At 37.9% G+C, this 288,358-nt stretch overlaps 1 protein-coding gene and 1 long non-coding RNA gene across 2 annotated transcripts; both read left to right on the plus strand.

The window, feature by feature from the left end:
• The first annotated feature begins 83,126 nt into the window (after positions 1-83,126).
• On the plus strand, positions 83,127-206,956 carry LOC311288128. Its single transcript, XR_014626886.1, has 3 exons — positions 83,127-83,240; positions 201,717-201,778; positions 206,849-206,956. It is a non-coding gene; the product is annotated as an uncharacterized lncRNA (long non-coding RNA).
• A 4,508-nt stretch (positions 206,957-211,464) lies between these two features.
• On the plus strand, positions 211,465-225,833 carry sall1a (spalt-like transcription factor 1a). Its single transcript, XM_084404639.1, has 3 exons — positions 211,465-212,360; positions 218,740-222,143; positions 224,229-225,833. Exons 1-3 carry the CDS (start codon positions 212,288-212,290, stop codon positions 224,667-224,669), a joined length of 3,918 nt encoding a protein of 1,305 aa, XP_084260765.1. The 5' UTR covers positions 211,465-212,287; the 3' UTR covers positions 224,670-225,833.
• Positions 225,834-288,358: the final 62,525 nt, after the last annotated feature.

Below are 288,358 nucleotides of genomic sequence, written 5' to 3' on the forward strand. Positions count from 1 at the left end.
GTCCAAGTCACCAAGTCACAAGTCCCCATGTCTGGGTACTAGAGATAGTAAAATGGAGCTATTTGCTGCAATTTGCTCGCAGACCGCCGCTCTTCACAGCACGAGTCGAAACCTCGGTGAATCAGGAAGTAGCACACCTACTTCGTGCCGAGATAGCAAATTTGCTAAGGAAAGGAGCGGTGGAGACCGTTCCCTTGGCAGAGAGCGAGTCGGGGTTTTATAGCCGTTACTTCTTAGTCCCGAAGAAGGACGGCGGACTCCGCCCCATACTAGATCTCAGGCGTTTGAACAAAGCTCTTATGATACGCTCGTTCAAAATGCTCACAACCAGACAAATCCTCGCTCGAAACCGACCGGGGGACTGGTTTATATCAGTGGATCTGAAAGACGCCTACTTTCAGATTCAAATAGCAGCCCGTCACAGGCCATTCTTGAGATTCGCCTTCGAGGGCCAGGCTTATCAGTACACCGTCCTTCCGTTCGGCCTGTCTTTAGCACCTCATACATTTACGAAATGCATGGACACCGTACCGGAGGTAGACCTATTCTACGGTCCTAGAGGCCATGAAAGGTCGCCCATTTGAACCCTTACATGCGATGGAGCTGAAATACCTTTCCTTCAAAACCGCTTTTCTGCTGGCAATGGCCTTAGTAAAACGGGTGGGGGACCTGCACGCGGTCTCAGTGAGTGCTTCGTGTCTGGAATTTGGGCCTAATGACTCTAAGGTCATCCTCAAACCAAGACATGGTTATGTCCCAAAGGTGCTTGCGACTCTGTTTAGAGCGCAAGTCATTTCCCTGTCAGCCCTCCCTGCACTTGACAGTGAGGATGGGGTTAATTTCCTTTGCCCAGTCAGGGCTTTGAGGATTTATGTAGAGCGCTCTGCTGCCTTCAGGCAGACAGAGCAGTTTTTTGTTTCCTTTGGTGGCCGCGTTAAAGGGCTAGCCACCTCGAAACAGACCCTGTCCAGATGGATAGTTGATGCTATTGCGTCAGCTTACGCCTCCAAGGGCCTGGATTGTCCTTTGGGCGTTAGAGCCCACTCAACTAGAGGCATGGCCTCGTCGTGGGCATGGACAAGTGGGGTTTCACTTCAAGATATTTGTATGACGGCAGGCTGGGCCTCCTTGTCTACATTTTTAAGGTTTTACAACCTAGAAGTGCCTGCCCTACAGGCCAGGCTGTTCTCAGTCTGAGTATGCTATATGTCTACCCAACCCAGTTCGTTAGACTGTTGATATATTGCATTGTCCTATGGGCCTATGCAGTTTCAAGGCTGATATATTGTCTTAACTGTATATATGTGTAAGCACTTATCTTCATAATACCGAGTCGTCCCGCCCCGTGTAGCCGCTATGCGTCTATTCCACTTATACATAGCCCCGGGCAAATTGCCCTTGGGAAATTGGTGTTGGAATCTTAGCACGCACGGCGTTTTACATTGGGTTCCCGTAGCGTAAGCTAAACTTATGCAACACGAGAGTACTCTCGTAAGAGAACAACACTCGGTTACTAACGTAACCTTGGTTCTCTCTAGAGAGGGAACGAGTGTTGCGTAACCTGCCGTGCTTGTGCTGCGTTATGGTTTCGCTTCCAGTCGACTGAAATCATAGTGCAACCTGAGCGATGGGTATTTATATGCTAAGGCCACACCCATATTGGCGATCCATGACGTAGCGCAGGGAAGGCTTCCCATTGGCGCTGATGTCATGGTAGACGCACTGATAGGTTGCAGCAGTTGCCGCAGAGCAGCCTATGGGCGTGCGAGCTGCCTCGCCTAGGTCTGCTGCTGTAGCAAATGCGTTTTAAATTATAAAAAATTAAGGATAATTTTCTGCTTCAGTATTCTCGAGAAAAAGGTAGCTTACGCAACACTCGTTCCCTCTCTAGAGAGAACCGAGGTTACGTTAGTAACCGAGTGTCGTTTTCCTCGGTTCTTTTGTTAGTCTTCTTTAAATATTGTTGCGTTGTTCTGTTCGTGTTTAGTCTGTTCTAGTTATCAGAGTATCTTGTTATTTTGAGTTTTGTTCTATTAAAAGTATTGCTGCAGCTAGATCCTGATTTTATCATCATTTCCTGCAACCAACGCTGACAATAACACAGAACGCAAGTTGGTTTGATTGACAGGCGATCTGACCAATCATAATCTGCCACCCGCCGAATCTGCCATTTTTGTCTTACAAATCAGTCAGGAGAGATAGTAGATTAACGTTGGAAGATTTGAACTTGAAAAACGGAGTGTACTGACGTCTTTCTGCGATTAAAACTACATTCCTTGTTATGTTCATTCATATTTATTTGATGCTATAAATTAACAAGTTAAGGAAGAGATGATCGGTTCATGAGGAGCTTTAACTGAGGCTCTAGAGCGATCTGTCAGACACATTAAACTGCCACAAAACGGTATTTATTGTTTACATTTCTTAAAAAAATTACCAAATTTGAAAGGTTAGACTTTGTTTCATATCAAAAGTAACCTGGTCTGTCCTGTCTGTTAGCGCGTTGTCAGTGTCCTCTCTGCTCCGCGATGTATTTTTCACTGCGTGAGAACATGGTGGGGCGTGAGAGTGGCGTGGCTTGTCGGACATAGCAACAGTAACTAAAGGGGGCAGCTCTTTGCGAATGGTCAATTTGCACGACAGGTATGATTCAGTTTACGGTACTTCTCATTATATCTATGGCATCCGCAAACAGTGATTGACTGTCGCACAACAAAATCCAATGTTGTAATGTGATTAGTTAAAGACATGCTGCAGATGTTATCCAAGTTAGCTGTTATGCTTTCTCAATCGGTAGAGCCACGGACCCTCTTATCTCCCAATAATAATATCATTGCTGGGTCCCACTTCACATACTATCCGTCTTAAATGGTATTTGAAATTAGAATTAGTGTGTCCCAAATCATAGTATCTTGAAATGAGTATTCCAAAGATACCTGGATGGTCTACTTTTTTTCTAGTTAAAATCCAAAGTGCAGATCGATGCACACAATCCATTGCGCATTGGATGGGGATTCGATTAGAACTACAAACATGACGGATGTACGAGTCAGACAGTTAAGTAGAGAGGTTTAGATAAAGGGATTTGAATGATTAATAATCAGTATCTAACCTGGCGAAAAGATAATGTGGATAACATTGAATAAATATGTTTCATCTGCAACAGCATTGTGAACTTTTGTAAAGATATGTTTGGTCATTAACTTTTAAATGCATCATGATGAGAGTTCTCCATATGAAAGACCCGCGACTGGCAGATCAATGTTTCTCTCCGAAACAGTAGGAAATTAAATTAAATTGAATGTGGAGGATTTTAACTTTGACAAGATGATAGATAGGGCAGTTTAAACAGTGACAGGATACACGTAACTAAGCGACAGAGCTGTCCGTTAAAGACGCAATTATGACAAAGTATGTCCCAGAAAGCTGTACCTACTCTTCTGCTACACACTTTAAAGTATGTAATTTTACTTTTTCCCCACAAAAACAGTAGATACTTTTAGGGCATAGTATAAGTAGGTGAATTGGGACGCTGCATATCCTGGCAGCACGAGCTTCAAGCAAGACCCAATAAGGTTTGTTCTTGTGCTTCAAGCAAGTATGGTTGAGCTTCTGTCCTGTTTATGTTCGCTGATCAATATTTATATGTGAATAAAAGCCTAGATTCAATCTTTTTGTCAAATAAAGTGAACGTATCTCTTCAGAATTGTTTTTACTAAACCATTCAATTAATATGGATTCGTTTTACGATCTCTTTATTAACTTTTGGAAGCATCAAAGTGGTAGGTGAGTAGACTGTCAATGGAGGGAAAGAAATCTCTCAGATTTAATTTAAAAAAATCTTCATTTGTGTTCCGAACAAAAGTCTTCCGGGTTTGAAACGACATGAGGGTGAGTAAATTATCACAGAATTAACATTTTTGAGAGAACCAACCCTTTAAGTCAAATCAATTAAATACGAATAACACATTATTAATTCACTTTTTTACACGTTGCTTCTGCTTGATGAATGCCAGTAGTGTGCTTTTTCTGTTTAATTCTTTAATGGAATTTATCGGTAGAAAACAGATAGAAACTTGTGACTGTCGATCTGTAAGCTCTTGATAAATTACTGTCTCTGAGCTGACAATTGAGCTATTTGTTGTCACTCACTAGTTCGCTTAAAGGGATAGTTCACTTTGAAATTAATTTTTGAGATGTTTTAGCTTACCTCAAGGGCATCCAAGATGTAGGTGTCTTTGTTTCCGCAGTAGTTTCAATTTTGATATTTTTAGGTCAAACCGTTCTTGTCTGTCAGTCATATAATGCAGGTCGATGGTCACTGGCTCAAAACACAAGCACAGAGTCCAAATTAAAACAATTCCCCACGTCCAAATGAAACAATTCCCCATCATAAGTACACATTGATGGCCTAAGACACGAAACGAGCGGTTTGTGTGAGAAAACGAACAGTATTTATATCGTTGTTATCTCTTGAAAACAGCACACGTCCAAATGATCTGACGGCGCGGGCGGGTATAAATATATACATAGATGTCGCCTTGGCTATGGTTTCGTTCCAATGAACTGCAGTAGCGAAGGCGACATCTAGTGTATACATCTATACCCGCCAGCGGGCGGGTATAGATATATACACTAGATGTCGCTTGGCTACGATTTCGTTCCAATGAACTGCAGTAGCCAAGGCGACATCTATGTATATATCTATACCCGCCCGCGCCGTCAGATCATTTGGACGTGTGCTGTTTGGACGTGTGCTGTGTTTTGAGCCAGTGACCATAGACCTGCATTATATGACTGACAGACAAGAACGGTTTGACCTAAAAATATCAAAATTGAAACTACTGCGGAAACAAAGACACCTACATCTTGGATGCCCTTGAGGTAAGCTAAAACATATCAAAAATTAATTTCAAAGTGAACTATCCCTTTAAGTGATTGTCTCAAATACAGATTGGAAAGATTAAAATAGTTGTTTTTGTTACTGTGTTTGTTTACTCTGTCTGTTTTGACAATTTTTAAATATGGAATATGGCCAATATGGAAGAAGAAAAAAGGGAGGTTAATGGTTCAGGAATCAGGATTTTATCTGCAATTTCATGTCTCAACTTTGTTTAGCTTTAACAGATGTATTGCAATGTTGGGGAAGCTACTTTGAAACTGTATCTTACCAAGCCAAACTTGCAAGCTCAAGTCTGTGGGACTATCAGTTACATTTTGGTACAGTGAATAAAATGGTGCTGATTTTCTTGTACACAATCAATCAAACTCAGTAGTGTTCCAGAAGTACAAATTCTATAATTTTTTTATAGACTTTTCAAGACAGACCTATTGTGAGCTATGAGGTTCTTAATCTATGATATATGCTTTTGTTGAACCCAGACAGTGTGAATTCAACTTCAAAATTGTATTTAATAGCCAAATTTTAGGTGAAGAACTACACTAATTAGAGAATCATGATAAACAATTCAGGCTGAAAAAGCTCAACCGTAGCCAGCTGTCCACTCTCTCATCAAGCCTAATTGTGAGATTGTTTTTTATATAAATCAATCATTTTATATTGTGTTATTTGTTATTTTTTTTGTTACTCCCTTTTGCAGTTTATCTGCACATTGGAAAACCGGTTCTGTGTAAAGATCTGAAGGGACAGATGCATACATCACACACATTCACAGGGTTAAAGCGCTCTATGAATTGCTTACTAATTCAGTCTATCACAATTGTTTATGTTTTGCTCCTGTTCTCATTTTGGTGAGCGTCATGTTGATTTGCTGCCAAAATGGGGTGTTGCAGTACATGACAGGGAATTGGAAAGAAATGTCAGATGTACTGGTTAAATCTTTCACCTCTGTTCCATTCTTAATCATTAAGTGTGACAGACCTCCATCAGAGGAGGGTGAGATTTCAGCAACAGCAGCCGCAGTAGGTGTTGAGTTGGCTAGTGTGACAACAGCTTAAAGGGATAGTTCACCCAAAAATGAAAATTCTGTCATCATTTACTCGCCCTCACGTTGTTCCAAACCCGTATGTAACACTTGTGTGATACTGTAATCAGTTTACGGTAAGAAACAGGTAAAAATGTTCCCTGGAGACTTCACCTAATCACTGGGCCCTCAGAAGATTTAGGTATCTCATTAGGCAAGAAACATACATATTTATATATATATATGTATGAAGAGTTCAGATTCAAAAGCCTCTAAGTGCCATTTGAAATTTGACACACACAGATATATATATATAGATACACAGTATCTTACGAAAGTGAAAACATCCCTCACATTTCAGCAAACATTTTAGTAAATATTCTCAAGGGGCAATACTATAGAAATGAAACTTGGATACATTTTATTGTAGTCAATGTGCTGCTTGTATAGCAGTATATATTTACTGTCCTCTGAAAAAAAGTAAATCTTTAAAAAAAACCTTTATTTATATACCAATACATAATTAAAATGTAAGTACACTGAAAAAGAGAGTATAAAAATCGAGTGTCTGTAGTCCTCTCAGGGCGAAATAAACACAGCTACTTATTCCATTCACTCCCACCCCCTCCCTTTGGGCTCCTTCCAAAGCCACGCCCCAAAAACACATGAACGCGCGATGCCGACCGCTCAGCTGCCAGCTGGAGGACGCGTTTACCAGCGCCGAGCGGAGAGGAGCGCAGTGCATGTAGTGACGTCATGTCAGAATCACATGTAATAAAATACCTAACTTTATCATTATGAATATAAACAACTAACATGGCTGTTAGTACTCACTATCAAGCTAGCATATCAATTAGGGATGGCGAAAACTAAACATTTTCTTGACAGACCACCGAGCCTCATTAGCCGGTTGAAACCGGTTAACCAATTAGTTTAAAATATGTTACGCTATTTGAAATAACAGCCATTTCGAGCCGCGCCTGCAATTTCGCAACTCTGTCGCATCTCTCTGCCGCTCTGCCTCCCGCTCACACACACACTGCCGCCCTTCCACTCACGTCACTTTTTAAAAATCCCCTACAGCGCGAAACATGAGTCCCGCAAACGCAGCGCCGTTGTATGCAGTTGTATGTAATCGGAGGACAAATGGCTCCTTAGTTTCGAAATGGTTTGGGTACAAGGTGATCGCGTAGAAAATAAAGGCGTTTGTCTAGCGTTAGAAGCTCATTTGAAACATTGCCGCGGCTCATTTAAGAAAATGACTGCTCCGAAGAGACGCTGCTTTAGTTTGAGGTAGTGCTAACAATAATAAAGAAAGATGATGATCATCATCACCTTATCTGTTACCACTTAAATGTAGATGTAATGTATTTCCAAATCAGCCCATCTTATGCGGATAGATGATGTGCTACTACTGTATTTAAGCACTGTATCACACAAGTTGCAACTTACATCTGTGTCATTCTTTTTGGTGAAATGGTCCCACACACTACTTTTCTTTGCACGCTTCATCCTGTCGTCTGCCCTGGCTCTAACCTCGAGTGTTTTAGCCTGTAGCCTTTACTTTTCGCAAACCTTGTGAACGCGCGAACCCAAACGATGTGACCTCGCGCCAAATGTTTTTATTGGTTTATTAAGTACAAACAGGCAAGTTATGAAAAATTTTGTGTGAGGGATTTGTTCACTTCACACAAGAAGATCTTGGAATGAGATGGCTAACTGTAGTAGCGTTTAGTCCACTGTCTATAATAGCCTAATTTAGAGATCACTTTTTTTTCTTTTTTTTTACTGACTACCGACAACTTTGATCGGTTAACATTGATACGGTCAACCATCGGTCAAACGGTCATCAGTTAACATCCCTAATATCAATACTGGTAAAGTTTAAAATATATTGAGTTTGATTCGGTAACGAGCTAGTAAAATAAGGCAAAGCTAAAAACAGGTTGCATTGATACATCTTTTCCCATTACCATCAGTTACACTGTGATGAAGGTGAATTTCGTGTAAGATTCATAACATATACGGTGTTTTGCATGTAAGAGCTTCCACGATGAAAGCACTGTTGGCTCTGATGAGGACTAACGTTACACTCCGGAGACAAGTAGCCTACCTTTCTACCTTACTTGTTCCTTTTTTGGCCTTGTTTGCCTTCGCTGACTGTATATGCAGGTACTGGGAATTTTGACTGCTCTTTCTCTGCCATAATTGTGATTCTTCCTAGCTTCCGTGCCTCTTCCTCTCCTCGAGTCAAACGGGTGCGCGCATGTGGGCAGCTCCTGTAGCAGCGGGGGTGGTAGCCATGGTAGCGATGGAGAGTGACAGTCGCCCAGCCAATCATTTCATTCGTTCCGAATGGAAATAAGTAGCTGTGTTTATTGCGCCCTGAGAGGACTACATACACTCGATTTTTATACTCTCTTTTTCAGATTACTTACATTTTAATTATGTATTGGTATATAAAGAAAGTTTAAACAAACACATTTTTAACAAATTTAAACAAATTAGAGACAAAAAAAGACAAATTATTTGTCAAAAAAAAAAAAAAAAAAATGTTACACTGCCGACCCTGCCTTTAAGTGATAATAGCTGTACGTAGTTTAACCATGCAAAGCCACATGTCCTATTCATCATTTTCATGTTTTTGTCTGCTTGACAGGACCATATAAGACATTCAACTCTATAAGAAGATTGGTAACACACTGAAGCTGAGTTACAGTACAGGCCAGGGTCATACAGAGGTTTTCCAAGACGGGTTCCACTTGGAACAGGCCTCGCAAGGGTCAATCAAAGAAGTTGAGTCCTCATGCTGTGCGTCAGGTGCAGAAGCTGGCTTCAAAAAACAGACGCATGAGTGCTGCTAGCATTGCTTTAGAGGTTGCAGAAGCGGAAGGTCAGCTTGTCAATGCTCAGACCATACACCACACACTGCAACAAGTCAGTTTGCATGGCCGTTGTCCCAGAAGGAAGCCTCTTCTGAAGCTCACAAGAAAGCCAGCAAACAGTTTGCTGAAAGCAAGAGCATGAATTACTGGAACCATGTCCTGTGGTCTGATGAGACTAAGATAAACTGTTTGGCTCAGATGGGGTCCAGCATGGGTGGCGACGCCCTGATGAGGAGTACCAAGAAAATTATGTCTTGCCTACAGTCGAGCATGGTGGTGGTAGCATCATGGTCTGGGGCTGCATGAGTGCTGCTGGTACTGGGGAGCTGAGCGTCATTGAGGAAAACATGGATTCCAACATGTACTGTGACATTCTGAAGCAGAACATGATGCCCTCCCTTCAGAAACTGGGCAGAACGGCATGATAACGACCCCAAACACACCGCCAAGATGACAACTGCCTTGCTGAGGAAGCTGAAGCTGAAGGTGAAGGTGATGGAGTGGCCAAGTATTTATCCAGACCTGTACCCTATTGAGCACCTGTGGGTCATCCTCAAGTGAAAGGTGGAGAAGCACCATGTGTCTAACACATGGCGGCTCCGTGATGTCATTATGGAGGAGTGGAAGAGGATCCCAGCAACAACCTGTGCAGCTCTGGTGAACTCCATGCCTAGGAGGATTAAGGCAGTGCATAACAATGTCCATAACAGTGCATAACAATGGTCCTCAAACAAAATATTGACACTTTGGACACAGTTTTGACATGTTCACTTAAGGTCACTCACTTTTGTTGCCAGCTATTTTGACAATAATGGCTGTATGTTGAGTTATTTTCAGAGGACAGTAATACTGCTATACAAGCAGCACATTGACTACTCTAAAATCTATCTAGGTTTCATTTCTATGGTATTGTCCCTTGAGAAGATATACTAAAATGTTTGCTGAAATGTGAGGGGTGTACGTACTCACTTTTGTGAGATACTGTATAATATGTGTGTGTGACGATGAAATAACAATGTCCTAAACACAAAAACTAAACTAAACTAAAAATTTATAGCAGTATCCAATTTCAAGTGATTTGACCCTTCAAAATCTGTAAATTAATAAATAAAAAAAAAATATATATGATATGGGCCCGCAGCAATCTGCTCTCGCTGAGAGCAGCGCACGTGCCAGGGCTCCTAAATATAGGACCAGACAGACTGTCCAGGAACCAGGTTCCGACAGGAGAATGGTCTTTGCACCCACAGACAGTCCAGCTGCTGTGGAAGAAATTCGGCAGAGCGGAAGTAGACCTGTTCGCGTCTCAAGAAAACGCTCACTGTCCAGAATTTTTCTCGAAGAGCAAGGACGCGCTGACCCACGAGTGGCCTCGCCGTCCTCTCTACGCTTTTCCCCCCGTCTCCCTCCTGACTCAGGTGGTAGAACGGGTCAGGGAAGAAGGATGCTCAGTGCTGCTTGTAGCCCCACTTTGGATGAGCCAACCTTGGTTCCCAATTGTGATGCAGTTAGCGAGCACCGCCCCGTGGCCAGTGCCTCTGAGGAGGGATCTCCTCTCTCAAGCCAACGGCTCGATTTGGCATCCTCACCCAGAGCTGTGGTCCCTCCATGTGTGGGCCATCAACGGGTACCCGCTGACCTCCCACAGGGAGTGTTAAACACTATCACACAGGCCAGAGCTCCGTCTACGCGACGTCTCTATGCCTCAAAATGGTCAGTGTTCTCTAGCTGGTGCACAGCTCGTGGTGTGTCACCCCTGCATTGCGGTGTGACGGAGGTTCTCTCCTTCCTACAGGAGCTGTTGGATAAGGGCAGGTCCCCTTCCACGCTCAAAGTCTATGTAGCGGCCATAGCAGTGTTCTCTTCGACCACGCTCGGCCAGTCTATTGGAAGGAACGATTTAGTCATTCGCTTCCTTCGAGGAGCTAAGAGACTGAATCCTCCCAGACCTCCCACAGTCCCTATTAGAGCCCGACCGATATGGATTTTTGGGGGCCGATGCCGATACCGATAAAAAAAAGCCAGATACCGATATATCGGCCGATATTATTTATGTGTATATTATAATACAGTAGCAATATTATTTATGTGTATTATAGTACAGTAAGTTTGGACACACTTTCCAATTGGTGTGTACAAACTTTTGATGGGTACTGTATATAGAATACACAGTATAAACAGAATAAATATATAAACGTTTTGCAATGATCACTCAAATGTGATCAAACACTTGTGTGACAAAGATATGTAATGGAGGCAGGGTGAATGATAGAATGAGAATTTGAGCTGTAACCAAACTAGTTTGCATTGCATTTTATATTTTATTATATTCTAAATTCTGTTGCATAATCTTCACTAACGACTTTGTCCTTTTAATTTAGTCACCTTATTTAAAACATAACTTGTATCAATAAATATATCAAAAGTGTCACTGACAAAACCTTATCTTCTATTTTTAATCTTAATTTCTCTAATATCTACCAGTGGAGGAAGAACTCAGATCTTTTTAGTAAAGTAAAATGAATCATATCATAATGAAAACGTTTATAATTACATATGTACAGTAGTTTTATACTATTTTAAATTAGTAAGCAAAATGTACTAAACGTGAAACTAGGCTAGCCTACTCTTAATGCAAAATGGCCCTATATAAAGTGTTATAATTATATAAATTATTGGAGTAGGGCTGGACCGGAATATTCGAATATTTGTTCGGTGGGTTGGTAGTGGATTTGAAAGTTTGACATTTGAATATTCGTTTTTTTTTTTTCACATCTGGGATCCCCCGCGAAACGGTTCTCATTCGCGCTTGAATAAGGCCGGCGACACACTGACTGCGTGGCATGGCCGTTTTTATTTCGGCTCCCATGTTAACAGGTTGGAGTTTGCACACTGCCTGCGTGAGACACGCGTCTCTCAGGCCCGGCTCGAGCCACGCGGAAAACGCGTGCAGTGCATGCTAGAAATATAACCGACGTCTGAGTGTTCCAGCAACGGTGTTCTCTGGCTAGAGCGCAGAACAGCGGAGTTTGTATGGACAAAGTGCATGTCTGAGCTTGTGTTTTGGGTTAAGCTGCGTTGCTTTGACATTGTGGAAAATAGAATAATAGAAACAAAATGTATTAGCCTTTTTTTACCCGTTATTATCAATTTAAATTAATCTCGTTTTTTAATTTAACAATTTCGTTTTTCTTTATTTAAATTTCGTTTTTCTTTATTTAAATTTCGTTTTTTCTTTATTTAAATTTCCTTTTTCTTTATTTAAATTTCATTAAATTTCTTTATTTAAATTTTGTAATTTCTTTATTTAAATTTAGTTTTTCTTTATTTAAATTTCGTTTTTCTTTATTTAAATTTCGTTTTTTCTTTATTTAAATTTCCTTTTTCTTTATTTAAATTTTGTTTAATTTCTTTATTTAACTTTTGTAATTTCTTTATTTAAATTTCGTTTTTCTTTATTTAAATTTCGTTTTTCTTTATTTAAATTTCGTTTTTTCTTTATTTAAATTTCGTTTTTCTTTATTTAAATTTCGTTTTTCTTTATTTAAATCTACCCTTTACTGTCAGTAATTTGTTAGTCAGAAAAATATTAGATTACCTTAAAAGTATTGCTTAATTTAACAGACCTGTGTGTGTGCGTTTTATATCACTGCAGTGTCCTTCTCGGACGCATTCTCTGCCCGCGGGAGGTGCGCTGCTTCCAGCTCGCGCTGTTCTGTAGTTTACTAAAAGTGTATTAATTCTGAATGTGTTGCATCTCGCGTGTCCATCTATATTGCACCAAATGCCACAATGCACTCCCTTGAGAAGTCGATTGGATTAAATAATAAAAATGCAAACGGACATACAGACACATAGAGAATCCTACCTTTATTAGAGAGAAAAATATGTTCAGCTCCGTCTATCCGATGTCCATTACTACCGAAGCTTCGAAGCTCAAAAAGCTTTAACACTGTGTCTACACCAGAAGCGGCTGTTATTTTTTGCCACTTTTGCCAGTTCTTTGTGACAGCTTTTAGGTGCTTTATTGGCAGCGTCATCCTTACATAAATCATGCACTGTGCACGCTGCATTTTTTTTTTTATATTAATTTATCGGCCATTATAAATGCCGATACCGATAGTTAGGAAAATGCCTAATATCGGCCGATAATATCGGCCTGCCGATATATCGGTCGGGCTCTAGTCCCTATATGGGACCTTTCTACGGTACTGGAAGCCATGGAAGGTCATCCATTTGAGCCCTTGCAGAAGATTGATCTTAAACACCTGTCTTTCAAGACGGCGTTTCTTCTGGCTCTCGCTTCAGTGAAGCGCATAGGGGACTTACACGCGCTCTCAGTAAGCGCGACGTGCATGGAATTTGGGCCGAATGACTCTAGAGTTATACTCAAACCTAAGCACGGTTATGTTCCTAAATCCCTCAATACACCGTTCAGAGCACAGGTCATTTCCCTGTCTGCCCTGCCGGTCACTGAAGGAAATATGGACGAAAGCTCCCTTTGCCCAGTCAGGGCGTTAAGAGCTTATGTGTCTCGCTCGTCTGTTTTCAGACAGACGGAGCAGCTCTTTGTTTCGTTCAGCGGGCGTTCTAAGGGACTAGCCGCTTCGAAACAGACCCTATCCAGATGGGTAGTGGACGCAATAGCGCTAGCTTACACAACCAAGGGCATGCAGTGCCCGCTGGGTGTCAAAGCGCACTCCACGAGAAGCATGGCTTCATCGTGGGCATGGTCAAGTGGGATTGCCTTGCAAGATATTTGTATGGCGGCAGGCTGGGCCTCTCCGTCTACATTTATAAGGTTTTACAACCTAGAGGTTCCCGCACTACAGGCCAGACTACTGTCGGTCTAGTATGGCCAAAATCTCATAACTGGCGCTGTCAGTTATGCAGCTATTGAGTATGACTCTCTGTGGTCATTAAAAATCCCATGGCATTTCTCGTAAAGAGTAGGGGTGTAACCCCGGTGTCATGGCCACACACCATTGGCCCTTACCAATCATGGCCTCCTAATAATCCCCTTACATTGAATTGGCTCTATCACTCTCTCTCCTCTCTCCACCTATATCCGGTGTGTGGTGAGCGCACTGGCGCCGTTGTACTGTGGCTGCCGTCGCATCATCCAAGTGGATGCTGCACACTGGTGGTGGTTGAGGAGAGATCCCCTGACATGATTGTAAAGCGCTTTGGGTGTACAGTAGTACATATGAAAGCGCTATATAAATGCCCGATTCTATTCTCTTCTATTCTATTGCAATCCTTGCTCTATGCTGCTATAAGGAAGATAGCGGCTAACCCCCCTCTCTTCCAGGATTCCCTGTGAGTCCCCTGGGTGATTATGTACTGTATGAACTCCGGGCTGTCGCCCTTGAGTCTATGGTATCAGATCCCAGCACGCACGGCGTTTTACAGTAGGTTCCCCTAGCGTATTCTACGCAGTACGAGAGTATCTCTCGTAAGAGAACGTACTCGGTTACTAACGTAACCTCGGTTCTCTCTAGAGAGAGGAACGAGTACTGCGTATCCTGCCGTGCCTGCACGCGCTCTGGTTGCTTCGACTATGAAAAACCAGAGAAATAATGCCTGCGAGCGGTATTTATAGACCTAAGCCACGCCCGTCTCGGCGGGACGTGACGCAGAGGGCGCGAAGCGCCCTCATTGGGTCTGACGTCACTCTAGGTCTCGCTCGATAGGCTTAAGCAGTTGCCAGCAGACCAGCCAATAGGCGCGCGAGCTGCCTCGCCTATGTCTGTATGCTGCCGCAACGCGTTTTACATTAATACAAAATTAAAGGATAATTTTTTGGCTTCAGTATTCTCGTGGAAAAGGATTTTCCCCTAGCGTATTCTACGCAGTACTCGTTCCTCTCTCTAGAGAGAACCGAGGTTACGTTAGTAACCGAGTACGTTTCTACTCTTATTTCACCAGTAACATATTTATGTTGTTGCTGTTCTAACCACTAATTTAAACCCCTGTTTGAATAGGCTACTCTTAATTCGTAGTTTTCTTTTCTTCCCTTCTAATAACAAGGAACTATTTTTTCCACAGGTTATATTAAAGTTGCTGAATGTTGGACCATTCAATCTCTCACTGTGCCACTGAAATGTTCAGGTAAATACCACACACAAATGAAAATCAGCTAATCAAATTTTACATATCATTGCACATCACATGAGCAGTGAATAGAATTATAAATGACCATACACTGCTTATGAGCTACGGAAACGGAAGAATCAGTAGATAACGTCCTTTTATAAAGCGCTCAGTTCATTCACTGAGCAAGCATTAAATGTTCTGTCCACTCAGTTGTGTAATATAGTGTGTAAAAGAAAAGAAAAAAAAACATCTAACCAGTTTATCCGACGCGAATCCATTCCGCTCTCTGGGTGGCCCGCCATGTTTCTCTCCTCGAATACGCAGTTCAGCGTCAGCGATTTGCTAACTCGAACACAGTCCGAAATAGCACAAAAAAACCCGGCCTGCACATAACCGGACAGCACACTTAATTCACTCACATTAAATCATGACAAGCTTGAAATGATTTTCGATTCAGTATGGTTCACTTAACAACTCAACAGATCACAAGATCAGTGACATCATACAAGTGATATACGAATACGAACACAAATCATGCACAAAACAAAATACATTCATTAGTTTATACAGTAGGTTAGTTAAAAAAATATATTAAAAAATCAATTTGAATATTGAACTCACCTTGTAAACAACTCAGTTAATGGATGTTGTTTCGATTCAATTGATCGATTCGATCTCAAAGTCTATAACTCGGTACAAAACTCACTCGTTCACAGCAAAAACAGAAAATCTCATTCGTTATATATTTCAAAACAATTCAGGTCTTGGTTTTAACTAATAACTTCTCTATATTCTTATTTTTCAGGGCATAACATTTTTCAGCATAAAACAAATCTTTTTCCAAGTTCAACCAAACAGTCTCTGTCTACTGTACCTTGTGGGCGGAGTTACCATCACTGAATAAACCTAATTGGTCGATCTACCTCTACAGTGCGATTTCATCATTTCACTGGGTAAGGTGTTCTGCAGTATAGCTTAATTATATTAAAATGAATATCATTTTAATATTATTGCATTTTATTAAATCAAAACAATTTATTTTATCATCTAAGAGATTTTTCTTCTTGGAACTGTGGCTGTTCACCCTATTTTTCTAAAGCTCAGACCTGCTGTGTAACACATGAGAATGAACCTCATTGGTTCTCACACTTCAAGTAAGCATGCTTACCACAACTGATGTGTGAGTTGATTAATATTTAGATGTGAATAAAAGCCTAAATTAAATCTGTTCATCATATAAAGCAATCATGTCTCTTCAGACAATTTGGACTAAACAGCTCTATTCAGTTGGATTAGTTTTGCGATCTCTTTCATTAAAAATATCTTCATTTGTGTTCAGAAGCTGAACAAAAGTCTTACGGATTTGGAAAGACATGAGGGTGATTAAATAATGACAGTATTTTCATTTTTGAGTGAACTAACCCTTTAAATCTGAAATGATAATGATACTACAATTAATACACATGGGCTGCATGATACTGAAGAAAAATGTGATATGCGATAACTCATTAAATAATGCAATATTCGATATGCGATATGATAATGCTTAGAGTGTGTAAATAAACTTAAATTATCTTTAAAATATATTTAAATTGAACCTAAATGTGTGTTTCACATTATTTAGGTTTAGGGTTTAAGGTATAGGCCTACATTAGGTTTATTTAACAACAGAAACTGAATAATCAAATGTAAAACTAAAACACTGCTTAGTTTTCACTGTATGAATTAAATATATATCTGATTCTTATTAAAGCTACAAAAGTTATTCAGTCAAGAGCAGTGAGTGATTTTCTCTTTGTCTTTTGACCCCAGTTATTGCAAGCTGTTGCGATATGCATATCACTATACATTTGCGATATTTTGATATATTGTGCTGCCCTAATACACATTCAACTATGGGTGCAGCAGGTTTTATTATTTGTTGTACAGACAACATCAATGAAATTACCAAAAACAGTGATAAGATTTTCTATATAGAAGTAAATAATACAGATTAGTAATCAATTAAGTTCATAGACTATTTGCCATCCGCTTTCATGAGAAAACTGACTACATGCATGTTTTGCAAAACATGCAATAAATCACTGCAGGTACAATATGCTGAACTTTGCAGTGGAATGCTTGTGGTGCTCAAGATTAAACAAATCGATATTAAAAAGGGAAGATTTTTTACTTAATGACTTGAATTTCAGGCTTTTCCTTACACAAAGGTATAGTATGGAGAGTAGAGCTGCATGATTAATCATTAAAAGATCGCAATCTCATTTCAAACACCCATCTTATACCTAAATGACAATGATTCAGCTTTGTCTATTAAAGCTTTGACAAGCATGATCACCGCAAACTTTCAAATCTGCGTTGGCGCAGGCACTGACCCAGCTTCACAAACAGTCTTTTTTTAAACACACAGTATTATTATTTATGTGTTACAATAAAAGTTATCACAGAAGTACTGGGATAAAAGATATAAACACTGAGAAGTGAAAAGAATTTTATTCCTTTTTGACATAGCTGTTTTCTCTTATAGAATTGGATATCTTTTTGATATACCGTACTTAGTTTACGGCAAGTAAGAGAAATGGAATCCATCCTTTCACCAGTTTGCTCATTCATGGTTTTTTATGGTGATTTGTGGCTAATTTATTATTTTTTTTTTGACGTCTGCACAACATCTGTTTCTGCAAGCGTTTATTTCTGCAGCGATTTCAGCTGACAGCGCAGACTAAATGCCAAACATGTCTTTTCATTACCTGCTACCCTCTCCATTTCCCTCATGCTCTGAAGGACTACGATTGTTTTCTGACTGTAAGTTAAATATGGAGAGCATTGATTGTGTTGGATGGTGAAACATCCAAATTAGATTATTGACTTCAGTAGAAGGGGACGGGGGGACGGGGTGGGGGGGGGGGGGGGGGGGGATACTTTACTGCTGTTCCTGGCAAATACAAGTGAATCAGACTCTGAGCCAAAAGTGTCTGTATACATGATTGTTTTGCTAGCCGTGTCACTTACTAAAATCAGACTGTACCCCAAGACCAAAGGGAAAGGCAGAAAAAATGGAGTAGCATCATTCTAGACTGTAGACTGCAGTGATTTTTGATATGGGTTACTGCAGTTAAATTATTGATTGTTTGTAATTATGTTTTTTTTGTGATTACAGTGACAAGGGTTTGATTAAAATCAATCAAGCAAGATGCATTTTTATTTTTTTTAAATATGCCATCTTCATAAATGTACATCTATTCCATTATTGCAAGAATGACTGAACATAGATCAATTGCTTTACACATTACAACGAGAATTATTTACACTAGGCTATAAATGTACAAATCTGAAGACAGTCTATTGAATTCCATTGAAATGTATAGAAAGAAAAAAAAACAAGAAAAAAAAAAAACAAGAGACAATTTTCTTCTGAGGAAATAGGTCACAGATTCAATTACAGTCACTGAAGCGTGCACCCAATCTATCATGCCAAATTAAGTGCATTTTAGCAGCCTACTTTTCTCTGAATTGTATAGACGCTTTTACTCTAGCGAAGATTCTGCAAAAAAATAAATTACTGGCTTTGTTCCCCCTTTAATATATAGCTGTTTTAAATGCTATGCACACTGGAGAAATATTTTTCCTCTGAAGGTAAAAAAAAAAAAAAAACTTGTTAAATCTGGCTTCAGGCTTTATATGTTTTGGAAGCAAAAACACTTTCACCTTTTCTTGTTTCTCATTATACGTTTCAAAATTGCTTCTACACTGATGCAATTCAACTGTATCACCTCAACAACTGCTGAGCGCTGAAGTGAGAGAGAATGAATAAAATTTTAAGCAATGTTGAGAGCTACCTTTATGGTAAAAAGTAAAATGAATTGAATTTACAATTAGTGCATAGGAGTAATGTTAATTAATGAATAAATTAAAATTGCCATATTTAATATAAATGGTTTATTAACACAACTAAAGGTCAGAATGAATACAAGGACAGCCCGAGGGGGAATCATGGGCTTTGTTGGATGATTCGAGTTATGAATTCCTCCCCATCGGCTGCCTGTCATTAACTGTGTTGCTGTACATGGCTGAAGAGTTTTCTCATAGACCCCGTACACTGTTGGATCTCTGGTGTTGCTACATTACCTCAGGGCTCATAAGAGGCCAATTCTCATATTGTTTTTCCCGATGACTGATAGTACAAGACTTCCTTGCTGTGAGAGTAGGGAAAAATCCAACCAGACATCAACTTCTCATCTAATCTCATCCTGTTAACTTTTTCATTTCCCTGTGTAGTTTCTCGTATAGGTGGTTGTCCATGGACATTACTAACACTGACCATCTCAAGAGGGCCTAATCTTTGTGCCTTGTCTTCACACTTTGACATCTCTTACCCTTGCAAGTTCATTTTTCATTAAAACTGAGTGCACACCAGTTTGAACTTTTTTTTTTTCTTTTTTTTTTCTACTAGAAACTACTTTTAGCATTAAATTTAGCTCTTATTATCCAAGGTTGTGTTTGATCTTAGGCTTGTACAGAGCTTCATATTCAGCAGTGGAGAAAGCTCCATAAAGAGTCTTCAATAATTCATGACACCAGATTTAGATTTGTGAGCTTCGCTGTTCAGAAACTGCAAAATTCCACAGTACATTACTTTGTGGAATTGGCATGGTTCTGCGATTTAAGCTTTGCTACACTTCAGCAAGTTTGACATTTTTCTTCTTTTTTTTCCTTGTAGTAACACGGTTTTGTACTGGTATAAATATATTTGTGTTCATTTAGCTTTAATGAAAAAGGAAGAATGTGTAGGAATAATTTTGACATATTTAATGTGAGCATAAAGAGCATCATGTCCCTTTAAACATTGAATGAATTTAAAAATATCAAAGGAACACTTGCCTCTGTGGGTTAATGGTTACATGATGTATTATATACTCATATTCCATATCATACAATGCACAGAAAGTTATTCTTGAATGTTAACCGCAGATAGCATGAAATATGTCCTGTCCACCATTCTGTCTTCTGCTGGTGTACATTAAGGACTGTTGGCTTGTCCCAGTTCCATTTTAATGGGACAGACATGAGTGACGAATGGAAACAGCCATCTGAGTGCTCTAAACACTAATGCAATGCAAATGGAGCAACATAATGTGCTGTGAGTAGCATCTTTTTACATTTCCATCATGTTTATTGTATTCACATGCAAATGTTAAGCCTGGGTAATAGATTTTACTCAGTTCAGTTGTTGTAATTTGTCTCACCTAAACATGAAAGGTGATGATAAATTGTTGCTTATTCTGTTTTGTCTCTTTTAGTATGCATGTCAGTTGATGTACATTATGCTGGAAGTGAATAATCAAAAACAAAATAGACAAGAGGTATTCTGGAAAACTTGATTGTATATTATAAACAAGCATGAATTGCCTTTTTATATTATTTGAGTGATGAAAATTCATTTGCAACACTGCAAAATGACAAGCAGGTTAATGGAATAAATTAAATGGAGTAATAACCAAGGAGCTCTAGAAAAAAAATATCTGGTAGCATTCCCCATCATCTCAACGGCAGCTACTTGGCTGGAGCAGGACACCTCGGAATTGTCACAGGAAAACCATGTCCTGATACTGCTGATTGGCTAATGGTACCATGAATCTCAAGGCCTTCATCACGACTATTCTGAGCTGTGACGTCCAAGGCAGCAGAAAGAGAAAAGTCTTGGTCAAGTCTTGACATGGAGTAGGCTAATGTGGGCTAACAAAGAAATAATAATTTGTTACAGTTGCCTACTTAAGTATTTTTTAGGAGAATCTGTACTTTAGGCCTACGTGAGTTTTATATCTGTAAAATTTCACTTTTACTCCTACATTTCCCCAAAGCATATTATGGTGCATTCAAGTCATGTCGTAAATCGTTACGAGCTCGAACCCACTTAGAACACCACCACAATGTCGTAATTACGAGTGGGAAGCTCGGGATTTTCTTTAAGGCCCGATCTTTATGAGTTGGACACTTGGGGGCGTATCGGAAATAACAGTCAGGCTTTTCTGTTTACAGCGAAATAGCCTATAAGCTAATTAACATTTACATAGCATTAATATAACAATATGTAATGATGATAAAGTTTACTGTGGCAGCATCATAAATTATTAATAAAAAAAGCAACACCCGATGCACATTCCTTGTTCTTCATTTTCTAGAAGTAGAGTTTAAGAACCTTAGAACCGTATTTGTGTGCAATAAATTAAGAGAAAGTACACCACCATCTTACTACGAAAGTGACTTGAATGCACCTGCCAAACTTCCTAGGAGGACCTGAATGCACCATTACACCATTACTAAATAACGTCGGAAGAACACAGACTGCAACCAAGCAGGTTTGACGAATCGGTGGTCTGTGCTTGTAAGGTAAATCATTAGTTAAATTCCTTTGCGCATGTACAAACAAGTGCTCGCACAACCGCGGTTGATTTAATTTTCCGGGTTGCGTCCATTGCTGGAGTTGAAGAAGAAGAAGAACATTGCTGGAGTACGAGAGCGGTCTCTAGAGGCGTAATAAAAACTATCACTGACACCTCGTGTAGTTTGTTTTGACACGCGATCTGAGGCTGCAGACACAGAAACGGATTTAAAACATTGACAACAAAACGGTATGAATACAGTACACGTGTTTTCATGTCATTATAAAGTAATTAATTTGTTGCAATGCTGCATTAGTGCAGAACAGCAGTATGTTTGCCATTGATGCTGAGAGGATGCTAACATTAGCATTACCTCAAGCAGATAAAACAATGTGACAACAAAAAATACACGCAAGTACAACCTAAATGTTTTATGTTACGATTGTTACCATCTATTTGCATTAGTTTGCTTTCATGCATTCGATATGCAGCGAAGGGGCATTTTTGAAGCTATAGTGACATGAGAAAGCTAACTATCGTCATGCAGCTGACAGAAGCATTACAAAAACACATTCGATTGTAGATGTTTTTTAATCATCACTGTAATACATTTTTTTAATTAGATAATCATCAATTGTTCTAAAATAGAAGAAAATAACATGTGCGAGTAGGCCTACATACAATACGTGTCTAGGCCTAATGTCAATGCAATGGCATTTGTGTAGATATTTAAATATGGCCATCTTTGCATGTCTTTTTGGATTTATTTGAAATGGTAATAATTTACAATAAGAGTACATTTGTAACAATTAATTTCAACATTTACTAATGCATTTCTGCATTTTAAAGTTGTATCTCTTAGCATTAGCTAATGCACTAGGAATTAACATTAATGATCAATGTATAATTATTAATATTTTTTTATATTTAAAATGTAGGCTACTATTCATTTTTATGGTACAATGCTGTTTTTTTATGTTTTATGTTTGTTTTCAATCAGTATCCATTTTACAAACTATTGGTTGATTAATTGGTTATCGGTCAGCGTGGTCCAACCTAGTTATTGTTATTGATCCACATTGTTCAATTGTTATCGGTCGACCTCTAGCGGCAGCACCTGTATTTACTTGCACTTTTACTTTCAACTCTTAAAAGGATAGTTCACCCAAAAATGAAAATTAGCCCATGATTTACTCACCCTCAAGTCATCCTAAGTGTATATGACATTCTTCTTTCAGACGAATACAGTCGGAGTCGGGAGGGGTAGGTCGACTTGCGTATGGCCGTCTTTTGATGGTCTTCCAAAAAAATATACCCATTGACTCCCATTATAAGGCTTGGAAGAGCCAGGACATTTTTTAATATAACTCCGATTGTATTCATCTGAATACACCCTGATGGCTTCAGGGTGAGTAAATCATGGGCTAATTTTCATTTTTGGGTGAACTATCCCTTTAAGTATGTTTAATGTATATAAAAAATATGTTTCATACTTAGTACAGGTTATATCACAGGCTACTTTAAAACTTATACGCAAGTAATATTCTAAACGGTGACTAACTTCTACCAAAGTAATTTTCTGGTAAGATATTACTCAAGTTTGGCTTTCAGGTACTTTATCTAGTAGAGAGTTCACTATATTATAGTGAAATAATCGGGAGTTATATATACCTGGTCAGAATACACATTACTTTTGAATGACCGACAAAGGAGAAAGATGGTGTTTTATAACAGAATACTGTAATTATGGCATCTACCGGCAGGGAAACTGATCCATGCTAATTAGACAAATCTTGACCCTTTGTAATGATAGCCATTGCTCTCTTGCACTACTTCTTTTGGGTCTAGACCTGCTAAATGGCAGTGACATCTAACAGTAGAGTACATTAGATGGATCACAGAACAGTTATGCCCCTGAACTCTTAATCTCTAGGTCTCTGTGGGTGACTATGACAGAGATAGAGATAGAGATGGGATAAAGACAAGCACATTGCAAAAAATGCCTTTCTTACCTAGTATTTTTGTCTGGTTATCCAGTCCAAATATCTAAAAATTCTTAAATCAAGATGCATTTACTAGATAGGTCAAATTAGATAAGATATTATGTCTTGTTTTCCAGGGGAATTAATCAAAATTAAGTTAGTTTTTGCTTAAAACAAGCAAAATTATCTGTCCATGGTGTAAGAAAAATAATCTTATTTCAAACAGAAACAAGATTATTTTTCTTACCCCAATGGACAGATAATTTTGCTTGTTTTAAGCAAAAACTTACTTAATTTTGATTTATTTCCCCAGAAAACAAAACATAATATCTTATGGCATTTTACTACTTTAGTAAATGCATCTTGATTTAAGAATTCTTTTGATATTTGGACTGGAAACAAGACAAAAATATTAAGTAAGAAAAGCATTTTTTTTGCAGTGCAGGGTATTTAGAGCTCACGGATGTCATTATTTATAAGTTCTGTATCTTTATTGCTTCAAATAAGTTTACTAAGCATCTATATTTCATTCTGTCGACGTCTAGTGTAATATTCCCCAGTGCTATTATGACAATACATGAGGAAGATATCTCAAATATAATATAAATATAAAGTATCTGTCAAATGCACTTCCCATTAGCTTTACTATTTATTTGTCTATTTTTATTTTATTTTATTTTTACACACAAATGAGAGGAATGAAGGTCATGCATATGGTGTGTGTTTGTATGCAGGGGCTTTTCCCAGAAAAAAAATTAACCACACATCACTTAATGCGACCATGCTTCATATCAGGGCCTTTTGGGTGCGAGCAAATCTTGTTTTTTTAATGTGCATGTACATGTGCTATTAGAGCTTTTGTAATTGTTGTATCTTAGCAGATCACACTTATTAATTGAACCTTGAGAACATGGGTAACATGGTAATGCAGGGGTTGCACGGGTGACTGTGGTACATTTGACTTCAGCCTTTGAGCATCGTTTTGCCTTTTGTGTGTCATGCAGGCATAATTATCCATATCAGAGCAGCCAACTCCATGATGTGATCATTATACAGCTCAGCTCATTATCAAAGACTCACACTATCTTTGCTTTTTACTGGGTTAGTGTTGGTAAGGCTAAAATAATGCAGTTTTTAATTGAAACACTGAATATTCTGTGACACATAGAAGCTGACAGTTATGATCTCTCTCTCTCTCTCTCTCTCTCTCTCTCTCTCTCTCTCTCTCTCTCTCTCTCTCTAAAACGCGCACCTCTTACGGGTTTAATGAACATTACTAGGTTCATGTGTAGGTCACAATCAATTTGCCAGACTACTGACATAGTCGCGCACACACAAACACATCATTGTGTACATAACCCTAGCCTTTGTCGACCGCGGCCAGCCCACTGTTTAGTGTTGTTTTCCAGTGTAAGTAGTTCGAGTGACTTTTGGCTGTACTGTGGCTTCTCTGGTGTTTTAAGCTGTAGGAGGTTCTTGTGGAGCTGGTCATCACAGTGGGAGAGGCGCCTGCTCTCTTTTATCTGTTCTCACTTACTCCAATACTACAGAGAGGACTGAACTTAAAAAAGAGATTTGGATTCAATATACACATCCAATGAGAGTAGCTCTTATGGTGTTTGTGAAGCAGCTATTTTTAAGTTTTTGTGAAATCAAAGGACAGCAGCTGTCCCGGTTGTGTATGTTCTACCTTGCTATAGTGTGTTGTATTCCAGGCATGGAAATATAGTTCTGGTCAAAAATACCTTTATTTTATATGTCTATGTTTTTTTTTTTTTTTTTTAATGCCCAATTTATTGGTTATCAGATAATAGCCTATATCAGACTTTTTTTATTATTATTGGTAACTTATTAATGGTGAATATTGGATATATAATGGTCCATGCTCCTTTTCAATGTGTGTGTGTTTTTTTTTTTTTTTTTACATAACCTTTGCCATCATATAATGCCCCCATAAAGTAAATTTTTAAGAACACAAATTAACACTAATGTTTAAAAGTTTGGGGTTGGTAAGATATTTCGTTTTTCTTTTTTTTAAGAAATTATTTATTCCATTATTATTATTAAGTAAAAAAAAAAAAAACTACCATAGAACAAAGCAGGTTTATTAGGCTGCTGTCACTTTTAAGAGCGAATGCACTGATCTGATATAGCCTTAGCCTGGGTTTCCCCATGCTGCCTTGCCTGGATTCCATGGACCAGATTTTCCCCTCAAAAAGGGAACCAATCACAGAACGGGGAGGGAGCAGCAAGACGATGACGACGTGTATGCGACACACCGAAGCAGTTTGTTTATATCTATGGATCCAACATGACAGCAGACGCGAAGTTCGATGCAGCACAAACGGCAATAGTCGCTGAACGCCATCGTGTACACTAGAGTCCTGCACGGGTTCGGGTACCCGACGGGTGACCCGCAAATTTTGCTCAAACGGGTGAAAAATATCCAACTGTGTCAGATACGGGTGCGGGTCGGGTCGGACACGGGGGAAACACGGGTCTAAACCATAGACTGTAAAAAATATGGACAAAGCGTCTGTGACGTCACCCATAGACTTTCTGAAGAACGGTTTTGAAGCCGTTTATGGGGGGTATGGGCGGCGCCATCTTGGAAAATCTTGGGAAATCCTAACCCCGCCCACCTTCTGGCCAATCCATATATGGGTAAAGGACGCAGCGCGCGTCTCTCAGCTCGCTCTGCTACTCTGGTTATCTCTGTATATTTTAGGCAACGAAATGTGTTATAAAACACCATACTAACTCTTTTCGTTTTCATTTAAAGAAATCTTAAACATTATAGCCACACAAATGTGGTTCAGGCAGCGCGTATTGATTATATTCACTGCATATTTGCCTATTTATAACAAAACGAAATATAAAACACAAACCTGCCTCTTTTCGTTTTAAATATAATATAAAAATATTAAACATTTTAATATGGTCCAAGCAATATGTGCATTTGTACTAAACAACAGTTGCAGTAAACAACATTACAGATCATCTTCGTTGTATCGCAACCCAGTCTCTTTTTGTTAAACTTTATCAATATTAGCTATTATAAAAGTATAAGTAAAAGGTACAAGAAGCTATTCAAATAAAGCTAACAATTCAGTCAAACATACAAAGCCAGCGCTCTAGTCTAACCATACAACGGTAAAGTTAAATAGCTTATAAAGTTATGAAACTTCCCCTCAGCCAAAACGATTGGCCAGGGAACAAATTATAGATTCACGAGACCAAAAATCGCCCGTTAGATATACACAAGACGAATTATATCTCATGTTTAACCACTACAGAGACGCCAGAGTCAGCGGCAAATGTCAGAACGACTAGCCGAGAAAAGGCTGTTCCAGGCGGGGTACATTAGCGCCGAGCGCCCGGTCATCGCTGGATCTCACAACCTGGATAAAATTTTCATCAATCTTTTTAAATAAACCACAGATTTGAGCTTTAAACAACTACATTCTCACCTGAAAAACTCTTAAAACTACATTTCATGATTCAAAAACAGTAGTATTATATTTCAACTGTGTTCAAAAATGGCGCTTCTTATGTTGTCATTCTCCTTGGAGCAGCCTATGCTCGTTATCAGCTGTCAATCAAGCTGTCAGTCAAAGTTAACCACGCCCGTATTTGTCATACATTTTATATCTAAATACGATCTAAACTAACGAGTTAGAAAAAAATTCACCCCCCTCACAGTTGTCAGGCACTCGGAACCTATCGAAAAATACAATAAAAGTCCATGGGACCAACCTGTAAAAACATGAATTTATGCTGTGAAAACGGACATTTTAACATGGTGGTCTATGGACATTTGCTCCCTTTTGGGACCTCCCTCTAGCGGATTTTCGATGTATTGCAGTTTTTCGCACTTCAGGGTAGGCTTCATTTTTCAGATTAGAATGTTGCCGCTTGGTCTAAACACGGGTTTAAAACAATCACATGCAAACGTAAAAATATATGCATATTTTTAGGAACACAAATACAAAAATATGCCTGTATTTCAAGTTGATAAAATAATTTAAAATCCACATCAGTTTATTTGTGCCGACGCGCCACACCCTCCCAGGAGCTATAACTTTACCTAGGCTACTTTCACTTTTAAAAATTCATCATAATCGCGCGTGTGATCTGCTTGCAGTCGTCGAGATGGATGCTGAGGAGTTGAAGAAAAGAATAGCTAGTGGAGATTGTAAAGTTGTCGACAATACGTCATCAAAAATCAAGTCCAGTGTGTGGGAGAAATTTGGAGTTATCTGAAGAAAATATTGTGAAAGGCTTTGCTGCAAACATTTTCGTGTTGGATAGCCGCAAATGTGGAACTTCATCCCCGAGGAAGCACGCAGAAACTGTGGTAACAAAGCAGTTCTATCGAACGTTTTTTTTCAAATTTAATACTGTTAAGTAGCCTATGTGTGGTGTGCAGGGCGTGTTTGAACCCCAAATTGTCAGATGTAGGCTAGACGAAATTGCGTGGCATATAGTGTTGTAGCCGTGTCTGTTCGATTGGTAAAATGTTAAGGCTACTCAGTTTTGTGGTAACGTTAGCCATGTTCTTCATGTACTGGCCTTTTGACAGCTTCGGCTGGAGTTGTCCTTGTGTTAATTGTCCTGTAATAACTTCTGTATGACCTGGCAATAAACATTTTTGTAAGTGTGTCTATAATGTGATAGTCTAAACTGATTTTATTTCGGGTGCGGGTCGGGTGCTGATTTTAATTAGTGCTGCTGTCGGAAAACGGGTCGGGCGCATTTGATAGACATTTGTAGCGCCCAATAAACGGCTCTGGGCATTCGTAAACCACGCCTCAAATACGAGAAAATGAACATGTGGTTCCCAGACCATGTCTCAATGAGAAAGTGGTCTGACATTAGCCAGGCTAATATAGCCTACTGATAAGCGCTTTCTTTCTCAACCATTTACGTTCACTTAAAGCTGCAGTCGGCAAGTCTGGCAGATTGAGGGGACTCATGCCCCTCCCCCACTACCAGCGAGCACCCTCCCATCGAGTTCAGTGTGTGTGCACCAGATTTTCTGTGAACGCGTCCGTCTCTTCAGCATCGATCAACACCATGGACTCGGAGGTAGGCTGCCCTGACTAATCTACCCATAGATAGCAATAACCGAGGAATTGGAAGATTGTTAGTAAATTTTCTCTCCGCCATCACGCTTCGTACAATCCAACACACCTGCTAGGGCTGAACGATTAATCGCACTTTCCATGTAATCGCACTTAAATCGAGATGGCTTATCGCGATTTTAAAATCGCAAAGGCTGCGATTAAATTTTTTTGGATGCGCAGTTTGTCATTGATGTACGGCTCTGTAAACGCTGCTCTATCTGAAAGCACTGTGAGTTTGAGTCACTTATAACGTGCATTTGAAAAAATAACATGCGTCATACATCTTTCCAAAACATGAGAAGCATTTATGAACCTCGTCCAACAACAGACAAAATAAGATTCATTTACTCCAAACTCACTTCATAACGACAGCTGAGCTCCTCTTTCTGTGAGATGATGTGCCTTCTTACACAGAATAAGGCAGTCGTGTATTTATAAGTCATGTTTAATCAAAGCGTTTCAATATTCTGATTATTCAGCTACAGTGATAGGGATTTCCTGGAATGATGCGCATTATTGTACTTCTGTGGTGGGGCATATTTATCGTGTTTGCGTGAGAGCGCCCTCTGGTATTCAAATGGGGCAGTATTTACTACCAATCAACCGCACTCCACTGACAAGCTGCGCATAAGATAATTGCAAATCGCGTGCGGTTTTGTTGCGATTAATCGTTCAGCCCTAACACCTGCGAACTTCAGGCGTGTGCATGTGATATTATAACGTGTGCGGGGGAGGGGGATCTGTGGCGTGTGCACGAACTGTGATTGACACTCAGATCTCACACAGCCCTGCGCTGATTGGACCAGAAGAACCGGGAGCGGTGGATTTTTGCAAAACAAATAACAGGCTCCAGGTGGAGGTAGATGCGTGTGTTTTTTTCCTAAAACCGACTGATTTATGTTGTTCTGTCGGAGCATAGTGTCGGTTTCAGTGAATATGATCAACAAAATCTTGCCGACTGCAGCTTTAAGACATAAACGACTGTGTTTATAAAGATACTCGCAAAGACGGGCATTTTGACATATAAGTGTGTGTATTTGACTGTTCAAGCCCAGTAAGGCGCTAAAAAAACTCTAGTTGCTAAGTTCAGTAGTCGTGCTGTATGAACAGCGGCTTTATTGCGCAGGTGTGTGCGCTCAAAAACAGTCTCAGACAGTGTGTGCATGTGCTAAAATGAGTCCTCTTTCACTGCTTACTGCACTTGAATGGTTTAAATCACTTATTTTTAAACAGCAAGGCTTGAAAAACCCATTCAAACATTAAGCTTTGAGACACAGAACGGCAATGTTATGTGAGTGTAACCGCGATATATAGACGGTACTCCAAAATTTGTCTACGGGTATATTGCCCATTCCTAATTGAAATTGCGATGAACATCAATTTACATATTTAGAAACCTATTGATGTAGGTCTAAATGATAACAGTGCAACACTTCGCTAAGAAATACAAAGAGCTTTAGACTTTATATGCAAACCCCCCAAAAAAACGATATGGAAACCTAAACAAGCAGCACACACAGAGACTAAGTTCGTGTGGACTGTGGAGCAGCATCACTGTGAATAGAGTTGCTGCATGCATGTAAATAAAGCGTCTAGCTTCACTCTGAAATACGCAGGGCATATATTTATTTCATTGAAGTGCAGCCTTTGCGATTTCACAAAAGCACTATGCTATATTATGATGGTTTTAATATATCATGCAGCCTTAGAAAATAGATTTATTTTTATTTTTAAATGAAGTACTTGAATTTAAGCAAGGAATCATGACAGCCCTAAAGAACACTGTTTAATGTAATCTTTAGGTGAGTCCAAATGTTCTGATGCCTAAATTCACTTTTAGTATATCAAATGATTTGGTTTTAAGTTCTTTTTTAACAAAAATAATACAGACTCTGTATGCTTGCCATTTATTCGTTATTGGCCATAAAATGAAAGTAGTTATGAGCTCAACGATAGAATATGTGGAATTGTTAACGTACTACTTTGCAGTAATATTCTTGAGTTTTCCACAAAAGCAGTATGTAACCATCCACACCTCTGTGGAACTGAGAATTAATAGAAAGATTGAGTTTTATTCTGTGTTCTGAATGCATTCCCCATCTGTGAAATGCTAAGAAAATTAATTCTAATGCCTTCCGATTTGAGGCAGTCATATTCTTTATTATAGCCATCAAGAAGCAATGAGCTATTGCAAATATTTTATTGGAAAATTTAATGAAGCTGTGTTTCCCTGAAATTGTTGCAAAAACGGCTCTTCAGTTGATCACACTGGAAGAGCATTAGCACCATTTCTAAGTGTATTTTAGTTTTTTCTTAAATGTTTTTGCTGGACATCCTTTAGCAAATGGTCCATAGAGGCAGACTATAAAAATGAGCAATCGCGAGCGTGCGTGTATGAATATGTGTATTTAACGACTTAAATGATACTGCTTTCACTGCCATTCATCAGCATTTTCCATTATTTATTTGACCACATTTCAAGTTCTGCCAATAAATGACTCCGAAACAATCTGATATGTTGCTGTTTTCTCATTAAAAGGCAGGTCACTCTTCTGTTTTGCAGCTGGTACGTTGTTTCAGAACATGGTGCATAAACAACAGAAATTGAATCATTTTTGATTCGCACACATCGCAAAAACAATCATTCTTAATGTCTTTAAATAATACACTTGAAACAAACAAACCATTAAAAATCCTCCATCTAGCGAAAACACGGCTCATATGATGTCTTATCATTTTTCCTCTTTCACCAAATAAAGCAATCAGTCTGTCTGTTGCTGGCACAGTTATGTACTAACAATTAATTATCATGCCATCCTATTTCCCAGCACGGGATTGTGATTAGAATAATGATGTTTGTTGTTTGAATGAGGACATCAGCTCAATGTCTCTATAGACTGTGGCTGCTCTTCCTGCTGTGCTACAACAGTGCCATCTAGAGCATATGGCCTTCAGGACCCAGAATGGCTGTGTTTGTGATATTAATTTGTTTTTCATACAGAATGTGCAGTACAATTGTTGAAAAGAGTTCAATTAGGTTAGACTATTGAGATATTCTTTCCATTCACTTAATCCATGTTTTTGTTGGACCATATTTAATGTCATCTCAGCTCATACATTTTTAGATTCATTACATTAATTGTAGTCATTGTATTGGAGGTTTGTATGGATATGTTAAAAGGAATTATGCTTTATTGGTCTAAAAAAGGAGGTATATAATACCTAGAGAAAGCTACCGTATCTGTTTGCATTCCCATTTATCTCAATGGCAATTTTTCAGTTAGTCCAGGGCCTGTGACCTGGAGGTTGTCATTTTTGCTCATTGGTGCTCAGTTTCAGGAACATTTGTAATGTGAAAGATTACTTGTCATAGGCAGCAGATGGGGAAAATACTTCCATTAACTTGCAAATTGTGTTGCTTAAAAAAAAAAAAAAAGTCAGAATGCATACTTTTGATCGGCCATCACTGGAGAAAGACGCTCATAATACAACACAATCTTACGGCAATTCAAAACCTTTTTAGATTTTTGGCAAATTGGTGTCTAATTCGTATGAATTAATATAATCTCATTCATACGTTTTCTGACAAACTGCCTCTGAAACCCAGTGACTGTTTTCTAAAAATTTCACGTTTTCGTATCACCTTGTACAAATTCATATGAAATCGCCACCTTGTAAAATAGTTTTTTCTGTGAGATCAGGTTATCATAATGGTATAGTTGCAGCATTTACCAACAGAGGCTACCAGATGCATGTAGCCAGTTAAAAAAATCACTTTAATGAAAATATAACTAAGTGGTTTCTTAAGATGCTTATATTTATTGTCCTCTGAGACTGATCCCCACAATTTAGATGATTTGCAGTGTTACTGTCCTTGTAAGGACATGTGATGTGAATAACTAAAAACTATTTTTATTTTATTTTCTTCTTTTGTATTAATTTATAACACTCGGTAAAACTTTATTTTAAGGTGACGTAGTGGCACGTTACTACATGTACTTACTATAGCAATAACAGTAAATTATGCATAATTACAAGTAACTAACCCAAATTAATTGTAGTTAATTAATACTACTCACTTATTTGAGTAAGTACAATGTAGCTACGTCACCTTCAAATAAAGTTTAACCTAACACTAACCCTATTATATTTAATATACCAGGTACACCTCATCTTATACATTATTCCAGTGTGTGTTCACTTGAATGCCACATTGGAAAATTTTGATCAAATAGCTTCACCCAGTGGTAATCTGTAGATATTACACTTGAGTGTATAGGCAGTTTTTTGTTATTGTTGTGAAGATGTATGCACAGTTTTGCATTCATTTGGTCTTTACAGCCTCAAACTGTTTTAAGAGAACGGACTGACACACTGAGTACACTAAATGTAACGTCCATTTAATGTTTGGTGTATTGTAATTGTTACTAATTGTAGGCACTGTCTTACATAAATAGTGTACAATATATACTTGTAGAGTTACAGTGTATGTGCTTGCACTGAAACTTGTCTTTTATTAATAATTAATTTCCTTTGATAACTTTTTTTCTCTAAAGCTCCAGTGTGTTGTTTGGCACAAATAATGTCAAATCAAAGTCAGTTCCTCCCACACACACACTACATGAATTTTTAAACGTGTTTGTAATCTAGTTGTGTTGTTAGCAGTCAATGCGCTTTTTACAGTCCATTTAACATGAGTTTAGATGTTTTTTTAGCTTTAAAGGGTCATGAAACCCTTTTTTGTTTGTTTTTTAGATGTGAACAGATACAGGCTGCACATCACTGAAAACACTAAAAGCACTCATTAACGAATGACTTTTTTTTTTGCAATTTCATTCTTCCAGGTTGAAAGAAAAGTCACGGAAATTGAGGTAGAAGCGTGCTTTCGGAGTGTGTGACTGGCTGCTGGCACGATTCTACAACAGCGGTTTCTAAGCGCTTCTCTGCATTTTTCATGATAATGAACTATTTTAACCCAATCACTGCGCTGTATTACGCATGAAATCGCATTACAGCGGAGAATTCAAACAACATGCGGAGCTAGCATGATAGCGGTTTCTGCGCCGGAACGGCGTGATGAGTCTAACAACGCTCGCAATGTTGATCATGTGACCCTGGATCACAAAACCAGTCACAAGTCGCACGGGTAAATTTGTGGCAATAGCCAACAATACATTGTATGGGTCAAAGTTATCGATTTTTCTTTTATGCCAAAAATCATTAGGATATTGAGTAAAGATCATGTTCCATGAAGATATTTTGTAAATTTCCTACCGGACATATATAAAACATTTATTTTTGTGAGGTGAATGCAGCACAATTGCGAACATAAATGGACAACTTTAAAGGTTGTATCAGTGATTTCAGGCCCAAAATTCGGCCTCAGCCGTGCACAAAATCTCACAACACCCACCCCCTGTCTGTGATTGGTTGGAACACTATTTGTTTTGGTTTTGAGTGGTTGGTGAAAAACCAATTGTTTTTGTGTGCAGATCTCAGAGCCTAGGCTGCCTACAGAGACGCGTTTTGACGGCCTGCTTATGGGGCGGGCAGCTAGCGGATCGTTAGGATAGATTAGATGAATGTGAAAAAAATAAAAATTGGGCCTGAAATCACTGATACAACCTTTAAAGGTGATTTTCTCAATGTTTAGCTTTATCAAAAGCTTATTTATTCTAAATCTCAGTTTCAAAAAATGCAACCATGTGACTGGTTTTGTGGTCCAGGGTCACATATAGATCATATATAGACAAGGCAAGCGCATTTCAAGGTTTTATAGACATATTTCATATACTCTAGAGAAGTTGTCCCCAACCGCATTCCTGGAGGCCCCCCAACACTGCATATTTTGCATGTCTCTGCAAACACACCTGATTCAAGTCGTCAGCTCATTAGTAGTGACTCAAAAATCTGAAATGGGTGTGAGACGTAGGAGACATGCAAAATGTGCAGTGTTGGGGGGCCTCCAGGAACGTGGTTTGGAACCACATGCTCTAGAGCTCTAAACATGAACAATGGACAAAAAGTAACTATGTCTTCATGACACTTTAATTGTGTAGTTTAACAAACTGAATACTGAGTTCAAAATAAAGACAATACTGGAAGTAATGACATAATATTACTTAAGTACATGCAGGTTGCCTTCCAGAAATGCATTTGAGTGAATCTGTGGGAAAAGACTAATTTAACTTGGATAGATGAAATAAAACTACGTCTTAATACGCTGTGTAACAACTAGCTCGGCTCAGGTGTGTATGGGGCAAAAGCACAACCCAATAGCATCAGTCCTGTGTACAGCAATAAACCCCACAATGGGATGTTATCAAAAGAGGCAGACAAATCCACTAATCCTGAAGCCTTCTGTGAAAATGCTTAAATGCTGACCTTAGGGAGACTGATTGCCAGCGTTTGCATTTCAAATCTCCCTTCTCATGTGGCCAGTCAATTACCAGAGATGGAAAGTGATCTCAAACTAATGAGAGACTGAGAGGTTTTCCAAGCCCCCACACTTCAAACAAAGTGCACAGGGATGGTAGGATTATTCATGTTTTAATTGGCAAGAGATTAATTAAAACTGTTTTTCACCAGGAAGAATGTTTTTGTTTCCTATGCGTGTTTTAGGCCTACTGGGTGCATTTACTGTATACAGCATGAAACAATTCAATAACCCAAACCCTGAATTCCCAGTTCAACAGCAAGCAAGGGAGTGTTGTAATATTTTTGTACTAATATTAAGTACTAATTCCTTGCACACCACCAGTCAGAATTTTGGACACACCAACTCATTGTTTATTACTATTTTAGTCATTTTAGAATATATATATATAAAAAAAGATAAATCAAAATGGTCTTATTTTAGCTTTTTTAGAGCAGTATGAATACTGCATTGGACACTTTGGACATTTTCTAAACCAATCATATTGCAGAAGTGTCTTATATTTGTCTACAAAAAGCTTAACCTGATTTTTTTTGTTGTTAAACAAAATTAAACAAAAATGAGCTTAAACTGTCTGACTGTATGTTTTACACACAAATCAAAACTTTTGTGAAACACTATTTACTTGCCTGTTCACAGTGAGTGACAAAATAGATTTAATTTGATTTGATTGTTTTGTATTGTATTGAGTGGATTGTTTGGCAATTACAGCTGTAAAGTAGTAGTTGGCATGCATCATATCACAGTATTTGAATAAAAGTGTCTGCCAAATATGTAAATGTTAAAAGAATGAGGCTGAGGTTTTCATATAACAACTTAATTTATGATATGTACAGGTCAATCAAGTTGTTTTCTTTAACAACTTTTATTTTAGATTATTCAAGAAGATTATTCAACATAAAATAGCTAAAACAAGCTCTTCTAAGCTGCATGAGCTGGTTGAATTAATATTTATAATTACTGAACACTATTTCACCTGAAGAACTATGATGTTCGATTATTCACACAGTTTACACGCTATGGCCATTGTGAAATGAATTCAAATGGCTGCTTCCAAGACTATTGACAAGAGTAACATGAGAGAATGGAGAGTGAGTTTATTACGGGTCTTTAGGTTTATATTTACTCTGTGAAAAAGTTAAAGCCTGTACTTTATCATTACTGTTTAAAGGAAGAAAGTGTGGCGGCTGTGTACCTGATAGTCTTATATTTCACCAAATAAAACATTGATGCAGCCTCTAAAGGTGCCATCCTTCTTACGAGCCAATTCTCAGACAATAGCACTTTGCGGGTAATTTGTTTCAGCCAAGATTTATGGCATTGTAAATATTTAAAATCAAATTTGGCAAAAAGACAGAGATGAATGTCATACCCTAGGGGTGCTGTGGAAGCCTCTCTCTTTTTTTCCCCCTCCCTCCATCTTTCGCTCCCTCCCATTCAGCATCACAGCTTCCGATCCGGTTCAGTGTGCTACTCTTTTTGTTGCCTCTAGGTGGCAGCACAGCCTTAGCACTGATTTAATTAGTTTTGCTGGCATGTTCAGACAGTGTGTCATGGGATGACAGAACAGGGAAGACATCCAAACATACCCACTGTGTGTGTTTATGAGTGGCCACCACACTCCAGTGCAGCCTCTCTCTGGCTCTGTGTTTGTTGGTGTTGGTGTTGGAAGATGCATTGGGAGAATTTAGAAAACAAGGCAGTCAAAGGGGGATTTGGGCCATTGAATGCAGACACAGGGATACGTTACCTGAAATACAAGAAAACTTGTAAAAAAATAAAAGTAAAAATAAAAAGCAGTTCTTGGATAAATATTTAGTATGTGCAGAGCTTTGTGTCTGTAGAGAGCTACAGCTAGAGTAAAGGTAAAGAAGCCAAATCCACAATCGGATATCATTGTAAGTGACGTAACACTGCAAGAATGGTAATATCAAGACCAGACACATGGCTTCCTGGAAGCTAGATGTTTGAAAATCTGATGTGTTTGATGTATGGCCACAGAAATGCTTCCTCATCTATCTCAGGCCAATAGTAAATGTTGAATTTTGGGGCTTGCCCCCTGGCCTGCTGTGATGGATGGCCTCTGTTAAGATGGAGGATAATGGTAGTGTATGAGTAATGTGCATCAGAGTGCACTGTAAGCCTGTGCAGTTTCTGCTCACCCCTTTATGGTGACCAACACACATACCACCAACACGTCACTAGAGACTAAAGTGAACTGGTCTTGCACTGGAATGAGTAAAACAACTCCTTTATGTTATAAATCAGTGTAATGCTGTCTGTCTGTGTGCGTTGTGTATTCCCTAAATGAAAGTTGTGTGTGTTTTTAGTGGTGAAGAATGCACCCCTCTTTGGTAAAGTCCTGCTTCAATATTTAATGTGTCATAACAGGTTTCTTACTTCTAGATGAGACTTCTTATGTGGTGAAACATACATAATGAAAATGTACTTTTTTGGCGGTTATAATTGATTGTTTTAAAGGGATAGTCCACTCTTCCGTTAAACACAAAATAAGATATTTTGAAGAATGTACATTAAAAAAAAAAAAAAAAAATTAAATACATTGGACCCCTTTGACTTTCATTGTTAGGACAAAAAACAAAAACAAAAAACCTGAAAATAAGTTTCAGAAAATTTTAAAGGAAAATAAAAACTTGTACAGTTTTGGAATTAATGTTTGAAAATAAGACACACACACACACACACACACACTATCATCGAACATTTTGGTCTCTTTATAAGGATGTTGCCAATGGGGAGGGGATGCCATGTTGTAGATCTTTTTCTACTTATTCGCATACTCGATTTTTTTAGATTTTTTTTTAAGCAACTCAAGCTAGATTAAATGGTTCCATGATGTGTTAGGCATTTGGTAAACAACAGAGTAAAGGAGGGAATGGCACGTGTTTGACTCCCTGAGAGTGGGCACACTGTGCTGGGGACCAGGTTTAGCTCTGCCCCCTGTAATTAAACCCAGCCCTGGAGCTCTAGCAGGGCCATGTTGGAGACATTAAGGATCTATGACGTGGTAATCAAATTGCATAAGGCCTTGTGATTAAAATTTGTCTGTGCCGTCTTTGAATGTGCATTAGGTTGAGCCTGTGAAATGTGTGGACTGTATGTCGTGTATACTACTACTACTATTACTACTATTTTTATTATTATTGTATGCACTATATAGTACGATGAACTGATTAAATGAACGGTTGATTTTTTTTTTTTTTTTTTATGATTTTGTCTTTGTTGAATTAAACAAATATAAAAAAGAGGTAAGCCTTTCATTCATAATATATTTCCTAATAGAATGTTCTTTAAACATTTTAATCATCATAAGACAGGATTATGATGATATCCACAAAAAAAAAACAACAACAGACAAACAGTACTGCTAGTACATTGGATGTATTACAGTGCAACTTCACATATATCCAAGAAAATCAATGACTGCTTAAGGTATAAATAAAAAAAGTACTAACCATAAGCCTGCCATGATGCATTCGATTTGACCGATCTCAGGCCATGTGACTTCTCCACTTGGCCTCTCTTGAATACTCTTGACTTGACTAAGGACATGAAGTAGGTTCAACACAAACAAACACACACACACACACACACACACACACACACACACACACACACACACACACACACACACACACACACACACACACACACACACACACACACACACACACACACACACTCTGCCGTGACAGTTTGTGTGTTATGTAGCCATCCTTCTTCTGCAGATAAAATCAGAGAGAGCACACACACACTTACCCAGACGACCTCGTCTTTGAGACGAGAACGCTTTATTAAAGTAGTTTGTGACACAGGACACAGGAAATGGATGCCAGACACGATAGTTCCCTGACCTTATCATGACCTCTGCTCTGGCCTGTGTGTATGTATGTATATATATATGTGTGTATGTAGCGCCTTATGATGCTGAATTAATTTAGGTCAAAGTGAATATCTCTAAGCAAACTTGTGTTTAAATGTTTTTAACACTCAATATATATATATACTTGTTTATATGGCTGAGGTAAAGTATTGTTTTTCAGTAAAAACAATTCAAACATTCAAGTATGGTAAATGTATTACAGTAGCAAATTTGATAAGACGATATTCGATATCAAGAGATTTACAGTGTCATCTTGACATTTTATTTTCAGGCAATATATTATAATTTTTTACCTTTGTGCCTTTTTATTTTATTTTTTTATAATAATTTCACAGAGGTTTATGCTTAAAATGAGAGAACCAATTTTCAGTTGATTTTAAAGTTTAAATTAAAAATTTATAAATCGGATAAAAAAAAAACGACTATTCAAAAGTTAGTTAGGATGTTTCATTGGAGGTATTGAGTGGCAGTAAAAATGGCCTTAAACATTTGATACATAAAATATAGATCTTTTTTATATAGATTAAATTATGGATACATCAAATAATTTCACCTCCAATCAATATTTTATGTTCCTGTATTTATTAACAAGATAGCTGGTTATTTTTTACAGAATAAACCCTTCTTCATGTTGGTTTCAAGATTCAACATTTTTTTAATTAGTATCTGACTATATACTCATTAAGACATCACTTTTTTTTTTTTGCAGTGATGGCCACTGAAACCAAATGGAAAAGAATTTGGTGATGTAATGATTGTAATGGAATAAATTTGCTGTAACATCATTTATGAGAATGAGCTGTTTTATTACATGTGAGTGGCCGATGCGCAGGCTCCAGTCTCAGAGTCTCCAGTGAAAGGTCAGGATGCTCTAGGATGGTTTATCTCTTCGTGAGCTTTCCACTTGAATCTCACAACATCAGAACATTATGCTCCACTTAAAATACAAATTCTGTCATCATTTACTCACTGTCATGTAGAATGACTTTCTTTCTTCCAGGGAATATAAAAAGACATTTTGAAGGGATGTTCTTTTCCATTTGCAGATACAATAAATGTGGACTAAAGCTTTGAAGTATCAAAATGGACACACAAGTCAAATAAAATGATCATAAAAAAAGGAGTCAATACGACGTATGCGGCACGCATTCCAAGTCTTTAAAGACTTATGTAAATATAACATAAGTATAACAATAACTCTCTGTAACAGTACCAGCATAGTCTTCATAATTTATCCTATTGTGTTTCACAGTACAAAAAAATAAGTCATACTGGTTTGGAACAACGTGAGGGTGAATAAATTATTTCAGAATGAACAATTTTTGGATGAACTATTCTTTTAAGTATGTTAAGGTTTTATTTGGGGTTAATCAAAAGAAGGAGAGGGGTAGAAAGAAAGAGGAAAAAGGTGAGCGAAACAGGGAGGAGGGGTAGAGGAGAAGAAGAGCTTTTAAAGCAAGCTGAGCTCTCCGCCGCATCTCTCCTCTTATCTTAATAAGTAATGAGACTGCCATGGGCTGACAATGAAGTATTCTGAGAATAGTTGTAATGTATGGATGTGAATAGAGCGGCCAGGCAGTGATATATAGAGCAAACAGGGATGGAAACAAGTGAGATATTAATGACCCGTTTCCCTGCCAGTTAATGTGGGAGTTACCTGATTACTGGTGTGGGAGGGGAGGGGCTGGAAGTAGGAGGGTCATGGATGGCTGGAAGGTGAGATAGAGAAGTTTAGTGTGTGTGTGTGTGTGTGTGTGTGTACAAGGATACCTGATCTGCTCCCAGCCTGCTTGGTTTAACCTGCTCTACCACGCTCCATATAAAACCTGGCATGAAACAATATACTAACATTACCTGCAATTAGCGCGAGCTGTTCATCATTATGTGTAGGGATGCAACGGTACACGGTAAAATCCCGGACCGTTCGGTCAGCCCTGCACGGTACAATCTACCGTCGTGTCCCGCGGGACTTCGGTTTTGCCATTGAGTTCGCGCTGATCCTTTTAGTTTTTGCTTTAGCTTATCTTGTTCACATATCGCGCCTAAAAACGCGTAGAAAACGCTAGGCGCGCCGCGTTCTCCTTTTTCCAAAGCGCTAGGGCGGTTGCGCTCCGGAGGCGTCTGTCGTTGCTAAAGCAGCCATCAGCTGCTCTCTGGTTGGTTCTTGTCACGTGACCTACGGTGCGCTTGCGGCATTCTGAAAAGAATTTTCTCCACTGCTGGACATCGTTAGTGCATCGTTAGTGCCAACCGGTCTCGCCTTGCACCAGACAGTGTTGATAGACTCTTTGCACAAGAATCTCTCAATAGTGGATGAGTAAATAACATTGCACTTTGTATCCTGAATGCAGTATTTTTTATTTTTTTTATATATTATTTTGCTCTGCTTTTTTTTAATTCAAAGCACAAGCTAATTTATGTTTGTTAAAGGTAAAAGTGCACTTTTTCTTTCACATTGATCACTTCATATACCAGTTATCAAGGTTTGGAATTGGGATCCACTTGAATATTTTGAAGTGTGTTTGTTTACATTTTGTATTTCATATAAGTGATAGTTGAAGAGGTTGTATTACTTAGTGTTGTTCAGTACAGACTAGAGTGTTAATTTATTCCATACATTGATGTTCTTCCTACTGTGACATTCTGTTTATGCTCATAAGAAAAATAAAACATATTTTTGGGATGAAATAGCAGTCTCTTTCTGCACAAAACATGTACCGAAACCGAACCGAGACCGTGGCCCAAAAACCGAGGTACGGACCGTACCGTGGGCTATCTGTACCGTTGCACCCCTAATTATGTGTGTGCTGAAGCAACTGGTAACTTTTGTGTTCTTCTTGAGTATGCTGGCCAGATATGTACATGATAAAAATCATCTTGGGATATTAGGTGGATTAAGCAGATACTGGGTTATTGATGCAGGTAATTCAGTGGTTTTCATCATCGGTAACCGCATGGTGCTTAAGTTATTGTCTAGAAATATGTTACTCCCTACCCCAGACTGTGTCCTGCCATGTGTGTCGCTTTGTAAAAGTCCTGTAAAGAAGTGTTTTGGGACCTTTGGTGGTCGAGGTGGGCAGCAGTTTTACAAATGTTTTTGAAAACTGGGTGGCCAGAGGAGGAAGTGAATGAGGTAGGCAAGCTGGTGGTGTCATGATAGCTAGATGAGGAGCAGTGCCGGTGTGGTGCTGGAGATGAAGAACTACAAGACTAAAAGATTGTGAGTGACCTGTGTATGACAGGCAATTAAACATGGTCTGGTCAATTAAAATGTACTGAGTTATCAAAACATTGATGTGAAGCTTGAGCCATGTTGACAACATCAGAGCCATCGTTCTCTTATTTTTATTGAAGTAGTTTATGTGTAATTGTGTGTGTACATAATTTCAATATATTTAAATCTTTTTTTTTTTTTTTTTTTAATTATGTTTGTATGAACGATTGGCTTAATGTGATAGGGTTTGTGGAGGCCTTAAGTGAAATGCTTGTTCAATATACCACAGGAGGGCAGCAGTGTGACAGGTTGCAAGAATGTATTTATCAAATGTAGAGTAATGCAGCATCTTAAGATGTGTGTGTCTCTCTCTCTCTCTCTCTCTCTCTCTCTCTCTCTCTCTCTCTCTCTCTCTCTCTCTCTCTCTCTCTCTCTCTCTCTCTCTCTCTCTCTCTCACACACATTTGAAATACAGTTTGGTTGAAAATGGAATAGATCCATTTTCAAACAAACTGTATTTCAAATGTGTGTGAGAGAGATATATATCATTCCACTTTCAACCAAACTGTATTTCAAATGTATTTTCTTTGTCTTTGTGTTGCTTCATTGTTACACTTCTCTCTCTTTTTCTTTCTCGTGTTCCTTAAATGTGGTCTTTGTATTTGCTGTTTTGATTCATGTGTGCTCTGTATCAGCAATTAACTTGTCTTTTCTTTGTCTCTGCCGTTGTGTCAGTATAGCACAGAACAGATTTGAATATGGTTTCTTCATATAGATAAGTGGTTCCCCAACATTTCAGACTGCACATCATCTTATATTCCTCTCAATAGTTGTCAAACATCCTCTCACCTAAACATTATGCATGTATTTTGCTAAAAAAGACAAATCAAGTTTTTTTCCTGTAGTATATTAGAAAACATTTATACATTTTCAATGAATATGAATAACAATGAATATACATACATGCATACATACATACATACATACACACACATATATATATATATATATATATATAGATAGATAGATAGATAGATAGATAGATAGATGATGATGATGATGATGATGATGATGATGATGATGATGATGATGATGATGATGATGATAATAATAATAATAATAATAATAATAATAATAATAATAATAATAATTAAAGCTGCAAGCAGCATTTATCGGGGTTCAAGCAATTAAGGCCTTTAAGCATAAAAGCATCAAAAGTTATTAAGATTTATTTAGCAAGCATGTAACTACTGACATAATAGATGAAAAAGACCATTTACCATAGGAAATATATGGTTTTAAAGCTTTTTAACAGTTATAGCGCCACCTTTGGTCCGATCTCCATAAAATTTGGCATGCTTGTTAATGATGTTATTTCACATATGTTCACCAATTTTTGTGAAGTTCTGAGTTTTTATTTATGATTTATAGGTTTTTTTATTTATTTTGCCCCGCCCATTTTATAAATGACCCTATTACAGCCATCCAAATGCAAAAGTTCAACTTTTTTTTGATAATTATTGATCTAGAGAGTCCAGAGAATTGTCCTAGACTGGTCTGGTTCCGATCGGGCGAAAAACCAGGGACTAGTTCGCAAAAGTAGGTTTTTAACATAATTACGAATATTTAATGAACGGTTTGATTGACAGCAATAGTTCTTGAGGCAAAGTTGTTCAGCATGAGCAGATCTATCAAATGATATGCATTTTGTGACAATAAGTGTAACACCACGTGATTACAGAGCCATTAAACTCGTTAGCGCCAACTAGTGGCCGATTTCTTTCAAAATTCTTACAGACCTCTAGGGGCTTGAGCCGAACATGCCCACTGAGTTTCGTTCTGATTGGCCTCCGTTAACCTTGTCTAATAGGTGCTCAAACTTCATTGGCCGATGGCGGCCATGTTTTTCGAGATACACCAATGTCCTCATAGACATACATGGCACCTTGGACCAAGACACTGCATACCAATTTTCAAGTCAATCGGACAAACGGTCAGGTGGTTATAGCCTGTTTTATGTTTTTTTAATGTTATAGCGCCACCATGTGGCTAATCACCGCGATTTCTTTACTGTGACCTAAGATTGACCTCTTACACATGTGTACCAAGTTTGGTGAAGATAACTCATTTACTTCTGGAGTTATAGCCATTTTAGTAAAACTAGCTCCGCCTCCTTCGAACGTTTTGGCGCCCCTTAGCGACCGTGAATCGAAATTTAAACTTTTTTTTAATAATTATTTATATTCAGACTCCAAAGAACATTTCTGCACTGGTTTGGTTCCGATCGGACAAAAAACCTAGGACTAGTTCGCAAAAGTAGGTTTTGGACAAAATCCAAAATGGCGGAAAATTTGCATACCGGAAAGAAAATCCTTGAGGCCTTTTTTGTTCGGCTTGAGCCAAGGATTCCAAAGATATAAGACACTTGAGTCTGTGACAAAGGGTTGGTGAGATTTAAGCAAAATTATGCCATTTTTTTGGTTTTTGCACTGTAGCGCCACCTATTGGCCAATCTGGCTCATATTTTGATAACCTCTCCTCGATTTTTGTACTACCATATGGCAAAGTTTCAAGTCTCTAGCACTTACGGTTTGGGCTGCACGATGCGTTTTACGGCAGAAGAAAAATAATAATAATTAAAGCTGCAAGCAGCATTTAGCGGGGTTCAAGCATTTAGGGTCTTTAAGCACATAAGGCAGTTTAGTGAGTTGTCTGAGTTTTTGTTTAGGATTTACAGGCTTTTGAGTGTTTTTTGCCATACCCATTTTCTAAAAGATCCTGTTATGGCTACCCAATGGGTAAAGTTAAAGTTTTTTATATAATTAATAATCTAGAGCTTCCAGAGAATTGTACTGCACTGGTATATTTCCGATCGGGCGAAAAACCTAGGACTAGTTCGCAAAAGTAGCTTTTTAACATAATCGCAAGTATTTAATGAACAAATTGATTGACAGCAGTAGTTCTAGAGGCAAAGTTGTTCAGTATGAGGAGATCTATCAAATGATATGCATCACGTGATTACATAGCCGTAAAACCTGTTAGCGTCAACTAGTGGCTGATTTTTCAAAATTCTTACAGACCTCTAGGGCCACGAGTCGAACATGCCCACCGAGTTTCGTTCTGATCGGCCTCCGTTAAGAGCAATCTAACAGCTTTGAATTAAAATGGTGAGGTATCCTGTTGTAAACATCAACCATGCCTGTTGACAGTTCTCTTTTGTTGGAAGGGAATGAAAAGTTCTCAAATCCGCAGCACAGCCTCAGACATAACATTTATATCCATGATCTGCCATTTTCACTATTGTCCTTGCTTGCTTCTTCACAATACCTGCAGATCTTCTGATGATTTGGCTGTGCAGGTCCACATTAATACTGCCTGGCCTAGAACATGGACTGGAAAATGCAAATTTGGGGGGTATAAATATTAATGATCCTGACTCCAACGTCACAGTCGGTGTTATGGTGGGATTCACTCATTTTTCAGCGGTCTTTTGCAAACAGGAGATTTACACATGAAGGAGGAAACAATGGTGTTTGAGGCTCACGGTATGTCAGTTCCATGTCCAGAACTCTTATAATTCAACTATGCCAAGATAAATACAGTTTTCAATTGTATGGCACCTTTAAAATAGATGATTAGTAATATAATGCTTACTTGGAGTCTGAAATGGCTTTAACAAAAGAAGAATTTCTGTTCATTCTAATCATGTACAAATAAAGTAGCACAGTAAGATTACATTTATTTGAATGCATTAGTGAGTGTGTGATTGTGCTGTGTGTGCAGAGTGTCAATACTAAAAGTGAAGGTGTAGTTGATATCTTTGGTGATAATATCTGTAGTAATCATAAAAAAACAATTAAGAAATAAAGAATTAAAATTACAAATAATATTCTATTAAGATATGAGTTACAATAACATGATTTGCAATAGTAATAATATCAATAATATATGCACAATACACAGATTAGACTATCAGGTCTGTGTTTTACAAAAACATTAGTATTGCAGCCAATGTGAGTCTGTGGGATTTATAAACAGACAAAATATGATTTGAAATGTTATTTTAATGATTTTATTAAGTTTAAACAATATTTCAAATGGAAAAAAAATGAAAAATAATATTTTAGTGAGCAGAATGAACCAATGAGTGTTCTTCTTCTGGTGGTTAAAATGTAAATGAAAACAATAATACTTAATACACTAACCATGCTTGAACACACACATGCACACACATTTTGTTGTAGATGTAGATATTTAAAAGTGATAAACTTTGACAAAACATGACTGTGTTATAATAGGTGATTTTCATGCAAGTAATTTTATATAGTCCAAAAACTAATGCAAAAGTACAGATGAAAATATTTTATTAAGTAGAATGTCCTGCAGAGGGCAGGAGAAGACCACTAATTGACTCACTTTCATTTGAAAGACTTTTTTTATCCACCAGTAAAACAAAGCAGTTTCTCCATGTTCTTTCCATTAAGCATGCTTACACACACAGACACACACACAAACACAAACACATCCACACACACATACACAAAGACAAATATGTTTTCAATGTTTTTAGGATGTGATATTGTGAAAATATCTTCATCTCCTCATCTTGAACGACTTTGCCTCAAGAATCACTAATGTCAATCAAACCGTTCATAATCATAATAAAAAAATTAAAATATATACAAATATCATAATAAAAAAAAAACATCATAATAAAAAAGATTGCTTCTTAAAGCATTTGTTTATTTCCCAATACTGAAAGCGAATTAAAAGATCATGCATAATCCTGCTGCTCCCTCTAGTGGACAACAGTGGTATTATAGCTTACATTTTACAGTTGAAGTGTTTGAATGAATGAATGGGAATTTGTTTTTTTACTTATATCTCAGGAACCAAAAGGCGAAAAATTCTGAAACTCAGAGCATAGATAGTGCTTGAGGAGCCCTGTTGAATGAGACCATCAAGGTGTTTTTGGGCGATTGGGGCTGGGAGTTATGACTGTTATAAGGCATATCTGTTCGGGCTATTATCTCTGGAATGCCCAGAGCAAATAACACCACATTTGAATCGAAGCTAGCCAAGGACGCGCCCTTTCCAACGAGCTCTCACACAATGTTCGGGGTGGTCTGGGTCGGGAGTAGGGGAGAGTGGGGTGATTTGTGCCAGGGGGGGAGTAGTTCCACCCCTTGTTCTGGAAAACCATAGAATAATTTGGTCATGTGACCACATAATTTTGAAAAGCAATCAATTTTACTCATCCTCCAAAGAAGAGAGATACATGGAATGAGAGTTAAGCACATTTTAGTGCAAAAAACTGTTTTTTCCCTTTCAAAGTAAATTTTCTATGATTAAGGTTTTTTGATTGTAGTGTCTGGACAATTATAGACAAGTTTGAAAACATTTCACACATGTTTTAGTGCTTTAGTAGTCTACACAATGAGTCTATACAGTTAGCATGATGTTAGCTCTTAACTGCTGGATCATGCTAATTATTCAAACTTGTGGGTCTGGGGTGATTTGTGCCAAAGGGCATGGGGTAAGTTGTGCCAGATCCAGACCACCTAGAGACCTACATACTCACAGGGGATAATCTTGAGAAGTGAGGAGATGGTCATGCCTCATCAGTGTTTGACTTAGGCCTACCTGCTATTTGTTTATTTTAGCTAACACTGATTTCAGTTTTGAGTTTGCACTATGTTAATAAAGAGAAGTTTTATTCAGTTTTTAAGTGGCCTAAGTCACAATAGGATGTTTAGAAATTAGCCTAGTAACTTTATTCTTATACGTTACATAATTGACAGACAGCGTTCTGTCAACAGGCATCTATTGCCAAAGCCTTTTTTGCCTGAAATGAATCACAAATATCATATATTGTGTTGCTATGGTGCTCTAAATGGTTGCTAGGGCGTAGCTTGATAGCTTCACAATGATCCTGAGAGACTGATTGGTCGTCTGAGTAAAATGAGCCCCCCCCCTTGTCTCTATGACACTGTGATCCAGAGTTATGTTCAATACAAAATCCCTATGCAATTGACCATAGTAGGAAAAACGCATGCTATGGTATTCCAGGGTGACAATATCTAAATAAACCTTAAATTAGTCATTTTGTATTGAATTTGTCTTGCTTTCATATAGCATATGGTTCATAACAGTAAAATGTTCTGTTTTACTTCAGAAAGCACTGGCACAATTTACCCCAACATATTTCCCCAAAAGGCACAACTTACCCCGCACCAGGGGCAAGTTGTGCCATGAGACCACTTTTTTCCCAAAAGCTATATTTCTGAAACTATTTATTTCAGATCCAAAGTTATTATTCTCAGGGATGCACAACATCCTGAAATACATGTACATCCTTAAGTTGAAGGCATAACTGTCATGGCCTCACTTTAAAGTCACTTTGAGTAAAAACTGGCACAACTCACCCCACTCTCCCCTAATGGCCGTTCAAAATCGGGGGTCCCGCGGATTCGCGATGCGCGGGGGGCGCGCTCCCGAGGCCCGCGACGACACGTTTCGATCAAGAGCCCGGAGATGTCCTCACCATCAAAATTTGAGCGCGCAACGACTTTCCGTTTTCGAGTTATGAATGAATTTGTATTCGGGGGCGTGGCTTAAATGCCGTTACTTTCGTTTCATTTCATTCATTTACTTTCGTCCATTTCCATATCTCAGTGTAACACAATTGTCAATAGTAATACTCAATTGATGAGTTTTGACAAAATGTGATTGTAAATGTTAAAATAATGATTTTATAAAGTCTAAATATGAATTTTATAACAATATTAGGGAGTAGTATGATGAAATGACAGCAGGGGGCAGTAAAATACCACTTATTGGCTTAATATGTCATTATATTCATATAAAATCACCTTTTGAAGAAGTTAAACTTTTTTTCTGATAATTATTGATCTAGAGAGTTCAGAGAATTGTGCTGCACTGGTTTTGAACATTATGATATGAACATTATATGATGATAGAAGACACCATTTACAGCAAATACAGGCAATTTACCATAGGAAATATATGGTTTTAAAGCGTTTTAACAGTTATAGCGCCAACTATGGTCCGATCTTCATAAAATTTTTCATGCTTCTTTAGCAGGTTATGACACATATGCTCATCAATTTTTGTGAAGTTCTGAGTTTTCGTTTAGGATTTATAGGCTTTTGAGTGCATTTTACCACGCCCATTTTCTAAATGACCCTGTTATAGCCATGCGAAAAATGCAAAAGTTCAACTTTTTTTTGATAATTATTGACCTAGAGAGTCCATAGAATTGTCCTAGACTGGTTTGGTTCCGATCGGGCGAAAAACCAGGGACTAGTTCGCAAAAGTAGGTTTTTAACATAATTACGAATATTTAATGAACGGTTTGATTGACAGCAATGGTTCTTGAGGCAAAGTTGTTCAACCAGAGGAGATCTATCAAATGGTATGCATTTTGTGACAATAAGTGTAACACCACGTGATTACAGAGCCGTAAAACTCGTTAGCGCCAACTAGTGGCCGATTTCTTTCAAAATTCTTACAGACCTTTAGGGCCATGAGCCGAACATGCCCATTGAGTTTCGTTCCGATCGGCCTCCGTTAACCTTGTCTAATAGGTGCTCAAACTTCGTTGGCCGATGGCGGCCATGTTTTTTGAGATACGCCAATGTCCTCATACACGTACATGGCACCTTGGACCAAGACACTGCATACCAATTTTCAAGTCAATCGGACTAACGGTCAGGTGGTTATAGCCTGTTTTATGTTTTTTTTATTTTATAGCGCCACCATGAGGCCAATCGTCGCGATTTTTTTACTGTGACCCCAGAGTAAGCTCATACACATGTGTACCAAGTTTGGTGAAGATACCTCATTTACATCGGGAGTTATAGCCATTTTAGTAAAATAGGCCCCTCCCACAACGTACGTTTTGGCGCCCCTTAGCGACCGTGAATCGAAATTTCCACTTTTTTTCGATAATTATTGATATTCAGTCTCCAGAGAACATTTCTGCACTAGTTTGGTTCCAATCAGGCAAAAAACCAGGGACTAGTTCGCAAAAGTAGATTTTTGACAAAATTCAAAATGGCGGAAAATCTATCATGGCGGAAATGAAATCGGAGATATACGTTTTGTTCGTCAGGCGTCCAGCTTTCCAATGATATAAGACACTTGAGTCTACGACATACGGTCTAGGAGTTATGAGCAGTTTCGCGCTTTTGGTTGTTATAGCGCCACCTATGGGCCAATCGGGGTCATAATCTCTGAACCTTTCCTCGATTTTTGTACTACCATCTGTCAAAGTTTCAAAGTTCCAGCTCTTACGGTTTGGGCTGCACGATGCGTTTTACGGCGGAATAATAATAATAATAATTAAAGCTGCAAGCAGCATTTAGCGGGGTTCAAGCATTTAGGGTCTTTAAGCACATAAGGCAGTTTAGTGAGTTGTCTGAGTTTTTGTTTAGGATTTACAGGCTTTTGAGTGTTTTTTGCCATACCCATTTTCTAAATGATCCTGTTATGGCTACCCAATGGGTAAAGTTAAAGTTTTTTATATAATTAATAATCTAGAGCTTCCAGAGAATTGTACTGCACTGGTATATTTCCGATCGGGCGAAAAACCTAGGACTAGTTCGCAAAAGTAGGTTTTTAACATAATAGCAAGTATTTAATGAACAAATTGATTGACAGCAGTAGTTCTTGAGGCAAAGTTGTTCAGTATGAGGAGATCTATCAAATGATATGCATCACGTGATTACATAGCCGTAAAACCTGTTAGCGTCAACTAGTGGCTGATTTTTCAAAATTCTTACAGACCTCTAGGGCCACGAGTCGAACATGCCCATCGAGTTTAGTTCTGATCGGCCTCCGTTAAGAGCAAACTAACAGCTTTGAATTAAAATGGTGAGGTATCCTGTTGTAAACATCAACCATGCCTGTTGACAGTTTTGTGGGAAGGGAATGAAAAGTTCTCAAATCCACAGCACAGCCTCAGACATAACATTTATATCCATGATCTGCCATTTTCACTATTGTCCTTGCTTGCTTCTTCACAATACCTGCAGATCTTCTGATGATTCGGCTGTGCAGGTCCACATTAACACTGCCTGGCCTAGAACATGGACTGGAAAATGCAAATTTGGGGGGTATAAATATTAATGATCCTGACTCCAACGTCACAGTCGGTGTTATGGTGGGATTCACTCATTTTTCAGCGGTCTTTTGCAAACAGGAGATTTACACAAGAAGGAGGAAACAATGGTGTTTGAGGCTCACGGTATGTCAGTTCCATGTCCAGAACTCTTATCATTCAACTATGCCAAGATAAATACAGTTTTCAATTGTATGGCACCTTTAAAATAGATGATTAGTAATATAATGCTTACTTGGAGTCTGAAATGGCTTTAACAAAAGAAGAAAAATATTCTTAGATTTCTGTTCATTCTAATCATGTACAAATAAAGTAGCACAGTAAGATTACATTTATTTGAATGCATTAGTGAGTGTGTGATTGTGCTGTGTGTGCAGCGTGTCAATACTAAAAGTGAAGGTGTAGTTGATATCTTTGGTGATAATATCTGTAGTAATCATAAAAAAAAACACTTAAGAAATAAAGAATTAAAATTACAAATAATATTCTATTAAGATATGAGTTACAATAACATGATTTGCAATAGTAATAATATCAATAATATATGCACAATACACACAGATTAGACTATCAGGTCTGTGTTTTACAAAAACATTAGTATTGCAGCCAATGTGAGTCTGTGGGATTTATAAACAGACAAAATATGATTTGAAATGTTATTTTAATGATTTTATTAAGTTTAAACAATATTTCAAATGGAAAAAAAAATTAAAAATAATATTTTAGTGAGCAGAATGAACCAATGAGTGTTCTTCTTCTGGTGGTTAAAATGTAAATGAAAACAATAATACTTAAACAATAATACTTAATACACTAACCATGCTTGAACACACACATGCACACACATTTTGTTGTAGATGGAGATATTTAAAATAAAAGATAGGTAACAAAATGATAATTGCAAATCTCCTCTGTATAACACCATTTTCAGATTTCAAATTAATCACTGAGAGGCAGAATTGTTCAAACTGAGAGCTCAGTAAAAATGAAGTGATAAACTTTGACAAAACATGACTGTGTTATAATAGGTGATTTTCATGCAAGTAATTTGATATAGTCCAAAAACTAATGCAAAAGCACAGATGAAAATATTTTATTAAGTAGAATGTCCTGCAGAGGGCAGTAGAAGACCACTAATTGACTCACTTTCATTTGAAAGACTTTTTTATCCACCAGTAAAACAAAGCAGTTTCTCCATGTTCTTTCCATTAAGCATGCTTACACACACAGACACACACACAAACACAAACACATCCACACACACACACACACACACACACACACACACACAAAGACAAATATGTTTTCAATGTTTTTAGGATGTGATATTGTGAAAATATCTTCATCTCCTCATCTTGAACAACTTTGCCTCAAGAATCACTAATGTCAATCAAACCGTTCATAATCATAATAAAAAAATAAAATATATACAAATATCATAATAAAAAAAACATCATAATAAAAAAGATTGCTTCTTAAAGCATTTGTTTATTTCCCAATACTGAAGCGAATTAAAAGATCATGCGTAATCCTGCTGCTCCGTCTAGTGGACAACAGTGGTATTATAGCTTACATTTTACAGTTGAGGTGTTTGAATGAATGAATGGGAATTTGTTTTATTACTTATATCTCAGGAACCAAAAGGCGAAAAATTCTGAAACTCAGAGCATAGATAGTGCTTGAGGAGCCCCGTTGAATGAGACCATCAAGGTGTTTTTGGGCGATTGGGGCTGGGAGTTATGACTGTTATAAGGCATATCTGTTCGGGCTATTATCTCTGGAATGCCCAGGGCAGATAACACCACATTTGAATCGAAGCTAGCCAAGGACGTGCCCTTTCCAACGAGCTCTTACACAATGTTCGGGGTGGTCTGAGTCGGCAGTAATGGCCGTTCAAAATCGGGGGTCCCGCGGGCTGGCGATGCGCGGGGGGCGCGCTCCCGAGGCCCGCGACGACACGTTTCGATCAAGAGCCCGGAGAGGTCCTCACCATCAAAATTTGAGCGCGCAACGACTTTCCGTTTTCGAGTTATGAATGAATTTGTATTCGGGGGCGTGGCTTAAATGCCGTTATACTTTCGTTTCATTTCATTCACTTACTTTCGTCCATTTCCATATCTCAGTGTAACACAATTGTCAATAGTAATACTCAATAGATGAGTTTTGACAAAATGTGATTGTAAATGTTAAAATAATGATTTTATAAAGTCTAAATATGAATTTTATAACAATATTAGGGAGTAGTATGATGAAATGACAGCAGGGGGCAGTAAAATACCACTTATTGGCTTAATATGTCATTATATTCATATAAAATCACCTTTTGAAGAAGTTAAACTTTTTTTCTGATAATTATTGATCTAGAGAGTTCAGAGAATTGTGCTGCACTGGTTTTGAACATTATGATATGAACATTATACGATAATAGATAGAAGACACCATTTACAGCAAATACAGGCAATTTACCATAGGAAATATATGGCTTTAAAGCATTTTAACAGTTATAGCGCCACCTATGCTCCGATCTCCATAAAAATGTCCATGCTTCTTTAGCATGTTATGTCACATATGCTCATCAATTTTTGTGAAGTTCTGAGTTTTCATTTAGGATTTATAGGCTTTTTAGTGTATTTTGCCACGCCCATTTTCTAAATGACCCTATTACAGCCATCCAAATGCAAAAGTTCAACTTTTTTTCGATAATTATTGATCTAGAGAGTCCAGAGAATTACCCTAGACTGGTCTGGTTCTGATCGGGCAAAAAACCAGGGACTAGTTCGCAAAAGTAGGTTTTTAACATGTTTGCGAATATTTAATGAACAGTTTGATTGACAGTAGTGGTTCTTGAGGCAAAGTTGTTCAGCATGAGCAGATCTATCAAATGATATGCATAATGTGACAATAAGTTTAACACCACGTGATTACAGAGCCATAAAACTCGTTAGCGCCAACTAGTGGCCGATTTCTTTCAAAAATCTTACATACCTCTAGGGCCATGAGTTGAACATGCCCATCGAGTTTTGTTCCGATCGGCCTCCGTTAACCTTGTCTAATAGGTGCTCAACTTCATTGGCCGATGGCGGCCATGTTTTTCGAGATACGCCAATGTCATCATAGATATACATGGCACCCTGGACCATGAGACTGCATACCAATTTTCAAGTCAATTGGACTAACGGTCAGGTGGTTATAGCCCTTTTCATGTTTTTTTCATGTTATAACGCCACCTAGTGTTCAATCGTCGCGATTTTTTTACTGTGACCCCAGATTGAACTCATACACATGTGTTCCGAGTTTGGTGAAAATATCTAATTTCGTTCATGAGTTATAACCATTTTAGTAAACTGGCTCCGCCTCCTGCGAACGTTTTGACGCCCCTTAGCAACCGTGGATCGAAATTTCAACTTTTTTTCGATAATTACTGATAATCAGACTCCAGAGAACATTTCTGCACTGGTTTGGTTCCGATTGGCCAAAAAAACCCTCTACTAGTTTGCAAAAGTAGGTTTTAGACAAAATTCAAAATGGCGGAAAAATTTGCATACCGGAAATGAAATTGAAGATATACATTTTGTCCGTCTTGAGACAAGGATTACAGTGATATAAGACACTTGAGTCTGTGACAAAGGGTTAAGGAGATTTAAGCAAAACCGTGATTTTTTTTGGTTTTTGGCACTATAGCGCCACCTATGGGCCAATCGGGGTCATACTCTCTGAACCTCTCCTCGATTTTTGTACTACCTTCTGGCCAAGTTTCAAGTCTCTAGCACTTACGGTTTGGGCTGCACGATGCGTTTTACGGCAGAAGAATAATAATAATAATAAAAATCAGTACAATTACAATAGGGTTTCAGCACTTCGTGCTTGAACCCCTAATTAAAGCTGCAAGCAGCATTTAGCGGGGTTCAAGCATTTAGGGTCTTTAAGCACATAAGGCAGTTTAGTGAGTTGTCTGAATTTTTGTTTAGGATTTACAGGCTTTTGAGTGTTTTTTGCCATACCCATTTTCTAAATGATCCTGTTACAGCCAGGCCAATGCAAAAGTTAAAGTTTTTTATATAATTAATAATCTAGAGCTTCCAGAGAATTGTACTGCACTGGTATATTTCCGATCGGGCGAAAAACCTAGGACTAGTTCGCAAAAGTAGGTTTTTAACATAATCGCAAGTATTTAATGAACAAATTGATTGACAGCAGTAGTTCTTGAGGCAAAGTTGTTCAGTATGAGGAGATCTATCAAATGATATGCATCACGTGATTACATAGCCGTAAAACCTGTTAGCGTCAACTAGTGGCTGATTTTTCAAAATTCTTACAGACCTCTAGGGCCACGAAGTCGAACATGCCCACCGAGTTTCGTTCTGATCGGCCTCCGTTAAGAGCAAACTAACAGCTTTGAATTAAAATGGTGAGTTTGTCCTGTTGTAAACATCAACCATGCCTGTTGACAGTTCTCTTTTGTGGGAAGGGAATGAAAAGTTCTCAAATCCACAGCACAGCCTCAGACATAACATTTATATCCATGATCTGCCATTTTCACTATTGTCCTTGCTTGCTTCTTCACAATACCTGCAGATCTTCTGATGATTCGGCTGTGCAGGTCCACATTAACACTGCCTGGCCTAGAACATGGACTGGAAAATGCAAATTTGGGGGGTATAAATATTAATGATCCTGACTCCAACGTCACAGTCGGTGTTATGGTGGGATTCACTCATTTTTCAGCGGTCTTTTGCAAACAGGAGATTTACACATGAAGGAGGAAACAATGGTGTTTGAGGCTCACGGTATGTCAGTTCCATGTCCAGAACTCTTATCATTCAACTATGCCAAGATAAATACAGTTTTCAATTGTATGGCACCTTTAAAATAGATGATTAGTAATATAATGCTTACTTGGAGTCTGAAATGGCTTTAACAAAAGAAGAAAAATATTCTTAGATTTCTGTTCATTCTAATCATGTACAAATAAAGTAGCACAGTAAGATTACATTTATTTGAATGCATTAGTGAGTGTGTGATTGTGCTGTGTGTGCAGCGTGTCAATACTAAAAGTGAAGGTGTAGTTGATATCTTTGGTGATAATATCTGTAGTAATCATAAAAAAACAATTAAGAAATAAAGAATTAAAATTACAAATAATATTCTATTAAGATATGAGTTACAATAACATGATTTGCAATAGTAATAATATCAATAATATATGCACAATACACACAGATTAGACTATCAGGTCTGTGTTTTACAAAAACATTAGTATTGCAGCCAATGTGAGTCTGTGGGATTTATAAACAGACAAAATATGATTTGAAATGTTATTTTAATGATTTTATTAAGTTTAAACAATATTTCAAATGGAAAAAAAATGAAAAATAATATTTTAGTGAGCAGAATGAACCAATGAGTGTTCTTCTTCTGGTGGTTAAAATGTAAATGAAAACAATAATACTTAAACAATAATACTTAATACACTAACCATGCTTGAACACACACATGCACACAATTTTTTTTGTAGATGTAGATATTTAAAATAAAAGATAGGTAACAAAATGATAATTGCAAATCTCCTCTGTATAACACCATTTTCAGATTTCAAATTAATCACTGAGAGGCAGAATTGTTCAAACTGAGAGCTCAGTAAAAATGAAGTGATAAACTTTGACAAAACATGACTGTGTTATAATAGGTGATTTTCATGCAAGTAATTTTATATAGTCCAAAAACTAATGCAAAAGCACAGATGAAAATATTTTATTAAGTAGAATGTCCTGCAGAGGGCAGGAGAAGACCACTAATTGACTCACTTTCATTTGAAAGACTTTTTTATCCACCAGTAAAACAAAGCAGTTTCTCCATGTTATTTCCATTAAGCATGCTTACACACACAGACACACACACAAACACAAACACATCCATCCACACACACACACACACACAGACACACACACAAAGACAAATATGTTTTCAATGTTTTTATGATGTGATATTGTGAAAATATCTTCATCTCCTCATCTTGAACAACTTTGCCTCAAGAATCACTAATGTCAATCAAACCGTTCATAATCATAATAAAAAAATAAAATATATACAAATATCATAATAAAAAAAACATCATAATAAAAAAGATTGCTTCTTAAAGCATTTGTTTATTTCCCAATACTGAAGCGAATTAAAAGATCATGCGTAATCCTGCTGCTCCCTCTAGTGGACAACAGTGGTATTATAGCTTACATTTTACAGTTGAGGTGTTTGAATGAATGAATGGGAATTTGTTTTTTTACTTATATCTCAGGAACCAAAAGGCGAAAAATTCTGAAACTCAGAGCATAGATAGTGCTTGAGGAGCCCTGTTGAATGAGACCATCAGGGTGTTTTTGGGCGATTGGGGCTGGGAGTTATGACTGTTATAAGGCATATCTATTCGAGCTATTATCTCTGGAATGCCCAGGGCAGATAACACCACATTTGAATCGAAGCTAGCCAAGGACGTGCCCTTTCCAACGAGCTCTTACACAATGTTCGGGGTGGTCTGGGTCGGGAGTAATGGCCGTTCAAAATCGGGGGTCCCGCGGGCTGGCGATGCGCGGGGGGCGCGCTCCCGAGGCCCGCGAGGACACGTTTCGATCAAGAGCCCGGAGAGGTCCTCACCATCAAAATTTGAGCGCGCAACGACTTTCCGTTTTCGAGTTATGAATGAATTTGTATTCGGGGGCGTGGCTTAAATGCCGTTATACTTTCGTTTCATTTCATTCACTTACTTTCGTCCATTTCCATATCTCAGTGTAACACAATTGTCAATAGTAATACTCAATAGATGAGTTTTGACAAAATGTGATTGTAAATGTTAAAATAATGATTTTATAAAGTCTAAATATGAATTTTATAACAATATTAGGGAGTAGTATGATGAAATGACAGCAGGGGGCAGTAAAATACCACTTATTGGCTTAATATGTCATTATATTCATATAAAATCACCTTTTGAAGAAGTTAAACTTTTTTTCTGATAATTATTGATCTAGAGAGTTCAGAGAATTGTGCTGCACTGGTTTTGAACATTATGATATGAACATTATACGATAATAGATAGAAGACACCATTTACAGCAAATACAGGCAATTTACCATAGGAAATATATGGCTTTAAAGCATTTTAACAGTTATAGCGCCACCTATGCTCCGATCTCCATAAAAATGTCCATGCTTCTTTAGCATGTTATGTCACATATGCTCATCAATTTTTGTGAAGTTCTGAGTTTTCATTTAGGATTTATAGGCTTTTTAGTGTATTTTGCCACGCCCATTTTCTAAATGACCCTATTACAGCCATCCAAATGCAAAAGTTCAACTTTTTTTCGATAATTATTGATCTAGAGAGTCCAGAGAATTACCCTAGACTGGTCTGGTTCTGATCGGGCAAAAAACCAGGGACTAGTTCGCAAAAGTAGGTTTTGAACATGTTTGCCAATATTTAATGAACAGTTTGATTGACAGTAGTGGTTCTTGAGGCAAAGTTGTTCAGCATGAGCAGATCTATCAAATGATATGCATAATGTGACAATAAGTTTAACACCACGTGATTACAGAGCCATAAAACTCGTTAGCGCCAACTAGTGGCCGATTTCTTTCAAAAATCTTACATACCTCTAGGGCCATGAGTTGAACATGCCCATCGAGTTTTGTTCCGATCGGCCTCCGTTAACCTTGTCTAATAGGTGCTCAACTTCATTGGCTGATGGCGGCCATGTTTTTCGAGATACGCCAATGTCATCATAGATATACATGGCACCCTGGACCATGAGACTGCATACCAATTTTCAAGTCAATTGGACTAACGGTCAGGTGGTTATAGCCCTTTTCATGTTTTTTTCATGTTATAACGCCACCTAGTGTTCAATCGTCGCGACTTTTTTACTGTGACACCAGATTGAACTCATACATATGTGTTCCGAGTTTGGTGAAAATATCTAATTTCGTTCATGAGTTATAACCATTTTAGTAAACTGGCTCCGCCTCCTGCAAACGTTTTGACGCCCCTTAGCAACCGTGGATCGAAATTTCAACTTTTTTTCGATAATTACTGATAATCAGACTCCAGAGAACATTTCTGCACTGGTTTGGTTCCGATTGGCCAAAAAAACCCTCTACTAGTTTGCAAAAGTAGGTTTTAGACAAAATTCAAAATGGCGGAAAAATTTGCATACCGGAAATGAAATTGAAGATATACATTTTGTCCGTCTTGAGACAAGGATTACAGTGATATAAGACACTTGAGTCTGTGACAAAGGGTTAAGGAGATTTAAGCAAAACCGTGATTTTTTTTGGTTTTTGGCACTATAGCGCCACCTATGGGCCAATCGGGGTCATACTCTCTGAACCTCTCCTCGATTTTTGTACTACCTTCTGGCCAAGTTTCAAGTCTCTAGCACTTACGGTTTGGGCTGCACGATGCGTTTTACGGCAGAAGAATAATAATAATAATAAAAATCAGTACAATTACAATAGGGTTTCAGCATTTCATGCTTGAACCCCTAATAATAATAATAATAATTGCTCACAATTTGGTCTTGTTTGTCTTCATTTGAATAGTTTTTCCTGCCCTCTAGAACTTTCACACCCTTGCAGTGTCTCTTGATAGTACAAGCTGGATATACACATTATTTTGAGTACAATATATAATCATTATCATTATCAATAACCATATGTAAATATTGTAACTATTCAGATTTACTATTGAAACCTGATATTGTGACACTTCTAATTTATTTTTTATTTTTTTAGATAAATTGCTTGTGGTTTTCCTAATTTTAAGTCAATTTGGATGAAAGTATCTGCTTATTGAATAAATGTAAATTGTTTTAAAAAAAATTGCTGTAGTTGTAAGTGGATTTACACTGTAATGGAATATTGACAAAAGCAATTAACCAGTTTTTAAATTCATAGGCTCAGGAATTGTATTTTGGATAAGTAGTGAATGCATAATACATTGGGTATTATTATAGTAATTATAATCAATATCAATTCTGTTATATATGCATTGAATTTCCTTTGTCAGATTGATAGATTGTGATGATCACATTATATATTAGATGCAACTGTTTGGTGGCTGAAAAAAAGTGTTTATAATCATGCTGAGATGAATGCTACTTTGGTGCTTGAATGGCTGCTGCCAGTAAAATCTCAATAGAACCCTGACTTGTGACATTGAGTAGCCTATGTCAAATTGCTTAATTTATATTGAGACATACTTTCTGCGTTTTTTTTTCTTTTTCTTGCACGATCCTAGAGGACACTCTGCACATCTCTAGAAGTGTTTTCATCAGAGTTTGTGAACCGCTGATGTGGATGGATAGCTGTAGTAGTTGCACATGGAATATGGAACATGAGGTTTAGAACAACAGTGACGTTCTGGATTAAAAAGTTCCGTTCCATAATAACAGTGGCACACGGGATGCTTGGAAATGCCATTCAAGCACTGGAGAGGTCAATAGTTACAATAACTTTCTCTGTGAAAAAGAAGAAAAAAAAAGAAGAAGAAGAAAAAAAAAAAAGAGTAAAGAGACTTGGCCGCATTATCACAAATTGCTTCCAGATTCTTTCTCAAAGCAAATTATTTCTGAAATTAAGTGCAGACTCTAACACTGTTCCTGCGGAATCAAACAGAGGACTTTGAAGTGCAGAATACAGACTCGTCCATGGAATCGGAGAGCTACACAAGCCCTTAAAGTTCTGCCTCATTTGCACTATCATTCGCTTACCCTCCTTAACTCCCCGTTTTAGTTTGCTTTAATTTTCAACAACAAAGGGAAGATCAGGAATGATTTTTGATCATGGAAAATTTGGGGAATGCTATAAAAATCTGCCATTCTACGCGGAAGCGTAGAGGGAGACTGATTCACTCCATATTTGGGTGGATTGTCTGATAAAACACACTTTTATCAAAATACAGAAAGGGCTGTTAGTTGAAGTCACTGTCTGCAAGTTAAATCTTTCCACATGATGAAGTCTACATTCAAGAAAGCCTTTGTGTGTGTGTGTGTGCGCTTGAGATTGGGGAGTTGGTGGGACATCTGTAAAGAAAATTAATTGTAAACTGCATGTTCCATACAATAGTTTGCTCTATACTTTCCTAAAACATTCTTGGAATTTGTCAAATTTAATTTGAGCAGCATTTAACATGGTATGACTGATCCAGTTACATGCTTATGTATGACAACATCTTACAGATTTAACAGATTATCTTTTCAAAAGTACTATGGCACAGACTGACCACTTTAAGTACTATAAGCTTGTATTTTAATAGTTAGTGTGGGCTTCTGTTTTGTTATGTGTGTGTGTGTGTGTGTGTGTGTGTGTGTTTTAATGGTCTTGTTAGTTTCAAACCTTGTAAGATTGTCACAAGTGAAGCTCCTATAAACACTACATTTATAGAAATATGTGTTTAGCAGGACGCTTTCTCTCTAGTCATCACGTGGTAGCGGCCTTAACTGTTTGAAATTAACAGAGGAAAAACAAATTCAAGGGTGCTAAAAAAGGCAGTGCAACACCCGAACTTTGACAAACGTCTGAAGAGGAGGAATCATCTGTGTTTGTGTTTCAGCGCTTTATCTCCTCTAAATGCGAACAGAAAAGTTGCTAACACCACACTCAGTGCAGTCTACTCCTTCATGATGATGTCTGTGTGTATGAGAGCGAATCCTGCCATGTTTTCTCTGTCATACTCACAGAACTGCCCTCCTCAAGCATCATCATCAAATTAATGTGCATTAAATAGGAGCAGCTTAATCAAATAACAACAGCTCAATGTGTTCACCTGCGTGGGCTGTACACATTTCAGCTGTAATATCCTGCTCCGGGGTCATGCTAACTATGAAAGAACACACTCCTGCCCCGTGTTGTGCCCGTGGCTAAAATGAAAAGCAAATATTAATAACGGCTTGTGCTTGGGAGTTCAACAACTAATTTCTCCCTGCTACTGCAGTAAATATATTATAAATGCTGAACAGACACTTCAAAGTGCTGAGGATATGGATGGGAGTCTTCATAGAGGCACATTTTTTTGGATGGAAGAGTGAAACTATTCAGCTTTGAATTGCAAATTCAGGTTTACATTAGAAATAAATTGTTTGACAGATTTTTTTTTTTTTTTTTTTTACGAATCATTTGTCATTTGTTTAATATTGTTTCTATTAAACAACATTTGATAAATGTGTAGCTTAATAATTAGACCTATCAAAAAACAAAGACTAAAGTACATTTTCGGCTAATTAAATCCGCAAAAACAACTTTGCATAAATATGCTTTTTATATTGATAATGATGCATAGTATCTGGTGGTTGTGGTCTAATGATCATTTAGTTACTGTTGTGCAAATAAAACAATAAAAACATTGGACTGTATCAGTATAATTCATAAAGGCAATTTTGGTCCTTTTCTGGTTATTCTTTATTGATTTGATGTATTATTTTTAGTGCATTGATACAATACAATTGTACATTGACGTGATACAGACAATGTGGTAAAAAAAGAACGAAAAAAAGAGACTGCTCAGAGTTCACTGCTGTTGTTTCTAGGTACATTTTTCAGAGTTTCCTTTGTAACACTCGGGGACCATTGCAATGGAAAACTAGCCGCAATACATTTATTTAGACCAGTTGCCATTGTAATACAACAGTTTATCTTCCCTGTGTTTTTCCAAGTAATTTTTACACAGTTCGGAAGAAAGATGAACAGTTCACCGAATAGATGTACCTAGGCAGCTCTAAGCGGTAATCTCCTAGGGCAGAAAGTGGGTTAGTATTGGACTGTATTTATGAGGGAGAGGGCAGTATGTAATCTTGGATCCAATAGATGGTCCTCACTTCAGTGCTCCCACATTACTACACCAATTACTATGTCTCTATGTGTGTGTTATTAATGGAGATAACCTGCTGGATTGAGAGGGCTCCATATTACCCAATCTGTCTGTGTCCATGGAGACAGAATTAACCCTGCTGAGGTTGAACGGGTCAAAGAGTCAGAATAACCACTAACCACTTTCATTGCCAGTGTGTGGGTGTGAGTGTTTGTGTGCCTGTTGAACACTGACCCCTTACACCCCTTGGCCTTTGCATGCAATTGCCAATCATTAACAAAACGGAACAATTATGGTAATGGTGTACAGAAAAAGCTTCCACAACAGAAATAAATTGGTTGTGCAATGATTAGTGCTGTAGCAAGATTACTGGTCGTGTTGTCTCGTATGTTTCTTTATTTTTATTTTATTTTCATAATGATATGTTAAATCACACCCATACAGTAACTGCTCTTAAAGGGATAGTTTACAGAAAAACGAAAATTTGTCATTCACTCACCCTCATGTCGTGCCAAATCTCAATGACATTGTTTCTTCTTGTGAGAAACAAGACAAAAGATGTTGTTTTGAAAAATGTCTGGGTTGTTTTCTACCCCATTGACATTCACTGTTTGCACAAACAGCTGAAATATCCTTTAAAATATCTTTCCAGAAGAAAGTCAGTCATATTGGTCTAAACAATATGGGATGAGTAAATGATGACAGAAATGTTATATTTTTGAGCTATCCCGTTAAGTTTTCATATGCTTTAACATAACATTTTGTAATATTGATTTATGTATTTTGGTTACTATAAACTGATGTCATAGGAACACAGCTTTCTTGACTTCGGTTCTCTTTTACATGCCAGTCACTCTTCTTCAGTCTGTTCTAACCTACCAGTTAATAGTGACCGGATTGGCTGTAACAAAGTTTAGTCATATTAGCATGGCTACGGGGTCCACGTCCTGTCAGCAGGCCTTGAGTTATAACCCTCACTCTCTCCCTTTGTGGTTTTTAAGTTTTGCCATCCAGTTTTAAAAACATATTGGTGTTTATGCAATGCACTCTATAATGATCCATCATATGGTTAGAGTCTGTGTTTAAGTGTCTGTATGTGTGTGTGTGTCCCCGACAACACATAAATAAGAAGCAATAGGGCCATCTGTTTGAATTTCTCTCTGTCTCCCAGGAGATACCCATCTGCTTTTACATTATCCATTACAGTTCACACACACACACACACACACACACACACTACCCCCTCACTGTGACTGGCAACATTGCAGCTCTGCTAACACCCCACAACCTCCCAGACACCCTCCACCTCTCTCTATCTCCTTCACACACATAAACACATACACACAAATCATTCTATCTTCCCTATTTGAGAACACGACACTCATCTCACCCTCCCTGTGTGGAGCATGTTCATTTGAAAGCAGATGTCTGGCTTCCTGCTGGCATGCTCTGTGAATTTTCTCTGTTGGCAAAAAAGAAAGTAAAAGGCATTGTGGTGTTATTTTACCGTAGTCGCTTCTGATTTGAGGTGTCACCCATATCAGCACGCTGTACACAATGTTTTCAAAGCTGTATTTGCACAGTTCTTGATTAAAGAACTTGTTATTGAGAGGGAGCATTCTCTGTATGTACACAATGGGGTCTATGAGCACTTGTCAGGGTTCCCGCGGGGCTTAAAAAGTCTTAAAAGTCTGAAAACTTTTTTGTTTTTGTTTTTTTCTGTGGAAAAAATATATCATCAGCATAACAATTTAAATTAAAAGTTGTAATGAGAACTCAGGGATCAACAATGAGTCTGGCCCAGGGCCAGTGTTAAAAGAGTTTGGGGCCAGTTGATGGAACATTGTTACTGTATGTTACATTTGTTGTTTATTTTACATGTATTCTTGTGTCTTGCAAACCTGCAAACATTTAGTTGTGCATTCTGCTTGTCACCTAGGTAAAATTATTGGCTTGTATAGACATAGTTATATGGATATGGCTGATGCATATGGGGAAAACTATTTTTGTCTCTGAATACTGAAGCCTGATGGATTTTCAGCCCGCCAAAACGAGTGGGGCCGACTGCCTATTTAAGTTGCGCCATATCCATTCGAATTTTTCTCCTTTAAGCGTGTAGATCATCTCCTCTCTGACTCCGAAGAGAAGATAGAAGCCTTTCTGCTCGCTTTTGAAACAAGTCTCAAGCAGCGCTTTCTTTAAAGTGAGCGATCCCTTCTTGCATGCTCTCCCGTTCTCTTCCCCTCTCAAGCTGAGATGGAAAAACAGCAGAGCTCTGGGGTGAAGCACCAGTGCTCATCACCCGCGAAGACCAATGCTTCTCATCTGGTGCGAGGACTGGGCGAACTCCAGCAATGACTCCCACCCAGCGGTGTCATTCAGAGTTGGGGACAGCCATCCCCTAAAATTGTTTAAAAAGCTACTAAATCTTATGGCAACAGCCTCCTCAGTAGTTCCCTTGGGGCTATTACATATGCAGCCATTACAACAATGCTTGAGGTCCGCCTCATTCTCAGGGTGACCCACTGTTGTACCAAAGCCCTTGTTCCCTGAAAATCGCCCCATCTGTATCAGTTGGGGGTAGTACTGAGCCTGGTATCCAGAAGAAAAGTAGTCGTGAGGGGCAGAATATTATGAACGATGGCAGGCCAGCCTTTGGGTCCTGGACAGAGCAAATGACGAACTGGCACATCAACTGCCTGGAAATGGTCAGAGGTGGAAAGTCTAGGGGTCAGAAAGTAAACGTCCTGCCATATGTTTATTCCACCCAACTTAGCCACCTGATTTCACTAATTAGTTCTAATTAGCTAGTATCTCCTGGCTGAAAAACTGTGCTAATTAGCAAATCCAGGAGATTGGAACAAAATACCGAGGAGGACTTTTACTTTCTGAACCTGGACTTTCCACCTCTGGAAATGGTGGCAGTACTTCTGGCCTTCAAGGAGTTCCAGTCAGCACTCACAGGGCACCGTGTCCTGGTCTGATCAGACAGCATGACATATAAATCACCAAGGGGGTCTCAGGTCTCGCCCGCTGAACAAGTTGGTGTGCCGCCTCCTTCTGTGGGCAGAATATTATGAACAAAAATCAACAAGCTAAAGAACACTTAAGCAAGAAACGTTTGTCTGTGGTTTAAAAATACCATATATAAACAACTAGCCTAACTAATATACATTTCAAGCATTATTAAAGATAAGTAAACACAGTAATTAAAAAAATATATATACAAAATACAAAATTTGCAATCACAACAAATAGATACAACTAAAAGAGATAATTTAAATAAAGTGTTTTAAGATTTTCAGGGATTCAGGTACAGAAACTGTAATCAAATGTAAAATAGCACTGCACTTTATAAATAAAATATACATTACAAATATAGTTACAAAAGTTATTCAGTCAAGAACGAGTCTTTTATTGTTTGATTAGTGTTATTATAGAGATGGCAGCAGGGATATTAGGCTGCTGTCACTTTGCACTGATCCAAAATAGTTACGCATCGCCTTGTGCTTGTATGGCTTAAAATCACATTAAAATCAAATTTTCTGTGAGCGCGCTTTGGATGTGTGCACGTAATGCGAGTTGACCATATCGAAAGGGAATGTTTCCACTTACAAATGTAACCATAGTTCACTGAGATAACGGGAACGAGCAATGCGTAGCTTGCCGTGCTACTGCACATGAAGAAACTAAATCCAGAAGAACTGCAGCACCGTCTCCAAGATACTTGAAGAAACCTACCTGCAAAGCTAACTGAAAAAGTATTTGTTTTATTATTATTATTATTATTACAATTAATGGAAAAATTAATGTTTGGAAATTTAAACTTATATTACCTACTGACATACTACAGCAAAATATATAAATAATTGGCTTAAAACAATTTTTTTGGGTGAAAATACTAACGTGCCTAAGACTTTTGCACAGTAGTGTATACGTGTGATTTATATATAGAAAATATATAATAATTTAAAAATAAAAAAAATTATTTTAATGTTTTAAAGAATCAAATCAAAAGTTAATCAAATAACAAAAATTGATTGAAAAGATATGTGAATTTGAGGATTTCTTAGTATTTGTCATTTATACTTTTTACTTTAATGACAGCAGCACACAAGATTTGGGTCATCTCATGATCGAGATGATCATGCTCTAAGAAGAGCATGTTGTGCTTCAATGGAAGAAAGGACATCTGGTCATCTTTGCAATCATCACGTGTTCCTCACTGCTGTTCCTGTGTGCGTACAGATATGTACTATATGTGTGTGTGGGAAACAAATCTCAGCCAGTGGACTTTGACACCCATTCAGAAGTCCACAGGTGCTTTTTGTGAAGAGTTCATGAGCAGTTCAGAATCTGTGTGGAAACAGCAGTTCTTTGCAACACTTCTCACAGATCCTGCAGATCTAACGCATCTCAGCAAGCCAATAATCCCCTTTTCTCCATCCCTGCTTCTCCACCTAGATCAATCCCCGATCGAAACATCAAATAGAACTCTGCTCTCTTACTTCGTTTTTAGCCTCCTTCCCATTCTCCCTCATGCCATTCCAAAAAAAATCACTTACTAGGTGGTATTAGACAGGCTCGCAAAAGTGTCATTACCAGAGGGACCTTGGGAAAGGGAGGCAAGATAGATTCCTGTCGGTTTGTGGAATATTTCCCGTGTACTAAGCCCCTGCGTTAAGAGTGTGGTATTATTGATAAGACCATCTTCTCCGGACCGTCCCACTGCCTGGGGACTTGGAGGAGAGCAATCCACCCGAGAGCTCTTTTATGTCCTTCTGTGCAGCAGAACAAAGCGAGGATTAAAGCACTTTCTTTCATCCAGGAGTGGAAGTGTCAGAATAGGCATCCGGAAAAAGAGGTAGCAGTGGCAGAGACAGTGTCTGGGATGAAGTGGCATAGCGAAGATGATCTTGTGAGATCTGGGCCCCTGGCAGTATGGACTGGTGGCTGAAATGGCATTCTGAGAGAGGGAACTAAAATTGCATTCACACACGACCGATCTAGAGAAGCTTGAATGGCCTCGTTATGTTTTTCTGAATGTTGTACAATATTTGGGTGCTGCAGAGGTAAAAAGTGACCCCATTTCAACAAATGGCCTTACACATGTAAAAATAACTTTTGACATATCAAATTTGGAATACGATATAATTTGTTATTTGGGATTCCACATATGATTAACTTGAAAAATTGGAGCTTGCGGATAAAACATTTGTGAATTTTGGTAGGTGTTTTTATCCAAAGCAATTTACAATGCAATTGAAATATACTAGTATATTAAGTTTGAAGTCAGAATTTTTTTTTAAAGGAATTAATACTTTTATTCAGCAGTGATATATTAAATGGATCAAAAGTGACAGTTGAGAAATGTATAATAATGTTACAAAAGATTTCCATTTTATTCACACACCCATTTTCTGAAGGATCATGTGACACTAAAGACTGGAGTAATGATGCTGAAAAATTCAGCTTTACCATCAAATTAATAAATTACATTTTAAGATATATTCCAATAGAAAAGTTATTTAAAATTGTAATAATATTTCTCAGTATTACTGCTTTTGCCTTGGTGAGCATAAGAGACTTCCTTCATAAACACTGAACCACATTGTACGCAAATGGAAACATCAAATAACACATCATTGTTGACTGATAGTTTGTAAGAAATCTGTGTATTTTTCGTCATATATTTATGTTAGTTTTCTACAGGTGTTTATCGGATGGTCAGTAACTGGTATTTTCAACTCCAGGCCTTGATTACCTGCATTAGAAAACGCAGTGCACACCTTGTGATCTTTGGGTGTATTTCGGCTTCAGTCTTGTCAGTCAACATGCATCGACAAAGTAAATTGTTTCTAAAGGCAAATCCTGGTCTGATTCTGAGTGGAAGCACAGATATGGAGGAAATCATGCCTCATCCATACGGCGGTTCATAAGTAGATTACCTTTTGTAATTCGTTTTGTTACAGCAGTCAATAAGCGCCCAATGCAAATGCGGTTCATTTGTATCTGAATTGATGTCCTGTCCCCATTAGCTTATGCCTTTAATGCATTCTGCTACATTAGTGAATAGACCTTAGCCGGATTAATCACAAGTTCATTGGGATCATTTGCTTTCCTGCTGCCTAATCGAATCTCTGACATTGGTAATAAGGGCAAATCTCACCTGTCTCCTCAGCCTCTCACAAACAAACAAGAGTGATTCTGACTGCCGACTCCCGATCCGTTTCCATTATTCCTTTCCAACAACATTTTAACATTGATTTTTGACACGCAGACACAAAGAATGATATGAGAGTATGACTTAAGTGATTCCTGCAGCTGTTTGTCATTAGTTTGTGTTGTCGTGCTTCATTCTGAATTTGATATTCAGGTGGACATGTGCTGCCTAGAGTTGAAGTAGCACTTAGTGTCTCTTATCAGACTCTTGCGCCGAGTGTTATAATTAATGACTTTTATGTCTGGAGAATAAAAACCTCTAAATAGGCTGCTCCCACATTATTTATTTAGGGCTAATTAATTAAAGTGGACCTGTATTGAATTCAACAAGGCAAGAAAAAAAAATAAGGGTGGGAGAAAAAGAATTGGAAAGAGAGGAAGAAAGAAGGTCTCAGCCCTTCTCTCACTAAAAAGAAGCATTTTAGTTTGTGAAGTTGGCGTGACTCTTATAGCACTCGCAAAGGTGCTCTGGACAACCACTGGGGACAAAGTACATTTGAAAGTGGACCTCAATATGTCCTGCTCACTCCAAACCGTGAATACTCCTGAGGTTGCAGGGCATTATTGTCATACTTGGTGTACCCTGAACTAATCTATAATGTTACTTTGATAATGAATAAATAAATAAAATAAATATATAACTAAATAACTTATCTCAGGTCCATCGTATGGACACTTTTGTGAAGGGATTCAGTTGTTCACTTTCATTTTGGACATTTTCATTTCTTCTTGAAATTCTTGGCGCTTTTATCAGTTCTGCACAGCTTAAATAAATTGTTTTTATTTTTGACATTACCACATATGTTTAGGCCATTTTAAATCGTCATATTCACAGCAGCACAGATTTTCCAAAACTGTCCCACACACAATAGTGCTAATACGACAATTTGCTAGTGTGCGTTGAGATGCGTGTCGTGAATTATTCGGGTCATTTCAGTGCGTGATGTGGACTAAGCAGTTGAATCAATGAGCCTCTATCTGATGCTCTCTGTGAGGCCTGCTCTCTAATGGCAGTTATAATGGCCGAGCTGTGGAGCCAGGCAGCAGTGTTTTATGCGTTATGGTCATGCTTGGTGGATGCTTTTGGGCAGGGAGAGAGTGTGTCTGGAATAAAAAAGTCTGCGTATTGTAACTCACAAGGCCATTGAGAACATGACCAGGAATAACTACAAAACCTCTTGCTTCTTGCCAATTACCACCCCACCCCCACCCCCCCCCCAGACTTTTGCATTGCCGTTCACTGACAGTTAATAACCAATCAGAATCAAAGGATCAATGACAGTATTTTCATAGGGGATGGCAATTTGATTAGCTATTGAGATGTTCTTATATCTCAGAAGAATTTTCTCCTTGGAATTTCAGGAAATCTGTGTCAAACTTCTGCTTTGCAAAATAACTTGGAAATGCCATGCATATATCTTACTATAGGCTACAGTATGTTTGAGTTTGACCTCACTTTACAACATTTTATTAAGACTTCCAATTTTCAGAATATTATTACAGTACTGGCCTTGATTGAATGTGAAATAGATACCACTGCAGAATTTAACCGCAGTCATGACATTCTTCTGGTCAGTGGCTACTTTGTGTAATGCAGAGACAATATAAGCCTTGTTTTTCTTCTTTTTAAAATTTCCAGTACTTAACTATACTATTTAAAAATGATTTTTTTCCATTTTATGTTATCAATTCTGTCCATTCTGAATTTGTGCGTATGTGTGAGAGTTGGAGAAGTGGTGTCATCTGCATCTTTTCATATTGTGTGGCTTCAGACTGTTATGCTGTGTGTGTGGTATCTTTTTAACTTCCTTTACAACGTCTTCCATTGTAAAAGCAGCCTTAACCCTCCAATCAGTGCTGTGGGTTCCCTTTGTTTTAAAACCAGTCGACCATCTCCCTTCTCTCTGGCCTGCATGCCTTCCACATCCATCAGCCTAATGGAGGCATGGGAGAAGCTCACAGTCTAGGAGCAGCATAGGAGAAGTGCAAAGAAAACAAGACCACTTTGACCCTCTAAAAATCACCATCAATAACCCCTAGTCAAATGATGTCATAGTTAAGCGTTTGGTGTTGTTGACACTCACCGGCATGAATGTCCGACACATACACCCACAGAAATGTGCATGCAGGTCTGTTTGATGAAGGATGGAACCGGAAAATCCTTACACTAATGCATCGGTCAGCAGCGGAAAATATTTAAAATGAATCTTTACACGCATATGTACATAGCCAGATGAAAATAACACAGACATACAGGCACTATCAAGCCCTGCTATTTTGACATTAATACAAAGGCATTGCAAGTTAGAAAAATGAAGACGTTTCCTTTTCTGTTTTTTTATTTAGTAATTTTGAGTATTTATTTGGATTTTATATGTACACTACTTTGTGTGTAAATATATTTTACACACACACACACACACGTGTACATATATTTTACACACACACACAAAAAATAATTTACACACATTATTAGGGGTTTATATATAAAATGATTATATAAATAAATATAGGCCCTATGTAATATATAATATGATTTTTTTTTTTTAGATAAAAAAATGATACCTTTCACATTCTCTTTTTCTCTTTCTTGGTTCTCAGAGAAAATGAAGAAAATGATAATGAGATGTTTTAATGATGGTTGACTTTGACTCAAGCTATGTATAATTCATAATAATTGATTGCCCTGTTTTTAAGGGATACCTTTTCCCTTGAAAAATGATCCCATTAGCGAGTGTTTAATCCAATCAAAGCTGTCAAAACACACAGGTTCAATTCTATTCTCCGCTCTGTTCATCGTCATAAGCGCCTTAGATTGATCACCCTCATTTAACCATTGCATTTGGATGTGACATTTCATTCATAATTTTGGCGTTTTTCCCCTGTTGATCCATTTTTTACATTTTAGTAGCTTGAGGGAGATTTTAGCTAAATCACTTCTGAAGATACATTTTCATGAAGAAAGGTGCTATTCATCTTAAATCTGCTGAATCTTTGCTTGGCTTGAAATGATTTATAACATTTTGTGGACCATGCAAACAGGTATTACTATTTTCCATTAGAGGTAAAGAGAATTTCAAATGTTAATCTAATTCACTTTTTTTTTTTTTTTTTTTTTTTATGGAAAAATTGAGCATTGCTTTTATTTAAAAAAAGAAAATAATGGTGCCATGATAAATCTCAAAGAGCTTACCTCATAATTAGTTTATTGTCTCTGAGAGTATGTTATTAGATGTGAAACTTTCTCTAGGTTTCCTTTGTGTGTGTGTGTGTGTGTTAGCGCTTAGGCCTTTGTCTTTATTGCCTTTGATCGCGCTCTTCCCTCTATCAAATCTCACCCATGCTGTCTTTTAACAATGCAACCTATATTTCAAGCACACCCCATGATCAATACCTGTTAAGAGAGGTGTGGGAATGTAATAACACTGTGATTCATGTGTTTTAGACTCTAGCTTTATTTACTATCCTCCATCTATGTCCTTTGTTTGGTGCTGGTGTTTTAACTCACTCAGAAATTGATTGGTGCACAAGGTAATCAGGCACGTATGATCAGATGGAAACTAATGTTTCCCTGTTCATCAGCCTGTATTGTGGGCAAATTACAGCTTAGTCCTGACCTTTGGGCTTAAAATTTTTGACACGAACATGTTTACAATTTGTGTGTTGCCGTTTCTCGGTAAATGTGTTACGTGAATGCCTCCCAGACAGACAGCAGGGAACAAACTATTCCGTTTACATGTGATTTAATATTGCTAATAAATTCTAAACCGTTTTTGACCCGGTCATAATTGTTTTAACTCGTTTACCTGGTCTTACATTGGAGTTGAAGATCATTACTTATTTGATTGAGTCCAAGATCACATCATATTAGAACATGGCAATAATGCTGGATTTGTTTTTAAGTCAATCATCTTGGCACCCGCGATGAAGTAGTGTTGCGTTGGATTAGGACCGTGAGTTATCGTATAGTTTGCGTGAAGATTTGTGACTGTTGTGCGTGGCGCTCTGTCCGACCGGGCAATTCTGATAAATAAGAATTGAGTTTAGTAGCAGCTTTGACACGTTGATTGATAAAAAAGCTCATGGCTAAAGCCTCCCCTCTCTCCCATCTTATTCAGCTCGCGTCAAATGGTTTAAAAATCAATACTGGCCTTGTACACAAGCATCTGTGTTGCTGCTCTGGGGAGGGGAAAGAAAAGAAAAGCAGGGAAAGAAAAACACCTGCTCTCACCATGATGATTACTAATTTTTCCTGTCAGAGATGTTTGAAGACAAAATAATCATTGTGCGTATGGTTTGAGGGCAGGAGAGATTATTGTGTGATCCATTCAGATATCCGGTGAGAGAGGAAATCGCCCCAAAGCAGATGGATTGAGCTGTTGGGTAATATGTCAGAGAGCTGAGGAAATAACTCAATGAATAGACACAATAGAAACCACACAAACCCAACATTTTATTTCTGCACGAAGCTGAGCAAGATGCTTTTTTTTTATTGTTGAAACCATAAAAAGGCCAAGTTGGCCAGCGTGGAAATACTCGCATATTTCAGGTCGTACTCAAATACATTTTAGAATGATTTTGCTTCAGTATTTTGACTTGGAAATGTTTTATCCGTAAGTACTAGGTTTCCACTTTTTTCATTATTTAGGATTTTATTTATTTCTATGGCGTTAACATTTTGTCAGTAAACCTCATTGGTAACAATTGCAACTAAGAAACAAAAAACTTGTGTTATTTGAATTAAATTACAATAATAATCTGGCACAACGGTATTGTGCTGCCAAGTCACATATACACCAAAGTGGTTGGATGTAAAAACTGTACAGCTTGACGGCAGACTTGGGTTAAAGGTTTAACCCTGCATCTGTTTTGACCACTTGATGACACATATGGCTCGTTGTGGTAGAGAGGTCTTCCAGGGTCTAGTCAAACACCAGAGGACCCCACTCTCACTGCTGGACCTGGGTCCTCAGGGGCCGGGGGGTTGGAGCCTGTGGATAGAGAGATGAGTTGTGGATTATGTGTGAATGTAATGGATGGGCCTGTCTGAAGGAGAATGGCTTCAATCACGAGTGACTTAATGATGATGGGCTGCTTGGTCTTGACAGTGACACACAATCGATCCCCTCAGTGTTAGATGACAAACTGTTTTTTGTGAATTTCAGTGCTTGGCTCCTATTAATTTAAGAAACCTGACGTTATAATATGTGAATGACAGTGCTCTGCCCTCTGAATAAGAACTTGCTCTACGTGCGTCTGTTCTTCCCTCCTCCAGCTTTCTTTCTTTTTTCTTTTTCTTTTTTTGAAATAATTTGAAGATGAAATGCATATGACTTCTTCACAAAGAAGAAAGCTTAGAACATGTTGTGTGTGTATGTTATATATGTGTATATATATGTGTGTATGTGTCCTCTGCCCACTCAATAAATAACTCTTCTGCTCAATAAATAAATTTGATGATGTTTATGAAAAGTAATGGCTATTTATGAGGGGGCGGTTAGGCTTTTGGAACCGGGGTACATGCAAGGGGAACAGGCTGTGATTGTAATGAGTTTATTGAAAAATAAAGTTTAAACCACTCTGGATATTACAGTTAACCTGTCTGCGCTGCCGGGCTCCGTCGTAAAACACGCGTCTGCCGCACACTTGCATGTCGACTCCTGCAACCTTTAATGGAAAGCTGAGATGTTCATGTAGAGTGTTTATCAGACTGACTGTCTGTGCCCTGAGGACAACCCTCTATTGAAACACTATACACATCATAACGCTGTCTCAACCCTTGTATGGATCTCTTCCAACCCCTAATGGCTTGGAAATATTTATTTATTATCCTTTCGCTGCTGGAATGGAAACTCAATTGGACTCATGTGATGCGGCTTTGTGCATTATGTTCCACAAACATGGTAATGAAAAATGAAAAGCATATTTAGCTGTAATTGGCACTTGGGATATTTGCCAGATTGAATTTCCTAAGTAAATGCTTAGACTGTGATCACTGCTTACAGTTGCCACAAACCAAATGAATGCATGTGAGGATCAGTAGGCCATCATAAATCAAAGCGGACAGAATTGTTCAAGCCGTTAGGTATGTGTTCATACTTGGACAGTGGGTCACTGAGGAGAATAAAATCACCAAATTTTCCTCCTCATTTGTAAGAGTGAACCAGGAAGTACCTTCTCACTCAGCACTCAATTAGCCTGAAGTGAAATGGTGCAGCAAGGGAAAAATGTCCTCTTTATTATAATTGTTGCAGAATTCCCCTGCAGCATGTCCGTGTTTGTTTTAGGGAAGTGAGTTTATGGTTTTGGGAGGCTATTTTTGCAGCTGTCCCTGCAAAGAACCAATAAAAAGGAAGAGGAGGGGCAATTTGTTAAATGGGTGAGATTTGTATGGTCAAGGGCCACAAGACAAAATGACACTTAAGTTATGTTTCAGTAAAAGCATGTGATTTACTTCTGAATTTATAATTTTAATCAGACTGAGAGATTGTTTGCCGAGTATAGTATTATTATAATATAATTTAATTACAAACATGCTGAAATAACTTTACACAACTTGCACAAACGTGTAACTTCCGGTGTGAATATGCTGTGTGCGTTTGGCTGCCGTTGTTTGTCTGTTTTGATCCTGTCTTCTTGTTTAAATGTATGTTTTATTCCGCTCTGGCGCTTGCTGTGGTGCTTCATCCGGCCTGCTTACTTGACGGTGTTTGTAGTGTGGTTGCTGCGGGCAAAGCGTCTTTGACGGGACGATTTTGTGGCGTGGTGGCCGTCATCATCGAGTGCTCCCGTTTGGTGCCCTGGAGTTTGCACTCATTCAGGCTGTGTGGCATTCAAGAGACAGTTCGACTTCACTTTTACTCTGCTGCTCATTCTGTTTGGACTGTTGGTCAGAAATGTGTATATTTTTCATTCTGGTCTATGCAATAAATTACAATTTATTAATCATAAAGCAGATTGAGCTTGGGAAAAAACGTTATATAAATTAAACATTATTATTATTATTATTATTATTTAAAATTTTGTCATTTTACAATAGAAACTGAAAACATCTAAATTATACAATCTATCAGTTAGACAATCTACATTCCCAAATTGTTAGAAAAATGGGCTAGTCACCCCGGTTTTCAAGGCCGGTGAACCGACTAATGTGGCAAACTACAGGCCGATTTCAATTTTAGCAGTAGTGTCTAAAATAGTAGGAAAAGTAGTAACTAAGCAAATTGTAAATTTTCTTAATATACAAAATAACTTATTGTGCAATTTGGATTCCGAAAACTACATTAGACGGAATATGCTGTATGTTATTTTAAGGTCAAAACTAGTCGCCTGACATCTGAAAAGCATGTTAAAAAAATAGTTTGTGCAGTTACACCTCATCTAGAAATTTTTAATTTATGTGTAGTCAACTTTCAATTGAAGCCGCAAGAGTGTTTTTGCATTATATGATGTTTTTCCCCATTTTCCTTATTGTATTACATCATCACAAGCAGGAAAATCTAGCCTACTCTCAGACCTTTACATAGCTTATATAAACGTGCCTTAAAAATATTTGACAAGAAACCAAATAGATATCACCATTGTCATATCATTTAAAAAGTTAAATGTTTTCACTTTTTTGATAATTTTTGATATATTTCACATTTATTGTTTAATGTACAAGATTGTTAATAATCTTGAACTACCACCCCTGAAAGAATTTGTCTCTTTGTTTGCTGAAAACCCAAGACAAACAAGAGCTTCTTCTACAGCATTTTTCCGTAAAAGCTGTTTAATAACTGGAACATAATACCAATCGACATCATACAGTGTTCTACTTTCGCACAATTTAAGTTAAATTGGAAAATATGGTTAAAGGCGAGTCAAACGTGATCACTGAACATATTGTGTTTTTGGTTATATAATTTTGGTTGTTTTATTTTATTATTATTTTTCCCATGTCTATTTTAGATGTAATAATCATTATAGTGTGTTTTTGTGAGTATTTTTTGTACTATATTATTTGGATTGTATTTTCAATTGTTTGAGTTTTATATGTTAATGACAGTCTTAGTTATGTTATGTTATGTTATGTTATGTTATGTTATGTTATGTTATGTTATGTTATGTTATGTTATGTTATGTTATGTGCTTTAGTTTCTCCTGCCCAGGGACTGAAATTTAGCTTTGTTGCTAATTTTGGGGACTCATTGACTGTCCATTGTCCCTGTTAATTTTTTTTTAATAATATATTCATTCACTCACTCACTCACTCACTCACTCACTCACTCACTCACACTCTCTCTCTCTCTCTCTCTCACACACACACACACACACACACACACACACACACACACACACACACACACACACACACACACACACACAGAACTGACAAAGCGGGGAGGTAAACACTTCTGTTAATCAGCCAAGCGAACATGGTTCTCAGCCAATGTCAGTAATCACAAAATGGCCAAATTTGTGGCCAGGCCACATTGTAAAAAATATGTTTTCATGATTTATAACAACTTTTTTTTTTCTTTTGTCAAACTTTAATTCACCAGTGATGTTCAGATGATCTAATATTCTGAGTTTCTGTTGATAAAAACAATATCTTTTTTTTTTTTTGCATTAACTCAAATATTTATTTTCAATGAACTAGTAAGTAACCTGGTTGCCTTAAAATGTTAGGTTAAACCAAGAATAATATTTTACAGTGCAGTGTGTCATTACAAGTAACAGTTTCAAAAGATGATGCACTGTGGCCTGTGTAGAAAGTGCAACTTTCTTGAAGTTCTGTTCCATGTACAAAAACACTTTATTTCTCAAGAGTGAGCGATGAAAATGAAGACTCCTGGCTGAGAAATTATAAGCCTGATTCTAGGTGGTAGATATGGCTTTATTTCCTGTAGCAGGAAAACAATGACTTATCCATAGCTGCAGGGACGGCCATTCCTCACACGGTGACATCATCATCAATCATCAGAATTCGGCAACTCTCAGAGTGGAGTGGTGAAAAACTCAATCATGATTCTGAAACATCTGAGTCCCACTGTACTCATCTGCACATCCCTAATGCATCGCACTATTAATGAAAAAATAACATATCAAAGAATACAAATGAGTGCTGTAGGACTGCAAGTGCTTCAGAAATGGAGAGATAATTAGACTGTCTGCTGCAGATTGATGGATGCGCAGTAATTGCCTTTGTGTTATTATTTCAGGTCCAGACAAAAAGAATACGTACTTCTCTTGTCTTCCCACTATTGAAATTCATTAATCTCATTAATGTGTGGAATTAATATCATTTTATCAGACATTCCAGAACTGCTGGATGTGTGTGTGGCTACGCTTGAGATCTAGAGACTGATCAATCACGAGCTGCTCACATCTGTGTTTGTGTGGCTGCGCGATTGTATGAATGACTTGGCGTGTTTATTCTGTTTAGCAGCTCTGCTCTGGGCTGGTTTGTTAGCAGGTGAGCAGCATGTTTTATATTTGTAGTTGTACAATTGTTTTTTGTTTTTTTTTGTGTATAATTTCTTGTCAATTCATAATGGCTTACCTAAAGGATTGCATTAAGACTGATTGCAGCTCTCTGGGAAAACACCTGCTGTAAATACACCTGCTTGTGTCAGCTGGCTTCTACTGTTACGTGTTTATTATACACTTATGTTCACAAGTGTTTTCATTTTTCATTTTTTTTAATTCATTTTTCCCTATATTTTTGATCAAATAAATGCATCTTTGGTAAGCATAAGAGACTTCTGTCAAAAACATTAGTCTTACCGACTCCAAACATTTGAATGGAATCGAAATACCTTTGTAAGAGTTGTAAAAAGAATAATGCAATAACCAAATCCATTCACATTTACGTTTAATACCCTTGTTGGTAATGTAGTTGCAGATACATTTAACACATTGGAAATTGTTGTTAAGTGTTCTCTCTTTCTCTGTATATAGACCGGTCAAGACCTGTACTGAATTATTTGTTTGTATTGTTTTGCTTACTGTGATAGCTTGTAGTGTAGGCCACAAAAAGAGCAACCTCTCATTGTAGATATCTGGTATATAGTTTAGGATGTGTGTTTTTTGTTGCAGTAGTAGATGTGGTCCAAACACAAGGCACTGTCTCAATTCATTCACCACTAGAACAAATACACAAAACGGTAACTGCTGCATCTTGCACTTATTGCATTAATCAGAAAGGTATAGATATATGTGTATTCTTTAATAGTGCTTTATATAAGTTTTATGACTTTTTTTATATTTTAGTTTTAAGTAGATTCTAGAGCCATGAAAAGTTCCCATCATTCTTTATATGTCCATGTTGATCTCTTTATCCATGTGAGTGGACGTGCTGTCTGTTTCTCATTGCTCTTCTGCTGGAGAAACACAGGGCGCTGGACGGCACGGGCTGATTGAGTGCAGTGACTGCAGGCCATATCTAGCACGTCAGTGGTCACAGCAGCTCCTGTGATTTAGTGCGGAGGAGCATGTCAGGGGAAGGGGGATTGTGAGGTGTGTGGTGTCAAACAGGCCTTGGGTTGTAAGTTATTTCAGGGTTAGCATAGGTATGGCGCAGAATTAAATGAGTCTGTTTATACATCTCATTGTCATTAATAGCCAATTTTTTTTACTGTTGGAAGTGAACCATTTCCATTTTCTGGAAGTGATCAAAGCAAAGCAGCTAAGTTACATTATAGAATTAATTTCTCTAAGGGTTCTATCATATTCTGGCATCTGTTGTGATAGCTGTGAGTATGTAAAACTGAGCCAGATTATTTTAAGAAGTATTCTACCATAAAGAGAATCAATGGCAGTAAGCAACTCTGCGTGTAAAAAATATTCTTAGATTCAAGCTAAAAATGGTGGAATTGATGGAACAGCTTACAGCTTTCAGGAAGACATTAATTCATTAATTCATTAATTGTGCTGTTTTCAGATATTTTATTGTGTTGGTGAGTATTCATGTGATATGGTCTAATCTTATTATTTTCTTATTATTTTTTTAATTATTTTTGTCTGTTATTTAAAGGTGCAATAGGTGATCTGGGAAATGCAAACTTTAGCCTGCATGCATTGAAAGCATATGATCCCACCCTCCCTGCAAATCACCGCCCAAAGCCACGCCTCCTCCAAAACACATGAACGCTCACAGACCAGAAGCGAGACGACTAGAGACAACGTTGTTGGATTACATCATGTGTCATTCATTCACTGGTGAGAAAACTTTGCAGCACAGTGAGGGGAGAAACAGAAGCACATGCTTGCATACATAAGTACGTGATTGTGAAATGACTCCAGTTCAGAAGTTGACATAAAGGAAAGAATGCACTGTATTTCAGCTTTACTCACAGTCGAATGATCTCACTGAATTATCTGCATAGGTCAAAGTCAGCGGTACATAGCTAACTGTCAAACCTGAAATGTAGATACTTGCCACTTGTTAGGAAAGCTAGGTTGTTTGCCTGCCATTCTCACTCTGTCTGCAAAGAGGACAGTGAAATGTGCTGATGACGTATGATGTCTGCGTGAACAGGCTGCGCGGTGGTGTGCAAACTTGACTGACAGGGAACACATGCTGTCATTTTCATTCAGACCGAATAAAATGATTGAAAGAACATTTTATGGTCCTACGCCTCCCACAGATTATATATATTAATAAAAATACATTTAGACCACTTAACATAGTTCTAACAGGATATGAGGAGATTTTCAACCAGCATAACAAAAAATGTAAAGCTTTTTTACAATGCTAATTAAGCCTCTTTTGCTTTTCATAGCATTTACACTACTGTTCAAAAGTTAGTTTGGGTCAGTACGATTTTGTTTTGAATAAATAAATAATTTTATTCAGTAAGGACACATTCAATTAAAACATTTAAATAAAATAAATGATTCTATGGCACTAAAGACATTTACGTTGTTACAAGATTTCTATTTCAAATAAGTCAAGTCACATTTATTTATATAGCGCTTTTTACAATACAGATTGTTTCAAAACAGGAAAATAATGCAACAAAGTTTGTTTCCAGAAGAAAATAGCATCACAGTCCAGCTTAAGTAAGGTCAGTGATGTTTCATTTTTGTTGTAAAAAAGTTATTAATTTAGTTCATAGCCGCTCTGGAGAAAACCATGATGTAGTCGTCCAGCTCAGTTCAGTTCTTATATAATGGTGTCAATGCAGGCAGATCAATATTGTTATTGAAAATTAAATTAAATGTTAAATTTAATGTCCCCAACTAAGCAAGCCAAAAGCCATTGTCAACAGAGGGTGAAAAAGGCAGTGGCAAGGAACCAAAACTCCATCAGGTGGCAGAATGGAGAAAAAAACTTTGGGAGAACCCAGGCTCAGTCGGGTCAGTTCTCCTCTGGCCAATGAACGAACAGTGTATGATTAGGATTCAGGCAGCATTTCAGGTCAGAAGCCAATCAGAATATTATCCAGTTCCATCTGGTTGAATCGGAGTCATCACACCGGTATAGAGACGGGCATGTTGAGGATCAGTGCCGATGGCTGTTGTGTCGATGAGGCCTTCACAGGGGATTGTCTAGTAGTTGACGCAACCTCTGCTGACACTTCAGGGATGCATTGTGGTCGTGTCTAGGTGCAGGTCCTCCATCTGATCTGGATACGGCCCGGATCCAGCTGACAACATCATGAGTTGTGGTCGTGTCTATGTACAGGTCCACCATCTGATCCGGATACGGCCCACCATCTGATCTGGATACGGCCCACCATCTGATCTGGACACGGCCCAGATCCGGCTGATTACAGTAAACCTCAGAATAAGCAGAAAGACTAACATTAGCGTAGATGCCATTCTTCTCATGATGTAACGAGTACATCGGGTGTTATAGGAAGTGTTCTCGGTTCCGGCTGACCTAATTCATGCAGCCTGATAATCATTTAACTGATTTAAATAATAGGAATGTATAATTTTCTATGGGTATTTTCTGAGTGTGTCTGCTTCCTGGACAATGTTAGGGAAAATAAATGCTGTTCTTTTGAACGTTCTATTCAAAAAAGAAAATGTGCATCACAGTTTCTACAAAAATATTAAGCAGCACAACTATTTTCAGCATTGATAATGAATTTAATATTTACTGAATACATGGAATATTTCACAATATTACTGTTTTTACTGTATTTTTTTTGTCCCTGTGGTGAAAATCATGCTTTTTTTGCATATTCATAGAGCCGTATATACCAAATGAAGCAAGGGTATAGTTACATTCAAGCTATTTTAAGGCATTAATAAAAAAATGTAAAAAAATGTTTAAATATGTCATTTTGGTGATTAACCCCCTGGGGTCGGATATTGCGCATATTGCCTTTCCAAACAAAAAGTGTCTTACAAAATTTTAATCAATGTATTGTTTTATGTGAATGATTAGGCAGGATGATTTTCAGATCATTTTGAAGAAAAAACTCTAGGCGACAACATCCATTATTCAAAAGTCTCGTGGACACATATTTAGTATATGTGTTTTGTGGCCTTATCTCAGAAACTTTCATTTTTTGTTTTTTTCAATAACCATGCATAAACATTATTCTCTCAAAAATACAAACATGTACATGTTGCTCACATATTATGGTATCCCTGTTTGTGCTAAATAGAGTGTAATTACACCTTTGCCATTAATATGTTTATAAGCAACTGAAAAAAGCACAAATGTCAGGGCATGTCAAAACATCTCAAGGACCCCAAAAACACCTTAGACCCCAGAGGGTTAAGGGTACAATTATTGACTACAAGGGGACTTTAAATAAATGCAGCCTTGGTAAACAAAAGAGACAAAAAGATGAAAACTGACCTTAAACTTTTAACAGTAGTGTATATTTAACCATTTAAATGTAAATAAAGGGAGACATTAAACTTTTTTTTATACTGTACAAATTAAAATCATCTTATAGATACATAATCTAAATATTTGATTCTTCTTTTTCAACATTTTCATCTGCAGGTAGTGGGGACATACTGTAATGGATGGCAGTGTACCATGGCGACGTCATAGCCCATCCCTGGACAGGTGTTTCAGTTTGCGAAATAGCAGAAATGGGATCTTTACACCCAATTTGAAGTGAAGTGAGTGCGCATTTTCATGGAGGATATCCCGTGACCCCAGCATAATGACTTGCAGACTACAGGTGGGCTCGCTCCTGAGTGGCACTGATGGTCCCTATAAACACACTTTATCACACTCCTCTCCTCTCCTACAGGCTCTCTTTAACTCTGGATACTACTAATGAGTCAGCAAACCATTTAAGTCACAACATTGAAAATGAAAAGTTTAACAGGAATGTTGTTTGCATCTTTTAGATGAAAAATAATCGTACAAATAGAGTTTTGTTTGGAGTGCGAAGACTTGCGTTCATGCACATTTTGGTAATGAAAGACATGATTGAAAACAAAGACTATAGATATAGAAAGACAGATCACTCCCATTACTTTGAATGGGAGAAGTGCATATGGCAGAATACGTCCCATCTTCTAAGTAAAAGAGCCAATCGCTGATTGGTAAAGTCATAGCGTCACTTTGTCACTAATAGAAACCTGAGACTCGCGCTTAGGACTTCACATGTTCATTGGGTGGTCTGGCCTGAAACATACGCTTTTTTTAACACTATTTGTGCATTAGACGCAACATTTATGGGATAGTTCATGTCAGATTGTGTTGCTGATTTGAAATATATTATTTAATTGTGAGTTCGTTAAGCAGTTTTTGAGATTTCATGATTCCCCCATTCAAATAGATAGGACTTGGTCTTGGATGCCCAAAATAGCTGTCCGGATGCATTGCAAATATGGCTGCAGAGTGAACAGACTTTCCTTGAAAGGGACTTTGTTGAAAATCACATTCTTTAACTGTAGTGACTTTAAACCTTAAATTTCAGGACAACCAAATTTTGAAAGTTCATATGTGCTGTATGAACAAGACTACTGTGTATGACTTGTTAACTCATGTTATCATTGTATGCATACATAGTATGTATTATCATAATGTATGCATGGTATGTACGTCGTAAGATACTCTTTGCTGTCAATTACCAATGTTAAGGCTGCTGTCATCCTTAACGTTGTAAAAAAAAAAAGCTATAGTGTGATTGCCAAGTGAAACAAAATTCCTGTTGAGCAACAGGTCACATAAGAAAAAAATAACTGTACTTACACTACTGTTCAAAAGTTTTAGGTCAGATTTTTTTTGGAAAAAGGTCTCCTATGCTCACCAAGGTTGCATTTGTTTGATCAAAAACACAGTAAAACAGTAATAATGTGAAATATTATTTACTGTTATAATAATTGTTTTCTATTTTAATATATTGTAAAATGACATTTATTACTTTGATGGCAAAGCTGAATTTTCAGCATCATTACTCCAGTCTTTGGTGTCACACGATTCTTTGCTGATTTGCTGCTCAAGAAATATTTCTTTTTATCAATGAACTTTTTTTTTCTTCTTTTTTTTTACCTTTTCAGGATTCTTTAATGAATAGAAAATTAAAAAGAACAACATTTAATTGTAACATTATAATATGTCTTTACTGTCACTTTTCATAAATTGAATGCATCCTTGCTGAATAAAAGTTACAATTTCTTTCAAAATAATAATAGTAAAACGTATTAGGCTACGTTCACACTGCACGCCTTAGTACTGAGTTCTGATGTATTGCTTATAGGCTTTTCTAATGTGGCCAATATCAGATTCAGGGTTGCCAAGTCCTCGGTTTTCCCACGTAATTGGTCTACTTTTACACTTGCTGCGTGGTGTTGTTTTTAAGTACGCGTGTTGAAGCGACCCCCCCCCCCCCCCCACACACACACACACAGACTTGATTATTACGGATTTTTAATGAAAGAATTGGGCTAGTTTTGCATGTGAAAATTCAAGTGTGAACAGATCACGGGCCCTGAACTGGCCCACACGTGCAAAAGAACAATAACAAAGACAGCATGCAGCACGGAATTAAAACACGGAAGTAAAAGCAGAGGTTACTGAAGTCAGCATTTACACGTTCATTTATAAGGCAGGCAATAAGGAGGACGCAGACGAGAATAAGATGATAGAGAACAGCGTTTTTGATGTGGAAGAGACCCAAATAAGAGTCGAAAAGATCAGATTAAATGTGGTTTGTGCTGTTCACACCGTTATGGGGTGGAAAAAAACACATATGAGCAAAAAAAAATTGCTCACTTTTGCCTGCAATCTGAACATAGCCTTACTGAACCCAATCTTTTGAACAGTAGTGTAGTTTTTGGCAACAAAGTTTTAATATTTAATCTTGCCCTATTACTGTGCCTTACATCAGTGTCTCAATCTACATGTTTCTATAAAGTGTAGCCACCTATTAAATATAGCACTCATGCTGTGATGAGTGGGAGATCATGCTGTCATTGACTAACTGTACCACCGATTCATGAGGCAGCATGAGGCTACTGTAAGCTCAATAGCGTGTCGTTTTTCCCGCCCTTTCTTCTCCTACACCCTTTCTCTCGTTCTCGGTCTCCATCCCTCATCCCAAGGCATATGTTGGCCATCTGAGGAGTAGTTTGGCGGGCGTGGCAGAGGCTTGTGGTATTCCCGCACTGTGACTACAAAAGGGAAACATGGCAGGCAGTGTAAGCCAGCACTGAAAACAGCTGTTCACGCATCCTTTCTCCTTTTAATGACACTTCCGCGGCTGCCCACGGGCAGCTCCAGCTCTGAGTACAACAGCTACTTTTTCCCCTAAGTAAAAACGCTGTCTGTGTTTAATTGTTGGCAGATTTTTTTTTTCTCCCTCTCTCCTTCCCTTCTCTCCCTCCCTTCTCTCCCTCTTACACAGCCTTGTATCTCCTCTCTCTCTCTCTCTCTCTCTCTCTCTCTCTCTCTCTCTCTCTCTCTCTCTCTCTCTCTCTCTCGCGATGGGTTAAGGGTGTTTTTTTTAGAGAGGAAAGACGCCTTAAGATCTTCAGTAATGTATTTGGACCCATAACAATACTGAGATCCAAAGTTTTGCATTCTTCTCTGATCCTTACAGCATTGTGGAATTTGCCTGCCACATTTAGTCTGAGACAGTTTGAGCTCATGGTTTGGTCCCATATTATTTTAGGTGTTTTCAATTTAAAAATAAGTGTGTACAATGTATTTATTGTGTTTGATGTATTGCAAAACACTTTTACTGCTATTGAGGTGAGATACGGATATGGTTTGGGACAGTTTCATGGTATGGTTAGTTTTAAGGGTGGGGTAAGGGAAGGGTCAATAGTGCAATTATACATGTAATTACAGTAATTAATAACAGCTGTAATTTAATGCATATGGTATTTTTTTTAAATATAAGTACAATGTAAAATGTGTATGCATATAGTAAGTTTATGGTATTAAATGATTCATTTAAATGTTATTATATTGTTGTCACTGTTATATTATATTTTTGACTTTTAGAAAGTGTCCTACACAGATGTTCACTTAATAAACAGTAAATATAAAAACCTAAAGCAGCTGATATGAGATTGCCGTGGTATTGCTTTGGAACAAATCCAGATATTTGTGTCATTTTGTCAGTCTTCAGTTTAGTCTTCCATGTGGGTTTTCAAAGTTGCAACAGTGCAGTCCTATTTGACAGCCTGTCTGCTTGGACATCAGTAGATGTTGTTGACTAAGGAAAAATGTTGAGCTGTTTGACGTCCAGCTTTAAAGCATTTTAGACCTGTCGTTGCTGATGTTTAGAGGCAGCATTGGCTCAGACGATGAGTTTATGAGAGAGAGAGAGAGAGAGAGAGAGAGAGAGAGAAAAGGTTATCTTTGGGGACTGCATCATATGAATGTCAAATCTGTCATCCAGCCTTTAATTGGTGGTCATTAATCATGCACTGTCCTGCAGTGAACAGGCCTGTGTTCAGACTCCTGAAGGCTTGGCCTGGCCTTGCTTTCTATGCATGTGTGCAACTTTCTCTAATCTTTCTGAGACGAATATTAATTTTGAATGATTAATGCATTTTTTTTTTTTTTTTGTCCCATGGCAATTTAAATGCATCTTTTTAATTGACACTGCTAACTAACTGACAATCTCTACAGCTGTACCTAATGTCAAAGTTCCTGATCATAGTTTAGAAGCCAGCAATTATCCTCCATAATGAACAGAGCTATGTTAAAGGTGATGTGTTCTAAAATGTATTCTTTAAAAGCATTTCGCATTGCATTAACACATGTATTAAAGCCTTTTAGTTCAGTAGTATAAATTTCAGAGTTCAGGCCGATATCATGACCCTCAACTCAGCACAATAGATCCTTTGAGCAGATAATCCATAGAAGCTGATTTGTGAGTCATCATGGGGTGAATTAAACCCAATCATGTCTGAATTAATCATTTCTGCTCTCCCACAATAAACCACTGGACTGAGATTGACTTAAACATTTTGAGTCTTGCTTTTTTTCTTTTAAGGTGTCTTAAATCTTAAACCCTCAACCTTAAAGTATCTCAAACATTAAAGCACAGGGTTTAAAATAGTCATATTGTCCAAATTGTCCAGATTTATGTGTTTGGATTTGTATTTTATGTATTTATATATTTTTGTGTGGTTTTGATTATTTGTAAAAAAAAGAATAATAACATTGCTATTGGTTAGATTTTTGTTTAGTTTGTTTTAAATTATTTTCTTTTATTTCAGTATTTTTAAGAGTTGACTTGGCAAAGACAGAAGGACTTATCTTTAAAATGTGTTAGGAAATGAAAGATTTGAATTAGTTAGTTCATGTTAGTAGACCCAGCTGCGCTTTCTCAGGTAGTTAATTGTAAGGTAACACCACCGCTGAATTCCACTGTGCAATGTTTGGAATGTAATTATGAAAAAAGTCATCAATCATATTTTAGTCCACTCTTCTCACCTTCTCACCCAACTGAGTTTGACCTCTGTCCGGCGAAAAGATTTTGGAAATTAAAAAATTTGAAATAACATTCCCTCAAAGACTTCTTTTTCCTCACTGCTTTTATAAGACGTTACCTAGTTGGAATGTTGGACATATTATGGTTATGAATACCTGCTCTTGTTATTAGCTGAGAGAGTTTCTAATGTGTGAGGTGGTGCATAGCTCTGGCTTTAGGGTGGTCAGCCAAGGGTCAGATCTCATGATGGCTGAGCAGATACCTGCCCATTATTTGTATTCAATTACCGTTATGAACTGTGTAAATAAAAATCTAATGCCATTTATTGAATAAACAAAAATGCAGTTAGTTCCAATTTCAGTACATCTCTGTCATACCGTGTGAATGGTAAAGAGAAATGGCACACATGAGGACATCTGAAATGAAGATTAGTTGAAGTACAGAACCATTACAAAGAAAGGAGTCAGAGAAGTGATGAGGAGACATTAATCATGAGCTCTGAGTGTGGTTTGCACACACACACACACACACACACACACATTCTCACACATGTAACACCATGTACAGACTCACACACTCAGAGTACACTGAACTCTTTTGAGTACTTTATTATGGTTTTCACTCACATTTTCATTTAAAATCTGCATGTTTTGGCTACATGATCATTTACCATTCTACACAAACTGCACATTGAGAAACTTGTTGCCCTGAGCGCAACCCATGTGACTGTAGTAATTGAGCTGGTACCTCAGGGAGGTGTGCGTGTTTGGTGAAAGGTTAGAAGGGTCATGCATAGTCAGATGCACAACAGTTGGTCCATTGTGCTGAACATGTATCAGATTTTTATGGCTCAGATATAAATAATATACATGGCATTTTATAACTCAAACATGTTAACTAAGATTTTGAGATTCTCTGTACCATAGGCCGAGGGTGAACCAACTCCAGGATAAGGCCTAGGACAGGGGTGGGCAACTTCGGTCCTGGAGGGCCACTGTCCTACAGAGTTTAGCTCCAACCCTGAAAAAATCACCTGCCTGTAATTTTCTAGTAATCCTGAGGGCCTTGATTAGCTTGTTCAGGTGTGTTTGATTAGGGTTGAAGCTAAACTCTGTAGGACAGTGGCCCTCCAGGACCGAAGTTGCCCACCCCTGGCCTAGGAGATGCGCTTCCTCTTTAAAAACATTTAAATATAATGTCATGAAATAGTTTCAAGTGTTGCCTAGCAACAACCTACACATCCCAGCATAAACGCTCACAATAACTTATTTGTTATTTAAGCTCACAAACCACTATCATTTGAACAGAAAAACAAGCATACTTTATGCGTGATTTAGCATATCAGCCAATTTGAATAATAAATAACCATTGCCCTAATGCAGCAAAACAAAAGTTTTATTCAAATTCTGAATGGGTTATATATCGTCTAGAAAGCACTCATAGAGTGCTCCCTTTATAATCACTAAAAATATGCCACTCATCTCAATTCATCGTAATCTCACTCACAAAGTTCCGGTATAATCAATGAAGCTGAGTGCGCAATGAATCTCTTATTTAGCATACATAATGTCTACACTTTGTTTTAAGTTAACTTATTAAGAGAGGATTCGCGAGAGTGCAGAACTCGGCAATGGACAAAAACTACAGCATTTTGAGAGGTGAGTGGATTCTATCTAAAACACGTCCGTTTCTAATTGGCTACAGTACATTGGTCAACCCTGCAAAACCTTAGAAACCGTTGATACACTCAAGAGCGCAAACACCAAATCTGTTTCGCCAATATTCTATTATTACAGGGAAAACTGACCCTAGACCAGCAGTTATGGGCAGCTTTTCCCTTTAAAAGCAATCAATAAGCAGCAGCAGGCAAAATTCCAGGCTAGTCTTAAATTTGTGGCTTGGCCAGTGAAAGGCTAAGCCATGTCCAACCTTACACATAATCCGCCTATGCTCTCTGTTATTTATGTCTGTGGGCCCAGAGACCCCAGTGATGTAATGGCTATATAAAATAAAATAAAATATAAAATGATACTATATCATTAAATATAATGGTCTTCTGACCTAATTAAAATCCAATAGACAGATAATATGTAATTTCACTTGTCCTGCAGTAGTTTCTGTTTGGGGTCAAATTGATATAACATAAAATAAATAAGACAATTGTCATGAGTGCATTTCTATAGTGTGTACATCTTTCAGAAAATCTTACCATGTACAAATTAATTGCATTTATTAATGTTTTGGGTCTCTGAGACCCGAAACATAGTTCATTCAAAGTGAATGTTTAATCCATGTGTTTTCATAAGATTAGGAGATGTCATTAAGTATCAACATGGCTTCAATGCTAATAATGTTTCTGAGCTATTAAAATTTCCTCAGGCCCCAAACAGAACATGAGGACCCTGAAGATGACCACTACTGAGTCATCTGACTGATTGTTGTCTGAGTGCATGTATGAGTAAATGGAGGGCTTGAGAAAATAAGAAAAAAGATAGATGGCCGAATGTGTGTGTGTGTGTGTGTGTGTGTGTGTGTTTAAGAGCGAGCGAGTTCATTTTGGGGTTAATTTTCCATTCATTTTTCATTTTTGTGATCATTTCTAATCACTGGCCTGATGAGAGCAGCCTCTGGGCAGTTTGATAACTGTTATTCCATAGTGAATAGCCTCCATTTTTAAACAGAGGATGTTATGATAGCTGGGGTCAAATGGAGAGGTCACTCTTCATTCAGATAAAAGGAGGAGGAAATGACACGTTAATGGCCACTGCCTGTCATGGTGGTCCCACACAGAGTCATCCAGCTGTTGCTTGGGTCAAGCAGAGAATCACGGGTAAAGTGTAAAATGTCTTCCAATGCCCTGTTTCACAAGGGTTTTGTATAACAAGTTACTTTTGAATATGAAGCTTCTTGTTTTGGTGATATCCAATATCTAAGCATCCTAAAAGACAATGTGAACATCTCTTATTATAGATCAGTGGTTGCTACTGGCCCAGCTAAAAATTGGTTACAGGTCTATTCTATTTGGTGCATAATTTTTTTTTAAAGAAATTAAAGGGATAGTTCACCCAAAAATTGTAATTCTGTCATTAATTACTCATCTATTGACAGCTGTTGAATTAACACTTTGAAGGCCCCAAAAGGTAGGAAAGACATCATTAAAATAGTCCTTGTGACTACAGTGGTTCAACCTTAATTTTATGAAGCAACGAGAATGCTTTTTGCGTGCCAAAAAAAAACAAAATAACGACTTTATTCAACAATTTCTTCTCTTCCGTATCAGTCTCCGACAAACTGTCCCTTTAATACTTTTATTCAGCAAGGACACGTTATATTGATCAAAAGTGACATACAAACATTTATAATGTCACAAAATATTTCTGTTTTAAGATTTTTGTTTACTATGCTATTTATTTGTCTGATCAATGGGAGATGGGGGGAGTGTTTGGGTGACCTGTTTGGAAACAGTCATAATTTTTACAATTCCGTTTGGTGCTGCTAGTGACGGAAATTACAAAGTTCACCTTTAATTCAGCTAACTACAGGCTTGAGGTTTGAGAGGTTGAATAAATGTAACTTTAGTTATGCTCATCATGTGCCATGTGAGGTCTTAATAGTATAGCTGTGGTGTTATTATCTTTGGGATAATTAGATGCACACATCTGCGTGTCTCTATTCTGATATACGTGTGTGTGCATGGACATAGACACAAACACATGCATACTTACGACCTACAGGCCTGCCTATTTACAGCCCCATATGCACAATTTCATCAGACAAATGAAAGGCTTCAGTTTGTTATTATGGTTCGGTTATTTTGGTTTGTTGTATATGCAGTCTTTAATATCACCAACTTCAGCAAACGTACTGTACACACTCACAGCACGGCCGGCTAAAACGCCACCGTCTCTGTGCAGCAGCCACAGACATACCATAATAATCATCCCGTATCCAGGCCTGCGGGGGGCATTCCCCCTTCCTCCCTGCTCTATGATGTGTTGAGTGCCGTCCTAATCAAAAATCAATGCCCCCACTTGAGCTGGCCAGCCTGGCCTCATGTCAGCCGCTTATGTAATCTGATAATATCAATCATAACTGCGTTGGAGGCCATCCGTCTAGTTCCCACTGCTCTGGGGTCGTGCGGGGGGAAGTTGTGTCTCCCGAGCCATCAATTATTGCTTATTATGGGCTGTGGCTCAGGCAGAGAGCAGAGGAGCTGCTCCTCCATAAATAATATTAACAGCATCACCCCCATCAATCAATAGTTGTACAGTTGTACAGCAGCAGAGTTAATGGTCTCTCTCTCTCTCTCTCTCTCTCTCTCTCTCTCTCTCTCTTCATCTTTTTCTCTCTCAATTCCCTCTCAGCCAAGATCAATGTGTGTGGCTCCTCTGTTGTACTGAAAGTAGGTAAACTGGGTAAACTTACCCCTCTGCTGCGCTGGGGAGGTGGTAGCCGATGAACGTGATCAAAAAGGACGGTGATGGGACTTGCCAGTCTCTCTCTGTCGCGCTGTCTCCATCTGTCAGTCAGCCTGTCTGTCTCTCTCCCACCCTCTCTAGTCACGGCTAAAATCATGATGGCTGTTTCTCTGTCATGAATAAGATGATCCTCTTAGTCTAGTTTTTCCAGATCGACTTGTTGACTAATTAGTCTTGAGGAAACTGAATAATTAGGTTGGTTTTGAGTTCACCTGACTTTTTTTCCCCATAGCATTTTCACATTGTGAAAGTTTTGTGTCTTTGTTTCCATCAATTTAACAATTGTGCAAATTTTTACTCAATTTGATAAATTATAGTTTCTGCTCTATTTGCTTCATTATTAATGAAATACAAAAGTGCAATGAATATCACAGAAGTGTGAATTATTTTTTTTTTACTATTAAGGCAATTCTACTTGAGATTAAGATACGTATTTTTGGATGTAGAAACGGTGCATTAGGAGGCAGAGTCACAATTTTTTGAGATGAGGGACAAGTTATAATACCATATTTTCACTGCATGATTATTGTCTCCAAAAAATACAGTAACAATATTATCATGATGTCTATAGAATGTAAAAAAAAAAAATCAATCTCTGTGAGACTAAATAGTAAATGAGACTATTTACTAAGTAATACTAGTGGATAGTAAATCAAAAGTTGATGCTTCAAAAACCATGCAAAGCAATCACGACGGTAACCCATAAAACCCCAGAGAATGAATCGATGTTTTCTGAAGCGAAATGATAGGTGTGTGTGAAAAAATACTGATATTTGAAACTCTTTAAACTGCATCACTTCCAGCCAACTGGCACGTTCATGAGTTCATGCTTCACGTAAACGTCAGCATGTTGTGTTGTTTAGCGTGACTTAAGTGCATTGTGAAACTCGTGCAAAAGTAACATGGAAGCACAATGGACTGTCACATCTTTGACAAGCTTCACAATGCATTTACAAAAATAACTTCTAAAACCCAGTCTTTTTTTCCGAAATCCAAATAACTTCCACAGTGGCAAGGTAACTTTTTTCAGGCTTTTTTTTTTTTTTTGTGCTTATCTCTTCTGTCATAATTTTGTGTGGCAGTAGAAGCCAGCTACACACTGCATCATCATCTTTTTTCTGTTTAATGATAGGTGGCAATGTTAAGGAGAAACACTGCCACCTACTATGAAGGGTTGTCAACCAGTTACTGGCACTGGATCATTTATTGTTTTATTTTACGTGTTGTATTAACATGACATTGATATCGGTATATTGCGACAGCCCTACTCCCAATGCTTAAACAAACTGATTTAGAAAAAAATTGTGGCTCTCACTAATTGATTAGTTAGTCATTGGGGGACTAGTTGGCCATCATGACCCGTCTTTATAAGGCACAGAATGCTTTTAATGGTCAACACTGTGTTTGTTGGATCGGAGCACATTTAGCACAGGATTGAGCTCTGTAGAGAGCCGTTAGCGCTGGGCTCACGTTTAAGGTCAGTGAGTTGTAACACTAAGAGGAAATGTCAGAAATGGATGTCATGGAGAATAATTAGGTGGAATTAATGAGTCACTAAAATCCCCATCTCCTACTTTCCTGTTGCTGCCTGCTGAAATGGTGCGAGGCTCCGTGTCTGTATGTGTGTGAGTCAGCCTAGCACGCACAGCATGAACCAAGACATCAGGCGGGTGTGAGATGAAGGTGTTTTATGTGTGTATGATGGGAGAGACGGAACGAGAGTGTGTTTGATAAATGCTTCCCATTATAAGTTTTTAACTTCTTTGGTGAGATGGCGAGAGGTAGCTGATGATTACAGGGTTATGGGATAAAATGGTAATTATGAGCATATGTTGTCTCAGCAGTATAGTTCAAGCGGGATTAATTGGCATAATCATCATCATGTGACTGACAAGGAGACATTCATGAGTGGACGAACCCTCCTCCCCTGCCACTCACACAAACACACACACACACACACAAAAATCCCTGTTGAAAAGTCCATGAGATGCAAACTCTCCCATCGGGCCTCTCCATTAGGCCAGCAAGACCTCTTGGTCAACTGTCTTGGGAAAGAATTGGGCTCCTGAGCAAGACCACATAAACCATTTTGACCAGCATGGAAATTCATGCTGCATGCTTGTCTTTTCAGTGGGGATAATGGACTGTTCCTCCATGTCTCATTACATTTAAAGGCAAAATTCAGATCTTGGGACACATTGCATGGTAGAGAAAATTCAATAATTAAATCATGATAAATATAATAACAAATATGTTTTTTATGACAATTTATATTGATTATAATAATTTTTTAATTCATATTTTATACACATATTAAAAACATTTTCTGCAATTCTTTTATTATGTATTTTATCCTATGCTGTACAAGCCACGTTTTTGTTACATACCTCCTACCTCTTTCCCCTTCCCTTTCTCATTCTTTTTTCCCCCCGCTGTCTATCTATATACCTATCTTTCTCTCTCTGTCTTCTACTTGTGCCCATGCCAAGTATATTAGCTCGCTGGAGCCCTCGGCAGTGCTTTCAGAGACAGATGACCTCTTACTGACTTGTTCACATCAAAGCCTGATCAGCTAACCCAGACTACACATCCCTGTACCAGCAATTTGTTTAACAGGAGAGGGCTTTAGAAAGAAATAAGGGAAACAGGGAGAGGAACAGTGTGTGTGTGTGTGTGCCTGTGGAAGAGAAAAAGCTACTTTGAGATGCCCTGCTAACCCTAAAGCACATATTCCCAACATGGACCTCCGCTATCCATTCCGTTTCGCAGGATCTGTATGGATTTGGATCGTCATTTATGTTGAGCCTCCCGGATCAGACCGCGGCCACTACTCTGCTCCCAGGACAGGTGAATTCATTAGAAGGGGTTTCTCAAGGCAGATGGGCTGTGTGTGTTTGCTGAGCGTCAGGCCCATGTGAATAATGAGACTTAAGCTATGAATGTGTAAAAGGTGTGGCAGGAGATTACACTTTTCCGCTTTCCTCTTTCTTCAGATGCTGTTCTCCTTTTGAATAAATAAAGGTTGGACAAGGGCACAAAATTGCATCCATAATTAATGAAAAGACACATTAGTGCTGATGCAGTGTAATCCATAAAACAAGAAGAAAGACGTCTTTTGAGAGAAAGAGAGAGAGATGTGACAGAAATTGGTCGGGAGGTGAGCCACTGAAGAGGAGGACACACAGAGACAGGAAGTTGCTGTTATGAAGTGTGAGTTCCCACTGGCGGTTTCAAATCCATATCTGGAGCCAGTGATGTTCAGATGAAGATTGTCGGTCTGTAGACTCCAGTCTCTGTGCCTCCAGCGTGCCATATGAGCCCATATTGACTTACATCCGCTCTGCTGCTGGCTGCACGAGCTACAGGCAGCCTGTCGGACCACCTTAGACATTTTACTCTGTGCGTTTAGACACAGTTTTTTGCTAGATTTTACTGTAATTCTTCACTTTTCCTTTAATTTGTATAATAAATGTGAATTTAATCACAATAGTCTAGCATTTAATCACATGCAAAATGCTTGTAATTAAATATAGACGATGTAATACATAATCCTCAGTGTCTTCATAATCATATCACATACTAACACCTCTTTTCCCTTTCCTGCTGTGTAATACAGAGTCAGACACCAGCAATCATTGTCGGCAACATCTAGATGGAAATCTAGACATTAGTAATCAGCGCAGGCTTCTAGATGAGGATACAGTGTAAAGCTACGTCCTGTATTTACGTCTGCGCTCGTTACAGCTGGCTGAGAGCTGTCAGCTGAAGATGTATTACTGGGGATTTAAAATGGACATAATTTCATGCTGAAGATGGAAACTGTTATTGTTGTTTGATTGTCGAACATTTTTGGGACAGGCGTAGTATGCCTTTCTGCGGATGAGGGGTCAATTTAAGTCTCGGTTATTTATGTGCTCAGGGAAATGATGTTTTGAAATCTGCCCCCTCTTTAAACACTGTAAACAAAGGTTATCAATCATAAACCTTGACAGCTGTAATTGTTACCAGATCAGCAGAGGATGCTTGATGAGCGTAATGCAGTCGTTCGCATACATTGCATCCAGTGTGACTTTGAAGTCATACTGTAAAGACTTTAACATTCAATCATAATATTACTAAATACTTTATTTTAATACTTTTTCTTTTTTTTTTCACATTGTTTAATAGGGTTTAGGGAACAGTAATATTCAGTGTTTTTACCTCTTTCTCACATGAAGCAAGTGAGTGAATTTTGAATTGCAATCTACTTCATTATTCTCCTTTCTTGCTTATTTTATGTAGAATAGGTCACACAGATGTATGTAAATGTTTTGCAATAGTTGCAACTCTGACTAATGTCAGGATATATTTGCGCTGTGGTTAAATTGTCTTTTACATTACATGACATTTTTTATTTATTTTTATATTTACTATTGATTAAATTGATCAGGGTCAGAAATGTTTCAGGCAACTGATCAAGATGATGCATCTGACAGCACACGCAATCATTCAGACTAATTGTTGGAAGAAAACAAAATCAGTTTACTCCTAAATTGATACGTTTTAACATGAATACAAAAGGTTATACATTATGGTGATTTGACTGAGTTTGTTTTGCCCTGGAAGGACAACAGAACAATTGGGAGAAATTATTGTGAGATATTTAGTTGTTTTCTTAAAAAGTCATAGACCGGCATGAGGCAGATTTTTTTTATTTTTTTTAAACAATGAGCTATCACTTTCTCCTCCCTACCACAATAACCCCCCCTCTCTCTCTCTCTCTCCCTCTCCCTCTCTCTCTCTCTCTCTCTCTCTCTCTCTCTCTCTCTCTCTCTCTCTCTCTCTCTCTCTCTCTCTCTCTCTCTCTCTCTCTCTCTCTCTCTCGCTCGCTCTGTCACTCTTTTCTATAGCAGTCCCTGATTGGCTATTGCTCCTTATTGATCATGTTGCGGATAATGTTCCATGCTAACTCAAGACACAGTATGTGTGTCTGGGTGTGTGTATTTTCCTCCACTTGGAATCATTTTACTGATATCATGAGCTCTGCTAATCCTAAACACTAGATCAAACTTTTCAGAATTGCTTTTTATGTGAAGCAATATCAATACCATCCGTGCCCCAGAGAGAGTACAATGATCTGTGTCTGTGTGTATGAGAAAGTGAATAAGAGTTAATAGTTGTGTGTGTGCGCACTCTTACCATTATTGAACGCACTAGTGTGGGTTTTTATGGAGCCAGGGGGCCTCCGTATTGACCTGTGGCTGACATCCACTTTTTACTTTCATAACATAATCAGCATTTGACATATGATTATAATAACTCCATTCTCTTTAATGCATTCTCTACCAACAGATTGATTTTCTTTTCTTTTTTTTTTAAGCCCCCGAACCAATTACATAAATATGTGTGGCATAATTAGTTTACACGTTACTGAATTACTGACAGATTAGAAGTGAAACCCCACAGTTCATACAAAAGCACATAACTGCCAGAGAGGAAATTAATATGGATTCAAACCCTCCTTAGAGACTCATGCACACACATACACATGCAGAGTAAAGAGAGAGATCTGGCACTGGTTTGAACTGGATATAAAGAAAGAAAGAACTTCAGATGAATAGAATAAGAGAAAGAAAGAGGGAGTACGGCAGAGAATAAAGGGAGGGAAACAACTGAAATCTTGGGTAATGGGAATTGTGGAAGGAAACACTGTTTGCTGCTGGTTTCCAGTTTCCTACTGAATCCGTTAATCCGGGTAATGTAGGTCATAATGAGATCAGCATATTAATGGCGGGAGTGAGGGAGATGTAATTAAAGGCCGGGGGAAAGGGGTAGATGAAGATCATGTGCAAGGCCCAGAATGTTTAAACGAAGTTCACAAACAAAACTTTTGAGCGATTCCTCTCTCAAATATCAGAAATCTAGACGAAATTGCACTCAGATCTTCAGCTGGGGCCTCATTCACGATACAGGAGCTGAATGAACGTCTGTGTAAATCGTTCATAAAACCTTTCATATGCAAATATTTGCATTGAATCCAATGCCGATTTACGTAAGTATGGATTTACACAGAAATCCGGAAGTTGATCCTTGGATTTGTACAAATATTCTTCCACACATATAGACTGCGTAACACATACACACAGTGTTTTCCTTGTTCCTTGTTGCCTGGATCTTCCTGACCTTTGCTGGCAGTATTGATCCGACTTTTTCCCCGGCCTTCTCTGTTCAGACTAACACATATAATTGCTATTGGGTTCCAATGACCCTCTCTGCATGTCTGGGGATGCTTTACTGCTGATATAAATCAATTCACACTCACAGAAACAATATGTGGCCATTACTGCTGACGAGGGTTTGAAAAGCCTGCAGAGGGAGAGGCTTCAATAAAGGATGATTAGAGCACACAGATCTATGCTGAAGGAAGTGATAGTAAGCAAAAAGCAAGCAGAACGACAAGCAAAAGTCAATCATTCTTGATTTTAGCTTCCGTGTGCTTGAACAATTGTGATTGAACTGAAGTTGTTTTGAATTAATGTTAAGATAAAGATCGGTGAGATGTTTGTTCCTTTCTCAAGAAAGACAACAGCTTCCAAGCTGCATTGATGCAATGGAAGAGTTGCGCATGATCTTCTTTTTTCCATAAACTTTTGTATGAAAGGTTCAGGCAAGTTTATCATCATTCTTCACTTTGTGTGCAACCTAATTCTTACACATGGCTCTACTTGTGTTTCCTTCCCATCTCCTGTTCACACTCCCTTCCTGAACTAGTCTCATCTCAACAGGTGTGACTGTATAAAGAGGGAAAATAATTTTTAAACTTTATAGCTGGCGTCGTACCCACACCTCCATCTCGCTTGCATATCTCTCACCTTTTCATATGCAAAAAGGCCTCTAATACATTTATCAAAGGTGTGAGGCTGTGAACACACAGCCCTGGAAAACATTTGCATAATTATTTTTGCGTAATTAATATGCGTGCGATTTTATACAGCAAGGATTAAAAAGTTTTTAAGCCTAGGTTGTTGTCAGCGTAACCTTGACATTTTTTTTCAAGTAGTTTAAATAACAGCATAGGTGCTGATACTTTTTTCCTTGCAGTTAAAAACACGTCATGGGAATTTGAAACAATTTTCACTTCCTAGCTAATTATGTCATTTCAGTTCTTATTTTTGAGCATAGGAAGAACATTCAGGAAAGTGTTAATTAATTCAAGACAAATTAACAACATACATTTTTTGATTATGTCATTATGTTGATGAACTGAATTCTTTATAAGAGTAACAAAAATATTTTCCGTCATCTGAAATTATTATTATTATTTTTTGGCCTACTTTGTACTACAGAAACATTTTCTGGATTGTCATTAATGGTTTATAAATCTCTCTCTCCTCAGAAAGACAATGAATAGATACAAAGTAATGCTGAATTTTTCTTTGTGTTTCTCAGAGAGGATTGGTCTGGTAGTTTTTTTTTGTTAATAGCTGCTTCTGATGTCTACCTTCTGTATTACACACGGACTGAAAGAAACATCCTCACAGCGGTTGCAGTTTGTGTGTGTGTGTGGATATGACTGACTTGCGTGCAAAGTTCTCATATTCCAAAGTGAATGCATTCACTCTCATTCAAGCATGAAAAGTGCCATTGCTCAACGTATTATGGATTCCTTGTTAGCCATGGCAACACCATTACTGTCGTATTTTCAATAATTAATCATTAATGTTTTTAATATGACTTGTCCATTCATTCTTTTCCGTAGCACCTTAATGGTTTTAGGCTGTTGCAGATTTGGAGTCGTTCTTGTACCTGTCCGCAGAACATTCCGGGTGTTTATACAGCTGCCGTGTGACTTGCTGTCCTCTCTCAGGCCATAGGACCTGGTCCCAAATATTTCATTTCCCAACTAAAACAACCCCACCCCCCCTCTCAAACACACACACACACACACACACTCAACACACACGTGTATACACACACACACACACACACACGGTGATGAATGTGTAATCACACTGATTAAGTTGTTATTAGAGGGCAGGAGATCCTCTGTAGGAAATGGGGGTGAGACACACAGATGATTATTTACATCCCTCTATTCTAACCACAGCTGGAATAGAGAGGGGGAGGCAGAGAAATATGAATGCATGGCTTGGTGAGGTCTAGGTAAGCTTTCTGTTTTCATTACGCAATGATGAAAATGATCAAGAGTATAATTTAATGTAATCACTGTAAAGTGTTTTCATTATTTTATTTTTTTATTGTTCACACTGCCTTCTATTTCCTTACAGTTTATCTCCTTCTCTGGTGTCTTGTTTTCATCATACTTTTTCTTACCAGAAGGTGGCGCTGCTGCATCTTAACTATGAAACCAGAACAGATCAAGCTTCATACTGCTTCCTGGTACTCACTATCTCTCTCTCTCTCTCTCTCACACACACACACACACACACACACACACAAACAAATGGACACAGAGTGGTGTACAGTATACCCTGATTAGGGAAGAGAAGGAGATTAATGCATATTTAAAATATATAAATATATACGTTTCTGGTTGGTTCCTGACTTAAAGTGTTCGTTGAAATAAGTAGAGATTTCTTGCTTTTGTTTTGGTATAAATTAGTATAATTGACATGATTGAAAAAAAAAAAAAAATTATGTAATTACCGGCCACAACATTTAGCGGTTTTCTGACTTTTGCTCTTCTTTTACTTCTCTCACACGCTCTTTCTCTCCCTCTCTTGTGTGCCGTGTTTATTGCAGCATTTGAAGTCTTGTTCTGTGACACTGACTCTAGCAAAGAGATAGAAAGAGAAAGGAAAGAGAGCGAGAGAGAAGAAAAGAAATTGTTGTTGGTCTCGGAGAGAGTGAGGGGCAGTCGAGCAGTGATGCGGCGGGAAGCACCGGTATCATGGAGTTCTCAGTATTCAGAGGAGAGAGGTGTGTATTTGTTTAGTGTCTTTACTGATTGTAGTGTGCTAGGGAACTGTTTCGGTATGAGGCCTACTCATTGAAGATGACCTCCACTACTATTATTGTTGTTATTGATAATACTATTTGTAGCATTATTTTTGTCATATATTATCGTCGACATAGCTTTTTGGCTGTAAATCATCTGCCATCAATATTATTAGTATTATTATTAGCCAAGAAATAGGCTGCATTTGTTTGTTTTGAGTTTGGATGACTGATTTATGTTTTATAGTAATTTATATATAGTTTGACAAGATACAAAGAGTTGTCTTTTAAATTTCAGAGATAGAAAGACAGAACAGAGAATAGATATTCTCTCACTCGCACAAAAAGTTAGGGGTGAATTGACAGGATTCGATGGGATACCATGGGTTACCATGACTTCACAAACAGGTGTGAAAAGAAACTATATTTAGGAGAAATTAATAAATGATCCTCGCCATATATATTGTTAATATTTATTACGTTTTTATTAACATTTATTCTGAAATGCTGTGGAAAGACAAACTAGAAATGTATAACGTTTAACTTAAACATAATGATGTGTAATATAATGTCTTAAAGTTTAACATTTAATACGTCGAACCTTTAATTATTGTACAAATGTATTATTAAATATAACTGATCAAAACAGTGACTAAATTCAGATGTGCTGCAGCTTTCGCCAAATACAGTCTCAACATCATTCCGTTCGTATGCTGGAGTGTGTTTGTATGTTTTGTGACAACCTCTCTCTTGACATTCATCTACATGTTGACAATGATTTTAGCAGTTTAAAACCAATCTCTCACTCACTGGGTTCAGAAGAGAGTCTCTTCACAGTTTGGCTGTCTTATAACTGTTGATTGTGTGGCGGTTCTGTCACCACTTTTCTCTTAGCTGACAGCTAATGGAGTGTATCTTTGGAGCACTGCAACTCTATTTTAAAGTTACAATTAGGGTGAGGTTGTCATTACACAGTGTAGTCATTTTCATGAAGTTAATTGGAAGAGATTCTTGAAGTTGTTTTGGCTTTTCTTGCAGTGAAAATGGTGCTCAACAGTCTGCCTAATTTTCCTGTCTTAAACTGTGTGTTCAGGTGTGCTGGAAGTCTTATGGCTGAGAGGGTAGACACACACACACACACACACACACGCATGCATGTCAGTAGCTTCGTCTAGAATTGGATGTCACAAGCCTCCAGTCATGAGTTTTCTATCTAAATTATCTTATATACCAGATTCCACCGCCATATTAAATCTGGGGGAGCTCTATTATTGGGGGGGGGGGAGGCTCTGCGCTAATCCAATTGTGCAATTAGTGAAGGAATAGGGGGAGAGGAGAGACAAGGGGAGAGGATCTTGGTCTGTACCATTGACCTTTGACCCCAACATGAGCTCAGCTAATGCCGTGCAGGAGATGAGCAACTTCATCTGCGTTCTTACATTGTGACCGTAATGTGTAAAGAAACTGTGGATTGGTCAAGGACAGACCTGATGCCACCCCTTTGACACAATTACATTTTAAGCAAAAAAATGTGTATATTTATAAATGTGTGATATATAAATCACTATAATTAAACATTATCTGATTTCAACTTTTTTCATTTAATATATTATTTCTATAATCATTTTTATATGATTAATATTATCTTAACATCGTTGGACTCAAGATGATCAAATTCAAGCATTGATGATGCGTTTGAGTATTTAGTATAGGTTACACTTAATTTTAAGGTGTCGGTGTTACAGTGCAATTATACATTTAAGAACTGAGTAATAATAATAAACTACATGTACTTAATAAGGGTTAGATTTTAGGGTTTGGTTTAGGGTTAGTTGTGTGTAATCATGCATAATTTAAAGTTATTACTATAGTAACTACATGTAACATAATGTAACTATGGCACTGTAAAATAAAGCGTTACTTTAGTATACAATGTGCGTTATTTAGATTGTACTGTAATTATTCCTCAGTTATTAGAACTAATCCAAAACTCTTCATGGCTCATCCTTGTGTAACCTTTCACAGACAAACAAAGCTGTAGGATTGTAATAATCCTATACAATCCTTTTGCTCACCACAGGTTTTCGTGTGCCATAATTGCATGTCTTAAACTATATTCCAGAAGATCTTTTCATGTCGCCTATTTTCACACGTATAATGCCGTCATGTTGCCTAAACAAAACTGTGTCCCAGCTACTACTAACAAATTTCCAAATCAAATTTTATTTTAGTGATTTTCTTTTAACTTGCGCACTGGAAATTTAGAGTGTCTTAAGTTTTGTCTTAATGTATTCAGGTTTTGATTTTCAAATTTGTCCTAATAATTAGTAGAATAATAGAACACGTGTGTGTTTTTAACGTGTGTGTGTTCTCAAAGCTACCCTGAAAAGGAACAGGAATGTATCTTAAATATACATGTGTCAACACATAAGTGTGTTCTTTGTAAGCTATGAAATGGTTTGATATTTCTCTGGGCTAGTTTCAGCAAGCTAATTGCTGCGCATTCATTTTTATTGGTTGCCGAATGCTATGCCTGTTTTAGTATATTTAAATCCAACATATGCCAACATACAAAACTGCCGTGTTGTGAGGTCAATACAGTAATTGTTTGAGACTACTGTACCGTAGAATCTAAACTCTTTAAATATCATGTGATATTTATTTGAGGGACCAGAATTACTAAAATTTCAGTCGAAATGCCAAATAAACGCTGCCTCCCTTTACTTTCTCTCATTTATTTGGAAAAGGATCTGCTGGGGTCTGGGTTTCACTGTTATAGTCTGGTTTACATTTGGGCTCTTGTTTGTACATGGCTGTGTCTCAAAGAGCAGACCATCTCCCACCCTGTTTACGACAGAGCATTTACACACATTCTCTCACTGGGCTGCTACAGCGTTTCAGTACCTGACACTGCCAAGTTTTCCCTGCTGAGAGTTCCTTTAGCCCCTAACCAGCATTTGGGTTAATCTATTATTAGTGGGATTCATTTTCTGAACAAAGGCCTGAAATTAGACCTGCTAGTATAAGAGATTAAACACTTCCCCCCCCCTAATTTCTTGAAAATGTAAAATGTCACCTGTGTGGATAATAAAACAGATTATGTTAAAATATACATATATATATTAAAAGTATATAGATGATTTTATGATACATTTTGTGTACATTTTACTACATCAGTCAGCCCAGAAAATGTCATTCATAAATGTCTCTGTTATTTTTCAAATGCTTAAGCACTGAAAATGCACCCAAAGTAATTCAGCTTCTTCATTTCACACTTATATTAAGAAACCTTCCTCTTCAGTCTTCAGACTGCTTTTGTTTCTACTTTTTTGCAACCCGATTCATCCACGCAAACTATTGCAGCGCAAATAGTGTTTACTGGAGACCAACCATGACATCTGTTATCCCTAATACCCAACAGACCAAACAATATGGTTTCAAATAAGATTATGATCGCAGAATAAGCCTTATCTGTGTAATTCAAAAATATATATTGACTTAAATATGCTTTGTAGATGTAAGTAGATTAGGTAATCTGGAGTCCCTATCTGCTCTCAGGTCTGTGCTGGTGGGGGGCACTGTTATAATCCCGTGGAATAATCCTATGATTTCCACAAGCTGTTTTGTGTTATTAAATGTCGAGTGTCTGAGTTGATTTAATGTCATATTAATCCCGTTAACCACCATTTGCTGTCTGCCACAAAAGAAACAGACACTTGTCTTTTAATTCACGTCTGCATACAAAGTAATTAATGTGGCTATTAATTCAATCATTGTCCTGTTTGATGTGAATATTCCAGTCAGAATGGATTATCATATCAACGCACATGTTAAATGTAAATCAAATGGTGATTAAATTGAGATTAAGTCTATGGGATGCCTTGAAAGAGTCAATCAATCTTTTATTATATATTAATTCCCTTCTGCAGGTCTACATTGTCACTGTACTCTAGTAGTCTGATTTAAATTAAAGATTTATATTTCATGTTAAAACATGAAATATTCAAGATCATTTTGTTATCATTGTTTCTTTTAATATAAGGAAACTAATATTAATTATTCAAGATCATTGTTATCATTATTGCTTGCTTTTAATATAATATGTTAATAAATACTAAATACTTAAATACTATTGTATGATAAATACTATTATTATATAATATAAACGCTTATAATATTAGTAAAACTGATTATATAATTATATAACACCGATTATATAAGTAACACTGTTCATAAAATAAATAAATATATCTAGATTACTTTTAATATCATAGTGTTGTCATTTTGCAGAATTTGAAACTTTTTATATATGTATCTATAAACAAATGACTGCAGAATATTTGATCTTAATCTTCTTCGAAATAAGAAGTGACAATAATTGTATCTTTTGCTGTATTGCATCTGTACACTGTAATTAAATGCTGACCTTTCTGTCTTTGACTTTTCAGCAACATCTCTCCTGGACATAGCAAGAACAAAATCCATCAGGTGGCTCGTGGAATTTTCCCTAATTGGTTTTTACAGTCATACCTTGTTGAATATAATTGGACTGTCATATAAGGTTTGTCCTGGTTGTTATGTTGGACTATTTTTACCCTGTTTATTGTAAGTCAATTCAGTTCCTGGAAGATCCCTTTAATGCCCTGACTTGCATGTCCAATATTATTAGGTGCTATGAGTTCAGCTTGTGCAAATCGCTTAATGCATAAGTCGGTAAGAGGCTCTGTGCTGGCAGGTCAGACTGAAGGTACAGCAGATTAATATTTGATCATGCAGGAGGGTTAGTAATCACAGCTGATTGATCCTTCAGCTGAGTGCCCTGGCAATTATCATAATTGTTGTTGCCCACCGTACCGGCCTCTCTCTCTCTCTCTCTCTGTCTTGCATGTCTTCCTCGCTCTCCCCATAGCGTGGGCCACAGGTTGAGAGTCTGTGAGACAGGAATTCCTGAATAATACTGTCTGTGTGTGTGTCTGAGTGAATAATGCAGGAGAACTGTGGGACGAGGGGTTGGATGAGGATCCTCAGAGGCGAGGTTTCCCTCTCTAGGATGACTTTGTTTGTGTCTACGGGGGCAGTGGGACGTGGTTTGCTTGTGTTAGTGTTTCCGAGGACACACACATGCTCTATTCTGGCAGTGTTCAGAGTTAATCCCCACTCAGCCACGCTCCACGCTCACGCTGCGAGGCGGCAATGTAATGCACACGTACACACAAACACGCAGGAAAAAGACGGAACAGGGTCTCTATTAACACAAGACTTTTTTTGAATCAAAGAGTTCATGGATTTTTTGGATATCTCTCTATGATTTACTTCCAAACGCTGTGTTTTTCAAGTGATTTTACTAACTGATGCTGAATATCCTTATGGCTCATAACCTGTAATAATAAAGCTTGTATGTTATTTCAGAAATGAATGTTGAAAGAGTCCAGACATTAATGTGTTTGAGTTCATCACAAAAAGCTGTGCTTTATTATACCAAATATTTCCATTCATTCGAGTAACCTAAGTGGCTTGAATTCGATTTCTTTCTTTTAAAGCCTCTTTGTAGTGGAAAAATACCAAACTGTTTTCTAGCTCATCTGCCTTTGAAGCTGAGGGGTATAAGTGCCACTGAATGTGTGAGGCAGCCAGTGCTGTGCCACACTGTGTGTGGGTACTTCCTGTGCCATGTTTTGTGGAGGTTTTTTTTTTTTTTTTTTTTTTTTTCACAGCCTACCCGGTTGAAGGGCCAGGAAGAGGTTTTCTATGCCAGCAAACTCCCCGTGAATGGACCAGCGCAGGAGATGTGACCAGTTCTGAGGTATGAACCGCTCCGTTTGTCCCTGTGTGGGCTTCCGTAGGGCATAATTACTGTAGGTAAAAGACGACTGACCGAAGACTGATGAGTTTTGCCAAAAAAGGTCAATGCCACACACGCACACACGGGCCGTGTGCACACATGGCCTTGTACAGGGTTGTTGTGATGGCTCGCAATAATTCAACTAGGCTTGTTAGTTTTCTTGTCTTGTCCTGTCTTCTATACAGTATATGTAAGTGTGTGTGTGTATATATATATATATATATATATATATATATATACATACACACACACACACACTCAATTGATCAAAATAAATAAATATGTCTCCACAATAAAAAAAAGTCAATGCACAAATGTCTTTTACATTAATAATATAAAATGTTTATATTATAATGATTTCTGAAGGATCATGCGTCACTGAAGTCTGGAGTAATGATGCTGAAAATTCAGCTTTGCAATCAGGAATAAATTGCATTTAAAGATATATTGAGAAAGGAAACGGTTATTTAATTTGGAATAATATTTCACAGTGTTACAGTTTTTACTGTATTTTTTTATCCTGCTGTCTTGGTAAGCGTAAGAGATTTCTTTCAATAAATCTTATGAATGAAATGTATTTACTGCTTCGAATTTTTAGCTTTGTCCCACTGTAAATATTCAACCTAATAAACCCGCTAATTTATAAAACATTGGAATTTGAAGGCAAACAAATCTGTAGATGGATGTATTTAAAAGAAGAATAAAACAAGCTTGTTTCAGATTCTCATTGTCTTGTCTTCTCTGATGAAGTTATGCTGTGTCAGACCATTTGTCATAAAACATGTCTTTAGGAAAAGTCAGTCTGCTCTTCCTGAGAGAGAGAGTCATCTATCTATACACACACACACACACACTCTCACACACACACACACACACACACACACACACACGGGATGCAGGACACACTGGGAGATGGGCTATCATTAATCTGCTGTGACTGGGGGAAATTGTGTCTTTGTAATGAGTATTAGGTGTGCATCTACATGAATTAAAGCTAAATGAGTGTCTGATTGATCACCAGTACTAAATGAGACAGAGCAGAGCGTCATTATGCTTTAACAGTGACTGTATCATATCAGGATGATTAACACACTCGGCCTGTCGGAAGAACATGTTTATGCAAACAAAAGAGAAGTGTGGCTAACGGAAGTATCTTTTGCCTGCTTTCAAAAGCATCATAGTGGCATTTTTTTTTTTTCATAATGTGTTAAATCCACTTTGTTTATGTGTGTGTGCTGATCTCTGAAACACAGCATGATTAGTAGTACCCCAGATGCACTGATTCCAGCTGTTTATTTAAATTGGCTGACAGTATTTATGTTTATATTTCAGCTTAGTGTTAAACTAATTGAATTTTACCTATAAACAACGCCTCTAAGTGTGCTAAGGATACTCCATTTATCCTGTGAAACATCATTTATGTACATATTTTCAAAATACTTGATAACTAAAATTATTATTATTATTTTATATTTTTGAGAGAGAGAGAGAAATTAATACGTATATTCAGCAAGGATGCTTTAAATTGATTAAAAGTGACTCTGAAGACTTTTAAATTGTTACCAAAAAAAAAAATAATCTCCATCAATTAAATGCTGTTCTTTTAAACTTTATTCCCAAAGAATCCTAAATTATCTAATACCACAAAAGTAACCGTTTTTTGGATTTGATAATCAGAATTAGAAATTTTTATTTATTTATTTTTTATTATCAGCAAATTAGCATATTAGAATAATTTCTGAAAGTTCATGTGACTGGAGTAATGGCTGCTAAAAAAAAATTGCTTTACCGTCATCAAAGGAACAAATCGTATTTTAAAATGCATTCAAATAGAACACAGATTTTTTTAAATTGTAATATTTCAAAATATTACTGTTTTTACTGTATTTTTTATCAAATAGATGTTTCCTTGGTGAGCATTAGAGACTTCCTTCATAAACATTAAAACATCTTACCGATCCCAAACTTTTGGGCGATAGTGTATTTATATTATTATATATCTTGAAAACATGCCTAGTTCTTTTGCGGAGTTGTTTCTATTTGGATCAAAAAGAGACGAGAGCTCTATTCTCTCTGTAGTCACTGGCACGCTAACAGATGAGTGTGTTTGATGTTTCGGCCAAATTCTCTCAGGTGTTTTATGTACAGTCTGGCATATACATGCTCCAATTGTTTTGTCTGCGAGCACCTATACAACACACTACTCCGGCTTCTGTTACTTCATAAAGTCCAAGCAAGCTGGTATGTTGGAGGTCTGAAGCTTAACTGGAAACTATGGACACATCAACAGTCTCTGTGACTCACAAATACAATTGCTGAAGATGTATAATTAGGTGCAAACCTTAAAAAAAAAAAAAAAAAAAAAGTGCTTTGTTTAAAAAGAGAAAACCCATGGCAGACACTGTAATTTTCTAAAGCCCATTAGGGCACAATTTCACAAGGGCAGACATTCAGCACACATCAGGCTGTGAGGGGCGCAAGGTCGCGTCACCTCAGGTCCCGACATATTTACTGTACCTGGACACATTAATGTTCCACTGTAACCACGGATACCATAATTATTCTGTCATGCTCCCTGTTGGGCTAATTGTTATAAAAACCGTAATTAACAGGCATCAGGACGTAACTCCTCTTCCACCTTCTTAAAACTCTTTTTTGCACTCTTTTTCACACTCATTCTCTCTTCATCTTCATCTCTTTGATTAATAAGGCCACTACCACTTGACAGGCTCATAAATTTGACACTTTAAATGTACACTTAAGTGGTTAAAATGACAATTTAATTGAAATTATAATTGAAAGTTAATCAGATGGCCATACAGACATTCTTAATAAATAAAGGTTCTTTATTGGCATTGATGGTTCCATAACATCCATGGAAACTTTCCATTGCACAAAAGTTTCTTTATATGGGAAAAGGTTCTTTGGATTTTTTAAATGTTCTAAGAAAAGAAAAAAGGTCACTGAAAGATTATTTTGGGGAATGAAAATTGTTCTTGTATGGCATCGCTGCAAAAACCCTTTTTAAGAGTACAAAAGAGAAATGATGTAAAATATTACTTTTTTTTTTATTTATTTTTTTTATGATAAAATATACAAAATAAAAACAAAGGGAATATGTTTGACTAGATTATTGAGAGACTGAAAAGTAATTCAGAAAATACATTTGACTTGTTGTCCATGTTGTTTGAGGCTGCAACATGCAGTAGAAAATCACTTACCATATTAAAGCCAGGACGCATAAAATAAAAGCAGTGGTTTTGTTCCAGGCTTTCACTCATTTTGTGCTGCTTTTGCTTACCTTAAATTATTCAGTGCTCTGGCTTTTTTTTTCTGTCAGCAACTGTGTGTTTCCCAGTGACGATATTCTGGCTGTGCTAATCGTTTCCTAGCGTCTGCCGTTTTATGACTGACATAGCAATAAGCAGATTGTCCTGATATTTATGCCTTGTGCAGCTTAGAGAGATAATTAAAGTATATAAATTAATCAAGTGCAATTAATTAGGGGCTTTATGTTGGCAGCGGTACATCCTCGCATGTATAATTTATATTTATTGATTTGTTTGCTTTCATTAGCCTATGAGATAACAGTTGAAATGCATTAGCGAAGAGGGAAATGCAGAATTAGAATGAGTGCTGGCGGCAGGCGAAGCGTGTGGTCGGTCAGTAATTGATAGATCAGCGGCCGCTCAATGCTAATATGCTGCAGTGTTAACTGTCATAAGTGCACAGGATCGATGACTGATATTTTCCTCCATATCTGGTGCTTGATTAATGATGTTTTTGAAAGCAGCAACCTGGTTAATGGTAAGTTGATAGGCATGCTAAATTTACTGTTTAATCAGCTTGTGGATTTATAGTGGCAGTACAGCCAGGGTAGCTGGCCTGAAACGTGATGGTGCTCTAGAAGGCTATTTGCACCAGTCAGCAGCCTGTATAAGCATTTAGGGCTCTCCACTGATTTCTCATTGACCCTACAGCTATCATTCATCAAAAACCTGTTGAGAAAGAGAGAGAAAAGACAGTTCTTGCATTTCATAAATATTTTATGGTACATATAATACTTCAACATATAATAATCTATCTATATTATCTTCTCTGAGAGAGCAGCAGAGAGATAGATAGATAGATAGATAGATAGATAGATAGATAGATAGATAGATAGATAGATAGATAGATAGATAGATAGATAGATAGATAGATAGATAGATAGATAGATAGATAGATAGAAAGAAATAAAGTATCTTGTGTTGCTGTTGGCTCCATATTTATTTGACAAATGTCTCAAGTGTCCGGTCAGAGGTCGTTGTCATGGTAACCTACAGGAAGACAGATGATGGTGTCTTAGGCCTCATTGTACTAATTGCCCAGGTAGAAGGATTGATTTTTTTTTTTCTGATCACTGTGCAACAGAAGAGCTCCTCAAAACCACTCATGTGAACAGCAATAATAATAATAATACATTTATAATTATTAATTATAGTATTATTATTATTATATGATACACATTTTGGGATTTTGAGGAGCTATCCTTTTGAAATATTAATTATCATTATACTTTTATTTCCTTTAATATTAATTTCTCTTTTTTTATTATGTTTGAATTAGACAGTGAAAATATTGAATGGTGTTGATAAATCTGTCATGTATTAATAATAGAAATGTATCAGTTTACCCATCAGTAACGGAAACCTTTTAACCTTTCTGCTCTCTGCTATAAGTGCGCTCACACACACACACACAGAACACTATCCTTTGAACAGCTGGACATGTTTGGTGTGCCGTGCTCCTGCGTCTGTCCTGTATCAAAATGTGTGTGTGGGTAGAGAAAGAGAGACCATATTGACAATACTAGCTGGCTGTTTTTTTTTTGTTTTTTTTTTAAACCCACTGTGGGCTATCAGGTTTCCCACTATGGACCCCCCGGGACTAACATGGCTTCCACTTTTCTTTACGGCTGTGGAAGTCACCGACTGAAACCAACCGGGGGGGGGTCAAATCAATCTGAGTATTTATGACCCAGAAATGTGACACTGTTTCTTAAATGCTGTTGTTCCTTCTTGATTTAGCCTTAAATGTGTGTGTGCGTGAGATTCATATGAGTGTGTATCGTGTCTCTTTGTGCGTGTCTGGCAGAGACTAGAGTAAAATGCTTTATGACTGCTGCACCAAATTGTCTTTTCCCCCGTCTCACCCCTTGTAAACAAAGATGGGTTAATACGTTCTTTTGATGACAGTTTTATGGAAAGCTTTTAGTCCTTGAGTATGTATCATATTTACTGTAAGTATACTTCAACTACAAAGGCATGTCACGGGCTCATAAATTTACTCAGGGGGGTTGTTACACACAGCAAGTCATTTATTCAAATATAGTGCTGAAGTATGATTGTTATCTTATTAGATGATGACATGAAACCTCTGTGTTTTGCTGTACTGTATCAAAACAAGAGGAATTGGACACTGGCTGTCTCCTCTTCCCGCAGGAAGTGATGCAATACTATAACTCTACAATAACAGGCTTATTTGCTGCTAGACAGTATGAGGCTAAAGTTGCCATAATTGGAAACAATTCTGTCAGGTGAACAAGGCAGTCAAGTTTGTCACTTTTTCTCTCGTTCACTCTTGTCCTTTCTTTTATGAACACCTATCCTGTCTAGTTTTATATGATCTTTGTGTGATTGGTTTATTTATAAATAATAGTGGGATTCATACAGAAAATAAAATGTTTGAGGAAGAATGCAGGCAGATCAACAAAAATGTGAAAGCAGGAGAGATTGCAAGAGCCCGTCAGCTCAGTGTGAGGATGATTTTGAGAGGCCCTTGGAGCTTATTGAAGGAAAGGCAGTCTGACAACTCATCAATGTTCTCTGCCACCGCACTAAACTAATGAAAGTGCTATTTGATCTCAGCCTGAAAAGGCTCAATACCACTTCTGCTATCATTTAAGTCCCAGACTTCATCCAAATCTTTGGCCAGATCCCCAGAAATCAGGCCAATACATGACTGAATAAACTGTATTTGTAACAATCGCATTGTGAGTTGGGTAGCGGAGGGAGAACTATTCTCTTTTTGCTTGATGGTAAATGTGAATCTGTATATTGATTGTGTGAATTATTCAATGACTTACAGGGGGCTACTTTTTTATTTTTTTTGTCTTGTGCAATGCAAATGTCTTAAGACGCCTTGTACAGTTAGCTAAAAGTCATCTACCTTAAAGACATTTTAAATAAAACGCAATTTTTTTTTTGATTTTTTTTTTTTGTGTGAGATATATTTGTGAATTTATAATAAATTGATTAGTAATGACAGCGGGCTACTTGCGTTTGTTTTGTCAATGTACTATCCAGTATTAGTATTACTTCAACAAAGAACTTTAGTATACTGTTGCTATAGCCTCAGCTGACAGCAACTGTATCTTCTTTGTGTATGTAGAAGTATGCTACTGCTTGCTTTTATGTAGAAACATGTTATATATGGAAACGTGTTATATTGGTTAACTTATTTAGTTATAAATGTTTTAACCATATCCTCGTTCTTATGCGGCATTTATTTGATCAAAAATCCAGCAAAAGCAGTAATATTGTGAAATATTACAATTTAAAATAAAATGTTTCTTTATTTATATATTTTAAAGTAGCCTATAATTTATTCCTGGCCAAGCTGAATTTTCAGCAGTCAGCAATCATGCTGATTTGGTGCTCAACAAACATTTCTTATCATTATTCTTATTTTTGTGAAAACTGTGATAATTGATTCCAAAGAACAGCATTTATTTGAAATAGAAATCTTTTGTAATAATATTTCATTTCTTTCAAAAATAGATAAATAAAATGTTACTGACTTACTGACCCAAACTTTTGAATGGTTGCATCTATAAATGTCATTTTTCAAATCCTATAATTTATCCTGTGTGCATTGTCAGTCCAAGGATGTTAGAAGTGAATAATGTGTAAAAGTGCAGTTTTGGCCTTGTCTGTCTGTGCAACACAGATTCATAATCTTGTCTTGTGCTCCTGATGGCATAACGCACACCAGGGTATTCCCACACTGCATCATAAGGAAAACAAAGTGTTTCAGTAGAGATGTATGCAGGCCACCCTGACTGTAGAGAGAGACAGAGAGTGTAAGTTAAAGACTTCATCAGAAGCACATAGTAAAGGAGAACGAGTGTAGCGAGGGGAGACCGAGAGACTAAGGATGACAGATCTGACCCAAGTCTGGTCCAGGGAAAGGGGTGATGCGTCATCGCCATACTTGAGTCCTGCGAATGAAAACAGCCCCATGCATGCACTTGAACTAAAGCATTTCAAGGTTATGCTAACCGAAACATTGTGAAGTAATAACATAAACAGCTTGATAACCAACTGTGTGGGAGATTTCTGTCATAACTCATGATTGTAGAAAGCCTAAAGACTTTTTTCCACAAGCAAAAAGTTTGGAACGAACAATATTTTCATTTCAAAAAGTTTATTTGACATTCTTTTCGTTGCATGTTCATAAACATAATCTTCCCATATTTGATGTTTGAAGTAACTTATTACAAGTACATGTAAGCATCTTTGTTGTTTCTCTATTTATCTGTGTGTGTGTGTGTGTGTGTGTGTGTGTGTGTGTATCATATATATATATATATATATATATATATATATATATGAAGAGTTCAGATGCAAAAGCCTCTAAGTGCCATCTGACATTTTCTTCTAGAATTATCATTTTTATCAAGCTCGTATATTTAAATTCAGTAATTTCACTTAAATGGCAATGAAAATGACCTATTTATTGTCATTTAAGTGAAATTACTGAACTTAAATAATACAAGCTTGATAAAAATGATCATTCTAGAAGAAAATTTCAGATGGCACTTAGAGGCTTTTGCATCTGAACTCTTCATATATATATATATATATATATATACACACACATATAGACATATACACACACATACATACATACATATACATACATGTGATTGCCTGGGATATCTCAACAATTAAGACTTTTTAAAATATTATTTGTGTTTTCATCCTAGTAAAGATGAGGACAAGGTGAGAAGGGCAGAGACCAGTGAAAAACGTGTGGATGCCGTTACAGATTTGACTTTTCGCCAGACCTAACTGTTCATAAGGATTTGCCCTGTTAATCTCTACATTCTGCATTGTGTTAATCTATATAGTCTGCTAATTAATCCTGATTATTCCCTTCACCTTCCTTGAGCTACCCTGAAGTTAAACTACTTAATGAATCAGACATGAATCAGGTACCATTACAACAATGTGCTGTGCATGCTGTGGTTCAAATCCCTGGAGACAGAGGCCACCAATAGCTCCTCATTTCTCCTGGTGTGCTGGTTAGTGTCAGGTCAGAGAGTAGTAGTTTGTAGCATGTTAGAATTTAATCCTTTGAATTTTAAGAACCATTCTGTCCATTGAAATAAAGTAAATTGAAATGTGCATTGAACACAGTGGCCGCTTGAAACAAAGATTAAAAAGAAGATTGTGAGTGATGGTTGGCTCTGTTTCACTTGGCTCCTAATGTTGTCTTCTGCATAGAGAAGAGTGCATTTATAGATCTGCTGTTTGAAAACTAAATTTTATGGGCGAGCAGGGATGTTTGTATCACTTTTGGTTTTTTTGTTCATTTATTCCAAAATGTTACAACTCAATTATATACAATTGTAATTATTAGTTATGTGATAAATATAACATATAAAAAAGAATTATATTTTGTGATTCATAATAGACACCCTCAAACCTGCATATATTTTAAGATTGCGCAGGATGTGCTTTTATAATGGTATCAGATCAGACTATTAAAATGCAATTCTTATTAAAAAAGAAAGACCGTTTTACTCTCTCCGTTGTTCTGGGAGGAGGTGGTGGATTGAATTATGTGTCCACGTACAGCCTGTGAGTGAGTTACAAGTTGTATATTTATTGAGTGTTCCACTTATCCCAGCTCTCACTTTACAATTGAAATAATGTAATAATGAAATGTATTTGGTAGTTCTATTATATCTCAAATCTATCTTTCTCAATGACCCGCTGGTGCTCATGTGTCTTGGAGCGGCGGCACAAACATCCCAAGAGACGAGCTCAGTTGCTTGCTGTCTTATTAACCAGTCTCCATTCAGGACCCCCGCTCACCACCCCCATTAACTCAGTCAAGGTCAATCCACCAAATCTACTGCTCCGCAGATGAGGACCAGGCCAGCACACTGATAACTGACCTGCCCCTTTCCGTCCGGGTCAGCGGTGTTGAGCGGAAAGGTCGTCTGCAGGCTGAAGCCGAAACGCTTAACAAATGAACTTGGCCCGCTGATGTTGGGGGTTCCGCCATCCTCGTTTACGCCAGCCTGTCCTGAGAGATGGGATTGTGTGATGCCGAGATTGTTTCCTCGATTAGGCAGTGGCAGAAATGGAGAGAGAGAGAGAAAGAGAGAGAGATCTGGATCTCTCCCTCTGTCCTCACAGAATCGGCTTCATTCTTCGACCTCTCGGAAAACAATACCCAGCTGTCCCTCTCTACTTTGATCAGCCAAATGAAAGATGCTGGCATTTCTTATGGAGTGGAGATTGCTTATCGATCTATATCAAAATATTCATGTTAATCCGTGGGCAGACTGAGCGTATTTTCAAGCCAGGTTAGCAATCACAGCTAGCCGGTCTGTCTAAGGCAATTGGCAGAGCCATGGAAGATAATCAGACTGGGGTCCAGCAGTCAAATGCACTTTGCTGTTTAAATTTAGACCCCTGACAGTGATGGAGGAGTCCACAGAAAGGTGTTGACAAACCAAATTGTTTGTTCCAGCATTATTTTGCCAGAGATCAAGTCCAGAGTAATGTGGATTTGTTCATTACAGGGGCAGGCTATTGAAAAGGATTGGGATACAGAAGAAAGTGAGGGGGGAGGGGGGGGGGTCACGAGTAGCCCTAGCAATGAGTGTGTTAGTGTGTGTGTGACAAGTATGAGATTAAACTGTTTGAAAGGCTAAGGAGGACATGAGCTCACCTCGTTTTGTGCAAAGATTGTTTCGTTTGAAAGGACTTATGAGAAAACTCTGAAGATTTAAAGTATGAAATCCACTGACAGTGCATTCTGCAGTGCTTTGGAAATATGTCATGGCAATAAAACAATATGCATTTGAGAGGAACATAAACCTGAAAGTGTTTTATGAAGAGACTCAATTGGAGACTTTTCCAATTGAATAGTACTGATTCATCTGGTTCGGTTTAGGCAATTTTGTGCTTAAAAACAGTTATTGGAGAACAGTTTTCTGAGTTCTCAGTTATGAATAAAAATAATTGAAACGTGGTGAATGGAAACTACAACGTGTGTGTGTGTGTGTGTGTGTGTGTGTGTGTGTTCCCTTTTGCTCCAATAGCAAAAGAAAAAAAAGATATACTTTTCTAAAAGAGGAAAAATGATCATAATATTGATAATGGTTGTCAGAAGAGACAAATTTGAAAAGTAGAATTTGCCATCAATTCCTCAGCCGTTGTGTTAGAAACACCCACACACCAGTGGTAACTAGTTTTTCTGAAATTGAATGCCAAGGTAACATAACACAAAGTATTCACCTTATTTTTCAATGCGGAACTAAGCTATATTCTGTGAATGTGACTTCTGATTATTTTGCCGCTATAGGGCAATAAAAAAAAAAAAGCGCTACAAAACAGTGTTTTGGATTATGATACTAAATTTGAATATGATAACGGGTAACAGTTTGCAATATCAGGTAACAGTTTGCAATATCAAGCTGTATAACAAAGTTTTGTACAGCTAAAATACCTGGAAGTGGATGAAACCGGAAGCCTTGACACAGTCAAGTTACAATGGCTGTGCCTGATCTCATTAAGAATAAGGCGCATAGTGTTATAAATGTACATTAAATTGATTTATCTTTTAAATCTAAACAAAATAAAAATTAGCTAAGTTTACAATGTTAATAACATGTCATCAGTCTGTGAAAAGGGTCCATAGTAAACATGTAAGTGTGCAGGAGGCCTGTGTATGTATTTCAACAAGCATTAGTATCTGTGTGTCATAAACGCATCAAATGATGTACAGCAAGATTGCTGTTTTCCACCATCCTGTCCAGCTATTTTGTTCGTAGATTACAGTAGATTATGTATCCTGATTTCCTCTTACGAGCTGGATTATGCCCCGCCCTCTTGCTGTGACACACACAGCTCACTAAATCTGTCTCAATACGTTAATACTGTCATGCAATTATTTCTCTAAAGAAATCTGTGAAGAACCAGCAGTGCCAGAAAGCAGAAGCTAATCCTGCTGAAGGCCAAAGGGGAACAACTAACGCCATATGGCCGCACACGCGTAATGACCAGCGTCCTGCTTTCAGGTCAATCATACAAAAGTATTAGTGTCAGGTGCGGATTAATGCAGTGATGTTCCTTCACCCTCAGACAAAACACTCGCTACCTGATTCTGGCACCTTTCCAGGTTAGGCCGACAGTTGTACAGCTGTGTTTACCACTCATGCTAAATCTAGAGTTCTCTAAGCCTTCGGACCTGAAAAACCAATGCTGTTGTTGATCCACTGTTTTTGTTGAAAAGTGAGCCGAGGGATTATTTGTGTGATTGTTTATTTTAAAGCGCACAATTCCAGTTAAACATGATAAACAGTTCACTTAAAGAGCAGTAAACCGATGCATGCAGTAGTGTGATATGCCATAATAGCTAATCAGTAGTCACATCTTTATTTCAGCACTGATAAACATATCCCTTTTAATGGTCAATTTTATAATTACTATGAGGATTCATATTACAAAACATTAGCATAAATATATTGTAGCAGTATACATTTTTGAATTACGGTGATGCCTTAAAAGCATACTGTTCTTCTTGCAATATCTCATTAAGCTCCATGTATAATATAGAATTGTAGATTGTATGTATGTATGTGTGTGTGTATATATATATATATATATATATATATATATATATATATGTATATGTGTATGTGTGTGTATGTATATATATATATATATATATATGTATATGTATATGTGTGTGTATATATATATATATATTAGCTCACTCTATTATTTACACATGCAAAAATATATCCATCTGTTATCACACACAATCACTCCTGAGACTCACTCTCACCTTTGCAGCAAACCCTAAAGATATAGAATAATGCATATTGTACAGGCAAGTTGTTTCCTGATGTGAATACGGGCGGATGCAAGTGACATACAGATTGGCATACTCAAGATATTAGGTGTCAACAGCCTGTTTCTGTCACCTTATGTGCTCAAGTGTACTTGTGCATCTGTGTGTACGTGTCTGTGAATGTGCATGTGTGTTAAGGGTTTGCTGTAAAGGTGAGAGTGAGTCTCAGGAGTGATTGTGTGTGATAACAGATGGATTTTCTTTTGCATACATATAAACAGCACAGTGAGCTATTAACATGCCTCTGTACAGATGGTGCACCATAATAAAGAATAAACCGTAAGGCTGCCTTTTTTCACAAACTTGTAGAAACCTAGGTTTATATGGGTGTATTTGGTTTAGAAAAGTGTTGTTTGTAATAATTCGACATTAAAAAGGGATATTGATTAAAAAAAAAGAAAAAAAAAGTAGTGGAGTAATGTAAGTGGGTCTTGGGGAAATTGTCTCTTATGCTCACTATTGCTGGATTTATCTGATCAAAAATACAAAAAGCAATATTGTAAAATATTATTTAAAAAATCAATTTAATATATTCACATGATCCTTCAGAAATCATTCTTTATTGCTAATTCTTATTATTGCCGTTGTTTGATAAACAAAAAGTTCAAAAGAACTGCATTTATTTTAAGTACATTTTTTGGAACATCAAATGTCTTTACTCTCACATTTGATCAATTTAATGTGTCCTTGCTGAATATAATCATCAATTACAAAAAAGGGCAGCTTTTTGGATAGCTTATTGTCTTGTTTGTAGGATAAATACCCTACCTTGTGGTATTTTGTGTGTGTGTGTTTGAGTGTGTGAGGATTGCGTGCCAGTGTAAATGAATTCATCTCTTGGTGCATGTGGTATCGCTCCAAAAGCAACGGATATGAGGAAGAGAGAAGGAGGGAGAGACTGTACTACAGCTGAGCCTTTTCAGGAAACCTACATAGAGCTCACTCTTAACACGTGTCTCTAAAGATAACTAAATTACGTGTGCACATCCAGGTGTGTACTGAATATGTATGCGTTTTAATTCCGATGACATTCATTCATACAATTTTACGTACAACTCCAAATTGCAAGTCACCATCTCACATCATCCTCATGTGACAAATTGCTCTTGTGTACCACACATGCTATACACGGACCTCCTGTGTTTAACCCTCACATATCCCGTCAGATTTCCCCCCTCACTATCTTAAACAGTGTTGCATACAACTCATCCTCCCATCTCACACTCTCCCAGATCACTCTACAATATAACAGTGTTAAACAAACAACCCCTTAAATAGTCAGTTTTGAAAGGTTAAAACAGCATCTTTTCTTGGGCATTTTCAGAATGTCTTGAGACACTGGCTTGTATTTCCTGTGTAGCCTTATTAGATATTCAGATTGGAGGTTTGCCAATGGCTGGCACAGATCTTTCATGTAAATGAATGTTTAACAACATGTTCCAAAAAAAGCTTTGAGATGAAGAAAGATACCTCTAGGAAGTGTTGTTCATTAAATGTGTAACTTTTCTTCCACACACTACAAAAAATTCTACAGAGATTGTGAGAAAAGGGTTTCTCTCTCTCTCTCTCTCTCTCTCTCCCTCTCTCCCCCTCTCTCTCTCTCTCTCTCTCTCTCTCTCTCTCTCTCTCTCTCTCTCTCTCCTCTGACAACATTTGAAGTGAAAATTGGCAGAGTTCTTTACACATTTCCGTGTCTTTTCGCCATTTCCTAAGAATTTCCAGAGTCTTGTGTGATGCCTGCCTCCCAGCTATACTGCATATGTTAAGAGTTAACCACAAAATTCCAAATGCAAGGAAAGATGCGGCTAAATGCTTGGACACGGCAAGCTGTTTGATATTTACTAACCAAAATGGTGTCTTAAAATTTGATAATACTCTATATTGCACAATTAAGCATAATGTAAGCCTTTGCTGTGAAAAAAAAAAAAGTTTAAGAAAGTTTGTCACAATCTGTCTTTTTTGTCTTTTCCCCAATCTCAGCATTTGCATAGACTATGTACTTGAGTCTGTAGCACTCAACAGGCACACACACGCACACAATAAAACATGGTTTGGCCAATTTATGAGCCTTTGAATTGTGCGGACCTCTTCAAATATCCTAACAAACCATTTCACTATGCTTGTAAGGACATTTTCAAAAATGTTTTTAGAAATGAGAAATTTCAGAATCTGTTTTATTTGCCATTATGTTTGGGACAACGCAATTTATCTTGAATATACACATTACAGTACAGTACTATACACTGATACACATTACATTATGCATTTTGAAGAATTGAAAGTACTACAGGATAGAATAGAAGAATAGTAATAGTAGGCTATCTATATGTGTGAAGTCTACACCTGCCCTGAGACCTGTTAAGAAACACACATGTAATGACACACATTATAAATATTACAGATTATTCTGACAATTAGTCACCTCCTTTCTAAAGACTTGATTAAACCCCGACATTCAAATCTCTACCAGCTCAGCATTTATTGTTGTGTGTGTGTGTGTGTGTGTGTGTGTGTGTGTGTGTGTGTGTGTGTGTGTGTGTGTGTGTGTGTGTGTGTGTGTGTGTGTGTGTGTGTGTGTACTGAGAAAGAGAGAGAGAGAGCTGGCCTCACGCCTCAGAATATGGCTGTCTTTGATATCCAGCAGTTCCGTTTTCAGACCTTATCTGCCTCTATGAAGAATTATATCAGCGTATGAATCTCAAGCTTTAATCATGTTAACCTGCGATAGGACCTTCATTGCATAATGAGTTTATGGGGTTTGTAATAGACCTTAGAGGATTTCTTTCTCCTCTTCCTCTCCTCTACAACGCCTCTTAGGCTTACTTAAAATCAATTTATTACATGCAGGAGTTTAAACACACAAATATGCCTTATCTATACTATATATATAGGAATTAAAATACTGTGTACAGTATGCATTACAGTGTGTTGTTGGTAGCATGTAGTGCACTGTGTGTTTTTAGTGTATAGTGTTTATATTGCTGTATTTTTATGGTGCAGGTTTTCGCCGATCAATGAAGTAGTGCATGCTTTTTATTAAACATTTTTAATGTGCCATGGCTCATGGCTGGCAGCATTTCCTGGCTCGGTATGGCTGGCTGGCTTGTGTGTGTGCCATCCATTTGATGCCAGACCTTCTAATTTCCTATCAGTGGTTATTACAGGTGTTTCCGCTGTGTGTGTGTGTGTGTGTCCGTCTGTCTGTCCGTCTGTCTGTCTGTCTGTCTGTCTGTCTGTTTGTTTGGCACCAGTGTAGTGATATTGGTAATACTTGAGAAAGGAAACCAATGCAAAATGCTTAACTTGTAGTCAAACTGATAAATGTTTGCAGTGCATTTGATTTGTACCTCCAGGGGAAAAGGTTGTCAAAAAAAAACCTTGAAAAGGACTGTCCCAATAAAAGGGATTTAGAGGTATGAAATCACCTGCTCTAATTTGAGACAAGTCTGCGTTAATTTTTTGTTATAAAGTGCTGTTCAGTCGACACAAAACAATTGTTTAAATTTGTATTTCAATTATATATATATTTTTTTTTAAACACAATACTTTTGTATTATTAAACTGCTATTTTATTTTAAGTGTGTGATTTGGTAGAATGAAACTGAAGTGCATTAAGGTCTGATGGTTTTGAGATTCTATTGTAGATTCTTGATTCTTTTTAGTGGGTCTGGGTATGTCTAACTGAACTGTACAGTTGTTTTAGTAATATTAGTGGGTCATTTAAGGTGGCCTGGACAGGTATAAGGTGAAACCAGTGTGCTAAGTAATCTTCTAATACATTAAACTCCTTAAGAATCATTCTAATATATTTGTGTCACAATTAAGCAGAAGCAGATTGTGCCAGTCTTATAGAGCAACACTAAGGCATATTGTCATTAGATTAATGCTCCCTCTCTGCACAGCGTCCTCCTTCTTCCCCCAGTGCCTCGCTCACTGTGAAATATGTTTAATAAGTGCATAATTATGACATCTGTTAGCCTCATTGTACCTTTCAGTGGCAAGTGAATCACAGGAATAACAGGTTTAAGTACGTGTTAACACTATGATAGCATGTTTAATTGAAATATGACTGGGGAGCAATGAAGATTAAATTAACCCTGAAGATAATCGCCTCACACGAAGATAATTGAGTTGCAATCATCCTTGCTGTGCAATGAAGAATAGCAAATAGAGAACAGGAGAGAGAGAGAGAGAGAGAGAGAGAGAGTGTGGCAGTAGCTGGGGGCCATAAATAATCAGGGATTTCTCCATCTGAAATAAACCTGTTTCTTGCTGATAGCAGAACGATAATTTCAGTCGTCAGATTAAAGTGTGATTAATCAAAGCACTAATCCTGCATTTGAGTTGGAATGAGAATGGCATATGTCTGTTTTATGTAATTATGTTGTGCTGAGAACATCAAGGCTTTTTGAGATCTCCTCATCATCTTTGCGTTTAAAGATGAGTTATCCGATTGGAAAGACTAGCAAAATGTTTTCATCTCACTCTCTTGGTCTCTCTCTCTCTCTTTCTCTCCCCGCTCAAAATAGTGCGAGAGGGCCCGTGTTTTTCATGAAGCATATGGTCCCAACACAAGTGGCCGTGATAGTTGAAAAGAGATTAGAGAGGCACTATAGCCGATTCTCTCTCAGACATACAGCATTTGTCCACGTCTGAAATGAAATGTATCTTAATATATTCATTCATGTAAAATATCTGCTGAGCTTTTAGCATGTTTGTTCTTTTTACTTACAGCAATCCATGATCTAATATCACTCTTCCAGCTTCTTTATAACCACAATGTTCATTTTTCTGGGCAGATTCAAAACATTAGATGCACCACTTAAACAAGTACTGTTGTAGATGGAAGATTATGTATTAATTCATTTATTTATTTTTTTTATTTATTATTTTTTTATTTATTTTTTTGCTTTTGCTTTTTATAGCAATTCTTTGATTCCCATTTAAGAGATTTGTCTTATGTCAGTGCAAATGGCTATCAATAGCAGTGTTTCTATGTTCTAAAACTAAGAACTTTGTTCAATGTACAAATCCTGGAGAGACATGCATTTACAATTTACTATTTGGTAATGCTTTACAATAAAGTTTAATTTTCTAACATTAGTTAATGCATTAGGTATCATGAACTAACAATTTGTTACAACATTTATTAATCTTGGTAAATTTTTAAATACACTATTGTTTATTGCTAATCCATGTTCAATCATTATACAGTCAAGGGATAGTTCATCAAAACAAAAAATAAGTTAATGTTATAAAACAATCATGTCTCTTAAGAAGATTTGTATTAAAGCGCTCAAATCATATGGGTTTCTTTTATGATTTCTTTATGAACTTTTTGAATGGGTGAAAGGACATTTAATGGAAGGGCCGAAATCTCACAGGTTTCTTTAAAAATATCTTCATGGGTGTGAGTAAATGATGACAGAATAACTTTTTTGTGAGCTATCTTTTAATGTTAGTTTATAAAACAAATACAAAATAAAATATTAATGTGTATTACTACTTTCACAGATTAATAAATGCTGTAAACGTATTGTTCAACATTAGTTAATGATATCCAATGCATTAAATAATATAAACAAATTGAACCTTAATTTAAAATGTTACCCATTGTCTTACACCCCTGACAACATGACACATCTCTTGCAAGCATTAGCGTTTTGAGTGAACAAATTAGATTCCTCGGGCAGGTTGCTAATTATATATATAAATAAGCTGGGGGCAGAAAAATCATTTTTAAAAGGTCAAAGGTCATACGTTATGGGCTAACACACAACTATGAATAAGTTAAAGGGCTCACACTCATTCAGCAGTTCTGAATATTATCAGTGTATAGTCAAGAGGCTGTTTCATATATCTGCGAGTGAGATAAAACAGTGGCAGCAGTAAGCCGGCTCATCTTTTACTATTCAGCGGGTCACATTTTCACAGCCTGTCTCTCTGCCTCATGCATTAATTAGCGATATTGATTGTCTGGACCTTTCTGTGGAGATTAAAATCATAAACACTCTCAGGACCAAGGACACCACCTGAGTGTCAAAACTCATAATCCCTGAGAGTCTGATAAGGCCTTACATATATGCAATGCACATCACATATATCCATAGACAAAATACAAGCAGCACACACGGAGTTGGAAATGAGGACCGGGTACAGACTCTATCACACACATACACGCACGCACACACACACAAATGGAAAAGAGGGGAGTTATCAGTGAATCGACTGCCTGCTATTGATGTGAATGTCATTATCTGAAGATTGGCTCTGAATTAGAAGAATGGCCACTCCAAGCCCATGTCCTCTGGGCTGAGCTGCATGTGGAAGACATTAGAGTGCTGTCATTAAGCCAGGCTGACCAGGTCAAGACTGTTTCTCTGTACACTCAACATGCTCTAATTGACTGAATGACTGGATTGTTTAAAAATGTCTTCTTATGAGATATATAAATAAATACTTAAGTTTATAAATTTTGCAAATTAAGAGATTATATTCATTAATAAATATACACTACAGTTCAAAAGTTAATACTTTTATTTAGCAAGAAAAAATGTAACAAAAGTGAAGACATTTGTAACGTGTTCAAATAAATTTCTATTCTTCAAAGAATCCTGAAAAATATGTATCATGGTTTGCACAAAAATATTAAAACTGTTTTCAAAAAAAAAAAAGCGACAAATCAGCATATTAGAATGATTTCTGAAGGATCATGTGACACTGAAGACTGGACTAATGATGCTGAAAATTCAGCTTTGACCTCACAGGAATCCATTACAAAATATATTTAAATAGAAACCAGTCACAATATGAATATATATCACAATATGAATGTTTCTACTGTATTTTTGATCAAATAAATGTAGCCTTTGTGAACATGAGACTTTCTTGCAAAAAATCTCTTTTGAATGGTAGCGTATGTACGTAGTATATATAATTATAGTAATTATGAAATGCCAAATTATGTATATAAAGTAATAAATTATAGTAATATAAATACTAATTAACAACTACTAAAAGAATGTTGATTAAGGTAATACCATATTTGATACAGTAATTTGCATGTATCATAAATGAGTTCTTCTGGTCTGCATTTTCAATGTCTTATTTGTTCTGACAGGAAACAGTATAAACGCGTCAGTCCGTGGTGCATTTCCTGAGAGACAGAAAGCTGTCAGAAAGATGTTGTTGCGCCTTAATACCTCGACTACGACGGTGCACAGAGTCATAAAACCAGTCCAAACATTCCCATGTCACCATGGCACCCTGGCATACACACTTCTGTGTGTGCTGTTTTGAAGTCGCTCCCTTGGGGAGGATTCACTGCTCTGCGTGGAAGTGTCCGCCAAGAAGCTGCAAAGACCAGCCCTGTTCCCAGGAGCGAGGCCTGTAAGGCAGTACAGACACCGCCACACTCTCCCCTTGAAGGCTGGGAACCAGAAAGATAGCAGCAAATCAGTGTTTGTTCAGCCTCTCCGCAAATATCCCGTGTGCAGATTAGTAGGGGTTTCAGGAAATAGCACCGCGTCCACACTCTGAGCATAGAACGGTGGCTGTCCATGACTCTACCGAGTGCTCGCGCTAAACACGCTAATAAATTTAACATGTCCGGCTTTGTTTTGGTTTCATTAGAGCTAATCTCCAGTGCAGAACAGAGAGTGTGTTTACTCTACAGGCACTGATGGATGGCTATAGCTGGCTCGCTCTTCTCTTTGCATTTCCATAACTATAATGAATGAAAGACCCACATTGTTAGAGGCAGAAAACAAGCATGAATTAACAGATATAAAAGTTATCATTTGCAGTTGGCCAGATAGGCAATCACAAAAGCTACTGCGACCTGTCTTAGTGACATGCACAGGAAGAAGTGCATTCTCTTGTTTTTCTAGCTTTCATTTATCTATTATATGTTGTTATTCATGTCAGTCATTTGTGTGTGATACTGGCACAGAGTATTTTGTACTCTATGATCACCCAACAGGCAAGGCCAAGCGAAAGGTGGTGATGATTCAACTGAGGGTTTTTACAAACAATGACATCCCTGAAAGGAGAGTTTTGTTTTTTGTCCCCATGAGAAAAACACCTTATAAATCATACTAAATTATTAATATTTACTTTTTTTAATGTAAAAATGCAGAAAGTTGTCTGTGATGGTATGTTTAGGGGTGTAGGGGTCTGTATCTCTCTCTCTCTCTCTCTCTCTCTCTCTCTCTCTCTCTCTCTCTCTCTCTCTCTCTCTCTCTCTCTGTGTGTATTTGTGTAGTGAAGGGCCTGTCAGCTGTTGATGTATCTGCATGTCTCCTGATCGGACTGCTGGTTCTTGCAATGCAACTGACAAAATTAGCCAATATTGCCATGTTGAAGATTTTAGTGTCAAACTGTTAAATTACTACAATAGTGATTTTAATCATTTTGAGTCATCTTCCATTATTTCATTAATAATTTTGTTTGTGTATTTTTAATATTAAAGAATTTCTAACAGTTTTTGTCCAATGACACATACAGCAAGAGAGAAATACTGGTACTTTGATCTCATTAAACAATTTGAAGTGGGGGCCAATTTTCTTTGAAGAATGGGGGAGTCTGTTGGCTAAAAGAAACCACCATTGACAAAAAACATTTATCAAAGGTTATTCCCATGTTTTTTTCCCAAAAAAAAAACAAAAAAACTAAGCCTTACAAAGAGCGGGGTATAACAAAATGGGAGAAACACTTCTTATTTCCCTGTTGTCTTGGTAGTTGGAATGTGGAATGCTGAATAATAATGTCTTCGTTTTTCCAGTCCATTTTATTTTTATCGATGTATTATATTATTATTTTTTATGTATATCTTATGGTATTTTAAGTATTTATTATTATTATTATTATTATTATTGTTGATGTTGTAGTGGTGGTTATTAAAGTACTTTTTTGTAAAAACACCATACATTTGACAAGCTGTTTGGAAAATGGATGGATGTATAAACAACTGAACCATAATAATGCGTTTCCACTTGATTTGGCAAAATTTGCTTCTAGCATATTTTTCTATATCCGCATGTTATAGACACATTCCTCTCATTTCAGCTGATAACAGACACCCTGAAATATATATTCCCCATATTTATTTATCAATCACGTATAGACAATTCTAAGATTTTTCAGTATCTTTCTTTTTCTTTTTTTCTCTGCTTTTTGAAGAAACAAAATTAAATCAATAAATAAACCAATAAATAACTGCTTAAGAAAAATCTTAGTCCACAACAGAACACGTCACAGTCACAAAATGTCTGAATGGTCAATGTTATGTGTGGGTCACAGAAGGTCTTGTTTGATTGGCCGTGGTCAAACAGGATTTTACTTGATTGGCTCAAGCGGCAGGTCATACTGTGCCACGTGGCCTTTGCGCTAACTCTTAAAATGTTCAGGAAGTTAGCTTCACCCTTTACAGCCTGGGACATTTCCTACTGCAGGAGTTAAGCACTCTGGACAGGAAGCTGTTCACTCCAGCTGTAAGATCTTCTTAATGGGTGTCTAACTGGAACCAGACTGTCAGAGAGAGAGAGGGAGGGAGAAGGAGAGTAAGTTTTTGGGTCTCTCCATCGTAACTCTCTCTTTCTCAGGAGTCTTTTTTGACATGAGAGCAATAAAATTTACAATGACTTTTTTTCCAGTCTGATACAAGGCAAAGCGTGGTCAAGAGAAGGTAAAAAGAAGAGATGAAAATAGCTTGCAGATCTTGCTCGAGCAGTACGGTGTAGTGTTTGTGTTTAAACAGAAGAAAGGTTAAGAGGGGAGCACATGCAAGAAAGTCAAGTGGCCCCACAGGATTCGGATTTGTTTGTTTCCTTTTTCATAGCTGTACAAGATATCAATCGGCTTGGATAGTGTTTCTTTGTAGCTCGGTATATACATATTCAAGAATTTGTATATGTAAAAATGATGGGAGTTAAATCATTCAAATGTAAGTAGTGTCTATCAAAGAGGTCTTATAGTTTATGACAATGACAGACTGGAGTTATTGACATGCTGTGACAGGCACTGTGCATTTTTCATTAGTGTTCATGTTTCAGTGAAGACACTGTGAAGAAATGAAATATCTTCATGTAGATACTAAAACACTGATTAATGTAAAAATAAATCTGTTGATGTTAAATCATTGTTTAAAGACCAGAGATATAAAAGTAGTTAGGAAATCACAATGGCACATTTGAGTCAAAAGGTAATGGTTACCTCTGTGTGTGTTGGGGGAAATGAGGTGGGACTACCACAAGGGAGGTGTGTATGTGTGTGTGTTTGTCCCCCCCCAGCAGACTCAATCAAGGCAAAAGTCTCTCTCTCCAAAAAAAAAATCTGTCCACTTTTTTTTCCTAATATGCCACCCTGTCTGTCCGTCTGGTTGAGGTGACACACTTCAGTACTTTAGTTTCACGGCATTTGGTCCCCCAACCCCTTTCTCTCGCTCTCCTTCTCTCTCTCTTCAAGGATTTAAACAAACCCAGTCAGAACTAATTAGTGAGGAGTGAGAACAGCGCAGGGAGAACTGACTCATGCTAACTTTGTTCAGCTGCTTCCCGCTGTGAGGAGGCCTCCTCTAAATGATTCGCTCAATAACCCTCCGAAACACCCGCCCGGTGGGGGGTGGGTGTGGAGGGCCGTCGGTCGGAAGGGGCAGTTAAGTGAGGCCTGAGCTGACCACTGTTGTTGCAGGAAGAATCAAAGTACAACTTGTGTATGCGTGGGCACTTTTATTTTGGTTCACTGATAGAAATATTTAGGGGCCATTTACACCGGTTTCAACTAAAAACTGCTTTTCGGCTGTTAATTTACACACCAGCGTGGGCCTGAAAATCCAAACTTTTGAAAACGGGTTTTAAAGTGCAAGTTTTTGAAAACTATACCGTTATTGTCTCCATGTAACCTACAAAAACACTTCTTTTTTTTTTTTAAACGATCACGTAATGTGCATGCGTATTTAGTGTTGTCAAAAGTAAAGTAAACTAAAGTTTTACTGACATTTTTTAAATGTGACGCTTTGAGCGCTGTTGAGCGGAATCGTAAACACCTCTGATTGGCCATTGTGTTCACGTGCTCGTCGGATTTGTCTGTGATTGGCTACAATGATCAACACACAGGAGCGTTTGAGAGCACACGGAAGTGTTTGAAAGTGGTTTGAAAGCGGGAGCGGTTCGCTGATAGACGCAGACATATCCGATGAGTGCGTGAGCACAATGCGCAATCAGAGGTGTTTACGATTCCGCTCAAAGCTTCACATTTTTCAAATTTCAGTACCGACTTGGTACCAAAGTCGGTACTTTTGGCAACACTATGCGTATTATGTGTTCAGTCAATAGGCGCTTAATTAATTTTCCTTTATAAAGTGACCTCGCTAACTACTGGCCTTGCATGCATAACACAGCGTTTTAAATCGTTTTCGCGAATCCGTGTGAATGGGGATCGTAGTCGTCTGTACGCGAAAAACACAAAAGAGAAACTTTTACGTTTTAGTACATCGTTGTCATGTAACATTCACAATCAAGGCCATTTCACAGTAGATACAATTGACTTCTTTCACCAGCCAAATATACAAAAGTGGTAAGAATACCCCATAATCTACTTTACTTCATAAAAACTTTACTGTGCATACAAGATTTTTTGACAATGTACAGATCAAATTATAGAGTGAACTTTCAATTTATAAAAATATCAGCAGCAGCACAACTGTTTTTGACAATACAGAATATTTCTTGAGCAATGATTTCTGAAGGATCATGTGACCCTGAAAACTGGAGTTATGGCTATAGAATATATATATTTCAGTAGCCATTACTCCAGTTTTCAGGGTCTATATATATATACACTGTGACTTTAATAACTGTAGTGTAGTATATCTATTTATTAAGTATAACTTAACATATGTAAACTATGTGAAACTGCATCGAGCAATAGTATCATATAGAAAATAGACTGACTGACTGATTGAATAAATGATGTTAAGTGTGTGTGTGTTTGTGTGTGTGTTTGAGCATGAATTCTCGATGTGAAACTCTTTGATGTAGTGTGTGTATTGTCTTGGCCAGTCTGCTACTGCAAGGCTTCCAGCAGATGGGCCCTTTGTAAATGGAAAATAAAAATCCAATAAAAATGGTAATTATATAAAATGCATCACATTGCTGACAGGCCCTACAGAGGGGTCCTGTAGTTTGGAGTTAGTCCAAAGATCGACAAATAAGTCTCTCTCTCTCTCTCTCTCTCTCTCTCTCTCTCTCTCTCTCAACACAAGTCATAACACAGTGAGAGACGTTAAGAGAATGCAGAACAAATTATTGCACCACCCCCCTTGGCTACTTTGGCTCGTTGTCTTAGAGACTCACTGAAAAACGGAATGAGAAAAAAAAACTTTGCCACAGCTTTGACATGCAGCACTTGTTACTGAAATACTACAGGAGGATTAATATGCCATAACTAATTGCTCTGGGGAACACGCAAGTCTGAGCCAGACCAGACATACAAGAGAAAATCACTGGTACTTGACACTTTACACTAACTCAAAGACACTGACGTATACGCATACACATACATGCAAACAAATGAGAGAGCGCTCGACTGTGATGGGCAGTTAATGATTCATAGGGGGATTGGGGAAATATCAAAGACTTCACACGCCACATCCCTCCTCCTTCCTTTATCTTGAGCATGTTCTCTGATCTTCTGTCTTTAATAATGTCTCAGACTTCAGCTGGCAGTTTTAAAGGGGTGATTTACATGGTTTATGTAGTCATGGATGCTGTGACAACCTTAAGATGACAAACTATAAATACAAGCCAGTGACCCCGACTCTATGATGTGCCACTCTGCCGAGGTAGAGATACATTCTAATTTTCTCTTTGTGAAGAGCGACAAAGTAAAAGACAGAGAGAGAGAGAGAGAGGTTGTTCCTCAGTGCCAGCCGTTTAAACAAGACCGTTGGAAGTTCGTTGTGTCATCCTAAACCAACGCCGTTTATCACCCACTATATATTATTTTTTTTTCTCTTCTGCTCTTTTCATTTAATGTCATCACTATGGGAACCGACAGCACCCTGGAAATCATTTTCAAAACAGCGTATTTGTTGAAAAGGGCCGATTGGGGGTGAAATATGTCTCTGGCACAGAGCAGGACATGGTGGCAGGGTCTGATGCATTAATAACCAGAGCTCCAGGAGGGGAGAGGGGGCCCAGCCCACCCTGTTCTCCACACACCAGAGGTCTTTGTCAGAGTGGGGCCATTGTAAAAAGTGCCCCTTTATTGCTTCTTCAGCCGCATATTGTCATGCCACGACGCACATATACTGTGCCTTTCTTGCTTTTTCATGTCTGAGATGGGGTTGATTTCTCAGAGTCGAAGGGGGGAAGAGAGAGAAACTCAACAGACCTGGTGGCACCTCATCTGAGTTTACTTTACCGCTCGCCTCTCTCTTGTAAAACTCTTGTGTTGTTGAACCAGACTTTCCTGCTTTATGGACATGCAGAATTAAAAATGTCTTTAACTTGACATTGAGTGCCAAACTTGATCACCTTGGTCCAGTGTTTGTCAGCATGGCTGTATTGCTCCTCAGTTCCAGAGTGTGTTAATCAAACCGACGTTATGATGGCCACTGGCAAGCGCAGCTGCTTTAGAGGCTGTGCGCGTCTCTGTGCGGCTGGGGTGTAAAAGCTCACCTGGGCTCTGTCGTAGGCTTGGTTTTAGTGGCACAGACGTGGACTGGCATCTGGGAGCCTTATTTCCCACTCCAGTGAGGATGTCTCTGTTGGCGTCATTCACTTCAAGCCCACTTGTGACAAGAGCACCTCCTTATGAATTTTGCCAGCCAAGGACAGTGAGAGAGCTGTGCTGTGGTTGTAATCTAGTCTGCGCAGAACACTGACATAATTATGTTAAATAACCTTTTTGTTAAATATATGGTATAAAATTAAGAATTTCTCCTGTACAACAGGAAAGAATATTTTATTAAAACCAATTCAGGTTTATTTTATTTTATTTTCAGCAGAAGAAAGAAAGTCATACAGGTTTGGAACGATATGATGGTGGGTTAACCACGATAGACTTTTCAGTTTTTGTTGAACTGTTCCTTTAATTAAATGTCATTTCGTTTAGCATCAGTATAAAGTGTAGATTGTAGTCTGTTTCTGCTGGTGCAGTGCTTGTAACCTGAAAGATCTCTGCATTATTAATCAGCTTATTGATTTACAGGGACTCCACTTCTAACCCTATACTAAGCCTACATGTGACCCTGCTGACCCTACTGATCTATCCAAACCTGCAGGTTGCAATGGGAGATGTACATATTGGCATCTATAATAATTTAGGTATCAAGGGTCGAGGTTTAGACAATGTCTAAAATGATTTTTTTTTTTTTTTTTAAATGTGTTAATGAAACCCTCTCTATGAAAATAATTGGGTGTAGAACTTGAGCTTTAGTTGAGCCCAGCTGATCTGAATCACCTTACATAAAAGAAGAGATGATAAAGTGACAGCTGGTGCTGATGTAAATGTGGAAGAGAAAAAAATCTAATTACCAACAAAAACAATAAACACCACTGAAATTAAATTTCATTTCTTGTCACAGACATGTGTGAATAACTACTAAACCAACTGCTCACTCCCTCACCCAGTGTTTAACTATACCTTTGCACTGCTGATGTTTAAAACTGTAAGTTTTACATTTTATAATGGCTTTTGCTTAATGTAAAGCTGGTGCAAAGACTAAAATACAAGTAGGCTTATATAAAATATAAACCCTTGTTCATCAGCCTGCATTTCATCACCACCTCATTCCTTGTCACCTGCTGAAAAGCACACATTAGTGATGTTACCTTAATTTCCTCTATTAAATATTAAATTAGGTTGAGAAAAATTAGGTTGAGTGTTTCTTCATCTTGGGCACTTTTATATCCCAGTGGTTTATATTCATGCATCACGAATACTGGGTTTTATTATTCTGAACATACTGACCAACTTTTTTTCTTTCCACATACTTTTTATGTACATTATTTTTACCCTTGTTTCAGACTTTTGAACTAGGAGAATTCACTATATTATAAAATCAAGGTATATGTCACTAGTGAACAGAATATTTTTATTGTGCGTTATTTCCACAATCAATCCACTGTAAAACATTTATGAAAATGTTGTTTAAGGATATTTATCATTAATATCATTTGGATTACAAGACAAACAAGTCAAACGTTTTTCCACAAATGTTAAAAAAATGATTTCCACCACAGAATGATAAAAAACACAGTAAATAATTTGAGATGTGGTAGAAACGACACAGTTGTAGAAATGTTTACGACTTTTGGCATGCATGGGTTTTTAATGTTTCATTTACATATCTTACATCGGTATTTAATCTGGCTCTGTCACTAAACTGGTATGATCTGTTCAATTAGTTCATATTCTAACATGTGCCAACCAGCTTGTTAGTGTACGAACATGTTATGCTAGTCCATTCTATTAGAGTAAACATGTTACGCTAATTAATTCTATTAGCGCATTAAGTAGCTATCGTTGTATTGGCCTAAAAGCCTAACTCATTCTGTAGGTGAGAGCAAGGCAAAGCTACAATGTCATACTTACATTTTTATTCTGCGTAGCATAGGCTATTTGACCTAATTGATAATATGCTATTCCATAATCAAAACGATCCATCAGTTTATTAGCATGCTAACCAGTTCTGTCTGTGTTAGCTGTGCGTGTGAGAGTACAGCTGGTTGTAGTCTGTTCACTTGAGTCAATTATGCATAGACCAGGACTGTGCCACTGCTGTCAGATCATATGATGAATGGGGCAACTTGACAAGATGCTGAGGAGCAGAGGCCTCTGTGATAATTGGATTATTTACACACAAAAGCTCAAGAGAACGGTTCACGTAACATGCCCAACTCAGCGCTCGAGAGGAAGAGCCTTATAAAGATAGGAAGGACTTTAAGACTTTTAGCCAATTGCATAAAATAATCATTGCACGGAATGTAATTTTTTTTTTTTTTTTTAAATAAGAATGTATTATATTTCTTAGCTGTAACATACATTAAGATATGATTTGTCATAATATTTATTTATTTAATTTTAAATATTTAAACTTTTCCCATTTAAATTTGTTTTAAACAAAATAATAATACTATCTAATATTATTACATATTGTCTTAGCATACACGTGTTTACTTCGTCTGTGCTGTTTGTGTCCCACAGCAGTACAAAGATTGTAAGCATGCAGTTCATTCAGCACTGAGAGTTGCTGCCCGCTACCTTCATTTTGTTATGAAGCATCTCAGTTTTATTTTAGCCAATAAAAGTGTTTAATGCAGAGTGATTTTTAACATTGGATTAATATGTAAATTTACACCTGGCTCCCTGCTCTATGCCAGCTCATATGATATTTTTTATGAGTTTGCTTTGAAAATGAACAGAGCCCCTGCAATATATAGAGTGGTGTATTAAAAGGACAATGAACCAAGCTTGCCCTCAAAATATTAAATTGCAAATGTAATCAATCTCCTAACGCTTGATCATTTTACGCCAATCTGATGGAATTTATGTAGCACACGGAGATGTTTGAGCGAGTGCTTTGAGCAGTTTAGTAACCAGAGTTTTGATGCGGTGTCTGTGTGATGCTTGCGGGAGACTGAGGCCATTGTAAATCTGTCTGTGAAATAGGGTGGAGTGCCTTCAGCCTGTCTGTGAGCAACTTGAGGAAATTCAGGGGAGTTTAGGAAGAGTCCAGTATGCTTGGCTGTCTTGTCACGTGACCCTAGTTACGTCTCTCCCAATGGTAAGACAAAACACGCACAAGCCTTGATGTGTTTGTGTGTGTGTGTTTAACTCAAAGAGCAAGTTGTCCCTGATGCTTTGCCTAATTACCTGCATACGTAACCGTTAATTTAAAAAAAAAGTATATTCATCATTTAGTGCTTTGCGTTACCATACGACCATAGATAGGGAGTGTGCTTACATGCTGTTTCTCTAACTGCATAAATCCAATGGAAAATTCCTTAGGATTGTTTTTTATTAGGCTGAAGTTCCCAGGAGCACAGTGCCCAATAAAAGGCAAACCAGATAAAAGAGAGAGAGAGGGATTAGAGGAGGATGAAAGCTGTAAAATTTTCCATATTATATTGTGAACTGCTATACTCACCTCTCTCAGTCCTACATCTGCCTCACCAAGGGCGAGCGCGAGAGGTCTCGAGGAGGAAGTGCCACTTCTGGTGCTTGTATTCTGTGTAGTCTGATGTTCAAATATCTTCTATTGAAATTGCTTTCTTTGATTGGTTGAGAGGGGCAGCACAGATAAATAAGGCCCATTGTGGTGCGAAGGCAACCTGCCTGCATCACCACCCTCAGCCTTCACCCCCGCCCTCCGCCCTCCGCTATTGCGTGTGTAGGAACCGCATGGCGAGTCCTAGTGGCTCGTAAAGAGAAGGCAGAAGAGACATTGAAATATCTGAGCCCAGCAAAGATAAACAAACTGAGGTATTCATTGCAGACTTTATGAGCTGTCCAAAGAATCCTGTCCTCTGTCAGAGCTACAGGAAAGAGGAGCCAGCGTTTGGACTCCAAATCAGTGTACGCCGTCACACACATACATGCACAAACACATCAACTGTACTCGAGCGCCTCGCCGGCGAACAGATACTCGCAAGTCACAGTTCCTTTCTCCGATACCCAAGTGAACGCACACACACACACATAAAGTATGTCGACATGCAATAAGTAGTTTAATGAATGAATAGATAAATAGGCTGTACTTTTTCCCCATCTGAGAATTGGTTTTCTCTGGCCTCCTCTATAGAACCATCTGGATCCTTCCTTTTCAGAGTTCTCCGCACTGCCCAGATGCTTCTATTGTGATGCCCTCCAAATCTTAATAAGCAGTTAAAATATTTACCGAGGCGCCTTTCTCTCCCACACCATTTCTTCCCCCTCGCTTTTCTTTTTTTTTTTTTATCGTTATTATTATTATTTGTACCTTTTCAGGGACAAAAAATGGAGATGTCCACTAAATGTGATTGATTGGGCCTAAAAATGGCCATTATTGCCATTAAGACCCACATGTCAGCTGCTGCCTTTGTGCCGGCTGTATCTCTAAGCTAACCACTGATCCATGAGAGGAGGTGGGGGAAGAATGTACTGCCCTGAAAGAAATGCCCATTTCTCTATGGATCCTGCTTGATTCAAAATACAGCTGCGAGGAGGAGGTGGAGACTTATAGAGAGAGAGCGAGGGAGAAAGAGAAAGAAAGGAGAAAGTTTAAGAAAGGGGGTAAGGAGTGAGACTTTTTCTTCACAGCATACAAAAAAAAAAAAGGCTTTTGACAAAAAGATTAATAACTCTGGCTAGCTAATCAAAATTCAACACAGTGATAAGCTTTGCAGCTCTTTCCCCTCCTCTCTTTCTCTCTCTCTCTCTCTCGCTCTAATGTATTCATGTGTTTCGCGTGTAAGACGTAATTAAATTTTCTCCACACATATGAGTAATAGAGCATGGAATGCCGAAAGAGTTGGTGGGGCAACCGTCTAAATCGTTCTTTTGTTTGCCTTTTTCTTTTTTTTTTATGTTTTGTTAAAACAAAAACACATACAACAAGTGTTTATGAGTAAGAGTGCCTGAAGGGCAGGGGTGTTACAGAGACACACAGACTCACTGGCTGTTCTCTAGGTAGCACAATATAATGTACAGCAGCAGGTGTTCAGCATGCAGGGATGTTGAAGCTAACATGTATTCCGCTGCTTATGTGGCTCGTGTGTGTGTGTGTGTGTGTGTGTGTGTGTGTGTGTGTGTGTGTGTGTGTGTGTGTGTGTGTGTGTGTGTGTGTGTGTGTGTGTGTTAAAAATGAAAATTTGTTAAAGTTAATGAATAGAAATTTCTCTTTATGAATATCTCATCACTTTGGTTTTCTGGCTTGTGTTTATTCATAAGTCTATGATAAAGTACCCTTAAAAGGTTAGAGATGTGCTGTATGCTGTGTATACTTACTCAGAGCACATTCATTCTGTTCCTGCAATGTGACAGATATTTGCACAGCAGTTCTGGGCATGTTGTGTATATTGAGTGCACTTAACACATTTACCTAACATTTATCATTCTGATGACATGGGCAATGAACGTAGATGAATGATGCCATTTCTGACCTAATGAATCACTGTGCGCATACACACAAACACACACACAACCTCTAAGTTGCACTTCCTGTGCACTAAGTGCTTGCACATTTTCACATCATGACACAAATATTTTGTGTGTGCGAGAGACTGTGTGTGTGGTGTCAGTCTGAAAGCTTCTATTAAGAAATATGTTTTGCGGGCATTGTTAAAAACAGGAAATAACATTTAAACAACTTCCCCAAGATTTGCCCATACCTGCATATCAGCTTTATCTCAGCCATATCCTCTTTATTCATATCAGCATTATTTGTTAGAGTTCATTTATAAATTAACATTTAGAACTATTAACTTAAGTCATTTATTTGTTTGTTTGTTTGTATTTATTTATTTATTTTTGCAGCCAAATTAGTCTTATGTTATAATATCATATTATATGATTATGTCCTAAAAAGGGTGAAAGAGTGAACACAAACATAAAAAAGAGAGAAAAGGGGAAAACAGAAAATTGGTACATGTCTCCACAAGTTATAATGATTACTAAAGCACTAAATGATTACTACTTTTATTCTTTTGTTATTTTATTTTATTTTATTTATTTCAATTTGTTATATTATTTTATTTTATTAATTTATTTTATTTGTGAACTTTTAGCCAGTTCATAATAAATGGAGAGAATTGTTAAACAACAGCAACTCTATCATTTGTGTATCAAGGTCACACGTGGGTTTTCTTGGTAATTATTAATACGGATATTTTCTTTTTTGTTTGCACTTTGAAATTTGTTTTAAAATTGTTTATTGTACTTTGAACTGTGCGTAAGATGACTACTCTCAATGTAAACAGGAAATCTGTATTAAAGTTCACAGAAACACAGCTACTACCAGATTTGTGTCCCTCTTTATCAGATTTGACGTATTTTCATCTCATAATATATATATATATATATATATATATATACAGTGGTGGTCAAAATTGATGGCACCCCTGATAAATATGATAAAAAATGGCTGTAAAAAATAAATCTGCATTGTTTATCCTTTTGATCTTTCATTAAAAAAAATCACAAAAATCTAACCTTTCATTGAAGTAAAAGAATTGAAAGTGGGGGTAAATCACATTATAAAATAAATGTTTTTCTCCAAAACATGCTGGCCATAATTGTTGGCACCCTGTTATTAAATACTTTTTGCAACCTCCTTTTGCCAAGATAACAGATCTGAGTTTTCTCCTATAATGCCTGATGAGTTTGGAGAACACCTGACAAGAGATCAGAGACCATTCCTCCATACAGAATCTCTCCAGATCCTTCAGATTCACAAGTTCATGTTGGTGCTTCTTCTCTTCAGCCCACTCATCAGGTCAGGGAACTGGGACGCTCATGGCAGAAGCTTCATTTTGTGCTCAGTTACACATTTTTGTGTTGATTTTGATGTTTGTTTTGGACCGTTGTCCTGATGGAAGATCCAACTAAGGCCCATTATAAGATTTCTAGCACAGGCTGTCAGGTTTTGATTTTTTATCTGTTGGTATTTGCTAGAATCCATAATACCATGTATCTGAACAAGATGTCCAGGACCTCCAGCAAATAAATAGGCCCACAACATATAAGATCCAGCAGTATATTTAACCGTAGGCATGGGGTACTCTTCATCCCTGTTTGCACCAAACACATCTGCTGGGTTTGCTGCCAAAAAGCCCTTTTTTTTCGTTTTATCTGACCATAGAATCCGGTCCCTTTTGAAGATCCAGTCGTGTCTGACAACTGAATATGCTGGAGTTTATTTTTGGAGGAGCGAGGAGGATTTTTCTTGAAACCCTCCCAAACAACATGTGGTGATGTAGGGGTTGTTTGATAACATTTTTTTAGGCTTTCTGACCCCCATGACTCAACTAATCTCTGCAATTCTCCATCTATGATTCTTGAAGAGTCTTTGGCCACTCAAACTTTCCTCCTCACCGTCCATTAAGACAATATAGACACACGTCCTCTTCCTGGCAGATTCGTAACATCTTTAGTTGATTATAACTTCTTAATTATTGCCCTGATGGTCAAAATGGGGATTTTCAATTCTTTAGATATTTTCTTACAGCCACTTTCTATTTTGTGAAGCTCAACAATCTTTTGCTGCACATCAGAACTATATTCTTTGGTTTTACTCATTGTGATGGATGATTAAGGGGATTTGGCCTTTGTGTTTCCTCATATTTAAACTCCTGTGGAACAAGAAGTCATAGCTGGACAATTTCATGTTCCTAGTCACCCTGGTGTGCTAAAAAAGGTAAATATTAATGGGAATATACTTCAGAGATATTTTTCTCATAAAAAATTCTAGGGGTGCCAGCAATTATGGCCAGTGTGTTTTGGAGAAAAACATTTATTTCATAATGTGATTTACCCCCCAATTTCAATTATTTTACTTCAATGAAAGCTTCGATTTTTGCGAATTTTTTGAAGGAAAGATCAAAAGGATAAACAATGCAGATTTATTTTTTACAGCCATTTTTTATCATATTTATCAGGGGTGCCATCAATTTTGACCACCACTGTATATGAACACTGTATAATAGTTTAACACTGTAGTTTATGGAATAATTAATAGAAGCCTTACATCAACTCTTCACTTTTGTCTTTGAATGGTAATAACATAAAAACCTGTGAATTTGGATTATCCCCTCATCTAAAGTGATGTACAATAGGTTTGTTGTTAGGCCAGTGCTGATTTAAGTGTTTTGCTCAGTGGCCTGTGCAGTGTGACCTCTGTGACCCTGTAGTTGCTCACTCTCCCCACCTTTTAGCAGCTCAAGACTCAAAGCACCACCCACCAACATTTCAATCCTTTAATTGGTTGCCACTGTTAATATTACTGTAAATTCACCCATCCAAGCAGTTCTGTTTTTCTGACCGGACTGTAGAGGTAACAGACACTATGTAGTACATGCAATGTGCACTGTGCTGCCCTTACAGGCCCTTCTAATCCACTGTCTAAGGTGATTTCTGAGGGATGTCCAGGAGTTATCTAACAAATATGGGGCTGGGAGCAGAGAGGACAGCGGTCATCCATCTCTCTATCGCTCTGCTTTACTCATTTGTCTTCCTTCTCTCTTTCATTCACTCCATTAATCCCAGCTGATGGGGTTTGGACTGTTTTTAGCCTAATGTCAGCATTTCAAAGACTACTGCTGCTTGACAGAATGTGCAGTATGACTGAGTTGAGGTGATTTGAGGCACAGTCAAGCTGTCACAGTTCAGGGGTGTACCAGTGATCTGAAAAGCTTAGTTTATGAATATTAATTAGGTGATGTAACATTTGTTCAGTAGTTCTCCTATAGGAATTTATTAAAGGCTGGTTAATGGGATCTAGGCATAGTAAGATTACTTTAGTCCATTATAGATGTAACCAACTGGCAAAGGCTCTTAACTGGTTTTAAAATCATTGTTTTATAGGGCTGCCAAGTTTTATTTATTTATTTTTAATAAAAGTGACCGTACTACTGCTATTATAAAATGCACTTTTTTTGTTGTTGAAAATAAGAAATAAGTAGAAATAAGCTTTCCATAGATGTATAATCTGAGGGTGCAAAAAAATCTCAACTTTGAGAAAATCGCCTTCAAAGTTGTCCATTTATGTTCGCGATTGTGCTGCATCCACTCACAAAAATAAATGTTTTATATGTTTACGGGAGGAAATCTTCATGAAACATGGTCTTTAACTTTACTTAATATCCTAATGATTTTTGGCATAAAAGAAAAATCGATAATTTTGACCCATACAATGTATTGTTGGCTATTGCCACAAATATACCCGTGCGACATGTGACTGGTTTTGTGATCCAGGGTCACATTTTATAATAGCAGTAGTGGTGATAATAGTAGTGTTTTTTGTATTATTATTATTATTATTATTAAGGAAACCTCTTCTGGCCTACATAGGTAGCAAACTAAAGAACACAATGATTTCTTTCTTTCTTTTAAGTTTGTTCCAAAAATATTCAAATCAAAAGGAGCCACATACTGTACATAAAGACTTATATATATATATATATATATACACAATATATATATATATATACACAATATATATATATATATATATATATATATATATTATATTATATAAATAACTTGTGTAGTCAAGTAAATGTGCAAGGATGTGGTATAGAGAGAGATTGTGACGATGAATTATTCTCATTACATCATATCTTTACTCAGCTGGTGAAGTTTCGGTGTGCCGAGGGCCACCCGCTTTTATTTACACCGCTGGCTTCTGCGCTCTTCCACTGGAGAGGAGAATCCTGCTCTACCTTCACTGAGAGCTGTCTCAGGATGAGGCCTCTATCACTCTTTTATTTTATCTTGCTTTTTAACTGTCTCTCTCTCTCTCTCTCTCTCTCTCTCTCTCTCCCTTTGTCTCTTTCTTTTTCTCCCCCTTGCTAAACCTCCCCCACTATCACTCTTCATCCTTGGTTAGTCTGAGTGCTCTTTCTGAGCATAGGCAGTATCAGTTTGTTTTAGTTATCTGACGTTGCGGTGCCGTTGCATAGAGGTTATCTTCTCACTCTCTCTGTGGATCGCATTACTGCCTGCACCGGGCCCTGACCCAACGCAGAGTTCACCTTAGAATCTGATTCTTATCATTACCTCTGTGATAAATAGAGCGGGCTTACTATGAGATTAGTCTCTTTCTCTTTCCCACACATACACACACACGCACCCCTCCGTCCTAGAGCTGGGCTGTCATCGCTGCGCTCTCAAAAGGAAGACATACACTCCCTTGGTTCCTCTTCAGATTTGGGGACTTTAGAGAAAAAAAGGTGGAAAACACACTCATTCCCTGGTGTCCGCTCTCAGATCCCGCAGGTATCAACATAAAGCCTCGATCATTGCCGCTGAGTCACACGACAAGTCAAGCTCTGACAAGTGCTCTGGAGGAATCGATTTTTCACACGAAGATTATCACTTGTGTTTCTGAGAGAGAAAGTGAGAGTTTGATACTTTCTGATGAGTTCTTCCAATACAAGAGGTGACGTGTCACATGCACTCACAAAATATCAGTCATCTCCCATCTGCCACTTTAATTGTGTCATTTGAATACCGTATGGTTTTGCATAGGGATGTGCTGGTTAAGTCATCCCAGTTGTGTGGATGTGTGTGTGTGTGTGTGTGTGTGTGTGTGTGTGTGGAGGGTAAAATATATCAGAGATGTATTGGTTCTCTTTGACTACTGTCTCAGCTGAATCGGTCTTCTTTGATTGATTGGTCTCTAAGCGCGCTCTTTCACACACACACACACACACACACACACACACACACACACACACACACACACACACACACACACACACACACACACACACACACACACACACCATTCTGGCAAATATGGAATTCATCAATAATGTCCCCTGGGTCAAAGGCTAAACTGGAACCATGATAAAAAAAGAGCTCAGGGGCAAGATTAGGGTCTGGAGCTGTCACACACACTCACACATGTGTGCACACAAATGCCCCACACACAGGCTCTCTCTCACACACACACACACACACACACACACACACACACACACACACAGACAGCAGCAGCTGGGTCCACTCAGCTGGCAGTTTTAATACAATCCTGATTGAGTGTGTTAGTGCTCTGATGCATCTGCCTTATGAAACATAGGTCACAGTACCTGCCCAATGTCCTGAAAAAACTCTGTCTGTCATCTATCTATCTATCTATCTATCTATCTATCTATCTATCTATCTATCTATCTATCTATCTATCTATCTATCTATCTACAGTATCTATCTACAGTATCTATCTATCTATCTATCTATCTATCTATCTATCTATCTGTCTGTCTGTCATACTACCGTTCTATCGTTCGTTCTGTTATCTATCTGTCTGTCTGTTATACTATTGCTAATTCTATCATTCATTCTGTTTTCTATGTCTGTCTATCGTTCTATCTGTCGTACTATCGTTCGTTCTGTTTATCTGTCTGTCTATCGATCTGTCTGTCAGTCATTCGGTTTTTTCTGTTTTTTTCTGTCTTTCTGTTCTATTGTTCTGTCGTTCTGTCTATCATTCTATTATTCCATCTGTTGTTGCATCTATCTATCTATCTATCTATCTATCTATCTATCTATCTATCTATCTATCTATCTATCTATCTCATTTTCTTCTATTCTCCCTCTTTAAGTGCTGTATATGCTTGGGTACTCACCAGGCTGGGCCAGGCCCTTTGACCTCTGAAGGCTAAGCCCAATTTGGTCTAATTATTAGCCAAAATGACAAATTTAATGTCCTTTCAAAAACCTCCATATAACAGGCTGCATCTCCCCGTAGCATGTTTGGCCAGCGAACTAGTCCTTTAACGATGAAAGATACACCACACTGCTCCTTGGAGAACAATCATTCCCATAATCCCCTACTGTGTTGTGACCTTTTGCCCTATCTGTGGATGCAGGATGGAGGGATCTATAAGTTGATTTGGAAGTGGTCAGTGCAGTGGCCAGCGAGGCTGACCACTGTTGTTGCCTAGATGTGAGTTCTGTTTGCAGAGTAAACATACCTCACACTGATTATCCCAGTTTGGAACGACCCTGTTTTAACACTCAGCTTCTGTGTAAAACTGTAGGACAAGAAAAAGAAAAGACGATCATGTACAAGTTTTAGTTGTAAAAAATGTCTGTCTGTGACTGTGTGTGTGTGTGTGTGTGTGTGTGCTCTGAACATACAGGAGCAGTTAGTTGCCAAACACCTGCTCTGACTGAAGCATCCATTGGCTGGAGATCTGCTCCTGTCGTTTATTTTTTACACTTCTTCCAAATGGGCTGCTGTCTTTACAAGCAAGGTGATAATCCCACTTTTTATAGCTGTTAAGATTGCAAACTGGCCTGCTTTTGGAGTGTTAAAACCAATGACTGGGATCTGGAAGACAGGAGATCTCTAAACAGCAGTCGCCACAGCCGCTCTGAGCGAGGCCTACTGTATGTCTCAGCCAAGCTGGATTAAGTCCTAACCTCATCTTTACAGTGAGATTTAGCACAGGAAACATGACTGTGGTGGGATGGATAATTTATTTTGTGTAGAGATTCAAAAAAATAAATAAAATTGAAGACAAATAAGATCCCCATATCTTAAATATCCATAAGGAACAGAAGGAAGAGCCGAGTGATACAGACTGAATGCCATTGTTTGTCTGCATGTTGTTTTTGTGTGAGGTCGTATATTGATGTAACCTCTTATCAGAGCAAGGCAGGTCAGTTTCATCTGAACAGCATTAAATGGAGCCTTTCATACGTGTACCTCAAATACAAACACGCTTCATTCAAGGCCAAATTGTTTTCCATGAAAAACTGATAAAAAAAAATGTGTTCATCACTGTGCAAACATTGACCATTATTTACATCTGTGAGGCAAAAAAAAAAAAAAAATCCATTTTGGGTGGAAGGAGAAAGGATTGATGGCTCATAGCTGACAGGGCGTGGGAGGAGTGTTTCATGTGGTCGGGCTACTTGTTACTAAATATCTTTCTCACCCTTTCTGTCGCGCTCTCTCTCTTTCTTACTGTGAGCATGGAATAATATCACAAGTTAAGTTTATTAACTTTCCTGGTAGATGATTTCAGACCTGATCAAGGTCTACTAGACATACAGGAGAAACACAGATGGGAAAATTCCCAGAATTCCAGAAATGTTAGTAGTTATGACCTCAGTGAATAAAAAGCTAGTAACAATTCTTGGCCTTACTGTAAACAGTACAATGCTGGAATCACACACAATGCAGTGTGGTCATTCAGTCATCAAATATTAGGTTAGAGTAATATTGTTTTGCCAGATGTTCATGTTGTTTTACCCCTTATATTTACAGAAAACTAGATAATTAGCTCACATTTTTACAGGAAGTTGTGTATATTTATCACAACAAGAGAACTGACTCATACCACAGCTTTTAAACATTATGTGTGGAAGTGATTCACATAACTTAAAAAGCATTTATTTCTGGAAAATCCAGTTTGTTTGTTTTTTGGTTAGCGTAAGTGCATAGGTGTAAGTTTTTTTACGACTTTGTATGTTGAGGTAATATTTAGTATTTATTTTAAGGGGGAAAAATCTAAATTATATTTTAAAATTATAATAAATATAAATATGTTAAAGTGCTCCTATTATGCTACTTTAAAGGTTCCTAAATTTGTTTTGCGGGTCTCCTACAACAGGTTTACATGCATCAAAGGCAAAAAAAAAAAAAAAAAAACACTTCTCATCATATGCATTGCACATCACCTCATTTCACAAAGAGTCTGAAAACAGTTCTTTCGAAGATTCAGTCTCTCTAAACCTCTCCTTTCCAAGAGCCTACTCTAGTCTGATTGGTCAGATGACCCAGTCTGTTGTGATTGGTCCACCGAAACGAAACGCCTCTCACCATATCTGAATGTCAGCTCCGGAGGCTTTCTCAGCGCTTGATACACTGATACGAACGATGCCACCTTTTTCACCCGCATCAATTCCAGTGCAAAGTGCATAAAAGCGAATTGGCAGTGCTGAAAACTGCGTTATCGACAACACAAACCAAACTCTTCCAGGCCTCAGCTACAACTACAGTGTTTGTGGGCGGGTCAAAGTAGATGTCGTTTGTGGGCAGCGAATGAAGACCATAGGCTGGCATTATGCAAATTTGTTACGTTGTTACGTAACAGGAAGGGAGGCTGGAATTCCTGACGACTCATTTCAGCAGTTCAGAATCGATTCTTTCCTTTAGGAGACAATAACTTTATTTGTCGTGCACTTTGATCTTTAAAACTTTGCAGACCTGTTACAGTACATTCACAAACAGCTATTACACACTGCATTAGAGGTAATATTTGAAAAATCATAATAGGGGGCTCAAATATTATATTACAATTTGAAGAAAAGCTTTTAATAAGATGCAGAGAGTACTTTTAAATAATAGTTGGGTCTTCCAACTTCCATCATCATCATCCCAGGATGCCTGGGTCGGATCTATAGTATCTTGTTCTTGTCAGTGTCAGATAGAGCCTGCATGTTTAGCCTGCCTGTTCCCAGCTGGAGGAACTGGCTGATCAGAGCAGACAGGTGTTCACAACACAAGCACAAAGGCACTGCCATTGATGACTACATGTACCAGGCACACAAAAATATCTATAAAATAGATCCCTTACTAGCGAAAATAGATAAGGTCAGGCGGTGCGGAAAAAAAGAAAAGAAAGAAATCTATACGGCAATGATGCTAAGAAAAAACACTGTTAAGCAGATTTTATGGTATGCAGCAAGAACCTTTCTAATCAGCGAGAATCTATGAGAGCCGCAGTGTGGGTGTTTGTGCACACTAGCGTGGAAGCTAAAAGCCACAGAGGTATCATAGTTTTAAGTTTGTGTGGAAGTGTGTGTTTGTAGGCAATAGCGTGTCAGGAGAAAGCCACAAAGCCAGATATCATAGTCCTGGAGAATTTGTCACCCCCATAGAATAGCCACCCCGCTATGTGCTGAATGAGTTCTGTGTTTTATGACGTTCAAAAAGTCTAAAATAAGTCTTCTCGCCATAAACTAGTTTGCGGATACTGATCACTTCAGCAGTTAGAGATGTAGTTGAAAACTAAAGATACATAACGCAGCGATCTCATGCTTTGTAATTTTCTGTATTGCATGATCACTTTCACTTAAGATTCTTAATTTGAGTAAATTAAGAAAGAGGGGACGAAAGAGAGAGAGATAAATGTAGATCGCCCTTTCCCAAGCATTTCTAAGATTCATTATGTGCATAACTTACTTAATAGCATTCCATTCATGCTGGCTAGGCGCTATGTCTTCCCTACATGCACTGCAAAGCCTTTATGTTCTCTTGCAATGAAGGAGAGGGGGATGAATGGAGGCTGGGAGGGAGGGAGAGAGGGTGCAAGTGGGAATAAAAAAACATTTTTAGACATTAAGTTTAGTACATTTTTAACATGAAACAAGCTCCAAAAGTGGGGGGGAAATGTGCTATTTGAATTGTGATGCACAAACACACATGCACAGAGAAACACATGAATATAACGAGAAGGGTACATTATGTTTTTTGGAAATAAAGCTTGGGGTGAACAAAAAATGTAGTAATAAAGGGGAAGCCACCGCAAACAGAGCTGATTAATCCCCCGCTCCCTTCCTTTTTCTGTCTTTCGTTCTCTCTCTCTTTCACACACACACATACCTCTGAAATGGTTGAAAATTATTCAGCGCAAGCTGTGGAGCTTTTGGCTGTGTTTAGAGCAAATGTAATTATGGTCTTGGGTAAGCAGCCTTCTTTTCTCTGCCTCTCTCTGCCCCACACTTCACTACCTGATGATGTCATTGGCCTTTGTGAGATCGTAGCAACTTTTCAAATCAACTGCTCGCCGTGACCTTTTCTTTCTCTAAAGTGCTTATCTTCTTTACCTCTATTTCGTGCTCTCTCTCTTTTCCCCTCAACCATTTATCTTACCGGAAGTCCTTAAATAGTGTATTAGGTCACCGATATTGCCCTCACGTTTTAATGACCCGATCGAGCCTGTTGAGGTTCCGCATGAAGTTTTCACATTTCAGAAGGAAAATCAAGCATGCTATTATAACGCAAATTACATTATTCCAATTTTGCGTTCATTATATTTACTTTGTGAAGGAGTAAAAAATTAAAAAAAAGTTACACCCATTGAGTTTTTCTGTAGTGAAGCTGGTATATAAATATGGAGTATAACTGCATTTTGTTGCCATTATAAATTTTCCAGTACGTCAAAGGAATGCAAAAATCTGGAAAACAAATGTTGTGACAATTGGTCTGTTAGTCTGGAGAGATTTAAAGAGCGTCTGCCTGTTCAGTCAGCGGTTTAAACATATCACACACATCTGCCCATTAAACCAGCGGTTGAACCATATCACACACATGCTTGGAACAGCATTCCAACCCATCTCGATTAAACATAGGCCATGTACTGTAGATCAGAACAGAATAGTACAACTCTAGAGTGTGTGTGTTAATGGCAAATACAGAATATTACAAAATATAGGCTAGATTTAATCATGTAAATTATATTAAGCTCAATATAATATTAGCTCAGTACAGAATAGTTGAATCTAAAAACCATGGCAAGATCATTTCCCATCAGTGCTTACGTTTTACATAAATAACGGACCAAACAGACAGTGACAGTGAATGGTATAGTTCTTTTCGGTGTATACACTGTATATGGCCCTTTAACATCCATTCATTCATCTGTTCTCATCTCTCTCTCTCTCTCAGCCCCCACCTTTACAACCTTCCCACCCCCTTTCTTTTTCTTGTCCATCTCTTCCCAGAAAGAGCGATAAAAGACCTCCTATGTTACTAATTTGGCTTGCAGTTTATTAGTGATACTATTATCAGAGGGGCTCTATTCTTGCCTGTCGAACCGTGTGTGAGCGGGAGACAGCATACAGCTTTCAACACTATCCATAACTTAGACAGGCCAGTTATATACCCTCTTTTGTGCTTCTCTTTGCTCTCTTATCCTCCTCAGCACAGACACCCCTTTTCTTTTCTTTCCTTTTTTTCTTATCTTTAGTACTTTTATGTTTTTAATATAATGTGACATTTTGCACAGAAAATAAGTGTTTTTAATAAATTCTAAATAAATGTTAATTAAGATCATAATGGGGGGAGGGGGTATAAATTAAGCATGATATGCTGTGACACAACTCTTGTGTATGACATTTGACTGCATTTAATACTTGTACCTTCAGTTTACTTTTTTTTTTTTACCACAGATATAGTTTATTGTATTATTATTTTTTTCGTTTGTGATTTTTTTTTTCTTCTTTTTTTATATATTTTATATTTAATATAAATATATTCATATAATTTAATATTTGTTTATATTTAATTGTATACATTTTTTAACAGTACAAGCATACATACAGGCCTACAGAATGGTGCGTAAGTAAGCAATAAGGTACGAGAGGCTGTGCTGTATCGTGAAGTCACGGCTGAAGGGCGTTGTTAGGCACGACGCGAAGCGGAGCACCTTATTGCGATAAAACGGTTACCACACAATACAAATATTAAAGCCAAAAAATATGTCGGATTAAAAATTCATGTTCCGTTGAGTTTGGAAAAGTCTTTACACAGTAATCATCAGAATATCTCCTGTCTCTGTGGAATCTTCTTGCGGACAATCATTTTAGGTGGCGTTTAGTCAACTAGGTGACTACAACACATTAAAAATATACATAACCGGAAATAAATTAGTTGTACGATATCAAAACGGAAGTGCATCTCGAAGCAAGTAGTAAACACATTTCAAGGGTTCCGCCAGAAGTGGGCACTCGTGCAACGTGACGTTAGCAAGTGAAAGGGCATACAAATCTGAAGTGGAACTGCCCTGAAGTGTGCATTCGATAGACACTATCCCATGAGACCACGGGAGATGATTTGTAAATGGCAGTGAAGCGACTTATCTGACGCTGGTAGACAGCATGGCGAATGTAGAATGTCCTGATTACACTTATAATACACTTACTCATACTACATAGAATGCACCTTTTTTAGCAGTCATGGAGTAATTATTTATTCAAATACCTAATAAGTACCTACTCAAAAGAGAGTATGCTATTTTGGACGCAGCCGATCTTAGAAATCCAGGCTTATTACATAAGAGATGGCCGAGAGAATAGAGACTCGCGTTGCATTTTCATTTAATTATTCATTCCAGTGTGTGTTTCGATTTAAAACACGAGCGCTGTCTTATTCTGTGATTGTTTTTCACAGCCTTCAAGTTTCGCGCTGTGTGAAATATAGACTGAACGGAACGCCAAACATCCCACCGCTGTATGGCCAGATGATACGTAAACTACGTTTCTCGGCTGGATAAAGCAAACCAGTGTTTTCGCTTGTGAAGTTTCGATGGATGAGTTTTGCAATCAAGGATTGCGGTGTCATACAGGAACCGTACAGTAAGCATGCGTGAGTCCGTTATATTGATTCGCAAACAAACCGTGTGTGGGCTCTCGACGCACTGATCGCGCATTATATTTATGCACAGACACATTTCAGTACATTCACGCTGTTTACACACACATTCAGGATAATGTTTTGATTTGTCATGCGTGTGTTGCTGTGTTAAGTAATTCTGAATGGATCCGTGTACTGTAGTAGGTATATATGCAGTCAGGTCAAGGGCTAGGCGGTTGGTTTCATAGACCATATAAGAAATGGACACAGCGACCCCATAGACTTCAATGGAGAAAAGTGAAGTCAATTAGAAGCACTCACTTCCTGATGGCTGAGCGTACTGCGCAGCCTCAAACTGAGCTTGACGACGTAGATGTGACGTGAGTAACCTGTCTGACAGTTGTAAGTCTTCTAGTAGCTGTGCCAAGAGAAATCTGAATCATTCCCTTCCGAATCTTGCAGAGACGGAGAGCGTGAGTAGGAGCTGTCCATGAGCTAGGAGCAGGAGCAACTTTATGACTCTCTATGGGCTTCTCCCTTGACTTTATCGGACTTTATGCCTCCACGTCCCCCCGATTGCCCGCGAGCTTCTCCTCCTGTCTATACGGTAATTTCTTTAATGTGCGACAGAGAGTTGCGTGGTTATGACGCAATCGTTAGCCTATTTTTACAAAAACTGCTTCTACGGGGCCATAACGTAAGCTACAAGGTAATGGAGCCTTTTATACATTGTCGTGTTTCTTTAGAAATAAACAATGGATAAATAGAGTCTTTAAACGCCTCAGATGTAAAGTTATTCGCTGTCAAAGTGACGCCAAAATGAATGGGAGTCAATGGAATGCTAACAGCAGGTGATGACTTGCTAACCAATGTCGGCCCCCAGGGAAGGTACGCTTTCCGGGTGCTGGATTACCCCCTTGGTTGGTTTAGGTGTTTTTGTTTTGTTTGTTTTTTTGGCATCTCCACGTGGTCCTGTTCGGTATTGCAACTTGACTTGTTTAAAATGTAAACTATGCTTTGGTGTGCATTAGGGCTGTCACTTTTTATTAGATATTCGAATATGCAATCGAACATGACGTGAAATATCCGTAATCGGTTTTTAAAGTGCTATGTGTAGCGCATTTTTTATTTTATTTTATTGTTTGCCATCTCATCCAGTAGCGGCCGCTCTAAATGTATTGTAGCGTAGGCCCATGACCAAATCAAGCGAATAATAGCCAATAGCCACCCTGTTTTGAAAATGGAAGATAACACACAGAATGGCCAGCCTGAGTGGACAATTACGACCCCAACTCATCTAAAAAGTAGTGTCTGGAAATATTTTGGGTTCTACACCGCAGATGGTAAAGTAACCGTTAAAGATAAGGTAGTTTGCCGAATTAGCAAAAAACGGTTTACTTACGCATCCTCGACTAGGGTGACCACCCGTCCCGCGTACCGCGTGCGCGCACAGCGTTTGAAGCCCAATTCACGCGTCCCGCAAATTGAGACCGTGTCACGCATAATCTATGCTTGCTCAAAAAAAAGTTGGTCGCTCTATATCCTCGAGCTCCAAGCAGACAAACAAACATTACTTGACATTTCAGCACGCTATTGTTGCCACACCCACCCCTCAGTTGAACTGCTGACTAGGTTGTTGTCAACTTTTTCGTTGTTGTCATGACAGCGCACGCACGCGCATACCAGACACACTGGGAAGGAACTTTTAGATGCGCGCTTTCCAATTCGAAAAATTTGAGAAAGAGACTGAGTCTGAGAGGCACCGCCATCATCAATTAAAAAGAGAAGGTGTGGGTAGGAAAATTAATATTTGTGGCTGAAAGGTGTTGAGGGGGATACCGAGAGGGGTTTTTGTGACCTTTGCAAAACGTCCTTCTCAATCGGACATGGAGGGGAATACGATGTCAATCGTATTTTTTTTTTAATACTTTTTTTTTACTGTTCCTGTGGTGTTGAGCAACTACAATAATCTTATAATTTTATATTATAATTTATTTAAAGTGAATAAATTGTAATGAAAAATAAATAAAATTATAGTAAATCTTAAGTGGAAGTACATCTGTCAATTCATTGAATGTTCAAAATATTATGAATCTTTATTTAGAAAAAAATACACATTGGTTGGCCTATTCATGAGCATACATCAGCAATTACTCATGTTTAGGGGAATAGGGCATTATTAATATAGCCTACCATGTAAGGTGGTATGTGCTAGAAATGGGTAAACCACTATCAGTGAGTCTGCGCGTGGGGTGGGGGCACCGCCGCGCCAGGCAGTGTCCCACATTGTCCCTCAGAAACATACCCCTTGTCCCCCCTTGGGCTTATTAGCAGGTGGTCACCCTATCCTCGACATCAATCTTAGCTCACCTGTCAAGTTACCATCTCGTAGATATTTGAATATGTTCGAATACATTGCTTGATATTTGATACCCGTTCGAATTTGATTTGTCTCAAAAGTGACAGCCCTAGTGTGCATAAATGTATGAATTATAAGGACTCCTTAATATCATTTGGTTATTTGGTGTCCTTTTGGAGTCTCCCAGTGTCCTTTTTTGGAAAGACATTGAAAAAAGCTTGCAGAAATTACAGTTTTGTGAGAATCACCCTTCAATATGATTGTTTACTTTGCTGGATATAGCAAATGATGACAAAATGAATTTGTTAAACAAGACAAAGGTGTATGTTTAATTTCATGATAAGGGTGAATAATCACGTAAAAAAAAAAAAAAAAATCTATTGACAGACAGCCCTAATATTTTTTGGTGAGTTTGTTATATGACTGTGAATTTATTTATTTGTTTATTTATTTATTTATTTATTTATTTAAAAAATCTATTTATATATCTTTAAGGCTTATGCATGACAGCTTGGTTCATTAATGATGCTTTGCACTGTTGTTTAGTTGTTTAGTGTGTTAAAACCTTTAAAAATATGCTATTTTTATCCTCTCAGCAGGTCCCAAATGAGAGACTCTTGAGTATTCATCTTCTTCAGCAGTATAGGATCAAAGATGTCCAGCAACTCGGGGTTTAGCAGTTTGATAGACATGACTCCACCTCTTAATGAGCAGCCTGTTGTTTACTTCCTCCAAACTGTCTAGCCTCAGACAGGTAGACAGGAAGTTCATCTCCGCCTTTTAGCGGGCTGACCTTTGAACTGCCTGTAAGAAGTTCAGTCGCTCTCTAAAGCTCTCCTTTTCTAGAGATAGATAGATAGATAGATAGATAGATAGATAGATAGATAGATAGATAGATAGATAGATAGATAGATAGATAGATAGATAGATAGATAGATAGATAGATAGATAGATAGATAGATAGATAGATATTATGTTGTGAATTTATAAGTTCTCATGTACTACTGATCTCTCATTTAATTTATGCTCTTTTATCTCTGTAAATATGTGATCCTCTTAATGACCACTATATTTGAACATCCAACAATACCATTAAAATATTTTCCCACAGTCCAGTATAAAGGTCTTTCTAAAACCACCTACTTAATAATATGTGTGTGAGGTGGCTTAAATGACTCATGTGTTCATTGTTTTGAGCACATGTAGTACCAAATCATGCATTTCCCTTATTACACAACATAACACACATTATGTTCATGAAATATGAGAATAGCTCACCACATGCTTTACAAGGTGTGAGCTTTGTGCTACTGGGTGTCATGGTTTGTAGAGTTCAGTGTGTGTAATGACTCAACTTTGGGACAGGGATAAGGGTTTAGGGAAGACAGAATGTTAAACACTTATGGTTTTCAAACATGCCAAAGTTTACGATATAAGGGATTAACATTTGCTAAAATTGTTAAAACTGCCAGTCCATATCTTTGTGTGTGTGTGTGTGTGTGTGTGTGTGTGTGTGTGTGTGTGTGTGTGTGTGTGTGTGTGTGTGTGTGTGTGTGTGTGTGTGTGTGTGTGTGTGTGTGTGTGTGTGTGTGTGTGTGAGAGAGAGAGAGAGAGAGAGAGATTCTTTGAGAGCCAGTGAAGCCAGGGAAAATTGTTTGTTGACTGCACAACAACAGTCGAATCTCAGCTGTCAACCTCTACCAGACAGCTTTAAATTCCTTTGGGAAACAGATTAATAGTTTATTTTCATGGCAATTGCATTTAAAGAGGGAGAGAAAGAAGCAAAGTAGTTTTGCTCAAATGTAGCTCTTGTCACCCTTAATTCACCCTTTTTTCCCCACCTATGAATATACCTCATAATGCCTGCTGAATCTTGACATATCCCATGCATGGCTTAACATATGCTAATACAGGGGAAGGGGGAAATAATGTTTCTTTAGATGAACGCATTCTTTCACTCTGTCCGTCAGCGAGGAGGCGGAGGAGTTTTGTTACCCTCTATTTAAAAAACTACATAATATATGGGAATGAACACTGGGAAAAGAAATCACTGCTTTAAGAAAAGGAAATTCATCGCTGGTCTAAATAGATTGTCATCAAAGACACTCCAGACAAGACTTGAATTTTAAAAGAAATGCCAGTTTTACAATATTTGCCCCCTTTCTCTCAAGCCTTTGGGAATGTTTTGTGACCATAATTTTAGTTTGATTAAGGTAAAGTCTGTTCTCTTTAATCTGCAGTACTCTATACACACAACTCTCGGGTGAAATAATCAAAAATAATCTCGGCCATAATATTATAGTTGTTAATTAGCATGATGTATTTAAATCATAGTGCCTGAAACAGAATCAGTGTAAAGAATGAAGAACAGATGTGACTAGTATGACAAATCTGTAGCTACAAATCTTCTATTGAATTATTATTATTATTATTTTATTTTTTTAATACAATTTTTTAGATACCACAAACTTATGACTGTATAAAAAAACAGAACTGGTCCTATACATTAAAACACCAATTTAAGACATTTTGAATGTCAGAAAATGTGTTAAAAGCTTTGTCTCATGTGACTTTAGACTTTGGAAGAGCACGTTTCTCCTTGAATATTTTTGTGTCATCCTAACTTTTAAAGGTGTTAAAAAAGCCCTCGGAGGAGGTGATCGATAAGGCGTTTGGCCGTTTACTGTGCATTAGCAGCCACATTAGCCTTCAGTGGATTTATGAGGAAGCCCCTATAAATGAGGAGTGAAATCAGCATAGTGGACTGGGTATAAATATCTGTATAATGGCAACATTGTCCTATTGTTGCTGTTGTATAACAGAGCCATTATCGATTGTTTGTTTAGTATGGGTTGGCTTATCAGTGTGCTCAGGAATCATAAATCTGTAAAAGTATAATCAGGGACATATGACGTACAGTATGAGAATAATTATCATACTCTGCATGTTGTTGTTTTTTCTTCTCATTTGTATGTATTAAGAGACAGAGAACAAGAGTGTGAATGTACATGCGTGTGTGTGTGTTACATGTGAAAGAGTTTAAACTGATCACCCCGTCCTGCATCGGCAGGTTTGCTCTCTGGCAGATAGACAAATGCCCAAGTTGAGCTTTCTGTCATTCTAAGAATTTGTGTTAGCCGTAAGTGTTATCCTTCCACTCTTCACTGCGTTTCTGTTGAACGCTGTCTCTTATTTATTGAAGGCGGTGAGAGCCGCATGTGAAATCCTTTCTCTCACACAGACATTGGTTATATTACACAGAGCATCACTCATGAAGATGGCTCAGGTCAGGGGGGTTTGCGTTGTGCCGGATGATGAAAAGGACATTTTAAACAAAAATGTCACAATAAAAAAAAGAGTTCACTTAAATCACAACACATTGTGAGCATAAACTTAACAAAACAAAGACTTTAACAGAACTGTAGATTAGGGATGAAAATCCTTTTTAAGCCAATTGTGTTAGTGTAATTCCTTGAAGGACATTCAGAAACCAATCCTCTCTCTCTCCTTGTAAAACCCTCTTTTGAGAATAAGACATACAAGATAACCCTCTGAGCCTGCTGAGGATAGACCGATCACACACGCACAAATGCATCCTCACTCTCACATACGACATATGGTTCAGGGTTTTATGTGGAATGGTCTTGTTCCAGATTAAAGTTGGATTTCCAATGAGGTGTTTTTTTATACTAGATTCATAATGAGCATTATATTATTTTCAGATCTGCAGTAATAAACCAAGCTACCTAAGCTGCTTTGTATTGTGCAATATGTATTTCATAGTTGTTGAAATATGTATAAATGTGTACATTTTCAAGTAAATTTCAAGTATCAATGTCATTTTTGGAAATGAAACTCGATATATCGCAATATATATATATATATATATATATATATATATATATATATATATATATATATATATATATATATATATATATATGGTCGCACTGTAGATTAGGATCCAATTCTCATTGGACTATTAACTACAACTTTTGCCTCATAACTACTGCTTATTAATAGTTAGCAAGGTAGTTAAGTGTGCGTATTGGGTAGGATTAAGGGGTGTAGAATATGGTCATGCAGAATAAGGCTTTAATGTGCTTTATAAATTCTAATAAACAGCCAATATCCTAGTAATATGCATGCTAATAAACAAATAGTTAATAGTGAGAATTGGACCCTAAACTAAAGTGTGTGTGTGTGTGTGTGTGTGTGTGTGTTGTAGCCAGTTCCTGTGAGCAGAGCTGAATCTTTCCCTACAGACACTTAAAGAGTTTGACCCACTGAACTCCTCTGCAATGGGACTAATGCAGATTACAATGGGACAAGCGCTGAAAGACTAGACCAGCTGTTTGTAGTCCCTCTCTTTCATATACATAGATGTGAGAAAACCTTTTCTTAAAATCTTAAATAAAAATGTGCAATAGTTTAGAGTATTACAGAAATGATAGAGCTGGAGAGAGAGACTACAGCAGTGAGTAATTAATAGGGAGTGTGTGTGAGTGTGTTATGAGAGCGGGACAAGGAAGGGGGAAAGCAATAACTGGTTAGCATTTTCAAAGAACACTCATTTCAAATAAAATGCTTGCATTCCACTACAACGTCATCTCCTGTAACTTGTTTTTTTTTTTAATCAGCTTTAATGGAATTTGATAAAAAAAGGACATCTTATTTGGTTCCATAAATGCCTCATAAAACCAGTAGGTTAATGCTTACAACCTGTGAGGTTCACAGTAATGAGATTTTATAATTTCCCTCTGTGCGTGTGTGTGTGTGTGTGTGTGTTTGTGTGAGCGTGTTTGCGACTTTAAAGCTGTGTAATTCATTATGCTTTGTCAGTGGATCGCTCAATGTATTGAATGTATTCTCTCTAAACTAACTGACTAGTATGGCAGAGACAGGCTGAATTACGCCAATAGGCCTCAGGATAGGAAGTTGGACTTGATTTACTACTCTGAATGCTGAGCTGAATCAATGTCCCAACCCCACAAAACCCAAGCATTCCTCCACTCAAATCATTGTTATAGTCCAGAAAAGGGAGATTATGCAGCTCTAATGGGTTTCACTCACTCAGCGTGTTTGTGTCAGTCAGAAATCATATTTAAAGCCTGACTTCTCTCTCTCTCAAGGCCTTCTTCTATTTATCTTTTTGGAATATGACAGATGTCAAAAAGAGACTGACCTGATGCTTTTGATGTAAAGGGTCAGTTCACCCTAAAATGAAAATTCCTTATTTACTCATCCGCATGTCGGAGCACAAAATTTCAATTTTATTTTCAATTTCAATTTAAAAGCCCTGGCTTTTATCTTAGTGAATGTTCATTTTTTTTCATTCATTCATTTGTTTGACGCTTTCGCAGGAGTAGTTGCCTGGGTGTGTAGATGAGAAGTGTTGTGAATGTGTATTCTGTGAAGAGAGAGCGAGTCTGTTTCCCTTCCCATGAGTGGAGATGTCATTTATCCCGATCAACCAAGAAGGGAGCCACGATTATATTTCCACAACTACTACTGCATTCATTTGCAAATCGCTCTCGTCCTGTTTCTGCCTCTCCCTTCTTCTCTCTCTTTCATCCCTGAAATACTTCTAATTTGTAATGGGAGCTGAGAGAAGCAAACATTTGGCTTTATTCCTGAGTAGCCGCTCCAGTTCGCCCCCCTCTTTCTCTCTCACTTTCCTTCTTTTATTCTCCCTAGTTTGCTTAATTTTTTATTTCTAATTCTTATTGAATCTTTATCTGCTCTTCTCTCTCATTGTTTATGTGACCTGCCTGACCACTTATCTGTGGAGGGCAGAGTGCATCGGTCTGCACAAAACGATCACATTTACTAGTATCGCTGACACACCAGGGTGGTTTTGCAGCAATATTCCCACAATGCTAATCTGATCAGCTCTAACAGTCAGAGATGCAGGCCGGACTCGAGAGGATGCTGAACACTTACAGCGGCGTTGTGTTTTCTGAAGCATCGATTCAGCACTCGATACGGCTGATGCGGGCACAGATGAATCACACACCAGCCGACTGGACTGCCCCAGTAGACAAAACTCAAACCCTGAAATGAGAACACCGTAATGTCGCAGTGCCTTTGAACACATTATTTGTCGAATTAATTCATCTCTTGGACAGTCTAAACCAAGAGGGTTCACAGGCACAGAAATTTCACCATGAGGTCAGAATATTTTACAGTAGAAAGTCAAAAGCCATTATGGACCAATACTGACACACAAACTCTGCGTCTCAGTGGAGCAACGCATTTCGCAGCTCTAACCTTTAGTCTGGGCTATTAGAACTGATCCATGTGGTAATTTTCTCTTTAATGAGCACCAGGCTCATTTTATCCATTGATTATGCAGAGCTAATATGTAACAGTGCGAATCGATGGAAAGTTCATTCACAATTTACCCATCACAGAGCAAAACTAATTAGTCCTGGTATGCTATATTAATACATATTAGCTTAACAAGAGCAGACTGGTATGAATGTATGTAGACTATGCATAAGCATCACTGATGTCCTCCAATAAGTGGGATGTAGCATTGTGTTCTCAAAGCGTGTCAGTGAAATCAGTTGTCTTATGAAGGATTGTTAATTTCAGGAAAGAGTAGAATAAAGAACAGAGAGAGAGAGAGAGAGAGAGAGAGAACAAAACATATGTCTGTTGTGTTTGTTCCTGACCTCTTTATCAGGATACAGCATGGTTAAGCTTTCAGAATTACCTTGGATCAACCCTGCACCATATGGGACATCTATCTTCTGCACACTCAGATATGTCTATTGGTATGATTTCGGTCTCTTTTTTTCCCTTTTCCCTCTGTATCTCTTACTCTTTTTTGTACCTCACAATGATTAACTGCATCAAGTATGATGCTACAGTTAACTTACTTCTTCCTATAATGATAAAATCAATTTATTAATAATAATAATAATAAAACCATTTGTCCTATGTAGAGTCATGGGGATGCTGGAGCCTATCCCAGCATCTCGAGCCAAAGGCAGGAAAACACCCTGGAGAAATGGCCAGTCCATCACAGGTCGCACACACACAGACTCATTCACACTCTCACTCATATGTATTAGGGGTGTAATGGTTCATATTACTCACTGTTCTGTTTTTATCACGGTTTTAGGCTCACTGTTTTGTAGTGTTCGGTATGTGCTATGTTCAGGAAAAAAAGGACTACTGTCAAATAAAAATAAAGAAAATAAGAACAAATAATCAAACTACAAGTAACAGCACAAATAAATACAATAGAATAAAGATGCAAATGAAATAGTGCTTTTCAGGTTATTTAGGTATCTTTTCAGGTGCAGAAATCGAATAAAGTAATCAAATGTAAAATAGCATTGTTTTCACTGTATAAATTAAATAAAGATGAATTATTATTAAAGTTACAAAAGCTATTCAGTCAAGAGCAGTGATTTCCTTGTCTTTTGTAACCTAATTAACATTAAAAGCAGATATCCGGTACTGTATATTAGGCTGCTGCCACTTTAAGACATGATGCACGGATCCAAAATACTGATTCTGATACACATGGGTTGTCTTTCTCGACTGTTTACGTTCACTTAAGACATTACCTACTTTGTTTGCTAGGATACTCGCTAAAAAGGGCGTGTTGAACACATTTTGGTGTGAATTAGTCTGTTCAAGCTCAAGACTTGAAAGAGAACTTCGTATTTACACACTGTCTGAGAAGCAGCTCCTGAAAAGTCCTGAAAAGTGAAGACAAAACTTTCCGATCGCCCCCAGGTGGCTTGATGCAGTGTAGGTAATAAGTCCCACCCTCTCCATGTAATCTAATGGGACGTGAGACAAACAATCAAATTACACTTCAATTTTTTTTTTTTTTCAAAGATGGTTTCTTTCATTTTAGGTAGTTTTTATCACGCTGATGTAAGTTCTAGTGTTTATTATTTAAATAAGTGGATTTTAGTTATTTGTTTAAGGGGTGGTTGATTATGATTTCACTTTGTTAACTTTAGTTAGTGTGTAATGTTGCTTTTTGAGCATAAACAACATCTGCAAAGTTACAAAGCTCAAAGTTCAAAGCAAAGGGAGATATTTTCTTTTAAAGAAATTGCTTTTTAAGGACTACACGACATTCCTCCCAGGTTAGTGACATCACTAACCCAAAAATCTACATAAACCCCGCACCCGGGAGCGATTTATAGATTATCATGACAGAATATGCTAATCAGTGACTAGAAGATAACAACACATATAAGCTTCATAAATTCACCAACTAACCATTCAGAAATGTCCTTCTTCTTGAGTCTCTCCATCTTTGTCTGACTCCAGTTTGAACATAAAAGGCTAAAAGTTTTTGAAATTTTCAGTGCATGTCTGTGTGAGGTAAAAGGACACAAGCTCTTGAAGCTCCGCCCACTGCATCGGGACAAGCAGCTCATTTGCATTTAAAGGAACAGACACAAAAACGGTGCGTTTTTGCTCACCCTCAAAAAGTGACAACTTTAACATGCTGTATAAAAATATCTGTGGGGTATTTTGAGCTAAAACTTCACATACACACTCTGGGGACATCAAAGACTTATTTTTTACATCTTGTGAAAGGGGCATTATACCACCCCTTTAAAGTTATAGTTGTAAAAGTTATTTGATGCTATAAAAATGGGTGTGTGAAGTCATGATTGACAGCTGTGATTCACAGCTTCTCTGTGCGAAGTAGTCACTGAGGCACCAACTGACTTTTTTCGGGATCTTCGGGAGGAGATTGGAGCTTTAACTTTAATTTCTACATTTCCATAACTGTTTATTTCACACTGACATACTGAGTTGTTCTGCTGTAAACTGTACTAACCATTTCTGTGGGAGTGTGGGAGGGGCCTTGATACCGCGGTTCCACTTCACGCTCACTACTGCGCAGACTCGGGTCCCGAATCAGCGCAAGATGTCAACGCCATATTGAGACATTGGCGGCTTCACTTTAATGGAAGAGAGTGATTCAGTGGTGTGCACGCTTCGGATAAGTGCACACACAAATCAGTGTACGCGAGTTCTCTTTTGTGTCTTCTTGTACTTGAGTGCTTAAATTGACGAGGCTTAAAGATGAACGAAAGTCTTTTGGAAAGTCTTTTGAGGTTTGGAACTACATGAGGGTGAGTAATTAATGAAGTAATTAAAAATTTTGGGTGAATTATCCCTTTAAATGAGTTTAGTTTAACACAGATAGCAACGTGTGCTGTTCAGGTCTCACCTGCACTCTCGCTATCAACAACCGGGGGATGAGCATACTGCACTTCTATTGATCAAAGTTTTCAAAGAGTTACTGTTTTGTCCACTTTTTTTTTTTTTATCATTGCTGTTGTAACATGTTGGGAAGCCAGAATGCGTATCCATCAACAGAAACATACATTAGCCGAACTCTGGTTGTCTTTTTTACGGATTTATATTTTTAACTAACCATATTATAGTTGCGTCATCATCAGATTTAAGATGAACCGCAGTGCAAGTGCATGCCAAATTGTGGGTTGAGAACGGTACGGTTAGATTTTTTATCGAGAACCATTGCACCCCTAATACAAATAGGCAATTTACTGTCCCGAATTCACCTATCGTGCATGTCTTTGAATTTTAATGACAACATCATCTACATCATAACATAATTCTTATTTCATTTTTACTATTAATTTATAATCACTCTCTTTTTGTTCATCTCAGTAATTAATTGCATTAATAATGATAGTACACTTGGCTCAGGATATTAATAATTATCATTGTTGCTTTTACTATTAACTTTTTTTTCTCTTAAAAAATATTTAAACAGTAAACAGCTTTTCATTAAACCCTCCTCTTCCAGTTAATTAGTATTGGTCAGTTTGGATAGCATGCACTTCTAAATAAATGGAAAATTGAACCACAGTAGAAAAAAAAAGAAGATTTATACCAAAACAGAGTGAGCAATGTGTGAAATTGGGATATTGTTCTTTGTGTGCCGTTACTTACTTTTGCCTTGAGCGATTTGAGTGGGGACCCAGCAAGCGTGTTGGGACGTCAAGCCTTTGCTCTAATTACAGAGCAAGGGCAATTACAAGAGACAGAACGAGAGAGGGAGAGCTAAATCTGTATAGTATAAGCATGAATTGCTCCTCCTGATGTTACCTGGGCTTCCAGTGGTGAGAAGTGCAAATAATCCCATCAAAGAGAACAATGGACCTCCACCTGCTGACATCTCTAGCCAATTACACACCGCAAAACATGTCCCCCCTCATCTTGCTCCTTCTCAAGCTGAAAGCGTCTCCTCCAGTCTCTCTCACACACATGCAAACTTTGTCATATTTTTCTCTCTCTGGTTTTCTGCACTTGTGGTGCTTGCATGGGTAACACTGTATGTGCGTTGAGAAGTGCATGTCTTTGAGTGTGAACACAAAAGTAAACTTGCCTGTGAGTGTGATTTTCATATTGCTCTGATAATGTGGCTCATTATCATGGACGTGGACTGTTGCTGTGGTAATGAGCTGACCTTCAGGAGCGGAGGTTAAGCTCTTTCGCAGTTGAGTTGTCAACACAGCAGGTCCATTGTGTCTGGGGTGGCAACCACAGAACGTCATAGAGTGTGTGTGTGTGTGTGTGTGTGTGTGTGTGTGTGTGTCCCAGTGTCAGGGGCTAAATGTTTTATTTGTTGTGATTCACAGGCCACTGTCACCCACCATCGTCAAGTGTTCCCTAAATGTGCCCACTAAAACACAAACCATTTCATATGTAACTTGAATCTCACTTACCAGTTATAGTTTTAGTTTTATTATTGTTGTTATTAAATCAATAAGCTACAAGAGATTATTACATTCATATATGATATTAAGCGGTAACAGGTGTGTTTATCTGCATTTCACAAATGCTTTAAAAGTGGCTTGTCCAATCAGAATTTAGAGTCAGAACTATTCATTTGATAATTGCTTGTTTGTTGGTTATTTATGGATTGTGTTCTCCTTGTTTATTTTTTAATAAAAAAAAATTGGTACAACAATCCTCCAGAAACTTACATTGTAAAAGCCCCTCACAGTCACAAAGAGTATCTCCACAAAAGTCTGGATACCAAAATTCTTTGTGTGTGTGTGTGTGTGTGTGTGTGTGTGTGTGTGATGTCTAGACCTTGACACTGTTTCCCCCTCCTCAGACTATAGTAAAAAGCTTCATTTAGGGTGGGATAAGAATGGGGTCGTCTGTGACTGCCCTCATAGACTTATGGGAAAAGTCTGAGTCTGTGTGTGTGTGTGTGTGTAAGAGGATTTTAATAATATTTTCTAAAGGCGTTTTCACCTCTCACTCTTAACAGTACAACATTCATCATCACCTTGTGTTTTTTTTTTTTTTTTTTTAAGATCTATCAATTTATTAGATGTTTACCACAGATGTGTGTCTCAGCTTGTGCATCTTCATAGGTTTGTTATGCTGCTGGCCAAGTTTAGGCTTGTTTTTACTGAGTCTGTTTCCTCTGCCTGTGTTTGAAGTTTTGTGTTCATCCTTCCTTCCAAACACTCATACCTCTGTCACACTCCTGTCAACCCATGAAATGTGCAGTTAACAACAGATATTACAGTCTGTAAGACGCACCCACCCAGGATGAATGATGTATTCGATAAACCTTATTTAAAGGGATAGTTCGCTCAAAAGGGAACATTCTGTCATCATTTGTTCCCCCTTATGTCGTTCAAAACCTTTATGACTTTCTTTCTGCTGCAGAACACAAAAGAAGACATTTTGAAGAATGCTGGTTTTGGGGACTTGCACTGTAAATCCTTGTTTTTCAAGTAAGAAATTATTTACTTGCACTGTAAATATATGAACTTTAAGACTTGAATAATACTTTTTATTTTATTACTATTTATTATTTTACTTTCAATTTTATTTTAGGCTCTGTAAAACATTTGTGTCTCTAACACGTCTACTTAAGTGAATATTTCTTTCATTTATTTTCTCTTCTAATGAAACTCTAATAAGCATGGTCACACATGCACAAACAAGTCCTCACTGTTTCTTCAGGGCTAAATGAGCCTATTGTCTCATGGCAGCGAGACCCTAATCTCTGCAACTACAGTATTCCTGTCATGGCTGACAATTTGATAGTTTTTCACACTTGAGTTTTGCCAGGGATTTGTATTTCTGCTGTCAGCTGCAGTTACAACCAATATCAAATCCCCCTACACACAAGCTACTTTAAGTTTGAGAGTCATGTACACTTACAGAGACATTGATAGCGATTCAACTGACACTCCACTAATGGTTTACAAGGGAGGATGAGTCTCGGGGAGACTGACTATTTTCATATTTTTTTAAGACTGAAATTCTGGTCTAGACCAAGGGTAAAACTGTAAAAATGTACATGTAAATGTGTTTAAATTACTTGTATGTGTATTTTTTAAATGAAAGTTTATTTTATAGTACAAAATAAGCAGTGAAAGCATAATCAATCAAGATATTTTTAATGATGATTACTGATTTGATTTAATTAAGAGGGACAGACAGACAGACATACACTTAGTAACACTAACACATTTGTGTTATTAACACAGTTCAGTTGCATCACTTCTACAGTTGATTTGTGGTTAAGAGCAATTCATATACTACACACATGTATAGATTTCACATGCAAAATGAATCGCTGAATTTGTTTGTTCTTGAATGAATCACATAATTGTTTTCCTTTTTTCCCCACATATTTATTTAATTCATTAAAAATCCTGATGAATTTGTAATATTACCCAAAAAATGTTCAGTCTTTTATTTATATTTTCACCCAACTAATTAATTAATTGTGTGTGTGTATATATATATATATACACATACACACACACACACACACACACACATATATATATATATACACACACACACACACACACACACACATATATATATATACACACACACACACATATATATATATATATATATATACACACACACACACACATATATATATATATATAGATAGATATTAACATGCCTAAGACTTTTGCACAGTACTGTGTATATATATACACACTCTACCTGTAAGACTGCTGTGTAAATACAGTATTAATGGGTTGCAAGTTTACACCAAAAAAATCTCACTACATCACTGGATGTTCAATCCAAGTTGCTGCATATCGAGTAGGCATCATTGCCTCATAAATGTGTTCAGTAATGTGTTTATATGTAACTTCAATGATTTCTGGATGATACCGTTTTTTTTATATATATTTTTGGGTTCAGAGGAGTTTTGATTTCTGAAAATTACAGTTAGTCCTACATGTTCTTATAGTACATTCAACTCTTTTATTTTAAATGATTTTACATGAAACAACCCTTTTAAAGTGAAGGAAAAAGAGGTTATGGGGTACAGGGGGTCCAAAGTTACAGTGTTGTTATTTTAGCGTGTTATGTGCTGAACTATGAGTGGTACAGAACAAATATTAATCTATGTGCAGACTTTGTTCCCTGTTTTCTGGAGCAGGCCCAAGAGCCCTGTCTAGCCTACATATGTCTTTGTATTTGTGTGTGTGTGTGTATTTATGCTGATTTATTTCACAAACCCTCTCTCCAGTCTAGATTATCACCACCTCCTCCTTTTGTCACCCATGTGTGAATGCAGAAGCCTTTGACCGGTGCTGACAGAACACATTTTTCTTCCTGCTTAATATGCACTCTTATGCTTCATAACAAAAACTTCACCCGAGGCGAGAAATATCGGAGGACGTTGTTCACAGTGCGGTGTCATGATAATGTCACGTGGTGTCACGCTTAAGGCGAATTATCTGACGTTTCTTCAGTGTTCTGACACTTCTGTGTGATGGGGACCACATTGTGCCTAAATCATTCAAAACAAGTTGCTGATTCATTGTTTCCTTCACAGAATTATTTACATTCACAGTCATGTTTTAGATTGAGGTATAAGCGTGTTGACAAATGGATGGCGGTGATGTTGATATAGCTATTTAGCCTTGTATATTTGTCTATTCACCTGATGATCTGCATAAATGTGTCTGTAATCAGTTGTTATAACAGGTGTCGGGTTAAGTTTGGTGTGTTCTAGTTCTCAGAATTAGGTCAGACGCATATACAAAAGTCTCTCATTGTCTCTGACTGGTTTACATGAACAAAAGATATTTGTTATTTGCAATAAATTCTTTGAAGGGTACATATTTGGGCTGAGACCAGTAGTTATGGTACACTTTCTTCTCCTTGTGAGCAAAACACATCCGTGAGCAGGTGTTTTACAGGAAGCTTCAGACTTATGCTTTTCTTGCAGCGTTTAATTCTCCCATGCCTCCCAATCACTGTGTCAGTGTGATTGCACAGAATCACACTGGCACAAACATTTCATCATATTTCGCTGATAGTATTATCTGAAGATTGCTTTATCTAACTGAATTTGTTTCCCCTTTAGAATATCAGTTTTGTAGTTCATTGACGTCGGTGTTGTTCTGTAAGCTTTAGCCACCCCGATCAGAGAGGAATTCAGAGTACAAGACATACTGATGCAACATTTAATCATTCATAGTAAACATAGTGAGCAAACATGCATTCTCATAAGCTCTCCAGACTAGAGCAAATCGATGTGTGCTGTAATCTTTGATTTCTGAAAATGAAGGGAATTTGCTGGAAGAACAGAGAGGTGAGAGAGGTAATTTTAAGCTCTCCTAAACATCTGAAATGTAACTCAAGACATTTGCTTGAACACTAGAGAGATCTTGGCTTTAATCCTGGGACCATTTGAAGATTGACAAATACATGCAGGCAGACACAGACATCCCTAAAGCTGCGACTATTAATCTGGCTCGATTATAAGATGCTCTTTATCCCCTTCAATCCTGACCCCATTACGCGCAAACACACTGTTTACAGTAGCTGTATGGAATGTCAAAGGATGTCATATTTTGTTAGTTACATTGTGTTTAGCCTTTAACAGCATTTAGTACTATTAGTATTTGATATTTAATCATTAATAATTGCACTAAAGGTCGTGATAGATGTTATTTATTTGTGTATTTAAAATTCATAACAGAGAAGCAGTAAGGATTATCACTCTGATTCATTTTATATTTCATTATTTGGCCACAGATGTGTTCACAAGGATCTCCTGAGCTCTATTCTGGGTCATTGTGCCCACAAGCTGGAAATTAATACTGATAAAGTGACCCTGTCTCAGCCCCCCCGAACCATTCCATTCCCAAACATTTTTTTTTCTCCCATAGTAGGAATGTAAGCAGTGAACATTGACACTTACAGATTCTGGCCTTTCAGGTAATGTTAAAAACTCTGTACAGTGTGTGCTTATCTGCCTCCATTTAGTAGCAATACCCAACTTCCGACTGTCCAATCAATTCCCGAGGACAAAATCAAGTCCTGAATTAAAAAAAAAAAAGAATCTCATTCCAGAAGCCGTTTCATTAGGATATGCCACAATATGGAAGACTATTGCAACTACATTTTCCTGCCGATTTTTAAAATAACAATAAAAGGATTGTAGCGGTATAACATACATGTGCTTATTTATGGTATTGGGAGGAAAAACTTGACTTCTTAAACTCTCAACTTGCTCCACACACACATACAGCTGAGAAAATGTCAGATATAGATGCTGTTATTGCTAATCTTTATTTCCTGCTGTAAAAGAGGTTAAAATTTGCAATATGGGAATACTTTGGATATCAGAAAAACAAATGCAAGGTTCTTCTCGAGGAAAGATAGGCTTTATGCTGAACATCACGTGAACAAACTCACGTGAAGTGGTCTCATTGCATCCGCTTGTCGGAGAAAGTGTTAACTGCAGTACGAACTGATGCCGATATCTTTGGACATTAAGGTAATCAGCTAACCTAGCTAGACAGCTTCTATTTAAATATCTAAATGTAAGTAGAAATGTAGATGTAAATGTAAATGTAGAAGAAAAATAAAATAACTTTTAGATATCAATCTGCATATGCGATGGACATCAGTTATGCTTATCTTTGCTCGCTCCTTTGAAGGTATCCTGTCTAACATGGCTTTATATTTAACAAAGCACATACAAAAGACATGAACCGGAAATGATGCAACCTGTTTGTTTTTTTTTATGCATAGAGGTCCTGACCCAAACCTAAAGGGTCCTGAAGAACTTACGGGTTTTGGGTGGGGTTCGGTTTAATGTTTCATGAATATCTTCTTGGGTGAGTTTTTATTATACATTAAAGTATTACAATAATAATATTTCTTATTTTTATGTAGTAGTAATAATAATTACTTCTTATAGTCATATTGATATATAATCACAAAATTGTGGACCAAATTGTGCAGCCCTTCGAAAGAGGCACAACATTGAGTTTACATTTTTTAAGAAATTTGATTTATTCCCCAAATTGTGCAGCCCTATCTTATCGGCCATTACTCATTAAGATTAATGCACATATGCATTCCTGATTTTGAGCAAATGCTGATAATTCTAACCCATATAAACCTCAATTCAATTGCCAAGTGTGTCAGTAAGTACCCGGGATGTTGTGTTAGCATATAACGATCTTCTATGAACTTATAAGTGTGTCAAAGTGCCGTCACTTAACTACGTCCAGCTTATGATTTCAGCGCTATAGACTGATAAATCACTCAAACACACACACACACACACACACATCATGTATGTTGCACAGACTTACGCGCAGAGAGCGGAGCAGTTATGAGGATGATTCTTGCAACTTATTACGGTTTAGGCTTGTTAAAAGCAACCTCTCGTAAATCAACAATCCAGGGCTGTTTTTGTTTTCTTTCTGTGATATTATAAGGAGGAAGCGACAGGGAAAGCTTTACAAACAGACAGAAACTCCTGAGTAATCATTCTGATTGGAGAGGTTCATGTTTAGGACTCGTCTTATTATGGGTTAGAGCAACAGTATTTTAGATGAGTATCTTAAAGAAACAGTCTTGTTGGCTTAGTAGTGTTGAAATACTTGTACTCAGCCTTGAGCAAAAAAACCTTGGGTACATTTCTCTAAGCTGTGTCACAATATTTTTCAATCATTGACCAATTTTAAGAACATTATGAGCACATGTTGCAGAGTCTGGGAAGCTCACAGAACAATATTATGAAGTAGATAGAGATTTTCACACAGTCAATTTCTCAGAGAGCCCTTCAGCTATGTGGACTGGGGTAGTGTGAGCTTCTTTACGAACCATTGTATCAAATGCATTAGTATGCTTACATAACCCTCAGTCTGACAGGATACTGTTTTGACTATAAATGACCATTGTGATTGTATGTGTGTGCTTACACGCATATAAATATGCGTGTTACCGATTCTCTTCGGCGAGGGTTATTAGTGATGACATAGTAGTGAGTCACCCTGCCCCCCCCTAGTGTGAGTAACCGCAAGCGTCAGTTACAGGAACACACACACACACACAAGGACAGTATAAGGGAACCCACGCCTGTTCATACGTTCTCATTACTGAATCACTCAACAGTATTTAACAGCTCCAGCCACTTGTAATAGAAACCTCCCGAGACATCCTGAGACAAAAAAGGGGAGAGGAAAAAGGAAAGAATTTTAACTCTGAAACAATATATACCAGATCAAAGAAGGTATCAACTGTGTTTGGGTGTCCACAAGACATTGATGCCCATGTGAAAAGTGACAATTTGTAGATATATATATATATATATATAAATATAAAAATAACTGTCATTCACTGTATCATAAACTGCATATATTCTAGAAGTGACTGTAGTTTATCTTTTTCTTTTTTCAATTTAACGTGTTAAAAATATTTAGCGCAATTAATGCAGCATCTCTTTTTTCTGTCATCCTTTGGCTGCGCTACAGTATGCTCGCGCTATCATTCATTCAAGTGCTATTAAACCATTCAAACGAAATAAGATGCAAAAAAAGAACTCCAATCTGTACTGGCACGCTGTTTGTGAAACGACTCTCTGTGAACAAACACCCGAAACACATCGTGCGCACAGAATGCCACTTCAGACAGTGCGCCAATGATGCATTAAGTTCCCTTTCACTCTTGAACGTACAAAAACACAGTTATGTTAAAATTCACGTTTTGTCAAGTATCCTTGTAAGCAGAGTCTTAAATGAGTTAAAAAGATTTAAAAAGAGTTATGTAAATAGGTGTGTGTGTCAGATCCGGGTCATGTGTGTTAGGTCTTAGTGACAGCAGCCTAATAAACCTGCTGCTGTCTATCATAATGTTAATCAAAGAACAAAAGACAAAGAGAAAATTACTTACTGCTCTTGACTGAATATATTTTGTAGCTCTAATGAGGATTAATCCATATTAAATATGTAAGTTATGCAGTGAAGACTGTGCAGTGTTTGATTATTCAATTTATATATTTACCTGTTAGACCTACCTGAAAATCTTAAAGCACTGTTTACAAAGTTGCAAGGGTCAAAAGCAATGAAAACAATTACTTTTTTGTGCAATTTAGCAGGACAGGTAAAAACCTGAACTGGCCCGACTGTAAGAAAAAACAAATCTTAGCATTAAGCCCTGATATATTAAAGGCACAGCTAAATGTGACATTTATTACAATGGTTTATGTGAAGATTGTTGTAAGTTCACTTAAATTAAAAGTTGTTATTTTTTAAAGCCCATTAAAATGATAGCTTTCAAGTATACTGTAATGTTGAATGGCTATAATTAATGTCTATAAATGAGGGGAAAAATCAATTTAATAGAGACTTCAGCAGTGTTCGAATTCAGGGGGAGGGGGGGGAGGGGGGGGGGGGGGGGTTGTGGGGTCCCGGAACTCCCATAAGCATTAAGGGACCCCCTATAAGGCCCAATAATTACCCTTGGGGGTCCCCTGGTTTTTCACTTAAACTAGAATACTAGAAGCAAAATATATGACAATAGAACTTTTGTTATCAAATTATTGCACTGCCGCTCCCAATTTCATTAGAAGCTTCTCCAAGATTTGCGTCTGAAAATGCGCTCAAGTGCGGCACACACTCTTTTCTAAAGGAATTTACAGACAGCAACGTCGCTGTGTGACAATGGCAGAGTGGATCCTCATTTTCACCTCACGATTATGGTTAAGATATAAATGTTCTTTGTTTTATGATTCTTTGGTACACCTAATTTACTGATACTGAATAAGTGTTTGTCTTAGAACCGAACAGTCCCTAGATTATTATCATTTTGATCTGCAAGTCTTATACGCGAAGCTAGCTTACTATTGGATAGTTGTAATTAGTCATTGTAACGAATGTTACTTGTTGGAGGAGGCGGGAACCGGCGAACATTCAACATACTTTAATCATCCAAAAATAAACCAACACAAAACGAAAGTAAAAGCGGCAGCCCCTCATGGATGACTGCCGCACACACATAAACAAAACAACATAAAATAGTCCAGGCCTGGTCCTCTCTCATCCTTCACTGTTGTCACTTCCGAAGCTCCTCCGTGAGAGATACGAGACAGGTGCAGGTGACGCTCATCATCAGTCATCCTTCCCCCCGTTCTCTCACGGCCCTCGGCCTCGTCTCTTTTTTTTACGTAATTTTTAGAAAAATTTCATCTTGATTGGAGCTAGCAACCCATCCTGAATTAAACAAATAATTTTAAATCTAGTAGCCTAACCTACCCTATATATATATATATATATATATATATATGCAGTGTGTTATCTATGTAGGCAGATTAGCTCAGTGTGTATGTCTAGTGAAGCAGTATCAAAATAACTCATAGTAATCGCTCACAGAACAAAGACTGGCATTGTGCTACTGTGAAGAGAAGGCAGTTCACATACTTCCTGTTACTGACGGCCTTGGCATGACCAATATTTACAGAAATGTTATGGGTTAGACAGCACACAATTAAACTTGTCATAACACAACTCATCCAAGAAAAAGATGGGAGGAGAGGTGAGAGGATGATGTCAGCTGGCAAAGAGAGAGAAGGAGAGGAGGTAAACAGCTGTTATGCTTGGACAGTCAGTCTCCTCACATTTGTGTGTGTGTGTGTGTGTGTGTGTGTGTGTGTGTGTGTGTGTGTGTGTGTGTGTGTGTGTGTGTGTGTGTGTGTGTGTGTGTGTGTGTGTGTGTGTGTGTGTTTTCTTTAATGTGCCTTTGTAGGGCAAAAGATCTGAGTTTAATGGGTCGAACCTCGATGGTTTATGATGATGCATTTCTGTGCCACTATTAATCTGTCAGTTTCAACTCTTTGAAGTTGATCTGCTTTTTGAAACATTGCCTTGTGATATTACAAAATTTGAATTATTGTGGGGATGTTAGTTGGAAACCTTATACTGGTGTGTGTCTGTGTCTGGGAGGAAGGAAGAGCAAGGTTGACCCTTTGCTAAAAGGTTGGTGTGTCTGTTTGGATTTGAACTACTAGACTTTCAAAGAGGCTAACCTTACCTAACAATGTAAAAATGACAGAAAGAGCTGTGTGTGTGTGTGCGTGTGTGTGACAGGCAGGGAGAGAGATGTACAACGCTAACAGAACACTATTCAAAAGCTGTGTTTGGTCCAACTAACATGTTATCAAATAGTATGTACTTGTTCAGTCCTAAGGTCAATCCTTAGGTAAGCCTTATGATTATTGTATAATAGTGAGATTTGTATTCTGCCATTTAATATAATTACAAGGTGAAAGGTTAACAGTGGTTATTAGCTAATAATATTAGCTTCCATGTACTTCCTATGTGTTTATATAAGTTAGCTTGAGTCTTTGAGGGATGCGGTCTGTGTAAGTTCTTGAGAGAGCAAATAACATGTTTTCTTTCTCTTCTTTCGTCTTTTTTTCTGGTGAGGGGGAGGTTTTGAGTCTTTATATTTTTTTCTTCCTTCTTTCCTCCTCCTTTTCTAAAAAGCCAGTTGTCAGTGCATCATATAAAAGAAGATATACAAGCGATTCACATGCTAATGCTGGGACTGGTTTAAAAGAGGACGCAGAGGAGAAGAGGGGAAAAGTGCTATTGATGGAGAAATGGGGGGAGGAGAGGAGGGGAGGGGGGCAAGAGAGGCCAGAGCAATGGGAGGAGTATGAGTTTGCTGCTGTAGAGACAGAGAGGTATTTGTGCGTGTGTGTGTGTGTGTGTGTGTGTGTGTGTGTGTGTGTGTGTGTGTGTGTGTGTGTGGATTTGACGCAGGCCTCTATGTATCAGCACTACAGAATAATACCATAAAAAGAAGCCTTACCTCATCTGCCTGGTACAGCCAGGACATAAATAAAGAAAGAGAACAATACCGTCAGTTCTGGCCTGCCCCTCATGTGCCACTGTACCAACACAGCAAAGAGATTTTAATCTGCTTAATATCATACAGAGAGTAGAGGAAAGGAAGAAAAAGACTTCATAATGTATTTTGCAATGTGTTGTAATTTGCATACTGATTATATAAATCCTCTATATTTATAATTCAATGTTAGGCTGCATAGATTAGGTCAGCTGGACCCGGGAACACTTCCCATAAATCCTGATGTACCCGTTACATCATAAGAAGAATGGCGTCTACGCTAATATTAGTCCCTTTGTTTATCCCGAGGTTTACCGCAGTCCGCCGGATCCAGGGCGTATCCAGATCTGATGAAGGACCTGCGCCTTGACGCGACGGCAACGCAGTCCTGAAGTGTCAACTAGTCTCTCCCCTGTGAAGGCATCCCTCCCCTCCCTTTACCTCTCTACAGATAAAGCGTTGTCGGGATAATTCCGATAAAAATTCTGTATTATATATTTTAAGGCCAGACATGTAGTTTGTTGAGGGTTGGTTTGTAGGGAAGGACTACACACCTGCGCATATTCAAACACGCATACCTAGACTGAACTCGTAATACACACGTGCACGCCATCAGTGTTCTCACGGGTTCGCGTTTTTGAAAGTTTGCGCAGAAAGAACTTAAGAGTTTTCTGTTAAAATGGTGTCGCCTAAGTTAATAACTAATGATCGTTGCGACGGAAGTGAATCAATCAAATTAACTTTAGCTGGACAATAACTTCATTCTAGAGCTGCTATGAAGCCAAAACAACCTCTGTTACTTTATTTTCCTATTAGATGACGATGAGTTGACTTGACTTGATTTGACTATTTGTTGTGCTGTAGTAGTGGTCAGTTTAACAGAGTTAGAGAAAAGTGTAACCTGTGCTACTGTCAGACTAAACAATTCCTCTTTTTAAGATGTCATGCATAGGCCTATCGCATTATTGATTAATCGTCTGTTTGTGGATATTCATTCAAATCACAATTATTTGAGAAGCAGAGGATTCATAATCTAGTGAGGAGTACAGAATAAAATCTGTATAAAAAACACTGTTATTAAAGTAGTCAATTATTATTATTTCTATTATTATATTATATAAATGTTATTAATTGTCACAGCAAATTGTCACTGTAAATCAAATGGGCCTATTTTATTTTAATTTTGAAAATAATTCTAATCTCTTGATTTTTAATAATTTTAAATATTATTGTATACGATTCCAAGAAAAAACAAAACAAAAAACATATTAGGCTGACACTGTAAGTGACATAAAACAGAATTAAATCGTTAAAGGGTTAGTTCACCCAAAAATGAAAATTCTGTCAGTAATTACTCACCCTCATGTTGTTCCAACCCCGTAAGACCTTCGTTCATCTTCGGAACACAAATTAAGATATTTTTGATTAAATCTGAGAGCTGGATCACTCCTCCATAGGCTTCTAGGTGACCGAAACTTGCTGGCCCAGAAAATGTATTAAAGAGATCGTTAATAGTCCAAGTGACTACAGTGGCTCAATCTTAAGTTCATCAAGCGACGAGAAAACGAAGGTCTTACGGGGTTGGAACAACATGAGGGTGAGTAATTACTGACAGAATTTTCATTTTGGGTGAACTAACCCTTTAATCGCAATTTTTTAAATGACAATTAATCGACAGCACAAAATTCCGGCATGCAAATGCTTTAGTCTGACTGGAATTGTACCTTTCGGGTTTTTGTAAACAGACCTAAAGTGTCTGTAGTTCGACTTCATTAGCATTTGTACACTGTAATTGGACTACACTAGGCCTAGGAGTTGTGCACTTTGTCCGAAAGATAAGAGATGATGCATGAATCGTGTGTATTTAATCCTCCTAATATTCTCTTAAACATCATCATGTATACTTGGGACAGTTATATACTATATACAAAAAAAATATATAATAACAATTATTTATATTTACATTGGTGTGTTTGTCATTTCTCTGCAATCTCATTCATTTGGACACCTCACAAATCTTCATGAGCAATAGCATATTTTTGTCTCCCCAAATACTTTATTTATAAAAGCACAGCTATTTCAAATATTTCATGAGGTATTTATGTTATGAGTTGTAATGCACTATTCGGCCTACAAACATTTAAATGTGTGGTCTAAATGTCTAAAATGGTAGCACTGTTTGGTCATTTACCTCAAAAACTGTTTTGACTGAACCTTCCCTTTAAGGACCTCAAGTACCTTGAAGTTGCTCAAGACCGCAGTGCTAGAGTGACATTTGAATATACCCTTAGTTATTGTGTGGAGCTCCTACACCACTGTCCATAATTCATTTGATAATGGATTTTGAAAGTACATTTGCCAGTAGTTGTCACAGCTACAGTTACTTGGGGAGGGAAACAGCCGAAACAAACTCTTTCATCACATCGTTTTTGTTGTACATGAACAGATAAGCTTGCCAGATCATGCTGAATGACCACAGTTTTCCCTTTCAACACGCAAAAAAAGCAGACAAAAATCTATTCTCAGAGCGAACAAATAAAATGTATGTACCTTGTTCAGTGAAGTGTTCATGAAAGTCCATTGTTGTCACAAGGATTCAGTTATTGACCATTCAGTTACAGAGAATCAGATGCATGAAACATAATTTGCATTGAATAAAATAAACTGTAAACCCCAAATGGTTTCTAAACTTTACTTTGCTGTTTTTGTATTATAAAATATGAATGGAATTTTGCCAGTAACATACAATTTATAATGCACACATTTGAAAAATTATTTGGTAGCTTTATTTTTATTTTTTCAATTTAATTTATTTTTTGAAAGCTATCAATTTGTTTTAACATAGGCTTCAAAAAATATAACCACTTTTAATTTAAGTGAAATAAAAAAAATCCTCACATAAACCCATAATAAATGTCATATTTCTGTGCCCTGTCTAACAGGTAGGAAATATACAGAAATTGAATAAAGTTATCAGTCTGCACTTAAATTATTAATTAAATATAGATTAATCCTTATTAAAGCTACAAAAGTTCTTTAGTCAAGAGCTGTGAGGAATTTTCTCTGTTACCTTTGTTCTTTGATTAGCTTTACTGACACACAGCATTAGTGGTTGCTGTCACTTTAAGACCTGCCACTGCTGCACATGACGTGGATCTCACACTTGTCTCATTCTCACACAACTCTTTACGTTCATTTAAGTGATTTTATTTGTGACTTGACTTTATTTAACTATTTTAAGACTGTTCTTATGAGGATACTCGACAAAACAGACATTTTGGCATACATGTGTGTTATTGTTTGTTCAAGTGCGAAAGAGAACTCTATTGTGGCGCGCGGTCTGTGTGTGTCTTTCTGTGCGTTGTGTGTGTGTGTGTGTGTGTGTGTGTCACATAAGGGCAGTTCTCTTTTGTCTTGTCACGCTTGAATTGTTTAAAAGCATTTGCATGAAGAAGAGCGTAATCATATAATGTAATGCTAGGATTAAAATACGGATTCTGCGTTAATTGCGTTAAATATTTTGAAGCGTTAAGCATGCGTTAACATTGACAGCAGCTGTAATAGCTAATGTATTGTTTTGAACAAAAAAAATAATTTTGGAAGGACATGAGGGTGAGTAGGCCTAATTGATGATCATGTTTGGGTAAATATCCATTTAAACCAATAAATAACTGCAATGATAAACCGATTAATATGGAATATTTTGTGGTGTCTGTGAAATTCAACTAAAACAAGAAAAAGTGATAAATGAAGTCTGTAGCAGTGTACTGATTTTAGTCTTTAAACTTGTAAATATTTTGGTGGCAATGTCCAGGAATGATGAAAAGTGTCTATTATTCTGTTTAGCTCTCTCTCTAATTTTCTCTTTTTCTTTCTTTCTTTCTCTCTGTCTCTCTATTTCTGCTTTCTCTGCCCTCATTCACCCTAAAATTCATTCTTCATTCTCTTTCATTTACTTGAGTATTCAATTACATTTCTGCAGCTTCTCTCTGAAAAACATTCTTTCCTCTTTTACGCACACACGCATACACACACTTATTCTCTGTCTTTCTTCAGGTGATGGGTCCAGTGTGTGGCCTGAGCCTTTCAAAGTAATTAACCCTCTCACATTCCTATTTCCTTCTCTCTCTCTCTCTCTCTCTCTCTCTCTCTCTCTCTCTCTCTCTCTCTCTCTCTCTCTCTCTCTCTCTCTCTCTCTCTCTCTCTCTCTCTCGCTCTCTCTCTCTCTCTCTTTGATCCAGTGAGCGGCTGCTGCAGGCTTCATTAAGTTGAGGTTCTTTTGTGTGGGACGCTGAGAGCTGCTTCACATCCTTCCTGTTTGCTCTGGTCATCATGTATCACAGTTGACATCCCAGAGAGAGCAAGCCGCCCAACAGTACAGAACACACACACACACACACACACACACACACACACACACACATACATACATACATACACATACACATACACACACACACACACACACACACACACACACACACACACACACACACACACACAGCTGCAACAAAACACATACATAGCAAGAATATTTTTTACTTTGCAGTGTACTTTAATGCATTTAATTTATTACATACTTAAATGGAAATACTTCTGAAGTATTTATACATTTTAACCACATGAACTTAAAAAATTGAAGAAATTCTTACATATATGAAATCTATATTCACCAACATGCTTAACCAACTCTCATAATACCCAGCAAGAAATAGTGAAAAATACTTGGATATTGTGTGTGTATATATATATATATATATATATATATATATACTGCCATATTATATATATATATATATACATAAGTATTTTAATATACATAATTTCAATATGCTTTGTTCGATCACATTGGTGTAAGCACATCTTTGGACAATCAGTCTAATTATGTAGGTTTGTTTGCATGCAGTTGTTTTGTTGTTCTGAATGGGCGAGTTTTTGTCAAGAGGTTGCCTTCAGTAGTCGGGACACACAGGGCTTTGTGTTGTCGTGTGTCTGTTGCTAGGTGCCAGGGGGCAGGATGTTTCTCCTCTTTCCCTAATGAGTGTGAAGTGCTTCTCACTGGACACAGGCCAGCTCCTGCTGCACACCTGGGGAAACCCGGACACACTGCTCACCGCTAACCTGAGCTCAGCTAATGCTGTCCCTCTGTATTAAGTCTGCCTCTCTCACTTTAACACTCAACATTTCTCACTGGAGTCTGAATAAAGATATCACACAGGTCATCTCTAATGGACATGCAAGGTGTTGAGGAACAGATGGATCCCAGCAGCCCCACGGTTTGCTTACACTACTAGACACTAACACCTTCTGTTTATTGCATTTTGCAATATATTTTCCTTTCGGCTACACTACCGTTTAAAGGTTTGGGTTTGTTTTGTTTTTTTATTCAGCAAAGGCACATTAAATTGATTAAAAGTAACAGTAAAGACTGTAATATTACAAAATATTTCTATTTTAAATAAATATTATTAAAATATTCATATGAACTTTCTATTCATCAAAGAATCCGTAAGAAAATTGCAAAAATTAGCAATGTTTCTTGAGCAGCAAATCAGCTTTAGACTGATTTCTGAATGATCATGTGACACTGAAGAATGGAGTAATGATGCTGAAAATTCAGCTTTGCCATCACAGGAATAAATTACATTTTAAAATATACTGAAATAGAAAAATAATAAATTGTAAAAATAAAAAAGTAAAAATAAGTTACTTTAAAAAATAAATTGATTATAGCTACTAATTAAATTAAATCTTCAACAGTGTAATTAAATTACTGTACTAATTATGCTCTCTAAAAAGTATTGCATTATTTATTATAAAATTATAATAATAATATAAATGATATAATAATAATAATTATATTTATATGCTTTCAATAATATAAAATTGCACAAATTATTCTTGAACTGTCCAAAGTATTTAAAAGTAGGTTGCATTAAAAGCATACATTTTACCATTAGATGTTTAAATTTGATGTTAAATCCACTATTGTTTTACATAGTATTGTTCTATACAGTATTTAATGCATTTACATAAGAAGTAACTGTAATTAAATTGCATAAAAAATAAGAGTAATACCTTACTTTAAATTACAGTAATTACACCCAACACTGCACACCATATTACTGTTTTTATGTATTTTTGATCAAATAAATGAAGCCTTGGTGAGTATAAGGGACTTCTTTCAAAAACATTTTACCAAAACTTTTGAATGAATGGTAGTGTACTTTATATATGAGACAGCAGGCTGTCAAACATGCATACATCTGGTTTCAGCTTGTCTCTCTGTTTTTACAGGTCTGTTGGCTAACCAGCTGACAAAGAAGCCAAACCTGTTAAAACCGGCCTAAACCTTCATAAACTAGCAAAGACCAGCAAACTATCTTAGGGTGGTTTAGTTGTGGTAAAATGTATCACATGTATTACTTTACCGAACATCATGTGTGGTGATTGTTTTTTCATAGTTCAACCAAATAAATAGTTTTATCCCAAATGACCATTCGCCATCGGGAATTAATCCAATTCTACATGATAGTGTTGGATTTTTTGTATTCTGTGTCTTGTACCCTGCACCTGTGTGTGTGTGTGCGTTCTCAGATGTACCATAATGAGCTTTGATGTTCCAGCTCCACCGTCTGCTGTGATTTTTTTTTTTTTTTTTTTGCCTCCATCTAAATATGAGCTAGTAAATTATCTACTATTCTCATTGGAACATCTCCCATTAAATCAGCTCACATTGTAATCTTTGTGTGTGTGTGTGTGTGTTTTCTCACACTCCTCCACTGTCATATAGAGAGGATACCCCACTAATCATACACCCCCGATCGCACAACCTCCCCAAAAAACACACAGACACACACGATCTCCCAGTAACACAAGGTGTGGGTCGACACCTCACAATTACTCGCTCTGTGTTTGCCGAGAGGATGTTTGTGATTCGCACTAACCCTTGTACAGGAGCCTGAGCTCAAATTACAGCCTTGGCCGCTGCGCTGGGAACTTTATTTACTCTGCCACCTTTTCTTTTCTTTCTCCGTCAGTGACAGTCGACAACAAAACCTAATTAGAGCTTTCAGCCCAACGCCCATTAACAGCAACCCGATCCCTCCGCAGCGCAGAAAAGACGAGGAAAATAATTATGACATTCCTAGTATTAAATCATTGGTTATGTCTTTATCTCCGCCGTGGAAATATGATTTGCTGCGGTACAAATTGTGGGACCTGCTCTCTGTTTGCTCGCACTTAATTACAGCCGTGGTATTTACAGGAAGTAATTTTGTTCAAAGGCTTTTTGCCAATAGAAGCAGCATGTCTTTAGCTCCTGTAAGAGACCGCCATCGGCCAACGCACTCACATGAGACATGTGCCGGGCTATTAGCGAGAAAAAGATGTGTGTGCGTAAAATGCTCTTGTTGTTAGGGTCACTTTGAGGCGTAAAGAGGTGTAAGTGTGAGTAAAAACAAGTAAAAAGCCCCGATCCAATGAACTGGACAAAATGTGCACACACATTATGGCTGTATGTGTAAGCACTTGTTCACACATCGTGACTGTGAGTTTCAAGAAACACAAGCTTCTCCACTGTGATTTAGTGACTCAGCTATAAATCATCCATCATAGGAAAATATGCAAAGTTATACTAAATATCAAATTGCGTTCCCATAACGTATCCTGTAACACGCTCTCATGCGTAAACGTCTTGTTACTTTCCAGATGCTTTTCATCTAACCTCATGAGTACGAATTGAATGGCCAGACGCCCTGAAGCAAACTCGGGTTGGATGTTTGGCTCCAGGACACAATGGGGATAAACCAGGATTGTGATCTCAGTCACTGTCCTGTTGCTGGGTCATCCCTGCTTGGAACCGAAACTGCAATCTTTGCATTAGCCATCCAGATCTTCAATGATTAGGATTACAGTACTTTATTCACTTGTAATTCGCAAAATGTTATCCACATTTATATCAAACAACCTGGCAGGCATAGTGGCCCACACTAACATTGTAAATTCGTAAATCTGGATCTGTTTATAGATGTTTTCCACAGTTTACGAGTTGTGTATCAGACATTGTTATTCATTATGGTTAAGCTCTTCCTTGCCACTTACGCTGATCCAATTTAAACCTGTCTCGACTGCATGCGGGATAAGGCAGAGAGCCTCTCTCTTTACCACAGGTAAAGGGCATGTCAAGGAACTATGATTACAATTAAAAGTGTGTGTGTGTGTGTGTGTGTGTGTTATTAAAGTCTGAGTCTGTGAGTGTGTGCGGAGGGAAATGTTGGAAATGTCAGGTGAGCATTAGAGTGTGTGAGAACATGTTGGGGGCAAAGGTGAGATGGGCTAATCTGCTAATCCAATTGAGCGGCTGTGTACAATTCACATGATCCCGTATTCCCTGAGACCCACACGCGTATATGTTTTAAAATATGAACAGGCCGAATTCCGCATCAAATGCTGGTTAACGCAGAATCTCGCAAGTGTACTTGTATAAATGGAACGAATTAACTTTGAAACAGTCTCTCTATCTCTCTTTCTCTTTCATGTGTATGTCTAGTCCTTGTGACACGGCATCGTTTGATGTCTCTGTGAGCGGATTATCAAAGGTGACTTCTGCGACCCGAGAGAATTCCGTCCCATAATTGGCAGAATTTATTAACCAATTAAAAGTGCATTCTAAAGAGCGTCACCGGAGTTATTCCACTGCTATTATTGGCCCCTGTGATCCGATCAGCTCAGAACATTGCAGACTCAATCTGTCTACATCCTGCATAATAAAAAAGACATGTTGCGACTCACTGACAGGTCAATTTAGCTCAGTCATGGTCAGCCTCAGCAGATTATACTAGACAAAATACTACAGGTTTATGCATCTGCGCAAACATTGTTTGTCTCCAAAACTGGAATATTGACTCCGAAGAAAATTATGATGCCAAATTCATCTCTTTGGGGCTGTTTACACAAAACCATTTTCTAGTGATGTAGTACTTGAGTCCGGTCTCGAGACCGATTTCTGCTTTCTCGGACTCGTCTCGGACTTGTTCCTTCAAAGACTCGGTCTTGGCTCGGTCTCGGACCACAGTGGGAGGAGAAGGACTTGTAATTTCAGACCCTTCAGAAGAGTCCTTTTTTCCAACGCATTTTTTTATGTTCATATAAAAAAAAACACACAACACATAACAACAATAATAATAAAATGCAATGTTGACGGGCATTATTTGAAAATGACATCCCATGGTGCAATGCAAAGATACTGCCGTCAGAGCCGTTTATTTATCTCTATAGGGGGTCGCACACCGGATGCGCAGCGCCGCGTCACGTCTAGGACAACTCGAGGTATCGCACACCGGACGCGCACTTTCTCAGTTTATGGCCAGCAATATTGTTATGTTTAAGGACATCATGGAATTAAGATCATGTCTGTATGTAATGACTGTACAGTACAATTAAATACAATCGTTGCTAAGTCTGCAGTCTGAATTCACTTTACCTCAGAGCGTCCGTTAACTGAATGAATTGAGAATATCACCTGAAAATCCGATAACATCAGCAATTTTCATTCAAGCAGCTGATTTCTGTAAATGAATGTAAAACTAAATGTATATTACAGCACAGGGTGAAGTCAGTATATACATTAACGACGATTTGAGACAAATAAATGTACATTTAATGTACAACTATGTAAATGGCGCTCTGTGGCGCGGCAGGATTTTGAACAAGGTCCTGAGCCGTTGCTGGGCGCCGCGGACAGACGCCGAAAGGCGCCGCCAGTGTGTGTACACTCATAGAGAATAATGTGTTCAAATTTAAAAGACGTGGCGCTGTGCGTCCGGTGTGCGACACCCTTATGGCTCTGCTGCCGGTGAGTGTCAGTAGGTCAGTGTCAGTGACTTCACTTCAGCATAGTCCGTATTAAGACGTTAAGACTGCTCCTCTAAACAATTCCCAATCTAGCTTAGTCTGTAGGCCTAACTGTTGATTATTAACTGGGGTGATATTAAATCATGAATATGAAAACTGACATGTTTTTATGGTCTTGGTCTCGACTCCTAAAGACTCGGTCTCGACTCGGACTTGCTTCCTCAAAGACTCGGTCTTGACTCAGACTCGGCATAGGCGGTCTCGTCCCCATCGTTATCATTTTCAAAAAAAAAACGCATTACACAACAATGTTTTGGGGGCCTGAAAATGCAAACTTTTGAAAACAGGTTTCATAGTGCAAAGTGCTTATAGTTATCGTTTCTGTGTAAACTACAAAAACACGAATTTGTGAAAACGGTGATGTCGTGCGCATGCGTAATGTTCAGTCTATATGCACAAAGTTTTTCTTTACAAAGTTCCATCGCCAACTACTGGCCAGGAAGGAATAATACAGCGTTTTTAGTCATTTTCGCAACGGTAATTGTTTTAACAATGATGTTGTCTGTACACGAAAAATGCAAAGGAAAAACGTTTCCGTTTTTTGTACATCGTTGTCATGTAAATGTACCCTAAATCAATGCAACACATCTGGGGGATAAACAAAAGGCTGTTCACAATCACATCCCCTATCCCATTTCCCAAGCTGCACCTCACCCCCAGGCTCAGTGTGTATACATGTGTGTATGGTTATATGTGTGTGTGTGTGTGTGGATAATTACATGAGAGGGTTGCTCTTCCATGACGTAATGCGCTTCATTAGGATTGCAGAATTCCGATATATTCATGAATACTTTACTTTTCTACTTTTCTACAATCTTTTTGCATGAAACTCTTTTGAAGAATTTTAAACTTTTAAAAAGTTTAATATAACATAAGTTTAGTTTAATATAATATAGAATTTATACTGTATATATTTTTATATACATATATATATTTATATATTTTATATATAGTATATAATATAATATTTATAGTAATCATTTATTTGTTTTATTGATAAGATTAATGTTTCTAATTTATTATTCAATTTCTTATAATATCACAACGATAGTTATAATAGAATTGTAGAGCTCCAGCGATGCTGAAATTGACATTTTCATTGAAATCTCGGGTCTGTGATATCCGTCTCTACTTTTTTTTCTGCCTGTCCTCCTCCTTGTTCATTTTTATATTTGTTGTTATTGTTCTCAGAAAGGGGGATAAAAGAAAGTAGCAGTGTACTGAAAAAAGTGCATTATTTGCATGGTTTGCTTCTCTGTGTTTACTTCACTCAGCCTTCAAACAGCTTTTTGGCCTTGTTTACACCTGGTAATAACAGGTTGCAAATCGTCTTGTGTGACCACTTGTGATCTTGAGGAGAGGATCTCTGATTGTTATAGTATAAGCATGACATTGTGTTTGCGTTCTTGGTGTGTTACTATGTGTTGATAAAATATGTGACAAAAAAGAACTTCCAGTGTTGTGTGTGTATGTGTGTGTGTAGAATTTATTTTGCAGAGTTGTTAATTGACTAGCTAGTAAGCATGCCTTTGCTGTTGTCTTGAACATCAGGATGTTTTTTTTTGTGTGTTTTTTTTATGTTTACACTTTTAAGTACAATGTCACCAAATGTGTAGTTGAAGTGGGAAAATCAAATCAAAAATGTTTGGATGCCATTGACAACTGTATTTAGCGTTCTTTCGTTTCACACATACCGCCTAAAAACAGATGTTAATACCAAATCTAATCGGGACCTTAGTCAAACACACTTAGAGATACTGGCAGGAAGTGACACCATCCAGAGCATGAACCAATCAATCACCCCTGCAACACTCCGCCTTGTATTTTAGGGTGGCTCTGAAATTGACAGACACCTCTGTGCGAGTATGGACAATGAAGCAGTGCCAAAGACAAATATACATCAGAGAGAGACAGATAGGTATCGAGAGAGAAAGAGAGCAAGAGAAGGGTGAGAATCTGCAGAGGCAATATTTGACTTGGCCAGATGGCCGCTACATGCAGACCAATCACATCTGTAGCTATTTAGTTTGCCTGCGAGCCACCATGTTGATGAGTGTGTGTGTGTGTGTGTAAGTGGGAAGGTTTCTTCCCCTGTTAGGTCATCAATGTGTGATTGGCGCGACATGACTAACCTCAACCCAGAGAAGTACAGTACAGTGACATCACTGGTGAACAGGAGGGTATTGTAGTTTTATGAATGTTCGAATTTCATAATAGCTGAGTAAGAGTAAAATTTGAACTGATTAGTGATTTTTAAAATATTAAAACATGATGGATGAGGGTCAAGCTGGCATATAAGCCAAAAATATGAATCGGAAGTCGTAAAGACTGTCTTTTTCTCTCTCTCGCCGTCTCATGGTGTGGTCTGTTGCATCACAACCCGTCCCCACCACGTTCAGAAGCTGTGCTTTCTCAGCTGTTTAATATAAATTCTCAGTGAATATCTTTGTCCAGATGGTTTATTTTTACAAACAATACACACAGCCCACATTCCAGTACAGCACCCCTTCACTGTCAGACTACTCAAGCACACAGACCGAGAAAGAGAGACATGAGGGTACATTCGAGGACGGATGCAGGATGAACAACAGATGGTTAGCTTACACAATAAAAAAGATATATGCACTTGTACAGGTACAGATACATAACACACACACATTCATATTCAGAGAGGGTATGTGGGCAGATACATTAAGGGAGAGAGAGTGTGTGTATGACAGAGGGTTATTTCAAGATGACAAAATGCTGTTTGTCATTTGCTCACAAAGTCTTTACATGGAACCATATGACAGTTGTTTAGTTTTATTAATGCCACTAACATCACCCCTAAAAATCTCTTCTGTTGTTACAAACTACTGGCAAAAAAAACTCTCTCAGACAGAGACACACACATACACACATCCTTGGTTTCCTGCCGGCCTCTATAGACCCATTCACTCCCCGCAAGACAAAAGAAGCCCCTCCAGATAGAAAAAAAGAGGCAGGGGTATTTGGCCAGGATTACAGCCCAGTAAGAGAGCTCAGCCTGGGCTTCCAAACGCCCCTCAGCCCTCCCCTCGCCTGGAGCTCACTGAAGCGAGGGAGAAGAGAAAAAGAGCGAGACTAGAAGGACGAGGCAAAATTATCAGAAGGAGAAATATACAGACATGGATAAACTTAGATTACAGTAGAAGTTGTTCCTTGAAAGTTTCTTACCACATTAATTGATGGACTGGCTCCTTTCAAAATTCAATCATAAAGTAACTACAACACTACACAAAAAAAACCCCACTGTTCCATGTTTTTATGAAATCTGATCATTAGGTTGTTGCCTTGAATTTTATTATTATTTATTTAATTATTTTATTTGTAGTTTTATTGACTTTTTCAACATGTCCTGGTCATAGATGGAATTGATTTATAATCATTTTAATATTGCTCTTTGTTGTCTTTCTGTTGGTGGTGTAATGAATAAAGGCCCTGATAATCTTCGAGCGTAATTGAAAAACGAACTGGTGTGACATCATTTCAAACAAAATCAGGCCAAAACGAAGTTCGTTTGGTGTTCGTTTTCGGGAGCTCAAAACAGCTTGCCAAAGCGAACTTTCCGGAAAAGTTTGCTCTGGCTGGCAAATACCTTAAAGCTACCATTGGTCCATGGCAATTGCATTATAGGTAAGTGTGCTCTGAGGCTCCGCCTTCTTTGATATGGAAATCTTCTCCGGTTCATTTCTTCTGTTCAGTCTGTAGAGTTCAGACGTCTGCAAGCCCAAACATGAGCACACTGGAGAGCCGCTTTATAGAGGAAATTGAAGTTGTAATTGTGATTGAAAGAGACAACGACACTGTTTTTCATGTGTAGTACAGTAATGCTGCTTGCTTAAAAGCAATCTATTGCATAAAGTGCTATATAAATAAACGTGACATGACTTTACTGGAGTGCTGAATTGCTGAGTTTGTGCAAACATATCCACATCATTATGATCAGATGTTTTCTTAACTGCTGTTTTCTCACCTCTGTCATTTTTGTTGTGTTTATTTCGTTGTTGAAAGGAAAGCGCACAGCACATATTTACATATTAATTTAAACGCCGCACTCAGCAGTGTGAGCGGCGTCGGATGTTTGCTAACAGTATACCGCTGGTCACGTATTTCAAACTTCTTTTTACCCCTAAGTCAAGAACGAAAAAGAACTTTGCCTAGAGTATATCAGGTCCTTAAGGTGGAAAATCCAAAACGAACAAAGTCCTAATAACTCACTAAAGGCATAATAATTCATATGAGATGACAAACCCCTTTACCTAAGCATGATTGTAATAATAATTAATATTAATAAACATATAAAAGTTTTACCTTACAAAAATTATTTTATTTATTCATTTAGTCACTGTAAAAAATGTGCTGTAGTTATGCAGCTGTTTGCCAGTAACTTACTGTAGATTTAAATTTATGCTATTTACTGGCAACAGTTTGTTCAAAGTTAAATGAACATTAAACATTAACAAGTCTTTGTCTTTACAGAATAAAACTATAAAATAACAATCTAATGCAAAGCATTCTGGGAACCAGAAATCTTCATCAACCTTTTTCTGTTTTTTTTCCTTCAGATTTTGGTTCCCAGAATGCTTTGCATGAGGCTGTTATTTTAGTTTTATTCTGTAAAGATAAAGACTTGTTAATGTTTAATGTTCATTTAATTTTGAACAAATTGTTGCCAGTAAATAACATCAATTTAAATCTACAGTAAGTTACTGGCAAGTAGCTGCCAGTAATACTGTAATTTCTACAGATTTTTCTAACAGTGTTGTAATGTGTAAAAAAAAAAAAAAAAAAAGTTTTTAACTTTCTGTACAAGCCAAGTCGTACAAAATCTTTTGATTTTGTCATCTCATATAAATTATTATAAGCTGTTGGCTGTCACCTTTGTGTCGTGAAGCGAGGCATCTAACCCTAGTAATTGTTGCTCAAATAAATCTAATGCGAGTTGTTTTGGTTAAAAAAGATTTCTAAGTATACTTCTGTTTTTAACTGTACTTTCCTGCACTCTTCTCTCCCCCACCCCCTACTCTTTCTCATTTAACTGTAGTGGAAGTCTTTCTGACAGGTGCATAAAGGCAGGAATCAGCAGTGCTAATGAAGCGTATGAAAAAACTGAATGAAAAAGTTCCACAGTTCCATTTAGAACATAGCTGCCATTCCAGAGGTGAGGTCATCAACCTGAGACCACCGTCATTGAAGTTACAGGGATTTCCGTTCCCAGGGGAACCGAAGACAGTGGCAGAAAAAGCTATTGAGCTCACAAAGTATCCAATAACATCAGAGATATTTGTCATGAGAAAGACAAGGGCATGAGACTGGAGTATATGAGTTCTGAACATCTGCGGCCTCCTGAGCGAGACTGCAGATGGTTATGGGTTTCTGATAAAGGTGCAGATGATTTTTGGAAGTTGCTGTCAGAGTTTGGAAGTTGATCATGGAAGCTGCTGTCAGAAGTCTGTCAAATGTTAATTTGTCAATATTTCTCTTAAAATAAAAACTTTACAGTATTCAAGTAATTTAACAGTCATTAATACACTGAAATAAAATTTGGTGTAGAAACAATTTCCACTCAGATATTGCTAGTACATTTCACAAATGACAAAGAAACTGCAAGTAACACATTGAATTAAACCTGAAAATTTGAAGTAGATGAACAGAAACAGACTTTTCTTGTAAAACATACTCTTCGGGGGAGAAAAAAAATAGGTTAGGTATCATAAACAATTATCAATTTTACAGCATTTATTAATCTAGATTCACATTCATTTAGAAATATATTAATTTATTTATATGATATTTATATGATTTATGACATTCATGACAACAATTTTTGCTCATTGGTATTTAAAGTTTTTCATAATATATTAATGTTAAGTTTTATAACTTGAAATGTTAAAGCTTGTATTGGTAAATATAGAAATAAACATAAATGTAGGCAACTGTTCATTATTAGTTCATGATACCTAATGCATTTACTAATGCTAACAAATTAAACCTTACCATAAAGTTAAAATCAGAGCTTCTTAAATTCATACGTGCACACGACATTATGTGCATACACTCGTACCCACTTAACACCCCTCCACCACCCACTCACACTCCCTGGAGCCTCTCCCAGAGTTTGCCCCCAGAGGCTGATGTCTGGCCTCAGCACGGAGCTCCTTAGCCAGGCTTGGCTCTCAACGCCACTCCCTGGCTGCAGCGGCGGGTTTGTGCGCGGACGCCAGCGCAGCGGCAGCCAGCCGGGCCCGTGTGATCCCAGTAATTGATGCCTTACTCTGGGGATATATTTAATCACTACTACAAGCCTCTCAGAGGAAGAAATGGCCTTGTAAAGACTCGCTGGCTATGCTGAAGCAACACGCGGGAATCAAAACTATGAAAAAGGGTGGAGGTACAAGCTACACCTTCCTACTACAAGCGCATTCTACCACACACACACACACAGACCCAAACAACTCCCGCATGTCCACACATTGTTCACACACACACACACACACACACAGATATATTCAGGCCAAAAAATCGGATTCCAGCTGCCCTAAAGCGGCCAGTTTTAGAGGCCTGTAATTATTAGCGCTTTAGATGTGGCTGGGTCGAGAAAAGCAGTAAATGAAGAGGAGAGGGGGTGCCAGCCCTAAAGCTGTGAGAAAACTGAAAACAAATGATCAAGCCCTCCTCTGGTCTTCTCACTCCCCCTCACCCCCCACAAACTACATGTGGAAACTTGTGCGGATGGAAGTGTGTGTGAAAAATATGAGGGACGATTGGCAATCCTGGTCATTTCTGGGTGGATAAATCTACAGCTCTAGGGTGCATCGTACCCCTTCTCTTGTCTCAGGAGCTCCGAGGCGAATTGGCAATGGTGCAGAAGAGAGTTAGAGGAAGTGAGACGGGAGGACAGGTGCATTGGGATGTTACAGCTACTGACACAGAGATAATTAGAAGAAGCTGTGAGCATATTTATACACATTGAACAGTGATGTATTCAGGTTTGAAGGTGAAATTATCTGTGATGTTTGTGTGTAAGACAGAGAGCGAGAGAGAGAGAGTTTATGAGTGTGTGTGTGTGTGAGTGTAGTGTGAGAGTGTGTGTGTGTGTGTGTGTGTGTGTGTGAGAGAGAGAGAGAGAGAGACCGTGTCCGGGTGACAGTACCTGGTCTAACACTAGTATGTGTGTCTGTTGTTCACTGTCTGGCCTGCCTGTCTGTAATCAAGTCTTTTAATGGTTCCAGCCAGTAATTGCACTGTATAGCCCCAAGATAGCAATCAAAGGACTCAAAGATGCTGGATTCTTCTCTCTTTCTCCTTCCCTCCAAGTCTATCGTTCTGTCTCTCAATTTTCTATGTAATTTTTTTTGCAGACCATGTAACAAAAGCATCTTGGCATCTGTTTCTTAGTGAAAAAATCAATTCAAACTGAGCTAATGGCAAAATGGATATTTCTTTGAAGACTGGCCTGGCCCCCAACCCCTCCCTCTATCTTCTGAGCATTGTTTTCCTCTTATCTTTTCCCCATTACTTGAACACACTAATGGCCCTTTTAAGTCTGCGGCCATCTGCATTTGCTAAAAAATTATGTCCTCTTCATCTTGAGTAAAACACAGTCACTTTAAGGTTAAGTCTTAGGTCCGTTTCGCAGTGCGTGGTGTACGTGGTGTGCATTTTTTTCTTCATATTAACAGGTGACAGCATTCACTGCCAGCATAAGCATTGAAAATGCACAGGTGAAAGTAGAGTTTGTTGCTCGCTTTGGATAAACGCATCTGCTAAATGATTAAATATATATTTTGTGATGTTCAAAAGTTTAAGTTTATTTTTCAAATCTTTTCGAATCTTATACTCAGACAGGCTGCATTTATTTGATCAAAAATACAGTAAATCTCACGTACGAATTTATACGATTTGCCTAAACCTACGTGATGGGTAGGTTTATGGGCATTTAGCAAAAATCGTGCGAGTGAGGTCGTATAAATTAGTACGAATTAGCCATTTTGTAAAATTCGTACAAATTGCCGTGAGATCGGGCTGGTAAAAACTGTAATATTGTGAAATACTGTTACAGTTTAAAATCATTGGTTTCTATTTCAATTCTGAAGGAAGATGAAGTGCAACACTGTCATTAGTAGACAGAATGTCAAACAGATGTCATTTTATGAAGAAAAACACTACTAATCTAATCTTATATTGATTGGCTGACTCCATCAGTTGATGCCATTTACAATAGCTTCATCTCCACAAAATCTCTTTGTAACTGTAACTAATAATCGTTCAGTAAATATAAACAATGTAGAATGAGAGAGGAGGACACCTGCATATCAGCAGATGTTCCATCCATTATCACTTCACTCCTCCTCTCCTTCTCTTCCTTCTATTGGTTTGGGCTTGTCAAGACACTGTTGCACTTCTCTGATGTTTTGTGTTATAACGTAACCTGTACATTTACACTTGCGATGTTTATATGCCCTTTATGTATTTTGCAAAATGTTAATCATTTAAACAAAATAAGAGGCATCATAAAAGATGCATTTTTAAGTCTTGTTTGTCAGTTAAACTGCCCACTGTTCTTCTTCTTCAAAAAATAAATAAAAATAAATAATTCCAGGTCCGGCAAAAAAAACTTTTTTTGGTTTTCCAGTATCTTCTGCATATTTGAATCCATTCCAGCTGTGTCTGTATAATTTTGAGATCCGTTTTTTTTCACACTAACAACTGAGGGACTATTACGAATTATTAGGTTCAAACATTAATGCTCAAGAAAGCAACACGATGCAGTAAGATCTGGTGATCCGGTGTCCTCTGGGAAACATGAAAAAAAAACACATGGAAAATATCTGAAGAGCAGTACCAAATGAAAAAAATAAGAGTTTAGAGTTTCAGAAGTTTACTATTTTAATACATCATGTTTTCTTTTTGAGTATTAGAGAATGTTTGCATGTTTTGCAATAGTCCCACTATGCCTCTATGTGCAAAAAAATTATCTCAAGATCATACAGTCACCGCTGGAAAGGTTTCAAATATGCAGAAGAACCAAAAAAATGTGCAGGACCTGGAGCTTCTTTTTGAACAAGAAGAACAACAGTGGGCAGTTTACATGCTTAGGACAAAGAAGGCACTTGTGAAAAATGATCACACACAAAAAAAAGTATTAAGAATCAAGCATATGTATACACTCTAAAAAATGCTGGGTTGTTTTAACCCAATGTTGGGTCAAATATGGACTAACCCAACGTTGGGTTAAAAATGCAATTTAAAAATGGACAAACCCAGCCGTTGGGTTACATTTTTAATGTAACCATTGCAATTTGTCCATTTTTTAATTGCATTTTTGTCCATTTTTGATTTTGTCCAAAATGCAATTTGTCCATTTTTAAACTGCATTTTTTAACCCAACGTTGGGTTTTGAACGGGGTCTTTTTTCTAAATTCACCTATTATTTTGTCTTGTGGACTATATGCAAACATCTGTTTAAATATAAAATATTCAGGGTTGTGCTAAATAAAAAAAACAACCTGAAAAAAATTCTGTGATGCCTTTTATTTTTAATAAAATTATTTACATTTTTCAGATTCTACAAGGTGTGTGTAAACTTAAGGCTGCAAATGTATATAGTAGTCTATTACCTCTATGTGTAATGCTTTCTGCAGAATAATGAACATTAATCTCTAAACCATCACATCTTGATTTGCCTGATTTATCTTGGAATGTGCTTTTTCACACAAGGTGATATTTTATTCATCACTTACAAAAGGTGCTTGTAATTTTAAATAATGAATGTTTAGGGTTTATAGTCACATGAGTGAGTCCCGTCCTCTGAGATTTGTAAACAGCAGATACTACGAGAAACAGAGAGAAAGAGAGAAGGACTCAGTGTGTGCTTAATGTTTTTGCATTGTTTTGAAGTCTGGGTGATCCAGAGAAAGGTTGCAGTCTTGTTTTGTAAGGCCTGTGTGTGTATGTCTATTAGAGCGCAGCTGGTCGCTCTCTTCTTTTGCCCTGAACAGAATAATCACCACAGTCAGGTTAACACGACCCACAGAAAATGAAACGCAGTGCAAATGAGAACACTTGTACTCTTTGCAGTGCTCTCATCTCCTTTTCTAGGAGTTTCACTTTTGCAGTTCGAGGGACAGTGGGGGAAGTGGGAGCAATGAGGGATCTCTGAATTTAGTAAACTTGTGATAAATGGCACAGGTCAAATTGTCGCTCGCAGCATCATATATTATAGAGTCACTGTGTGAAATACTAACTCTCAACATTAACACTGATGCCTTTGTTTTAGACTTAATGCGAGTAATTGTTCACATATGTTTCGGAATGAAGTTCCAAAGAAAAAACAATGACATTCTAGATACGATTTTCCACTGAGGTGTAAAAGTAGTTTGAAGATGTGCAAGAAATCATCAACATCAGGACACAAAATGAATATTAAGCTGTTTTAACAGATTTTTTTTATTTATTTTTTTGCAACCCCATTACCAAAACACGGCATGTCCCTGGATTATTTCCCAACACAGGCTCACTGGGAAAACATTGCATATAGCAAAGATTTCATGCAGATCATGCGGTAACATTTGGCAATTTTCATTATTATTATTTTATTTTGTTATTAAAATAATTAAACAAAAATTGCTACAATGAAAATATTAAGCCGTAATCTTTTGAATTACACCAAATGTAATTATCTTAAGTAATACAAATCCTTTATTTTATCAGTGACATTTACTCACTTAAACAATGATACAAATCGTTTTTGAGTTTGGCTACTAAGGGGTCAGGGCCTCTTTTGACAGCCTCCAAAATCCACCTGTCTCTTCTCCTGTCATATTCTTTATAAAAACTCTGATCTGGTTAATATAGTCTCGCTGTCTCTTTCCAACTTTCCTCTCAAATTTACGATGACAGGGGTTGAAAGTTGTAATAATATTTTGGTTGTTTCACAGAAAGGCTTGTGATGAATGCGTAGGAGAATTCAGGCATTGAGATTCTGAGCATGATACTGGCACCAAACAACTTTATATGGCCACGGGCCATTCGCAAAGGATGGAGTGGAATATTTGGGGGTGAGAGCAGGGGAGTAGAGAAGAATCTAAAGGACAAGGGCTTTATTTACACAAGGATTTTTGGGGGTATTTAACATTCAAAAGAGACAGATCAGAAAAACAACATCAACAGCAAAGACAAAAGTAAGTAGCCTATCGTAGATGTGGAAGTGTGGAATGAACTCATTTCTGTGTGTAGCACTTTTCATCAGTTCATTTCGTCTTTTTTGGTGAGGTGTTACAAAGTGTGTTTAAATCATGTCCAGCTCACCTCGGCCCTCTAATGACTCCAGGCATATGCTTTTTGAAATCTCGTTCCCTCTCTTCCGCTCTCTCATTTTCCTCTCAGTGCCTCGGAGGCTGTGTGCTGGTTCCTGTAGTGTTAAGGCATGCACACTCCCATTACTAAATTGTATAGTGTCATTTCCACCAGGGCTTATGATTAGAGGAAAGAGGGTCTTCATGCATCAGATAACATCAGTTGGGAGAAACGGGTGAGACCCCTGCCTGAAGGGTGTGTGTGTGTGTGTGTGTTTGCGAGCGAGCGAGCACTGGGGGTGTAAATCCCAAAACAAAGTACCAAGTATCCGCTTTCATTGTGAACATCCTCAGTGATAAGATCAGAGAGAGGGGTGTGCTGGTGTTGTTGTGATAGTAAATGTTTTACCTGTGTGGTTTTGAAAAGAGCAGGATCTGCAGACGATATCTGCGATTTACAGGTTTACATGCTGATAAAAGACACAAAAGACCAGCCTGGGCCATGGAGACCAGTGATTTTAGCCACCCAGCTAGGAACATATCAGACATAGACACTCATACGCACACAGATCAGTCCTTTCAATACGCCGCTGACTGCAACATCAATTAGCAGAGGAGTGTGATAGCGTGATTGTGTGTGAGTTTGGGAGGGGGGGGCGGTTTATAAGGGACAATGAGAAGGACATGGAGGAGGGTGGGAGAGAGATAAGTTTGTAGGGTATTGTCTCATGACAGAGACCTGGATAAATGCCTTGTCTTTCAGTTAATGGAATGAAAGGCAGAATTATTCATTTGTTTCTCATATGTAGCCAAGACAGCTGGAGAACAATGGAATACAAGGCCCCTTTCTGCTCCGCTGCCAAGCTACTGTACAGCACAGCTAAATACAGCTCAATCAATCACTGTATGATTAGCCTGAATGCAACAGGAATTAGAACACACATTATATAAATATATGTAAACTACCGTTCAAAAGTTTGGGGTCAGAAATTGTTCAGCAAGAATATGTTAAATTGAACTACTGCAACTGTAAAGACATTCTTTCTTTTAAACTTTCTATTCATTAAAAAATCCTGAAAACAAAATGTATCACAGTTTGGCTGATGATAATAATAAGGATTATTTATTGAGCAGCAAAACAGTACATTAGAATGATTTCTGAAGAATCGTGTGACAGATTTGCCATCACAGGAATAAATGAATTTTAAATAAAAAAATTTAATAAATAAATAAAATATTACTGACCCCTAACTTTTGAACAGTTATGTATTGATTTATTTGATTAGTCAAAATATTTTCTTAATTTAATTTTAAAGCAAAAAAAGTGATATGATGTCAGAGGGAATGAAATGACTAATTCCCTGTCCATGTATTAAACTGACACTGGTTAACAAATATCTTAAAATCTTCACTTAAAAACAAGCTACACATCTGCTGGTATTTGTTATCAGTTTCAAATAATCTTCTCTATAGAATTTAACTCAATATCTTTTTAAAAACATCTCTGTAAAACATGTTTACACAAGGGATTATCAGGCCAAATAGCACAAATATATTTACAGCAATGTCAGGAATCACAATAGGATTTTCTGGTCTTTAATGCGTATGTGGAACAGCTACGTATGTTTTCCGTTTTAAAGAGGATGAGTTTAATTTAGCTTGGCAATAATTATTTTGAAACAAGCCTGGCTGTGCTCCTAATCTCAGGCTTCAATCTGTACATATATAGTCAGATTAAATGCATTGCATCTTCCATCTGTTTTTCTGGGGGGGTTTCTTCTGCATGCCCAGAAATACACATTTTCTTTAGTAGAAAACAAGAGCATGTGGATGTGAATGGCGCTCGGAGTGAGTGTTTACCACATCAGGAGAGATTAATCCTGGAGTCTCTCCCTGGCACACACGGGAGGGGGCACTTTTTTTGATGGACACAGAAACGCAACATTCCTATAGTTTCCAAAGTGCACACTTAAATACGCTAATGCGAATAAACACACATACATTGCTCTCATTACGGTGCCACTGACTTTATATGCAATCAGCTTGTATATTGCTTGGATGCGTTCTAAAAACCACAGCAGTGAATTAAGGGTTCAAATTGACAGAAGGATTAATCAAACGGATGATAAAACGAATGACATCATCACATCCCTGGACTGATTCAACCAGAATGCTATGTCAGACAAAACAAACTCTCCCCCTCTCTCTCTCTCTCTCTCTCACTAACTCCGTTTAGTTTTATGAATGTACTTAATTGTAGGTGTCCTTGTAGCTTTGATTGTTCTCCAGGCATTTGTTGTGTCTTTAGGTGACCGCTTTTTTAAAAGCTCTTAGGCCCACTCATGCTGCCGTTACCTCTCCACTCACTGACTCACTCACCTGTATTAAACAATGAGGAGGAGCCAAAAGGACAGGAGAAATGCTGTTTGCAGGTCGCAAAGGATCAAGAGGCTTGTCAAAGTGCTTTTAAACATCTCAACTTGCCAGACTGCTTTTAAAAGAACAGTGAGAACTTCCAAGATGAAGCTCAGTAAACAAGCTGCTAGAATTCCATCCATAAAATCTCACTTTTGATCATCCAGGTACACAATGATGCAATGCTGTCCAGACCTGCAGCAACTGAAAATACAGCTTCTGATCAAGTTTTCTAAAGCACTTAGCAGCACGAAAGTAACTGACAGCTGGGTCATTCTGTATCAACTCAACCAGAGGTTCCTGACTAAAATTTGTTGATTTTGATCTTTTTTTTTCTTTTTTTTTTTTGGTGAAAATTTTTGGATTAAATTTCATGAAGGTATATTTACTGAGTAATTCACGGTTTTGTAGAGGGGGGTCAAAATGACAATTTTCACCTGAGATTTGGATCCAAATTAAAGGAGGTAAAAATGGACATCACAGCAAATTTGCTTGACATGAACAAAAACTGTTAAAAACCAGAATCTAAAAGGATATTAAGATATCTTTAATAGTCACCGTTAGCAAATAATGCAACAAAGATAGCTAAAGTAAACAGATTTTACTAATAGACCTACCAATCTCTGTAAAAATAAATGTTCAAAAAAACATCCATTGTCTATTGTTAGTAATGTAACACCAAAGTCACTTTCAAACCAAGCAGCTTTCTGTTGGTCAGCACAGCAAATTTGCTTGTCATGAGCAAAAACTGTGAACTTTTTCACCCTCACAAAAAAAAAAAAAAAAACTCTCAACCATGTGGATTCCCATTTAAATTACTGGATTTCGTCCATGTAATTTCTTCAGGCAACAGTAAATGTGACCGCACCTTATCCTGAAAGTGTAATTTACAAGGTTATCGAGTTATCATGTCACTGCTGAACAAATACATACTATAGCCAGGGTTCTACTGCGTTGTAATACACGTGAATACGTTTTTGGTACAGATTCCCTATAAATGAGTCAAATAATTAGGGCTTTTCAAGTGCAGGTGTGTTTCATGTGAAGTCAGTGAGATCTAGAGAAGGTGAATCTGAAACAGATGTGTCTTGATGCTTCATTCTCTTATGATGGTTATCGGAGTTCATACCAATGAGGTGCAAGAATGAAAAGGTTTCTAGCTAGATATGGCTTGGAGAAGTTCTGAGGGTAGTTTTGGCCCATGCCAGGTCAGGAAAAGTCAAATATTTTAGCAAACACACTCAGTCGATGACAACTTTTTGGAGGAAAACAATGTCCATGCAATAGAATTTTGGATGCACACGAGGACATAGCAGATGGTGTTACCTTCAACTGAGAAGCAATTTCATTATGGCAAATTAAGTACATCTGTACTTTATTTGTGCTAAACCGTATATTATATTTTCAACACGCTACTATACTATTTAAAAATCATCATATCTTCATTGGCTGGCTAAATGCTAAACCGTACAGAGAGGTGGAATCTAGTGATGAGAAGATGAGCTTAACAACAACACATGTTCAAATGTGTTAACAGAGACTTAGCAACTGTCAGCAAGAGCTAAAGTGTCTTACTCCTGTCTGACTGACCTCAGTCTGTCTGGCTGTTTCACACTCCAGTTTTATTTTATCTGTAATGCTAATACTAAACAAAAGTCATAAATCTGCTCTGTCTCTGCAATAGTTTTCTCTGTAAGCTGCTTGCTTTTGCTCCTGTTTTTAATGAGTGTAGCAAATCAGATATGTGCAATTGGCAACACATCCCGTCCCCTCAAACAGCATGCTATTGTGTGTTGAGGGGACATGCAAGTGAGAGAGGTTTCTAGAGTCTATGTCTGTGATTTATGTCATAAGAAGTTGTATCACATTGTATCTGACATTGTGCAAGCATGCTATAGCTTAGATTCCCATGTGTTTATGCGGCATGTATTTTTGCGTTTCATTATGGATGCAAACAGATTGTCTCGGTGTTCGTGATGAGTATGTAACTATAGTCTCATGTTGCAAGCAGCTGTTGAGTTATAAAGCTTTTTTTTTTTGCTTTGACAGGCATAAATATCGTGTGCCGTTGGCTACTGTTGTTTGAGAGAGATACTACACTTCTGTTCACAAGATTAAACTCATTTCAGGTGTTTCTTCAAATGTTTAGGACTGTACTCACAAATACAATCCATGGAATAAAATGTCATTTATTTGGTTATTAGTAATTTAAAAATAAAGGTGAAGCAGTTTCAGAGAACATTTTTTAACAATTGGTTTGGAGGTTCATGGGTTCAAAGGGTCTTTAAGCACTCACACAGACACACACTAGAACTGTGTGGAGTGGAAAAAAAAAATCATCCATTCCACTTTATGAAGCAAGAAATAAATTTCACTCTCATTACAAAACAACAGGAAGATAATACACATATTTGTCACCACACACACTCACACACACACACACACACACACACACACACACACACACACACACACACACACACACACACGCACGTGCACGCATACTTTACCAAAAGGAAATGGACGTTAAAAGCTGTCATAATTGACCATGAAATATGTTGCCATATTTTGTACCTTTCCACAGTTGCATGATGGCAAAAGATGAGAAATTTCATAAGTACAGTTATGACACATCCTCTTGACTTGTGTAATGCTTACATTATTATTTTCAGCTAATGGCAAAGTCCTGTGTTAATCTTTGGACATCAAAGTTGCAAATAGTAATACAAGCCTTATACCAGTCATGTTAACAAGTTTGGCTTAAAATGTACACTGATAATAATTATTCTGTGGTAAAGTAAATACTACAGAAAAAAATATGCAATTTCTACAGTTAGTTTAGGCAAGTAAATTAAAAAAGTAAATTCTATATTAGTACTAAATTCAAACTTGTAGAAATTCAAGTTTGAACTTAAAAGTATATTTTATTTGGAACTGTTTGTTTGTTATCAAAGTTATAAAATTCTATCTGTCTGTCTTTCTCTGTGTTATCTTTAGTCTTTTTAAGGGGAAGAGAGCTGTGTGACAGACTGCATGGAAGAAAATCAAAACTCCCTCAGGTAAGCTACTTACGCTGTCTCAAGAGCCTCTTACACAGATCTCCATAAGGATGAGAGAGGGGAGGGGGGGATTCATATCTCATCAGCTCGTGCTTCTTGGCATGTCTTGTTATCACTGAGTGCTGATTCTGCGTGACGATGTTAAACAGCATGATCACTGACCCAACGCTACTGTAGGGATCAAAATGTCAGCCTGCGTATGCGGTCACGGTAATTGTGTGGCTGCCCTCCAGGGTGACTGAACCGAGAGAGAGAGAGAGAGAGAGAGAGTCAAACACAGCAGCTCAGACATCGCAATCACACAATCACAACATAGTTTTTGGGTCAAACTTCTTGCCCACAGGTAACTTCTTGTATGCATATGTGGATGGATGAATTGGAAAAGTATAAACAACTGAGGTGAAAAAGAGCCACAAAGAATGAGAGAGTAAAGGAGTGATGGACCTTCTCCACACACAGAGGTGCTTTGATAGAGGAGCATCTCTGTGCTAAAACACTCTACACTCATCTCTCTTTCTCTCTCTCTCTCTCCCTCGCTCACACTCTCTCTGTCACTTAAAGAATGCTCTCCGGTGCTGGATTAATTAAACTCTAAACATTAAATATTGATTGATGCATTATCAGCGCCTCCCAGTCGCTTCCGCCCGGATTGATTTCCGACGTGATTTATTGTCATATTTGTAGAGTCATTTCACTTGATAACAAAGAGGAATTGCAGCTCGCAACCTCAGACCACCCCCCGTTTCTACTTCCTCTGCCCCCCCCCCCCCTCCTCCACTCACTTTTCCCTCTGCTTCTCTTTCTCTCTCTCTCTCTCTCTCTCTCTCCCTCCATTTGTTAGGTGTAAGATATGTCTGCACACAGCCCATGTATATTATCATTATTCAAATTGAAATGATAAAACAGCCCATGACTGATGTTTTTCCTCTTTGTCCTGCTTCCTATCATCACGCTCTGAAATGAATCCACAGAGAAAGGGGCTGGTTAAATCAGCAGCTATAATTCATGGACAGAGTCTTCACCTTTTATTCAGTTTAAATTCTCAGAGCTTTGTTGTTATTAGATTGAAGTGAGAAAAGTTTTGACTAAATTTGAATGTGATGAATGATGGATATGGACCATATCAGAACCATCTAGGCTCACGTGATGTTTGGGCCTTTGTTTTATAAGCATTTGACTACATTTCACACTTAATGTTTCTCTTTCTCCCTTGTATGTCCATGTTAGACTTGAATTTGCACATTGTTTTACACACACACTTGGCCTATTTCTTTCCATGTTTTTGTATACAGTTGCTTAAAACATGTTTCATCTACTGAGGAACCACACGGTCAAAGTTTCTTTGAGGATAATCACTCATCCAGGCCATCACACTTCCTTCTTTTACTCTCTTTTTTTTTCTGTTTATTGACAGCATATGTCAAGTATCACATTCTATTAAACAATTTGACTTTTTATTACATTCTCAGCTTCTCCAACAGAGTTTACAAATAAAATGAATGGACCTTTATGTGGACTGATTACACTTTTAGAAGTTTTTCAAATGACCAATGACAGGATGAGGCTTTATGAATTGGATGTGGTGTGAGAAAGCATCTGCTTTACTGTTACAATCCAATTATTGTCTCTTCCAATAATCCTAGTGGTATTTTTAAACTGTGCAGTAGCACACACAAGCTTTTATTTTAAATTTGTGAACACTATATAATTCTATTTGGTGACTTCCCGACAAACAAATACTTAGTTTATTTAAGCATGTTCTCTATATATTTAGAATGTCTATTATTTTCAGCCGCATTTGGTGAGGAAACTCAATTTGACTCATGTCAATTGAATTTGGTGACATTGAATTATGAGATTGCGGTGGTGTCTTTGGGTCAGGAGTTTGAAAAAAGAGGACAGGGGCATGTTTATACGTGTTGTGTGTTAGTAAGTAAGTATCCCCCGTGACTAACTCACAGGCTCATGTTAAATATTCACTCTTATTGTATTTGTAAATTACAAGAAGCTCTCATTTGAGCCTTTAAGATGGGTCACTGGCAGGTTGAAAAGTTTACAAGAAAAGGAGGATATTTGGTGTCTTGCTAAAAAATACAAGAGATCCTCTTTCACCACTATAGCACTAACGATATCAAAATCAGCATAGTGACATAACTAGAGGCGAGTTCTTGACTTTTTCTTAAAGACAGGATTCATTTTAATATTACAATAAAAAAAAGAGTGAGAACATTGGACAGAATAATTACAAATCATTACTGAAGCATAGGAGAAATTACACAGCAATTAATGGAATGACAGAACCAATTATGGAATATATTAATATTGTTATTATTATAATGGTTAATAACTATTCGCTAGGGGGGTAAGTTAAGTGCACTTAACAAATTAATGGTTTGTGTAGAGAAATAACGCTACTCGTTTTGAACAACCTTTGAGACAGATAAATCACTTTTCTCATTACTGATACAATCAATCTCCCTTTCTGCAAAGGTTATAAGCCGCAGACATTACATTGTGTAATTGAATCATTAATATACCTAATCTCATTAACAGCAAAATTAAGAAACAAATTTGCCTTTTCTTTATAAACCTGCCACTGATGACCAATGAGAACTCTCAATATAATTATATTCATCATAATTAGTGCATAGTAATAAGTGATTAACATACAATAATGGCTAAGAGAAGCTCTTTGTTCCTAATTGCTGAACATGTACTCTAGTTCATACCTCTTTTGTGTTTAATTGATACCCTTTTGCAAATGATTAATCTCATTCTTGAGTGTTCTGGTATTCTAAATATCCCTGTAGGCTACTTTTAAATGTTGAAGCGCTATCACTGTATGTATGTATGCATATATGTGTGTATGAATGTACATTGTATATTTTGCATGCATACATTGTACATTGTGTACAGTGTATATGTACAGTGTATATATTTTAACACACAAAGTGAATATATATATATATATATATCACTTTGCAGGAATGTATTATTAAGCTTATTTTTATTCATTTACTTTATTTTATATTATTATTAAATTCTATTTTACCCCACACTCATACAGACAGAAAATCACACACTTTCTATTGTATTAGATTTAGCCTCCTCTGATCAATTGTATTGATCACCTCTGAAACGGCATGAGGATCAATAGAGTCTTAATGCGAGTTTGCTGTCCAATCAGAGCCTGTTAAAATCAAGAGAAGGTCTTCAATAGACTGTCTGCTTCCTGTCACATACACCAGGAGATAAATGTGCATAATGGTGTCCTATACAGCACACACACACACACAGTCATCGCAGATTTAAAATGTATGAATATAAAAAGTCATTATACATATATCAGCAAAGAAATTCTACAACATTACAGTTTCTATATTCCTGTCTACATGTCCTATGCATCATATGCATGGTTAACCATTTTAGAATGAATACATATATATCTTATATATCTTCCCACATTCCTCTTCTGATAGCTCTGAAAGAGACTGATCTATAGTGGCACCACCTTTAGATGTTTGTCAGCTGTGTATGTTTGTTCTCACAGGGCCAAAGTTGGCTGTGACTCTAGAGGAGACTTTGTAAGTGCCTGGGCTCTTACTGTGAATATTAACGAGAGAGAGAAAAAGAAAGGGAAGGAAAGGAGAAAGAAAGAAGGAGAGCGAAACAGAGGGAGAGAATAAGGGCATGAAATCTTAGAAAGCAGCTGAGATAGAGAAAGAAGGATAAAGAAACAGGGGAAAACTGGGCCAGAGAGGGTAATAGGCTAGCACTGTCACTTCTCTCTAAAACCTGCACAAAGGAAGAAAGGAAGTGATAGTGGGACAAGTGGGAGGGAGCCAGCCAATGGAAAAGGAAGCAATAAAAACAACAGCAAACTTCCCTGCACAGGAACCTGTGTGTGTGTGTGTGTGTGTGTGTGTGTGTGTGTGTGTGTGTGTGTGTGTGTGTGTGTGTGTGTGTGTGTGTGTGTGTGTGTGTGTGTGTGTGTGTGTGTGTGTGTGTGTGTGTGTGTGTGTGTGTGTGTGTGTGGTGGTCAGTAGGTCACTTGTACTGAAACATGTTTTGTTACATGAAGCTATAAACATGAACAGACACACTGTTACAGTTAATAATGAGATACGAGGGAGAGAAAGCAGAACTTTGCACTGTATGTCAAGGAATTTTTACTCAGCATCTTTGGCTTAACTGATCACTTGCATGCTGAAAATGTCATACTTGTTGTTTTTTTTGGTTTTCTTTCCAACGAGTGTGCATGTGTGTGTGTTTTACTGTGTGGTCTTTGTGAATGAGACTGCTTAGTCTGCTTTTCAAAGACAAACTCACATATTGCTTATCCTCCCTCCAGACAGTGGCAGTTTCAAACCACTGAAACCCCAGTTCCGTCTAATGTGTGTTATTGCTTGTTTTAAAGAACAATTAAAAATGAAAAGCTTGAAGTTAATGTAGTTTTCCCTTTGTCGGGTGCTGGAAAGATGTGAATGAAAGCGCAAACATCTTGAAACATTCATTTTACATTTCTCACATTGAAAATGCTTTGATTGTGCCATGCACTGCATCTCCTCCCAAATATCACAATAATTTCTAAAATGTGCTGGAAATTCCTTAGCCGCGCAACAATAACAAAATCATATCATAATGTTCATGCGGAAGCAATTTTTATATTAAAAAAGCATCACTTTTTGCCTTTTTAAAGCTATATTTAAAGTTATTTATCTGCTGTTTCTCTTTTCACTTTTTGAAACTCATTTTAATAATCTGATCACATGACTCCTGCTAAAAGAGGCTTATTAGTGAATTGTGTATTTTTATATCATAAGCAGCTCTGTTGTCACACTCTTTCTCCTCATTCTTACACACTGACTCACTCTGTATCCGTGCAAGACTGCGAGTGTATGTGTCCTAATATGTGTTCAGGCAAAGTGGATCTGTGAGAGCTCTTTCTCTTTTCTCTGACATACTTGAGTGTGTCAAGTATTAATTATTAATAATATTTATTAGTATTGAGTTGTTTCAAATAATGTAATTCGTTTAGCAATGTTTTACGTGTGATTTCTGGTTTTACAGGGTGAAATGTGTCGTCATATAGTCTCCCTCTGCCACAACAACATGCTGAAGAGCTCTTTCTCCAAATACCATTCTTCAGTGTCACAGGAGAAGTGTGGATGTGATTCATGTAGGCCAGTCGTCATCAGCTCAGCACACCTTATTATTACATTTTTAATGTTAACCATGCAGTGTTAGTTCATCAAAACTAACCATAAGCACATCTGATGGAGATTTGTGTTTGTACAAGTGAGAGTATCCACACACACACACACACACACACACACACACACACACACACACAAAGCTGAACCAGACCATGCATGGTTTGACTAAAGAGTACATTTTGTTTTGGTGTTATCATATTTTTACATTTTCTTTGTTCTCCAGCATTCAAATCGGATGAATTCAACGCCGTACTTTTAAATATGTGTGAAATCCGGGATGAATTGTGCCATAACTAGCCACCTCAAGAATCACTAAATCAATCTTTTCTGAAGAAAAGAAACCCCTACATACTCACCTAAGATGCTTGCTCGTAAGGATGTGTAATTAAAAATCAGGACATCCGAGCATGTGCAACAGCTGCATCTCTTTCCTTTCATTTGTGCTGTGGTGCTCTTTTTCCAGTAAGTATTTTGGGCTTTTACAGTGGTAAAGCACTGGTAGTGGACGACAACTCTATTCTGAGGAGGTCACTGAATTCTAGGTCTTATTTTGATGCTACACTATTAGTATCATAATGTTCTTTTCTTGTGCACACAACATGTACAAAAGTGTGGTTCTGTGACATTTTTATTGTTTACTTGTTTTTTTCAAGCAGGACAGCGCCACTAGAGAGAGGTTCTCTCTGTGACAATGCAAAAACAAACAAAGTCTATAGAGTGACTGCATTGGACAATGTCACTGCAACAATTACAGAGATAAAGCCTATGTTGGATCAAATGTTGGCTGTGAGCTTGTGTTTGTGGTAGTGGGAGGGTGGGTTCACTAGAGGACAAAAGCTCTACTCTGATCTCTTAATTAATGGTATTCTTATGGCCAGGTACAGTATTCGATCTATCTATCTATCTATCTATCTGTCTATCTATCTATCTATCTATCGTTTGTTATATCATTCGTTCTAATGTTCCGTCTATCTACTGTAAAGGTTTTTAAATGTTTTAAAAGTTTTTCCTTGTTTAAGAAAGAGCTAAGCGTGAATTTAGAAATATAGTTTAGATTGCAATTTGCCATACTCTCTCTCTCTTTCAGACATGTAGTATAACTGGAAAAGGGGGAATTATTACTGACTTAATATATAATTAATTAATCCCTTTTTTCCCTTTATGGTAAATGTCTGTAAAAAACAAACTGTTTGTGTGTGTGTGTGTGTGTGTGTGTGTGTGTGTGTGTGTGTGTGTGTGTGTGTGTGTGTGTGTGTGTGTGTGTGTGTGTGTGTGTGTGTGTGTGTGTGTGTGACATCTAAGATGGTCATGTTTAGTCATACTTAAAATCAGTATGATGTAGGCCTATTTGAAGCAGGCTATTCTGCTGTTCATTACTTTGTAGTTGAAATAGTTCAAATGGAAGTTATTTGCATAATAAAATAGAAATGTATTTTAATATTGATCATAAGCTCAGTTAAGTATTGATTACTAACACAGAGCAGCAGCTGAGGCAAATACAACTATATGTTATTTATTTGTAATATAAAGCATTCACCCCCTGAGGTCTGGAACTTAACACATTAGAAAAATGCCTCAGTGGCTGCAATAATCCCCGTCATCTGTTGATAACAGATGGTAGATGTCATCAGGAGGCGACTGTCTGCCGCTTGACATGATCATCACGCCTGCCATGGAGACAAGATCACAATTTACAACACCAGATATACGCACTTAAACTTTGTCCACTTTATAAAGAACAAGTCAAGAAATCAGTCATAACCATGATTTAAAATCAAGATCCTCCCGTCTGTCCACATCTCTAGAAACTATGAGTATCCCACTGTATTTTGCATTCCACTCTTATCCTGCAAGAAGCGACCGAGCGCAAATGAATGTGGATAAACGAAGCTGGAAACAGTCGTGCTTCTACCTCCAACAGGCAGAGTGTAAATCAGCCTGATAAAACAAAATCCTCAAGAGGTAAAGTAAAGAGAAACATATTTTATAACACAAAAGTTAGAAGGATGCAAAGAGCAGGCGCTTTTCCCTGTAACATGAAGTTTAACATTTTATAAGGTCCTTCCTCTCATTCGCCAGTGTTTCGATTGGATCCTATGCGAAGTGTGATCCAACTGTTTGTGATTCTCCGCGCAGAGCGTGCGGCAGTTCAGCTCCTCACTGAAGGCTACATGTTGAACTCTGCTAAAAGAGGATCTCTTTTAAAAGAGATAAAGGACATAAAACGGTGATATCTGGCGTCTACACACACACACGAAGGCGAACAAAAATCATCCATACTGCTTATGCTATTCAATTATGCGGTCAAACGCCCTCTGTTTCTGTGGAATGATCAATTATCGGTTGTCACTGATAATAGTGAATGATGACCCCACGCGCTCCCGCTGCTATATGCTTCTTATCGATTAGCGCGTGACACCCCGAGTGAGCGCGAGCATCTGCGCTCTAGAAAGAGCCCTGACTTGTTCGTTGCTCAATCTAAGGGACACGTAATCTTTGAGAATTCTTTCATATTCTGATGCTCGTAATACATGTTCCCACGTCTAACTTAGGAAAATGTTTGACTTTAAAATGAAACTTTTCGTGCGCATCGGTAACGCGGTGTCACCCAGATAATATTTCCAAACATTTGTCAGCCCTGCCAATTAATTGCCGCCGCATAATAGTAAGAGGGAGGGAGTGTTTGAGCGCTTTCACTTAACCCCTTCCCCCATTCTTGTGGTGCACCCCTGACTTCTCTCGAGTCACAGCCCAAATTTCTCGCCGTTAGTGTCATTCACGTGGTGATTGTCCGAGCGCGCGCAGGGAATCTCATTTATAGCGTCTCGCGCTCGGCTGAGCTGCAAATCAGCGTGTTTACAGCCCCACACCAACACTCACATCAATTAACCGAGCATCGATCCTCTCACCGGGGACATCACAATATTGCCCCCTTCTCACAGTCCGTATCCCTGCATTTATGGCACGATATGATTTTCAGCTGTTGTTGCCCTGTCTTGACTTTTCTTTAATAGCCCTATAATTTATTATATAACTTGGTGATGAGAAAGAAATAAAGAATTTGAGATTAGTCCTGTTATGGAAGCTATTTTCGGGGAAAACATATTTATGCAATTAATATGGACAGGTGGGAATGCGTTATAGGCCAGTGTAATAAAGGATTGAAATAATATAGCTTTGAAACAAAGACATAATCTGAAGAGCTTTAAAAAATAAGTAATAAATTGATTTTTACTCCGTATATGATTTTTTTCTCAACCAAAAGCACACGTCGTCCGTTTACTCCTCTCTTCTTTCCCTCTGTTCTTTCATTAATAAGTAAATAACAGTCGTCTTAAAGTATAGATAGCTGACGCTATAGGACCTGATCCATCTCGCCGGCAGCAGTTCGTTAAATATTCAGTGAGAAATAATGGCATCCGAGACATCACCTATAGTAACGTTATTATCTTCATTTCTCAAAATCAGCTAGACTGATAGCTTCGTTTGTCTTTTCCAGGGCATAAATCTTCAGCTTTGCTGGTCGCTGCAGTGCAATCCGGGGGGAATCTCTCTTCTTTAAAACACTGCCTATTTATATTAATGGTAGATTATTATTTGTATGATTATTATTATAATTATTATTATTAAAATATAATAATGTAATGGAGCACTTTACACAAGATTTTGAATGACATCAAACGTAAAGTAACATGGACAGATTGCTACGTTTTGAGTGATTAAAAAAGTCTTTGTTTTCACATATGTAGCTAAAACATATTTGTTTTTTGCATGTTGGCTACTGACATTTTTAAATATGTAAATTCTTACTTAAAAAAAAGAAAGATATGCAAGTGCTTCAGCCGTTAATAAAACGTTAATGCAAATGTTTAAGTTGCTCATATTGTTTCCTATTATTTCATTGGTCATTTATTATTTTTCATGTTTAATCCAAACTTTTGATTTTTGAAAATATATTTTTAAAAATAATAATGATTTGAATATGTGTCAATATACAGCAAATCTCGTTAAAAAAAGCAAACTGTTTAAGCAGAGACGTAGTTTTTAATCCTGGTTAAATCGATTTTAAATAGCATATAGGCTACTTGTCGTTTCCAAACACTTTCTTGATGGTTTCCATACTTTTGTCACCTTTGCGCGACTTCTTACGTTTTATCACTAAAGATTCATTAGATGAGGACTTCTCTTCTCGGCGAACGCCTCGAAACATAATATGCTAAATTTGTTTTGCGAAATCATTTTCAAACAGGCTGATCTAGATGGGATGCGTTCGCACAGCTGACGAGGTTTGCTATGAAGCGCGAGCGTTCCTCTGTCTCCGTCGCGCGGTGAGAGAGTGGGAAGGAAAGGAGGGTGCGAGACTGAGAGAGACGGAGAGCACTAGTTATGATAGAACAGAGCACCAACCAATAGAATAACAGAGGGTGGGGCTGACGATTTCTCACCGTTCTGCATGGGCCCTTAAAGTTTGTTTGTTCGCTGAATGCGGCGTGTGATGAAAACGTGTTACTGATCCCGTTCGGCAATAATCAGATGAATCTGATTTGGGACATCTGATACATTCTTTGGACTTTCGAGACGCCGATAGTTGCCATTACGCACGAAACTCAGTTGACCGACCTACTTTTAACACCGTTGCCTTGAGGAAAGAACGACTTGGTTAGAAACGGTGCGCTTGTAATCGTCCAGGAGCTGAATTACAACAACTTTAATGCCAATCACAAACGAGGATACGCGATACGCTCCGCAACATCTAGCTACGGGAAAAAAAGGCTTTGGAAGATCTTTGGCAGACAGTTTGGCTATCAGGACACTTTTGGGTGAATTGCAACTTTTGAGCACCAGTTTGATGCCCTGAAAGATCAAAAGATACGGTTGGTCTTTCGAAAGAGAAATTGACATTCCTGTAGTGGCTAAGTTAAGCTCCAACGTAGCCACCAGATGGTTGCTAAGAAGGGTTAAACTGTATCTAAAGGGAGTTGGAAAATCCAGCCTTTCTTCCACACGGATCAACTCATTGGGTGGGAGCAGCAAGAGAGACAAGAGTCCCCAGCAAATCAGCGGCTAATTGATTAAAGAGACTTCATTTGAATAGGGGGCTGGCAAGGTGCCAATCGCCTTTCAGAGGACCCCCCCACCACTCCCCCCAAACCCCCTCCCCTCCATGATTAATCGTGAGGCATTATTGATAATCATAACAGGACACATGCGCGGTGGATGGGCTCGATTTCCGTAATTTTGAGCAGATTTGATAGTAATTTTTTATTCTTTCGTGGCTGATGCGTGAGCCAGCATGTCGCGGAGGAAACAAGCGAAGCCGCAGCATTTCCAGTCCGACTCGCAGCTGGTCCCAACCGAGCACAATGGTGAGTTCAAGCCCTTATTACACACATAAACTCACTCTGCACTTTTTTTTTTTTTTTTTTTTTTTTTTTTTACCAAAAAGGGATTTCTAACTTTATTTTTATTATATTTATTTTTTGTTATTGTTGGTTTTAACGTATTTAGTGTGACTCTTCCTTGTTTTTAATTTCAGGCAATGAATTGGTAATCGTAATATCTCTATATTATTGTGCTGCTGAATGGACTCGCTTAAAGAGCTCTATTATTTAAGTAGCCTACATTTGAAAACTTTTACACTCCTCGTGCGATCATCAGAAACTATCACTTTATCCTAAAACAAAAACACGTTTCATCTAGTTCAGTTCGATTCTTTGAAGTAAGAATCACGTTGTGCCATTATTGTGTGCTTTTTAAAAGTTGGCTCATGAAAGCTTACTCATGAAAGAAAGTGGCCTATAATATAGGTGAAGTTATATTTTTGTAATTTTTTTAAAGGTTTTCCAAAATTCACCAGCAATCATTTGTAAAAGTTAAAACTCATCGAATTAGTTTTGTTCTGGCCCGTTGAAGTTGCCCACACAAGAGGGGATTCGCATGGTTTCAGCTTTTCACCCTCTTCCCCGCTTTTGTAGGATATTATATTGCATCTCTAGACCTCAGCATGCGTTTTATTCCATGTTATCACCGTTATCGAAAAGTAGGCTGTCATGCGACCGTTCTCAAAGGTTGAGGCTAAATCAGCTAAACTTATTTTGTTTAAAAATATTTTCCCCTAGTATCTCCAACTTTTGTGAAACTTTATAAGAGGTAATAATTAAACTAAATTAAACTTTAATGGCATGTAGTCACGGGCGATCGAACAACGAAATCACACAATCTCATGTAATCGAGCTTTTCCATAATGACTTCATACTTATATAATTTAGATATTTTTTTTGCGTCGTATTAATTTTTTATGTAACCTACCTTCTTATACAGTAGACGGGTATCGCAAAACTTATATCAATATGTTATCTCGTTCGTTTGCTTTTAAATGAGTTTCAACTTGAGTTTTGTGATCAAGAGCTCACTAGCTATAGCAGGCTGTGCCATGTAGTTTCCGACACACACTGTGACCAAACTCATCTTTCATGCAGTGCGTTGTCAACTTTTAAAACAAGCATTTAGGCTACTACACATATATTAAACGTTTTTCGACCTAAATGAGAGTGCAAATTATTATAAATGTATTATTTTCTTTGGACACGTAAAACAACGATATAAGCTAACAAGCCTAATTATGTGGGGCTTTTTTTTTTCTTCTAATATGCTTTCATGCTAAATGTAGTCTTTATAATTTCATAGTTTTCAGTGTTGGAACAGTCAGGCAGGCAGTGACTGAAGATTTTGCAACAGTCATTAACTAAACATTTTAAGTCTATAACCTACCTGTTTTACTACTGCTTTGCATGTCAAAGTTCGTCTCACGTCCCATCGAGCTATATTAAAAGCTATATCCCATCGAGAATTTAAAAGACATACTGGACATTTTGATATGTAAAGTGTCTTATTTGAACCGTTTTAAAACGCAATGTTTCGGGGGAACTGTCCTATCTCTTGCTTAACTCAGCGTTTTCAGGCTATCATGTTTCTGATTGTGGGACCTTTGAAGATATTTTGTTTCAAATCGAAACTAGATCCAACTAATTCCCTTCAATTTATTTATGTTTTATTCTTTTTGTAATTTAATGCATTTTCAATTCCGTCGTGCAACGTGAAGAATTAGTAGAAGTTATTATACGGTTAATGCAAAAGGGAAAGCTAGTTGGCTATTATATATAGCACACCGTTCTTTTAATGACGTTTCTACGGCAATCTTTAGGGAAGATTCATAAAGAAACATTAATCACTGGCACACCACTAGTATTAGTTATCTAATAAGGCGGTGGAGATCAACATTATGTTATGCTTCTTCTCTGTACATTAAGCTAATTTGTTTTTTAGTGTTCTAAATAAAACAATCTAAACTGCTTTTCGTTACAGTTCATGGCCCGCTAGATAGGCACCAGTTGCTTTCAGATGTCTGAACTTTAGTTTAAACGGTGTTCCTTATATGTTTGCTTATAAGAAGAAAAAAAAAAAGAAGAAAAAAATATAGGCCTATATATCAATGATAGATAATTGTTAAATATTAAGATTCTTAATTTTAGTGTAAAAAATGTCTACTGATTTCCGCGGGTCTATGTGTTGAGATGCAATATTAGCCTATTGCACAGCATCGTATTTTAATATAGCTATAACAGTTTAACCATCTATAACCTACGTTCTCTACAAACTAATTTGTAGAGAACATGGATGTACAGAAATCAGCTCAGTGTTATTAAAAATAAATACGAGAACAGGCCCAGATTTACATAAGCAGTTGGTTAGCGACTTACGTGCGAAAGGCATTCATAAGTGAAGTTTATGTGATTACTGCTAGAATTTAAGAAATGGAAAAGAAAACAGTTTTTCAAAACCATACCATTGCTGGATTTTCCCATTTAAATTTAATAACGAAGTGAATGGTAGGATTTGTCAACCACTGTCAGCTGACCAAGTTCACATTTTTGCCAAATAGGTACAGCTTGCCTCATTCAAAGCAAGAGGCAAATGCACGACCTTAGTGTTCACTGTTCAGAGATTTGTTGCTGTCTTTTTGACTTCAGCATTTCTTGGTAACTTTTTTCGCTAAAATTCAATGAAAACCAGGCCTTAATAAGTAGGCCTACAGATAAACTTCCCTTGTTGTCTTCTCTTCTGAGAAAAAAACTTAAAGCAGAGATGCTAATTTTCTACCTATGCTTTGTGGGATATTAGAAAGCAGTCTATACGGCTAGACTGAGGTGAGGAGTCCTCTCTGGCTTGTCACTAAGGGTGGGATGTAGAGCTGTTTTAACCTTTGCCAGGCTCCCTCGGTGGGGAGGCAAGAAGAGATCAGGTCACGGTGTGTTCATGTGTACCATGTCTCTGACCTCCAACATGCTGTGCTTTAGCCGGCCAAACAGGGGCTCTTACTTTTTCTGGGGTGGTGTGTGTGGGGGTGAGGAGGTGGGGGTGATGTGGATTGAGATCAGTGTGGCTGCTTTCCCCTTTCACCTCAGCAAATTTGCCACACACCCACCCAGAGAGATTGTCAGGGAGGTCCCCCCTCCAAAATACACACACAAGCATTGCAAACAACAGGGATTTCGTATCTTGTCATTTTGCCAGTGTTTATAGTGGATGTTTTTGGAAGTTGTTTCGGCCGAGTATTTTATTATTTTTATTTTTTTGCTATAGTCCCCTCTCACACCAATGCTTTTAAAGGCATGTCAAAAGAATTGAGGATGAGGGCTCGGTGACCAGTAGAGAAGCCTTTCCCAGGCACACCATCTAGTGTTCAGTGGGAAGTTTTCTATGGCTTGAGAGAGAAAGTGAGGGAGGGACGCAAAGGGAAAGCATGAAAGTTGAGGGCGGGAGGAAGAGAGTAAGGGACACAGAAGGAGGTTTTGAGTGAACGGTAACTCACTCTTCGAAGTCACAACTAGCAAGGCGCCTGCAGCTGAGAAAAGTAATGTAGACATTACAAATTATTCTCATTTATGTTTATCCTCTCTTTTTTCTAGTTACTCTTTTTTTATACTTACCACATTGCCAATTTTCTCTCCTTTCTCTGTCTTGATTTGCTTGGGATGAGATCTTTGACCTTGCTCTGTAGCATGCTGATGATGACCCAAAGCAACCACGCTGTAAAAAAACTGTTCTCATCAAAACTAGCTCTGTCTCACTAATCTACACAGCCGTACACAGAGTACAATAGCTTTCATAAACTAGCGTCGTTTCTTGCTTTCCATGTACTATTGGCTGTAGACACACATCTGGCTTTGTAAGTTGCCCATTACGCATTGTCATTATTTTGGGTATAATTAAGTTCCCGAAAATATATGCTTTTCTAAAACTTAGAAAAATGTATTTCTGTTGCCTTGTCTTGGTTTTTGAGACGGAAAATAATTAATAAAAGGATAACTTATTTATTAATTTGTTCTAATGCTAATTTACTTTATTTATTTTGGTGCATGAAGATGTGTCCATTTTTTTGTACCAGTGTCAAAATGATCTGATTTGATATGACATAAGAATTTATTTCATCATTCATATCTGTCATATGATGATCGTCAAATCATTGTTTGGCAGTTATTAGTTCAAATGTCGACATTCTAGCAAATATATCTTGTTAGAAAACAAGGTATTTTTTAAATCTCAAAAAATATTTAATGAAATTTACATTTCTAAATAAAATTACATTCAAAAAGTCCACAGTGGTGTAACTTTTGAATATGCATTTTTAAGGATATAGTATCAACTTCTGTGCATAGCAATTGAAATTTTTTCAGAATTGTTTCGCCCCCCGCCCCCCCGATTGTAGGCCTTTATCAATGATTTCCAAAGACTTGTGCTGTTGTTCATCTTTTAGTAAGTCTTTTATAGCTACATATTCACTGAGGGGGAGAGACATTTTTTTTTATTTATTTTTTTATGATGAGGTAAAGTGACTATGAAATGAAATTTGCCAACCGAAAACAAAGGTCTTCAGTAGGTTGCAGTTGTTTAATTTTTTTGCTGAATTATTACATATGACTGTAAATAAACAAGCGACTGGTAGTGTGCATTATTATTATGATTATTATTAATATTTTTATTATCATCATCATCATTATATTATCAGTAATAGTAGTTTTTGCTATGTGTTTTTATTGGTTGTTGTTGTTTGTTTTATTTGTTTGTTTTTTTTTGGGGGGGGGGGGGGGTATATTTTTGAAAATTAATTCAATTTAATAAAAAAAATTCACCTACCCCAAAACTATATTCACGTTTTCCCTTTCATTGGCCTCACTTTAACAGACTTTTAATATTAAAACTTATTTATCAAAAAAGTTGACTTTTTTTCCGTCTGGGCAACACATCGTTTGTGTGAGACACGGCTTTACTGTCATGGCAACTTTAACGTTATCTGATGTTCCAGCTCAGAGAGACACAGGGGGAAGATAATCCCTGAATTAAACAGGATCTGCTTTAGAGCCAGCCGTGATGAGCAGGCTGGGCCCTCGCCCCTCTCCCCTGCTCTGACACTCCCATGCTGGGGAACAATGGGGAGCCATCCTGTCTCTCCACAGGGCTGGGACACACTTCTTGCAGGGGTTTCATTTGCAAATGAATCTCCACGCTGATGAAAATGTTGAGAGCAAAGCCCCACAATGAGTTTGCCTCACAATTTGTAAATCAACTTGTATGTTAAACAGCATGATTTTTGAGGGACAAAAAGAGAGGAGGTGGGGTGAGAAAGAATGAGGAAATTGAAGAAAGGCCACTGCCCTAGAAGAAGGGAGGGAGGGAACAGAATAGTTTTTCTCACTTTCTATTTCAAATTCTTATGGTTCATTTTCCTGTTCCACTGTATAATTTAAATAAAAATCATCATGTGTTCTGGCACGTGATATTATTAATGTACTCTTAAACATTGTTTGAACAAGCAAAGAGTTTCTTTGCTTAGTCAAATGTTCAGTAAGAGTTTTTATTTATATTTGTGCTTGCATTGAAATGCTGCATAAATCATTACCTAAAATAGTTAGAAATGTTCTTATTGATTTAATAATTATTTAGTATTCAAAATAATTTAAAAACAATGTGCTGTATTAAGATGATCATGAAATTACTTCATTCACGCTTAGCCTGGTATGAATGAGTTTGAGCTTCTGCAGAGTGCATAGCAATCTGAATGCCAAAGGCTTACTTGTTCCTGTCAGATCCTGATTGCAGGCTGACTGGATACAAATTAGTTTAGTGACAGGGATAACCTGTCCAAGATGCCTGCCGTTGGTTGAAAATGAGCAAAGTTGACAGCAAATTGAAAGTCTAATAAGTCCTTCAAATGGTTGATTTGTGCCTAGTGGACATGTAGACAGTGAGGAGTATGAAATATTGGAAATCAATGACCCTCTATGAAATTTCATTAGGGCCCATTGTTCTCAGTTCATAGTATTTTTATGTTTTGATGGATTATCTGAAGAAAATGATTACCTAAGGTGGTCGAATTGATGGGACTTTGATACACATCTTCAAAGATCACTTTTAAGCAATATTGTAAAAGTGCTATTGATTTTGTCTCTTTTCTTATCCTATTTCATCATAGCTCTACATAGTGTGAAGGCCTTTTCTTTGAGTTATTTGGTATTTGTTTCTTTTTTGATGGTTGTTTTTTGAACGTATGAGGGGGATAAGCATTAAACTGATTAACGGAAGATTAACAACAAAAGAATTTGAACAGATAAAGCTGCTTCTTCAGATACAAAACATCTCTAATCGCTAATCCTCTTGTTCCCCCCCTCTTATTTTCTTCTGCAGGAGACACAGAGACCAACCTGGACGTCTCCCCCTGTAAAGACTCGGGTGCCCATGTCTGCAGCAGATGTTGCGAAGAGTTCTTTGAACTATCGGACCTTGAACAACACCAGAAGAATTGCACTAAGAATCAATTAGTTCTAATTGTGAATGAAAATCCAGTGTCTCCTTCCGGAACCTTCTCCCCAGGATCCTCTCCTCATAATCCTGATGAGCAGATGAATGATACAACTAATAACACAGATCAAGCAGAGTTGACCGACCTTTTGGAGCAGAACATACTTGACAAAGAGGAGGCCATGGACACAGAGATGTCAGGAGTCTCTGCACCCCATAATGATGGAAGTGGGTGTATGGCAGGTGGCAGCCCACTCAGTGGTGTTGGAAGCAGCCATGGAGCACTGGGCAGCTCTGGGTCCAGTATGGGGAACTCTGTCATCTCTGTCTCACTACCTCAGCTGGGTAACTTGACTGAGTTGGGCAATTTTTCCATGATCAACAGCAACGTCATTATTGAAAACCTACAGAGCACCAAAGTGGCTGTGGCCCAGTTCTCTCAAGAGACCAGAGGAGCGGGAGGGCAAAGGGTGGCTGTGCCAGCCCTCATGGAGCAACTCTTGGCCCTACAGCAACAGCAGATCCATCAGCTACAGCTCATCGAGCAGATTCGTCACCAGATTCTTCTGCTAGCGTCACAGTCACCTGAGCTTCAAGCACCACCTAGTTCTTCCCCTGTGACTTTAGGTTCAGGTACTAGCCCGCTAACCACTCTTAGTTCCCATTTATCTCAACAGTTGGCAGCTGCTGCAGGGTTGGCACAGAGCATAGCTAGCCAGTCTGCAAGCATTAGCAGTTTGAAACAGATGGCTAATGTTGTGCAGCTACCTCAGAGCAATTCCAGTGTGGGAGAGTCATCTCAAAGCCTCGGCGCACCAGTGCCAGCTACAGTTAATGCCCAACCTTCAGAGAAGAGGCCAAGCAATGCAGGAAGCTTGCATCCTCAGTTAGGAAACCCATCACTTGCAAAGTCATCCACACCTGCCTTTGCAATGGGAAGCCTTTTGAATCCTGTGGCTAATACCCTTCTACCTCAGCCCCCACCAGGCAACCCAATATTTTCCAGTGCACTGCCCAGTGTCGGTACCACGGTTGAGGATCTCAACTCACTGGCTGCACTGGCTCAGCAAAGAAAAGGCAAGCCACCTAATGTCTCATCTTTTGAACCGAAGAGTAGCTCTGAGGATACGTTTTTCAAGCATAAGTGCAGGTTTTGTGGCAAGGTGTTTGGTAGTGACAGTGCGTTGCAGATTCACTTACGTTCTCATACAGGTGAGAGGCCATACAAGTGTAACATATGTGGCAACCGCTTTTCCACCCGTGGTAACTTGAAGGTTCATTTTCAGCGTCATAAAGAGAAGTATCCACATATTCAGATGAACCCATACCCTGTCCCAGAGCATCTAGACAATATTCCAACGAGTACTGGCATTCCCTATGGGATGTCTATGCCTCCTGAGAAGCCAGTGACTAGCTGGCTCGATAGTAAACCTGTTCTGTCTACTCTGACATCTTCTGTTGGCATGTTACTTCCACCAACCATACCAAGCCTGCCTCCATTCATCAAGAAAGAAGAGAATAACTCATTGGCTATAAGCAGCCCTTCTCATTCTGCAAAAAGCGACTCAGGTCCTGCTGATACACCTATGAAGAACACAGAAAGTGTGTTGGAAGAAGGTGAGAGCACAACCCTGCCTACCTCAAATGGAAAAGCTGAAGAAAACAATCAGTCATCCAGTTTAACAACAAGCATGAGCTCTGCAGTGGAGGGTACCATTGAGTACACCACCTCCAACAGCCCTCCAATGGCCACTAACCCACTCATGCCCCTGATGTCAGAACAGTTCAAAGCTAAGTTTCCATTCGGAGGTCTCCTTGATCCTCTCCAAGGCTCAGAAACATCTAAGCTTCAGCAACTTGTTGAGAACATTGACAGGAAGTTGACAGACCCCAATGAGTGTGTTATCTGCCACCGTGTTCTTAGTTGTCAGAGTGCACTGAAAATGCACTACCGCACACACACTGGGGAGAGGCCTTTCAAATGTAAAGTGTGTGGTCGTGCCTTCACCACCAAGGGCAACCTCAAGACTCATTACAGTGTCCATCGAGCTATGCCGCCACTGAGGGTCCAGCATTCCTGCCCTATTTGCCAGAAGAAGTTCACAAATGCTGTGGTACTGCAGCAGCATATTCGCATGCACATGGGTGGCCAGATCCCCAACACCCCTTTTCCTGACAACTATCCAGAATCCATGGGGTCCGATGCTGGCTCATTTGACGAGAGAAATTTTGATGATCTTGACTTCTCTGATGAAAACATGGAAGGAATTGAGGATGGACCAGACAGCAGTATTCCAGACACACCAAAGTCAGCTGATGCATCTCAAGACAGCCTCTGTTCATCCCCTACTCCACAAGAGTCATTAGGTATGGAGAGCCAGAAGTGTTCCAACCAGGGAGCAGTAGAGGAAGTGCAGTGTGACCAAGGGAAATCATTGGAGAACGGATTAATGGAAGGAGACAGACTCACAAATGACTCCTCTTCACTTGGAGGCGACTTCGAAAGCCAAAGTGCCGGAAGTCCAGCTGTCTCTGAATCTACCTCTTCCATGCAAGCTCCATCACCCTCTAATGGTACTATCCAACAGCCAAAGTCTCCGAGTCTGGAGGATCGACAGCAGAGGGCATTGTCATTGGAGCACATTAGTGCATGTCTCATGCAGTCTCATTCTGCCAGTCCTGGAGCTCTGGATCTTTCTTCAATTAACTCATCAAAAGATCCTCTTAGCATGCTTTTCCCCTTCCGTGAGCGAGGCACCCTAAAGAATACAGCATGTGACATCTGTGGCAAGACATTTGCCTGCCAGAGTGCCTTGGACATCCATTACCGTAGCCATACCAAAGAGAGACCGTTCATTTGCACAGCATGCAACCGGGGATTTTCAACCAAGGGGAACTTGAAGCAACATATGCTGACGCATCAGATGCGAGATTTGCCCTCCCAGCTCTTCGAGCCCAACACCAGTCTTGCCTCCAGCCCAACTCCATCCCTTCTGTCTGTTGGGCCATTGACCTCCATGATGAAGACTGAGGTCAATGGCTTTCTGCATAGTTTTCAACCTGAAGTAAAAGACTTGCCCTCAGCATTAGTGACCTCATCTGCTTCCACTTCTCCAGTACTTTCAACTGCCCCGCCACGGAGGACGCCTAAGCAGCACTACTGTACCACTTGTGGGAAGACATTTTCCTCCTCCAGTGCCCTGCAAATCCATGAGAGAACCCATACAGGAGAGAAGCCCTTTGCTTGTACCATATGTGGACGAGCATTTACCACCAAAGGAAATCTCAAGGTAATTATCACTGCATATTAGATGCAAATAATTTTCTCTGATTTTATGAAATACATTATTTGAGCATTTCCAAATATTTTTTCGCTATTTATATGAAAAGCCACCCACAATGGGTATTGACTGTATAAACCAGAATTGATTGGGGAAAACAATTAGAATGCATTGTGAATTATAAAGGGGGGAAAGCACAAGTATAAACAGCATTGCACAAAACCAAAGGTGTCTATGTATATATATCAGGGTTGGGGGAATTAACTCGTTAATCTTTGCGATTAATTTGAGATGTTTAACTCATTTTTAAAATTAAAATAATGCAATCGACGCAGCACCTTTTTTTTTTTTGCCTCGTTTTAATGACTTCCTGTTGTGGCTGCTATTGAAAAGGCCTAAAATATGCTGTCCCGCCCCTCCGTGTTCGGCGATCAGGTTTCATTCTCGCACAGCTTGTTTAGTAACTTCACGAGCGGGACTTTTCCGCTCCGTGTGTGTGTCGGCACGCTGCGCTGTCTGCTCAATGTTCTACTCCGTGTTTGAGCTGCGCGTTCTGCTCTGTCGTTAACGGCCGTAACGCTCCAATCATGTACCGATCACGCACCGGAAAAGCAAAGTCTGCTCAAATAACTTGAAATTTCTGAAGTTTGCTGAGCTGGTATAGCTAATGCTGGGCAACAATGGTAAAATTACCTGCTCTGATCACATGGTCTGGTAATAATAGCTTTGAATGACTATACTTTATTTTGATAATTAGTCAAAAATTCAATCTGTTAAGTCTGAGTATGTTGCATAGAACTGAATGAAGAATAATATATTGATATATTGATGTTTAATATTTTAATATAGGGCTATTTTCTGTCCAATTTGTGTGGACATTTTTGTATGTTGTTTAATTTAATTAGTGATTCTACGTTTAAATATTGATGATTACAAGTTTGGGGGAAATGCGATTAATTGCGATTAATCACAGCAAATTGTGCGATTAATTAGTTAATTTTTTTTTATCAATTCCCAGCCCTAATATATATATATATATATACTGAAATGATAAAGGGGATGCAGAAATGGGATGTTGAGTCATCCCATAAAGATGAATATTGGGCTGAAACCTGAGCTTAAAATTGGTGTAACATAGCCGGGAATGCTTTACTTAACAGGCTTTCATCACAGTTACGAGCAGCTACCACCCTTAGCAGTGGCATGCTCACTTTTTTTTCAAGAGTTTGTCACAATGATCACAATAAAAAAGCCTAGCACACAGATAAACAGAATCCTGCAGGTTTTATATGGATATGTGATTGCACAAACTTTACTCACTATAGGCTAAATTTTCTGGAAGGAATGTAACTATCAAGCGAAAAAATTCCCTCTGACTAAATTATTAATTTTATTTAAATTAAATTAAATATTGATTTATTTTATTTTAATTTTGAAATTGAAAATTTATATTTTATATTAATAGTCTGATTTGACAACATAAAATATTGATTTAGTTAATTTACTCTTAAAAATCAGTTTAATCAATATTATATTATGAATTAGCATTGCATTAAACAAAATCAATTTGAAAAGAATTTCATATGAATGGGGAATGGATCATTTTAGAGCTATATAAATTGTAAAAGTAGCTTGGTTAAAATTGCACCTCATAATGTTCAATGCTACACTAAGGGTTGCAACAATTAAACAAGGTTATTTTCCCCCTAAATGTATTGCATGCTTCAAGGGTGAACTGGGGGCAACTGTCAGATACAATACTGTCCAGCACAATGAGAGTGGACAGTGCAATTTTCTCAGAACACATGTCTACAGGCCCTTTCTTTCATATGCAGACCACCATTCTCACTGAGAGAATGTTACATAATTTTAACCTTGTTTTAATAATTAGACAAATGCTGCTTCCAGTGGGCCTATTTTAATACTAATTATTATAGTACTACTCCCCTTTTTCCATTGCATCATCTCACGTGTTATTCATTTTAATGTTTCCAAACTTTAAATGATGTAGCTCTCCTTATCCTTTGTTTTTATACTCTTTAATCCTTGTTCTTCTACTTTTTTTTTTCTCTTTCTCTCTCTCCCTCTCTCTAGGTGCATATGGGTACCCACATGTGGAACAGTGCTCCTGCACGGCGTGGTCGCAGGCTTTCAGTAGATGGTCCCATGGCTTTCCTGGGCACCAACCCTGTAAAGTTTCCTGAGCTCTTCCAAAAGGACCTAACTAGTAGAGCTGGAAACGGAGACCCAACCAGCTTCTGGAATCAGTATGCTGCTGCTTTCTCTAACGGCCTGGCCATGAAAACCAACGAGATCTCTGTCATCCAGAATGGAGGTCTACCCCCTCCACTGTCAGGGAGTGTGGGCAATGGGGGCAGTTCTCCAATCGGAGGCTTGACGGGCAGCATGGAAAAGCTGCATAACTCTGAGCCCAATCCTGCTCTGGCTGGCCTAGAGAAAATGGCAAACACAGAGAATGGGACTCACTTCCGCTTCACACGCTTCATGGAGGACAAGGAGATAGTGACAAACTAGAGAATCGTTTTTGTTGTGCTCATGAACAAACATACACTCTTTAACTGGCACACACAAGTGCTCCAGAATATGTGTCCATGAAAGAGAAAAGCAAGGAAAAAAACTGTATCAGCTTTTGCTTGCCATTAAGACTTTATGAAGAGGAGTTTGAAAAGAACTTGCTTTTTTTGTACAATGTACAACACGTTATAGTTTTTGGAGCTTATTTATTAGTGATTATAACCTTGCTCGAAAACCAAGTGGAAATATTAACAGTTACTTAGTTTTTATGTTATTTTCCGTTTTATCAGCAGAGTGAATCTGTATGAGTGTTTTAAAGTGTGCTTTTGAAACTTAGCTTTTCTTGGTAGAAGACTTCACCATGACATTAAATTATTTTCTATCTGTAGTATGTGTTAACAAAACTTGATGTTCATGTAATGATTTAGAGCTTAAAGTGCAACGTAAGGCTGTAAATACTTTACACTTATCTGTGCTAGATGGTTTACAAGCTGTGTAGAAACTTTCCTCTGAGAAATATCAACATTTCATAAATCCAGGGACATAGGTTAGTCCTTTTCTCTCTGTCTTAGAAGGTAAAAAGAAAAAAAAAGACATGTAAAAAAATGGGTTTCACCTCAGCTGTTTATTTAGACCTTAGTATTTTCCTTTTGCTTTTTATTACATTCAGTTCTCACTCTTTATTTGTGCAAATAGGATACAAAGCTTAAAGGGTTGTTAGATGACAACATGAAGAGGTCCACACACTCATGAATGAGAGGGGAAAAGACAAAATACCTTGTGTGATCTTTGAGGTTTATATTTTGTTGGGCTTTCAAACTGCTGCTAGGTACTAGCATCTACTGCACATCATGTGTTGACGCACCCTATACAATCTTCTTTTCTTTTTTCTTTTTTTTTTTCTCTCGAACGTGGAGCAACAAATTCCTTTACAACAATTGTACATAGTCTTACTCGACAAGACAAAGTCCATCTCGGCCAGGGGACAAATGATGATAGTGTTTTTATAAATATTATATAAATATATATATATATGGACTGTTACATGCACTTTCTTGAAAAGTTGAAAGATCTTTTAGGGCCCAGTTTCTCTACAGTTTAATACCTACTAACAACTACGATACTGTAATTCTTTACTCTAATAATCAAATACATCAGTTTTCCAAAAGAAAGAGTGTCTGTCTTGATGATTTGTATTGTGTTTTACCGCGTTTATGCAGTCATCTTAATTATGTAAAATGATATAGCCTACGTTTATTTTTTATTTTATTTTTCCAGTTTCCCCAGTCGATATCCTGTTTTTAGTTCTGGCAGAATTTCTTCTGCTGATGGACTATGGATTTCTTCTCCCGACAGAGTGCATTAAACGTGTGAAATGTTAATCCAAAGTCGGTTACATATTTAACTTCAACGTGTCAGACCGAGTCCGTCAGGATGCAAATGCAATTACAGAGTGCTTCATTAAAACACATGCAGCTCCTCTGTAAGTCACATTTCTGAGTTCATCATTCTGGCGGTTGACAGGCTTCAGCATCTTTAATTAAACAATCGATCGTTTTAGAATCCCCTTTCTTTCAGCGTTTGTTTAGATGGATTGGTTCACCGTTCCTGTCTCATATAAGGGAAACTTTTCATATTGGCTTGGCTAACCCGTTTTCTTTGAGTTAATAGTTTTTAGATGAAAATATTTTCATATTGTAATGATAGTTAGGATGCTTTAATTTGGTAGCCTAAGATTGTCTCATGTTTCCCGGAGATTTGGTTTTAGTCGGACTGTAAATGCCCTTTAGCCAACATTTGATATAGGCTATGATAAAAATATAAATGAGCCTATTTATATTTATTTTGCGCTCTATACAAACGAATAGTGGCATTTGCTTTATCCTCTGGATTTATCGTCGCCCTTTAACATTTTGTCCTCACCAACAAAAGCCTAGCCTAAAAAAATCCTGTTATCGGGGTATTTTATTGTTATTATATTGTTATCGATTCGTGGTAGTTTACTTATTCAACTACTTTTAAAACATTAAGGCAATAAACCCTTTAAGGAAATGTCACTGATTAATAGTGGGCTTTAAAAAATAAAATAATAACTATCAATCTATCATCGTTTAAAATAAAATATAGCCTATGTCCAGCTTTTTCACCAGCTGCATTTAATTTAACACACCATTGCACTTCCTGAAACGCAGGATCTGTTAATTCGAGGCTTGCATCCTCTCGCTCCACACCGCCTCCTCCCCGGATTTTATAGCTGGCTAAATTCCCCAATATTTACAGGATCGCGATGCTAAATGACCCCTGCAAACAGTCCGGGAGCGGCAGAGGGTACCCGCCCCTCTCAATCTGTGCTCTCACCCCGGGACAGGCACTTTGTTTGAACAGCCCAGTTTCCGGATTCTTCAATGACAGACAGCGCGCACTTTATTGACATCATTGACACCAAACCCCTCTCAATTATGACATTTGTCTCACGGTGTTTGCAATAAAAGTGATTTGATTCACACCCGTTAAATTTTGCTCCTGGACCGATGCATTTCATATTTGCGTTAATTTTGTCAATATACATTTCTTAAGGCCAATAATTTAATTGTAATGTAAAAGTAATGTTGTGCACCTAATAGTTTCTCAATTTGATATGTAATGACTGATATCGTTGAATATTAGGCTATTAAACATAATGTTTATGCCTCCCACGTCATGTTTTATGTTAACATTATGACGTCAATCAATATAGTAGGCTACAGCTTGAATCATTTTTTTTTTTTTTTTAAGAATGCCCAATTTCATTTTAAACCACAATATGAGACACATAGCTTGGTTAAATTTCGATGGTTAAAAATATAAGAGAACATATTTTCCTAATTATTACTAATGATAAAAATAACAACAATAATAACAAATGAATAAAAAAATAACTTATTTTGTAATTTTCTACTTTTAAATAGGCTAATAATTCCATATTTTTCATTTATTCTCTTAAAAATAAATGAAGAAATATAGAATATTTGTATGGAATTTTCGTGAACTAAAAAACAGAGAAATGTTCATCTTTAATATGTATTTAATAATCTTTAGTTCTTATTTCTGCAGTTCTTATTTTGAGTTGTAAACATTACACTGCATATCTGTAATTTGCAGTATAACTGCCTAATTTGTATTTCTTTTTCCTCTTCTTCTTCTTCCTTTTATTATTAAAATAATAATAATAATAATTATAATTATTATTATTATTATTATTATTCACTGCTAAGTAAATGGTCTTCTTATTTAAACCAGTCAAAATGCATGGATGTCTCATAATGTGATTTAAACTGAAATTGAACATTCTCTGAAATAATTTTTTATGAAGCAGACAATTTTATACAAAATAACTGATTAGATTTTTTTGTTTTGTTTTCAAAAACACCTGAACAGCAGAATGATCAGCAGAATTGAAAATGATCCAGAAGAGAGATAATATTTGTGTGTGTGTGTATAAAGGCCTTATACTGTACTTATCCTGTAAATGCAAGACAATGAAGACACTAATGAGATAAGGACATCAAATATAAAATAATTAATAACAATAATAATAATAATAACACTCTTTACCCCCTGCCTTGCAGCATCCACAGAAATGAAAACAGCTTCGTGACACGTTTTCTGAGACCTGTTGTTGCTTGAGCAAATAGGGCAGTGCATTTTTAAAAACACACAGAGATGAAGGAACTGAGTGCACCTTTCCATCTTTGAGTTTCTCATTGTTTTATTACTGTTGTTTGAGCAGTGTTAAGCGTGCTCTATTTCATGCTCATGCTTCAGAGTATTAATCAGTTTCATTGGCTTTTGAAACAGGACATGGGGTCAGTAAGCCGTATGCAGTGCATCTAGGCCACGTTATTTTAGGTTTTCATTATTTATAATTTGACATTAGCAATATATTATGTGCAGGTTAGTCTATGAAGATGCAGTTTACTTCATTACATTTAATAAAAGGGGTAGAATGTGCAAAAGAACAAGATTATAATGAGCCTTTTTTCAGATTGATATGTGGAGTTACCTTGTTAGCAGAAAAGGCTGATATAATGATTATATTACAGATGAGAGATCTGCAGTCTGTATACAGTTATGGAGGTGTGGTGTGAGCGAGTGAATAATAAGGCAGGTGGTCGTTGTTTCAGTTTCTCAAAGGGGAAGGTTATGAGATCTGACAGGATTCAGTACGAGCCTCGGGGAGTTCTCAATGGAGCGTGCGACCTCTTCACGTAACGGACCCACCTCTGCTCTATAGTGTCTGTACTGGCTTTAGCCCCGGGGGCTGGCTGTGACTCCCTGCTGTGTTTTTGGTCTACGCAGGGGAGATCAAAGACACCTTTGGGACAATTGAAGTGCTGCTCGACCGAACCACTGCTCAGCACCACACCTGCCCACCTGTCAATCATTCCCAGGTGACAGGCGTGTGTGGCATGTAGGAGCAAAGGATACAATTAGGGCAATTAGCATTGTCTTTTCATGGATCCACTGCTCATTTGGATTTTCATCTGTTCGTTGTCTGTTATTAGTGTTGTCCTTTATCCTCACTTTCATCCTGATTAGTCCGGTATTTTCTCCCTTTTTCTTAACTCACTCCCGCCCTCTGTTCTCATGGTTCATGATTTCCTGAGGAAAGAGTCTCAGTCTCTGAGACGTGTACACAGCTGGCTGAAAGAGAACCTCTAGATTGAAAGAGCAAACATGGAGGAAGATTTCTCAGCCTGTCTTTGTGTGTGTGTGTGTGTGTGTGTGTGTGTGTGTGTGTGTATCATGGCAGAGTAATCAAACTGCAAGAACAGCACAGAAGCTGCATCTTGAGCAGCATGTATACAATAAAAATATGACTTTACACAATACTGTTTAATGCTGCATAAGGAAGTATTAATGCAATAACAATTCACAATTGTATAAATAATTCCAAGAAATTATTTTTGGTTAATATAGCCTACATATTTTATATAATATTTAAATGATACATTTTGAAATATATGCTCTGTCATGACAGAAAAAAAATAAAGGCTTCTTTGATTCATTTACACAGAGCCACATGTAATACTAAGGGCTGAGGTTGTATATTTTATAATATTTTATTTTCACTAAGGTTTGTGCACCATTCAGATTTAAATTGATTGAAAAAATCAGGATGCAGAATTGAGTTAAATAAGTCATATTTTATATATTCCATCATATTTATTTAATTAACTTTTGTGGACCACAGTATTTTTTTATTTCAATTCAGTACGTTCTTCTCCCTGTCATAAAAAAAAAAAAAAAAAAAAAATCATACTCATGACCTGAAAGTGACCTCTGAAGTCTTTCAATTTAGAATTTTGCACAACCCCAATTTTAATATGCATTGTGTCTTAAATCAGAATTTGGAGCAGGTGCGAATTCACCTGTTTGAAACAGTTCAGTAAAAAGTACAACTTTCTCAATCTTTCTGTTTCTTAATCTTTCTGTCTCGTTCTCATTCTCTCTCTCTCTCTCTCTCTCTCTCTCTCTCTCTCTCTCTCTCACTGAATCCTGAATCAGGGCTCTGTCTTCTGCTCGGTCTGGCCGCAGGTTCGCTCTGAGTCTGAGGTGGGACAGGGGCCTGGCCGCAGTCCAATTGTGCGAGTCATTTATCTGTCCACTCCTTCAGCTTTTCTCCTGGCACGGAGCGACACACACACAGAGATATTGTATTACAGCTGCCATTGTCCCTAGACAGACAGGTGGGACTCTCACTGTGGGGTCCTAAAAGCCAGGCGGCAGTGGGCAGACATTGGGTGCGTACTTTATTAGTGCACTCATGCCTGCAGAAGCCTCCCAACAGTACGAGGGGAGGGCGTACAGTAAGGTCTTGTCCCTCTCACAGAGCAATGGCTGTCTCAGGCTTGGGTTTATCATCACTGCTGAAATTGCTGGAAGTTCTTTTGTTGGGGTTTTATTGCAGGACGGGTATTTAGCCTCTTTCTGATGCTAATGCCTTAAATTTTAGGGACTCGGAGCTCATTCTCCAAGTCTCAAGGCCACAAGGGTGGTGACACTGTCCGTTATGAAAACAGTTCCCTCTATCTCTCCCTCCTTTCTTTTTTCCCTTGTGAATAAAAGAAGAGAAGGGCTGCATTTAGGCCATCTGTGCTTCCAGTGCTTGAGTGTAATTTAATGTGTAGGTCCATTTTAAGATGAAGCCCATGTACTCTTGTGTGGTTTGTCTGTAGAATGGAGCCCAGATCGGTTTCCTCTTCCTTTAAGAGCAGTGGGAGATTAAGTAGGTTGATTATGTTCCTTTCACCATCAGAATGAGGGCCGGTAACCTTAGCCTGCACTGTCTGCCATGGGGCTCAAAGACAGGTAGATGCTCACTCCTTCGTTAATGTCATCCCGTAGATTACGTTTCCTCATCGTCAAAGTGTCTTAAGATGCACTGTAAGGGCATGCATTCCTCCCCTATCCTCACATACTGTACAATGCCAACGGAGGAACTGTTGTCAGAAAGAAGGTAAAACGACATATTTTAGCCGTAAACACACACACATATATATTTCTATACACTGTGATCAGCCTCATTATATATGAAGACATTTAAATAGTTCATATATTATCTACACACAAAATATTCTTCTTTGCCCACTTTTTCCCCCCATTTTATATATATGGTGGTACAACAATATTTAATAAAAAAGATGCTAAATGATTATAAGTATAATAATAAAAAAAAATCAATTATTATTTCTAATTATTAATAATTATTTCAGACAAGAGCAGTTTGGTACACTTTAATCACAATAAGTTATGGAAACATGTTTTTAGATTTTTTTCAAGTCTGTTTAATATACTTTGTTTAAATGACATACACAATTACGTAAAAATTTAAGGCAGAAAGTTCTATTACATGGATGGAAACTGGTCAGTATTGCAAAACTAATCATTGTTCATCATATTCATCATGTGAACAATATGAGAAACTCAAGAATTACTGTAAATTCAGAAACAGCAATCTACACCGTTTGTTTTTTTCTCTCTCCAAGGCTTTGTACTTGGATACACAGCTCATTGTTTAAAACCTCACGTCTGATTTGACTTATTTGTAAATCGCTTTGGATGAAAGCAGATTAATGAATAAATGTAAATGTAAAGTTTGTTGTATTCAGCGTTTATCGCTAATCTGTCCTCTCATTTTTTTTTATCTTCACATCAGACCTGCATGTCTGCTTTATTTCCTTTTTTCTATCACACTTGTGTTCATTTCATTCTCGTTTTCTTTCTGTCTTCCCCCCTTAATCCATCTCTTTCTCTTTCTTTCTCTCTGGTGTGGTCTCAGGAGTAACGGCTGAGTTTTAATATTAACCTGTTGCGATGAGGGCCGTGAGGCAGCGCAATAAACCTTGTCAGCATGAATATGTATGTGTGTACTCTAAATGGTGGGAATAGAGATACAGGCCCTGATAGGTCTTTTTAGGACTCTCTCACAGGAGCCATTAAGTTTCCAGTGTTGCATTATGGGCTTGGAAAAAAACCTGTAGACATTCATACTGATATCAGTGGTTCTTTCCAGGATGCCACAATTGACCCGTGCTAGGATTTAAAACACCTGAAGCTTTGTGTGTTGCTGATCGAGATGCCGTAGTCCTCAGGGCCACTGACCCAGATACCTTTTTTATGAAGAGTTCAATCCAAATCTTGTTGAAGTGAGTCTTTGAATAGAAATGAATGCATCAAAAAGATGTTAGAGTGCTCTCGGGCCAGACGTGACTATGGCATCTGGCATGAATAACAAATATTCCATCCTACAAGTTAATTTTTAATTGATCGACTGTTGGGAAAGCCCAGTTTTAACAGTCAAAATTAGCCCTGCAGAGATTTGTACAGTTTAGGATATTGTGTTTAGCAACTCATTGAAGAAAATATGAATTCTAATTAGTTGCAAGTGACCAATAAAGTAGAACATGCCTTTATAATCTAAAATATCTCAAAAATCAAACATGACAAGACAGGAAATATTAATGAATAACCAGAATTAAAGGGATAGTTTACTTGCACTTGTTCCCAGAATACTTATGTTTTCTGCATCTGCAGCACAAAACATTTACTTTCCAATAGAAACAGAGTCCATCCTGTAGTTTAAAACCTCTAAGAGTCCTTTGGCTTTTTTATTAGATAATCGATCCATCCATATTAAAACAACAGAGTAAACTTAGTGTTTCTCATATACTTCATTATTGCAGCCATTTGACCAGGCAGCATATTATAGCAAACTGCATGTCACAGACCATCAATACGGCTCTAATCAGGGTTAGTTATGGCTGTACTATAATGGCCAAGCCTCCTGTGGTCAGTGGTCCACTGTATTCATGTGCATGTGTGTGCGTGGTGGAAACACGGCGGGAAGAGAATGGGATGCTCAGCATTTGCACTAACAATTTGATTATGTTGTTGAATTACTGTAATATAGATCTGCTGAGGTCTTCATTTCACGGTATGAAGAGAGAGAGATAGACAGTTTGCGGTATGTGAATACTATGTGCGTGTTTGTTGTGGTATCTCCTTTTTGTGGTATTGGGTTTTGTTTTATCACTGTTTATTTAGTTTGCTGTGTGGGTGTTGTTTGTGTTCCTCTGAGCGATTTGCGGTGAAATACAACCCTTGAGCTGTCACTATTGTGAAAACATTTCTGATAGCCTGGTAACGATAATGCTATTTTGTCTGAGAACATCGCGCTGTTGACGGCAAGACTTGTGCAGCCAGTGCGGCTGCGATCCAAGCAATGATAAAAACATTTCATTTCATTTTTAAGAACTTTACAGAATATTCCATTTGACGTTTAGTGGCTGACATCGGCCAGCAAACGATGCCTGTGATTCTCAACAGTTGGTTTGTGACTCACTCTGTGTTGCAAGCCTTGTATCTTTACAGCGCTATATTTTTGACCAGTCGCCTCCATTCAGCAGCAGTGCGGACACAGGACAGGTGTCATCTTCCCTGGCCATGGAGGCAGGTAGGCCTGACCCAGGTAAGTTTATCCTCTCTCCTCACCACATAACTCAAATCAGTCAGCGCTATCACCCAGCTCCACGAGGAGCCATGTCATGAAACTCAACACACGAACATGTGACACTTACACCCGTAAAACATCTCCGATATTTAATATTCAACGGCCGGTGTTATTTACATCTCGCTCAGTGATAGATGATCAGCCTCCTACCAGAGATACTGCAATTCACAATAATCACTTTTACATGTGTGTGGAATTTCTCAGGTGGCACATGCGAATCTGATGGAGTCTTCAAAGTAGAAGAAGTGTCTTGAGACACTTCAAAGCGTTATGTCTTTTTGTTTTAGATTAAATTTTAATGTAACTCTATCCTGACTTCTACATTTCTGTAACATAACCCCTAAGTGATGTCAGATGGCAGTGATTAAATATGGATGGAGATTTGGTACATTTTCCTAGAGGGAGAGAAAGACAGAGATGGGGAGTGAGAGAGAGAGAGAGAGAGGAAGAAAGAGTATACTGCCCCCCAGTTGGGGGGTAACCGTTTTTTACGGTTAACACCACCCCACTCCGTCTGATTGAGGAATCTCAGAAGTCCTGTCAGTGTCATCTGCATTCAGAACTAATGGACTTAAAATCAGCTCTACCTCCCAAGCTTTAATGAGTGTTAAATTAATGAAAGAATTCCATCCCCTCCTCCACCCCCTCCCTCTTTTTCTCTAATTCTCTCTCTTTCTGCTTGGTTTTTGCATGACAACATTTTCAGATTGCGTTCTGAGACGGATCAGTCCCTTGTTGGCAGTAATTGGGTGCTGGCCTGGGTTAATGCGCTCACCACCATTAATGAAAACGTTGAGCTGTAAGTGGGACTGTATGAAACGGAGAACGTTCTCAATAGCCTCCAAACAGTCACCAGGGTCCATTCTGCAGCAGGCCGGGCCCAGCTTTTATTGGAGTGAAGTGAAGCATGAATTCTGTGAGGGAAAGATGGAGCCAGTTATATTCAAAGCTGTAAGCCAGACGGTTGAATGAAATAACCTTTTTTTTTTTAGATAAAGAGAATCTCTTGGGTAAGTCAGGTGAATAAAAGCCCACACAGAGAGTAAAAATGCAATGAAAGACACACACGCACAGACATTTGGGAAATACTGTGCTAGATCAAATCTGTTTATTTCTCAGGATACATTCATTATAACATTTACTTGTTTTAAAATTGCAATTAAATAAAATGTAAAAGGGAATACAAATTATTATTTTTTTCCAAAATGTGTTTATTCATGGACATGCAATCCAGTGTCATAGTTTTAAAAGAAAATCCCCTAAATATATTCATGACATCATTCAGTGAGAGTTGCTTAATTTACTCTCTTTCTCTTCCTTTCTGTATTTGCTATTGTTGTGATTAATCCAGAAAGAAGCTGACATATTTTCTTGTAGTCTCAGAGCTTCCTAAACTACCATACACAAACTTCAGTAGTTCTAGTTTTCATGCCACCCAAAATGTGAGAGCACAGCTAAAGGAAAATTAAACACACACACACACACACACACACACAAAAAAAAGATTGTAAACTTGAGTCTATGATAAGTGTGTGTGTGTGTGTGTGTGTGTGCGTGCGTGAGTGTGTGTGCGTGCGTGCGTCTGTCCGTGCATGTGTGTGTCCATACCGCACCACCAACAGACATTCAGTGGGGTCACCATCTCGGCATTGGTAACCATCGGCAACAGACCTCTTTAATAGGAGTTAATCATGTACCCTGAGGTGACATGAGCAAAGCGGTTCTGTGTGTTAAACTGTTCCATTGAGCTGGAATTGGTTGATGAGGGTTGTTACAGGATTTCCTGTCAACATTGTAGCTGCATTCACACAAACATTATATGGGAAAAACATGGTGTGTGAAATGGTGGATCAGTAACAAAAGTACGTTAGGATGTATGTCTTATTGTACTTCAAAAAAAGCTTTTGATAACACTTTACAAGGTAACACTTTACAATAAAGTTAATTTGTACAAACTATCATTAACAAAGATAAATGAATGAACACGGTAACAAATGTACTGTTCATTGTTAGTTAATGCATTAACTAACATTAACTCATTGAACCTTATCGTAAAGTGTTTCATTTGTTAGCATTAGAATTAGTTAACAAACTAACAATGATAAAATACGTATAAAGCATTTATTAATCTTAATTCATGTTAATTTCAACATTTAATAAAACGTTATTAAAATAAAAGGTTGTATATGTATATTTTATTTAATGGACCTGAGCTAACATGAACAGTTGTACTTTAATTAATTTACGTTAACTAATGGGACCTTGCTGTGTTACCAAGATTTAATAGAGCTTTTTCGCCTTCATTTCTTTTCTCTCTCTGTTCCTCTTTCTCTCTATTTAACAGATTTTCTTTTGGCCTTGGCTTACATCAAGACACATACTAAGTGTTAAGTCAACTGTTTTTTAATAATTAACTGTAATCAGACTGTGAATGTAGCATTTAATAATCACTTAAATGCTTAGGAGAAAGAAAAAAAAAGTTCCTACATAATCAGAAAAAGTACAACTACAAAGTAGCTAAAAGAAGTGTGAGACCAGGAGAGAGAGAGGGAAGAGATGAGATCTAATGAAGGGCTGGAGATGAACAGATTGCCTGGCAAGGAAGGGCAGTCTCACAGTGCGGATGTGACTGCCGTATCGACATATGCACAGAATCTGAAATCTGAATTTTAAATTCTGGAGAGCTGCTCACACTCTTTAGTGTCAAAGAAATGCCATCCTGTACAGCTGTCACATGACACCTCAGACCTCACACACACTCACACCATTAGCACACATACATACATGGCGCATACCTAAGCTTGTGCATCCACACACACACACACACACACACACACACACACACACGGCCGTGAAGGAACTAGTAAACACCGGTCTTGCCAAATCGCAACATCTTAGACACACATGCTGCCCAAAATTCTTGTGAGAAGTCGAGAATGAACAAGAACAAAAAGTAAGAAAATCTAAACTAAAACAAAAATGTTAATTGCAGCTAATTGTTTTAGAAATGGATCACCTGGATTTCCAGATATCACTATTGGTGTAGTGTAGTAACCATCTTTTTGTTTGCTCATTTTCTGTAGCCACTTTTTTAATTTACTGAATAGAAATCTCCAAACAACACTTGTCAGAGGAAGAAATGAATATAATATAATATAATATAATATAATATAATATTTACAGCAACAGTATATATATATATATTTTTTTTTTCAATTGCTAACAAGCATCAGTCAATAATGAAGCCACATTTTCAAAATTCTTCACACATTTAACAAAACTATGCTGACCAAAGTTTTAGATCAGTGTGTTATGAGTGAATGAGAATTGTTGCCAGTGTTGGAACGAGTTTATTTTGAGACATATATGAAGTGTTTTGTTGGTCTGAGTGAGTTTTGTTTGGCCAAGATTAATGTTGGTAATGCAGACTGTAGAGAGTTTTGAAAAAGTTGCTTCAGTATTAACTAATACTTGTTAGCAATTGAAGAAGAAAAAAAGTTTTTTTTATAAAAATAATTATTATTATTATAAACTTGCAGTCATGCTGCTTTACTGCAACAGTTTACTGATATTTATTAGAAAAATTGTATATACTGTAAATAACTAATTAAATGACCAGAATAAATGGGATAAAATACAACAAATAAACTTTTGCTCATCCAAGCAACACACAGACTTACAACAGGAACGGTAATAGGTCAAGTGGAGTGATGTAAATAATGAAAACTGTATAACAAAACTGTTTGGGGTTTGGGTTTTGAGGAGCCGAACTAACTGTTGTATTCTACATTATAATATTTGCCAATTATTTACATACAGAAATTCTGATATTTAATATAGGCATGGTGAACCTTGTTAATGAGTAATGAGTGACGCATTGGGTGACTGCACAGAGAATAGAGGAAACAAACTTCATGGTGTGTGTGTGTGTGTGTGTGTGTTCGTCATGTCTGTGAATGCTTTTGTGTATGTGCCATGTCATGAATGGATTTGTGTGTGTGTGTGTGTGTGTGTGTGTGTGTGTGTGATAAGAATCTTTAACAAGTCTATTGAGGGTGGCTACACACTTACCCCACATCCAGTCCCCTACTGAATCAGATCTGTCTCTGTTGTCAGAGCACATTAGATACAGGCCAACACACACACACATACACACACGATCAGATGAACAAACTATGCACTCATACCACAAAGATGCTCACATCTCTTGCTAACACACACACTGACATTAGCATTAGAAAATGGGCTATCAGCTGCAATAAACAAGATGGAAAAGAGACAGAATGTGTCTGTGTGTGTGTGTGTGAGAGAGAGAGAGAGAGAAGCGTAGTTTACCATAAAACACAAATACTTTAGTATCAACAAATAGGTTTCAAAATATCGCATCATCCTTCCTGTTCAAACACAAGAAGCACAAACATCTCACAATTGTTCAAGAGTGTGCTAGCATCAATTATCAACCGACTGTAGCTTCACGATAATGATTTAAAATCATTTCGCGACATCACGCTGGGAGAACGAGTGCTCTCTGTACAGCTACGAAAAAACCCAGGGCCTGCATCCCCACACAGAAGAACATTTCTCTGTGTCTTTCTGTGACTTTGGAACATAATTGAGTTTAAACACTCAATACAACATTAATTAGTTTAGCCGTCTGCTGGTGATACCATAGATAAGAGACTATGTAATTCATATTGATTGGAATATGCACATTGAATACAACCTCTTAAGACAAGCCTCCTTTATTAAGCTTGCACAAAGAGCAGGTCATCATTTGTACAAAGAGAGATCGCTTTAGATTTTATCTTTCTCATAAAAAGATTTGATTGGGTTTTCTCTCTAAAGAACCATCTTAAGAACCACGTTATTCTACTTTGATTATATTACCTCTTAATTAGTTTGCATATTGAGTTGAACAGAGTTTATTGATTTCACCAGCTTTCATTTGCATTGCAAAATTCTTCTAATCCAATATAATCTTATCCATAGCCACAGAGAGAATAATGACTTTCTTTCTGCCAGTTTTCTTTTATCCCCAACCTTTACACTTTTTTTTTTTTTTTTACTTTTCACATTATCTGAACGTTGTGTTTTTACATTATTTAGCTTGTTTGCTATTTGATATTATTTAGTAAGATGCAGAAACCCTTCTATCCTAACCATTACAAATTTCTGTAAATCGGTAAATCAGATCTCACCTTCTGTATTTTTTAAACCAGAAGTGCTTTAACAGTTTTGTGATAACAAACATCATAATTTTGTATTTCATGACATTTTCACCTCGTGTGTGTGTGTGTATATATGCATGTTTCAATATTGCGCTATGTGAAGGATAGGCTTGCATGTATTTTCGTGTGTGTGTGTGTGTGTGTGTGTGTGAGCGAGACTTCTGTGGAGAGGTTGATGAGGAGGTGTCAGGTCTATAGCTGTTGATCTCACACACATTGCAGTGGCATGTTAAAATGTTAAACTATTCAGACTAATGAAACACAGGCCTGAGCTAATGACCTTCCTCAGGGAGTAGACCTGTCCTTCTGGCTCTCTCTCTCTCTCTCTTTCTGTTTGTATCTGCATGTTTTAGTATCGTCACCATATATAGATGCACTTGTTTTGAAGTCATAGCTGGCTGGCAGAGGTGTTTTCCTGTGGACAGTGGTGATCTCATTCTATGTGTGAGTGTGTTTCATCATTGGTTTCCATGCTGTATGTGAGAGTATGCAACCCCAGGCGCTCTGTGTGTGTGTGTGTGTGTGTCTGTGTTTGTGTCTTTGCTTTAGTCAGTGACTCATTCACCCCAGGTTGGATCAAAGGGCTTTTAAATGGGCCACACTGACTATGAGGCAGAGTGAGTTACCCGGGGTTTACACTCACTATCAGCACCCAGACTATCTACACACACATGCACAGTGAGCTACAGCAGTTGAGCACTATGAATAACAGCATTGTTCTCCGAAGAGAGCTACAGATTTTCACTACACATTTAAAAAAAAAAAAAGTCTTATATGAAATTAATCAAATATAATCTGAAAATATTTATGAAATATTACATCATATTTGAGAGGTTTTTTTATTATATATTTTGGAACATGTTAAATCTGACACAACTAATCTCAAATTGTACTTCCAGTCAGGACATCCCTTTTTTACTGTAATGGTATATACCAGATGGATTCCAGGCCGTTTGTACATGAACAATAGGCATGGTCAAGATCATGTTTATGTGTCTGGCAAAAGAGCCATGTAAGTTAGTATGGTATTACAGGAGGAAGTGGCTATGACTAACACTGAGGTTTCCAGATCAAATGCAAAAAGAGAGTATTAGTTTTCAACATTTGTAACCGCCATGGCGTCTTCTGGTAAGACTGAATGTGTCACATATGTCGCTAAGAACAGCTGTTTTCAAACGTTTTGAGGCCACGGACCACCAAATAAAAAACTGTGGCTGTCAATAGGATCAAATAATTATGATTAATCTCATGAAAAGTCTTATTTTTATTTATTTTATTTTGCTATAATTTATATAATATTATGGTTTAATTCATATAGCAAATTCTAGCTGAGGCCTTTAGATTGGTTTTGATCTGAAACCCAGTCCTTGTAAAGCATATCTCTTTAAACTTGACATAAAACAGCCTCCCAGTTTACTGGGACCAGTCGTAATGACATGGCTAAATACTTCTCCCACAGACCCTGCAGCCTGAGGGTGCCACATCACACTGAACTCTGACCTTATCAGGTGAGAAGGCGTAAGTGACTTGTAAAGCATGTAAATGAAGACCTGTGCCCTGCGAGGGGTTACATTAGCCCCTGAGGAGGGACAGAGAGGCGGGGGGAGAAGGAGAAAGAATCGGCTCACATATGTACTGGAGTCTTGTTGCTTGGTTGATACTGCTCTTTGCTGACTAACTACTTTACATGTCTGCTCAGAGAGAGATGATGAATCTACGAAAGCTTTTATTTTAAGAGTTTGAAGAATGAGCTGGTTTGTTAAAAAGTTCTTAAAGATTAAATTATGTTTACCAAAACAATGAAGGCAGATGGACAAACCATATTAATTAAATATATAAAATATTAAGCATAGGTCAATAAGGGGTTTTAATGCTAGGTTATTATCATCTGCAAGAGCAAACATGAATTATTTTCATGCAGTCGCCATCTCTCCTCTGCTCTCCATTCTCTTGCCGTCAGTCTCCAGCGTCCCAGCAGGCACTGAATGATTTATTGACAGGGTAAACTCTATATGAATCAGACTTAATCTTTAGTTATACAGTTTACAATGTTTGAGTAACTAAACGGCATGTGTGTACACACAGTTTTCATCCAACTATTGGGCTGAAATCCGTAGGGAGCTGGGGTAAGCCGCATTGAAGGAAATCTCACAGTGTCTTAATGGCGAATGAATTTAGAATTGCACCAGTGTGTATAAACTGCTCACGGTAGCAAGTGGACACCCATATAGATGTAATAATAATAATAATAATAATAATAAAAAACAGACCGGGTTTTCCAACACTGGTTTTTGAAGGTATCCGTGTTTTCCAGCATGTTGCTTAAGAAGCATCAATTTTCCAAACAAAGCAGTTAACGTTTTACTCCTTTTTTCCCAAAACATAAAATGCAATAACCCTTCACCTACAACTACAGAATAACTGAGGTGTTAAGAGAACATTTGAAATGGATGAATGAATACACACAGGAGATGAAATTTGTTTTGTATTGTATTTTTTTTAGGTTATCCCCCGTACTTTAGCAGCATGCATGCCTCTGTGAAGTGGCATTTTTCTGGCATGTTTAAGTGCAGCTATTGTAAAAATGGCTGGCTTCCTGTTGCTTTGCTGAGCAAGTGGTTGTATTCAGCCGTAAGGAAAAGGGGAATAGTTTAAATGCAGATGTTTTCACCCTAAACACACCCATGAGACACAAAGAGTGTGCACAGCAGACAGAGAAACATGAAAATTATTTGTCAACCAACACTTTAAAAAAAAACTCTAAATTGATTTATTTAAGGCCAGAAATGTAGTAGACAAAATGGGTCTTCATAAATAAATGTATGTGTATATTTTAAGATGTATGTTTGTACATATGCACTGTATGTACGTATGTACACTGTAAGAAAAATATTCTAAGATTCTAAGATTTTTTCTTCGGTCAAATCAACTATTTTGACTTTCTGTTGATTAAACCAATCTCCTTCATTGTAGGAACACATTTTTTTTTTTATTTCAATGAACTTAAAATTTTAAGGTAACCAGGTTACTTACTTTTTTTTTAGTTAAACCAACAATATTTTGTATGTATGTATGTACTACTTATGTATTTATTTATTTTAAAGTGCCTTATACACAATTGTATGTGTTGTCAAATGTTTTTCTTATTTACTTTGCATAATGACATCAATGAAATGCAACAGTGGATTAAATTTAAAGTAAATTAAAACTCTTTAACAGTTATGTTTCTGTCCTGTGCTAGTTTCAGCAGGACATGTGCTGTCTCTGCATTTACACTGGCCTAGAGTCAGCTGCTTCATTGACAATGAACATCAAGGAGTTTTGGAAACAGCATACACCAGAAGCATAAAACTTGTGAAGAAGAGACAATATTTTAAGATAGTAAACTATTTGATTTAGGACTGCCTTTTCTACTGTTATTTTATGAGGATTGTTTTGCTTGTTAACATTACAGTGAGTTTATTCCTGATGTAATTGATGTAAAATGTATTATAGCTGAAGTAGAATTACAGTGTACTTGTGTACTTCTTACAACCCCTACTATTCATCCAGCACAAATTGAGGAGATATACACGCAACGAGTAAATTAGAAACATTATCAGTCATTTTGCTTTGGGAGATTCTTGAATATGAACATGCAGTTGTAATCTCCATAACTTTCCTAAAAAAGTACACAGCATATTCCCTCCTCCTGGTTACAATTATTTCCATCTTTTTAGAATGGCTGCGCAACAATTAGCCCTTGGGTTTAATTTGTGTTGTGTTTGAGATGTCCTCTGATTACCGATTCCTTTTCAGACCTTTTAATATGATGTAATTGCTTCCATAGAGAGTTTGGGGGCAGAAGTGAGAGAAGCAAAGGGTTTTTATCAAAAAAGTATGTCACGACTTAAGAAGTGACCTTGTCTAATAACTAATGTAGTCAGTCTCTGTTGGTTTCCATTTTAAAATGATCCCAATGGACACAGAAACGGCAGTTACCTATAGGCTTAAAATAAATTAAAATATAAAATAAAGTTTTATGTAAAATAACTAACATAATTTGCACACGAATGTATGGGATGAATCTGATGCAGAGGAAGCGCTCATGACCTCACTTCTTTGGTATGCTGCATCGGTCTTTGTGCTTTTTTTATTCTTCACATCCCTCCATTACCTCTCCTCTTAGTTACCCCCTCTGCTTTCATCCCGCCGCTCACCCTCCTTGGTCAGCTCTCTTTTGTCCTCACCCTCCCCTCCATTTTGTCAAGTGGTCATCAAGGGGTCAGTTGGGGTGACGTGAGGCTGTAAAATGGCCCGAACCATGCTGACCATAGAAAGAGAAGAGTTTAATCTCAGTGGTGCTGACCTCTGACTGCTGAGTCTGAGTTAATGTCAGTGCTGAGCCTCCGGCCCCGAGCTGCCAATACCACCATGATTATGACCAATCTGCCCCTCCTAATGCAATTATCTGATCAATCTCCCATTTTACTGAATAAATAACGAGGGAGAGATGGAGGGATGAGAAATGAGGGCAAAAGAAAGAGAGAGAGCTCTGCAGCGGCACGATTCTGAAGAACACTTTAAGAATTTTAAAGATGTGTGGGACACATATTTGACAACTGATGTATTCAGTAATAATGCTAATATAAAAGGTGTTAATGCTAATGTAAAACAGCTCAGTTAAGGTGACTGTAGTAGCTTCTCAGAAATGTGACACAGTGCTCCAAACACCCACATTTACTGATACCAGGACTTGATGGAAACCTCTTCTATTCGCTTTTGAAGCCTTCTGGATATTTTCATTCCGCCCAGTCTTTGGTTAGTTTGGACCTAGAAAAGAAAAGGCAAATTAGCAGATAAAGATAAAGAGATATTGCTTTTCAAAGAGGAAAGAGAGAGAGGTTGGTGTAATTCATATCTTAGTGTGAGTATATTATCGTTGAGGGTTAGGGTTCAGTCTCTTACACTGGGCTTCACCTTACTTTGCTGAACCCTATAAATCTCTCTCACACGTAAGTTACACTCACAAGAGGACATGACGAACACAGCGGAGGGAGAGCGAGAACAGCATTTTTGAGTGATGTAACCAGACTGCGTTCTTCGGTGAGAATCCGAGAGCGCGTGATGCCTGAGCCTTACACGATATTCAGCCGAGCTCAACCGACAAGGAAGTGACACGACAGTCCCTCGTCATTTATTTACCTGTGGCTTTTTGTAGCTCGCTTCACCGTGTGCACCTGACACCCGACTCCCCTCTCCTTTTCTTACTGTTCTCCTCGGTTCCTCCAGGCTTAGCTTACCTCTTTCTCTCTTTCTCTCATCATCTAACTTTAATCAAGTAAATGGATGCATTTAAATGCTACTAATTTCAGCTCGGGCAATTGCAATCCATTAATTAAATTTGATCAAAAAAGGCGTTGTAAGTGATTGGAAATGTCCAAAGTCACAGAGTGATTAAATCTTTTCCGTGCTTCGGAGGGAAGATATTGCCCTCTAGTTTTACAAACCTTCTGTACAGGCAGAAACGCAGGCATTGTTTGGGCTATCATCCGTAGAGGCGGTAAGCTAAAACGGCTGGGGGTTTTTTCTCTCTCAGAAGGGTCTATAAATGGTAGTTGAGTGTGGTAGGTGGCCAGCTGTGGACAGTAACAGTGCACTCTGAGTACGATAACATCTGGAGATCAGGTTAGTATAGAAGGACTGTTAAAGAGAGAGTCAACACGATGAGAGAGAGATGCCAGGATGAGGTAGTGCTTAAGAGCAGCAACAGGTGGCCGCTGGCAAGAGACGTTACAATGAATCACAAGTGTGTATGTGACCCTCTTTTCATCTGTTGTCCTTCCACGGATAATGGGAATCCCTACTTAGATGCATCCATTGTGGAGACCCCTTTTTATGGAATATTGCAGTACTTCTTATAAATGATTTATCCGTGATACTTCTTTTTTTATCATGTGGCCTCGTAACCTTTAATCAAAATACCCTTTCTTTCCTCTTGCAGTGACATCTCTTCTCTGATGATGTTTACAGGCGCGAGGGCGAGACAACCTGTCACTCACAGGAGATCACAGCAATAGCAAACCACATTTTTTCTTATCCGCGAAGCCTAGGCTAGTTTGTTTGTCTGACTGGTCTGATGGCTGTTTTTAAAAGGGTTTTGGGCACTTTCAGGCTGCGAGACCAAAGGTAAACAAGCTATAACTAAATCAGCTTGGGCTATAGTTTAAGTATTTTGTTCATCAGGGATATCAATTTTTGTTTACTTGTTTGAGTTTTTAACTCAAGTAACTCAATGTGAGATTGGTTGTAGTCATCCTGAACTGAAGGGTCTTATCTTACGCGTCTGTGGTTTCTAAGGATGGACTGTTTAAGCTGGCGTGGAAACACAGGTCTTTCCATTGATAGTGTTGAAGTCTGGTTGCTCAGTAAGTCTCACTGTTTCCACCATCTTTATCAGAGCAATGACAGAACACAGGACTGAAATTCAGACTTTCTCAGGACCTCACACACACACACAGGACTGCATACAAAGACACATATGCAGACACTGACGTGAACACACACAGACTCACAGATAACAGGCTCGTAAATTGCTGCTGTTCTGCAAGATTGTGTGTGTGTGTGTGTGTGTGAGAGAGAGAGTGTGAGAGTGAGTAATGTCTGTAAGCTCAAGCATCTTCTAATCCTTCTAAATACATTTTTGTTTTATTGTTATGGGTGATTAAAACAGGTATGGCAAGAAATGCACAAGTCGACTGTGTATCAGTGAGATGGAAATAGTAGCACAAGACTTTGATATTTTAAATTGAGGGACAAACTTTAGAGGATGAATTTATTAAACCGATTGCCAGTAGGCCACAAATGCAAACAGAGTGGCTTTCCGGCATGACAAAAAAGCATTCCGCTTGGAGGAACAACCGGTGGCTGCAACCAAGCAGCAGGGATGAGAGGAGAATGTAAAATGAAAGCAGCTGTATGCTGAGACTGAAACTTTGAGAGAAGAGGGCAGGAGAGAGTGTTGCATTTTCATGAATGAAAAGAGAAAAAGAAAAGCTGGGAGAAATAAAGGGGTGTAAATGCATGCACACTACTGTTTCAAACTTTGGGGTTGGTAAGATTTTTTTAATGTTTCTGAAAGAAGTCTCATGTGCTCACCAAGGCTGCATTTATTTGATCAAAATACAGTAACAACAGTAGTCTTGTGAAATATTATTACAATTTAAAATTGCTTTTTTTTTTTTTTTTTTTTTTTATGTATTTTAAAATGTAATTTATTCCTGTGATGGCAAAGCTGAATTTTCAGCAGCCATTAATACATTTGGTAACACTTTACAATATGGGCGCACTAATATGCATTAATTCATGCTTAATTAATGCACAGATAATCTTGAGTCAATGTATGACTTATGAAGTCATGTGCCTCAAGAAGTAAAGTCATAACATGATAATTTATGTGCAAATCATTAGCTAATGATTCATTGAAACAGAAGGATGGAAGTTGAGATACATGGCTTCGGCCTATTGTGATAATTAACACATTAATTTACACTGTTAGTTTAAACTATGTTAATATGGAATTAATCACATTTATTAACAGCAATTCATATATTAATCTTTTAACTTAGACTTAATCTTAGACTTAATCTATTAACCAGATAGACACGTTATTAGTTACTGATGCGGTAATCATTAATGAATGGTTTAGTTCTTCATGAGTCATACATTAACTCAAGATTATCTGTGCATTAGTTAAGCATGAATTAATGCATATTGGTACACCTGTACTGTAAAAACAATGTTACCAGACATTTCTTATCACTCTTTGTGTTTACAATTACAGTAAAAAAAATAATATATATATGTTGAACAAATGTTTTTTGAGCATCATAAATTGTGAGTATCTTTGCTTTTTAAAGGGGATATAGTTTTTTGTTCGTAAATAAACCACTTTTCTACAGTTATGCCATAGTTAACAATAGTTCCTTTAAATTCTTTTATTGATAATGGCAACATTTGTGAATCATTCTTAACATGCACTGAAAGGTGATGCTTGATAATAGGAAGTTGTGTACTCGTCCACACTGTTAGAAAAATCTGTAGAAATTACAGTATTACTGGCAGCTACTTGCCAGTAACTTACTGTAGATTTAAATTGATGTTATTTACTGGCAACAATTTGTTCAAAATTAAATGAACATTAAACATTAACAAGTCTTTATCTGTACAGAATAAAACTAAAATAACAGCCTCATGCAAAGCATTCTGGGAACCAAAATCTGAAGGAAAAAAAACAGAAAAAGGTTGATGAAGATTTCTGGTTCCCAGAATGCTTTGCATTAGATTGTTATTTTATAGTTTTATTCTGTAAAGACAAAGACTTGTTAATGTTTAATGTTCATTTAACTTTGAACAAACTGTTGCCAGTAAATAGCATACATTTAAATCTACAGTAAGTTACTGGCAAACAGCTGCATAACTACAGCACATTTTTTACAGTGTAGTTAACAATAGTTCCTTTAAATTCTTTTATTGATAATGGCAACATTTGTGAATCATTCTTAACATGCACTGAAAGGTGATGCTTGATAATAGGAAGTTGTGTACTCGTCCACTTTACACATTCTCATACTCTCTCTCTCATAATTAGCATGTTAGAAGAGGCTGGAACATATGTCAAGGTGAAGTGAGTATCAGGTGCTTGTCTGCGTCCTATATGTCACCTCTAGCACATGTGGAGAATGTGTGTTATAACATTTAACTTTACGCAGAGTTCAGCTATTGTCCTGTTTTTTAAAGATTGTCCTGTTCCTAAGCTTTTTATAAATAATAATTGAGATATGTACACAATCTGTTCAAGGTGTACTGTTTATTTGGTTACAACACTTGACATTATTATCATTAATTGTGTAAATGATTTTCAAAACTACATTAGATTTCTTGGCACTTGCATTTTAACTAGATTCTTAAAACAAATTTCCTTTTCAACATCCTTATTTGTCATTGTAATTACCTAAAATAAAAATTATTACATAAAAAAAAAAAGAAAAGAAAAAAAAAAGCTAATTTAATATTCAGTTTGACCTCCTGAGGTGGAGATATTGTCTGAAGGCTAATTAGTCCTAATTAAATTCCATACATGGGAAGAAACAGTTATCAGTTAAAAGCCCACAGAGGAAGCAAAACATTCAGTTCCTTTGCTTCTCATATCAAAGCCCAATTTTCTTTATTTTGTTGTGTCAATGTTTTGTTTAGCTGGAAATATATCTACAGTTAAGAGAAGACCTTGACTTCTCCTAGCACTAGGTCATGATTCTGCCATCATGGTTTGATGCCTCTTGCTATCTTCACACAGCAACAGACTCTCTCCGCTACCGTATCCAGGACACGTCCAGAGTGATGTAATATCAGTCAGCACGGTAACGGACACGGGTAGAACAGCGGATGGGCGATCTAGTGACTCTTAATTATGCAGCCCTCTCTTTTGGACCGAGCTGTGGAATGGACCATTAAGCAGGACACAACACACAGGCCATGGGTCAGAACAGTAGTTGCAGAGGGGACGTGACCTCTGAGTGTTCAGCTGAGATAAAATAACAGCCATGCTGGGATAAAGTAGATCAGTTTGATTTTAAGGTGGCCAATCTATAATCTGACTAAACAATTCAATGTAATTATTATGAAAGCAGGTTTTAAATGCATTGCTTTTACTCTGGGTCAGATACATGATACCCATTATTTTGTCTTGTCTATTAAATATTCAAAAATAATTTTTGAATAAAAATGTAATTTGATATTTTTTCATTGCTCATTAAAAACAATCTTGGAATGAAATCTTAAGTAGCTTGGCACAATCTTTAATTATAATTTCTTATTAATTTTTTTTTTTTTTTAAGAAAAAAATGTCCTCCAAAACAACCTTATGTGATCCAATAACCTGCCAGCAGAAAAACAAAAAACATAAAACAGGGAATTATATCGTAGAGAGGACCCTGTAGATCCTCGTGATTATGTCAAGGTCAATAATATCCTTTTTTATGACAAGGCAAGGTTAGTTCAGGTTTGTCATGTCATGTGTAAAAATGAAATGTCAATTAAATTTAATTATTCATAATGTTTGTTCTAAATACCTTTAAAATATATTTTAAACTTATAAATAATGATATTAAAATAATGATTGTGAATTGTTTTTGAAAATGGTATAAAAGCTTTTTTTTGTTTGCGAAGAGTACATTTCTTAGAACTAGATATTTTTTTTTAATAACCATTTTCTTTTTTGTGGACACTCTTTTTTGCCATTGACCCCTGTAACAGCAGTTTTTCACCTGGGAGATATTGTACATGTTATGCTGCTGTTTAAATATGATGAGTTGTGCTCAACAGTCACTGTGGGAGAGCTTCAGGCCCTCTGTCATGTTTGACACGGCCCACTACATTGATGTAACTAGCATAATCCAGCATGAGAAATCACACGCGCTGTGTGTAAGATCAGTGTGTGTATGTGTGTGTGATGGCCCCTTTGAGATCCAGTGTGTTTTCATGGATGAAGCTCTGTTCGTGTGAGTGTGTGACAGGGGGCCATCAGTGAGTATGACGGGCAGTGTAAGATATGAGCTGTGACAAGCGTGGCCGTCACGGGTTATGACTGCTGGAGGGGGCAACACAGTGTTTAAGGAAGAAAGAGAGTGTGAGTGTGAGAGAGCATCCGGCACACGTGGCGGACTTGTGCTACATTATCCGGCTGATTGAGTTATGACAGCTGTGTTCCGCACAGGGAATCGCTCCATCTCTCTCTCTCTCTCTCTCGCTCTCTCTCTCTCTCTCTCGCACACACACACACACACACACACAGAGCTGATGATGATGAAGAGATCACTTTAAACAACAATCTCCATAATATTTCATGCTCAGTAAGCACCCAGAGGCTGCCGGCTCACTTCTCCATCAATTGATTTGATTCACTGCCGGGTTCCTGTGCATACACACACACCTATGCCTAGCACTCAGACTTGAAGATAAATGGCAGGTTAAATGAAAATAATATGTATGTCCATAGGAAATGGGAGTGTGTGTTTGTGTGTGTTGGAGAAAATGGGTAGTGGGAGGTTATTATTTATCAGACTAAAACATCACAGGAAGCATTGAGATGAATTATAACTGTCACATCCCTTCACACTACCCCACCCTTTTATTCTTTAATTCATCAAAGTGTGAAAAATATTGTGATGCGATAAAGACTCATAGAGCTCTGTGTTTTGTTTAAACAAGCATTCAGTTCAATTAGCAAGATCACATATGATGTGTTCTGATGATTCCTTCAATTTGACTGTAATTTAACTGAATTAGAGAACTGTTATAAATTCATCCCACAAACAAATTCTAATCACTTTGAGTTTTATTCTATTCCATTCTATGTATATTCAATTTGAATCTTTTTCATTTTGTTACATTATGTGGATGTTCTGTGTTCTATTCTTTTTAATCTATTCTTTTATGTTCCATTTTATTATTTTATTTCCCCATTATTATTTGTTGCAATGTTCTAGTCTGTTTCTTAAACTTGACCTAAACTTATGTTTTGTTCTGTTATTTCCAGCAATTGCAAAAAAATTCTCCAAAAAAATAAAAAGAGAATGAGACAAAGGCTAGCTTGCACGGCAGCTTCAGGATTCAAAGAAGAAGATGAAGAAAAAAAATGTGGATGAAGGAGTGCAATGGATGTGTCAAGAAGACATAGCTGGTAAAGCGTGTGTGTGGCCTGGTAAACCCTACATTATGGTGACAAAATGTCCCCACAAAGATGGCAATATCCGAAATCGTGTGTGTGTGTTTATTTGTGTGAAATGAATGTATATATGAGTGCATACATTTACCTTGGAAGTGGTTCTAGACTCTGGGGATATTTTCATTGTTGAACAGTGTACTAATGAGTCCACTGGAGACTTCCTCTACTGGAAAGGGGAGAGAGAGCGAGAGAGACAGATAGGGAAAGAGTGAGAGAGGATAGGACTGTGGTTGGATTAAGTATCTCTTAAAGAGATCTACTTTCAGACTCTCAGTTATCAAACCAGTAGTGTGTATTAATTAAGCCTAATGTAGGAATGGGTTATTGGAACTCTCTCCTGAACACACGCTCATTATGCGTTTTCACAGACATCAACATACTTCCATATAACACTCATGTCTGCATACAAATACAGACATGTCACTCTTAAACGCATAATTAGTTGCATAGCTGAAACACAACATGCTGTTTTAATCATAATATTAAGTAATAGCAGGTCTGTGTAGCAGTGTTCTGGTTGTTTGGAGGAGAGCTGGTTTCAGGCAGCCCTCAAGCAAAGCTCTGCTTTGATGTCCGGGAACATGTTTCCTGGTGCGAGACTGGGATCATATTAACCGCCCCTTTCTCTCATCACTCTTTGCTGGGTCATCACTGCTGCTTCCTATAGTTTCTGCCAAAATACCATAGTTACTGTAGTTGTAACAATAACAAAATAATACAAAATCAAATTGTACAATAATAAAACTGTATCAAGGTTCATTTACATTTAATAAACTATTCAAATGAAATAAAATGTCTGATATAAAAAGAAGAGAAGAGCCCATTTTAAGGAGATCCTATATTAATAAAAATAATTGACTGTGTGTTAATATTTATCTGTCAAAAGATTTATCTATATGCTTTACTATAAATTGTTTCATTCTGTCATTGTGTGCATTTTGTGTAGTTTTAAGCATGTATGCATGCTTGATTAAATAGTATGACACACAAAATCTCACTGCAAATTATGTTAGAGAACATATCAGAAATTTCAGAAAAGGTGAAAGCAACACTGTGGTGTTCACGTACATTTTAAAGTAAGTGTGGAGAGAGAGGAGAGAGAGCTGGCAGGGGTGTACAACTGTCCTGGCATTCACCCTTTAACTGAATTGTTAAAGGCATGGGTAGTTTGCCAATGTTGTGTCAAGGTTGTGCCAACATTTGTATCAGATGTAGGCCAACTGTGCCACTTATGGGTGGTTTCTGATGTCCGCTTCCAATCAGAGATCAAGAGGGCCAAATGGAATAAAACAGCTGTAATTAGCATCTCTGTTAAAAGTTGGCTGTGTTGGTTCTGCTACAGGGCCACAGAGCATGCCCTCATTTTATAATGTCAGATTTCATCCCTACTATCTAACAACGTATACTGTAGCCTACAACGAATGAAGCATAAAAAACAAACCTTAACTTTAGTCTTAGTGGTTGACCTTTAAAAAGTCATTTGAAAAAAAAATGTTTGAGAGATAACTTTGAGCATTAAACTATATATATAATACTTAAGAAACAAAATGTGTTTATAAAAGTGTAACCATTTTATTGTGCTGTTCTTTCACCATTTTGTAAATGTAAATGTGTTAATGGTAATCTTTGATTTCTTCTGAGGCTGTCACTGTTGGACCTATTGATTCCCACCCTGAGTCAACAGACATGCCACAGATGAGCCTTTCTCCCTCTCTCTTATTCTGTCTCTCTCGCTTCTTCATGCTTATTATACCAATTATCGGTAACAGAGAAACGTTTCACTTTTTTGACTCCCTGCTGTGTGATTTGAGCAGATCAATATCTCTGATCAGAGTTGCCTCTGCAGCATTCTTTATAGGGTCCAATCACATCTTGTAAAGAGGTTTGTCCATCAGATGTGTGGATCTAATCTGTACCAAATATCACACAATAATGTGTTTTATGATATGGCAATCAGCAAAGGTGGTAGTATATTTGCATGAATGGCACTGATGTCTTTTTATAAACTGCATTCGCCTCCGTAAACATTACAGTGTAAGAGAGGAGACCACCAAGAGCACAATAAGCCGCTGTGTGCCGCACATGTCTCACTCTCAGTGTGCCTCGGCATTGTCTAATTACACGCCACAATCACTGGAACTCATGGCCGTGTCTGACCTTAATGCTATAGACATACAATCTACAGGCCAAAAGTAGATTAAGCGCTCTGACTCCTCCAAAAATGTCCCCCGTTTTGAGCGAGACGGCATCGGACAACGTCCGCGTGACCCGAACATCCAGCTGAGACTGAGCTCCGCATTCAGGCTCCGTTGTTTTCCCTGGTAATTTGATTGACAGGTTGTTTATCATGCAGCTGGGGCTGACACTTTCAGAGCTGGAGGGTGCACATGTGTTTGTGCGTTGCGTTGGGGGGAATATCCAATCTGTCTAACTCTCCCCCCTCAACAGCAGCTGACCCCTCTGGGTCGTCACGACTTAAGTAAGAGTGAAGTTGCTTAAACAGAAGAGCTCTGGTCAGAGGGGCCTGGCCCGAACCCACAGCTGCACCGATCTCCTCTCACGCTCAGGCCTGTCTGTGATCCTTTAAGAATCCATACATATTGATTCAGACTGATAATAAACAATTTGATTAGCCTTCTTCTATAGGCTGTCAGTCCAATCACTCTCAGCGAACCATCCGAGTGGAAGAGGAGGGGAGGAGAAGGAGGGAGATAGAGAGATAGAAAGTGAGCGAGAGAAAGCGGCGTAAAGCTGAAAAGGACGGATGGAAGGTACACGGCCCAGGGGCGAGAAGAAGGGAGGGCAGAAAAAGGGATCCTGGTGTGATTAGGCGTCAGCGTTTGCTGAATTGGACAGGACAGCTGAGCTGCCTGGTTATTAACTCCCTCAGAAAATTCTCAGGCTCTCGCGAGCGCGCCTGAATACTGCCATCTGGATCGATAAGCAATCTCCGCTGTGTACTGAGCAACTGCACCTTTCATTTGTCTCAGGCGGTCCCACTCTTTTACTCTTGCCCCCTCACCATTGAACAGGTGTATTGTCCAGTCAAGAGAGAGGGAGAAAGAAACTTCTTCTCCGCTCTTCCCATTTCTGTTTCTCTCTGGCCATCACTCAGATTTGGTCTTTCTTCTTTCCTCACTAACTCTTCTGCAGTCTCTAGCTAGGGACTCTATCACCACTAACATAATGACCCTGGGGGAGAAAAGGTGAAGCCATCACTCCCCAGCACAGGCGAGCATTCGGAGGGGACGCTAGGCTTTCGCTCGGAGGGGGATGGGTTTAATGTTTGATGCTTGACAGCGGAGCAGATGTCATGACCAGGGCTCCACCTCAGCCCAAAAAGGACAAGCATTTGGCAGACACTAGAGAATGGGAAAAAATTGAAAATGGGAATTGGACATGTTTCGCTAAACACAGAGGATGCCTTTAATAGGATGATCTAGCGAACACACCTGTGTACGCACCATATCGCTCGGCAGTGTGTGGGTTTAATAGACCCTTAAACACTCATTTGCGTTCGCAAAATGGGATCCGTGCTTGGGTTGAAGCATCCGCACATAATGGCAGTGTTGTACAGTTTTAGCTAATGTTTTGGCCGCAGCGGGAGGGAGAGAGTGTAAACGTGTGTGTGCGCTTGCTTAACGCTGCGAATGGCCTGTGTGTGTGTACTAAAAAGATGAATGTCCATACTGATTGTGTGCGCGGATAGAGCAGGCCTTGGGCTGATCACTTTGAGTGATTCTGCAGGCCATTGATTGGGTGGATGGATCTATTGATGAGCCAGGCAGCTGATGGGGAAGATGGGATGAACATTAGCCCGTCCTCTCACAGCACATACATTTACTTCACAAGGATTCAGAGGATCAGAACACAAATGCACATATAAACTGCATGAGGAAAATCACAGAATGTATATGAGGACCCCAATGACCCACCATACGCCTTATCTACGACTAGAAATAGTACAATAATGATGAGATATTTAGTGTATTGTTTACAATATGTGACTTATTTTTGCAATAATGTCATTGTTTGTCCTTGACTATAGCTATTATTGACCAGCACTAGATATTTTATTCTTATTTTGATGTACACAGAGCATCGCTGTTGACCATATTTCATAAATCAGTGCTATTGGTCACTCTTTTTACTTTTGTCTGTTGGATTCACAAGTATTATGCAAGAGCTACATTTTGTGACCAAAAGCAGGTTACGCTGCATTTAAGGAAACACATAATCTCGTAGTCTCATTTTCACAGTAGCCTGTTTGAGCAACAGGAATGCAGTTTTCAAAAGTAAGTCACAACAGGAAAATGATAAATGCGGAGGCACAACACAAACGCACAGCACACCCCTCGCTAGGGATGTACTTGTCATACACAAACAACATACACTAATAGACACAATACAAACAACACTCTAATGTCACCAGACAAAATAGGAAGAGCAAATCATGAATACACTTTTAATCAGTGCAAAGCTGCAGCTGTGTGGGTGTTTGGAAACACAGATTATGGAATACGGCTCCAATTTTCCCACATAATGATGGATAATTCCTTGTCCTGAGATATATTTAGAAGGAATGTCATAGCTGCTGTAATACTTAAAAATGGAATATGTGTACAGTAAATATAAATTCATGACAAACTGGTACTAGAATCACTGTAAATCTTTTTACTTTAAAATGCTTTTCTGGACTCCACTGGTTTCTTAAAAGCAGAAAAAAATAGGTTAATTTCCTGTTGATGTTTCACTGATGTAGACACTTTTCCCTAAGAGGCTTTTTTTATCATGTCTTTGTCCACTCTTCTTTCAAGGTCATTTTCAACCTGGAATCTATAAACCTCTAAATGGGCAAAGTTATATGAATTCTTACTTTTTAATGAGCAAGTTAAAATATTTCCATCTCAGACTCACCTATTTAAAACGATCCCACAATCTACTGAGTGGAGAGGGTGAAATTACTGTGCAATTACTGCTCTCTATTTCTGTCTTTCTCGCAGTCAATCGCACTCTGGGATGTGACATGCCTGTCTATCGTCTCTCTCTTTGAAATTCAGAATGATTCCGACTGCTTGATGTTGTTGGTGTCTGTCATTACTAAGCTTTTAGATGATGCAATTCTGAAGGCTGAGAAGTGATCCATGATCTGAAGATCCCACAGTCCGTCTCTCAGTTCTGCTATCAATAAAAGGCTCTGATTTACTGTCACTGGATATGTCTTCATAAAGCCCAAGGCTCAGTAGGCTCAGTAAACAAATACAATGTTTGGGAGCATGACAGTGATGGTAATATGTGGCTAGGTGAGCTGCCTCCTGGAGTTGGTCACCTTTCACCACCTGTCATCCGCACCTCATATCAAACACACACAACTACTCGCGTATGTTTTACTTGCTGAAGCATCTCAGAGGTGCTAACATGCCCTAACCCTGCTATCTTCTCAGGAAGATGCATCTGACGCTCTTTAGATTGCCCTCCAGACATGTCTCACTCTCTGAGGCATTGATATAAATGAGATGGGATTGCATGCTGTTTGTCTGAATCTTCTTTCTACCTGTTTGTGATCTATAATTAGTGTCCATGACACCTGCTGTCAATGGGTAAAAGTCCAAGGCAAAGTTTTAAAGCTTGTAGAGCAAAAAAAAAAAAAAAACATCACTTATCAAACAGCCCATCCTTTAAAAACAATATTTGTGTTCTTAACTACAGAGTCTTGCTTCTAAAGATTTTGGTTTCATTACATAAAACAAACAGTACAATGATAATGTGCCGTATTTAAGCACTTGCATTTAAGCACGCAGCAGAGATGCCATAGATTATGCTCTCTCGGCTGCTTCTTGGGAAAGTGCATATGTAGGCATCATACAAATTAGAATTCATTTGATGACTTATGGATTTAAATTTGCAACAAATTTGATTGAGGATGATTCACCGGCTTGGAACCGGATCCATCCAGCCTTCTGCCCACTGTGTCCCTTGATTGATTTTTAAGTTAGCGGGAAGCAATCGGTAAGCACCACCCAATCAAGGTCTACGAACATAGCGCAGATTAGACAATTTGTGGTAATCAATGAAAATATTCCATGATTTGCTAGCACTCAATCGGCACCGTAAATCAAGACCGTAATGCCTGAGTTAGTTAGCGATAAAACAAGAGCCCCTGACAGGACAAACTATAATGGATGAATTAGAAGGGCAGGTCAGGAAGTGGGGGGTGTAATAAGGCTGATATACAGGTTTCATACCCACCAGAATCCTGCGCCCGCACCAGAGCTGTCAACTGCTAATGGGTTAGCAAAAGCACTGGCGTTTATCATCTGTCTTCCGTCCACATATTTATTCATTTATTTAGTACAAGTGATGCAGAATCATCATTTTCAATGTTTAACATCCTGCCATCAAACACACACACACACACACACACCCACCAGCTCCTGCTGAGCTCTATTACAGTCAAAAGTATAAGACAATCAATTGAATGCTGTTTTTTTTTTTATTATGTATACATGTTACTGTAAGTGCCGTTTGCATCACATTTTAAGCATATTTTATGACACTGCTGATAGAAATGTCTACTAAAGTTCTGAGCCTCCTCTCTTCAATTGTAAAAATAGAGTTTAGCCAAAAATGAAAACTATTTCAGCATTTACTCACCTTTACGTTATTTGTTTATTTCTTTCTTTATTCCAAAAAAAGGTCTAGGATTTACTTTGAAACAATTTTTCACTCAGAAATTGCTAGTAAATATAGTAAGTAATTATAAAGTAGCACATTGAGTTAAACATTACATTTTGATAAATATTTTCTTCACATATTACATATTATCACAATCTCTAATCAGTTTTCTTGAAATCACTCAGCACATGTGCAATGCTTTTTACAAATGTATTTAATGTTAAAAGAATTGAGCTCTAACACGGAGCCCTACAAACCCATAGGTCGACCCTGTCTCGGCTCTTCGAAAAGGTAAAAAGAATCTCATTTGGTTTGGAAAAGACAAGGATACCTTAGACTCTTTCCCTCTTGCCCCCACCTGTCTTGTTCTTTTGACAGGTGCTGGGTCTTTGTTTTCTGTTGTAATGGCTTGACTAGACTGATGCTCCAACGGCTGACCTCTACCAGAACATTTGATTCTATCATCCTCTACCCTGCTTGGGGGTCAGGCTGCTTTATCAGAGGAATTACCTAAAGTGCCTGTTATTTCATCATCCTGCCCGCCAATACAGGCTATTCCTTTAATTTATAAACCCCCAAAACAACTGCAGTCTCCATATATCACCCTCTTCCTGCAAGAGGTAAAATATCACTCGCTCATCCGAGGCCAGGGGTAGAATCATTAACCTCTGTCGTAGTGAGAGCAAGGGGCTATTATGGGATGGAGGGGATGCCCATACAGAGAGAAAGAGAGAGGCTATTGTGACTTGAGCTGTCCTTTAATATACACTTCTCGGACAACGGCATGCATCAATACACTGACTTCCTGCTCCCATAGGCAGCTGCTGAACTCAGGAATGTGAACTGACGTGTAGGACTTGCATTTGGTACAATTCCATCCTTTGATGCGGGGAAATCTAAGAAATAATTACTTTAAAGGAATATTCTCAGTTCGATAAGTTAAATGGGTCATGAGTTGAGAAATCACATTTTCAAAAGTTCCATGCGTGCGGTACAGTTGTGCATGTGTGTGAGACAGAGCTGCTTTTTTACAAAGTGAGACTTTGTTGTGTGCTTGTTTGTATGTGAGGTTAATCTAGTTGACTAACCTAAAATGAAACTGACATCGCGATTAGTGGGATTATAAAATCACAAAGTTTCCATTAAATAAGTATATGTGCAGCGTGTTCCACAGTGAAGCACTGCACCGAGATCAGAGCGGATCGATCGGTTCACAGTAAATGCTGCTCCATCACTGCAAGCGCTGCGAGTCAAAAACAACACGTGCCAAACATCTTTCCAAATAATGGGAAGCGTTTACAAACCTATTGTCCAACATAAATATTTATGACATGTTTTTATTCCAAACTCACTTCTTAACATCAGTCAAATGTTTGAAAAAGCTTCATTTTGTGATCTGACGTGGCTTCATATCATAGAATGAGGCAGAAATTATATTATAGTATTCTGTACAGTGATAAATGTCGATTAGCATTGCAGTATACTTTATTCTTATGAAAATACCCAAGATGTCTAGAAGGAAACAGATAAACCATATATCTATTGTATTTTTATTGTCTTCATGTTTCAGTTAGTCAAAACATCATTATCTGCATTTTATTCTGCAACAGCAATAATAGATGGATGCCTTTGTAAAACGTAAGTACTATACTATACTATACTATGGGATTTCCTGGAACATCATACGTTTTATGACTTCTATGAGTCTCACTTGTGGACTTTCTGTGCTAGGGCTATGAGTATGAATGAAACAGACATTAGTGTGTACTCATTTATAGTGTGTACTACATTGCTTCTCTCTAAAGAAATTTTAAGTAAACATACAAATCCATACATTTTCTCCAGTATAGAGAAGTGTACAGGAGTTTTTTTTTCTCTCAGTGGATGCATAAGAAGTCCTGACAAAAATTAGGATATTACCATTGCAGATTTTAATCATAATAATTTCATGTTCATGTTCATAATAAAACTTTTGACATTTCTAATGATTTATGATTTATAGGAAAATGAATGTGTGGCCTGTGCTACAAAATGTTAAACTTTTACGTTGAAAAACGTTGTTACTTTTATGTTTATTGAACAAAAAAGTTTACGTACAGCCCTGAGATCATTGTTCTATACAAATATCAATAGTTTCAGACCTCAAAACTGCTTTTCATGAATCCAAGCAGCCGAGATAAATGATAGAGATGTTTCCGAAGATAGATGTTTTGCAGTGCCAAGTTGTGGAAAAACACAGTCTTTGCATTGAACTTTATTTTTAAATAAGTACCAGAATGCATCATTTGTTTGCATCACTTTACTGCTGATTCTTTTTTAAACAAGACATGTATTTTAAGAGAGACATAAAATAAAAGATGATGCAGTGCCGATATACACTATCTGACAGTAATGTCGCAAAACACACAAGTGTGAGTAACAATGTTTTTACCATGTGTCACTATTTTTGTCTGTTACAGATCGTTTCATATGTACTCCCTTCACTATACTGAAAATGATGAACGTCGATGAATATAAGAACGACAAATGATTAATTCATAATTCGTTCACACAAAACACCACGTTATCCTTTGTCAACTATAACTGTGGTAACTCCAAGTACTTAAACTTTATTTGCCATAACAAAGGCTTATAAAGCACATGTAACTAGATTGACTGTCAGTGCAGTCAAATCAATAATATTGTTGAATATTAAGTGTCCCAACTAAGCAAGCCAAAGGTGACAGTGGCAAGGAACTTAATGGAGAAAAAAACCTTGGGAGAAAACAGGCTCAGTCGGGGGGTCACTTCTCCTCTGGCCAACAAACAAACACGTTGTGATTATGATTCAGGCTGCATCACAAGTCAGAAATCAGATTGTGGATCAGTAGCATTCAAATATTTCATCCAGTTCCTTTTGCTTGAAGATTGGATTCATCACACCAGTTTGGAGACAAAGCTAGTCATAGGGACTGTGCAGAGGAATTGTCTGGTTCTTGTGGTCTTTGCTGGGATCTGTGCCGATGGCCGTCGTGACGACAAGGCCTTCACAGGGGATTGTCTAGTTGACAGGATCTCTGCTGACCTTCAGGGCTTCGTTGTGGTCGTGTCTAGGTGCAGGTCCAACATTTGATCTGGATGGACTGGATACGGCTGACCACAGTAACCTCGGGATGAACAGAGAGACTAAAGCCACTTTTCCACCGTCAGGCCAAACCATTCTCTTTGCTTAACCGTTCCATTCCGTGCCGATCAGGGCCGGCCGGTACAGATATGGTTTCCACTGTGAGGCTGATGTAATACAAATGTGTCAGTCGTTGCCCTGGTAACACAACAGTTTACTGAAGATATGAGATGTAAATAGCGACCGCATTGTGGATGATGATGATCAGATATTTCTTTTAATTTTATTATTAATTTGTGTTTACGTCACTCAAATAGCGGGCTTAACCAGCTACAGAGAAACTGGTAGCCAGGCAACAGACAAGTGATCAATCCTAAGTGGCGACATCTCTAAACACATTCTAGCAGCATCGTTCAGCACGGTTAGCCAATAGCGCTGAGAAATCCGTGCCGAGAACGGTTTGTAATCGTGCTGTGCCGTACCAGGCTCAAGTGGAAACATAACTTGAACCGTTCCTTACCGTTCTTAGAACCGTTTCACCCGACGGTGGAAAAGCAGCTTAACATTAACGTTGATTCTGTTCTTCTTACGATGTAACAAGTACATTGGGTGTTATGGGAAGTGTTCCCAGGTCCGGTTGACCTAATTTATGCAGCCTCACAATCCTTTAACAGATGTAAATGATAGAAATGTGATAATGTGTTATGTGTATGTATGCCAGGTTAAAGTGATGTGTTTTTAGTCTAGATTTAAACTGACAGAGGGTGTCTGCTTCCCGAACAAGGCTAGGAAGACTGTTCCAGAGTTTGGGTGCTAAATAGGAAAAGGATCTACTTGATTTTGATATTCTAGGTATTATCAACTGGCCAGAATTTCGAGATTGCGTGAAGGACTACAATGCGTCAAGAGCTCGCTCAAGTACTGAGGAGCTGAACCATTTAGTGCTTTGTAAGTAATTAGCAAGATTTTAAAATGTATGCAATGTTTAATAGGGAGCCAATGCAGTGTTGACAGAACCGGGGTAATTTGGTCAATATTCCTGGTTAGTAAGAACTTTTTAAGCGCCTCCCTGTAAATCAAATATTTGTGATAATCAACATGTGCTGTCAGTTGACCTTAACGCTTGCCATAGTATGTGAAAAGTTTACCAAAGGACAGTAAAACTATGAGAATCAGTCTCCTTAAAATCTGTTTCAATGTATTGTAGTATCATTCTGCTTTAACAAGACCCCTGTGAGAATGCGCAGAATCTGTCTGTAGCTGTAGTATGTTGATGTTACAGTAAGGGCTTGCCTGACTTTGCTTACCCTTGGAAAGCTTCTTTCTCCCTATGATCCAACATCTGAAGAGATGATAAAAACCCCCTGGTAGCCTCAGAGCAGCTGCCTGGATTAACATTGTCAAAAAGCTTTTTTTACTCCCCCCATCGCTTCAACCTCTGGTGTGTATTTTATTGAGCCGTTCTCATCCCTCCCAACTGCATAAGCTGTGTTCAAAATGTATTTCCCTGCTCATTAAAACGGACAGGCATGCACACTACATACAGACACTTTCTTGTTCTGAGATCAGGCTATGAATGTTCTCTGAACTTACTTTTAAGTTTTCACAGAATGAACTTCATTAATATTCTATAACTTCGATAAGTAAAAAAAAATCCGTTTTTTTTTAATCGGTTGTCTTTGTGCAGGTTCATCAGACAGATGAACTTCTACACAGCCAAACAATTTTAAGATGCCTGAGGTAGTTTGGAACATGCATCTCCAGATCCTTTCTTTTGTTGCACTCCAGCTGGTTTTGAACAGAAGAACAGCCTCACCTGTCCTCAGTAAGTGTTGCATGTTGCCTTTAATAGCAGTATGGCTACAACGGTAGGGATGTTAAATACGGTTCAGTGGGCATATAATTGTGAGGGTTTTTTTCATTTTATAATTATTCACAGAAAATGAACGTGTTAAATTGACAGCCCTATTAATAATACACTGTATGAATATACAAGAAAGCACAACTATTAAAAAAATATATATAATCACACCGTGTAGAAGCTTACCTATAGTATACTACAGGTTTCAAACCTTAATATACCTAATTTACTAACTAGAAAATTATAAAAACTGTGTGTATATTATATTATGTTTACAATGCTTCTTAAAATGTATAGCATCCAGTAAATACAGTTCCCTTTAGAACCAACTCTATGGAGCATCATCATATTTTGAGATAACTTAGATATTAATTCTTTACAGGATCTCTAAAACACTCAGTAGCTATTCAGTAATTTGTCTCTAGGCATGCACAAATACAATGGCTGAGGTAAAGTTGTGGACAGAAGAACTCTCTTGAGACTTACAAAGGCTACACTTAAAGCATTGCACTTCTGGAATCCCATATGCTCACGCACACCTTAAATGTCTTCACTGATGATGACTTGCTAAACTCAGCCTCATGTGTAAAAATGCACCAGCACAAATCTTTCTAACACCAGGCAGACCTTTTCTTCAATGCATTAAGACCAAACTCCCTAAGCGCCCTCACAAGGGTACAGACAGCTCCCAGTACACTTCATGGGCTGTTTTCATCTTATCTCCCATCATACAGAGCAAATATCAAAAATGTGATTTGAATGTCAGGGAAAATTATCACTGAAGGACAAAGGAAAGAGGTTGGCTACAAAATGACAAACTCTTTCAAAAGCACATTCGGTTTTCTTTTATTGGAATCAAACGAGCCGTCTCCCCCTCTCTTTCCAGTATTCCCTCATGTAAAGACCTCATGACTGAGAGAGGGAGAGAGACGAAGAGAAAGTGAGGGAGGGAGAGAAAGCCCGAGCTTCTGCAGACAGTAGGCTAACAGCCCAGAAGGTTAATTGAAGTCTGGGAGAGTGACTTTGGTGGCCTATCTTTAACAGGATGACCTATAAATGTTTAAATGTTTGATTTCTGCTTAGCTATAGAAAAATGGATCTTGTGATCTTTTTTTGCATGGCTAATGTCCTTGGACAAGGACTTTGGACAGGTTATTGAGTTAGTGCACTAGATAAATCTGAACACCAGTCTTACATTACTCAACTAATGAGCTAATGAAATTTGAAAAATCAGTGCGCTTCCTTCAGGGGATTGGACAGGAACCGAGACATTAGCAGGTGGCATGAAGATTGTTTGGAACTTTGAAAAATGCCCTGACTTATAGGGGAATCGGTCAACCGCGTTTCATCCATCAATGGGAACCTACAGATATTTCAAAGCCATGAAACTTCAGGCCTATCTGAGAATGAAATCTGCAGAGCATCCTAAATCTTTAAAAACTAATTTAGTTAATGACTTACCGCTGGCGATTAAAAGCTCTGCCTCCAGTTATACTGGCCTACTGATCAAAGTGTTTCATGATTTACTCTGCAGCATTTGTGTGTCCCTGCGTGTTTGAGTGTGCGCGGGCATAATCCTCCTTTTGCATCCTCGTCATTTGCGAGATAACCTTGTCATCGATCCGCAAAAAATGCCTGTAGATGAAACGTGCATTCTTGAGTTCTCTTAATCAAGAAGCTTATTGATTATATGACTAATGATGGGCCATTAAGATATGGCTGAAATGAATGGTCTGTCGTATCATACTGAGCTCTCAGCTAATAGGATGTTTCAATCAAGAGATGTTCATGATATCGCTTCTGTTACAACTGCTCTCTAATTTTATCTGTTCTTTAAGATAAGTTAATGTCCTTGTTATGTCTAGAATGCTATTGATTTGCCACCGCTTGGGTATTACAACACTATTTCATCTCTTTTCCTCTGCACATAAAAGTATGATACGCTCTGAAGGGGGGCAGAAGCAGTGGACAGGTGTGCTAAATGTTTCACTTCCTGTGCCTTTCATATTTTACAATGACTTTTCCATTTAGTTTTTATGTACTTGTGTTGTTTACCGTTTTACCATACCATTTCAGAGAGAAATGAAATTTCATTTAAACAAACACAGCTGACAAAAAAAAAAAAGCAGGTCAAAGAGGGTCAGGCAGTAAAATTAGAAAAATTAGCATCACATGGGCTGAACTGTAAGTTGACTGAGATGTGCATTGTGTTATTTGTTATATATCTTAAAAAGGTAGTGCCAAAGCTAATGGTTTAAAAATGGGGTGTTCGGATTGGTTTGAGGAAAAAATACATTTTAAGAAAGTATATAATAAAATAAAATAAAACTGAATATCTAAAATAATATGGTACAAAATAATAATAATAATAAAAAAAAAATAATAATAATAATAATATACATTACCTTTCAAAAGTTTGGTGTCAGTATGATGTTTTTAAAGAAATTAATACTTTTATTCAGCAAAGATGCAAAAAGTGACAGACTTTCACATGTAACGGTACACAGATGTCATGGTTCGGTACGTACCTCGGTTTGGGGGTCACGGTTCGATACGAGTTCGATGAATTTACATGTCATTTTCATTCGAAACTGTAAAGATCTATTTTTATTTGTGTTCAGTCACAATAAAAAAAAAACATTGTGCTTTTGTAAAATAAAGAAAACAAAAAGGATGTCATTCCGGTTTCTTTTTCCATGAAGCTTGTGGAGCGCGTCACAAAAATGAATTGAAACTCAGCGTATAGGCAACTAGCAAGCTCGTGCATGCCATATTTTGGGTTGGTGCATAGATAGTCTCTTCTTCTGCTCTTTTGCCAGTTGTGTCAGTTAGCAAGCAGCATTGTATTATTTTTTTTTTTTTTATTGGGTAGAGGAACCAAAAGAATATGAATCATATTAGTTGGCTTAATTTGTTTAGTAAATAGCAAATTTTCGGGCTTCTCCCAAATCACGGAAGTGACCTTGACGTCCGGGTTAGCGGTAGCATAAGCCATCAGGCAAGTGTTATTTAAATAAACTCCTGGGGCCCTATCTTGCACCCAGCGCAATTGACTTTGTACACCGACGCATGTTTCATTCCTATTTTGCACCCGCGCAAAGCGCGCTTTTCCCTCCACAGAAGCACGTCGCTAAACTAGGGAATGAACTTGCGCTCTCTGGGCGGTTCAGCGCAAAAAAGGAGGCGTGTTTTGGCGCAAACGTTCCCTGGTGCTATTTTACTGTTCCATAAAACAATTGCGCCACTGGCCAGAAAAAACCTAGTCTAAAGTCAGTGGCGCGTTGCGCGTTGTTCATTATGCTATTTTAAGGGCGCATGCTTGACCATAATGTATAGAGTGCACAACGCTCATACACTGTGATTCTCTAATCTACACAGAAGCAGCAGTTTTCATTTTTGCAAATCATATTATTACAAACGATAGATAGATAGATAGATAGATAGATAGATAGATAGATAGATAGATAGATAGATAGATAGATAGATAGATAGATAGATAGATAGATAGATAGATAGATAATTTATTATAAATATAATAATTTATTATAAAAGCATACATCTAGCTTACACATTTACCCACATTATTATATGCCTGTTTAGCCGAAGCTAATTTGGGTGTGTTTCTCCCATCCCCAATGTCACTTCTCTCTCTTTTACGGCCGTGAAGAGAGCGTTGCTCTCCTCGGCTGTGAACCGCTCTTGACGCGCGCCTGGCAAATCCGCCGTTATAATAGCAATACGCCAAGGAAAAAGTGCGTCTGCTCTTAAAGGGAATGTGAGATGATGCTCTGATTGGTTTATTTCACGTTACGCCCAAACCACACCTATGAATAATGAAGCTACTTCAGACCAACCCCTTTTAGATTTGCGCCCGGCGCAAGAGTCATTTATCCCGCCGGGAAAATAGCAACAGCGCCAAGACCCGCCCACAAAGTTACTTGCGCTTTGCGCTTTGACACTTGCGTTTCAGATCGTTAAAATAGGGCCCCTGATGTACTTACAAACTTTCCAATGCCTTTCCAGAACCTATTTGTACTACAGTACAAGTTTGGTACCATTCCGGGCATTATTAGTGGGGTAATTTACAAGATACAACCTTGGATCAATTAGCGCCTGCACTAAGCCATCCGGTTGATATTTCTAAATAAGCTCTAACTTTAATAATGTTCGACCAAGGGAAAAAAAGCTTCTGGGGGGGTGTTTGGCTCGAGGTCATGGTGCAAAGGACCCTAGGTTGAAATTACTATGAACCATCCCTTTAAGTAAGTTAAAATGTATTGTATGAGCTTCTGTTACTTTTACTGTTCATTCTATTGCTCTGTCATATTTTATCTATCATTTAATTGCACAGCACATAGAGCAGCTCCAGCAGGGCTCAGTGCTGAGGATTGGGTCAGCGGTTAAAATATTTAGACACCAGTGAAATATCACAATTCTCCATACCAATTTTGATACTACAGGAATACAAGCCTAATTAATGTAAATTTAAAACATTATAAAATACAGGTTCAGGTAGGTCTATTTTACGGTCTTTTGTAAGGTTTATTAGGCTGCTGTCCCTTTAAGACCGAATGCACGGATGCAATATAGCCTGCCCTACTGTACATGCGGTTTCTTTGTTTACGTTCATAAAGATAAAACCGACTATGTTAATTTTGTGTGAATTTGTCCATTCAAGTGCAAGACGTGAAAGAGAATTCAATTCAATTTGCGCGCATTCTGAGACAGCTTTCTAGGCGTACACTTCGGATGTTTGCGTTCATTAAACTTCTTGACCTGCAATGTAGGGAAACACTCGTTATACATACAAGTAAAAGTTTATGTTTTACTTACATATACGATTTAGTTTTAATCCAAATTATGCATGTGTGCTGAGTGAATGATCAGCAATCAAGAGCATGCAACAGAAGTGCACTCTTTCTCTTTCTCTCTCTCTCTCCCGTCAGTTAAAGCTAGCAATACATGCCTCGTTTTACTTTCTTTTTCTATTTACATATCCGACCGAACTACAAACCTTCCACTGATGTCTGTGAAAAAGGGATGCGCTCGACAAGCTCAATCCACTGCCTGTTTGCGCTTATCAGGTTGCGCAACACAGCTTTATAGGAGTTACTATATTTTGTTTAATATTTCACTAATTAGATACATTTACTTCATATACTTCTCTTTTATCCCCATTACACTCTCTGTTGTCAGTGTTCCTTTGTCTGGACACAAACACTGCGTGGTATCGGTTGTTGGTACTGGAGCAATTTTATGAGTACGAGCACACAAGCAAAGTATCGGGCCCGATACCGATACGTGCATCCCTACCAGATGGCAAGACTTTGTTGACTTCTGCACTGGTGTGTTTGTGCAGAACGCCGGCCCTCCAGAGTGGTGTTGGGTTTCACAATACACAAAGGCCATAAGTGGTGTAAGCTTTGTTAAACGGAGAAGATTCAATAGCTTGAAGACGGGTTCAGCTACATCCCCGACCAGAAGGGAAGCACGACAGACATCCCAGGGGCGTGTGTGTAACCTTCACTTTCGAAGGGGCCTCTGACAGTTTCCACATGGTGTGAGGGGGTGTGCATGAAGCCGGTGAATGAAGACCACTACAAACATGATACCAGATGCACTGCAGACCAGGTGTCAAACAGCCAGTACCCAGAACGCACCACTGCATGTCAGGGGACATCTATAGACTAGGACGAGGCGTTCAAATGAGTGTAAATCCGTCGATCATCTGAAGCGTAGACTGAGATTTGTTGTACGCCTGATCTTGAACCAGTAATGAAACGAACAGAAAGAATAATGTTGAAAACGTCCATCCCGTGATCCCAAACAACTCCTGACCCCAGTGCGTGTGTGCTAGAGTGCATCACCTGTCTGGGCTTCAGCTCAGTTGTCTATTCCGTCTGCATCTCTGCCACGTCCTTGTCTGCTACATCTCCCTCCCCGATCTTGGGTTCATGCGGCTATAATGGCAGGCGCATAAACAGAGTGTGCAGCTTGTCAGACCTAATGGTGCAATGTTAAAACATGAGGCCTCTTGGGGTCCATATAGCTTCGCACCCACAGACCATCAAACCCCCTGCCCTCAGCCAGCATTATGATCAAAAGCTTCACCTTGCAGCCGAAGGTGGAGAGAGGCAGAGGAGGGATGAGGAAGAGTCCTCGTTATGGCTCTGAGACATCCATTTGGGCATTTTTAATATGTGTATCCTATTAAGCTCTTTAAGTGCTTTTTGATAATTGTGCTTTGTACTTTTACAGCACTCCAGTCTATTCCCAGTTCAATTTCCTCTTTTATCGGACGTTTGAAATATTGATCTCTGACAGATAAAAGCAAACACTATAATCTTGCTCCTGAGAGAGAGAAAGCGAGAGAAGGAGAGAGCGAGGCAGCGCTGTAGGAATGCACTGGGGACGTCTTTTCCTTCCAAACCCTCTTTGTTTTATTGCGTTTCTTTGTCAACAGAATTTGCTTACTGCTTACCGAGATGCTTATGTAAAGCACCTGCTCGCTGATGGCTCGTTGATATGACTGTCTCCCTCGGTCTCATTTACCTCTATCTGACTCTCTCTCTCTCACGCTCTCCATCTCCCTTCATCCGCCCCCTCCCTCGTCCCCCATCAAATCCCACACACCCCCCTCGACATTTTGCGGAGCGGAGCGGAGGGGCGGCAGAGGTGCTTTCGATGATTGCCACAGCTTAAACGGCTGTCACGCCAGCCTGAATAAGCATGATTTATCCCCGTAGTGCTTTATGGAAGTTAGTGTTTTCTGTTAACCTGAGCTCTCAAATGCAGCTTGCTGCTGCCTGGCCGTCACATTAACCTGAATCAATCACATCTTGATTTTTCCATAAAAGAAAAGCCAGCTGTAAATAACCGGGTGGACGCCGCGCGAGGATGAATGCGCGGTGCGGCGTATGGCCGGCTGCTGCGGCTGCCACTCAGCACTCCAGCGGGGACTTATTACAGCGCTGCCGTTTCTCCACCGGGTCTTTTCTGGAGGCTGGGAGACACGCTGTTGGGGTCTCTTACTTGCACATTTCACATTCACTCAGTAACTGTAAGGATGATGTGTTTCTGTCTCACTCCTCCTCAGAGCATCGTTCTTATGTGAGCATCTGTTAGCTTAGCTGAGACTCACAACCCTTCTGACGACTCAGGGATCTCAGACTTTTGCAGTTTTTATTAGGTAGACACTACAGCAGAGCAAGAAAAACCTAAAGCAGCTCTTCCATTTTTCTGCTGCCGTTTTCAGGCTTTTTAGCTTTCACAGACACTATTTAAGATTTACTGCAAACATTTGAGCATCCAACCCACTGTATTGACTCCGTTTGACAAGCGTAATCCTTCTCCTCTTCCCCGTCGTTTCCATCCCAAGATCAATCACCTCATCAATGCTGCCTGACTGCTATGAAGTGCAGGCAGGAGGTTCGATTCCTGCTCAGCACCCTTACGGACTTGCTATAATATAGAAATTGATTCATCTTCAAAGTTTTCTTAAGTGCTCGCCCTGGTGTTGGGGGATGTCACTGGTTTTGTGGAAACCAAAGTGGAACTTCTAAGAAAATAGCCCACACAAATGGATCACAACAACAACTAAAAGCTTCTCTGTAGCGGTGAGGTTTTTCTTTGTCTGAGATAGTCTGAGGTAATTAAATCATTTCACCAGCCATGATATCAACATATATGACAGACAGTTGCTATACTGTAGTGTGGAGCAAATATGAACTAAATATTGATAAATTCGCAATAAAATCTTACAACATGGAATTGGATATATTTGAATAGGCATCCAGCAAGAAGATAATGAAATGAAAATACCTATATTACAATATAATCGCAATGTACAGTATTTGAATAATGAATTAAACAACTAATATATTGAATAATTTCATTTAAATTAAAAAAATTGAAAAATAAATCTCACATTCAAATATAAAAGCAATGAATCTGAATAGAATGAAAAAAAAATATATATATATATTTAAAAAAAAATTATATATATATATATATAACCACATAAACCATGGGTAACCACATAAAGAAATTGTAAATAATATTCTGTGCAAAAGAGGGAGAGAAACAGAGAGAACGAGACACCAGACACACTTTAGGTCATTCATTTTCTTCAATTCTACTCGGTCCAGACAATAACTTATAGCTTTTCAAAATGCCTCTGACATATTCATAGACCCACAGCTCAACCCAGAGAATCGAGACTGTCAATTTTACTTTAGTCCCCTCTTTCATTCAAAGCATACAACTGAAATGGACATCTCCCTCCCTCTCCCTCTCTCTCCCTCACCTTGGGCCCAGTTGATGAGTACACATGTTCCTTATAAAGCAATCTCCACACGTGTATATCTCCACTGAGCCATATATTCACAGTATAGCCACATTGTGGACTAGTTCTTGCTAATATGCCTAGGTTAGCATTTGGAGAGCGAGTGTAGGGGTAGAGCTGCTGGTGCTAGTGTTTTGGGAAGTGTAGTAATTACTGTTCGGATGGTGTCAGCGACCTCCAGATTGCAGGATCTTGTCTCTTTTGTCTTGGCTGTGCCACTCTCTACACCGGCTGAAATTGTATCTATTCACTTTGGCTCTGTTAAAAAAAAAATGCTGGTAGTATTGGGAGCCAGTGAGCCGTGATGGTAAGGGCTTCTTCTCTCGCCCAGTAAACACACACACACACACACACACACACACACTTAAATGTGAGGTTCATACAGAGCAGCTGGGCCACAGGGTATCAGAGGTTATTGAATATGTGTAAGTGTGTGTGTGTGTGTAGAAAGCTAGGGAGAAGTGAGGAAAAGGAAGAGAAAGCATGAAAGGAAGGAAACAGAAAGCAGCATGCTGTGTGTATAATTTGATGATTATCAGGTGAATGCCATGCCCCACCCGGACTATTGACAGGTGTCAGGTGACATGTAGACCGTGGCAGTATTTGTCAGCTGTCTCTCTGAGTATCTCTGGAGTCTTCTTGAGTCATGCATGCACACACACACACACACACATCACACATATATTTAATTCAATCAGTCACTGTGTTTGCGCTTCCCCCCTAAAATTTCACACTCTACATCCTCACTGTTTTCCTTCTGTACTGTACTGGTCTGTACTGCCCGTTGCTTGTCTGTGGGACCCATTAAGATGCTTCCAGCCTGATACACCCCAGCACTTTGGCCTAAGTTAGCATGAGCGGTTAGCGTTTAGCGTCAACATGCTAATTGGTATTCTGCAGCGTGGTGGGAGGCTGTTCAGGATGTGGGAGAGTGAACCAGTGTTCGATCCTATAAGAACAAACACTCTGTTCCCTGCCCTGCTGTCAGAGCATGGCGATACGAAGGAGAACAGGACCTGACATTGCATACACACGATTCAGAATAGCTCAAACACACACCTACACCGTGGGGTTTAAAATGCATGCTGCTATTTATATCGTTGGATAGTAAATGGATTACTATTTCGTAATAGATTTTTCTAAACCTTTTTCATTTCAATGTTGGCCTGTTTGTGTTTTATCACGGAATGAAATGTTAAATTCACTAATAAGTCTGTTCATTTTGTTTTCTGTTTGACCGGTTCAAAGCTATTTGTCACTCTCAAATAGCATTTTATAAGCAATGGTGACCATGAAGCACAGCACAAATTCTGAAATAATCCTTTAACCTTTTACAGGGACCGTAAATATGCATGGCACAAATCAATATCATTAGCTGCAACAAAATACATAAAATAAAATCAATGCTAATAAAGTGACATCAGTCATATACTCTGCTTCATTTCCACCCTTAGCCTATTGCACCACGATTCCCATAATTCTTTGCGCTACCATATGCTACAGCATGGATCTTTTTCATTACAAGTGAGGTCGGGTCAATTAACAGAGCTGTTAACACTCTTTAGCTTAAGTTCACACAGCAGCCAGCTGTTATTACCATCCTATTCTTAAGCAAAAGGGTCCGGGTCCCTTTAAACTACTCTGTGTGAAGAGACAAACTCATTCAAAAAAAAAAAAAAAAAAAACTGTATAATGCTTCTCTTTTCAGAGAGGATGACCAAACAATATATGATTTAAATTAGATTTTATAATGTGCCACACTACCACAGTAAAAATATCACACAAAACAGTAACAACATCTGTAAATCATTTAAAAATACATGTAAGCAAATCCACCATGTGATGAAATTTCCAAAAAAACAGGGAGAAAAATATGGGTAAATATGTCATTGGTTCAAATGTGTTCAGATTTTCATGCAATGATCTTGTCAAGGCATTTCTGTGTTTTTTTCTTTTATGCTTGTGAGTGTATGTGAGAGTCTGTGTTTGTGAGTAAGGCAGTGTGCTTGTAGACCCTCATACCTGTGGGAACCCTGTGGAGCCCAGCGTGTTTCCTGCTCTTGAGTCTGAAGTGCTCTCCAGCTCAACCGTGGCCTCCGAAAATCATTAACACGCCTTTGTTTCCCAACGTCATCCTGCAAAAAAAGAGAATGAGAGTGAGAGCAGGTTTTTAAAAAAATATAAAGGCAAGCAAAATGAGTAGATGCTAGATGTTAAAGTGTTTAAATTCATGTCCTCTAAAGTAATAATTTAACAGGATATGATTTTCATTCCTTAATAGTTTTTAATACTTTATATAAATATTGCTGCATCATGCTTTGTGGAAATGACATTTCAAATAAAGTAAATTACACTTTTTAGAAATCCAGATCATTTAAAACAAGTATGCATGTTATATTTTCTTATGTGTAAGAAATGTGTAATTACATTACATTACACAAAATTGTATTTAAGCTAGTAGAAACATCCGAGGCCAAGATGCATGGCATGGCATTCAAATAAATGCAAAGGCTGAATTTAAAGCAGTCACGGATTTATTATAGAGAGAGGGGTTAAAAGTGCTGCACTGTTAAATTTAATTTAGTAAATAAATAAAGGTTTAATCGATTTTTATAATACTTACATTTCTTACTGATTTAACCCTTTTTGATGAGAATAACTTCATAGTGTTTTGGTTTGTGAACAAAGAGAGAGATTTACGGTAAAGACCCTCCTCTTTTGACGACATTCAAGCAGGAAACCTGCACAACGCGCACACACACACACACACACACACACACACACACACACACAGGCACACAAATGGACTCTAGGGGTTTTGTACCCATCATGCCAGTCTTGCATAAACATGCATACACTTTGGGAGTCGTGTAAATTGCCCTAGAAGGGAGGTCAACTAAGTGTAATTGTGCTGAAATTGGCCATGTATCCGCCCTGCCATTCCTCTGCCATTACTCCATTCACTACCTCTAAAATAAAAATCCCACAAACCTAGGTGAAGGAACACCGTAAAGAATCAATAAAAAAAACTCAATTACAGTTTTTTTTTTTTTTTAACAAATATATATATTTTTTATTTAATCGTGCAATTGTCATGTCTTTTGCATTATATTATGAAGTTTATAGGCTATTAGCTTTAAATACCTACATTATATTAAGCGAAAGACATAATGACCATAGTCTTTTTTTGCACTTCTACATTCTTATTAAATGTTTTGTTTTTTGTTTTATTACTGTAAATGTACATTTGACCAATACTCATCTTTTAGTCTATTTACAAAAATGTTTTGTTTAAATTAAAACATATTTTAAACAAATATTGTGATGCATGTATTTTATTTAATACACAAATAGGCAATATATAATTTTGGTTTTCACCCACAAAACTGAAGCTGAAAAAAATCTGAATGAAAATCAGCACAGGTGAACTGAAACTGAATTACTGTTTGTCCTGCAAACCCAGATATTTCACTCATTGTGCAGAATAACCCTTTATTTGATTTAAAGTGATATGTTATTTGTCTTTTCTCGAAGTTAAGCACATTCCCATCTGACAATGACATCTGTCTGCACTGCAGATTTAAAATGACATTAGCTGTATCCTCTCAGCTATGTGAGATTGGACACACGGCCGATAGACAGAACCCTCTCCTGACATTAAAGCTCTTTGTTTAAAAAATAATAATAAAAATAAATACATACATAAATGAATTCTATGTCTAAACCAAGTCTCACTCGACATTTGAGAGTCCATGTGTGTGTGAAACCTAAAAAAAAACACGCTGTTGAATTCGTAGTTAAAGTTATGCTGTGGACTGGAGTGCAACGCCTCCTAGTGGCTGCACATGGGAGCGCGACTCGTTTCTCCAGCCGTTCACGTGCGCGTTCGAAAAGACCGAGATCAAGAGCGAATTTCCATAAAGGCACGAGAGATCCCCGGTGCCGTTTATCTTTTGATCAGCTATGACTGATGCTCAGTTAATTCAAATAAAACGTCCGGGGAGAAAGCTTCATTAATGTGCGTGTGTGCGTGTTTGTGTGAAGGAGAGATGCTGGAATGCAGATGTGAGAGGAATAGCAGGTAATTAGTAGATAAGAGTTCTCATTTGAGTGCAATACACACATCATACATAATAAAACGAATCGTGTTATTATTATTATTATTATTATTTTTTTTTTAGATAGAATAAGCCTACCCAACAGAATATAGCCTCAAAAGTATGACCAAAAATAAATATTGTGTGAGGTTTAACGAGCTGAAGAAAACACTGTTTGCGTGCGTAAGCTGGAATGAGATGTGTAGGTTTAACAAATGCTCGGTGCGCGAGAACAAGAGCTGAAAAAATAGATGAGCTGCAGATAATGATGCCGTGGTGGTATATATATATATATATATATATATATATATATGTATGTATAATCGTTCATAAATATGTAAATTAATTTAAAAAAATTGCCAATATTGACACTCCCACTAAATCACATCCAGAGAATCTTGGGACTGTAGAAATAAAACCTTACTCTTCTAAGCAAGATTATAAATACCATAATAATAAAATTGTTATACATAAGGTGTTTTTACACAAGTGGCTAACTCTGAACAGGCTCTACCCTGGCTATTGAGCTATGTTATGTTTTACTAGCCCTGAATCAGATTTATTTTTTAATGTGTGCACTGCAGCAATTTTAAATGCAATTCGAATTAATTTAATTGATTTTTGACTTTCATGAATGATGATTGCTTAAGTTTTAAGAATTGTCAAACACTTTTGAATAAAGTATATCATCTCCTTAAGGCAGGTCATTTTCTGCTTTGGTTCTGTGTAAATATCATGCAGTAATAAAAAAAATAATTTTTATTGATAATTTCATGTTCTCATTAATTGTTTCATTCATAATTGAATCATTAATATTCATAATTAAAACAATTTTATACCGTCATTTCTACATTTGTAATTCCTGTGTTAATGCATTTATGCCAACTGTCAGATACAGATACAACTTTGCAGTTTAAAGGTGACAAAAGCTTGTTGCTTTTATCGAGAATTAATGACAATGACAGAACACACACACACACACACACACACACACACACACACACGCATCACTCTCACTGCGTATGAGACAGAGACCCATGAACATTTTCATAATAAAAACTCAACGGGACAGTCTAATTATTAAGCACAAAAAAAGTTCAAACATTTCACAAAAGCTACAACTAAATGGAGTAAATTAGAATGTTGTCTGTCCCTAAATAGAGAATTAAAACTGTCAGAATTCCTGAAAAGAAAAAGAAAAGTCCTGACAATGCACAGAGTCAGCAAATGCTGCCTTGCCGTAGAGACATACAGACCTGGTTACGGCATACTCAACTACACACTACAAAACCATTTTCAGTTTTTTCCACTACCTTTGATAAAAGTATCAATTAATTAATTATTATATGTTTTCTAATTTCTTGCTATGAAACCCTATGTTTATCATTCCTAATAAAACTTCTTTAAATCATAATAAAAGGACGACTGTTGTTATTGTCAGTGGACACACTGTTTGCCGTTCCTCTTTATTACTTTTTGCTACCCCCTTCCCCCTCTGTCATTCTCAGACACTTTTAAATCTTTCACACACACTATAGTTACAGCATTCACAGTCTGTTTCACACACTTATTAGCAGGATAAGTTATTTGAACACTGTACTAGGACCTGTTGACTGGAAGTGTGTCACTTTAACCCCTACTCACTCAAAACACACACACACACACACACACACACACACACACTCACACTAAAGTGTCATCCCACTCACCGCGGTGGTCCACATGCTGTTGAGAGAGCACTGCAGAACCACTCCTGACACACACACACACACACTCGCTCACGCTCTCTATCTCTCTCTTGTAGCACAGGGGGTGTTAGTAGAGCTGTAAGAACATGAGAGTGATGGTAGTAGCAAAGACGATGTGTGTTTGTTTATGGATTAAAAGGATATTGTGGCAAACTCAGTGAGCTGTACATCATTATAATGAAGGGAGAGAAAATAGTCTATGAGTGTGTTATTCTGGAAAGGTGACAGCGGTGAGGAAAAAACTTCATTAGTTCCCAAAGCAGCAGAGTGGTTTAGACCAGGAACACACGCTGCTGGACAGTACAATAGCACACATATATGCGCTTACATTTTATTTATTTATTTATTTTTAAATACAGTATTTTTATCCTTTAGGAATGTGCCAGTTATTTTGTGAGTGTTACTAAATGTTCTTACTACATGTGTTCACAAAAAGAAAAAAAAAGGCCTTTTACATTTGGTGTAATCTGGATGTCTTGTTCTCTCTTTTAGAGCAAATTTAGTCTGTGTGTGTGTGTGTGTGTGTGTGTGTGTGTGTGTGTTTCTCAGAAAGTATGTTTACAAGCACTTTAAATGTTTGAGTTCAGTCGAACTAAAGCAATAATTTGTCATGATTTAACTAATAAATAATGAGAATGCAAAAAGGACCAAATATATTTTTATAACTAAAAATATATCATGTTAACATATTATATATGTTTGCCATTTATTTGATGAAAATACTGTAAAAATAATATAGTGAAAGTATTATTGCAATTTAAAAATAACTCATTTATTGCTGTAATCATTAATATGCTGATTTGGTGCTCAAGAAACAGGTCTTGTTATTATTCATGTTGAAAACTTAATGTTTTGCTTATATTTTTGTGGAAACTATGATACTTTTTCAAGATTTTTGATGAATAGAAAGTTCAAAAGAACAGAATTGATTTAAATAGAAATCTTTTGTAAGATTATAAATGTCTTTACTGTCACTTTTGATCAATTTAATGCGTCCTTGCTGGATTATTAATTATTAAAAAAAAATCGTACATTACAACGCTAGTGTATATACAATATATACACACGCATAACTTTTTGCGTTATTGTAAAATACTGTTCTGTCAGGCTTTTAAAAGGTCTACCATTGTCACCCGTGTCTATGTGCGTGCGTACAAGTATGTGTACCTTTCTGTCTATCAAAGAAAGGGCTGTGCCACTTTGTGTATCAGTTTGTCAAAGACTGTGTTTATCTGTCCATAGAAATGTTTGGTTAATGCTCCCTTTTTTCAGCCCCACTCTCTTGCTCTCTGTCTCCCTGTCTTATTGAATGCATTACCAATGTTTGTCTTCAAACATCATTCATTCTGGCTCAGGTTTAGAGATGTTCTCCATATTAGTGATAATAGGCAAATAGTTAAGAGGAAAGCAAAGAGGGTGAAACTCAAGATTGCAAGTGCAAAGTGAACTGACTCACTGTGGGCAATAATTGGCCAAATTGAGGAAGAATGCCTTGTGAGCAGAGTGGTTTTCATGGATGCACTGAAATAAACAAAATAATAAAAGTATTCAATGTTATTAAATATTACTATTAAGATAATATTATAAAATATTAAATAAAACAGCATGTGTGTAGCTGTTTACAGAATTCAAGTAAATTGTTTTGTCATTCAGTCTGTATTTGTGGAGATGCAGGTGCTCTTCAATCTGCTCAGCCCTGTGCAGACGGAGGTGGGGTAAAGCCGGTAGGGGTCACCAGGTAGAACAAGGCTAAAATCTAGTCAGGAGCCCTGTGGTTGTCATTTAACCCCAATCCAGCACCTCGCACACAAACACCGTGTCCCCCGGTCTGAGGCCAGGAGAGACGGGCTATTGATCGTTAGCAATGAGAGAGCCAGCTGCCATTACACCATTACAGCTCTGACAGAAGAACTGCACTGCATTGATCTGCAGGCCAAGGCCCTCCTGCTGGTATTTATAGAGGTAGAGCGAGAAACATCCTTACCCCATCCTTCTTTATCTTTCTCTCACTCGCTCATCCTCCCTCTTTTCTTTCTTTCTCTCTCTCTCTCTCTGATGAGGTGTAATTGATTGTAAATGAGAATGTGTTTCCTACCTGACCCCAGTGCACTGTGGGTAAGATTGATTACATCTAGCACAATTATGATTGATATGATTCAGTTGCTGAACACAACATGTGTTTACGTTTATAACCAGGCTACAATGGGTTTTCATAATTGAACTACTACAGTCTAAGTATATACACAATGCACAATCAAATATTTCAAGTATTAAATATACATTGCGCGTCACCTCTGTCTTTTGGAGCAAGTGCACAATACCAGCTGTAGTTTGATTATTAACGTAAACATGATGAACAAAGCTGTGTTACAATCACATTATCTGGGTGGATGTGCTGGTACGATTTCAGTCGGACTAAAGCATTTACCAGGGGCGTGGCTAGACCCTTTTAACTGGGCCACAAGCCAACATTAAAGTTTTGTTGTGCCCCAGTAAAATTTTCCTGATAAATCATTGTCTGATGAGGTAGATTACAGATATGTCTAAAAACAGACTTTCCTATGTATTATGTATTATCTTTTACATAATTTGAATGATTTAAACCTTGAAGACTAAAAACCTTAACACCAGCTGAAGCGAAAATATCCAGTCAGACGGACGATTATTCATAATACAATGTTGTACAGTAGCTGAGGAGTGGTAACACTTATCGCTATTATAATGAGTAGTAACGCTATGATAATAATTTGCATTATTTAGTTGAGTGAGGACATCCCGTTTAACATATCTAATATACTTAGCTCAGATTTGATCAATAACGTTAGCTTGTTAACTGCTAAAAGAATGTTTGCTTATCTCTTCTAATTTGGCATCGTTCGCGGTGTGATTTAAGGCACCCACAAACTACAAGATAATCGGGCCAATTTTGGGCGAATTCTCCCCTTCCAACAATCCTAGGTAAAGTTCAGATTATCTTGATGGTTCTACAGATTTTCTCATCACATTTTCTCATCAGATTTTGTAAATTTCCCGAAAATGAAAATTATGTCATTATTTACCCACCCTCACGTTGTTCCAAACCTGTATGAATTTCTTTCTTCTGCTGAACACAAAAGAAGATATTTTGAATGTCGGTAACCAAACAGTTGATGGACCCCATTGACTTCCATAGTATTTTCTTCCCATACTATGGATATTAATGGTAGCCATCAACTGTTTGGTGGGGCAGAAACCTCTTATATCCATATTTCGTCTTTTTTCCCCACTAAATCATACTATTGGTCACCTTTTATGTCTATCTGCGACTCGATTGGCTGCTCAAACTGTCAATCAAACCTCATAACTCCATCCCGCTCTATCGTGAATGAAGTGCCACACACATTTTGGAGTGTTTCTGCTTGTTGGCAATGCAAAGGTAGATAAAGAACTGGTTGTTTGAATAAGTACAGCGTTTAAGTCTAAAAGTCTTATGGTTTATGTATTTGAGAAGCAGTGAAGTGTCTTATATAGTAATTTTACCGTCAAGTCGCAGCCAATAATGTATACAATTGTTTTTTTTTGCCAATTTTTGCCTTTTATTGTGACAGGACAGTAGAGAGCTGACAGGAAGCGAGGTGGGAGAGAGAAGGGGGACGGGATCGGGAAAGGTCCACGAGCCGGGATTCGAACTTGGGCCGCCCGAGCGCAACAGCGCTACATGTCGGCGCGCTGACCACGAGGCCATCGGCACCGACGCAGCCAATACTGTCTTAAATAGTGCGTACTGCATAGCAGCACTTCATCTTTTTATAACATGAGTTTTTGGCCAAATGACAGAAAAAACTAAGCACCCACATAGCTACAACTAGAATAAACTTCATAACCTGTACGTTGATGAAAACCTAAAGGCTAGCAATAGCGAGCATTCAGTCTTAAAGGGACAGCAGCTTAATAAACCTGCTGCTGTGTTTTTAATGTTAATCAAACCACAAAGGACAAAGAAATCACTCACTGCTCTTGACTGAATGACTTATGAAACTTAAGTCATTCAGTCAACTTAAAGATTAATCTATATTTAATTTATACAGTAAAGACTATGCACTGTTATTTTACATTTGATTACTTTATTCAAATTATGTACCAGAAAAATACTGTTAAAACCACTCCAAAAACCTGAAAAGCACTGTTTATTTCATTTGTATCTTTGTTCTATTGTATTTATTTGTGCTATTTGTAATTTGATTATTTGTTCATATTTGATCACTTACTGTTTACCTGTCTTCAGTAATGTTTTAATTTACATTAATTAGGCTAGTAGTTTTTGATGTAGTATCAAAATTGTAATAGAGAATTGTGGTATTTCACTGGTCTCTAAACATTTGAACCACTGACCCAACCAGGCCAGCAGAAAAAATCCTTAACACTGAGCCCTGCTAAAGCAGCTCTAAATAAAGATAAAATAGTATAGAGCAAAAGAAAGAACAGTGAAAGTAATGGGAATAAATATTTGCTAAAAAAAATTAATCAACAAATATGTTTTATATTCTTTTGGTTTTCTCTGCCTAGTATATTTAAAAATTACAAATACAGTAAAAATACATGTATTGGTATCGGCGAGTACCAAAAATCTAAGTATCGTACTGGGAAAAGGGGTATCGGTGTAGTTTTAGAACTACAGTATGAATGTATCGTTATAGTTATCATCCTTGGTGTGAAAGGCCTTAATGTTGTGTTCCATTTACCTCGGAAGAAGGACGTAGGAGCTGGGAATGACGTCACACCCAAGGTGGGCTAAGATGGACGCATCCAGACCAACCTTCGTTGTGCTTGCTTTTTTCAGAATACATAAAAAAGCAGTATTTTGCACAGATAATGCCGAATATGTCCACAAATAGAGGTTAGATAGTACTGTGTGAGTTACAGACAAACAGAAGTACTCATAAACAATTTTTTACAACTGTTTCACTATGGTTGATGTGCTGAGCAGCCAAACTGGATTCTGAAATCAGGGTTGTTTCACTTCACCAGAGTTTCCCAGTCGCAAATCCTACTTGAGGGGCGATTCCAGTTAAAAGTTCCTACTGGGGCCTAAATGAAACACACCATAAAAGATTGATTCTTGTGATTAGAATAAACCTGGTGTCCTTCATGATTCCTATTCTTTCCAACAACAAAGCACTTGACCATGACAAGCTCATTCTTCACAATGGGAAGAAGGACATTTCCGATAGCATATGAAGGCAGCATTAAGAATCTATATCGGTTCATCAAAATGAGAATCTATTAAAATAAGATACAATATTTTCAACCCAGCTCTACTTTACATGATATTTTAAAAAGCTGAATTATAGCTTTAGTCCAACTAAAATCAAAGTTTTAAAGAGCATCTAAATGCCTGTGTGTATTTGTGATCTATTTCCCACAGATCCATGAAAAGTTTACACATTCAAAGTTTGTACATCCACAAAAAAAACCAATTATGAAAATCACACTTAATAAATCCCACCTCTCTCTCTCTCTTTCTTTCTTTTTCTCTCTCTCTTTCTTTCTTTCTTTCTTTTCCTTTTCACCCTGTGATATAGCACATAATCATCTCTTCTTTGCCAGTGTTGTGACAGCACACTGTGCCACGGTGAATATTTCAGTATGTGTAAAAGTTGAAGCAATCAGCACCGGTCTTATACTGCTTGCTTAGCAGGAGGTGTTAAAAAGTATTGGCAGCTGACATAGCCTGACTTAATATCCAGCTAAGTGATTTAATAGCTTCTGTTGGATGCTTAACTGCTGTTTTTTCTTGTATTGATTTATGAGCTCATCAAATGTACAGTGACTTTTCACCCACCATGAGAGCTATTGAACCCACCATTTGATATTTCATATCAGCTCAATACAGTAATTACGCACAGTTTGGCAGCCTTTCCATCTGAGAATATAAGGTGTGGAGACATCACAGCAAGAATGAGTCAGTGAGAGATGTGTGTTCTATTTTGGATACTTGAGAACATGCAAACGCATGTATGTGTCTGGTTGCTCCTATATATATTTTAACTGAAAGTTAATTTGCTGTGTGTAAATCCATCATAGTTACTCATGCGTGCTTCTCACTGGCTGTTTTTAGCCAAAATATAGTGCCTACATGTTGGGCATTAGGTGAATGACATCAGTGTGTCCAAGAATCCCAAGAACTACCATATCTTTCCCTGTCAATAACCAACATACTGCTCCCCATCAATCCATCTTCTCCATCTTTTTATCTGTTGGAGTTTTGTCCTCCATAATTCAGTTATCGTGGGAAACCATAATGAAATTTCTGCATTGTTTGTTATTCTCTCACAGTCTGTAATTCATCCCATCATACAACTAAATTGAAGTGTCCTTCTGCCTGTTAAATGCAGAGAAAGAGTCCCTTTATATGACCTGGTTATATTTCAGACCTCTCTGGGCAGCCTGTCTCTCTGAGGGGAATTAAGTTAAGCATGTGGTTGAAATGGTTGGTTATGAGTGGAAGCATTACAGCAACAGGCTTTTAAAATCCATTTTCCTGTCTCTGATTAGATTTGGTGTTATCATCACTGCAGTGCTGAAATGACTGTAGCTTGTTCATATTTCTGAAGAAAAGCATAAATCCAGATAATTGTGGCCTGTCTGCTCCAGTTAAGGCTGATGAAGAAATATTGCCCGCAAAAACCACAAGTCACTTACGTCTCCTTTTAAGGCTGCGCCTGGGGCCTCTCTGTTTCTTGCTTACCCTCATCCATCCATCCATCCATCCATAGTACTATATCTACACTGCTGTTTGAGGTCAGTAAGGTTATTTGTTCATTTATTTATTTTACTTGTTTTATTTAACACATTAAATTGATCAAAAGGGAAAATAAAGACCTTTTTAATGTTACAATCGATTTTTATTTCAAATAAATGCTGTTCTTTTGCATTTGCATCTATTCATCAAAATATCCTGAAAAAAATATGTATCACAGTTTCCACAAAAATATTAAGCAACACATGTTTTCAACAATGAAAACGAGAAGAAATGATTTTTGAGCACCAAATCAGCATGTGACACTGTAGACTGGAGTAATGATGCTGAAAATTCAGCTTTGCCATCACAGGATTAGAATATCTTAAATTGTAATAATATTTCACAACTGCTGTTTTTACTGTATTTTTGTCAAATAAAAGCAGCCTTGGTAAGCATAAGACGGTGTTGAAAACAGCATGACATTTTGGTAGTATTTTTAGGACTGCCAAATTTCATAAACATTCAGAGCCAAAAATGCTGCAAGGGAAGTCAAACTAACAAGCAAGTCTCTCACAACATTTACAAAGGTAAATCCTTTTCCTCAGGGTTACATTACCCTCATGGCAAAGTGTAAAGCAGCCAGCTGTGTAAAACTATACTAATCTGGCAACGCTACTGCAGTGAACCAACACTACAAAACTGGCAATCACCAAGGATGGGATGCCATTCACTTTGAGTGTGAGCAAAGCTAAAACTCCGCTTTTTGCCAGAGTTCCTAGCACCTGCAGAGCGGTGGAGTGTGTTGTAATTGCAGTTGTATAATGGCCTGTTTAACACTATGAATAGGAACAGTGCACCTGATGAAAACAATGAGCAAACCCAAGAGATTGAGTGTCTGCCAACACTAAACCCAACCATTCAAACTGCACACAGATAAAGTTACAGTTCACTACTCTGGACTGCATTAAACTAATGGCGTTCATTGATATGGCTCAAAATGGAGTTGTTTTTCAAAATATTCTTTAGAATAAGGAATGGCTTGAGTGCTTAACATATGGCTCAGCAGATTACTAATTGAATATTCCGTCTCTTATTTTGTGTATCACCTTTCGTCAAGGCAGCATACAACCTCTCACATATTGCATATGTTATTTCGTCCATAAATTACATGTGGCGTCACATGATATTATCAGCTGTAATCATGAATAGGGAGGCAGTTGGCCATTAGTGTGGGAGGATGAAGATGAGTAGATTAACTCATTGCTTATCACATTTTGCTCGAGAGCATGTGAAATCTATACAATACACACCATATTTAGATTGAAAACTATCTCTGTAATATATATGGACATTTTGGGTAAAAGTTAAAAGCACTTCTAATTATATTGGACATTACATGCACTATTCTGTTTTTTTTTTTTTTTTTTTTTTTATTAGAAATTAATATTTTTTATTCAGCTAAGATGCATTAAACTGATCAAAAGTGACAATAAAGACATTTTTGTTTTATTTCAAATAAATGCTTTTTTGAACTTTGAACTGCAGCACAACATTTATAGTATAAGAAATGTTTCTTGAACAACAAATCAGCATATTAGAATGATTTCTGAAGGATCATGTGACACTGAAAACTGGAGATATGGCTGCTGAAAATTCAGTTTGAAAGTACATTTTGAAAATTTTAATTGTTATAATATTTCACAATATTACCGTTTTATTGTATTTTTGATCAAATAAATACTGCCTTGATAAGCAGACTTATTTCAAAAACATATATACACACACGCACAGTAGGCCTATATGTATGCTATGCGTGCGTGTAAATTTACTTTTTTTTTGTTATTTCATCATAAGAGAAGCAGTGCAGTGATAATGTTTGGGTTGGTTTTTAAAGGTACAGCAGAAGCTGAGAAATTTCTATTCACCCCCCTTTTTTTTCCTGAGATTCTGTTTGAATGGTTTGTTCAGATTAACATATGTTAAAAGAGGGAGCAATAAATGATTTTAGTTTGCTTTTAATGCAAGGACTGTAGCCTTAACCATAACTCTCACACAAGCCCACTGTCTAAGGCTGTTTTATGATTACATCACAATGGTAAAGTTATGTTATGGCTGTATTGTTTTGGATCAGTGGTATATTGCTTTTGATATCTGTGCTTTTATAATAAGTACAGGCTCCATTTGGGTCATTATGTTCTCTCTAATGCCTGTTCCTTTTGTCAAAATGTTCTACAATATATCTAGCAAGGCATGCTTTGTGTGAATAATTGAAGATATCAGAATTTTAGAAGTTAATAAGCTCAGCGTTCGGCCATGTTAGAGGCGTACTTTGACAAATGCATTATATTTCCTCTTCCCTGATGCACTTACTATCTGTTACAGCTAATATAAATATGCAAATCTGCCTGTTGAACTTTACTGGGGCTGCTGTGATTCGTCTCTTTAAGATATTCATTTGCATGACTGAAGCACCCATGCATCATGCCAGTGTCATTCTGAAAGCAAATATTAATCAATTTTGCGTGATGTACCCCATCCCCCAGAAATCCCTGTTTCTTTGTTTGACAGTAACATTCGCTTTTTAACGTTTACTTGCTTTACAATTTAAGAATGGTCTTTGTGCATGACCCAGCTATTGTTGTATCTGGCCCTTTTACAATAGTGAACAGAGATGGTGGCATAATGAAATTGATTCATCTGTGTGAATTACATATGAATTTAATTAGATTGAATTATGTCCAATATCATCACAAAGGCTCTCTTTGAACTTTAAACCAATATTTCCATGAGCAGGTGATGTTCTTCGGTTCTGATTGACAGTGGTGTGGTGTGCATTTCTACAACACTAAAAAGGAGAATTCAGTGACTCCAGGATAAAACCAGAACCTGAAATCCATGAACGCAATTAGAATAATAAGACATTATAGGGTTATTGCCAATCAAATAATTATATTTGCGCTGCAGAGGTGGCACTGGCACAGAAGCTGCATCTGAAGTGGCATTTAGATGTATTTTCACAGACTGTTCTGCTCAGAGATGCCATGGATGCACATACACCGCAGTTACAATTGCATAAATAATGTTAAGAGATTCATATTTTAAACATAAAATGTACTGAAGATAGTCATATGAAATATTGGGGCAAAAAATTATAATTTAAATTTTAAACTAAAACCGCTTGCGGCAAATCACTGTCAAATCATGTCGTTCATTCAACCAATTCGCTCAAAACTTCATGAATGGGTCTTTGAATCATTGACTCAACCGATTCATAAAAAAATGCTGAATCATTCAGGAACGAAACACCACAGTAAAATAACAGAAAAGGTACTGGCAGCTTATTACCCGGACATTATCCAGTAATTTTACGGACATTTCCATTAACCCTCAAAACACATCGCAATGAAGTTCAAAATTCAAAATACAGGTAAAACATATGGAAAATGCTGTCAAATTAATACAATACATTGTGCCCTATTTTAGTGTATGTCACTTAATATTAACTGAAACATTGCTGATTTTAATTAATTAATTATACCATTGAATAACGTATAAAACAGAGATGATCTCAAGGCTGTGCCGGTAGGCAGAGATGGTATTTCAAAACTGGATATCCGACCTAAAACCGGACAGATGGCCGCCCTAGGTAGGCATTGCAGTATCTGCATGAACTCATCTGGATTAATGCACAAACCCTACATTTACACTTACCGACTACAGTAAATGTTTTATTCTAAACTCTGTCATGCTCAGGAACATTTAAGGAAACACAGATATGGGTCTGACTCACTCCCTGAATTAAGTTTCCATCATGATTCATTCATAGCAGAACATCAGAACTCCAACAGCCTGCTACAGTCAAACAGACAAAGTCAGCATGCTTTCTTTCTACTCTGTGTACTCTCTCACCGTCTCCAGCAGGGTTAAGAGCATTGAACTGCACACATTCATAACACAAATAAACTAGATGTTAGATAAATAGCCAGTTATTTGCAGCATAGCTGGAAATCAAAAGCCCAAGACTCGGAATACAATACAAACCTATCCAGAGGGCCTGCTCTTTGTGTCTCTGTCTCTCTGTCTCTGTCTCTGTCTCTGTCTCTGTCTCTTTCTCTCTCTCTCTCTCTCTCTCTCTCTCTCTCTGTCTGTCTCTCTCTCTCTCTCTCTCTGACACAGCCCCGGTGGGATCCCCAGTCAGACAAACAATGATAAAGTAGTGCTCTTATGCCTTTGACACTGAGGAGATGCAGACCTCAAAACGTCTAACTAATAAACCCTGACTGCCACAAACCTGTGTACACAGATATCAAATGTAATGTTAGAGATGCCTCTGTGTTTCTTAAAGAATATTGTTTATTAAGGTATTGCACATGTTCCCCAATCCCATTGGAAAAGGTCAATGTAAGGTAAAATAAAGTAAATCAGGCCACTTTTTGTCACTGAGGTGATTCTTTTCTTTTCTTTCAGAATTCAGCCTAATAGCCGCTGAAAAAGACGACATGTGGTCCAGATGAGCAATCTTCCCTAAAGCCTGGCTCAGACTACAGGAGTTTTTATATCTTAAACGATTGTGAAATCTGGTTGCATCACGCACATAAGGAGAATCTTTACAGATTTTCTTCTTTCAAATTGCATCACACAAGATATACCCGTACAGCTGCTTGTTGTTTTGCGGTCGCCATTTTAAAAGTTCAGTCCGTTTGTAGACTTGTTTCTCATTGGCTATTGTGGAAGTACTGACATAATCATAGTTGCAATCATTACAATTAAAAATCCTAAATATCAAACATGTTTGATATTGTCGGGCGGATCGGGAGGTGTAAGATTTGAACGCCTCACGTTACCAGATAACTGGGCCGAACATCGGAACCAACGATTTTTTTCCTCCAAAAGTCGTGAGGGGTAAATCGAGCATAAGTCGACCTGAAACTCCTGTACTCTGAGCCCGGCTTAAGTGAACAAAACAAAACGACTGGCATTCATCTGGGTCCCGCTGAAGTAAAAGGGCACATGAGAAGAGCAAAAAGTTTGATTGTGCGCAAGACCCGCGAAGTAACGGAGGGAGGACGGATGAGTGGATGGGTGGGGGTGCGGTT

Source organism: Rutilus rutilus (assembly GCF_951802725.1).
Source record: "Rutilus rutilus genome assembly, chromosome: 3".
NCBI lineage: Eukaryota > Metazoa > Chordata > Actinopteri > Cypriniformes > Leuciscidae > Rutilus > Rutilus rutilus.

Coding starts and splice junctions, on each gene's coding strand:
- sall1a (XM_084404639.1), top strand. CDS start 212,288: ATGTCGCGGAGGAAACAAGCGAAGCCGCAGCATTTCCAGTCCGACTCG. Junction 212,361..218,739: donor GGTCCCAACCGAGCACAATG/GTGAGTTCAAGC, acceptor TTTCTTCTGCAG/GAGACACAGAGACCAACCTG. Junction 222,144..224,228: donor CCACCAAAGGAAATCTCAAG/GTAATTATCACT, acceptor CCCTCTCTCTAG/GTGCATATGGGTACCCACAT.